A 288358-nucleotide genomic window follows, 5' to 3' on the forward strand; every position below is an offset into this window, starting at 1 on the left:
ATAGAATATTTCTGTTTTCGGCACCGTGGGTTATGCTCTGTAGGCTAATGAAGACAACAACAATGAAAACGAAAAAAATGGTGCAATGAAGGAAGTGGAGAAATAGGAGAATCCCGAGGAACCCCACGCACACGGTGTTTGTCCAACACAAAGCTCAGTTGGCGAGAGCTGGTATCAAACCAGGAATCCTACGCACGGAAGACACGACTGAGAGTTTCTACTACTGAGCCTCCACGGCTCGTGAAGTACGGTGTACCTCGAAAATGAGAAATGGTTCCATCATCACGAATAACCAGTTTCTAATCCTGAGGCAATCTATTGATCTCAAGGTAGTCAAACTCAGAGGAACATGAGCTAAAGATTTTATCCAATGTTGAGTTCAGAATAATCGTCCCCACGTCTGGTTGTCTAATTCACTGGTTCCCAACCATTTTTGAGTGACAATACATTTTACTGAAGGTCCTGGACATACTTGTTCGATATTTTAAATAGAAAGAACAGAATTTTGACTGACTGCGATTGTTCAGTGGTAGAGTAATCACCTCTGGTGTGTTGGGGCCCCGGGATGATCCTAGCTACCAGCCTTTATAACCATTCTGGTTCTTAATCACATTAATATTGAGCCATTGAAATACACCAATTACCTTTTTATATACTTAGTTTAATAAATATGATGGAGAAATGTACAGTTTACTTTTTATACAAATTTCTAAGATATCTGCTTTCTTCTCTGAATAATTCTATTTATTTTCTCTCGTCATGACAACGAAATCGAGATTAGATTACATAAAACGTTTGAATAATCTTTTTATATATTAACATTATAACTATATTATTTCTTTTTCTTTCTCTTCTTCTAATAGCCGATTCAGCCTAGTACCTATTTAAAATGCATTATGGCCCAAATTTACAAGTAAATAATAATTTACAAGTAAAAATATACAACATACTGTTGTAGCTTTGTGGAGGACAAATACCGCTTGCGTGGGTTTTGTCGGGTTGTCACGTTTCTTTCTACTTTCTTCATTTCATCATATCATTTATTAATACCATCATCGTCTGTATTTAGCTTCGGTGCATAAATGTGGAACTTAAATTAAAAAAAAAATAAAAATAAATGTGTCCCATTGTCTCATATCGTAGTGTCCTCGCCAAATAGGAATCGACATGAAATAAAGACTAAAGATGTCTTGGTAGTAAAGTGTTTACCTCTGGTCTGTGGGATATTTGGTTCAATCCAGCTCACGCTACGTGAGTTTAGTACTGGATAAATAAAGTGTGCATGGCTTTTCTTCGGATATTCGCGTTTCTTTCCACTTTCTTGATTCTGCCATTTCGTTCCTCCTTCACCTCATCCTCATCCTCATCATTATTGTAACTCTTAACCTCAAAGCATAATTGTAGGATGTTAAATCTTATATGTACGCTCCAATTGCTGCAAATACAGAGTTCCAATGATCGTCTGTGGCCATGTGGCAGTAATTCGTCATACACGATACAGGCCGGCAGTCAGCCCTAAAATGTAGGAGGGGTGCGGTAGAAGTTAGGTGGCGATCCAACCATATTATAGTTCATTTGCAATCCTACCGTGAAATTTTTAAGGGGGTTAGCAAAAATTTAGAGGGAGACGGCCCCCTAGACCCCCGTTGATACGTGTCTGACACGATACCACAAGTTATCCATCGAACACATATCATAATACAGGATAATTATAAATAATTTACTGGGTTTGAAAGGATTGTATTAAAATGTTTAGCACATACGATAAAGAAAGAGATATGAAAATATACAGGAACTATTCTAGTTTCATATATGCTGTTAGAAATGCTTGATGTGTCTTCCTTTCATCAACGACATACATCTTTGCGGTATTCTAGTTCGCTCGACACGCACTGTAGCATATCCTTACTACTGTCTGATCCGGAGATCTAGGAGGCCATGGGAAAAGTTCTAAGTCATCATGAGCATATCGTTCAATCCAATCACGTAAGGAAATACTCTAATGTGTCAATGAAGTAATGTCCCATCAAGTTGAAATATTAAGTTATTGGAACTTTTTTCACTTATGGAAACAACCACAACTCTACCATATCGAGGAACGACATACTTCTTACATTGTTATTCGCAAAAGAAAAAAAACTAACTACACACATTTGATTTAGGCACTGCAACAAATTCGCTTTTGTGCTACCTCGTTCATGTCGCACTGTATGTGTGGTTGTTCAGTACCCTAGATAAAAACATTACAACGGTTAACAAAACTGTTCAAATGGAATGTTGTCTTGTCATAAAATAGCATAAAGTCAAGAAGATAGTGATTCGGATCCCACTTTGAATAGTGGATTCTGTATAAAACCTCGATGCTGAAAAGTGACGGCAAACTTCAGTCAACCACCAAACCAAGTTCTATATTGGTTCGGAATGGGCGTACAACCAGTTTTTTTTTTATGAAAATCAGAAACTGTTTTCTAGAAAACCATGAAAATTCTGGTTAGGTTCATAACCGGTGCGGTATTGTATACAGCAACAAAACCTTTTTTTTTTTATTTTCTCCGAAAGAGTTTTTTTTTTCTTTCTTTTTTCTTACTTAAACCAGTGCAATTTTCTTGGAAGCCAGTATTTGTTCTTTTTCTTATAGTACTCATTTCTAAATAAGTTAGTTAAGAAGCAGGAAGTTTTTGAAAAAAAAAAACTAAACCATTTTTAATAGAAAACTAAATCGGTTTTGAAACACTTGTTTCCGGATGTTTTCAAAGCCTGGTTTCGGTTTCTCTGGCCCCAGTAACTGATAGATGTTCAATATTTGATGAGTTTTAATTTTTTATATATATATATATATATATATATATATATATATATATATATATATATATATATATATATATATATATATATATATATATATATATATATATGCATACAAACTAAGCATGAGAATTTACACTAACTCATATGATTTTGTTTAGTTCCATAAGATTTCCAAATTAAATTGGTATAACACGCGTATGACTTCTTTTAAATAGAAACTTTTATATTTTCCGTTAGAGGTTAATAATATGTATTACAGAACTTAACTCCACGAAGCATGTGATATAATCTTCATATTCAATAATTCTATAAATCTGGTAACTGAAAGCAAAGATTTTCCTAGTTCCGCACATCATGAGTTTACCAACTGCAGTACAAACATAATTCCACGTTAATGATTTTAATACAATTTCTTTCTCTAAAATTAAAAATAAAAGACTTGAGTTGTTTAAAATATTCATAAGTGTTTGGAAACTTTGTATTCAACAACAATAAGAAAAAAGAAAGCCAATATTTTTTTTTAAAAAAAAGTCTTCTCCCCTTTTCTAGTATATTTTTAGCTATGAATATTCATATTAACTAAGTCTTCAATAACAAACCTCGTTCTTTATTCATTCATTGTCTGCCGCCCGGTCTTTTATTTATTGAAATGCCACTGAATATTCATCAACATTCTTCTCCAATATTGGAAGCTGAAAGGAGTTTTATTTTCATATATATTTTTTTAACTACTAAAACTTAAATTTTAAGAGAAAATAAACTAATAAACTATTTTTTAAAAGCTTTTGATGCTTCTAATGTTAAAAGAAACTCATTAAATTACAGTTAACACACAGTCAACGGAATATGTTATACAAATATACATCAACTTTATCTTGATAAGTACGTAAATGGTAAAGATGGTAAAGATTAAATCGTTATAGCACTTTCATACACAGCAACTGAGTTGCACCACCGCGTTGCACAGTAGTATGAACGGAAATACCCAGGTATAAACAAAGCAACTGATAATAGACACCGAACCTTTTTTGTTTTATTTTCTGTTTTTTTTTTAATCTTTTAACACCCACGTATTTCCTCTGTAGTGGGACAGGGTTATCAAGACATAAGCAATATACAGCACCTAGGCTACTAGCCTACATTAAACGTAGATCCGTGTGTATAATTCAAACCATAGTAGCTACCACCGAGTACTAATCTCGGCCTTCTGCACAGGCAACGAAGTTCTAGCCACTTAGGAACGAGGAATCCCATCGATGTATATTTTGTTTTGTCAACATATTTCCTACCTTTACTTCTTGCGTTAGTGTTTTCATAATAATAATAATAATAATAATAATAATAATAATAATAATAATAATAATAATAATAATAATAATAATAATAATAATAATAATAATAAAAATTCTGGAAATGCTTTATTTGGGAAATAGGGGCAGCTGAAAATCGGATGTACGTAATAGACGACTAGTTAGCTCCCATGGGCACGTTTCACGTTACAGAAAGATCAGGATAATAGCCTAAAGGTAATTTGTAAGATGGTAGTAATATAAAGAGGTATGGAACAATCTGTTCCTGATATCTGATGCGTTCATCTCAGGGATGCTATTGCATTGTAACACAAAATATAGGCATAGCCTATAGTAGTTTTAAGACAGTCGAAAACTCCAGTATATGCTGTAAAATAAGGTAAATTTTAAGCGATAGACAAATATGCATTTCAGTAATCCATTTTTTTTTGTTTTGTTTACAAAAGATACTTGGCAACCTTAAGGGTAGCGGCCACTGCAGTGTCCCCGTGCAAAAGCTTCCATTTAAGACAATGTTTCTTTCGGAGTGGCGGATACTGACAAGGAAAGTACTTGAAGTGATACACGGGCATCTGCATGTGTAATATATCGTTGCAAAGGTTACACTGAGTACACCTCACATACGAAATATTTATCTTGAATGGGGGCTGTAGCGGGCGTGGTGACCATTTGAAAATCACAACAAGGCACACTCCAAAACACCAGAAAATTTGGAAAAAAATAGAAAGCTTTCATGTAATTGTTTTGAGACATGGTGTATATATAGGTTTAAAAGGTAGCTGAATACGAATCTGACATCAAATATTTACAAATCAAAATGGCGAATCCAACATGGCGGACACAAATTGCAAAAGAACAAGCTATGGATCTAAAATTGGGTGTATAGAGATATTCGACATTGTTATGTATGAATTGGATACCAAAAGTGTAAAATTCAAAATGACATATACAAGATGGCGGACAAAATGAAAAAGTACAGAATAGACATATTTGTATCGAGACGAATCTGGCTCCGTCCAGGTCTTGTCTCGATTTGGGAAAGCACATTTCAGTCTGAAATTAGAGACGAGATCGAGATTAGTCTCGGTGTTCATGAGAGTGAACAATTGTCATACATATGGCTCAAAACTGTAAACGGCATAATGAGAAACTGGAAAGACAGTTGTGGAAGCATAAATATTTGGTCTAGGAATTAATTCGTGCGGTTGGTACGCACACATTGAAGCTATAGTACAAACAAAAAATACATAAATACCTTAAGAAAAATATTGTCCATCGCTAGCCACCACTTTCGCCCATCTGTCAGGCAATGTACGGATTCCGTGGCGAAAGAAGTCCTCATCCTTGGAAGCGATCCAGTCAGAGACCCATGTTTCGATATCTTCTGAAGAAGTAAACCGCTGTCCAATCAAATCGTTGTTCATGCAATCGAACAAGTAGTAGTCCGAAGGAGCAACATCTGGTGAATACGGCGGGTGGGGTAAAACTTCCCATCCGACATTTTCTAAATAGGTTTTGACCGGTTTTGCGACATGTGGGCGAGCGTTATCATGTTGAACAATAAGTTTATCATGTCTGTTCTCCCATTCTGGTCGTGTTCTGGCCAGAGCTTGCTTCAAACGCATTAATTGTCGTCGATAACGTTCTCCATTCATAGTTTCACCCGGTTGCAGCAGCTCATAGTACACCACACCTTTCATATCCCACCATATGCACAGCATAACCTTTGCACAGTGAATATCTCGTTTAGGTTGTGTGGACCTGGTTCACCTGGTTTCACCCAGGCCTTTTTTCGTTTAGGGTTCTCGTAATGGATCCACTTCTCATCACCCGTAATAATTCGATGCAGAAACCCCTTTATGCTCTGTCGTTGAAGCAGCAATTCGCAAATGGTTTTTCGTCTTTCAACGTCTCTGTCTTTCAATTCATGTGGAACCCAATGTGACATCGTTTGAATCATTCCCATGGCTTTCAAGCGTTTGGAGACTGTTGTTTGATCAGCGCCTAATGCTGCTGCAAGTTGTTCCTGCGTTTGACACGAATCCTGCTCGAGCAATGCTTTCAATTCTTCATCTTGAATGTTTTTTGGCTGTCCAGCTCGCTCTTGGTCTGCCAAGCCGAAATCACCACTTCTAAACCGTGCAAACCACTTCTGACACGTTCGCTCAGCTAGAGCATGGTCACCATACACTTCCACCAAAATACGATGACTTTCAGTCGCACTTTTCTGCATGTTAAAGTAATGCAGCAGGACACCCCGCAAAAACACTTTATCAGGCACAAATTGCGCCATGTTCACTTAACTACAAACTGGTGTTGTTGACGCTTTAATCCACTGCCCTATACTACGAACGATACGCGATGACAGGGGTTTGCAACACATGTGTGGATACACGGAACTGTGGGACGCTCCGTTCGTTGCGCCATCTCTTGTCCACCCGCACGAATTAATTCCTAGACCAAATATATTTTAAAATCTAACATGCACTTTTCACTGTTATTGTTTGGATCTTCAGATGGTATCTGTAAATAATCCTAACGTACCCTGCAGGTGCCACTCAAATGAGATGTTACATATGTAAAGCGTACTCGGTGCGAACTTTTCAACGATATATAACACATATTGATCTCTGAGTATCTCTTCGGATGCGGGGTAGAGAGTGGGTAGTAAAATAATTATTGTCTATGATTGCAATCGTTCGTATCATAAAACTTTCATGAGCGCTACAAAACTGCTCTCCATTCCGTGCCTCAGATTTGACATAATTGTATAGAAAACATACTCGCTGTTTATTATAAAACACCACCTGCCCCTACTTGCTCCGTAATGTACTATAGGTATTTTTCTACTACATGTGTAAGAAACACATATGTCCGTTCTGTACATATTTTTTGCACTTTACGTGTGCCACATTGGATCCCTAATACTGCATTTTGCACTTTCAAAATTGAATTTCTACTCAGTGACAACGGAAGCCTCTACCTACTCGTTTTCAGTTCCATAGTAGTGTTTTGCATTTTGTCTGCCATCTTGGATCCGACATTTTGAATTTTACACGTTTGGTATCTGATTCATACATAGCAACGTCGAATATCTCTATATAAAACCAATTTCAGATCCATAGCTTGTTTTTCGTAATTTGTGTCCGCCATGTTGGATCCGCCATTTTGATCTGTAAACATTTGTTATCAGATTCGTATTCAGCTACCTTTTAAACCTATATATACGCCATGTCTCAAAACAATTACATGAAAGCTTCCTATTTTATCCAAATTTTCTGCTGTTTCGGAGCGTGCATTATTCTGATCTTCAACTGGTCGCCACGCCCGCTACAGGCCCTATTCAAGCGAGATATTTCACATGTGAGGTGTACTCGATGTGACCTTTCCAACGATATATAACACATGCAGATGCCCGCGTACCACTTCAAGTACTTCCCTTGTGAGAGTTGATAGAGACGGTTACACTAGAGTAGCCGGTGGCAAGGAACTGTTTTAGTGGAAACAACTGCACTTGCTGCATGTGAAAACTTCAGTTTAAAGCAATGCTTCGCTACAGTGGCCTTGTATGAAAGATAGTTTAGTTTTTCTTTGAATTTCTAATTCAAGGGTGGATTTATCTTTTAGCATGGGATTCTTAACAATCTGCAGTACATATTGGATTTAGCGTAGTTTAATAAAGCAAGAAGCTGTTATTTTGGGCGCTGAAGAATAGGGATGCGCACGAGACGAGTAGAGACACAGTTCTTCCAATAGAAAAATACACATTTTTCGAGTCGAGACATAACTTTTACAGCACATTTTTGAGACGAGACAGCCACAAATCTTGTCTCGTGCGCATCCTTACGGAAGAAGGTGAAGAGCAATTGCACCCTGACTTTAAGGTTTATTTACATTTTAATCAGTATACCATCGAAAAACGTGAAAATATACTTACATCTTGGTAATTTGGTATCAACAAACAGAATCGGAAATAATATTGCTGATTTAGACACTATTATGGAAGAAGAAAGTCAACGTTAAGTGTACAAGATGATGTAATATATTGAGATTACACCTTCAGGGTAGCGTGCCATATTTATACCCAATAAGCGAAAGGAAGTGAAAGGCAAAGTGCAAGTGAAATATTATCAGACAATTAATGTAATCAAAATTAAAGAGAAAACGGCAGAAACTTAAGAAACTCCAGGACACTATAAGTATATGGGACTTTTGATCAAATTAAGAATCACCCATTTCAGAGTTCAGCGCTCTGGCAATGACCCATGTTACCATATGGGATAATCAGAAATTAATTACAATTATAGAACGAGTTATGAAATGTTACAACGACTCACCAAAGGTGGTCGCCAACCCTGGTTCGGCTAATAACATAAGTAAATCTTTAGTGGCCGTAATTGTTCACACCTTAAAATATCTTCCGTAATTATATCCACTAGTATTCTCACCTTTTATACTGAAATTACAAGTCGAGGATGAGTAGTAAATAATTTTATTCGTTGATTCTCTTTTAACGTATATTCACACAAGCTATTTTGCAATCAAACATGTTAATTATGTATCCATAAACAACTACTTAGCAACCAATTATACAATAATGTATATTTCTTACATATATTAAAAACATTCTTCTTTTGTTATTTTTAAATTAACATTATCTCAGGTATAGTGCTTATGTAGAAGCACTTTCTGCCCAAAAATACAGGTAATTATCAATCGATACAAAGTATACAAAGTATCTCGTTGTATAAAATGTCGCCCGACGGCGGGACTGAATATAAAAGTTACAAGCGAGCTTGGCTTGTATATTTAAGAACCACTGGTCCGTTTATAATAATGATATTCTATTAATTACGTCATTTTACATTTTGATCGACCCTCGTATATAACCTTATTAAGCTTCCTTTATAGAAATACATTTATAATAAATCTTTTATTTCATTAATATTTATCTTTTATTATAAAAACGTCGTCGCTTATTAATCTAATCACTGAAGGGTGCGAAGTCAAAAATTGTAAAAGTCAATTACATTTTAAAACATAAATCACAATGATCAATAGTTTCAATCATTATTAAAAACGATCATATTAAGAAAAAGATGTTTGATCTTTCCAGGGCGCATTATATAGTAATTATGTTAGATGATATTTTAAAATATACATTATATCAATAAGGCGTCATGATACAAAAGGATCTTATTCGAATAACATATAAGGTAGCTCATAAAGACAGCCGTCGAATAATTAGCTTAATAGAATGAATCTTATATTTAACATAATCTTTGACAACAAAGTTTCAACACAGATCAATATAATATAAATAACCTTTGCTTTTAATCAATTATGAATCGAATTATAATTCTTCACATTAACAAGAAAGAATTAAAATCATTTGAAAATTATCATCTGTTGAAACAGACATGATAAAATATCTAAAAGTCATAAGGGTTGTTTTCATTATTAATATTAACACATAAATTTGAAGATAACTGTTCATAAGAATCAATAGTTGATATGGGTTTAACCCTTACTTCATCAATTGCAGTCAGTTTAAATTCGTACCTGCATATGATTCTAATAAAGTACATTGTACTGCACAATCGTGATTAGGTCCCGCATTATCATGTTGTACATGAATTGCGTCATTATTTTGATTTTGAGATGAAGTGCCATCTCTTGAACTACGGTTATGTCTATACATAGGATTTATAGCATTTCTAGAATTTCGCCATGCATTTCGACTGTTTTTGAGCCTCCTTCGATTAAGTGATCTGACATAATTATTGTCACGATTGGTTAGGTTAGGTGGATTCCCATCATATCTCTGTCTATTTTGTCCGTTCTGATTGTTGAAATTTGCTCGACTTAGGTTATATTCCGTATCGTTTACATTACAGATATTTAGATTCCGAACAGGTACAAGGTGATCTGAATTGTTTTTAATTTTGCCTAATCCTGCTTGATGATTCTGAGCGTGGTATTGAGTTTCATAACATTGGACAAGCGTTAATAGGTGATTAAGACTCATACACTGGGTAGAAAACAGGATCTGTTGTAGTTTAAACGGTAGCAAATTTCGAATTGATGCAATTACTCTGGATTCCGATTGCAACGGATTTACGACTTTTAATTCGTTATATGTATTTACGACAAAATCGACAACAGATTTGTGCAAACGAGGATTAAAAGGTTGGTTTCTAATCGTGGCATCTCTGTTTGCAAGCAAAAAGTCGTTTTCGTAATTTGCAATCAGCGCTGCTTTGAATTCCTCATATGTATTGATGTGATCTCGTACTGCTTTAAACCATAAAGAACATGGTGGGAGTAATAAATGAGGGATTAGTTTCATATATTGCGATTTATCTATACACATTATATTGCACTCATCTTGAAATTTTTCTAAGAAAGAGGTAGCATTTTCATTACATTTACCACTAAACTTACTCATAGCACGTATTTCACTCATCTTTACTCTTAACTTTACCTTCCTTTCACCATTTCGTGTTCGTGTTGAGTGACAATTTTTACCTACTGCATTATCTGTGGTTCCACCATCTCTTTTCCGCCCATCTTTATTCCTTGGATGAATTCCTTCCAAAATAATGTCCTCATCGGATGGATTACTTGAAGATGAGATAATATGAGGTCCACGTTGATCTGTTACGGGTGAATGCGAGGTCATCTCTTGAGAACAAGGGAATTCCGAACGATCATTAGTCATGTTGTTGTGATATGCGTTGTCCTTAATCTGCAACGTCCTAATTTCCTCTTGTAATATAGATATCCACTGAGTATTCGTACGTATTTGGTTAGAATTATCCGTAACCTGAATCTTTTGTTGCCGTACAGAAGATTCTATTACTTCCAAATCTTTTTTTACACAATTGACTTCTTGGATTATATGGTTGTAATTATCCTGGCAATCTTCTGATACTCTTTTTAACTTTTCATCAAATTGTAATGTAAGGTCTTTCACCGCCTGGATCACAGATTGTTTCGTATCTTCTGAATTTTGGTCTATTTGCTCCAACCGTCTACTTAATTCCTCGTACTGTTTACTGGATTCCTCGGATTTCTGTTGAACCGTATGCTTTAATTCTTCCGACATCTGGGCTAACTTTTGTTCTTGTCGCTGTAAAGCCATTAAGATTTTGTCTTCAAATGTCAACACTTCAGGTACAACAGGAGTTGTATTTTGTTCGTCGTTACCACAGTCACCAGTTTCTTTCTCCATTGCCTCACCGAGCATAATTTTTCTTGTGATTATTTTACCACTTCGAAGTATAGTTAAGTTCGTAGACATGAACCTTATTACTGAAGTAAATTCACCCCTTACTTTGTACTTCAGGATATGAATTTACAAAGTTCCCGGGTGAGGTAAACCAAAATTTTACAACGACTCACCAAAGGTGGTCGCCAACCCTGGTTCGGCTAATAACATAAGTAAATCTTTAGTGGCCGTAATTGTTCACACCTTAAAATATCTTCCGTAATTATATCCACTAGTATTCTCACCTTTTATACTGAAATTACAAGTCGAGGATGAGTAGTAAATAATTTTATTCGTTGATTCTCTTTTAACGTATATTCACACAAGCTGTTTTGCAATCAAACATGTTAATTATGTATCCATAAACAACTACTTAGCAACCAATTATACAATAATGTATATTTCTTACATATATTAAAAACATTCTTCTTTTGTTATTTTTAAATTAACATTATCTCAGGTATAGTGCTTATGTAGAAGCACTTTCTGCCCAAAAATACAGGTAATTATCAATCGATACAAAGTATACAAAGTATCTCGTTGTAATGTATAAAGAACTCTTATATCCCACGGATTATTTGAACTTATGTGACCAATGATTATTTCAGATTTTCTCCGGAGGAGAATTTCAACCAGGGCCGTCGCATAGGCGGAGCAACCGGGGCAGTTGCCTCGGGCGCCACGACCAAGAGGGTGCCGGAACGAAAAAAATGAAATGAAATCTTTGAGTTTTACGTTCCACGGTTATGTCGGTTAGCCTAAAGGAGACGGTGATGATGAGTAATGAATGAAAATGGTGGAAGGAAGAAAAGTGTGGAAGTGGAAGGTGTTTTAACTACAAAAGCCATTCACTTTTTAAAAAAATGGCATACTTCCAACTTCTTTTACCTTACGTTATGATCTTACATTCCATGTTTAACTCTAGGAGTACAGAATAACCTCTTGTTGTTTTTCGTAACACACTGGAAGGGGGGCTCGGAATTATGGCCCCGGACGCTTACAACCCACGTGGCGGCTCTGATTTCAACACACTGAGGACGAAAGGTAGTGACACGAAAATATTGAGAAAGGTATATATGATAATAGTTAATTTTTGGTTCATTCAAATTTAATGCAAAAATGGCAAATACTCGACATTTATTATTATTATGATACACCTAGAACGGAAAACTACAGAAATTCACCATTGTTTCGAATGTGCAAAGCATATACTATTATATCACAGAAATTGTTGTATTTACATTTTAGTATGTCATTTAAAACCTACTGTCAATTATTGTAACAAAATGTTTTATAATTTTCTGTAAAGAATACTTACAAATTTATTTATAAATGTTTTAGTTTTGTGTATTTTTTGTTACTGTAGCTATTTTAATTTTAATAATTTGTTACAAAATTAATCTATAATCTTTATCTGTATTCATATTCTTATGTTCTATTCTTAATTATTACATTTAAATGTATTATAATAACAAGATTGTCAAATATTTTGTTTAGGTCTTCTGTAATTGGAGAATATATTCTCTGTTGAAGACAATAAATAAATCTAGGATATATGGTCTTAGGGGAAATTTCATAGCTCCGGAGGGGGTAAACCCCCCAGAGCCACCCTCTGAAATTATTGCTGATTGTGACTGATAAGAAAAGAACAGAAACAGAAAAAATAATAATAATAACTGAGATTGACTTTTTGAAAGCAAGTAAAATTTATATATTAGACCTTTTGTTCTTTGGAAAATTGAGCAAAATATTTGAAAAATTGCCTTTGAATTCCTCTTAAGGTTAAAGTATTAGTAATGTATTTCTTAGTGAAAAGATCACCATTCTATACAGTATACCTAGGTATATTATGTAAACATTAAACTATGCATTAATACCTAGTGCAACACTTTATTTATGGATCCATATCTTTGGAAGCACTGTTTCGCTTTTAGCCATCCTTCTGGCTCATAAGAAGCTGGTAAAAGAATCTACAAGTATATGGTTTAAGTTTGAAAGAAAATTTTTAGAGGGAATTTTAAAGGGAGAAAAATCAGAGAAAGGAAGTGGAAGGATAAACGAAAGAGAAAGAAGAGAAGAGGATAGAAAATATTATGAGAAGCAGCAGGGTTACCTTTTTAAAAAAAGCAAGTTAAAAGGAGAAAGCTTGAACCCTTTTCTAATCGATTTTCGTATAAAATAACAGAGAGTCTTTGTACGGTTGCCTCATAAAACATTGGTTTCTGGAAGTCATCCAACCTGAAAAGGGTACGCCTCCATACCACCTCGGCTCCAATATTCTGGCCAGCAGCTATCTCTTCTTCTGACGGTTCACTGAAGCAATGCATTCCAAACTTCCAAAGAGATGCGTTTGACCGCAAATTTCTTTCTTTATCAATATTTATAATTTCGTTGAAACATTTCTACGCTGAAATTTCTCCCGATAGTTCAAGGTCTGTCCAGTTTGATTTAATGGCTCCTTTTCTTCTTCATGTACTGTCCACATATAGGATTTTTTTTATCAACTTGACAAACAAATTTTATACTATATTGATCCGCAATATGTTTTAAAAATATCTTCTGAGATTTATGTGATTGATTAATGGAAGTACCATGATAATCTGAGCTGGTTATCAATCATACTAAGGTATTCAATATTTCTTTTCGGGTACTCGTGAAATACCTTTCCACTGAAGCGTGTATCGTTAGATTTAAGTTATCTTTAATTCAAATTATAGGTAACTAGATAAAAAAAAAAATACAATTACAGACTTTATTATAATACTTATTAATTAAAAACTCCAGATTTACTATAAATATACATACGCAATAAATTTGATAGAAGTATGTAACAGTTAACATGCGATAGACGATATAGTTAGGGTATCACTATAAAAAGAGTTTCAAGCTATTAGATAAAAATTTCATCGACTCTCGGACAGTTGTAAAGCTTCAACAAAAAGTATTTCTCTCTTTAATCGAAAATACGGAGTCATACAAGTCCTTCTGCATCAAAGTAATAAAGACCCTGCGGCGCAATCAGAGAATATTTATAATTGAAGGATCAAACAGCAAACATTTGATTTTCACAGACATTTTCGTTTATTGGGAAGGGTGAGCAAACACTCCAATTTCGATTGAAGTCCCCAGTAAATTAGATTATTGCCAAAGGTTGGGGATATTGCCCTTTGCCCTCTAGTGGCTGCGCCTTTGGTTGTTACATTATGTTTCCACGATTGTTGCTATGTATTGCATTGTATCTGTCTACGTAATACATAGGGCTGAATAGTAAGACCACTCTTTCCATTGGTAACTAGTGGTTTTCCTTCCTTTCTTGGCCTTCCACTGCGTTGTAAATCTAACTTAATTTTCCATAGCTTTGAACATTTCATACCATGTTTAGATACTTTTTTCAGATGGAGGTGATTTCCGATACATTGTTTGGCTCTTTCTCCACACCTAAAATGTTCATAAACATAACAGTCGCAGCATTGTTGAGTTATAGATTTCTGCAGGACTTTATGCACTTCTTACCCATTCAACTTTTGCCATCATATACCTGTTATCAGCATCAAAATCGAAGCGTTTCTTAAGAGGACTTCAACATCCTGTATCCGCCTGTAATTGGTATATTTTCCAGGACACACAGGAACAGTAGAAGGAGTTTTCAAACCATTGTGCGCTCTGCATTCGTGAGTGGTTAGACAAGACGTTTCCAAATTGACAGATCGAAGACGCCAGTGGAATGTCTGGCCTACTCTCATGAACTATTACTAATGAATTTGTTCCTTTGGGACTATTAAAATTTCAACAATCGACGATTTAAAGGAAGTAGCCACACCGAACAATTAATAACATACCAAAATGCATGTAAACAAGTTACTTATTGTCTCTAGGCATGCCTTGATCTAGAACGCAGAACGTTGAAATCATGTGAACTTATTTTGATATCTATCTATCTATTACACAAACACACACACACACACACACACACACACACACATATATATATATATATATATATAGTGTGTCTCAAAAGGGTAACTCTGTTACTATCAGAAAAAATGAAATGAAATGAAATGTTTAAGTTTTACGTCCCACAGTTACGCCGGATAGGTTACAGGAGACGGTGATGATGAGAAATGAATGAAATGGTGAAAGGAAGAAAGTGGGAGGAAACGGGAGAACCCCGAGAAAACCTACCCACACGATATTTGTCCACCACAAAGCTCACTTTGTGCGAGCTGGGATCGAAGCAAGGACCCAATGCACCAGAGGTGAGCGCTCTACCACTGAGCCATCGCTGCCCCTTGTTACTATCAGAGTTATAATTATAACAAAATGTAAGAGGGAAAACCGTCTCCAAATATGATATTTTCAATCTAAAGTGAAGTTTTTTTTTTTTTTTTTTAAATAGGATGAGCCGTTTGGGCTGTACACTCTTTATGCGCCCAACGTTAAATGAAAATGCAACTTGCCATTTACCAGGACCCACAACATAAGTGAATGAATGTCCAAATGTTCAAATTATTAGTCTCAACACAGATTCTGAATATTTTACTGTTCTTACAATATTACATGAGGAAATACGTTCGAACTTGGACCTAATTACTACGTTGTAACTCTGTCCTAATTTCTAGTGGGTGTGGCATATGCTTTTCAATATCAAGGAAACAAATGCGTACGTAATATTCAAATATAATTACTATAAAGTGTGTATATCCAAATTGGAAACAAAAAATGAAATGGGATACTTACAAGAAAATTATCTCTCACACAAAGATTAATATTTCTTATGAAATCCCTTATTCTTTATTAAGTCTTTTATCCTTTGTGGCATCCTATGTACGAGTTTAGCACATTTTGACTTCAATTGAGCATCGTGATACCACAAATTGTTGATCTTCTTGATTAATTGAAGTTTGGTTCTAACGTGCTTCTTCTCTAGCTTTTCTTTCATGAAGCTGCAAACGTTTTCAGTCGGGTTCATATCAGGACTAGTGCCTGACCACTGAAGAACACTAATTTCGTTGTCCTCGAAGAATTTTGTCACAGCTTTGGCACCGTGGCATGGGCTCTACCATGCATAAAAATGAATCGTCATCAAACCAGAATGCAGTCTGGGAAAGCAGTCCTTCTTGAAGAACTTGAAGGTATTGGTCGTGCTTCATTGTCCTTTCTACTACATATAGTCTTCCAGGCCCGAAGACAGAGATCACACCCCAGACCATGACTGAAGTAAGATGCTTCACAGCTTATTAAAGACATTCCAACTTGAATTCCTCCCAGGTCAACGTCGCACATATTGTGAACATTCATCAGACACAAAGATGCATGATTCATCACTGAAACACACTATTCTCCAATCGTCAGCAGTCCAATATTCTAGGCCTCGTGTCCATTCGAGGCTCTTCTTTGCCATGATTGGATTAGACTCTAACTTTTGTTTTCTTTCTTGACCATGTGCTTTTATTCCCTCGACACAAAGAATCCTTCGAACACTATTAGGTCAAATGTCTGTGCCATACTCAACCACTTTTATGCTTAAGTCTATTAAAAGTTGCACTTCTGTTTCCCAGAGCTAATCTTTTTAGGTTTCTGATACCTGTTAGCGATAGCTTTGGTTTTCGCCCACACCTCCCAATCCAATTTCGGTTCTTGTTCATTTCAACAGAGATTCTACTCACAGATTTTTGTTCTATCCCAAATCTATTGCAAACGTATTGCCTTGTATATCTTATTTCCACCAGAAGTATTTTGTTAACTTCCATTTTACGCGAAGAAAAATCTTTTGCTTTTCTCACTATGCTGCAATTACAGGACTACACAGAATAAGAGATCGATACACGAAACACGTTACGATCATTTTAAACTGACCCATTCGAACTGTTGAACGCTTTGAATGTCGTTAACTTCTTACGACAGCAACCACAACACTTCAGACTGTAACTTGTTGATATGATCTACAGTAGCTATCTACAGCTGAAACACCACTTTCAGAATTCTCCCCCTCACTAATACCATCTGCTGTTCAACAGTGATATAACCACTCCAACTGTACAGTAAACAAATGAAGAATCCTATATTGGTGGTTTAACCATTAAATTAAATGTTCTAGAAATCTGAAATTAGGACTGCTAGATTAATTTTGCATTTTTCGAGCGTAAGTCTAATAATTTGAACACGTCTGTACTGTCTTTTACTTTAACATCTCGATGGTCAGCTCCCATTTCAAACAGTAAATTTATTCATTTATGTTGTGGGTCCAGGTAAATGCAACGTTGCATTTTCATTTAACATTGGACGAATAAAGAGTGTACAGCCCACACGGCTCGTCCGATTAAAAAAAAAAATGCCTTCAGTTTAGATTGAAAACATCATATTTGGAAATGTTTCTTCCTCTTACATTTTGTTGTAAGTCTGATAATAACAGTTACTCTGTCAGACGACTTTTGAGACACCCTGTATATACTTTTCTTGATATTCTTCACCTGTTTCCTCAGTTGCATAGTTTTAAGCATGATAGAAGTACTTTTTTTTTGTCATCCTGTATAATGAGATAAACTAAAATGTATATACATCATTGCACTTATTTAGAGAACCAGGCATGCTTCCAATTGTTCATGCAGAGAATAAAATGCCAGCTGAAAATACCGAACCCTTATGTGACATTAGTACGCGCCTAATCTACTTTAGGACTATTTTTATTTTATATCTTTCCGTATTCTCTTTTGTCTTTCCGAGCTCAATCTTCACCATACCTTTTAGGTCACATGCAAAATTTCTCACCCTTCAGCATCACATTTGCATACATGATCTTTTTTAGACGTTGTTCAACTGTCTCGTCCCATTCTGCACGTTTTGTCTGTTTGATGAGAGAGAGAGAGAGAGAGAGAGAGAGAGAGAGCTGCCATCTTTTGTTGTCTCTTTCCATGAATATTCAAGCTAGTTCACAATTGAATTACTACCGTGTGGGGAACGCAAGGCTTCTTTATTTGTATTTGCAATTTCCACTTGTTAGGTGAGAAGAACAAATGATTCCAAACAAAGGGAGAAATCAATTTTACAAGAAATGCAGTAAACTAAGCTGTTCCAAAACTTACGGTAGTTTAGACTAAAGAACTTAGATTTTTTTTAAAAAAATAAATAAATCATTTTAAAACGAAATATATTATTAGTTATGTGGCAACTCTTTTATATCAGGTGTGACTGTTTTTATAAGGAATACAAATTTAAGTAACACTATGAGAAAAGTTTAATATTGATTCTGGTGGCTCTTCAGGCAAGTTACCCGTAAAAAATATAATAAAATAAAATTTTATAGCCACAATCTTAGGCATTGGTTCTCAACCATTGTATCATGACACATTGATGTGCCATTTCTCCATAGAGTCTGCCGCGAAATTTTAGAATGTAAAAATGATAAAACGTTTAATAATTAAATAATATTAATTTTGAGATATACTCTACCAGCCAACGCCTTCAAGTAGCAATTAGTCTTATATTACTAGTCATTACACTACTATATAATGCATTTTATTTATAATAAAATATCCAATAGGTTAGTTGCAATGTCGTGAATGATCAGTAACGTGTGTTGTCAGTCAAAAAAATGAGGAATCTTTCAGTTTTATGTCCCATGGCCAGGCCCGTATCCACGGGGGGCTAGGGGGGCCGGCCCCCCCTAAACTTTGGCTGCCCCCTAAAAGTTTTACGGTAGACTTGCAAATGAACTATAATATGGTGATTAAGTATAATGTGATTGGGTCGCCCCCCCTAACTTCTACCGGGCCCCCCTAAATTTTGGGGCTGGCTACTGGCCTGCTCATGGCTATACCGGCTAGGCTAAAAGAGACAATGATGATGCGAAATGAATGCAATGGTCGAATGAAGAAAATGGAAGGAAACGGGAGAACCCCGAGGAAACCCACGCACACGGTATTTGCCCACCAGAAGATCCACTTGGCGCGAGCTGGGATTGAACCAGTGACGCCACGCATCAGAGATGAAAGCTTTACCACTGAACCACCGCGACCCCCTACAGAAAAGGTTTAGAACCATTCATTTAAGGAAAGACCCAATTCTTGTGTACAATTTTAACATTTATCGATATGACTTTCCTCAACAGCCGCCATTGTTCTCTTAGATTGGTTGCTTTACGTACAACACTTTGGGGTCGAAACCTCGCCACCCGTAATCTTACATGTCAAAATCTCTCGGAACGAATTCTCGTCTAAACAGAATCTCGTATACTAAATCACTCCCAGATCAAAATATCGCCGTCCAAAATATCGCTGGACAAAATTTCGCCATAGCGATTTTTTTCAGTTTAGAATTCAAAATATCACTGTTTGTTTATGCAATGGAAATAACATACACAGTTAAAACTTCTATTAATGAACACTTCCATGATATGGATAGATATTTTCCTGATGGTACAGATCCCTATATTTCACGGACACTATCAGATGTGGACCCTCACCCCTCAACCCTTATTCGCCCTAACATGTTACTAACATGCCACTTTACCTCTTTACAACAGGCAGGAACTATTATCAATTCAAACGTATTTACCACAGAAAACTTCTTCAATTTAAAACTAAATCTGAGTACGTACAGACAGAAATTTCATTTCAAAGGTTCAGCCGTTTTCAGATGATGATGATACAGACAACATTCATTTCGATTTGAATATGAAAACAAAATTGATCCTTTCCATCCCATGAAAGCTGACTTCTCGAAAATACTGGGATATGTTTCAACTTATTTGTAATGAGTTTATATACAGAATTTCATCTTATTTTCTTAAGGAATTCGTGATATACTTGATTTTTGGCTTGAGTTCTTGGTGGAATCCGCAGTTCACTCTTACCAAATAATCTGACCTAACTAGATTTGATGTATATGATTTCTTCTAATTTGTGATTATTTTATAATTATATATCTATTCATTTTCAACCGTCACTTTGTTCCGCTTGTAGTCAGTTTTTTTTTTTTTTTTTCAGAAGAAAAAGGTTCCGGGAGCCCTTAATATTCGGAGGGCCACATTATTTTCACACGGTACTTTTGTATTTATTATTAAATATATTATAGACGTATTATTTTGGTCTTCTCCGGGGAAAGACACTCTCAGAGCTCCGGGGAGCAAGTGCCCATCCAAAAACAAGTCTGAAAGAAAGTGTCTAAAGTAAGCATTTTCGGATGATGATGATGATGATGATAATGATTATTATTATTATTATTATTATTATTATTATTATTATTATTATTATTATTATTATTATTATTATTATTATTATTATTATTATTATTATTTCTGAAACCCTTATAGATATTGCTGTGGCGAGGTGTCGGCCAGGCAAGATTTTGGCCCGCGGGATTTTATGCGGCGATGTTTCGGCCGCGAGATGTATTAAATTGGTCAATGGATCTAAGTGGACCAACAGATCAAAATATGTAAAAAGCGACAATAAATTAATTAGTAAGTTTGTTAAGTTTCGATAGAATTCTTTTACTGTTTCCACTCAGACAACGATTCGCAAGATGAGTGTAAACCACACATTTTCTAAATCTTTGTTCTGTTCTACATTTCCGTTTTCTTGTTTCATGTATCTATCACTATACCAATTAGGAATTGAGCTACGAACAGGTAAGAGGAACTATCTGAAATCTTCACCTTTCTTTCTTTCTTTTTTTCTAAAAAAAATGTCCTGTTACCAACGACCTTACTTTGCAGAGTTTTGATTTAGGTACACTCATGTCCAAAATGATTGTCGCATATCTATAACTGTCTTCTTGTAAGAATGTAATTTGATAATGATGTTGCAGGGCACTTTTAATACTGATACTATGTGTATAATCGGGAAGTATATATTTGTGGTAAATTTCATAGGAAAAGAATTATAAATACGAAAATTAGAATGAGTAAAACAAAATGTTGCTAAATGGAGAAGAAAGTTTTGTTGTCGTTTTATTGTTCTTATTTACTGCTCTTTTTTGACATGAAATTTGCCACATACATGTCTTTACCGACTATATACATACTAACATTATAAGAAATACCGGGCGAATTCGTTATCAAATTATATTCGTAGAACAACATATTTATAAACATGCGACAATAATTTTGAACATGAGTGTACATTCTGATGATCAGTTGTTACGAATGGTGTTTTATAAAGAACAAACAATACATTAAAAAAAAAAATTCATATGCAGGCTGGATCATAAAGTGTCCTCCCACTACAATGCTTCTCGAAAAGTAACATGGTTTGGCCCATTTAGTCGCTCGTGGTGATGAATGTGGCTCTTCCAGGTTATAGGCTCTCATTTCGTCGCTCTGAAACAGATGCTTTTAATGCACAGAGGTCACACTGTATTTGAGATATTGATAATGTTACTTGATCCACATACCTAGTCTTTATTTATTTTTACAATATGAGTTTAGCACCTAATTGCTCTGAATTTGGGTGGAATTATTACCAAGTCGACTTATTAAACCTAGTCGTACACGCTACAAAATAAAGATAATATAATGTGAAATATGTAACAAAATAAACAAATAATTAACTGCAATTCTGAAATATATATATATAATGAAATAAGGAAATCAGCAGTTTCTCTGGAAACTAATCCCGATCTCACTAAGCGATGACGTGCAGTACACCTGGAAGTTTGTAATGGATGAAGATGATTTGCTTATACGTCCCGTCCAATGATTCCAGAGAAGCCCCTAGGCGGCTCCTATTGGAGCCTTAGCACTAGTTTATAATTGGAGGAAACAAATCGTCATTGGAGGAATGGCAGGAGCACTCATTCCAAGTTTAAACAAATATTGAAGAACTCGACCTATGTCTCTGTTTTGTTCAAATTTACTTATGGTTGCAGCTGTTCTTCTATTGTACTGCCAAAATGTCTTGAGCCGTGGGAAAAATGCAAACTAAAGCTCACATCCTCACACACCCTCGCGTTGAGCCAAGAAGGGTTCAGCTGTTGCTAAGCGAGAGAAAGCGAGTGGAATTCCTTCAGACGATAGCAGCACTTGCAACGGAAGACCAGGGACTAATACTAATACTAAGATCTTTATATTTCTTTTCTTTCTTTCTTTCTTTTCTTTCTTTCCTTTTTTGCTTTTGTTTGTCATTATGTTTGGTTCTGGCCGTATTAGTTCTCCATTCTGGCCGTAATTACAATGCGTCGTAATGTAGAGTATCTTCCTTTAAAATACTGGCAAGTTCAACATTGTTTGGATGGCATTTTGCAATTTTCCAGACTAATCTATTGTGCCACTGCTCTGTCATATTTATATTCTTGTGTTTCCACCCGAAACAATTTGAAATATCTTTAACAGTGTCATTTACAAACCACTAATGCACGAAATAATCATTAAACTTTTGCACTAATTTTATAGCCGATGATGTTTCTATTATTTTTTAACAAATAAACCGTTGACATTACTAGGAGGCAATAAAATCTGTCATTGTAATTGTCATTTCAGAAGGCATAATCCCTGCACAAGAAGTGGGATTTATTATTATTATTATTATTATTATTATTATTATTATTATTATTATTATTATTATTATTATTATTATTATTATTATTATTATTATTATAGTTGTTCGTTTAGTTTTTAGAGTGCTTCAAACCTGTTTATAGAGATTCCTGCAGGAAACAGTGCTACTAAACCTACATTGTGTATGATTTTGCTGGTTGTGCCAACTTAAAGGTTAAGGAAATTTTGTAGAAAAAGTTCCATTTTCACTTTCTTCCTCGTTTTTCTTCTGTGTCCTTCACACAGATAGACAAAGCATGCCTGCATTGGGCGACCGTTACACATTGACTCACATGAAAACACACACACACACACATACATACAAAGTTAAGTCACGTCTTGGCTAAAGTTTGACTACTATATGTCTTTGCAAAAGAGAGTAAGAGAGAGAGAGAAAGAGAGAAAGGTTGTTTTGACAGGCTGCTAAGTTGAAGTGTTGGGTCACGTTTCACAGCAATTTATCTCGCTTGACTTTCTAACTTCCTTGAATGAATTTAAGCTTTGGTCGCTCTTTTTGGTTTGCTCATACAGTATTTCTACCTCCTGGTCTTCTGTATTTCTTCAAAAGAAGAAACTTCGCAGTTTAATTTATTTGCTATGTTATCAATTTTCTCTTAGCATTATACGTACACATAACTATTTCACACCCTTTCAGACTAGAAAGGAGTGACATATAGAATAAGGCGGAGAATGTCTAAGTTTTTAGTAAAATGTTTAAAATAGATTTATGATAAATAGCCAACTTGCTTAAATTATTGGTAAATAAAGACAAACCACGTAACAAATGTAGCAACAGTTTGTATAAGCTATTACCTAAAGTGCTAAATCTATCACAATCTATCATCTAGAGCAGAAATTATGACGTCCTTTGCAGGATTTTATTGCTCGAGTTAGCGATTATTTTAATAATCCATCTGGTGTAACAAAACGGGTCTCATTCCGTAGTGGTTTACGTCAACACAACACAAATTTTGCAATTTAATTTGAAAATAATCGATATCACTGATTATGCGTTACACGTAAGTGTTCCGCAAAAGTTGCATTTTACGATCGTCCATCAGTGTTAAAACTTGCATGGTAATTCACAAATTGTCGTTTGCGACCTGGACTTCCACTTCTTTTTCTCATAGTTTCACTATCAAAATTTCATAACGCACATTTAACGTTGCATCCGCTAGACTAATACGGACTAAGGCACAGAATCTTAGAAATCATGCTACTGGTTCTCATTAAATTTAATGGCTGAACATATACCTTCATAGAGGTAACTTCCTTGCGTTCTTGTTCTCTTTCTTTTCGCAAACGGTATGCCGTTCCCTTCGGTAGTGATTGATAGGAATCTTGATATTCTTTTGGAACATTAGGCTGTGCTTAATGTAGCCTAATGGTCATAGAGACCCAATCGCCTCAATTATTCTCACGCATTTTCAGTTTCAAAACATTAGAAGCTATAGAAGGCTATGCATATCTCTGTGGCCAGTAATGTAAGGGTATTAGCCCCTTTGGAAGGAATATTGTATGCGATGGATGGGCTCATGAGCGCAAATTAATGCTTTAAAATTGTGAATAGTTCCATATTCGAATATTACTCTAATAATAGATTCCTCTTCTTTATTCAAATATTTTGTAAAGTATCCGATTGGCATCGGTTATCGAACCGGCAATACGGCAGAGCATCACCCCAAACAGTGAAGGAGGACGGTTTAATGTCTCAATCGTTGCTGTAATTTCATAGGCAGCATAAATGAACGGTTCGGGGAAAGATAACGGTAAGCGATGAAAATGATTTATTAGGTGGAATCACAGAACAGTATGTAGGTAGTGTAATTTTGGAAAGTAGATGGCAGGTAATGGCGGACCTAGAAGGTAAAAACTGTGAAGGGGGGCAAAAACCTAGACTATGATAAGTATATCATAAGTTTACTACACACTTTCAAAAATATATAAATAATAGCTTCAATTATTTTTGTTACTCAAAAAACTGGGGGCCTAGGCCCCCTGGCCCCGAGCTAGATCCGCCACTGGTGGCAAGAAAGCTTGTTTTTTTTATGTGTCATTACATTGAATTGCATGGAAATGTTGAAGTTTGTTTTACAGTTTGCTCGAAAGTTAGAAAATGCGGCATATTATGTTCCTTGAAGCTCCTCAAATATTGAAAAAGGTCTCCCGAAGTAAACTTATTCTTCATACATATATACGTATTTTGTTATTATTTTATCACCAAAAGCATATGCTTGAAAAACGAGATTTCAAACTGTTTTTCATAATATTGAAATAATATTGAAATCATGCTGATATATGTGTTTTTCCAATCGATAAAATGAAGTGAAAAAATCAATTTGTATTTTTTAGTCACCAGCAAGTATGCCCTTTGAGGTAAGCTAGAAGAATGATGGGCAGAAATGAGTTTTAAATATAGTGAAATGGAGAAAGTTAGTAGTGGGAGGAAATGGGTTTCCTGGGCACATTTACGAAACAGTTTCTCCCTCATAAGCTTATATGGTTTATGATATAACCAAGAACGGCTAATTAAAATGGACTAATTAACCCCTCGCGTTCCAGTGACATGCAAGTGGATGTCATAAAATACTCCTTTGCAAAATACCAGTGACACCCATGGGGATGTCATGAAAACGTATCCTATTAAGAGTCTTACTAATCCTGGAGATGATGAAAAATTTTAGTGGCTGGAAAGCATGAGTTAGTTCTACTATTTCTCCTTAGGTGGCAGCACCTTACTGACAGAAAAGATAAAAATGTTTTGTCTCAGTAGATGGCAGGCCTAATTTACCATTCAATTACGACACACATGTGTTTGTTTTGACGATAAACAATTGGCAACTTCGAGATCGTTTTTCGAGATTGGGAAAAATAAAAAACTTTGTTCTTGATATCCGATCAGTGTTGCCAACCTGAAGGAGCATAAAATCCCTTCAGAACATAAAAATTCCAGTTTTCAGTACAAATGTTCCACAATGCATTTTTTTATTCGTAATGTGACTTATCTCCTCTCGCGTACATAATAACTATGACCTATATAATGGTTTAGATAGTCTTTTAACAGTGAATGAAAACCTGGTACAGCACGCACATAAGAAAATGAACACCTGGAACACAAGGGGTTAAGTCGAATTGATTGTACGGTGCCTACAGTCTACTTCACTTAAGAATTATTCAAATTATCAATTGCCCCTACACGTCAAAAAGGTGCTAGAATTTTTTTTTAAAATTGATATGTTGATAAGTATTTCGACTTTTGAAAATGTCATATTTTCTCCTTTTAATTGTAAACCAAGAATGCTATAATGTTCGGTTGCAAGGATGTATGTGATATCTTACTTTATAATTACCAATGCCTGATTGTCTGAACTGTCCAACAAATATTCTGACTTCCAATTTTATCTCTGTATTAAACACAACGCAATACTATAGATCACGTACCACACTATATATATTCTTTTAAGTAATGATTTTAATGGTAATGTGACTTGGTACATCCACCAACTTTTGTTACGCATGTACACTATTGCACATCCATTCCGTAAACAAAGGTTTGCTAATTTTCTTGCAGCAACTTATTAATGTGTCTGTTGTATGTTTTGTTATTTGTTTATTTTTCCTGACGTAATTGGCCGATAAAAGTACAATGAAATGTTTTTAAAAGTGGCTAGCGCATGCATGTTTGGTACGCGTGATCCAGGATTCGATTCCAGGTGAGAGTGTGTAATATTTTAATTTCACCATCATTCACTTTTATTAGACATCCGGAGGTAGCTGCTACGCCACTGGTTTAAGATACATGTATCTTTACTTTCTTTACCGTATTTAAAATCAAAACAACACTACCTACAAAAGTGGAGGTATATTTTAACGTTCGGCCTAAGCTATTACACAACATAAAAGCATTGACTTCAACTACCAAAGGTTAATATGTGAATGTAAGACGACCCAGTATTTTTCGAATGACAAATTTGAAAAATAAAACTCGCCTCATGGTTGAGAAACTCATTCGGTAGATCTTGTAAACAGAAAGTAAGAGTATGCTGCCAAACCCAGCGTAAGCTACAGAAGGAATGTTGTAATAACTATGCTTTGATTTTAGCCAAGAAGTCAAAGTGTCTGAATATCAGCTGGGTGTGAGCTGACGTTGTTGAGATAAACCAAAGATTCTATGAAAGCTTAGGAAAGGTAAATTCTTGAGCACCTAACTACATTCACTATTCGTTATACTTCAAACGGAAACATTCACCAAACCTAATCTTGAGTTTTCATTAACCATATTCTTCTCCACATTGCGTGGAAGTTGGAACTTGAACGATCTCTGACTCTGTTTACACAAAATTTCGATTGATGTTAGCGATCGGGATCAAAAAGGTATTCGCGTTTTGCAATTCGTGACCACAGTGTTCCTTCCAGAAAAAAATGTTCCCTGGGGAGCACACTTAGTATTCGGAGAAGCACATATTATTTTTATATGGTACTATGCTATTTATTATTATATTATAGATATATTATTTTCACCCTCTTTAGAGAGGCACTCTCAGAACTCCCGTGGAGATCAGTACTCCCCTAAAAACATGCCTGGAAGAAAAACTGGTGAATGAACTCGAACAAGTTCTATTTTTCTGTCACCAAACTTGTCCAGCATGAATTTCCACAAATTCCTTCTTATTTGTTTTCGAGATTGTCAACAGGTGCTGCACCCGTCACAGTGTTACTTCCTTTATATTTACTTTGTTTAAAAGCTCATGTTCTATATGTGCTCAAAACTTCTATCATGCTTTCAGTTCCTCTTCTAACTTCTCACAGTTGATTTCAGATTTTTTTTCTTTGATTGTTATTTTCACAAAAAGAATGTGTTCACACCCACTAAGTTAAATGCCGCCTACTACTTACATTACCAAATATACAGTATGTTTTTTTTTTTTTTTTTTTTTTTTTTTTTGCAGATTGAAGAATCCCCAATCGATAATATCAAATTATTTTCGAAAAAGTTCATAGGAACTAGTGAAGCTTAAGCTCAGATTGAGAACGATTCAATATCGGTAACGAAATTGTCCTGCATTTAGTTACTCAGTTACTTATAGTGATTACAGAGACTAACTCGTAGGGTTGTCTGCAACGTCAACTTGTCGAAACATACAAGATTTGTCCAGATGATAACAGATTTTACAAATAACAGTTTAAGCCTACAAATAAGCCCAAGTTGAAATGCATATTCGTATATTACAATGATGATTCTTAACTTTTTAATATGATACTTGAATGGAAAAGGTAATATCACATGGCCATTTTAAGGATAGAGAAAAAAAGTTAAATATTATCAAACTAGTTAGCAACTGAAGCAAGGTCAAGACTTCACTTAGGAACTAGTATGCGCCCTATACAAATATTCATGTTTCAGAATCCTCCAGTACTTTCGTAACAAGTTTTATAGAGGTAGTTGGTGAGTACTTCAAATTATATGGCTGTAGCCGAACTCCCTCTACGAAAATTGTTGCGTGAGTAACACAGGATTCTGAAGCATGTATTTTTGGATAGCGCACATATTAGTTCCTAAGTGAAGTGTAGGTACCATAGTTTTGGAGCTATGGACCTTTAAAGTTTGTTTTTTTCGTGTTTTCGGCAGCCTATAACTCCGAAAGGAATCATTTGTGCACCCAGGTTGGTCTATACTTTTTCTTATCTTGTGTCAGGAACCACCTCCAAAAGTTGACGATGTTGTTTTGAAACACCCTGTATATAAGATTGTACGGGAGCGAGGGATTAAAGATTCAAACCGAGAAATTCAGAAGCGGTACTGTTTTTTTTAACATATATTCTCGGTGGGGGAGGCTTTTAAAATTAGAATGTGTTACAGTGGTTCGGATTCCACCTTAAACTCTAAGTCCAAGTCCCACATTGCGTCAGTGTTGAAAGGGACGCTAAATTCTAACCAAAAACTCAAATTACAGCTTTATGAGATAACGGTAAGTCTTGTATCGCATTCAATCTTAGTCAGGAAGAGAATTTAAAAGGAGTGTGATGGACCATGGAGGACCATGAACCATGACTATGATGGACCATGGGGAGGATGGAGACCGAGGCAGAAGCGACGACTCCAGGAAAGCTCCGGGAATTGAGCACCCCCAAGAAATTTTGTGGTGGTGATCAGCACCCACACAAAAAAGAGAGAGGAAAAATAATAAAAGATAGAAACGAACAGAAAAGAACAAAAGAAACAGAAAGAAAAATGCAGTTATGCATGTTTACATGCTAAAAGCGAGAAATAAATTGAAACTCAACTGATGGATGAAACAGTTTCTTTATGAGAGAGGTGAGAAAGAAAAATTCAACAAAGATTTTAATTTTTGAACTCAGAGCTAATCTTTCATATCAATGTATTTCATTGTATGCATTCTTATAATACAAGAATATGCGTCTAAAAATTTGTTCTATTAAACTAACTTCATTCGCCTTCTTTCCTCTTAAAATTTGTAATTTCAAATTTTAGCGTTCAGAACGGCATGATAAGTGCTAACTAGAACCTAGCAGCTATGTCGTTACGGTATCATACCAGGGATAGATCCATGGGAGGCAATAGGAAACTTTATTTTATATATAAATAAAAAAAACATCCCAGAGTTGAAGCTCTTAAAAGTAGCTCTAAGTAGCAGTATTACAACCCACCGCCCTCCCCCAAAAGTCCGTCCTGGATCCGCCCCTGCATCATACTCTATTTTAAGAATATTGCAAGGATTCGTACACCCATATATACTACAAACCATACGTTTTTACTATAAACACGTGTTTTTACGATTTATAAACAAATAATGACAGAGGGCACATGAAAACCACACTTTCGGGAAGAAACAAAGTGGACACGGAGAACCACGAGGATATCCGACAACCCCTCCATAGGTTTTCCCTCCAAAGGATGGCTTATACGCCGGAACTAAGTAATCATCATTATCTTGTACTTATCATTAACCTGTAATACCTTCTCCCGGAGCCGCCATGCACTACTGAGACTTATTCTTCAATCCCTACTTCGAGACCGTTATGGGTTACAATGTATAAGCCTTTAATATCTGTCCCTGGCTACAGAGATAATTATCCCATCTGAGGCCGCTTTGGGCAAAGACAACATCCTATCTACCCGAGACAACATCATATGCCAGGAATTACTCATATTCTACACTGAAAACATTTATTTAGAAAGTATTTTAAGACTATTATATAAGCCTTTTTTTTTAATAATAAAAAAATGAAGGGTTAAAACCCCCGCGTATGTTATTGACTCTACCTACAGAATATCACAATATTTTCCACTGCGCAATAAGAAAAAAAAATGAAAAGAAACTTCAAAATTATTCAAAAATTTCAAGAAACTTTTTTTTCAGGAGAGTCAACTTCCAAATTTTCCAGGGCATAATTCTCCAATAAGCGTGAAATACTCAATACTACAAACCTCCGGTTTTGGACTGTGAATTAGGGAACCCCTACTGATTTTCAAATTCTGACGCTCTTGGACCGAAGTCTATCTTAAACAGATAGCTCAATTTGAATTTTTACAAAACACTTTTCTGAAGGCCTTCACGAAAATGAAAAGCTGCTAACGCATGACGTACACCATTTTCATAATGTAATTTTACGGAAAAAATAAATCACAATGTATCAATCGTTTCACTATCAGTATCCGGGGTCAGGGGATCTATTTCGGGGCCAGGGGTCCTAGGTCTCCCCAATTTTTGAGTGACAAATAATTGACGCCCTTATTTATAAATTTTTGAAAGTTTATAGTAAACATTGTCTTTTAATGTTTGTCGGAAAATTTTTGAAACATTATATATAGTTTCAGCTGTAATTTTGCTCTTATACAATGTGAAAACAATACTTGAGGTCCACAATGCCAACGTCAACCTAGTCATCGGGAGAGAGTGAAGTTCAAAACTTCTCCAAGACGTATGAAGAATACTGTAAACTCATGATATACCCATCATAGTCTGTGCTCTGGCTGGTCCCCTCAGTTTTTATCTTCTAGTTTCACCACTACTCACAATGTAATTCAATCCACGAATGTAAAATTAAATTTTCAAAAGTATTCAAAAAAATATAACAAAGAAAACCTAAATATTGTTCGCATTATTACTTGATGCCAACTAGTAAGGCGTATTGTTTAATTTAAAGAAAGAAAAGAAACTTTAAAAAAAAAGTGCAAGGTTTCAAAGCGTAGTACAAAGTCTAATTAAATAGCTACTTGTACGTCTTGTAATTTTAACTTCAAGATTTGAACAAAATTACATCCCAGAATATATCTACTCACTTTGTACTGAAACAGAAGCAATTAATTATTCGTTACAATTTTTTGTACATTTTATCCTCATTTTCATTGAACTAAATTCTACATTCTGTTTAAGAAACCTTGAGGATGTTTCTTCTCTTTTTTTCTTTTTTTTAATGTTTCTCTCCTTTCTCATTTATTTTAAGACGAGCAAAGAGTAATTTATTATTCTTTTTTTCTATGTTTGTAGGTGTGCGTACATTAATTAAACCTTCTTAACTGTAATTTAATTATGCTCGCTAGGTGTCATGCTTTAGAAAAGGGAAAGAAATGAATTTTCTTTGTTAATCTTTTTTTTTTTTTTAAGGAAAAACTACCAAACGGAGTCATTCTTTTGTTTTTATTAATTTTCTTCGACGAAAACTTAGCGACGTCTAGATTGGATGGATTTAGCGACATAGGTATGGTATGCAAAGGCGTGCAAATTAGAAAAAAGTAGTCTTTGTGGAAAAGTGAATACTTTGAATGGTTCAGCAATATAGTGTTTACTAAAATATTATTAAAATGGGAGTGGATTGGAAAGTTCGTGACCTGACCTACAAAATTAGAAAATATTTGGATAATTTATATTTTTCCACGTAATCCCCCTTGACCGAGATACATTTACGCCATCTCTCCGGTAAGGCTTCTACAGTATCTCACTTTTAAAAAAAATATTCCTCGAACCCTGCATCACAGTACAGGGCAACAGTTCGAATCCACAGGGATAAATTTCTGCCATGGATGGAAGGGAAGTGTGAACTCGCGCAATGTCTTGATGAAACGACACTTCTCTTCGCAGCATTCTTGGCCTTTTAATTCTGACTTCCTCACGTAAATGTCGCAGAAGGGTGCAGTAGTATTCAGAATTGACAGTCTTCCCCTTTTCAAGAAATCAATCAGGATAATGTTCTAGAATCCCAAGAAATTGATGCCATAACCCTGTTTGAAGACAAAACTTATTTGCCTTTCTTTGGAAAGGGAGATCCAGGTCGTTTCCATTGCTTCGATTGCTGTTTTGATTCCAGTATATGATGATGTACCCATGTCTCTTCCATATTCACAAATCTTCCAATAAACTCCTCTGGATTACTTTCAAACAGTTCCAAACAATCACGACGAAGGTGTGAGTCAATTGTGTGTGTGTTCAACTGAAAGTAACTTGGGTACCCATCTCACGGGCACCTTAGAAAACCCTAATTTGTTTAAGATAGTGTTTTGTGCTCGCTCATAGGAGATATGCACGATCTTAACTGTCTCTCGGATTTTGATTCTGCAGTCATTCAAAATCAGGTCTTTTAAATTCAGTACTCCGTTGGAAAATCGTCCTAGACCAAAACCGGAGGTGCACATTGCTTTTTGAAAACCCTTTTGCATGCTGGAATTTTTGTTTTAGCTTCTATTTAGGCATCTTTAATTCGTACTCTAATTAACCCAAGAACTAATTATCTTTTCATGTCCCGGGTATTTTTAGTATTCCTATATGCACACTATATAATCGATTCACGATAACGAACAAATCGACTGACATCAATTATGGCAACTACCAGAAAGTTACTTCCGTATTAGAGTAACTTTCCGAGACCTTGGCATTTCTAGTAGGAATCTAGAACAATAGAAAACAATAATTTTGTGAATTTTTCAAGATTTGATAGAACTAGAGTCATTTAAATCAATTAGTGATATCTCACTCAATATATATGTATATATATATATATATATATATATATATATATATATATATATATATATATATATATATATATATATATATATATATATGTGTGTGTGTGTGTGTGTGTGTGTGTGCGTGTGTGTGCGTGTGTGTGTGTGCGTGTGTGTGTGTGTGTGAATGTTCCAGCATAACCGTGGAACACCTGGACCAATTTTAACCAAACTTGGTATATATATTTTCACCGTCTGGAAAGCAGGTAAGATCTCTCTAGCACCTATGGAGGGGTGGAAGAAGGTGATACAAAGATACAAAGTGATCGCAAACCATCGATATTAGTGTTGAATCCATAGTTTTCAAGATCAATAAGATAATTGATAACAGTTTCGATGCTCTTATTAATATGTCCTATTTCAGTCCCCTAGCACCACTAGGAGGTGTAGGACGAGTGACATAAAATTATTTGAAAACGAACGATATTAATGTCAAATCTATAGTTTTCGGGATTACTGAGATGACCAGTGACACTTCCACTACCATTTAAATCGAAATTCAGCCTTTCATAGTACTCCTAAGGGGAGGAATGGTGACATCTAGAATTAATTGAAAATGATCGATATTAGTGTTTAATCCATAGATTTTAGGTTCCCTAAGTTGATTGGTGACAGTTCCGATGACCTTTAAATTCAAGTTCAGCCTTCAGTAGAGTAAGATCTTCTAGTACACCTAAGAGCGTGGAAAGGAGTGACATATAAAATGATAAGAAAAACTATTCATATTAGTGCAGAATCCATAGTTTTCAGGGTCGCTGAGATGAATAACGACACTCTGGATGTCATTTAAATCCATGTTCTGTCTTCCTATTACTATAACTGGGGGAAGCGGGAATGATGTCATGAAAAAATAATAAAAAACGACCAACATTGATATCGAATCCATAGTTTTCGGAATCCCTAAGTTGATTGGTGACGCTCTCTATATTATCTAAATTTACGTTTAGCCCTGATTAGTCCCCTAGAGTGGTAGGATATGTAAAAATAATCGCAAAAGACCAATATTAGTATCGAATACATAATTCTTGATGTAAATGAGATTAGCATTTATACTTCCGATATCGTTGAAGTCCAAGTTTAGTCCCTATTTCTATGAAGGGTGCGAAGAGGTGAAATATAAAATGTCTCAAATGACTGCGATTAGTGTCAAATCCATAGTTTGTGTTCGTCAGGCTATTAGATTACAATTGCGATGACTTTTAATCCGAAGACTAGGCATGAAAAGGCATGTTTGCTGGATTGGGAATTTATTCATTATTAAGGTGTTGTTCGCACATCTATATATACGCATATTTGGATCTATATGCATGAATAGTGATGTAGAAAAAAAAACTATTTCTGTGAAGTTTTTTCAATAAAAAACCGTTCTTTTTCATGTTTTTTTTTCAAATGGCTATTTTCTTTTCTGAGAACTATTATTTATTGATTTATGTTGCAGATAAGTGAAATAATCAGCAGAACTTGAGTCGAAGTCCTCGTAACTTACATTTTTTTCAAAATTGTATGATTATCCCTTTCAGATCCAGGTCATTTTTGGGGTTTTCCTACATTTTCAGTTAGTGACCTATTGCTCAAAAACCATTTACTCGACATGGATAATGCCTTGTTTTTTTTTTTAGAAAAGGAATGTGGCTTTTTTTTGTACGTGTGTGTGTAAGTTATATTGTACTGTTGCCAACGGGAGGGAAATATAGGGTGAAAATTTACAAAAAAATCCCTAACCGAATTTCAAGATTCTTTGTATCCAACACCACTTTTGCCACATGGGTCCAAGTAAACTAAAACATTCTTTGGTGTGTTGACAAGGTACAGTGAAAACCTGAAGTCGCTGGCTTAAATATAAAGATAGAAAGACAAAAAATTCTGTCATCATATACATCAAATTTTGACACTTTTACGCCTGAGAAGCAAAAATCAATAGATATGCCGGGGATACAGCTTCCTTAATTATCCTATTGAAACTTTTTATAGTGCATTCTGAAGACCAAAGAGAAGGCTTTCAGATAGTGGTGTGTTTGTTTTAACGTACCCAGCAAGAGGGAAATAATAGAGGGGGAAAACGGGAATTTTCCGAATTTTTCACCTAAAATCGCGAATTAATTTTTCGGCTAGAAACACTGCCACCAGACAGAGGAAAATTATCTTAAAATAAACCTTGTTACCTCACTAATATATCCTACAAGTATCATGACGATATCTAACGAAGTAAGCATCAAATTAAAAAAAGAAAATCTCATTCTGCCTCAGAAATTCACCATTTTCTTACCATTAACAGAACATGGTTTATTATAAACCTCAATTGTACTTCTCCTAATTATCCTACTGAAACTTTTTGTAGTGCGTTGTGTAGGCTAAGGATAAGGCTTTCAGACAGTAGTACGTTTGTTCGAATGTAGCCAACAAGAGGGAAATAATAGAGGCAAAAAGAATTTTTCTAAAATTTCCCCCTAAAGTCGATAATTAAAATTTTCTGTAGCTGGCAACACTACTACCAGACCCAAAAAAGCTATCTTAAAATAAACATTGGTATGCCTTTAATATACAAGTATAGTGACGATATCTAATAAAGCAAGCATGTCATTAAAACATATCTCATTCTACCTTTAATAAATCACAGTTATCTTTCCAGTAGAACAAGGTCTACTATAAACCTCAACTGTACTTCCCCCAATTACCCTATTGAAACTTCCTATACTCTGTTGTTTAGGGCAAAGAGGAGACTTTGAGACACTGGTACGTTCATCCCGATGTAGCCAACAGGAGGGAAATAATGGAGAAAAAAAGCGTAATTTTCCAAAATTTCGCCCTAAAATTTGGAATTAAAAATTTCTGTAGCTGGCAACACTGCTACCAGACGGACGTAAACTATCTTAAAATAAACATTGGTACACCACTAATATATCCTACAAAATAATGACGATATTTAAAAAACAGATTATGTTCTAATTACGAAAAATAGATTATAGTAAACATGAAAATAGGGAAAAACTAGAAAAATCAAGGGTTAGAATCTAAATACAAATTTTCCGTGCGCCCCGTAATTACCCCATTCTAACGATCTCTGTCCACTTTTGCTTAGTAAGGACCAATGTTCGACTGGCGTAAGTTGACTTGCGATCGGATGTATAAGCAGGGGTTTATTTTTTAAAAATTCGAAAATTTCGATTTTTTTTTTTTTGCCCAATTTTAAGGTAACTTTCATTTCCCTAGTTGAAAAAATCGAGAGGCATTGTTTTTTTCTTAAAAAATGTACATTTCTGAAAAAATACGAACTATTTTTTCTATTCACAACACTATTCATGAATATATATTCCAGTGTAACTCATATATTACAGTAGTATTATATAGCATATCATGATTTGTTTGTAATCGTATATATATTGTATAAGCTACGTAATTGCAAACAATGCACACACACACACACACACACACACACACACACACGTAACAAAGTAAATCAATAAATAAACGGTATATCAAGCACGCTTCGGTATTATAGCTTCATCTAAAAGCAATATGTATTGCAGAGGTTTTGTTGCAAGGTATTATCAAAAATTACAGCAACAACAAAAATTAATATGTGGAAATGCTTAAAAAACATATCAACAAATTATCAACAAAGGTCAGTTAACATAAATTGTTACTGAAAGTAAATTGCTTTCGAAAGAAAGGGAGGAAAATAAAAATTAACGCTTTTATATACCAATAAATTATGTCTTCCGAATTGCATGTGTTATGTGATCAAACAATCTGTTAAACGTCAAAGAAATCTACATTCTGTTACGATAACCACTTTCTCATACAATACTTGAAATTATGGATTTCTAAATGGCTAACTTGAACACACACTGTCTTTAAATTATGATAGTTACTGATAACACTAAAATCAGAAAATGTTGACTACTATACAGGAAGACATATTTACATTCTCTCAGAAGGTAATGTAATTTATCTCTAGAAACACTTTTTATTTACCATGTTTTGGAAGACATCTGAGCAAGTACGTGTGACATTTTGTAATAAACCATCAATTCTGAAATCTTGCAAAAATTTGAAGCAAACAATCAGAACTAATGGATCAACTGTCATTATCATCTGTTATGTTGAAAACAGCATAATCATAAGATTTTTGAGTTCAACTATACAGATTATAGTATCTTCTGTTAGCTTGTCATCCATTACAATATATTGTATTATGCTCAGCATAGCAGATTTGTTACTCGTAGCAGAGTAGCGTGGTTGTGGAAGAGAGCAGTGTTGTCCATGAAACGAGAAGTACTTTTTTTTTTTTTTTTTGGTAAACCGGTTACCTCTGGTACGTGAGGTAACTGGTTCGATCTCCAGCCAAATAAGTTAGTGATTGACAACATCATATTCGTGGATTTTCTCTTTGTTTTCCAATTTCCTCCTACTTTCACATTCCACCAAATCTTTCACCGTCATTCACTTGCCCTAATCATCGCTTCCGTTAGCCTCAAGGACAGTGTTTCTTCCAGACCTGTTTTTTTGGGGGGCACTGTCCCCCCGAGCTCTGAAAGTGCCCCCCCCGGAGCTGACCAAAATAATACGTCTATAATATAATAATTAATAGAATAGTATAAGTAGTGCAACCCCGGAGCTCTGAGAGTGCCTCCCCCCCCCGGAACATTATTTCTGAAAAAAACACTGCTCAAGGATATAATCCTGGGACGTTAAACTCAAAGATTTAATTTTATTTCATTTTCATAAGTTCTCCCATTAGTCAAAGACGCTTTTATAACTACATAATTGAAGAACAGTTAAAAAAAAAAAAAAAAACTATGTTTACAGCAGAAGGTCAACTTGAATAATTTAATTCTTTGCTTATAGAGACACTGTAAGGTACTTTCCCCTTCAAGGAAAGAATCTCAGAAAATAAAAGTTTGATTCCTGTTCCCGTTCCAATCTATTGTATCGTAAATTTTTAAAATTGTAACTGAGGCTCTCTCTCTCTTCCTATCTTTCTCTTTCAATCAGAAGAGTTGTTCGATCTTTCTTTCCCTCAACATTTTCCCTACTGGGAATTATTCTCCTCTTCTTCCTGTTCATATTTTCTCATGCAGATTTTACAACTTCTGTAGAAAGGGGGTTCCTTCAAGCTATATATCATCTTTTCTTTCCTATCTTTTCTACCGTGTCTCTCCACAAGTCACTTAACATCTAATAAACTGTGAATAAACTGTAATTTCGAACCATTTAGCTATTTTGTTGCTATAGTTGGGTTACATTCAGAATAATTTACTAACTTCTATTCCGTTGGGTAAAGTTGATTATGTCAATGTTATAGTGCATATTTATTGAATACTTAATTTAAATTCCAAATATTGATTTTTTTTAGTGCTTAATATCAATGATTCCCCAATACTTTTCAATTGTAGGGAGATTTTCGCCATTTCATCTAATAGGATAAACCCCGCGATTGCATGGATGTCTATTAGCACTAAGGAAGAGAACTTGCAACATGAATGTTATTATTCTGCAATAAATTTGCTTGTTAAGTTTCCGTTCCTTTGTATATTGCAAAAGCTCTATGAATCACATTCTATTGTGTGATCTCTCTTAAGTCAGGCATTTATTGAAATGAGACAGTAGGAATACAGACAACAAATTGAGAAGTTCAAAATATTGCATCCGCCTACTATTTTGATATTCAAGACGCTAAAAAGCGAGATATTACATTCTTTTCTTGCAGCGAAACACATTAATCTATTTATTACATAGTGCAGATATCTAGTGTAAGAAATAGGCTATAGAATGTACAGTAAAAACGAAAACTAAGTTTACATTTGAAGTTCGTACCGATGATGATGCGATTCGTTAGTTCTATCAGTTTTTTTTATGTAATTAGCGCCACTGAAAATTTGACTCAATGATGATGGCTCAAAAACCAAATATTTTGAGTACCATCGACAAGTATACAATAGATCACATGCATACTAAAATCAAACATAGAGACTAATCGGTAGTCACGTAGGGAGCACATATATTCTTGTGATTTGCGAATTATCGTGTGCGTAAATTATTTCAAAAAATGTACTGTGTGTGCATTTCGCTTTCCAGAGAGAGATGAGATAACATTTCTAAAAAGGGCTTGCTCATTGTTGAAAATTCCGTGTCAAAATTTACAGAGTAGATTGACTTTATAACACGTTCCCAGGAGAAAGTTAAAAGAGCATATGCTCCCCTATTGTCCCTCCCACGAGACGCGAAATTTGGGATATTGAAACAAAACTTTAACGTAAAACTAACTTTAAAGGTAACTGCAGACTTCAAATTCTGCTGACATTTATGGTTAAGATGCAATAATATATTTACCAGGCCATATTAAAGTCGAATAAAACAATATGCTTCTATTACATTTACTTTCTCTGCTTTCATTTGATATTACGAGGAATAATCACAAAGTAAGGTTACAAAGCCACTAGTCAAACGTGTATATATTATTTCATACAACCAATACAGCCAACAGATAGTACATACATTGGGTTATATTTCGACATATCCTCCATATCGGTTGAGGTACACTCATGTCCAAAATTATTGTCGCATGTCTATAAATATGTTGCTCTACGAATAAAATTTGATAACGAATTCACCTGGTATTTCTTATAATGTTAGTATGTGTATAGTCGGTAAAGACATGTATTTGGCAAATTTCATGGCAAAAGAGCAGTAAATAAGAACAATAAAACGAAAAACAAATCTTTCTCCTCCATTTAGAAACATTTTGTTTTACTCGTTCTAATTTTCGTATCTATAATTCTTTTCCTATGAAAACTACAAATATACATTTCCCGACTCTACATGTAGTATCAGTATTAAAAGTACCCTGCAACATCATTATCAAATTATATTCTTACAAGAAGACAGTTATAAATATGCGACAATCATTTTGGACATGAGTGTACTTGTCGCATCGTGGGATGAGTTCCCTCTCGGTAAAAATCTTGTCCTTGCAAGTTAACCCACGTTGTCACGAAGTGTTTCACCTCCTCGTCTGAAGTGAGGTAAGAGCCTCTTAGATGCTCCCGAACGACATTCCCAATTCTACCATCAGATGCCGTAATGTGATTCTCCTGTTGTCCTGAATTAACTGCTCCACGCGAACTGTGTTAAAATATGTTGATGTCGTGCTGGATCGGCCACTCCGCTACGTATTAGTCGGTGATATTTTCTGTACCAGCCGCAAACTTTCGACACCATTCTGCGATATGCTGACGAGATATTACAGTCTATCCGTAAACCTCTACCAATTGCCGGTGAATTTCAGCTTCGGTTAAATGTTCCGCCACCAGAAATCGAATAACTGAGCGGAGCTCTTCGCGAGCCCCTTTTCTCAAATGAGTGTTTACCTACGACTAACGCTAAAGGTGGTGGGTGGCTAAACTCTGCACAGTTGTCAAGTCCATGTATTACCATTACCGCATACCCTTCATTCCCCTCGGCCATGTAGCCTTAGTTGCTGATTCTTCCTCGTATTAACAGAAGGAGTGGGTCGAGCATTTAATGCGCAGCGAAGTTGTGCCGCTAAACTATTTTTCACTAATGGAAATTTCCTTTTTTTTTTTAAATTGTTTTCAGTAATTGCATGCCATAGACAGTAACAAAATACACACCATAATACACATAAGCTTACAATATTTTTTCTCACCTATGGCCTGACCTATAGTGCGCTAAATAAGATAAAAATTCACATTTTCAATTTTTTGAGAGTTACGACCTTTTACCTTAACACCGTCGAATATTACACTCAAAAACCAGCAGTTCACCTCTGGTGCTTGGGGTCCCGGATTCAATCCCAACCCCCGCCAAGTGAACTTTGTGGTGGGCAAATACCGTGTGCGTGGGTTTTCTCGGGGCTCTCCCGTTTCCTCCCACTTTCTTCATTCTACCATTTCATTCATTACTCATCATCACCGTCTCCTTTAGCCTAACCGGCATAACCACGGGACGTAAAACTCAAAGATTTCATTTCATTTCATTTCATTTTCAAACACCAGCAATGTTGCCAATGCACAGCGCAAACTAAAGTAATTGATTATTTCATTAGTTCGTTGTTAAAAACACACTTATTGATCAGCTATTCCATAAAAATAAAGCATTCAGCATAATAACGCTGTATGACACCAGGGTCGTACCGGCCAGGCAGGAAACCGGGAAATTTCCCGGTGGGCCTGGACCATGAATTTTTCAGTGGGCCCTCCGCCTCATATCGTAAGTAGTGTTGTCAACGGCTTGAGCGGCTCGGCTCACCGCTCAGTCACCACCGAGCCGAGCCGAGAAGTGACTCCAGCCAACAACTCAGCAAACCGAGCCGGCTCGAGCCCTCGGCTCATTTGGGCCGAACTGAGCCGAGCCGGTAGCTCATCTTAACCGAGCCGGCTCCAGCCAATGGCTCACCTGAGCTGAGCAGAACCGAGCCGAACTGAACCGAGCTGATGGCTCACCTGAGCAGAGCCGAACCGAGCCGATGGCTTATCGCAACCGAGCCGGCTCGAGCCGATGACTCAAGTGAACCGAGCCGAGCCGATTGGGAGCAACATCATCCTGATTAACAACAAAGAAAAACTACAAATTCGTTTAGAAATATTTTTTCAGTTATTGATAAATAGATGGAAGTAATAAAACAAAACAAGTCTAGACAAACACAAAGGATGCCTTTAATAAAACTACATACATGCTGTTACACGACCTTTAGGCGTATTCGAACTTTTACATATTTGTACTATTATTTAATTAGTTTTTGAATATATTTACAACAGAGATCAAACTAGTGCCCACTGATTTAATAGATTGATTAACAAATCAGTTACTACAAACTCAAATATAAAACATTTTGTTTGTTTCACGTAAACCAACTTCGAAAATTGGGCTTTTGTTTTAACATTTCGTAGCACGTAGTTAGCAACTTTAATCTAGTTTTGTCAACAGTTCGAGCGGCTCGGCTCACGGCTCAGTCACCACCGAGCTGAGAAGTGCGCCGAGCCAATGGCTCACCGATTTGAGCCGGCTCGAGTACTGGGCTCAGTTGGGCCGAACTAAGACGAGCCGATGGCTAACCCCAACCAAGCCGGCTCGATCCGATGGCTCACCTGAGCTGAACCGAACCGAGCCGATGGCTCATCGCAACCGAGCCGAGCCGAGCCGGATTGACTTCACTAATCGTAAGTAGCGGTATATGAACAAAAAGGCACACGTCACGCACTCCTCGCATACGGGAGTAAGGGAACGAAGGACGATAATACGTCGAGTACCGCTAATAAAGTATGCTAATCCCAGACCAGCGTTGCCAGCTCATGATGTTGCGAAAACAGTCTTTCATATTTTTCGTAATTCACTCCTTGAAAGTTTTCTGATTTCCCACTCTGCTTTATAATTTTGCTAATATTGAAGTATTAAGCTAAATTGAAATCTCAAATGATGCCATAACTTCAAATGAAATAATAATTTACATTTTACAGCACCGTTGTTTTCCGTATAGAAAATATATTGGGCCGGATTACGACCCTAGAGCGGGAAATATAAGGGGACCCCACCAAAATTTTATGATGGACCCTCTCTCAACATGTTCAAAAGAATCCATGAGTTATATAGGAGTGATCATGTTTTTTTTTTTTTTTTTTTTTAACTTTTATGGTGAAAATGTTTTCAGTATTTTTTAAAATTTTGGGAGCCCCCTTGGTCGCTGTCAATCAGAGCCGTATAGTTAGAGATTTCGGCTCGCGGGACAAAGTAGAATTTGGCGCTCCCCTCCCCTACAGTCACTTCACCAAGCTTTTTTTTTTTTTTAATACGTATAAGCAGGTTTTGTCGTTATGCTACGATAATTTTTTATCAAGCCGCATTGCAACAGCCCAAAGCGATCATTAGTATTCTTTTACAAATAAGTCTTTTTTTCTTTTTCTTTTTTTAACAAGAGGCTTATATTAGTTTTGTTAAACTTGACAATACTACCTTTGATTGTATACAATTCCAATTGGAGAACAGCTATAGAAATTTACAACTACAAGTATTTACAACGTTTCATACTATCGATCATAAATGAAATTTCAATACATTAGAAACTATCTGCTTTTAAAATGTTCGAAATGGGTGACAATTATTAATTCCCAGTAATAATTGCAAACTTTTGAAATTTTATTCTGTATGTGATCACACAAATAGCATTTTAATTTCTATTGTTTTGTGGTAAAAGAATTTGTGAAATGTAACGGAAATTCAAAAAAAGAGCCTTCTCTGCGAATCTCTCAATATTGATCAATGGAGATGAAGAATATGTTTAATGTTTGTCTTTAAAATCCAAATGTAATTTGGCTACTATATATGTTTGAGATTATAGTAATTACTTAATTTCTTAATGAATGAAAGTTCTGAATTTAAGGCTACTTATTATTAACACTTTCGGTCCTGGATTAATCTAACCTTGTTTATTCCAGTATCCTGGGGTTTTTAGGCCTTTTGAAAAGATTTATAACTCATTGCTAATTAATAATAAACGCACTAAAAACATTGCAAACAAGTTTTTGGACTTTAGATTTAATTATGAATATATAATTTGCTGAGGTAAGAAGGGGTAGTTCGCTACAGTGCTGTTTGAAATATGTACTTTTTGAACAAACGAAATAAACGTTTACAATAGAAAAGTAATACTCCCGCTGCGTAAGAAGTGCGAGCAGTGACAATGGTGTGTAATAAGAAGCGGGAAATCTGCGAGAACTGACCACTGAGTTCCGTTATTGTGAAGCGACGATACGGCACGATGCGTTCTCGAACAAGGTCTTCCCGGCGGGAGCTCGTGTGGTTCTTATTCGACGTTAATCAGTAAATGCACGTCTCATATAGCTTCGCTGCTGAACGGGACGTTAAACTCAAAATCAAATCAAATCAAATCGAACAAGGTCCACAAGGTCGTCTGATGACAGTTGGCCTCCCATTGTGCTCCTCATCATGCACATTTTAGCGTCCTGCTGCAAATTGTTTACACCAGCAACGCACCATCTGCTTGCTCATGAAGCTAGGTCCATAGATCTGGCACAACTGAAGATGGCTTTCAATCGGCGCTATGCCCTGTGCATTCAAAAGCTTTATAACTGCTCGCATTTCACACATGGTGGGAGCTGGAATAGGAAACCACTTTCAGCTTCAACCACTGCCACGACGCCTCTGAGAGCACTAGGAAACTTCCACTGGTGCATGCGCCAAGCTAGGACCTTACTCTCGTGTCAACGCAGTCGCTGTGCACCACATACGGTTTACTAGCTATGGGATGCGTAGAAAAGTTACTTTCTGGATGGGCCTCGTACAAATATTTTTATATGGGTATTCTCATGTACAGTACCGTGCCGTAGGGGAGGAGGGGCCAGCGCGGTGACGGCACCGGGCGCCAAATTAAAGAAGCGCAAAATTAGGGAGAAAAAGAAATATATATATAAAATGGAAAAAAGTAATAAAAAGTGCTCAAAATCAAGGAAATGCAGGGTTTATTTTTGAAAATGTTCTTGCGCTTTGCGCCAACCATGGTGGCGCTTTGCGGCTGGTCTGGACTTCACTCATATGTACGGGGAGAGAGCGCCGTCGTGTAGTACTCTCGCCCCGGCCGCTTATTTTCCACTGCACGGCACTGCTCACTGCTTTTTAAATTTCGAAATCAACATGTAAATCTGAATCATCAATTTCACCTTCCGAACGGGATCTAAACTGTACTCTTCTAAAATCTTTGATATTTCTTCTATATTTATTTTATTTGCTTCAAACAAGAGAACTTCTGTAAAATTAAATAGTTTTTGAAATAAAATATTCCACTACACGTGCTGCAGTCAAACGCAGAAAGTTGATCAGAACAATCAACTTCTAAAAGTTCGTTTACTCTTCGCTGGGTGTCAACTGAATAGTATTTCTTCAAGAATACACGTCCGACAACCGACCGCAACCATAATAAGTTACATAGGGACTATTACGTAAAAACAAAAAAACGAGTTAGACTCGGGCTCCGGCGTTTTGGAATAAACTTACAAAACGAGTCTGACTGACTAGAAAGTGCTTCCCCGGTGGGCCCCTGGCAGGCCGGTAGCCAGCCCAAAAATTTAGGGGGGCCAGATCCAACCATATTATAGTTCATCACCATAGTATAGTTCATTTGCAAGCCTACCGTGAAAATTTTAGAGGGTGCCAGCAAAAATTTAGGAGTGCCTGGCCCCTAGACCCCCCTGGATACGGGCTTGGCCCCTGGGTTGCAGTACGGTCCTGTATGACACATTTAAGTAAGACCGAAAGAAACGAAGAAAACAATAGCATACTTTCATACATAATAACGAGCGTACATGTGCCATATCTTCGACAACGGAGAAACGAACCTTTCAAGATACCTATGCCAGTCATGTTCTGTAAAGCATGACTCCATGGTAGCCCAGAAAAATCTAAAATGTTCCATATAACGTTATTGGGGGAATACTTCAATTCTTTCTCCACCACTGAAGATCCTATTCTACTCCACCTACTCAGGTGAATATTACTGGTCGCATATTCATACGCACATTAGGTGTAATTTCCCATGCTTTTTTTAAAAAAACAAACATTCACACACTTCTTCAAATTATGTCCGGTATCACTGGATGCATACTAACGAACTCAATTCGTTGTTTGGGTTTAAAGCATCAGCATGAACATTAGTGAAATTTGGTGTAACAATTACGCTCCAGTATATTCCATTTCCGGTGCAAAAAAAAATTGTAAAATTTCCACACCAGGTTGCATTGTAAGTAGGACAACCTGTAGTTTAAGATATTACAATGGTTTAAAACGTATGTGCTTTCTGGGTAGACTGACAATAATAAGACATGTAACAAAGAAGAAATTACACTAATATACGTAGTTTGTATTCAATTAATTGGATACAGACACAATCGAAAAAAATAGCTTAAATTCCAAATATGATTTTTATTCTTTAAACGTTTTGGTGTGCCTACAATAATGTGACGAGAGTTAAAAAGATTTTTTACTTCCATTTTTTTAGAAACCTTTCCCGCTGCCTTCGTTCATTAGTCCAATTTATAGTTAAATCCAACAGATATATATCAAGATACCTTTGGGAGCTATGTTAGGGTTAGTAAAGCTTAACTAGTTGTGGCATCTTGTATTGAAAATAAGAACTATTTTTATCAATAATTATTGGTAATCACGACACTATCAGTGTGCGATTGTATTGAATTTTCAAGTAGTACTACTACTAGTACTACTACTACTACAGTAATAATAATAATAATATCATCGACATAATTGATCTATAAAACCTAAGTTCCAATTTGTGAAATGATATATTGTCATTCGTGTGATGGACGTGCAAATAACTTACAGAAAGTTTAGGATTTAGATTCCTGGGCTTTCGGCATCTATGGCTATTTAGCCGTCACGTTTGAGGGATGACGTCCCTCGGCCAACATACTATCCGGGGAAAGGGAAGGAATCCTAGGATTAGGGTAGGAATTAAATGGCCTGGGACCTATAAGTTAGGTACCACTCCGACATTTGCCTGGTGTGAATGAGGAAACCCCAGGAAAACCTAATTCAGGATGGCTAGCCTGAAAAAGCGTTTAAACTTTTTCGACCGAGTGTCCCTCCACCGGGAATCGAACATGGGACCGCTCGCACCGAAGGCGACAGCGTTAGCGACTACGCTACGCGAGGGCCACTTACAGAAAGTTATGGCAATAAAAAGAGGATAAAAATATTTTCTAGAAATGTTGACTAAAACTTACAAATTTCATAAAAAATAGAAAACACATTGGTTTTGATATGATTAGTGTTACCCACTAGACGAAGGGCACGAGAAATTTTACGACTATTGTAAGCAACCCTACTTCATCCAAGTCTTAAGTTTGTTATATGGTTTATAGTGTAAAATATACAAATCGATAAAGTTATTGAACGAATATAATGACCAGTGCATTTATCAACGTTTAAAGATACGTAAGTCATTACACAAAATATTCCAATAATAAATATGATTTAAATTATTTCCGCACCATCCAAAAAAGTTTGAGGGAGCCAAAAATGTGCTAGGGGACGCAAAACATAACAATTCTAAACTTCTCTATATCAATAATTACTTACATCTTATATCCGTAATTATTAGCCTACCCTTTCATTCTAGACACCTAAAATCTCCGTAACATCTCCGAGGCATATTCCGATCCATTTATTTATCAGTCTCCGTAAACTTAGCTCACAGCAACGCAAAGCAACGCAAAAAAACAAAAGAGTCAAAATTCAATTGCAATTGCTATGCTGATTACCGCAAACAAATACGCAAATTTCGAGTTGCGTCAACGCAAACGGCTAGTAAAGTGGATAGGAATTATAATGAGAGTTTATTATAACGGATCTCATAGAAATATCTAAATTTTAATTTTTGAATCAAAGGAACACATAATGATCCATTGTGGTTTAAGGGGAGCGAAAAATATTTTAGGGGGCCAGGCCCTGCTAGCGATCTCAAGTTGCGGGTCTGGTTTAAATGTTGTTATATCACACCCTCTTGTAACGCGGAAGGATTCTGATTATTTCAGGATGAAATAAAAATAAAATCAGGGTATAAGTATTTTCAAAACGAGACGAGAAAAATTTAAGATGATAAGAGAAAACATTTTTTTAGGAATCGAGACGAGACGAAACGAATTCTTTCGGAATCGAAATATTGTCCCTTCCTCCTGGAACACCCTGTATATTACCACCTTACCCTCTTAATACTTAATGTACAAAAGCAAGAAGTAAAAGATATATCTAACACATTTTATAAATGATCCGTTTTTAAACTGTTAAATATTATTTACAGAAGAAGCACTTGTCTATTATTAAGATTGTGTACAGTTGTCATAATACAATAGTTCTATAATAAGAAACGTAATAGAAGGAAACCATATACTTAAAAACAAATTATTTGATTTCTAGAATTAGTTCTCATCAATGTTATGGACACTTATATAAATGTTAACAAGAACGTTCTGTCGCTCTTTCACCCACCACTTTTGAACATTGATATGTCACCTGAGACCTACCTGGAAGATCAAAAATAGTCCCCATCAACATCGACGACCTCCTGCTAACGTTCTGTAAGGCCATGGATTCCATCCCGGAAGAACTTGGTGGGCCGTGAAGCGAAGTAGGTATCAAGTGCATTTTGCACCTCTACTAGGTATTTGAACTGGCGTTCTCTAAGGTGATTGTCCAAGGAATGTGCAGGTGATAATCGGACGGTACAATGTCCGGGGTGTTTAGTGGATGCAATAGTGTTTCACATCCAAAGCCAAGAATGGTGTCCCGGGTCATTCTAGCCACGTAGAGGTTAGCATTGTCCCTTTGCGATTCAGAAGTGCTGGCTCCAGAGTTTTGAGTTTTCCTTGAACACACCTCAACTGCTAACAGTGCACAGTTGCATTGATGCCCTGACTAGCTGATAGCAATTTCCGATGCACGATGCCGCGAGCAGTCAATGACATCCACAAGAGGACCTTATTCTGGGGCAGTGTTGGTTTCGGCTGTTTTGGAACGGGTTCATGGGATGCAAATCAATGGTGACGACGCCGTGGAGCTTCGTACAGAACTCACTTCTCATCACCTGTCGATACCCTGTCCAAAAATGGCTGATTCCTCAGACGAGACAGCAAAGAAACACAGGTGTCTGCTCACGTTGCCTTCTGGCCCGGAGTCAAATCATGTGGGACCCATCGACCCAACTTGTAATGCTTCCTAAGTTGATGAAGCACTGCCGAATGATTTTTCCACCCACAGAACTGTAGTCCAGTTTATCACATCATGTCTGGCCACTGTTCACCTCAATTGCTGCCTGAAGATCTTCATTTTGTACATGTGCTGGTCTTCCGGCAAGTAGTTTGTCTCCGAGTATTTTATCTTCGTCCTTAAACTTGTTAAACCACCTTTCCACTGTCCGTGTGGTCCCAATATCCTCACCAAATGCCTGACATATCTTCTGCACCGCTGCAGCGGCGTTTGACCCAGTTTGAACTCGCACATCATACACGTCCTTATGACGCTCTGTGGAGGTCCCATCTTCACTCTGTCCTTACGCAAGTTCACGGTGTAACTGAACAGCCGCTACCAGGTAGTATGTTGGATATACCCACATCAACAACTGTCCTTTGCATTATCTCTATTCGTATTCAACTCACGGTGTGAGGGCTCATTGAACACATACCTCAACAAAAAACGACAGAACTTTGTTGATTACCTTTATATTTCTAAAAGGATAAAGAAATTTATGATGTCTTTAATGCATCATTCAGTCTTCTTCATCACTCTGTTCATTAACTGATACTGAATTTTTATACTCGCTCGGACAACTACAGGTTGAAGAGCACAAGAAACGGCGATTCTTACATTTGCATTTCAAACTTACACACTCAAGTTTCTGACATCTACGCGGTAATCTCTAAACAAGCCTTGGGAATATCTTAGTGTGTTTTCAAAACTGGCTACAGAATTTGGTCCTCCAAGTACTACCCGGAGCCTTCTGGCCTTGGTAGATCAATCTCACACTTATCAGCATTTCCCAAATTGTTGTTTGGTAATGGGATCTCTTTATATGTTGTTTAAGAGCATCACTAGTTGGAGGTAATTTCTGCAAGCTGTATTTTCCTAAAAGAAGGAGCTTAGCTTCATCACAGATCTTCGCATTAACTTTAAGGAGGTTTGTAAAAGATAGTTCTGCAAATTCAATGGCGCTTGCTGATAAAGGAATGTGTCCTAAGGAAAATAAAAGGTCACAGTTTTTTGACATGAGTAAGTAGACAGTTCTTGATCGTTGATGTTCCAACTGGATATGACATTATGCCCCATCCAAGTGAAGCGTGATAAACCCATACCTTTCTTCTCGTTCTCAGATAACTGGTGGTGGTAAAGGTGGTGAAATGGAATAAACCTTCTAGTCTTTGAAATCCCGCCATCATGTACAATTCTTTACAAGAAATTCTGTCATAACGGTGTATCAACAGCAGGAATACATCAATTTCTTTACTCATCACAACAATTCTGCCTTAATTGTGATTACCAGCATGAAGTATCATTCTAGAATCTGATTCTTGATGCTCCCCGCCAAGATTTTGAACATCAATCTCGAACTTTGACTTAACAGTCTTCTGATCTTTAAAACTACCGGAAAAATCAACAAAGAGTTCTGAAGATGATAGTTCCAGTAATGCAATATCTACTGATGATCTACTTACCCAGAGACCTGTGACTTTTATTTTCCCTAGGACAAATTTGTTTATCAGCAAACGCTATTCAATCTGCAGAGCTGTTTTTCACAAAGGTCCTCAAGGTTAATGTGAAGATCTGTAATGGAGCTAGGCTCCTACTTTTAGGAAAATACAGCCTGGAGAGATTACCTCCAACTAGTGATGCCCTGAAAGAACATATAAAGAGATCTCATTACCAAACAGCAATTTCGGAGACGCTGATAAGTGTGAGATCGATCTACCAAGACCAGAAGACTCCGGATGGTACTCCATGACCTAATTCTGAGACCAAATTTGACAACACTCGAAGATATTCCCAAGGCTTCTTTAGAGATTACCATGTATAGCTGTCAGAAACTTGAGTGTGTAAGTTTGAAATGCAAATGTAAGAATCGCGGTTTCTTGTGTACTTCGATGTGTAGTTGTCCGAGCGAGTATAAAAATTCAATATCAGTTAATGAACAGATTGATGAAGACTGAATGATGCATTAAAGACATCACAAATTTCTTTATCTTTTTAGCATAGAAGAGTGGCATAAAATTATGGAGAACTAATTCTAGAAACCAAATAATTTGTTCTCTTGTGTAGATATTTCTTAAGTATATGGTTTCCTTCTATTACGTTTCTTATTATAGATCTATTGTATTATGGCAACTGTACACAATCTTAACCCTAAACGGTTCACTATCTTTTCTGTCTGTTTCCGGCACTGCTTGCAAAACAATATATCCACAACGTACCTTCCGCGTAAAATTTACCAGAGTTGTCACCAGGAGGTCATAGCTTCTCTGGATCGCGGAAAGTATGTACACAAATAACCATAAGGAACAATAACTAAAAATAATAGTCTTCAAACGCAATAGGCAAGACCAAAAAACGTGTAACCAAATGGTAACGAAAACTCGTTAAGGGTAATAGGCTTCTTCTGTAAATAAGATTTAACAGTTTAAAAACGGATCATTTATAAAATGTGTTAGGCATATCTTACTTCTTGTTTTTCTACATTAAGAGGGTAAGGTGGTAATATACAGGGTGTCCCAGGAGGAAGGGGCAATATTTTGGGAAATGGTATTATGGGTGATTCTAAGCAAAAAAAAGTTCATATGAACATTGGTCCTAATCTCAACGGTTTCAGGGCTATAGGTTGTGAACCAGCTTTGACTTTATGTTTCGTATGGCTCACTCTGTAGTTATTCTAGAGAGCTGAAACATAGAGGATTTGAAAGGTGATGAATTGGCCTTTTCAACGGTATGCAGCATGCAACAGTGGTGTCTTTGGAAGAAAAGCTATTGAAGGAAATTCGGGAAAGTTAAGGTCATGTAAAGAAATTGGATGGCAACACTGATTCCCGAATATCAGTCAATAACTTCTCTTACAAAGACACCACTGCCACATACTGTTGCATGCCGATGGAAAGATCATTCCATCCCCTTTCAAATCCGCTATATTTCACGGCTGTAGAATAAATACAGGGTGAGCAATAAGCAACTTCAAATCAAAAATGGTTCACAACCTGTAGCTCTCAAAACGTTGAGATTAGAACCCATGTTCATATTAACATTTTTGCTTAGAATCACCCATACTACCATTTTCCGAAGTATTTCCCCTTCCTCCTGGGACACCCTGTATAAAAAATGTGAATGGCAAATTGTTCATGATTCTCTCTTGAAGAAGATTTTGAAATCTGGTTCCTGCTTTATTTCGTTTGGTACCATTACAGTAAATAAATCGAAGGACTTGTAGCAAAAATAACCATTGTCGAAACAATATTTTTTTTTTCAGAAAAATTAATAGAAAGCTGCACGTTTGTGCATGTTTTACAAGCTATCAGAGACATGTATAAAGAAAGAGATTTGTAGAGTTTCTCATACTGTATACTAGAGATAGCTTCTTTTAATTCTTCAGAGAAATTTTGTGTTTTGACAAGGGTTATTTTCAGCCGAAAAGCCCCTCAATTGATATTAAAAATTGATATTTTTAATTAGCTTATAAACAGACTTAATCATCAGAATTATACACTTGCAGGCAGACAAGATTATATATACTATATTGACCATCATCAGCTGCTAATATCTACCGTTTGTGGGAAGGTAACTCTTGGGCCGCGGCGTGATAGGTTCGAACACGATAGAATAAATGTTCCTTAACTCAAGCACTATTAGTACTACGCTAATAAAAGCATACATTTTTGAAAGAGTATAAAATGACGAAAAACTTTTAGAGGAAACATTTTTTCTGAATTCGATCTTATAAAAAAATCTGTGGCTTAAAACTGACGTCGCGCGCAACCAATACTGAGTAAAAATGAAAATAACGAGAAAACTATTATATTGAGCTCAAAAATGCCTTAGCATTAAATTGTAGAAGATAAGAGAAACAAAATGAAAAAAGTTGGGATGCTCTAGCTCTAATGGTAACGAAGCAACAGTGAATAATAGAAACAGCTAAAATTTCAGCTTTCTCTCCCTCCCCCTCCCCTTCCGTGAGATGTTTTCTTGGTATAGGGCATTTTTGTGATCAGTGATCGGTATGTATTTAAAAAATATCGGATGCCAAATTGTTACATGATTTCCCCTTAAACTCGAAAAGCAGAGCACTTTCGTCAAGTTGAAGCCTAGATTCTTCAGTATAAGTAATTAACTGCCTTTCCATTATTTTTTTTAAATATCTATTTCATTAATTTAGGTAAGTATTTGTGTACATTGCTGTAATATTTAAATGAGCATATTTGTTAATTATGATAGAATTCAAAACAATGTTTATAGAAGTTTGATTTAAAACGTTTCAAATATGAGCTTCCTTGTGGATATGTGAATAGCGTACGCGCCTTTCGCACGGGAGATCCGATCTCGATTTCTGGTGAGAACTCAAGTGGTTCGAATTTCACATTATACCAAAGTTAACTCAAATCCAACCTTTCAAATACCATTACGCGTAATACATTTGAAGGTCTATATGACGAATTTTCTTGTCACTTTGAATCTAAATCTATACGAACTAATAACCAAACTGCCTCGGAGGTCAATAAAAAGGAGATAATTTTGGTGGGTGCCTGATGTGTTGTGTATAATAATTAAACTACAGATCACTCTCGTCTCCGGTCTTCATTCAAGGGATGATATGATTTATGTGACATACATTCATAACATCAACAATGGCATCCTACGACCTCATCTGAACAACACTTTACCTTGCCCCATCTTGCAGTGGGATTACCTAAGGCAACTCAGTGTGCTCTATGTTGTTTATGTCTTCTAGTGTGGGATTCTAGGTCTCCAGACCTAAGATCTTTCAAGTACGAGAGAGACATGGGTGAAGGAAGCTCAGGTATTCTGAACAAGTATTGCATGTTTTTGGACAGTCGATATAAATCTGTTTCTGAATACCACACGACTTTATGTTGTGATCACTACGACATAGCATCACATAATTGAGTACCGTAAGACGGGGTTACTTTGCACATCAGGGGTTACTTTGCACAAAATATGCAATCCTCTGTCGGCAAAACCATTAACAGAAAAGAGGAAGTTTCAACTGGCACCGTAAGATAGAACATCTAACTGTATTTTGGCTATAATGTTGGCGGTTAACATCAGTTCTAATTACCGAGAGGATTCATTGTTGTAGAGGTATGGAAAGCAGTCACTGTAAAGGCCGCCAAAATTTGAAAAATATCACGTACAAGATTTTCCGTCAAAATTAAGTCAGTTTCATAGAATACTACTGCGTGTAATGGAACTTTGATGCAATAGTTGAAATTGAAATGTGAAACATTTTAAAGTCATAAAAGAAGTAAAACTGGGAGAAGGCTGTTTGAGTCTCTACTCGGGGTTTCTTTGCACCGGTCCAAGATACCGCTTCGATAGGAAATTATTACTACTGGAACCTCCTGCATTCTAAATTTAGGTAAATTTCCTATTTAGGAAGATGCTGGAATGAATTTCTTGTTTTAAAATAAATTATGAACAGTGGCGGATCCACAAAAGTAGTTTGAGAGAGGCTTCACTGACAAAGATTACTTCTTCTTCTTCTTCTTTTTTTTTTTTTAGAAATGACTAGACTTTTTTTGGGGGGGGGGTGCTTTCAGCTTATACGATTAGGAATGGCTAACTCCTGAGTTGACATTTTTGTGGGACATATGTTGAACTATTAGAATAAGGTTCCTGTATAGGTAGCAGAAAATACATAATTTATTTACAAATATCGATAATTCAAACTAAGTACTAATACCAGTACCATCATTCTAATATCAATATTTGTAGATTGCATGAAATCTTGTGTAGAAAGTAAAATGTATAAATACTGAAGGGTAAAATTTGCACAGAAACATTATGTTCGTATGTCGAACATACTTTTTTTTGTGTGTTGTGCAAAGTAACCCCAGCTATGCACCAAAGTTTATATTTCAATAACTATGTTTATACTGAATGTTTACTAATAAACTTTCACTAATGTTTTCCTTATATATCTAGCTATTATATGTTTAGAACACAGTGTTCTAAATCATTACGTTTGTAAGTTACATGCGATTTTCTTTAAAATGGCTTAAATCTTGTGCAAAGTAACCCCGTCTTATTTGGTTTTGAGACAAATCCAAATATTGGTATTTTTAAATACGCATCGACCAAGGCATTACTGTAAGATATTGTATTAATTTATTAATATCTAGGTTGCCGCTAGTATATTGTATTGATTGTAAGATTGTATTGTCAGTACGTCCGTCCGTTACTTCACACTCGCTATCTGTACTTCTGCAATATATAGCTAGAGCATGGTATCTACCGTCTCCCTTGGGTACTGGCTCCTAGAATAGTCCCTAAAGAAACAATTGATAACAACCTGGTTCAGAGTTCATGTCCTGTTCAAGCGCAAATTAGCAACAATAAAAAATAAGTGATACGACATGGGTTACCCTTAGTGGTTCGAAAATTAAGGTTTAACTGTATTTTAGTTTTGTACTCATGTACGCATGTATACGACTGACAAGCTGATGATTCCATAAGTATTCGCACACACATAAATAAAAAAAGAGAATATTTACTTTAAATGAATTGATATTTATTGAATGTATGCGCATATATATATAGTAAAAGAAAGGATACTGATAACGCACACATTTCCACTTGATAAAATATGAATGCTTGAGCGAACAACACTACGCACACACATCAGAGATACGAAACACTTCGTACGACAAGAAAAGAAAAACACACGAGATATATGTACGGCAAATAAAAGAACTTAGAATATGACCTTTGTAGTTCTTCTTCTTATCACATGTACTAAAACACTGTATACGTCGAAGTTGAGTTTTCACTGTAAAACAGGTGCAGTATTAAGGTTAGGTAAAAGACCAATTTCCAGCGAGGTCTTGTTGTTTCAGGAACGATGCACTTTATAATACTATAACGAACACATTTTGTTCGCTTTCCCTGTTGAGGTTGAGGTTGTAATCACACAAAAATTTAATACTTAGTCGAAGTGGTACGCATACTAGAATATAAGTAAGTTCATCCAACGGAGCCTTTTACGTGCTTTACTTTATTAACACCAAGCGCGAACTCCTCGCTTCTACTAACACTCGGGCACAATGTCTTTGATTGGCAGTGTCTTTTAAGATTTGCTATGGAAAATTTACAAGTTTTATATTCATTCTTAATGCAAATATAGTTATGATATATTGAGTAGTTCTGGCAGCATGTCTTTTAGTCCCGTGAGAAACGAAGAACTCGAGACTCCAATTAAATAAGTGTTGCAGACCAAATTTAAGAATTCAGTCTATAACTAATTAATTCTCACATGTTAGTCCAATATAAAACAATTGTGGAGATTGACCATTCTGTCTGCAATTCACACAGATTACAAACACTGTTCCCACCGTAGTTGAAATAATGAAGCGTCGATGTGGCGGACTCGCACCTGGTCTGCAATGTAACAATTTCGTATTTAAAAAAGGTTTGATAATCATTTACATGAAAAGTGTACACAAAATAGTCTTAGTAGCCAAAATCATGAGTTGGTAACTTCACCCAGGAAAAGAAAAAAGTTTGTTGTTTCGAAATACTCTGCTTATGAGATAAACATTTAGTTCAATAAAGAAAGGTTTCTTTGTATTATCGACGGTACCAGTCTTTCTAGAGAACACCTGTGTACAGAGAAAAGAAATATAATAGTTTCTCTCAACTCTAAAGCGTTCAGAGCAAAGCAAGAATATAACGTTTTTTTTCACTTAAATAAAATATTAATCTTGCATGATGATTAAAAATCGGCGAAAATATACAGTTTGTCCAAGAAGTGAGTTGTTATGGCCGACCTGATGGTCATAAGCAATTATCTCGGCAGTTTGTTACTGGTGTCAGTCCATTAGTAGGGCCTATATTAACCGGTAACGGTTGCTTTAACGGTAGCTATCCATGTTTCATATATAGAAATATGTGCTGAGGTTTGTAATATGTTCACTATAAACGTTTACATTCTTCCATAGCATTTTGTTCAGCTTAACAAGACCTAATCAATTGGTGTATGTGACATCTTTCTAAAATATTTTTTGGAGTGGGAAACTGGGATCGATTCTCGGTAGGAGCTCATGTGGTTCGGATCTCACGTTAAGGTGTAGGTTCATGTCTTATATAAATCTCGCTGCTGAAGGGAACGCTAAACTATAAATCAAATTTAAAATTTCTTTCCGTTGAATACTAATAACATTGTAAAATTACTGTATTTATTATATCTGTGTTTTTTTTTTTATATACCGTACCGTACAGGAGACAATCATGTTACGTTAAATTAAAGTTTTAATTTTTTGTTTCTCTGTTCTCTTTCTATCTTTCTGTCTCTTCCAATTTGCACAGCTTTTCTCTAATTTCATATTAGCATGTTTTTTTGTTTATTTTTTTTCTCAGCTGCATTGCGGACATACCAAACGTTTTCTCTTTCCCTAACTTCGTAATACCAAACGAACTTCGTGGCACTACAGAATGATTCGTTAAATATGAACGTGGTCACTAGAAACTTTCTAGATATTTAAAACAAAAATACCTCTCCAACTCCCACTCCATTACAATACAACCAGACGACACAACTACGATACAGTACATATTGTGGTCAGTACTTAACATTGCTCTACTGTAGAATCTCAGAAGTTTGGTACGCAAAGGTTCCAGTGTTTTACAATCGTTGCCAACTTATTATTACTATTATTACACATAATTAAAAGAATGCATAGGGTTTCAGCTAATAAACTTATACAAAGTATGAACGTGTACATGAGTATCTGGAGATTTAATAAGACCAAGACGACTTGTTAAAGAGATATCGGGCATATTCAGAGACAATTTTACATGTAATTAGCGTCGTACTAAGAATTTGGCTAACTCTTACTATAATTTTCGTATTCAGATAATACTTATATTAAAGATATATATAAGTAATGTCTGAACTTATAGTAAAAGATGCAAACCACTTCTTTTCCGCAGGGATGTCCAAATACAATATGAAAAAAGTAAGACAATATGAGAATGTTGTTTAATATTCAGTCCTACTTTTTTTCTTGTAATGTGTTCCGACAATTCCGCGGAAATATCATGAGTTGTTTCTTTCTATACAAGCCTAGGATAACATATTCGAAATGTTGCTCAGTACGGAAATATAATCACAGGTTAGTCAAAACATTTAGTACGATGCTAGTCACACATAAAATCGTCTTTGAATATATGTTTAATTTCATACAATATTAAAGCACAGTTGTTAGTACGTATTATATTGATTTTGTAATGATTTTTTTGTTTGTATATTCAAAAAATGATGTACGAAACGACGCCATGTTTTACGGTTATACTAAGACTATACACATATTGGATAAGTGTAAGAATCATCCTATAACTCACAGCAAGAAAATACTAATAATTTTTCAACCATAATGGACTTATCTACGTTTTTCTTACGATCTATGGAAGTGCGAGATACATTTAACAGAACAGCTAGATTTGGATACACCCTGCAAGGAGGTTTAGTACACTATACAGGGTAAGTCAAAGTGATGAACCCGGTTTCAGAAATTCATTCCGTGAAATCTAATAAACAAATGTTATTGTGAGAAAAATTGCTAAGAAATGTCAACGGTCAAAGTTTTGTTCAAACGTATCACAAGTGTTCTATTCTAGCACTTTTCGTAACGCGGCACACACCAAGCCGATAGTCTGTCTTCTGCCAAACCTTTTGTACCATGTTCTGATCAATATCAGCAGTTCATTTCATAATCGTTGCTGACTCCTAGCAGTAGAAAATGGAAACACTACATTTAAACTAAACTTTGAAAGCTAAACCTTTCGAAGCACGTGTTTCACAATAATACATACTTTTTAGATTTCACAGGATAAATTTCTGAAATCGGTTACATCATTTTGACTTGTCTTGTATACATTTTATTGAAAGCCGTGCTCAAGATGTTTGTCTTTCCACTTAGAACATTTTGGTTGAAACGAATTTACTTACAAGTAGGCCTACTCAGTGCAAGATATTGAATGTGAGTCATCATGAAACAATAACATATAAAACCTGGTAGTAACAGAATGTTTTACTACGTATTATATAGTACATAAATAAATAAAAACAGTTTTGTCTAGCAAACTAAAAGCTGTCAATTATTGGCCATGTACGAAATATTTAGACACAAAAGTTCGTTATTTCTCAATTGTTTCAAAAACTAACATATGTACCCACAAAGTATTTAACTTTATTATTGAATACGGTGTAATCTATCGATTAATTATGTCTCACCATTAGACAATTTTATTTAGCTAAACAGAAATTAAATAAGAAGTAATGATATTTTAAGAACATATCATATCTCATTAATCATATGAGCAGTTTGCTTTCAAAACGAAACTTTTCTAAATTTGCTAATTTTAAAGTAAAATGAGGAGAAAACAAGTTTGACTGAAAAGTGCTCCTAAAAACGTGTTGTTTTGAAAGAAATTATTTACAGTTAAATGACTACATTCACTTTTTTTATGTCCCCGTTTTCTTGAACGTAAAAAAAAAAAAAACCTCAATGAGAGAAGCAACTACTCTTACATAGAAACTACTAACCTTACAACGTGATATCTACCACATACCAGGCCCGTAGCCAGCCCAGAAATGTAGGGGGGCCGGCTGAAGTTAGGGGGGCGATCCAACCGTATTATAGTTCATCACCATATTATAGTTCCTTTGCAAGCCTACCGTGAAAATTTTAGGGGGGTCAGCAAAAATTTAGGGAAGACGGCCCCACTAGACCCCCCCTGGATACGGGCCTGCCATATAGTTCCCCTTTGGCATATTCTCTGTTGTATAATCTGACACAACTCATCCGAAAGATTCAGAAACTGTGGAAAATAGATTGCGATAAAAAATAATAATAAAAGGTAAAAATGTTCCGTTTTGTAAATAAGCTCTTCCAGCCACGCACACTGACTTTTTGGGGGGGCGAGAGGAAGTTAACTACTACAAGCCACTACATCTATGCAGTATTAAACGGACATTATTCTGCACCCCAAAGGACGATAAATAATTCTAAAATACTTCCACCTATACTTTCAGAAAAAGTGATAGAAATAGATGGGTTTTTTGTAAGATAAAGAGTACAGATTAAGTGTAAGATCAAATTTTCATGGTACATCAATCATTTCCCTGTCAAAAAAGTATAGTTTTATTGAGAAAATGTACACATGTATGTTGTTAAAAAGTTTGGGGGGAGATCCGGACCCCGGTAAGCCCCCGTGGATGCGCCACTGTAGCTTTCATATTATGTATTGTCATATTCCTAGTGTGAAAGTGAATAGTTTAATGAGAGTGCATTTCACTCTATCAGTTTCGCACCAGTAACTAGCATTGTCCGAGAAAAGTATCTTTATTAAAAAAAAAAAAAAAAAAAAACAATTAGAAAGTAATTTCTTTTTCTCTGTTTTCTCAAAAACCACACATAAGGTTTTACACTATCATATATTATGTTGTCCCACTTGAAAAGATCAATTGATTGGAACACATGTCTCATCTTCGTTTTTCCCCCTTAAACTCTTAAAAGATTATAGAATTAATTAATTAAATTTACTTTTCTTATTATTTAGCTTCGACTCGGCAGCAAACAACCCGGTAAATAAAAACTTCATTTTCTCTAAAGAGAGAACAGAGTTGATGAGTTAATTTTGAGTTTAACGTCCTGTTCAGCAGCGAGGCTACATGAAACGTGGACCTATTGATTAACGTGGAATCCCAACCAAATGAGCTCACGCCGGGAATCGGATCCGGCTCTCCACGCCAAAAGCGCGTATGCTAATCGCTTAGCCACGGAGGAACTCAAAAAGAGAACAGAATGTGCTATTGAAAACTATCAGAAAAATATAATAAGAATCATTGAATGAACTAGATAGACAGCATTCTTTCGAAATGCTAAACTCCCATGCTCGAAAAGCAAACTTCCATTTTTCATATGTTTTCTATAGAGTAATACACCGTCTCTTTGATAGTGAACTTTTTGATATTGTGTACCCATCGTAGTAAACCTTATCCTTACTATTAAACGTATAAAAGAACGTGTCTGTGTGTATATCGTAAAGTTTTCTTATTGTAAAGAGTCATCTAAAGCCACTGGGGATAGTTTATAGACAGATAGATCTTCACCATATCTATCGTGTACGAAGCCGTTTTTTATTTTCAATTCGAAGGGACAGGGGGGATTGAAAGAGTTCGTGCGTTCTGGAAATTCAAATAGTATAGAGTGGGGTTTCTCAGCCTGGCGGTAGCGACTCTTAGTGAGGTAGCGAGAGGGTTTCATGGAGGTCGCGAATATAAGCGGAGGAGATAAATATAATTAGAATCCAATACTGGAAAATATTTTCAAATATTATTTCGAATTTTGTTCTGATAGGCATATTTTTATTTTTACACGTACTGTTAAGAACAACAAACAATAGGTCTACTAAACATTTTCAACAAGTGCAGAGTTGTTTAAAAATAAATTTAAATCACAAAAAGGTACGATATGAAACTCATAAGAACTGTATATTGAAATACCAGAAAAATACAAATGCAACGAAACCTGAATGTTTAAATATAATTAAAATTGAAAGCTAATGAGATGCCTGAGCATGGTGTGATTTCACTAGTGCGGGAATGTCTGGTTAACGCACATTTTCAATAAAATACTCAGTAACTTTTTTAACAACTGTCCAAGTTTTTTTTTAAACTAAAATTAGAAATCCCTATTTTTTATCACATGACTCAAAATTAAGGGAGTTATGAAGATTTATAATTTTCAAACGGCCTCCATTTTGAAACACTATGATAGATCGGATTCGAAATATGAATGAATGGCTATTTTGTTATATGAATGAACTGAGCAAATTTGGTTTTTAATCTAGTCGCTTTCAGGGAAGTTACTGTATCCACTACATACAAGAAATGGATTCTACTATTATAGAAATAGATGGATATCGTGAAGTCTCCGCTATAGATATATTAAAAGTCCCATACAAGCATATTACAAACCATAAATTTGGCGCTGGCAAGAGGATGTGATAAAATGGGGATCATGATAGGAATTAGGTTAAAAACCATTGGTATAGAGGAGTGCTGTCCAAATGGTGGCCCACGGGCAGCATGCGGCCCGCCAAACCATTTTCTGCGGCCCACAGAGTTCTCTCGATTTACGATTGTTATTACTGATACTATTTTCATATATTCATTCTTTTAATGTTTCCACTCTTCTTTCGAAATACGGCATTCAGTTAGCGCTTCTGTACAACAGAAAGGCGTGGGCATTCATGGCAACACGTTTCTCTTACTTTTGTGAGTTTGGTCGGAAAACAATGTCAACGTTTGGTAGCATTTGTTTCTGTGAAAGTGCATTTTCCAGCATCAAGATTGTGAAGAACCGCTTCAGAAGCTGTCTTGTAGATTATTCTTCTTTACATCTCCTTCGACTCGCTACAACAGGAATGGATGTAGATATCCAAGTGCTTGTAAACGCTGGTAGTCACCCTTATTTGTCACACTGAATAGATAGGCCTATGTAATATTTCAAATACATTTTTATTCTTTTCTTTCGTAGTATAATAATAATAATAATAATAATAATAATAATAATAATAATAATAATAATAATAATAAAATAATAATAATAATAATAATATAGTTATTATTATTATTATTATTATTATTATTATTATTATTATTATTATTATTACTATTATTATTATTATTATTATTATTATTATTATTATTATTATTATTATTATTATTATTATTAGCTGCGGCCCTCCACCTTACTACTAAAGACGGTTATGGCCCTCAGGCTCATTACAATTGGACACTACTAGTATAGAGTATCTCAGAAGCCCCTTAAAATTGACAACCTAAACTAATATACTGTATTGCAGGTTGCATAGTGTTCAGCTCGTGATAGTTACGAGTACTTCCGCAGGTTTACTACATTTTTTCTTGGAAAGTCAATAGGAATTTTATATTTACTTTCCTGCGAAAAGCGTATTTATAAACTTTTAAAAAAATGGCAATACAGTTTACAATTATTTATTTTAAAAAAAAGAGACAGAAAATCGTGTGAAAATTGAGTAAAAATCATGTGTAAGATGTAAGAAGTGTGCAGGAGTTGGAAACATCCTATCGATGAAAATGGATGAAACTAGAGGAAAAAATTATTTATTATTACTTTTATTTATTATTTACGTAAATACTAGAAACATACCTACAATAGCAGAGAAGTATCACCATGCATTTGAACACCAGTTATGAGAGTATGTCTCATTCGTTGTTTCCTCTCCTTTCTTTCTGCCACGCGTGACAAGTTTAAAATCTTTCCACTTAGCGGTCAGCACTGACACTTCCATGATAAATTGCCTTCAGCACAGAAATCAATTGACAAAGTAATTTGCAGTTGCAGTACACAGAAGCATTCATCTTATATTTCATGAATGACAACGTCCCATCAATTATCTCATTCCAAAGAGGAAATAATATAAAATGCACCGCCCATAACACTGATATATAGTTATTATCATATAAACTGGTATGTGTAATTTCTACTGCGAAATAATTGTACTCCATGATAATGTTAGTTACCTTCTGTTGTCTTACGTTCCTATTGTTAGATGTTCTGCTTTCGGATCTCCTAGATATAGACGAAAATAACTCACCCAAGCATTATTATTCTTTGGGAAAAATTTATACCCCTCTCCCGTTTAGAGTAAGTATTTCAATCAGTCAAATAATAAAATACCATGTTGACTCAAGTGCTGACTGTGATCAAAAATTCATTTCCAATAGGTCACCCGTTTTCTTCTAATGATGAGATTGATAACTTCGAAACAGCGTTGCCAGACTCACAGCTCGGAATTATTCCAAAACCTGATCGAAATTACGCTAGATTCGGTCAAATTATGCTAGATCCTCATAATTACTAATTCAGGAGTTTTAAAAGAAAAAAAACAAAGTTGAGATACGATAACATGACTTAAAATACGCAGAGCGCAAGAATGCGTGGATATAAGTCAATACTTCACGCACCAAAGCTTTAACTCAACTAAACTAGTGCAGTCGTTACCAGACTCAATGGCGTATATATCGTATAAATGAACACAAAGTGTTTGTTTACATATTTTGAAAGAAAATTACCTCGCAGCATAAGCGGAGTTGGGAATTGTCTGCTGGGGGGCAGATTTTTGGTTGGTCTCGGACCTTTTATTTCAGGAATAAAGATGGTCATGAAGTCAGAAATAAAGATGGTGAAGTTGTCATAAACTTGGGGGGGAATGGCCCCCATAGCTCCGCCAATGCTCCGCAGTTAAAGGATTAGAAAACCCTGGATGGAGCCACAAAAAGAAAAAAATCCCAAAGCCGTTTCTAACTTACTTCGGAAAATAAGACTGCCTATATGGTTTACCGACTGTATGAATCAATGGGAGAGGATACATTTCTGTCGTTCTTTTTTTTCCCCACGACCATCTTCTTTCTCATCTCCAGGTTTTACAGCTTTTTGATAAACTTGCTGAAATTATGCTAGATTTGGGCAGGATGCTAAAAGTAAGATGCTAGATGCTAAAGACATGCAAATTATGCTAGATCTGGCAACGCTGCTTCGAAATCATTGTCAAATATTTGTTGGCTCCCTCTCTCGTTAAAACCTGAATATCTAATAATAATAATTAAAAATAAGAAGTATGAACAAGTTTACAGGGGATATATACAAGCTCCATGTTCCTAACCTGTCTCTTATCATGGCAGTCTTATTATAACAATTGCAACCCATATCCTCCTTCTGCTTGCGTTCTTTCCCCTTGTAAGGGAAACATTTTAAAAACTGTAAAGCACGTCTTCTATAATTTTTTAATTAGAAATCTGAATACCAATTTTCACGTCCCTAACCTTAAGGGATTTCAAAATATGGCTATATTACTTTAGCAATTGCAGCGACATCTCTGTTCTTTTCCTATAAGGAAAATATGGGCAAACTCTGAATCAAATCTCTAAATCTTTTAAACGAAAAGTCTAAATACCAAATTAATGTCTCTAATCTTAAAGAAATTCGAGAAATGGCCATTCATTAATACAATTTATCTACACTCTTTCCCCTTCCCTTCTAAGGAAAATATTAAGTAACGGTGGAACCCTGTGTCTAATAATTTAAAATGGGAAGCCCATGTATCAAATTTCAGGTCTCTACCTTTCAGAAATTCGGAGTTATGTACTTTAATAATTATTATCTTTATTCCCTCTCCTTTCTCGTCGAATTTTCAAAAATCCTTCCTTAGCGGTATATTACGTCACAAATCTTATGCACTGTCAAAATTTCAAGTTTCTAGCTTAAGTGGTTTGGCCTGGATTTTGATCAATCAGCCACTCACTCAGGACTTTTTCTTTCATATAGAAAGATAAAGGGAGCCTTACTCGCAGATTATTGATCCGTTTAAACTTCAAGCTGTAGAGATGGTTGGGAACTGTCAAAAACAGGACTCATATATTCCAGGGGTTATCAACCTGTGTTGTGCGTACCCCTGGTGGTACGCGAGACGCCAATGGTAATACGTACGACTTATGGTAGTATTAATTCATAATATGCTTCGGTGGTACGCCGGAGGAAAAGGTTGAGAAACAGTGCCATATTCCACCAAAATCGATTTTTTTTTTCGGAAGTTTCAGTTTAGAACTCCTTTTAATTGGAAGACAGGAAGCAAAATTAAATATTTTTTACATAGTTTCTGCTATACAGTATGCGTAAACTTGCAACATGGGATAGATTTTATCTTGCCTTATTTTTCACGGATAGCAACCTCAAACGATCATGTTATCGGAGACTGAAGTCAGGGATTCATATAGAGTTTTATTAAATTCCAACAAATTTTACTAGAATTATCGACCGACAAACAGACACACCAACTCAAATTGACTCGAATGGTTAGGGATTTTTTTTTTTTACGAATTCAACACTGAAAAGTATTGTAAAATTATAGGGATATTGGACATTGTGTCAATGTATCATACGAAATAGGGCGGCAATCCTGTTTTGACCGTGTAATGTATTGAAACAAAATTAATACTCAAGATTCTGACCTACTAAGAAAGAAAGGATACCATACCAAACTTTATCAGGATCTTAATTATCAGGTGTTAAGTAATGCCAACTCCTTCTTGTAAGTCATTACTGGATTCAAAATCCGGGTTGACGGCTATTAGAATACAATCAAAGATCAGAACACAATATTGTCTTAGCTGTAGTAGAACACGGCATCTCTCACGATCGAAGAAAAAAAATAGTCTAATTATACGACCTACAAGAAACGGACGATCATTGAAAGTGAATAATAGTGTGTTAATTAGTGAAATGAAAATGAAGGAGGGAGCGAGAGAACTCTGAGAAAATAAACGGACACGAGATTGTCTAGCACCAACTCACATCGCCTAGATCAAATCAGAGACTCCTCCCAAGAGAAAGAGGCATGCCAAGAGCATGAAATAGCATTGATTATTCTAATACAAGTATTCGGTGGTTTGCACGCGCCCTAAACTTGGCCCGAAGGGCAGTGCTGTCAGTGCTAAGTTTTACTGGGAGAATAATCAACTCAAGGAGTCTGAACCACGGCAAGGGGTTAGTTAGATGCTTTATCATGTCAAGGACCTCATAATATTTGTGCACCCACCAGCTGCACTAGAATCGAACTTCAATCTTAGTTGGGGGCCGCAGTGGCTCAGTTGGTAGAGCGTTCACATTTTGTACATGTGATTGTGGGTTCGATCCCAGCTCCCTACAAGTGAACCTTGTGGTGGACAAACACCATGTGCATGAGTTTTCTCGGGGTTCTCCCGTTACCTCCCACTTTCTTCATCCCATCATTTCATTAATTTCTCATCCCCACTGTCTCCCTTAGCCTAGCCGACACAACCGTGGGACGTAAAACTTAAAGATTTCATTTTTTTCCAGTCTTAAAATTTGATTGGAAACCACGTTAATAATAAATCCTGTCTTAAATAGACTCAAACTAAAACAACTATGTTGTTAACTTCATTTTGTTTGCGAAAGTAATTTGTGTCTAGTTATTAATTTTTCTGGGATGTTGAGCTACAGGCGATAGTCTATAGTTTTAATAAAGATTTTTCATAATTTTTGGTGCTTTTAGTTGCTTTTAGGTGGAACTTCAGTCCCCCTTAGTTGGTTCGTGCATGCGCCACTTTACTACAATAATTACTTCAATATTGCACTGATTACTTACAAAAGAGTTTTGAACAATGTTAAGTGTAAATCTACATAAGGTTGGCCAAAACCCGTTTATATTCGCGATGTCAGTTTTGATTTACAATCGCCCTCGAGCGTGGCGCAGTCGTAATATCAAAATGGTTGGAGGGTCAATGAAAGCAATCAGAGAAATCACTGAGCTATTTTCGTGGCCAATATATCATCACTTGCTATGTTTGTCGATCAAACAACACATTCGTTTTGTTGCTGACAGAAAATGGTTTCTCGATATAATATGAATCAATTAGCGTTTAATGGGGAAGTGAAATAGTCATTAATATTTGGTTTATCGCTCAAGTATTAATGTATATTCATACCTGTTGACAAAGAGACAATTGCCAGCTATTTTCTGGAAAATACTCTGTCGTGTTTAGATAATTGACAGTACTGGCGTTAGCAATCGATTTCAGAACAACAACGTATGGGATAAAGTGAAAAGGTCGAAGGATGAAATACATTACGTCAACTATTATCGGTATTTTGTGTGGCTAGTGGTTAGCGTTCTTGTTTCGGAATTCTGTGGTTTTGAGTTCTATCGATTAAAGTTCAATGGCCACTAGTAGTGGACACTATGGGTAGCAGAAGATTCCAAAGTAGATGTGCACAACGACGCACCAGGGAGTTTCTAAACAGAAGGATTGTTCGCCCACCCAGACTAACAGGAAGGCGATTACCAATGTAATTAGACTCTCCGTTATCCCTACATTAGCCCACGAACACTAGTAAACAATAGAGTAATGATGTCTACAATCCCGCGTTTCTCTTGCTGGTACATTTTTGGACCTAAAGCCTATCTATCCAGTGCGTGTTGTATTAATACATGATGGGATGGTGCCTCACCACCTACAAGGCTTCGGCACCACCTGGCTACGCCATCTACAACGAGCGTGGGATACGATACTTGAGACATAAATTCAGCACTGCTATACAAAAATTCAGACAATATGTTGTTTCTGCTTTTTTAATTTTATACATATACATATTACTATCCACAATATATCTTCATTACTGCAGGAATGGTGAATCATTTCTACATTCAATAACAACTATACTGGGTAATTTATAGCGTTCTTTATTAAGCGCAATAAGATTATACATCTAAACTGCAACTTCGAAAAACCGTCGGATACACTGCAGCAGTGGCACACTGCACGCCCTTTTCCCACCGCGCTCACCCAGTAAGTAAGGTAAACATAGCATTAGTGCCCCAGCCACAACAGCACTGCTATCCTGGACAGGTAATACCCACCCGTGTACTCCCCATTACATTCCTAATTTAAAGTGAGATTATAAAAATATTCTCCTGTATAATGCCGCATTAGAGGGAGACCAAATTTATCATAATTTCTACCAAAAATTTATCATTATCCACCAATTTTATCATTTAGACCTCCAAATATACATTTGTCCCTTCTAAATGTTGATTGTACTATTTTCAATCAAAAATTGTCCCTCCATATTATAAGGCGCAATCTGCGCCCTAAACCCCTCCTGTATGCACCCTTACTATATTACATCATTAGTGATCCATAATGACTGTAGAATGAGCCGGGTGTAGAAAAAGAACGATATCAACTTTTTTTTAAAAAAAAGTTGAGCTCCTTTATAACAGAGACTAACGATTTAATATATATATATATATATATATATATATATATATATATATATATATATATATAACAAATCTACTACGTTTTAAATCTATAATACAACAAAGTGATTTAACTAGACTTTGACTTCGTAAAAATTTATTTAGGGAGAGGAGACAATATTTTCTTCTAAATTAAAAAAAAAAAACTATTTAGGGAAGATTCGACTTCTTGGAAAACTCATTTAAGTTTATTTACTTGTATCATACACTTCCCTTTCTTCATCCTCTCTCAACGAACCCTTCGAAGCAAACTTAGTTGTAGTAATATTTCTTTATTCAAAACTTTCGACAAAAGTTTTTTTTTTTAAAAAAAAAAAAAGGAGAACAATAAAGCTTTTCTTTTTCCTGATTCCTCCTACATATGATATTGCAAAGGAAGAGACTCATCTCCCATTAAGTTAGCAAACACATTTTGCAACAAATTTCAATATTTGATGTTGTTTCTTCCTTCTCTCCAGCGCATTCTTTTCTTATATTCATATTGTCTTTTTGGTAAACTCGAATATTTACTTTTGCTTTTTGTGAATAAAGGAACAGCAACGAACTGTTTGCAGTGTGAATCTTTCTCAAAAGAAACAATCTCCCAGAAGACAGAACGAAGACAAGAAGTGTGCAGAGAAGAAATAAATACATTTAATATAAACTTTTCCTCTACACGCATAATCATAACTTACGCATTTCCTTTTGAATCAGTTTTTGTGTGAAATAGCAAGTTTTTTTCATGTTTATTTGTTGAAATACGTACGCACAACATCATAGTAGTTATTGTACTGTAGATAGTATTGTGGCAATATGAAACTTCATAGTAGGCTGTTCTTCTTGACTACCCAAAAACTTTTCTTAAACTGATTCCAACACAGTAATTCGCATTCATTGGTTAACTGTGTAGAAAACTGTATCTTTGTCGAATAATAATAATAATAATAATAATAATAATAATAATAATAATAATAATAATAATAATAATAATAATAATAAAATGTGTGAACGTCTTTTCTGAAGAAAGTTTCGTACTTACTGTAGTTATGTGTATATTTTTTATGCGGACTTCTTTTTTAATTTTTTCCTCTTATTTTGTAATGGAAAAGGAATTGTGAAGATGATCGTTTGTATAAATGCGACATTCCATCGAGATTTTCAATTTTGCTCTTCTCTCAGTAAGACTACAGTAAGCTACCAACAACTAGGGCTGTTTGACATTTCAAATATTAACCGATATTATTAGTTATTAACACATGGATATTAAAAAATATTACTGATCGTCATACATCGACAATTTTCGATATTTCGATATTTTTCGATTTAGAAGATCTTTCAATATTTTAGTTTTTTGATATTTTGATATTCAATAATTATTTCGTTTACTTTAGATATCGTGATATGATGGAATCGAACCAACCCTAGTAGCAAGAAAGCTTTCGACCAGTTGGCGTGTGCTTGGCCTTTGTCTTTGTACGCTTGCACTTGAAACTCATGCTTTCATACAATCTCCCTTTTGCTGTACTTGTAAGCAAAGCTTTAGAGCCTTCGGAGAGCATTATAGCATCATTGGCCTTTCATTGGCTATTGACTTGACTTGACTTGACTTGTAAAACACTTGCGTCATGCTTGAATTGAACACTGAATGCAAGATTGCCCCCATGTAACTTCGTTACTGGAATCCAGCTTGCAGCATGCTTGCACGTTTTCTAATCAAGCTAGATGCAAGTTTGGTCGACTTGCAATTCAAGCTTACAGCAAGCGGTTTGCAAATTATCTCTCCTACTAGAGAAGAGCCTCAGACGTGGAGTGTCGTAACAATTTAATATTCTTCGACACTTCGATGTTTTCGATATTTCATGATATTTCAATATTCAATACATCGATCTATAGTTCCAAATACGGTATCCAAATATCAACCAATAGTTGTATGCAGTGTTGCCACAGGAAACAAGAAGTTTCTCATCTAGTCTAGAAAACACGATGAAAGTGGAAGCGAGAAGTACATTTTTAAATTCGAGACGAAACGAAAAAAATCACAATTCTCGCGGGCAACACTAGTTCAACCAACTCCTATATTTCAAATACTGTTTTAGTGTTACATCATTTATTTCATAAATTAATAAAATGGTGATAAGCATACTGTAAGAGCACTTATCAGCATTTAAAAAGACACAAGTTATTACACAATACTATACAATTGTGCATACGGTGGAGGATATAGCCCCTCCCCCAGTTTTTTGAGTGACAAAAATAACCTAAAGTATTACTGAGCTGAGCGAGCGAAGCGAGCGAAGCTCTTATACTCGGGTTAGCCGTTTGGTTGTCCGCGAACTCCTCCTAGACCGTTTGGCCGATTTCAACCAAACTTAGCACGCTGATAGAGTATGTCGTGCTGAGTGACAACATAGGTCGAAATCAAAAATCCGATGTACCATCGAGGAATAATGACCGAAAAACGCTTCCTCCTAGACCGTTTGGCCGATCTCAACCAAACTTAGCACGCTGATAGAGCATGTCGTGCTGAATGAGAACCATCGAGGAATAATCACCGAAAAACGCTTCCATAGACTTAACATGGGGAAAAAGTTTTCACGTGATTTTTTCGTGAACAATTAAAATCTGCGCGTGATTTTCAAAAATTCCGGCGAAGCCCTTTTATTTTTTTAGCGTAAAAATTTACAATTTTAATCACAATTTAAAAACAAATTAACGATTTTTTAAACTTTTTTTAGCCGGAACAAAAGGTCAAGACGAAGAATTGTGCGATTGTTATGAAAAATACTGATTGTTTTAAAAAGTCACAATAAACTGATTACGTTGCTTAAGCTCGCTCAGCTCATTTCATTGCAATCGAGTATATCCATTGCATTCCTAGTTTTTATATTTTTGAAAGTTTATAGTAAACCCATGATATACCTATCATAGTCTGGGTTCTGACTGCTTCGCCAGTTTTTACCTTCCAGATTCACCCCTGTATGCATATGGTTTAAATGTAGATATTGTAGTTTGATACATTATAATGTTATTCTTTCTTCTATATTAGTACGCGATTTGGTAATTTAACATCATTTGAATACACAGTGCATTCTGAGTAATTAATTTCTTCTTGTAAGTAAAGAGATAAGAAAAGAAGATGATTCGAAGTTAAATCCTAGTCCTTTGTTATTATATAATTTAGTAGTTTAAACCTTAACTACCTATGAAATATTATTTAACTATTAAATTGGTTACATTATTTATGTTAACGTTAATTTATACTAAGTTAATTATATTGATATTAAGAGTAAGGTAACCTACTTTATACATGATTTAGTTTTTAATGGAATCCTTTTGTCTAATATTTGATTAATTGTTTACTATTATTTTTTCTTACATTTTTATGCCCGTAAAAGGTCAGAAGTTTAGTCAGTATACATACATTTCAAACATACTCCGAAAATTTGCCTTATTAAAATCAATTACTCTGCTCAATTACTCAGTTTTGTGCTCTGAATGTATTATACGAGGTGTGATCAAAATATACGGTGAATAATTTTATTAGAAAGAAAGTAATAAGCTTACATGGAATTTGATTTAATCTCCTTCAAAGTACTGTCCTTAGCTAGTAATGCACTTATCCTAATGTTGAATCCATGACTGAAAGAATTTTTGGAAGACTTCTTTTGGAAGGGGTTCAGCTGATCTGTCATGGCCGTCTCAATATCAGGATCAGGAATAGTGTCAAAACGTCTTCTTTTTAGCACAATTTTGATTTTTGGAAAGAACCGAAAGTGGAATGATGCTATATGTGGAGATCGTCGTGGTAAAGACAAACAGGATTTTTTTTCGACCAAAAACTTGCCTTACCAAAAGCGAGGTATGAGGAACAAATTTCGCAGTCATTCTTTTCATTTGCCAATCCGTTGTTAAAATGCTTTAGAGGCACTTGTATTGGATGTTTAGTTCTTCACAAGCCTCTCGAATAGTTATTCGCCTGTTTGAACGAACATTGTTTTGCCACTTTTTTTACATTTTCTTCTGTTCTGAGGTTAATTGATGTCCCGAACGTTGCTAGTCTTCTACCGACTCATTTCTTCTTTTAAATCGTTCATACCACTCGTAAACAGTCTTCAGAGTTAGAGCACTATCGCCATACACCAATTTCAACATTTCATGAGTTTGTTTGGCATTTTTCTGCAACTTGAAACAAAACTTATTAGTCATTCGTTGTTCGAAATCCATGATGCGCGACAGACATGGTAATCATAACCTCACTCTAGCAGCTCTGGACGCTGACTGACAAGTCAGAGAACATTTCCAACTTGACACTACCTGCCTCAACGCATCAGGCTATCGGACAAAGTACATAAAATGAATTTTGTAGTGTCAGTAGTTGCTGCTAAAAAAAAAAAAAAAAAAAAAAAAATCATTCATCATATCTTTTGATCACACCTTGATGTTCCATTAAGTAGGAGCACTGTTCAAGGCAACTGAATAATGTGTACCTTTTCCAATGAATGGCAATTACTCAACAGTTAACTCTATATAGCATTTGAATTTCCTATTAGCAAGGACAAAACAAAAAATGAAATGAAATTTTTGAGTTTTACGTCCCACGATTATGCCGGATATGCTAAAGGAGACGGTGATGATGAGAGATGAATGAAATGGTGGAATGAAGAAAGTGGGAGGAAACGGAAGAACCCCGAGGAAACCCACACAGACAGTGTTTGCCTACCAGAAAGTTCGGCGGGAGCAGGGTTTGAACCCGAGACCCCAAACACCAGAGGTGAACGCTCTACCACTGAGCCACCGCGGCCCTAAGGACAAAAGAGTACGAAGACTGCTTCCGAAGGTCAAGTACATAAATGTACGAAACTAGACCAGAAATTTTCGAAGATAAGAAGAGAAAGAATCCTTGAAGAATTGAGACGAGGCGGTGCTTCTATAGAGTTTAAAAGGTGAGACGAGAAAACCTTTATTCTCCTTTTGTCTCGTCTCCTGAATTATACTAGTTATATTGGTATTTCGATTTTTAAATGTTCATTTTGAATAGTTCTAAAACCGATATTTCGTATTTTTCAATGTTCTGATATGTTTTGGTTCCTCAATATTTTTTATTTAATATTTTGCAATATTTCGATATTCTCGGTGTTTTTAGATGTTTTAATATTTTGATATATTTCAATTTTTCGATATGTTGAACAAACATTGATATTTTATTAATATCGATTTTCGATATTCAAATCTTCATATCTCACAGCCTACTAAAACAAAACTTAGAATATTCAAATCCTGATAATCCACAGCCCCACCAACAACAAAACTTATGGTATTTAAGTTCTGATATCCCACAACAATACTTATAAACGTAACTTAGGTTATCCAAATCTTGATATTCCACAGCCCTACCAATGTTATAACCTAGGATATTCAAATCCTGATTTCTCACAGCCCTATCGAAAACGTAACTTAAGATAGGGGGGTCTAGTCAATTGCTAATATCCCACAGCCCTTCCAACAATGTAACTTGGGATATCGAAACTTCATATCCCGCGCCCCTACCAACAACGTAACTTAGATTCTCCAAATCCTGATATCCCACAGTCCTAAAGAAAACCTACTGTAAGTTAGCCAAATTCTCGTATCCCACACATCGATCAACAATATAATTGAAGATATCCAAATCTTGATATCCCACAGCTCTACTAAGACGTAACTTAAGATATCCAAACAGAGATAACCCACCTCCCTATCAAAAACGTTGTTTAGGATATCCAAAGCTTCATATCCCACAGCCCTACCAACTGCATAACTCAAAATATCCAAATTCTGATAGTCCTAGCAACAACGTTACTTGGGAAATTTAAACCCTGACTCAACAATTAGTATATTTAAATCCCGATGACGCGAATTCTGTCGAGAAGTTTGAAGCTTAAAATATACGTATAAAAACGATAATCGTGCTTGTTTGCCTGGTATGGTTGCGAAATATGGTAGCTTATCCTGGGGAAGAACGTAGACTGGAACTATTTGAGAACAAAATCCTGAGACGAATATTCGGACCCAAGAAGGACCGGAATATGGAATGGTGGAAACTCCATAACGAAGAACTGCACAATTTATACCGTTCACCAAACATTGCTAGTGTCATTAATTTTAGAAGACTTAGGTGTGCGAGTCATGTAGCGAGAATGGAAGAAAGTAGGAACGCTTTCAAAGTTTTAGCTGGAAATCCAATCGGAAAACGACCATTAGGAAGAACTAGGCGCAGATGAAAAGACAACATTAAGATGGATCTCTCAGAAATAGGAACACAAAGTAGAAACTGGATAAAGTTGACTAAAGATGGAAGTTAATGGAGAAATTTTGTGAACGTGGCATTGACTCCGGGTTTCATAGGCCAGAGAGTTAGTTAAATCATGATAACTCACAGCCCTACCGACGATGTAACTTGGGATATTCTTACATCCTACATCCTACAGCGCAGCCAACAACATAACACCACAAAACAACCATACTAATATAAAACTCCGTTTCATAGATTCTATTCGATGGTAATTAAAACCAATCTGTATGTAGTTTATTTGCATATGATCATCCTTTTTGGTAGTTCCCTTCTCTTGCAATATATTTTTGAAATAACCAAGTATATACTTTTACTACCAGTATCAAGTGGCTGGAAAATTAGAACATAATTTCTCCGACTTATCTGGACCGAACCAGCTGGAGGTACGTTGAACATAAGTGGATCAATTTTCAGAAAGAAGAAAAAATATACAGAAAAAAATGCCTTTGCTAAAAAAGTAGGTTAAGTGTGTAAAAGATATAACAGAAAATGTTGACCCATTTCATTAAGCAACTAAAAGTTTTTTTTTTTATTCTTTTAAAATAAATTTTGTCATTTCTTATTCAATAATAATTTCCAACTTTTAGAGAAACCATGTACATTTTTGAAACTAATTTTCGTTGTTTTGAAGATTAAAAAAAAAGGTAGGGAAAGAGAATAAACACACTGAAACCGTAGCGAGTTCTTGTTACATTACGTAATATAATATAATATAATAACTTTGTGATTCCCATAGGCAAGTTAATTTCAACTTTTTAAATGGGTTTTCCAGAGCAATGTAGCCCCTAGGTGAAGCAAGCGGGGAAATGGTATATGCTTATACAAAAAGTATTAAAATTGACAATATAAGAAAGTTGAAAACACACACACACACACACACACATACATATATATATATATATATAGAAGATAGAGAAAGTTATATAAAAATTAAATACATTTCCAAAGTGAATTCTATATTTGTGAAACAAATTTTTAACTATTTTTTTTCTACATAGTAATTTTGTTAGCTAGTAAGAAGATATATCAGATGTAACTTTTGTTTTGTTTATTTCTACGTCTTCTCGTCAGAATTCATTTTTTACAAACTTTAAAGTTTAATTTGATTACATTTGTAAATTTCGCATTAAAATTAATATTCTTTGCTAGCACTGTAGTGACACATAAATGTGTAAATTCAAATATTTATGTCGCTATTAACATGCATGGTCCCTAGTTTGGTTTCCAATGAAGATTTATCTTCTGTTAGACATTACACACGGGTAAACATGTAAAAATAATGGCTTCTCGTGGAACGGTGATTCTCCCATAAAAAAAAGTCGGATTATTGGAGAAAAAACAAAGATTTTTACTTTTTTCTGAAGTTTTGTGCTTTTCTTTTTCAAGTATCATACTACTTTTGTTTCCTTGTAGTGGATTCTACAATTTAGAATGCACATTTATAACATTCAATATTTGTGGTTCCTATTTTCAGGCCTGGGATGGTTCTCTTGATTTGTTTTCAAAGTAGCATTGCAGTTGTTGCCAGCAAGTGTATGTTATGTAATCATCATATCTCTAATGTCTGTTTGGTTGCCTAACTATTTTATTGAGTCCCTGGAAATTATACATCTTGATATAGGTGTTTTGCTGGTTGCCTAAACGCAATCTGGTAGGCAATAAACTAACACAATAAATCAAGAAACAGATGCAAATGTTCGGGGAACATTTTGTCCTGAGCTTCAGAGAGTTCAGTTTATAGCATTATAGCTATAAGCATCTATTTAACATCAATATTCACAGAATTTCTTTTTCTTTACTGTTAATATCGTGTCAAAATTTTTGAAATAAGAAATTTGTAGCGTTTTAAACGTACTTTCCCTGGAATATAAACGTTGTCAATAAATGTTATATATACTCGTAGTTATAATGAAATTTTAATTTATTCATAAACTTTAAATGATAATTTTGTTCCACAAAATCTAGTGCATTTTCTGAACGATTATTCCTAATATTAAAATAGTTTATTACATTTATCTGTATTAGTGAGATAAGTAACACATACGTATAATGGTAAATTTAATTGAACAGTTTGCGTATTATTGGTAGTAAAGGTTGTGAGATGATGTTGGACAGGCAAGCGATGACAGGCTTGGAAGTTGAATGGATACTGACTACATTCTTATAATAATCGCATAATATACAATCCAAGAGCAAACACAATCTGTGTTAGTGAAGTAGCCTATTATCAGAGCACTAAGATGATAATTCCGTCAGGATATTTAGTCAGTTTATAGTGGAAGTGACGATGAGTACTCAATGATGATGTGTGTGTTCAACTGATATATGAACTGTTACTGTATGAGTTCGAACTCTGGCATAATGCTATGGCAGCGACCCGAAACGTTTGTCATGTGAAAGGGGAAGGTGTGGTGAATCTGAGTACAATATCTTGTTCGTTCCAGAAGTTTCGTGCAAATTGTAAAAATGTCGAAGATCATTCAAGGTCTAAGCCGTTTCAGGATAACATATTCTAAAGTCATACGACACCCTATTGAGGAACATCCATCCACCAGTACACGATGATTTTTAAACGAACTCTGTTTGTCCCAATTCTCTGTAGTGCATCACCTTCTCGAACTCGCGAAAACCATCAAGAGTTGCCGCATTTTACCTGATTAGTTTACAACGATAAAATATATATATGATCATATAATATATATATGATTCCCACTATTCACTGGTTCTTTTTTGATATTATATTTGAGCCATTAATAATAACACTCTCTTCCTTATTTCATTCCATTTATTTATATATTATTTGATTGCCTTACTTATATATTATTTGGTTGCCCTGCCAACCATGTATGGACAATCTCATTATTATTTTGTTTGAACATCTGAAGATCTTTATATATATTGTCAATCATATTATTTTAAAAACATTTCTTTCTCTTCTTCTGATAGTTAGTACATATTAGGAATTACAAGTGAATATTACATACAAGTGAATATACAACGATACAAGTGAATATACAACGTGAATATACAACTTACCGTTGTAAGTTGATCGCAGCTCAGGCCCAGAGAAGAATGGGTGTGTTCCGATAACTACTGCAAACTCCGCGTAATGTGTGTTTCCTGAAACGAACCGTTACATCCAACAAAAAATGGGTGTTTTTGCAAAATCCGAATATGCAAAATCAGTAAGCACAGGCCAACTTCCAGAACTGGTCGTCAAACAGAGCCGTTTCTTGCATAAAGCCATGCTCTGTATGTGGTGGAGCTGCGAGAGAGAAATTCACTTCGGGTTCGTTCCTAATGGTCGTACCATCAACGCCGATTTATTCCAAACAGTTGGTACTGTATATGCTGCACTACGCCAAAAAATATCCTATATTGGAAACCGTGCCCTGCTGTAACAGGACAACAGAAAACCACACTTGGCTCGAAAAAAGTAACAGAAAAGTCAGGAACTGGTGGCATCGAACTGATGCCATATCTGGCATATAGTCCTGGCTTTTGCCCCTTCATATTAAAACCTATCTCGGTCTATGGCGCACTTCCTGAAACTATGTTGCTTCGTGAACCAGAAGAAGGCGGAAACAGTAGTGAATGATTTCTTTGCCTCTAAGCACAAGACGCAGTATCAACATGGAATCCGAAAATTGGCAGGAAGGTGGTTGCAGAAGGGATACACTTTGAATGTTAATCGGTTTTCCTTGTACTGCAATAAATATAATTATATTGTGTACCAGAATATTGCAAGACTTATAACTATCCTTGTATTTTATATTCTGTTAATTTTGTTGCGGTACAACTCGAGCTTAACAGACACTAATATAAACCAATAGTGAATACTGGGAAGAGACGGAATTACTCGGACAGAGTTTTCAAGTTACAAATATTGATATTTACCTGCGCTACTTTATTCTTTTAATCCATTCATTTATATAGAAAATTCTTTTCGCTTTGCTTTAAGTTAGTTCAAGGGAGCCACCAGAAATAATTGTTGAAAAACACAAACTAAACTGTGCTAACTGTCTCTAAAAAGTACTAATGCTATCTAACCAAGTCAAGGTAGTGCGAACCCGGTGAACAAGTGTGGAAGCGCGAGGGTGTGTCCGATGGGAGCAGGCGCGTCAGCGATGGTGGTCATACTCAAAAACGACTATTCACTCAAAAAATGCACACTTACGTTCCCTAGGTGACCGGCTTAACAGTTATGTTACTCTTTCTCACTGGCTTTCTTGGTTAATTTCAGCATCTTTTTTTACCACTCCTTGGCTCGGACGATGTTCAGAAACTTGGTCATGATGTGTTCTTCTTGGGTACGGTCTCATGTTTGAATATAAATTGAGCTAAGTGTAGGGAACAATCCTTTTGCCTATTGTACTTCGTAAGACTTTGCTTCACAGTTCTCCAAGTACGCTCCATTGTGTTTGTGTATGTACCTGTTAGTGAATTTACAAATTAATACTGTGATTTACCGTGAGGTGCATGTATGTTGTTACGGTCAGATATCTGTAATCTGCCCTACAGTTACTTATTATGGTAGTCTCTTGATCTATCCACTGCTCTATCAACTTCAGTAGAGTACGATCTTTTCTGTCCGCAACTGGAACTAAAACCATTTCCCCGTTCCCCTCTCTGTACCCCCAATACACACTGTCGTTCCACCACTCTCTCAACATTGTACTTGCATTTATCAAATTTGCTTTCATCTATTTTCACAGACATTCCAGCTCCTCACAATTTCCTGCAATATATATAGTACTCCAATTCTCAGTAAAGAAGTTTCTTTCAATACTTCGTAAGTAACGACTAAAATTTCAGTGATCGTTAGGTGACTTCTAGTAAACCACAATTTTTCCCTGACAGATACTCTTCGATAGCATCGTTTGTACATCCATTTCCAGTTTCGCACTTCTCTTGTTTTCAAACACAACCGTTGCGTACCGACATTAATAGCTCTTAACTTCATTTCTGAAACATACTTATCACATATTATTTCCGTTTTTACATGCCCACCATCCATGAAAGCTTTATTAACCTGGCATTGTTCTATCGCAACTCTAAGAAAAACATACGATTTGGTATGCCATCATTGCCAATTTGCTTTTCTTTTCTTACATTGGGAAAAATCTTCGTTCTCTTTCAATGTCATTTGATATTGGAAAATACCGCGAAAGTTTCACTCTAAACATCGCTAACATTAATTTCGTTTCGCAGTTGTTTTTCCCCAATAACGGAGACAGGCAAGAACCATTGTATTCATTTCGCACTTTTTCTCCCACAATGTTACTGACGGGTATGGATTCTGGGCCAATGCGAGTCTGTAATGATACACTGCAATGGATGATACCACACTGCAACGAGATTTCATTTAAGTACATGTGCCACTTTCTGCTGTCATGCGTTATATTTCATTCTGTCGCCTGCAGAAATTTGTTCCTTATAAACATATCTTTTCATGAAAAGTATTGAATTTTACCTGTCAATTTTCCAAAATGTGGTGCGCCAAAAGCGGCCACAGCGCCAAGTTTTAGCCTAAGGGCCACGCTGACTCCTCCCCTAAGTCCTAAGGGCCAAGACCTAGCAACACACTGTAGCGTCAGCACCATTAGTGGTAAGAACCAGACTCACGCAACACGTCAATTTGGTTAGTCGAAGTATATAGCACCATCTTGTAACAAGTAACAGAACTAGACCATGGTCTGGAAAAGTTCTGCTGCGTGATCATTTGCCTATTGAAAGATTCAAAAACTTTCGAGTGTTTTCGAATGTTCTACGCACTGAGAAAGTGTTTATAAATACGGGAGACAGCCGAAAGTTGGACAGTTCCAAATTTTAAGTTCGATCGACAAGTGTGATCTGGAAAATGAAAGATAGTGCGATAAGTGTCTTTTGTGACTAGTTTCTTAGTAAAATAACAATGTGTATAATTGTGAGTACTGAGTAGATAAAACATTCTATTCTTTATCAGCCCCCCAATATGTTTTAGATACTGCCAATATGTTTCATTTTAATTTTTTTCTTTTTTTCTATTTTTTTTTTTTTTTTTTTTTTTTTTTTTTTTTTTTACTGGAAGAATAGATAAAAATTATGAAATGTATAAAGATCTTCTTGACATTCGTAATATTCACGGCACGACGACTGGATAAGATATTTTTAAAGGTGTTCGGAGAAACAATCTTGAATTTAAAAAAAAAAAAAGTACTTATATCACTAGTGATTGTGGCAAAAATATGTGTGGAAAAAGTAAATGTATCATTGCTCTCGTATCAAAGGTCGTAAAAAAATGACAGTGGTTCAAATCAATTAATTGCACATTTCATCATTCATTAACAGTATTTGTGCGGAAAATGATTGGATAGCTATGTCAGAGGTTGTAAGTTTTTAAGATAAATCTCGTATCTTTAACCCGGCGGCACTGACGCCAAATCTCACACGCCCGTGCTACCCGTTTTTCCAGCCTGTTACTACTATAGTAGCTGACCGTTGGTTCTGATTGGGGTTCAAATTCAAAATTTTATTTTCAATGGACACATGGACACTTCTGAACATGATTTATTACCTTGTGATAACATATTGAAACTTTTGAATTTTGTACTAAATAATAATTGTAATTCTACCAAATTAAATAAATGGGTCTGTGAGAGTAGGCGCCAATGCTCAAGTCACATTAAGAGGTGCCAAGTACCGCCGTGTTAATTAGTTCCATTTCATTATGTACCGGTATTTGTCTCTTAATTGTTCGTATAGAAACATCTGAGTATGATTTACTTAGTAAATTTTACAATTCAATCAAAATAAAGTATGGTGAGCTGGATAGGTGGTGCTCGCGGCTATGCGACTCTGTCTTGGTTACCAAAGACACTGAAGAAATTAATTATGATTGAAAGAATACAATCAAAATTATAGAAATTATTTACTTATAGAAAAACTGTCCTGTTTCCAAAATATGAATCACATTCAGATATAGTACAAAACTTCAATATTTACACTTCAAAACAGCGGAGAGAATATTTTATTTTTATTTACTGATATTTTATTTTTACATAAATTGATACATGGTAAAATTGATCGGTCCAGTATTAACTCGGAGGTTCAGTTGTATGTCCGGTGAGGTTTGCAGAAAGGCAAAAACAAATATCATCATTAAGTTTTCTATAGCAATTGGAAGAATATCTGATAAAGATGTTTTTGAAATGTCGGTGACGTTATGTATTAATAGACTTTAAAATAAACTGTATGTTATAACGAAAATGTATCAATAATCTTGTTAAAAGATATAACTGTGGGTAAATGTAATTATGAAGCAACAACGCTGTAACTGGGTCTAGTGCCTACTGTATTGAATAACCAAATAGATTATAGATAAATAATTAGGAACCAGGGGCGGATCCAGGACAGACTTCTGGGGGACGATGGGTTGTAATACTGCTACTTACAGCTACTTTTAAAAGCTTCAAACTCTGGGATGGGTTTTATTTTTATACGTATATAAAATAAGAAAATTTCCACTTCTGGGGGAAGGGGACGCCCCCCTGGATCCGCCCCTGATAGGAACTAAGGTCGTTGACGGAGATGACATTTAAACTGAAAGTGGTAGAAATAAACCATAATCCATTTTTAACGTTGATCACTATAGGGAAAGACTGTAATGGATAGCTTGAAACGGTTTCCTGTGCTCTATTTAACTTCCTAAGAGTGCATACCACGTCCCCTTATTCTGTATTAAAACTGGAAGTGATAGATATACACTACAATTTCTGGTCTACGAACTTAAAAAGTTCGTTACTGAATTCTCTATGTCTGTGTGTGTGTCTGTCCGTCTGTCTGTTATTTGCATATTTTTTTTTCAAATTTTGAGCCCTCCAATCGATAGAGCATCAAAAACTATCTTAGAAAGTGATAGAATTTTTCGCGTCACTCTTACTGTTTTCGAGATATTGGCAAAAAAAAAAAAATGGTTGATTTCCGGAGATTTGAGGATCCATATCTCTGGAACCATAAGTCGCAGAGAGATGATGGTGTTTGTTAATACCTAAGAGAATTTTGGTACCAAATAGTAACCGGTGGAGTGAATATTGGTACCAAAATGTTTACCATGCTCTTACATATTGATCAACACCAACATAATCTCTCTATGACTTACTGTTCCCGACATATTAGCAAAAAAAAAAAAAAAAAAAAGTTCCGATTTTGGAAGATTTAAGGAACTATATCTCGGGAACCGTAAGTCAGAGAGAGATCATATTGGTGTTGAACAATACGGTACCTAAGAGGATGGTGAACATTTTGGTACCAAATAGTAACCGGTAGCCACTGGACAACTAGCTACTGGCAAACTGGCCACAGTTTTCCAGATATTGGCCAAAAAAGTTCGAATTTCGAGAGATTTGTGGAGCCTTTTCTCGGGAACTGTAAGTCATAGAGAGATGATATTTTGCGAATTTTTCCGAGAAATAGAAGAAGGTGTGGATAAAAAGATTTACTTTAACATGTACGAACAATCACAGTTATCCTTCCCGCTACATCTCTCCATTATTTTTAAGTTCGTTCTGGCAATACTCTTGGAGCATTCTCAACTGGTTTTAATATTGCAATAACCCAGTGGCGTATTTAGGAATTTGTTTCAGGGAGGGCTTGAGAACTAGTAAGAAGCATTTGTGTTGTACGTATAATGCAAGAAATAATAATGAAATTATTTCGGGGGGAGCTTGAGCCCGATACCCACCCCCTAAATACGCCACTGCAATAACCCTTCGTTTCAGCAAACGAACCCCACGTGCTTCAGCACATTCACCATCAACCAGCCGATGGATGCTGTCTCCGATGAATTTTTTCTTAATTCTTCTACATGAACAAGCGGAACGTGCCATTATCGAAGGATCGAATTATATACCATTTAACGAATCGTTTATAACTGATCAACTCTTGTTCTCATGGTAAAGGTAGAACTAATACATTTAAAGGCCGAAATAAAATTGAAGTTAGCAACAATGGTAAATGCTACAAAGTCCTATGTGCATAAATAATCATGCTCATAACATACATTCTGAACAGCTACTCAGCGGTGAGCCTATACAACACTTCCGTCAATTCGAATTTCGTATCACAGACAGACATGAATGACGAGTACCGGTACTCACTGTATTATAATTCGCTCCTTAAAAATTATTTAGGCCTTCTCAATAATCTCAATAGCGAAAATTATTTACGCTTTTTATTCTCAATTATACGTAAAAGACAAATGAAATGAAATCTTTTCAGTTTAACCTCTCACTATATGCCCTATAGACTAATTAAGACGGATCGTTAAGGCAAGTGAGTGATGGCGGAATAATTGGTGGAATGAGAATGTGGAAGAAACGGGAGTTCCCTGAAGAAACCCACAAACATGATGTACGCCACAAACTTACTTGGCCAGGAAACGAGAAGAAAGGATACCACGAACAGAAGTAAGTGCTCCGCCATACATTCATATATACACATCCAAGTATATTTATAGTCTATATATGTATACTGGTATATAGACCCTAGATAGAAAGATGGACAAGCAACATCGAATAACACGCCCGTTCTTGACTAGTTAAATTTGCGTGTAAATGCAATCGGAATGTCACCTAACATCTTAGTGATCTCTAAACCTATGAATTCGACACCTTCGTCTTCGTAATCGTCTTTTGGTACATTTGGTTTTTCCACCGTACTCACCATCCATGACTATGAAGGCTAGATTTGGACTTTAAAGCTACCGGGGATAAGTCTATTCATATCAGCGACACCGAAAACTATTTATTCAACAGAAATGTCGTCTGTTTTCCATATAATTTTTACGTGTGACCTTTTCAACCTCCTAGCGGTGCTAAGGGGCTCAACATGATCCTAAATGTCATCAGAAGTGTCACTATTCATCTCAGGGACCTTGAAAACTTTGGACTCCCTACTAATATAGGTCGCAACGGAATGTTACCTTTACTGGGGCTAGATTTGGACTTAAAAAGCATCAGAACTGTCACTAATTAACTTAGGGACTCCGGAAACTATAAATTCGACATTAATATTACTCAAATGTGATTGTTTTATATGTCACCAACCCCCCACGGGTATTAATGGAGGTGAACTCTGACTTAAGCCTCATCGGTAGTGTCATTAATCACCTCAGAGGCCCCGAAAACTATCATTTTGAAAGTAATATCGGTCGATTTATATTATTTTAACATGTCACCTCCTACCACTCCTCCTTAGGTATGTTAGGTACGCTTATCACTAAAGTATTCTTTTCTCAGTTTGTAAGTAATATCTATACTAAGTTTGTTAAAGTTCATCCTTACGTTCCAGAGTTAGAGTTATGCTGGAACATACATACATCTTTATATAAATAGATATTGGAATATGAGGGAAAACGGCAGATTTGAAAAAAAAAAAAAAAAAAACTAACATGATATTGGTCACCGCAAACTCGTGTGGTCTGAAATGGAACCAGAGACCTTTCGCACTAGAGATGAGCGCTTTACTACCAGGCGATGTGTCCCTCTAATATTCATCTATGAACACACATATTACACGTTCAGTGTACAAGGGGATCAAGTCCACTTTGTAGGTCATTTTTGACTACTTTATCTTAATATCTCTATCGGAAGCTTCTTCAGAGATTAAATGATTCATGTCCATATAATGCAAATAATTTTCATAATACCGTATATAAAACAGTGTAAGCTTTTCTATCTACTTAAGCATCTCCAAACTTTGTTTCTGACAACGTCGACAATTGGACTTGATTCCCTTGTGCTGTGAACGCCTCATGTACTTGATCACAGAGGTTACGTCAGATGTAAATCTACAGCTTAAAGTGAAATTTGAGCTTCATATAGTCTTATCAATCGTTGAACTTAAGTCTCCCAAAGTAAAAGTAATAGTGTGTCAATCATTTAAACGGGAAACTTAAGTTTAATGCATGCTGCACTTAGATGAAATGAAATTGAGTCTTTTAAGTTTTACGTCGCACAGTTATGCCGGCTAGGCTATAGGAGATGATGGTGATTACAAATGACTGAAACAGTGGAATGAAGAATGTGGGAGGAAACGGACCCCCCAGAAAACCCACACACAAGGTGTTTGGCCAGCACAAAATACACTTGGCGCGAGCTGGGATGGAATCCATGACCTCAGAGTTGAACGCTCTATCACTGAGCCACTGCGGCTCCACTGCACTTAGATGTTTGACTTAAATGCTAAAGAAAAAGGAACTTCCTCCCTGGTCTAGTGCCTGGCTAGCATGCCATTCGTGCCCATGCTAGATTCCAACTTCAGTGGTTCTCAACCGATGTGTCACACAGTCCCATAAGGTGTGCTCCGAAATTTTATAATTTATAAATCATGAAGAATTCAATAATAAGTACCGGTAGTCAAAATCGGAACAAACTGCACTAGTGAATACTTCCAGTGGAAGCAATAATGCTCAGTGCTATATAGAGTCATTATTATTATTATTATTATTATTATTATTATTATTATTATTATTATTATTATTATTATTATTATTATTATTATTATTATTTATAATAAAAATATCAAACAAGTGTCTTGCGATGTCCTGGAATGTTCAGTATAGTGTGTTGTCAGTTAAAAAAGGTTGAGAACCACTGTCCCAGTGGAAGAGCATTAAACACATCAGGGTGGTTTATATTTCACTTTAAATTCTAGAGGACCGCGGTGGCTCAGTGGTAGAGCATGCACCTCTAGTGCATGGCGTTCTTGGTTCGATCCCAGATCGCGCCAAGTAAGCTTTGTCGTGGACAAACACCATGTGCGTGGGTTCTCTCATCTCCTCTCGCTTTCTTCATTCCATCTTTTCATTCATTTATCATCAACACCGTCTCCTTTCGCCTAGCTGGCATAATCGTGAGACGTAAAACTTAAGGTTTCCATTTCCATTTTTAAACTCTATGTCTACGTCTTTTTTAGCCTAATTGCTGGAAATGGACGGGGAACTTCAATAAGAATAAAATTAAATAAATAAATAATAAAGAAAAAGAAGGAAGGAAAATCTGCAAGTAATGAAAAAGTAAACTATGAAATGGTGTTGCAAATAAGGAAACGAATAATCAGTGTTCAGATCTACGATCCTTGCACGTGAGGTGAGCTGTCAGATCCAGAGATTCTTTACGTTAAATTTCCCCCTTTTTCGTACCTAAGCATTACAGTATACATGTGTGCGTGGGGGAACAAGTGTTTTCAGTGCAAGTACCTTCGCGCTTCCCCAACAGGCATTTATTTGACGAGAGAAGGAACTTGGTCTATTACACTCTTGCACTCGCTTCTCGTCCGCATTTCTGAAAACCGAATAATAACGCAGCATTCGTTTCGAACCAGAGGAGCGCATGCGCTCGGTGCAACTACAAAAGAGAATCCCACTTCACAAACGTATCAACCAGATGGCAGCAGCGAAGGACTGACTAGAGTTTTTATGTTCGATGACCACTCAAAGTGGAAACAGTTCACTTGTTCCGTCAGTGCGGAGAAGTTCCAACTCCGAATACCAATATTACGAGTACTTCGTCGAAGGGGAAAAAATATTCTAGCGTACTTTAACACATGTAAGAAAACTTATTTCATTCATTCTTATAGTTTTTGTGAGGTTCGATATTTCTAAAGGAACAATTAAAAAAAAAAAATGATACCGAACTCACATTTGGCGGAGGCAGAGAAACGATTGAACAGTATTCTTCATAAAGCTGACAAGCTATCGGTGACCCCGGATGACCTTTCAAAACTTGGCTCCGTTAAGAAGTTGACCCAGCATGGGTCATCGTCAAAAACACTACATACAGTGTTGCCAGTGTTGGCTGGTGTGGTTAGTGTCACTCTGTTGCTTGTATATTATATAGAAATGCAGACACATCAAGGACTTGCTTGTTCGTGGCATCCCGAAGATAGGCAACAAGAAGTGGTACGTATATTTTGTATATGTCTTTTGTGTACGAATTTATTTCCCTTCCTTTTTTTGTATTTTGCCACTGAGATTTTATGTTGATTACACTATTATACAAAATAAAATTTGACACTTGTCATTCATTATAAAGTATAAAAAGTATTGTCTATATGGTATCTCTATATATATTCCTAAAAGAAAACACGAAACTGAGAAAATAAATGTCCTTGTCGTGGATAAAAGTTTCAAGATCCCGCTTTGCATGCGAGACACCCAAGTTCGATGTCCGGTGAAGCCCACCCTACATGTGGTTTGCAGCCCACGTTAAGCTACAGTTCATACGCTAATAAGAATTTTCTACCTACAAAGATTCAAATGTATGTAAGAAAATATAATTCAATCTTGATATTCTGATTACACAAGTTTTCTTTAAACAAATAAAGCCTTAATTTGATATTTACTGTAAAGGTTGTAGGTTTAATTTCTAGCCAGTAGTTTGCATGGTGCAATATACACATCGTACACATAATTTGTTTTAACATCCCATCTTACGCCCTTTGTACCTAGGCTACACATGATTAGTCAAAACGAACTATTATGAAAGAATTAGAAGAATAAGGATAGGAAACTAGGAAACCCTGAAAAAACTAATTGATTTACTGTTTTCCACCACATATTCGCATGGACCGGGGTTGAACCCGAAGCTCTTAGCACCAGAAGTGAGCAATCGTGCCATCTCATACCAAAATTCTTTTTGATTATAAATGAACATAACATACACTTAGATAGCTGTTTTTATTTACTATGATACACACACACACACACACACAAAAGATACGTAAAATTAGAATATAATACTCAATGAAACATTGCAAAAGACACATAGTAGCACATAAAATATAATAATTAGAAATGTCTGAAATGATCCACTTTATGGCATGCTTATTTCTGCATACAAATTTAGGTAATAGAAGTGCTTTAATTAAATTATATGAAATGAAATGAAATGCCCCACGTTTATGCCAATTTAGGGTAAAGGAGACGATGATTAAGGCAAGTGAATGATGATGAAATAATTAGTGGAATGAGAAAGTGGGAGAAAACGGGAGTACCCCGAGAAAACCCAAGGGTCCACTACGAACTTACCTGGCCGGGGATCGAACCAGGGACCCCACGTGCCAGAGGAAATCATTCTACTACTCAGCCACCGTACCTCAACTTTAATTAAATTCTTTTTAAATTTAAGCGTTTCGGTTAAATCTTATTTCAATGTGCTATTTCTTAAAGTTTTATTCTGATCAATCGTTTCACTGGATTCGTCAGTAAAAGGAACACATCAAATATATTTCAAATGTTTCAATTTTCTGATATATGGTGTATCCTTTGTATATTTGTTCTGTGTGTAGTGTAATGTGTTGTTCATAGAAATTGAAGAGTATTTATATAACTATATATTTGATTTGACAAATCTAACTTATTATTTTATTTCAGTAAATTCACTTTCACTATGTATATATGATTCCTTCTTTCACTTGTTGTTGTTATGTTGTATCTGTAATATCGTGTCCTTGAAATCAATACGATATGATATTTTATCCTTAGATCTTTTGTTTCTTTGAGATTCAGCTTGATACGTTATTTGTGATTTAAAAAAATGTATAAGTAAAATATACCACAACTAACACATTGGACAACAGAATAAGTAAATAGAACATATTAAATATCACAGTCTATATGTAACGTCTATTTTAATCATTCGTTTACTGGTTAATTATTTAATATTTTCATGTCTCTGTAAGTTGATTTAACAATGCGTTCGAATTATTAATTATTTTGCGTTTGTTTATGAGGGCAATGTCCTCTATGAGGAGTTGTAAGAGGAAACAAAAAAATCGTAATATTTCCAATAGAACTATTTTAATTTCTTTGGAATTTAATATACCACATCCTATTGCTCGTGTATATATTAAATCAACAAAATTGAATACGACTTTCGTAAAATGGCTGATGCGTAACGTTAAGAGTACAAGAAAAATATGCAAGCGTAATTAAAACTCATACAAAGGATGATAGAAGGGACACTTAGGAAGATTACTTACTTAGGAAGTTTTAAGTAAGTAATAAACACAATAAAGTTTTTATACAGCTTTACAATCGATCCTCACTAATAATGACGAATATAATGATTTTAGTTGTGCTGAGCGGAATAGTTAGTTTATGAGTCTTTGGTACACGTGGTCCTGGCAGGGATTCTAGGTAGAGAAAGAATATTTATCTATTTCGATCTAGGATCGTGAGACAATTCCTATGGATGTACTTCAGCGAACTGAGGTGTAAAAAGTCAGAAATAATGGCATTGAGATGAAGTCACTGACCGTCAGGCCCGTATCCAGGGGGATCTAGGAGTAAATCTTTGCTGTGCCCCCTAAAATTTTCACGGTAGGCTTGCAAATGAACTATAATATGGTGATGAATTATAATATAGTTGGATCGGGCACCCCCTAACTTCAGCCGTCCCCCTCCTACATTTTTGGGCTGGCTACCGGCCTACTGACCATGCATCATCTATTTAGATACGCGACATAACATTTAGACCCGTGCATTGTTTCGTAAGCAGTATAAGCCGAAGATGCAGCTTAATACAATACTGTAAGTTTCTTTCTATCTTGCCGCTATTGTACGTCCGTTTTTTTTAAAATCAGTTTTGTTTTAAAATCTTGGGCATCCATTTTGTTTTAAAAGGCCATATTTTATTAATCGTATACAATAAATTCTAATACATTGGTTTTAAATGAAGTTCACAGTTGGTCAAGGGAAATTCATATTTGCATAATTTAATTCCAATTGTAAGGGGGCACTTTGGCTTAGTGGTAGAGTGTTTACCTGCACCAGGCACGTAGCCAAGGGGTGGGTCCGGGGGGTCCGGACCCCCCCTTCAAGACCAGAAATTTTAAAAAAAATAAGGAAGGATGAAACAAAAAGAAACGAGAAATAGGAAGAATCAGCGTTAAAAATAAAAGCGAAAAATAAAAATAATTTTTCATCATCGCTTCTTTGTAGGGCATCAAACATGTTATTCCAGAAACGGTTTTCAACTGCTCCTTTAACTTGTCATTTGGAACAGACAGTAGTCGACGGAAAAATAGAAACAAACAGTTACGTGGAAAGCAAGTTCTGTTAACACTTGATTCAACAGAGAAAGGAACGCAGATATAAAATATTTTACATTATTGGATACGTACTATTTTTTTAATAGTTGAGGACATAATGAAAGGAAAATTGTTATATTTGAATGAACAGGAGGAATGTAGATATTGTAAAATCTTTTTAAATCTTTTTAATATTCTTTTATTCGAGATTTCTTCATACTTTGTTACTAAAATACTTACTAACGTGTCCTCATTTTATTGTCCTAACAAACCAATATGTGTTGCTAGTAAAATAATTTAGATTGATCAAGCTCCTGGTGTGATAACCACAATATTTCATGTCACACTGCCCCCCCCCCCCATTACGAAATCCAGACTAAACGAACCAATGTATGTTACCAATAAAATAGTTTAGAATAATCGAACTCTGATGTGATAACCATAGTATTTCATGTCTCGGACCCCCCCTTCCCCTATTACGAAATCCTGGCTACGTGCCTGCCTGCACCTCTGTTGCGTGAGAACCCTGGATCAGGTCTCCGGTAAAGTAAGTTTGTAGTGGAGAACATTGTGTCTGTGGATTTTCTCTGGGTACTCCCGTTTCCTCCCACATTCTTAATCCACCAGTTCTTCCATCACCATTCACTTGCTTTAATCATTCGTTTCCCTTAGCCTAACGGCAGGGCCGTGGCGTGGGAGGGCGACGGCCCCGGGCGCCGAAGTAAGGGGGGCGAAAAATTCGGGAGAAAAAAGGAAAAAAGATAGGAAACATTGCTTGGAATATATGTATGGGGGCGCCGTCGTATACTCTCGCCCCGGGCGCTGATTTTTCACGGCACGGCCCAGTCTAACAGGCATAATTCTTGGACGTTAAACTGAAAGATTTCATTTCATTTAACTTCAATACCAGCTCTAGGTAAGTGTATTGGTCTTTACAAAGATAGTTGAGTGGGCAGATTCTTTTTTTAAACAATGTAGCAGATACACAAATGATATTGTAGCAATTTATTCAGATATTTGGGGGCATGCTGGCTCAGTAATAGAGTGCTCATCCCTGTTGTGACGTGCCTTTCGTTCATTCTCAGGTCATGTTAGTTTGTGATGGGCAATAACGTGTCCGTGCATTTTCTCCTGGTTCTCTCGTTTCCTCTCAAACTTTTATTCCACAGTAATTTCATAATTATTCACTTCCACTACTCATATGTCTCATTCAGCCTTAAACACGTTGAACTAGAAATTTCATTTGGTCTTCATTTTTCTTTATTTATTTCAAAATGGGAAAACAAAGTTAAGAACTGAAAACCTTGGAAATAATGAATAGAGTAATATTAAGTACTGTGGCGGACCAAGCCCGGGGGAACATAGGCTCTCCACTTTTTTGAGTGACAAACATAATTCAAGCTTTTATTTATATATTTTTGAAAGTTTATAGTAAACTCTTAATATACCTATTATAGTCTGAGTTCGGGTTGTCCCCCAGTTTTTACCTTCTAGACCCGCTACTAGTTAAGTATATACAACTCTATACAAAAGTACAGCTCTTATCATCTGGCCAAGTGCTTAATGCGCATGGTTCTTAGTTCAATTCCCAGGTCCTTGTCTTGGGTGCAAACACTAGTGTGTCGGATGCCACTTGATCCCGTCTCATATAAAATTGTTACTAAAATACATGTTAATCTCCTATGAAAAAAAAGAGTTCATTTTTTTAACTCCATGAATATTATATAATCTTAACTATGTAAAAGTTTCAATAGAACATACTTTGATTTATGAGTATGATAAATGTGGCTTGTTAATATGGTTTTATTGTGAATGAATGATTCTTTTTTTTCACCTTACAAATACTTCTTTTAATTGATTAGTAGCTATAAATAATCGTATATGACGAAGAAACATTTTAGTATCTGAGTACTAAGTTTTAACCAGACAAACTATCCACCGATTTCTCAGTTAAAGAAAAAAAAAATCTGCTAGAAGCAGCAAATATAAACCTTAATAAATATCGATGTTTCAAATCTTGGTTTCGTTTCATGTACTTCCTTTTCTGTTCAAGGTCTTGTTCAAGGGGAAGTGGTCATTGGGAGTGAATCTTCTTCTTCAAAAACCTTAAGTTTACACGTAATATGCTGCCAATTAAAGTCTCTTTTAACTGTGGTCCCTTTGTGCTCCTTTACGAGGGAGTATCGTAAAGTTTTAATTATCATAGTAAAAAAAAAAAAAAAAAACTCAGGACACAGGGATTGTTGTGGTTTGTAGTTGTTAATCTCTCTCTATATAGTCATCACCCAGATTTACATATTTACACCATCGTTCCTTCACTTTACGAATACCGTCATTGTAGAAGTCTGCACATTGTGCTTTAAACCACTCTTCCACCTTATGAATGACGCCATCTGTGTTATCAAAATGGCGACTATGCAATGGATTCTTCATTTGGGGAAAGAAGAAAAAAGTCACTGGGTGCGAGGTTGGCGGATGCTGCAATACCTAGAAGCCACACGAACTTGCTTTGTCGACAGCAACTTGAGATGAATGAGCTGGTGCATTGTCAGCTAGGAGAAGAACGCCTTTCGAGAGCATGGCACGGCGTTTCGTTTTCGGAGCATCGCGCAATTTATCCAGGAGTTTGCTGTAGCACTTCCCAGTGATGGTTTGTCATTTTGTACGGTAATCTGTGAAGATTACCCCACGAGAATTCTAAAAAAAAAAAAAAAAAAAAAAAAAAAAACCGGACAGCATGACCTTCCCCCATGACTTTTGCACCTTTGACTTTCTGGAGGGGGGAATCGGCATGCTTTCACTGCATGCTCATGGTTTTGGTCTCCGGATCATACTGATATATCCACGTTTCATCCATGGTTACTAGACGCCCGAAAAAAATTTTCTTCATCCTCTTCTAATAGCGTCAACACCTGTTGTGAAAGGTCACGCCGTGCTTACTTTTGAAAAGGTGTCAGCAAACGAGGAACCCAGTGCGCTTATACCTTCGACATGTGAAGATCGTCATGGATAACACCATATCTGAGACCAGTCTGATTCATAATCGTTTGGATGATTACACGTCTGTCTGCGAGGATTAAACACTCCACTTTCTTCACAGAGGCCGCATTGTCCATCAGGGATGGTTTTCCAGGTCTTGGGTCGTCTGTGACGACATATGAATTTTCTTTTCCACGTTACAATGGTGTCATGAGATAGACAATCATCGCCATGCACGCCTTCATCTTGTCATGAATTTGTCTGGCCCATCTTGCACTTTGATCTCTTTTGACACACCCTGTAAAAATTAACATTCATTAGGAGCTAATTTCTTTAACATCAAACACATAAGAACCAAACATAACACTGACAAAATTGCATCATCAATCATATCTTAATAATTTGCTGATAATAATTAAAATTTTATGATATCCCCTCGTACACAGTAATTCCTTTCCGGATTCTTTCTATGCGCCGTCAGTGTTATTTCGTACATGTATTGTTACGTATTTTTAAAAGAAAATTTACCATATATGTTCCCTAACCGCATTCCCTTCAACGATGGACTTGTAGTGTACTAGCCTTGGATTTCCTCTGACATTTATTTTATTAGAAGTACACGTTTGAGTCGGCCTCATATTGCCAACCTGGGTTGCTCTTGATTTAAATTGAATAGAATTTGACTAGGTAGAGCACTCTGAGCTCCCCAGATAGATCTAATTAGGATTAAGCAACTCTGTATTTACTCGCATTATGTGAGAAGTAATTGGGGGATTCTCCACCACTGGTTGCATTGATTGAGGGCCAACCAGAGCCCTATTAAAATGATAACAAAAATGTCTACTTAAAACATGTGTATTTAACAGACTTAATAATCATTTGTGTTTGAAGTGTTGTTTGTGTAATGAGGACTTAAGATAGTGTGGTTTAGTGTATTAATCATGAATAACGAATCGGATTAGCACAGAATTTGGTTGTGTGTGCTGCTTTTGGTGATGATGTTCGAGCCAAACACTGAATGTTCGTATCCCAGAAACAGCAGTCGGTTGTATTTTGACGTTAATATTTCTTTGACGATTCTCTGAATAATAACGCTAATGATACTTAATCTCGATGAATAACTGAATGACTGATCTTTGAATGAACGTCCTCCAAGTAATGATCCTTGAATGAATGCTCGAAGTAATACTCTTTGAATGATGATCTTTGAATGTTCCCATTGAATAAAATAAAAGGTTTTTATACAACTCAAACTGCTGACGTTCCGGTAATACGGTTTCAGAACTCGGGCCGATTTTCATCCACGTGCGTCCCAGATCTGAAAAGATCTTATTCAACCAAATTCTGACACGAAACAATGTCACTTTTCTTGATGTCCTCATTGTCCGAAGAAAAGTGTGAGTGTTAACAAATTTATTACATATCATTACAAGCTCTTGTTGTTAGACTAGAATGCGTACAATCTGAAATATACACATAGTGTTTTATCTGCACATATCTTTTTAAAGACAAACAAGATTAAATTAGGTTTCCTAAAACTCAAGACAATATTACAAATTAAACCAAACAAATTAATAAATTATCTATGGTCTTGACAATATAAATATATTTTTTAACACTATGCGCCGGTCACAGATAACTTTACGAATTGCACTAGGATTTGCCCTTAGAATAATGTTATTTTAGAGTCTAATGAGTTTAAGGAACTCCCGTCAAATAAACCTTGGATTTAGCAAATCAAATTGGCTGCACGAAAACTACTCAAAAATCTGCGCGTCAACATAAGCAACGTCGCTTGATTTTTCATTCATTTCGTCCATTTATTTGACCTAGAAGGAAGACTTTGGTCGAATAGCAGAAGACAAAAAAGAAGTACTTACTAGAAATCATGAATGCAAATAGGGGCTTTTAATGTTTTTGAGGGGGCAGCACAGTGGCGAATCTAGCCCGAGACTGGGGAGCCTAGGACCCCTAGGTTTTTGGGTAACAAAAGTAATTTAAGCTATTTATATATTTTTGAAAGTTTATAGTAAACTCATGATATATCTATCTTAGTCTTTGTTCTGGCTGGCCCCCCTACTTTTTTCCTTCTAGATTCGTCACTTGGGGGGCATGCATCCTTAGCTGCGCAAAAATGACTGTTTATAGCAGACAATTAAAGACAACAAATTCTAGTCATTATACTTATATCCAGATCCATTATCAGTACGTTTGAAGTTATAAAGTAAAATACAGCGCAATTGAAAATTAAATCTTCGAGTTTTACGTCCCACGTTTATACCGGCTAGGCCAAAGGAGACGGTGATGATGAGAAATGAATGAAATGGTGGAATGAAGAAAGTGGGAGGAAACGGGAGAACCTCGAGGAAACCCACGCACACGGTGTTTGTCCACAAAGTTCACTTCGTGGGAGTAAGGTTTGAACCCGGGACTCCATGCACCAGAGGTGAACGCTTTACCACAGCCACCGCAGCCCCCATAAAGCACAATTTTGCGTGAAATGAGCCATAAAAAAGCTTACATGTCAATATACTATACAGTGTCAAGTACATACAAAGTTGTCTTTATACCTTTCTATGTACTAATACATATTGTCATAATGTAGAATGCAGTGTATAGTACTCGTAAAATCTAGTTCGTTGAAGACTATTAGATGGTAGCATTGAGCTTATGTGCACTATTAACATAATTACAGATGTTTTATTGCTAAATAAAATACACATATTATATTTTTCTTATTTCATTCACTATTATTTCTTAAAATGTAATTATATTTTGACAAATTTCACAACGAAAATATTTTTAACACCTAAAACATTACTAACAATCATCATAAATTGTTGATTATAGTGGATCTAGGTGGTGAATACCCACACTTATGTAAAGTTTATAATTGAACGGGGTCGTAGGAGGCTGCTAATATACTTATGTGGATAAGAATAAAAAGATTATTGAGGAAATAAATATACTTAATGGTATTAAATGCTTGTTTTGATGAATCCTGAGTTGTGAACGCAATCAGGCAATGATTGTTACGAGTGTAGTATTAGGGAGAGACAATATACTTTTGACTTTTGTATTACATTTATATACCTTCACTTTGTGCGTATTTTTTAAAATCCCAATTACTTATTGATTTATCACAACGATCCTGACGAACATCGATCGATATTGATACTGGACAATCAACACCCTCAACTTCTAATTCAGATTATGCTATTACCAAAAATGCAAACGAAAACCAAAATAAAGAATCTCGGGCAGGTGTTTGATCTCCACCGCTCCAGACCCGTATCCAAGTGGAGGTCTAGGGAGCCGCCCCCTAAAATTTTCACGGTAGGCTTGTAAGTAAACTATAATACAGTGATGAAATATAATATGATTGGATCGGGTCCCCTAACTTCTACCGCCCCCCTCCTACATTTTTGGGCTGGATACCGGCCTGCCCCACTCCAACACGTAACACTTGTAGTTAACAAAAGTCGCCACCGTCAAGAAAACATCACTTACCACAACTTGTGCAACGTAAATCTACTAAGATGGAAGTACCATCTCCCGATGACAAGAATCAATATTCTTTTCTAGAGGAGGCAACATCCTTCCCTAGAGGACAACTTTCTATACTTATTTACTTACTGATTACTATCCAAAGTTCTAAATTTTTCTTCAACTCTCGAAATATTTTACTCGAGCATAAGTTACCCAGATCTCTAAAACTGGTAACGGGATCATAATTAAATCACCGAATCCCAACTTCGCCATTTACAATTCGTAATTAATACTTTTTCGGAATTTCGACAAAACGCTAATCTGCAAAAAACTAACAGACAAGAACATCAAAGAGAGCAACCTCTTCCACAGCGATAACCTGGTTCATAAATATTTGAACCCATGTAGTCGAACCAAGAATCAGTGACGAAGAACTCAGCAAGGAACTAAAAGCTTAAGGACATTTCATTCTCAAATGTTTACGCATCAAAAATGTGGATGGAGCAACTTAAATGGTCCACGTTTTGACCTGCTCCGAAGAGACCATTGACGATTTACTTTGTAATGCACTTTTATTTATAAGAAACGCCATACGATAGAACCATCGTTCACACCACCTCCCCTTCTATTACCCTGCAAGAAATGTCAAATCTATAATTCGTATACCACAGTGGAATGGTGTAATACTGCGAAATGCAAATACTATTCTCAGCTTTATAACATAAGAATATGACGAAATTTCAATTGTCCACCACAACATCTCAACAGTCTCAACAGTGCGTATGTAGTACCTGTGGAGGTGCTCATCCCATTTTTAGTTAGAAGTGTTAAGGACATCTATGTCTTGAACCAAGTTTACAGAATCTACCGACAATACAAAGGGGTACGCCAGCCTCTTTTTTCCAACCAATTTTAGTCAACCGATTTCTTTTCTTTCTCAGTACGGCATTTTAAAACAGTTTTCCTTTTCAAAGCCAAACACGTCTTCCAACAGATTCAATTGGCAGCCAAACTGATCCTTAATGTTAGCTTTCAAGCAGCTTATTCTGGTCATATTGTGTATGTCCACTCTTCTGTTATCAACACTGATCTTACAACTGGCCATCATTGAATTTTCAGACATGAATATTATTATAAATTTCCTATTTCTGAATATCAGTTCCTTACAGAAACATCATTCTTTGTTCGAACAACTTCTCATTGAGGAAACCATACGTGCCTTCTTACTTAATGAAACTCACCTTACAACCGAAAAGCTCTAGCAAAGTTTCTGTCATGTATTTTGACATGTCAGTATCATACCAGATTCGTTGAGGAAATTGTAGAGTAGCTATTGGTTTCTCGCCAAGCTTATCGTATTGCATCTTCTACTCGCTAATACAACAGCTGTCTTGAAACCTGATTACAACGCTCCATTTTTTCAACTTCTATTCAACTGTTGCAACAATCTGTATTATATCTCGTCATGAGCTTGTGTTTTTCCAATATATTTCTAATAATTTTCTAATGTTGTTATCATGGTTGGCATGAATTTTCACAGTCACCCTGAACGTCAAAAACGAAAATTCTAGGATTTCATTAACACACATACTACATGTACTATTCTGTAATTACCCAAACCAACTCGATATATCTCCAACACTACTCCAGATATAGACATAGTATCTCATGATATTCTTGATCAGTGTACAATACACGTTCTTGGTGAAAAAAAAAATACTTAAACACTTCTAATTCTTTTCCACCACTTCATGCCGTACAATTTAATAAAGCAGACTGGAAAGCATATTCCATTTCTCTTGCACACAAACTTGACAACTTAGAACCACCTATACAGAAGAAGACTTATATTAAGCGCTTTTCCTTATCACTACTTCTGTTCATTCATCCACTGATTTCCATATTTACCCTCAACACTCTCAGCTTCTCCGGCGTCATCTTTCACTTATTTGTTAGTCCAAAGAACTTTATCGAGATTATTAATGTACTAGAAATATCAAATCCCTTAGGGTAGAGACATGCCGAAGATACATTGCGATCGAGGTCGAGGTTTAAGTCGCGGTTGCTGTCTCGATGTCTAGATCGCGATGGATGAAGGGCGCACATAGCGAGGAGGTTGCACCCTTACTGTTAAGTTCTCAGTTTAAGGAGAAACATTGCTGTGACGCATGTTATTCTGTCAGTGCGCAAAAATCACTGCGAAACCACATTTAGAAATTGAAAGGACCAAACAGTTTATAAATAGGGATGGACGCGAGACGAGCTATGGGAAATGCCAAAGTTTCGTCTCATGCTTCGTAAAAATATTTGAGTCTCATCTCTTGTCTATGTGTATCAATATTCTAAATCAAAGACTTTTACATTTTTTTTTCAATTTTCTGTCAAAAAAATGCTCTCTTTCAGCACTCAGACGAGAAATCATTTCCCAGTATTTTTTTTTAAAGGTATGTCTTCAGGTTTCGAGGTGGAGGGGGTGTTAACTTCAGCAAATTAAGTTTCGTCACTACAATTCCATTATTCGACGTTACATTCCTATGGATACGTGCTTGTCTTTACAGGTATTTCTTTACCTTATATCAGTAACAAATTTAGAAAAAAGCCTTTTTATTAATCTCGGAACTGGGGGGGAGGGGGACTTGGAGTTTTAAAGCATAGATATGATTAACAGTAGCTTCTTTTTTCTTTAGAAATTCCACAATTTACGGACTTCAGCCCGCAAGCCCCCTCCCTGTGACCGCCACTGCCTTATGGAATAATAAGCAACTGTATAATTCTCAAATAAATAACTTATCCGACATTCCCATTTCAGTTGCTGTTTTCTTCCATTGTCTATTTAAAACGTGCTTATTATGATGTAGTTAGTGCTTCTTATTTCATATTGCTGGAACATTCCTCATTAGTTCTATTAAAGTCTTTCATAATCAAATATAAGAGTGCAACGAAACCTCTCGAGCACAGACACACACAATCCTCTGCAGACGAAATTCTAAACAAATGAATGCCAGTGAGCGGAGCCAGTGAGAATACGAGCCACAGTGTCGCTTCCGTTGAACATCGATGTAAAAACAAACTCAATTGTTCATCATCGCAACCAGTAATTCACAATCGCGGTCGACCTCTAGATCGCGATGTAGCGTACATCTTCGGCATGCGCTTACTCATTTGAATGCATGTGTTTGTGGCAGTATCGAGGGTGCGACCGTGACTTAAACCTCGACCTCGATCGCGATGTATCTTCGACATGTTCCTACCCTTAGGCTCCATATACAATTTTAACAAGCCGTCCGTAAGTACATTCAAACATAAAAGCAACGCCACTGGGTAGAGACATGAATAAACTTTAAGACACTCCTCACTCCACGAAATTTCGGAAAAGATTCAACATCCTGTCAGTCAAAAATAAATAAATAAATAAATAAATAAATAAATAAATAACATACGCTATACCCACTAATTCATTACGACGAAGCTCTTCATACCAATAAAGACGAAGATGACGCTTTTGCCGATTACTTACAAACAATATTTACTTCTCTACTACCTGTTGAACCGCAGAAACGTCATCGATTAGGTAAAGTTAATTTTCAATTACCCTACCTTCAACAAAATATATCTCAATCGTTTAAAGCTAACCATCCATTCAGTTTCTATCTCCACAGTCGAAATTCAAGATGTCATAGAGCTCCCTCGTGGTTAAGCGGATAGCGTACGCGCCTTTGGTGTAGGAGGCCCTGGTTCGATTCCCGGCGGGAGCTCATATGTTTTGGATTCCACATTAAGCAGTAGGTCCAGTTCTATAGCCTTGGTGCTGAAATCAACTTTAACATTTAAAAAGTCAAGACACCATAGGAAGGAAACACAATAATGCACCAGGCATAGATGCAATCACATACCGACATACAAAAGAAGGACCGTATATTCTCCTATACCTTGATTTCGGTTCGTGTGGTCTCAGGTTCGATTCCCGGTGATGGTACAGTTGAACGACCAAGGTGGGCGGATTCTACTATAATCAGTAGGTCCACGTCTCCTTTAACCTAGCAGGCATAACGTGGGACGTTAAACTAAATCAAATCAAATCAAATCTCCTATACCTTTTAGTTCTCATTTTCACATTAGTACTCAGAACTGGTTACATTCCCTCATATTGGAAAACGTCGAATGTTCAACCTGCAAATAGCGTCACTTCTTACAAACCAATTCAATTAACACTCATTTACAGTAAAATGTGCGAAAGAATTCTTGTCTGCAGGCTTCGTCATTATCTTTCCGTCAACAATATTCTCCCGAATCACCAAACTTTAATTTCGGTTCAAATTACTGTATCAACGACCAACACTTAAAGATAATCACTACAATAACCGATCATTACAACACCTTCAAACCATCCTGCTACGTACTGCTTGATCTCGAAAAAGCATTTGATAAAGTCTGGCACCAAGATCTCATTGGTAAATTGTTGCCTTTCAAACTTTCTGTTGCGTGCTTTATTTTTTATTTTCCTCTCTTGCAGATTATTGTATATCTCTATCATATCATCGCTTTACATTCCGTCACACCCCAAAGATCGGCTTCTTCTTCTTTATTATATTTTCTATATGTTGCAGATTTACCACCATTTCCCACCAACATACAACTTCTCCAATATGCAGACAGCATAGTTTACATACACTAAACGGTACGAGGAATGACACGCCCTTCTATTAGAGACAATGTACTTTAATATAGACTACACCCCTTCTCGCCCCGTCTACTAACTGATGCCACGTGCTGTGATGTCCAATGCACTTAATGTTCATCTCATATTTCCCCTCATTTTATGATTATAGCATAAAAGCTATAATGTCATTCATCTGATCCTATAATTACGCATTATTATACACTGCTCTTGTTCACTGCCAAATCGATATAGCTATGAAGATATGACTACCTTCAGCAATTTGTCAACATCAATAGAGATTTATGAACCTAGGATTAGTGCTCCATTCTTATGATTATAACATTATGCTATAATGTTTGCTATTTATATTGTTCCCTTCCCATGTAAAGGGCATAACTCTTTGGGGCAACTAGCCTTAGTCCTAGCATATTAAAAATTGGCACAGTCAAGTGACAACTTCAGGAAGTTCTTTCATTTTTAATTTTAAAAAAGAGCTTACGCTGGTTCTGGTTTTCCTTCAAATCGTATAAATCTTTTGCCTTTTACCCAAGATTTCCTGCTCACGGGCAAGAGAATAAATAATGTTCGTTCGTTCGATTGTTCTGAATATTTCCGTAGAAGGAAACAAAATACCAGTGTTCCCTTGGATCAGCAATAACCATGTTATAAAAATCCAGGCATAATTTGATATTTTAGGCTGAAGTAAGGTTCGCATTTTTATTAAATACTGGTCGAACCTTGAAAATACTCTACTTTAAATATGATTATTAGATATAATTCTTGAATTTCTTTTATGTATTAAACTTGTTCCAGACTGAGGGACATGTTTGATACTTTGAATAGGTCAAATAATGTTATAGACTTGCAGACCCCAACTGGGAGACTCTTCACAAATCTGGTAGCTCTGGCTTTCAAGTTTGGGTCAAATATATTTTCGGTCTGTTATATTACGGTGTATAAAATGTGCCCGTATTCATTTTAAAACGAAAATATATGGTTGTATACTATTTTTATTTAACCTAACTATTTTAAATTAGCATTAGTATTAGGTTTGAAGGTAACTGCAATGTACTACTACTTTAGATTTCAATCTGCATTTACGGTGAACTGTCTCTTAATCACCAACTCTTTAACCACTTGACGGCCTAACCACCCATCTTCCAAAATATGTCATTGTCGTTACCAGCTGCACTCGGTGCTCCATAAAAATAGGCTATCAGATTATGGGCAGAAATATAGTGCCTTGTTACAAATGTTCATCCTGCTGAACAGGCCCCCCACCCCATCCCGTCAACTCTACTCCAACGAAACTGTCATTTATGTGTTTCATAGTACCCCAATTTTATAATATACCGTATAAAACTCCTATTTTTGCGATTCCAACTAACAGCTTGGGACTGAAGAGGATATATATAATTTAGCAATATTTAATTTTTTTTGGTCTTTTTCATAACTCTAACATATATTATACAAAAATTTAACAATTTATTTCTTCTTCTTGGAATGTATAAGATTCGTAGACAATTACGATCCTTGTAAGAAAAAGTATAATCTTAGTTTGCTCCAGTTTTGAACTTGCGTACTTGAAAGTAATCTTTCATTCCTATTAACAATACTATTCCCTGACAACATTACTTTCTTCTTCTTCTTCTTTTTTTCTTTTTGATCCAAAACCAAAATCTATGCATATGGCAACACTGTTGTAACTGGTCGTTCGAATGTGTGTCAGCCAGCAGGCAGGCCGTTTGCCATGCTCACTGCTTGCTTCTCCCTAGAGAGATCAATGTTGTGATTACGATGAACAGAATTAATTTCGTGTGCAGTTGCAACATAGACAATGGATCACAATACAAACGATAATACAGTTCTCGGAATACAAGTTTTCTACCTCAATAAATTCCTATTATACAATAACAATAATAATAATAGTTTAATATAACTAGATCTATTAAACTTTACGTAGGAAACATGCTAGCTTACTGGATGTACTCACGGGGGCAAATAGGGGCCCGCCTCCTCCCCAAACGCCTTTCTGGCCCCCAAATGGAGTTCGAGACTGTTAGATGCTTATTCAAACAAGTTTATTAAAACAAATTACGAATACTTATAATACAACAAATAGAGACGCCCATTTTTCACACGAGAAGAATAAGATTGAATGAAGATAAAAGCTTAAATTTAAAGATTGTAAAAAATAGTTCCTCTTTCCCCTTTTAGAAGCAGAATTATCAAAAACGCTGCTATACATGTTTAGCTATCTAATTTTTGATTATTTATTTATATATCGAATTTCACGCATCCAACTTAAGCGAATGTTCTTTTTAAGCATTTTCTGAAAAAAAGAAGAAAGAAAATTTTAATATTGGAAATTATACTCTTTAGGAACCCAAGTATTGAAAATGCTGCAACACATTTTTGATCAATTTTAATTGTGTACCAGACTTCTTTCCCTCAAACTTAAACTGACAATCACGTAAAGTTTTCTCTATAAAGATTCGAAAATTTAAATATTATAGAAGTTGCTCCCTTCCTCCATTAGAAACGGAATATTTTACTTTTATTTAAGAGCTTAAATACCGGATTCCACTTCTCTAACTTGAGTGAATGTTCATATGCGACAGTTTTACAATAAAGAGTTAAAAATTTGTAATGCGTAAATTTCCCCCTTTTTCCCTATTTGAAAGCGGAATTTTCAAAAAAATGTTGAAATAGAAGTTCAGTTATTTTTAACGGGAAGCTCATATGCCAAGATCTGTCTTCCTAATGTGTGATACTTCACTCTCTAAGAAAAAGTGAGGCCCCTTGAGGATACATATCTAAAAAAATATTCTTTTTTGTCACTTATTTTCATGGTAATGGAGTTTTCCTATCTAAGTTGTGTTTCTAGCTATAGTAATGTAGCCTTTATGCTCATGAATGAGTCACTTTTATATGATAGTATAGATATGAAAGGAAAGAATCTAAACTGCATCAACACATTATAATAATTACGAATTTTGCAAATGAAATCATTAGTGCAACACTGATCTGTGGCATAGCCAGAAATATATCATGAAGAGCATTATTAATTGCCATAACGAAGAACTGCGCGCACATGCACTTATGCAGATACGCCAAGCATTATGTGGCATGACCGGCTGAAATGTGGGCCACATGGCCGGTCAAGAGTACTTCATGGGCTTTTGTAATATGAAGTTTAATATTTTATTTCAGTACATAGATGTAAGGCCAATGCATGTGAGACAAAAGAAAGTAGTTACGTTGTATTCAATTTTCTTTAGTTACACACTATTGAAATGCTGATGAAATTTGCTAAGAAGTAGTAAATTACAATGAAAGGCTATGACCAGTCAACTGGCTCAAGTTCAACTGAGTGATTCGTGGTCAGCACATCGGTTCCCAGGAGCCATTATTTCTACTTTACTGGATTCTGGTTTGTTACTTCTTAACTCAGGTAGCTCCACAATTATCTCTTAATGCAGGGACAATAGCAGAAAGTTTTAGTACTCCCAGCGAGAATATACACAACGAGATCGCATATGCTAACAATGTGGCTAAATAATAACAATAATAATAATAATAAAAGTTAAACATCAATTTTCTCTTTTAATGCTCTCTATTCCCACTCGCAGATAGAGCTCCTTCGTGGCTAAGCGGTCAGCGTATATGCCTTTGCCGTGGGAAACCCGGGTTCAATTCCCGGTGAGAGCTCATCTGGTTCGGATTCCACGTTCATCAGTGGGTCCGCGTGCCATATAGCCTCGCTGCTCAAAGGGACGTTAAACTCAAAATAAACTCATCAACTCACCCGTAGATGGTAAATTTTGATTCCTATGTTAACGAAAAAGAGTTGAAAAAGATTAAGAATACAGTACATAGTGTCTAATTAATCTGCTGAAATTTTGTGTAGGGTTAAAGAAATGAAATGAAATCTTTCAGTTTTACGCTCTACGGTTATGCCGCCTAGGGTAAAAGAGACGGTGATGATGAGAAATGAATGAAATGATGTGTTTTATTAAATATAAACTTATTATGTGTTTTATTAATAACATAATAGTATGACATAACTCACTTGTCCTAAAAAAAATTCACATAGGGTAGTTTATTCTTGGAGGTTTCTCTAAATTAATAATAATAATAATAATAATAATAATAATAATAATAATAATAATAATAATAATAATAATAATAATAATAATAATATGATTCGGACGATTTTATTCATATGTCATTAATAACTCTATAATGCACAAATTTCTTGTTGCAAAATGTTTACAAGTGTAATCTCCTTTTCATTATTATTATTTCAAATACAACTCATGCAATTTTGTTCGTATCTCATAAACAAATGTTTCGTAAAGAATCCTAATGGATGATAATCATTTGTTATTAAAAAGCCTACAAATGGTAGATTACTTTTGAGGCTGAGATTTGTTTGAACGAAAATTTCCAAATACATAATTTTATTCATATTTCGTAAATAAATATTTCAGTAGTATATATATACTGTATATATGAATAGTTTATTGGCTTATTTCCTGTAACTTGTGATTGTAATGTTCCACAATCTCAAAACCCATGTTTCAACTGTAAATAATAATAATAATAATATATATATTAATATGTTTAATATGTTACTAATAATATGATACTAATTATGTGATGCTAATAATGGTACTGAATGTAGCAACAATCAATTGTCACGTTTAGTAATCAGAATTCTAATAAAATGACAAGTGTCATATATTTGTGGTATTTATTAAAACCGTCACCATAAATGCAAACGATATAGGTACAAACAATATTTACAAAATCATGATGTGAAATATAAGTAGTACACTGGTAGGGGTCTATCAAGGAGAAATCCCTGATACTCTCGTGTGTTTATAATGTCTTGTAGTCCTCCCTTCACGACATTTATGTCATGCAAAAGTTCATCAGCGCAAAGCTCATACTCACAAACACAGGCCTTCCATCACCGCTGTCAGTCCTGGGTGGTTCCTCTGGACGCAGAATAAATGTACCATACCACACTCTTAGCAGGTGTAGGTCGAATGATGATAATTTTTAAAAATGCCTGGTTTTATAGTATCACTAAAAACTGTTTTAGTTTTAGCAAGGCACTGTTTATTCTGGAAAATATGTTTTTTCAATTTAAAATAGACACCTTGAAGATTTTAACTTATATGTTTTGACACCATCACCTTGAATAAGCTTGATATTATCACTTTGAAGGTTTTTATGTTTTGATGCCACTGAAAAATCCGTTTGCGTAGGACGTGTTGTTTTTCGTGGTTGTATCGTATTGATAATCTTGATCTTAAATAGGATTTTCAAGGAGAAATCACGAAGTATATGAATGTTTAATAATTTTAAAATTTTCATCGTTTGATGATTTTGGGAATATAATAATCCCCCTTTTAATAAAGTACAATGGTCAACTGTTCATGAGAACCAGTGACATGGAATCCCTTAAAATTTTTCATCGTTTGATTTTTATAACCATGGGGCTGGTGCACAAAAGAAAGGAAAAAAAACACTAGAGGAAGGAGGCACTAGTAAACACACACACGAGAAAAAAAAATCACTAAAACTGCTGGATCCGTGTAGATGTCGAGCGTGATCCCAATGGTGTATCCGGGAAGGCTGGAACTCGGGAAATCCTGATCGTGGTGGTGCAGCACGTCGAGAGTCAAGGGCTATCTCCTGGAAGTCTGCTATCTGGAAGGCTTGATCCTTGAGCAAAAATGGGCAGCATCTTGTGGTCTGGAAGTCGTGAGGTCCATCATCCAGAAAAAAACTGCGACTGGTAGGCATCATCCTTGGAAACGGGTAGCAAGATGATGGGTAGCCCAGGTGCGTTTGTGAAAATAGGCCGGATGCGGAAAAGAAATTACATGACAGGAGGCACTGAATTACTTGTTAAAGACCATTGTGAAAACGTTTTTTTTTTTTTTTAAGAAAAAAGGACTAAAAGAAAGAAGAAAAGGAGAAGAGAAAATTAGGAAGAAGTGTAATGCTATTTCAAAAGTAACGTACAAGGAACAAAAGGGATAACGTAAAAATACGTATAATGGCGTACTGAAATGAAGAAGGCACCTGATCAATCTTTAGGGAGATGCGGATATTCCGGGGTGTGTGAAAAGGCGAGACCCTTATGTTTTTATTATTATTATTATTATCATGATCATGTTTACTATTACTGTATGTGGTCGTGGATAGCGAAAGATTCCGTTACAGTAGAAGAAGTATAGAAAGGAAGAGTGAATTTGCCATTAAGTAGGACAGAAAAAAATATATATATATATATATTAGTGAGACGTAGTTTATTCCTGGCCAAGGTACCGTAAGTTGACCTGGAAGACAAATGATTCGGGAGAAACTGCGTGAGGTTTGCCAGTTGTGAGCAAAAGGAGCTTGTATACGGGTGTTAAGAAAAAAAAAATGGAGACGCGAGTAGCAATGGCAATTAATGTGTACCGTCCGCGAATGTGTGGTGGTGGGTTTGTGTTTTATTATCATCATAATGAGAGGATTTGTTAAGATATGTAGAACGAGGAATGAAAATGGCGGAGGACAGAGTACGAGGTAAGTACCGAAAAATTGTGTATGGATGAGAGAAAGCATTTCGTCCTAGCGACCTTAGTGATATCATGTGGGGTCGGACCAGCCGTTCCCAAAAAGGACGCAAGAAGGAAATGAGATGGAGAGTCTTTCCTTGCGCGCCTAGGAAAGAAAAATGACGTGAATAATGAATGATGCCGGTATATTGCTTATGGGGAGAAGGAAAAGCGTAGAGTATGTTATGAGCGTAACTAGGAGTCGTTGCACGGGAGAAATAGTGCATGTACAGCGGGTTGCCTAAAAACAGGAGACGAAGCATATGCAATAATAATGAACTACCGGAAGAAAAAAAATGCCGCACGGGAGAAATATTGCCTGTAATGTGTGTTGCCTACCTGTATCTGTAATTATGGCACAACGAGAGACAAAGTCGGAAGTTTTGCCAGTGTGGTACTACAGAAAGGGATCATGTTTCACTAGGAACGTTAAAGTAGATAATCAAAACATAACGTGAAATGTAATTGGTAGTTGGGTTTTGAAGTAATGTGTGGTCGGATCCTATTTAGAGGTACTGAGGAAGCGCTTGTACTTATACTCAAATTCGGGGTCTGGGTTTGTAGGTGGGATGTACAGTTTCAAACGGGTCTTAGCAATGACCGTTGGCTTCCCATCAATATCTAGAAGATACTCATCAGCCGAGACATTCGAAATCACTTTGTAGGGTCCCTTATAAAGACGGGATAATGGCTTACAAGTGTTAGGTTTTGTTGAGGTATCTAAGACCATAACTAAACTGTCAGGGAAGAACTGTGTTGGATTTTTGACCTTCTCAATGCGCTTCTTCAGATCAGTGAAAACTTGGTGTTTTCGAAATTCAACGAGGTCCCTCATTTCTTTGAGTGCAAGTAGGCGATCATTAGTATTCAAAGTTTCTTGTTGAACATGTAGCAAATTGTCTAATGGTAAAGTGGGATGAACGCCATAGAGGAGATAATGAGGAGATAGACCAATGGAAGTTAAGGGTGATTTATTCAGAGCCGCTGTGGCATGCGCAAGGAAGCGAGGCCAAAATTTCTGGTTGTCTTGGCACAGAAATTTGAGACTCGTTTGCAAGGAGCCTAATCTTTGTTCGATTGTGCCTAGAGAACGATGTTGATAGGGTAGGCCGTACTTAACTGTTATGTTAAGAGACTTAAGGAAGTTTAACGATACTGTAGACCGGTGTGAACTCTGAAGATCTAAGTAAATTGTGCGAGGAGTATTATATGGAAGAATGATATGGTTTGTGATGAAATTGATGAAGTTGTCGCTGTTTGGAGTTGTTATGGGATGAGTAATGGTGAATCCAGTACAGTGGTCCGTAGCTGCATAAAAGTATTGGAAACCTTCGGGATCGCTGGGTATTAGTTTGCCTGCTAGGTCCAAAGAAAAGGTTTCAAATAGGCCTGACTGAGGAAAACGCTGAATTGTGGGGTTATTAGGCATGTAATTGCGTTTAAAGATGGCGCAGCCTTTACATGATTTAAGTTTCTGAGCTAGCCATGATTTTAGGCGCGGAAAGAAATACTTGTATCGCAACATCCAATACATCTTGGTAAAACCTATGTGAGTCATTGAGTCATGATACTCATCGAATAAAGCTGGTTTAAGACTATCGGGTACGCAGAGCAGTAATCGAGAGTTAGGTACTCGGTACAGTTTTTTGTAAAGTATGCCTTTCTGAATAACGTATTGTTTGTTGAGACGTTGGAATGAAGGATCTGTCTCGTCTCGTTTGTTAAGAGTCTCGATAATTTTGGAGAAGAATTTATCTTCACCCTGTAGGCGAGATAGATCCAAGTTGTTATCGATAGTTAGAAGTACAGAATCAGGCACAACTTCATTGTCCATGTCTATCGTGTCTTGCGTAAGAGGAGCAGGATGCCTACTAAGATAATCAGCTATGGGGTTCTGATGGCTTTTTGCATGTTTGATTGTAAAGTCAAATGTATTAATGTAGTTTAACCATCTCAAAATTTTTGGGGATGGAACAATTGTTTTCCGAACGGCAAGAAGAGAAATATTGTCAGTAACTAGGGTGAAATGGTGGCCTAACAAATATTTTTCTAATTTCCGAAGAGAAAAGTACACTGCATATAATTCTTGATGGAAGATGGGAAGGGGGGAAACGGTTTTGGGATGTCTAGAAGAAACATAGCAAACAGGTTGCACAATGTTAGTAGTGAGATCTTTCTGTAATAACACCGCCCCGACGCCTACTGATGCGGCGTCTGTCATGAGAATGTGGTGTGTATTGCGGGTTGAATATAGAGCAAGTACGGGGGGTGAGGTTAGAAGTTTCTGCATTGTTTCAAACGCTTGAACGCGCTCAGGAGTCCAGATGAGCTTTTTAGGATTGTTTGACAGAGCCTGATAAAGGGGTGCAAGAATGATGGAAAAATTTTTGAAAAAACGTCGGAAAAAATTTGCACTGGCTAACCAGCTTTTGAGGCTTTTGAGAGTGGCCGGTCTGGGTGCCTGAGCTAAAGCCGAAATCTTATCAGGGTCAGGTTGTAGAGTGTGATTGTCAATAATATGGCCTAAACATTTAATTCTTTTTGATCCGAGAACTGATTTTTTAATGTTAAAGAGCAGAGAATGTTTGGCGGCTTGCTGAAAGAAGGCACGAAGCACAATCATCATCTGATCGAATGAATCTGCGTGGACATACATGTCGTCAACGAATGATGTAATATTGTTGGGGAAGATGTCCCTATAAATGGTTTGAAGAGCTTGTTGAAGTAAAATGGAGGCATTTTTGAAACCCTGAGGAACAGATGTCAACTGAAGGTGATTGAAAGGGAGAGAAAGACCCTTAATGGAGAACGCAGTGGCCGGTCTGTCCTTGGGATCTAAGTCTAATTGATAGAAACTGGAGTGTAAATCAAAGGAGTTGAACCAAACTGAGTCAGAAAGAGACTCTAGAACGTCCTGTATATCTTCTAAAGGAGAAGCTATTGTTCTGGAACGGGAGTTAAGGCCCCTGAGATCAAAAACGGCCCTTAGCTCAGTTTTGGAATTTGGTTTTAAAACAAATAATATGTTATTTCTATACTGAGAATCTGATTGTTCAAACACTCCTTGATTAATGAGGCGCAGGACGAGTTCTCTTGCTCGCGGTCTAAGTCTGTGCGGAATTACGAATTGGGGGGACTGAAAGGGAACGTCTGATTCTAAGTCTAACGTGGCCGAAAAGGTGGGTATTTTGGTAAAATCATTGTCGTGCCATTGAAAAAGAAAAGCATATTCAGAAAGTAGCGCCTTCATTTGAACAGTTTGATGTTCGTTCATGTCAGGAGAAAAGTGAAATTTGTTAATGTCAATGAGATGACCGATTTCCTTAAGGCGTTGTGCTTTGTGTCGTGAAGCGTCCTCGTCCGTGGGAAAATGAACCTGTCTGATGGTGTAAGCGTTAGTGTTTTGTTCCGGTGGTGAAAATATGGAACCAATAACAATGGGAGCATTGGCCTTTATAATCTGGGGACGAGACGAGACGTTTGCAAGTGGCAAAACAAGGTTATCTATGGAGACAACAGCATGCGTCATATAGCAGGTACTTAAGTTTCGTAAGATAGGAGTATGTAGCCGGAAGGATGTATTTGGAAAGTGACCGTTAACCTTGAGAGGAACTGCTTTAGCTGAACGGGGTGGTATGACAAGTCTCCTACGTGCTTGAAAAACAATGTGAGGAGTGGGATGTTTTTTGAAAAAGTGAAATGTGTTTGTATTTACGCTGTGTATTGCATTATCGGCTGGAGGCATGCGACCTAGATGACGTAATGATAGGATGCCTTTGTCAAAATCAAGGGTTGCTTGATGGTCTTGAAGAAATTTACTGGAAAGGATAGCAGGAAAGTTTTTGAAAGGAACCAAACGAAAAAGTACAGAGTATTGATGACCATTAAAATTTAAGTTGAGGATGGTAGCACGGGAGAGATGTACCGGAGATGATGAAAGACCATTTAGAACTGTGTGAAGCTTAAAAGTACGAACCGAAGGGTCGAGTTGGTCGGCTGGAAAGAGACTGACTTCAGCACCAGAGTCAAGGCAAAAGAAAACATCCTTGGTCATGCAACGGGCTTTTACGTAAGGTAATTTGCCTTTGAAATGCAACGGTAATTGGAGGTATTCTGAGGAAGAGGGAGGGGAAGAAGGGGATGAGGAAGAATTAAGCGCGAGGAGACTGGTGCGCTCTCGCGCTAATTTTGGGCGTTTTTTGGTTTATTGGTACGAGAGTTTGTGGAGGCAGGGGAAGGAGAGGGGAGTGAGGGCAGGTGGGTAGGGGTAGGATATTGCAAAAAGGGATGATAGAATGGATATGGTGGGATGGGTATGGTTGGCTGTTGTGTAGTATAGACGTTTTGGGGTTGGGAAGAATGCTTAGTGTTAAAACGCTTATTGTTCTTGCCTTTACGAGAGCCGTTATTGTGATCATTTCGTGGAGTGTTACGGGTTGGGGGAGACTGAGGGACAGTTTGACAATGAGAGGAGGCGGTACATTGACAACAATGAGATGGGTGTGTGGAGCAATGAGTACACGAGTTAGAAGAAGAAGAGGTTGGATTGGTGGAATGAGAATGTTGGAGACAGGAGGACGGCGGATGGGGTGAGAGGGACCGTGGAAAGGGAAGGGATTTATGGTTAGGAGAGAGGGTGTTGTGATTGTGAGGACTAGGAGAACGAGAACGGGTAGGAGCGAAATGAACAGAGGTAGGTTGAGAATTTGAAAGGGTGTTGAGATGAAGCTGTAACTGTGAAACTTGATGAGTTAGTTCTTGAATGGCGCTAGAAGTTGGGACATCTGAAGTTTGGCGTGAAAAGGAAGAGTCCGTTTCTCGCTTTTGGGCCATGAGCTGAGTGCGTTCTAAGGTTGTAACTTCATCAATAAATGTGGGATAGTCAGATATGGTGCGAGTGCCAAACCAACGTATGTTCTCGGGTGTCATACTCGACACGCATTCTAAAAGAAACTCCTGAAAATCTAATTGCGTGTATGCCTGATCTGCCAGAAATTTCTTTGCGAAAACGTAATGAGAAAGTGGTTCATTAGGGAGTTGAACTCGAGCCCTATACCGATGAATGCGAGATCGTGGAACCTGCTCGTCGCCAAATTGTTTTAGGAATTTTTGTTGGACGGTTGACCAGGGAAGGGTAGACAGATTTTGGGCGGAGAACCAATGTTGAGCGGGTCCAGAAAGGGACTTTTCGAAAATCTTTATGCATTTTGAGTCATCCCAGTTATTGACCAGTGCGATCTTCAAAAAATTTTGTAAAAATAAATCCGCGCGTTGTTCCTTGGACGCACTGTATATATCGGGAATGATGGAAGAGATACCTGCCATATTGTTTGAATTTTGAGCTTGAGGTGTGTTTAAGGGAATGAAAGAAGCCTGACTGCGAGTCGTGGGCATGACAAGAGAATGTGAGAAATGAAATGACCACAATGGAGTTAACAAAGCAAAAAAGTGCCTTATATGTGTGAAAAGAGGAACACAGACACTAAGAACCACACGAGAGAGATTCCTCTGGGGGAGCCATAATATGTTTAATATGTTACTAATAATATGATACTAATTATGTGATGCTAATAATGGTACTGAATGTAGCAACAATCAATTGTCACGTTTAGTAATCAGAATTCTAATAAAATGACAAGTGTCATATATTTGTGGTATTTATTAAAACCGTCACCATAAATGCAAACGATATAGGTACAAACAATATTTACAAAATCATGATGTGAAATATAAGTAGTACACTGGTAGGGGTCTATCAAGGAGAAATCCCTGATACTCTCGTGTGTTTATAATGTCTTGTAGTCCTCCCTTCACGACATTTATGTCATGCAAAAGTTCATCAGCGCAAAGCTCATACTCACAAACACAGGCCTTCCATCACCGCTGTCAGTCCTGGGTGGTTCCTCTGGACGCAGAATAAATGTACCATACCACACTCTTAGCAGGTGTAGGTCGAATGATGATAATTTTTAAAAATGCCTGGTTTTATAGTATCACTAAAAACTGTTTTAGTTTTAGCAAGGCACTGTTTATTCTGGAAAATATGTTTTTTCAATTTAAAATAGACACCTTGAAGATTTTAACTTATATGTTTTGACACCATCACCTTGAATAAGCTTGATATTATCACTTTGAAGGTTTTTATGTTTTGATGCCACTGAAAAATCCGTTTGCGTAGGACGTGTTGTTTTTCGTGGTTGTATCGTATTGATAATCTTGATCTTAAATAGGATTTTCAAGGAGAAATCACGAAGTATATGAATGTTTAATAATTTTAAAATTTTCATCGTTTGATGATTTTGGGAATATAATAATCCCCCTTTTAATAAAGTACAATGGTCAACTGTTCATGAGAACCAGTGACATGGAATCCCTTAAAATTTTTCATCGTTTGATGATTTTGGGAATATAATAATATGTATGTATAATATATATGTATAATATATACATGGTGAGTTATTAATGTTTTCACATTCTCAAACAGGACTTCTGGTTCGCTTTTAATTTGTAAAAGTCCCACCCTGAAAATGTTCTGTGTCCCCCTAGGAAAAATTTGCTGGTAGACCCCTGTATTTCAGCTAGGGGAAAACCATAGAATAAGTGCCCGCCCGATCGAGGATCGAATTGGGGCTGCCTTTTAAAAGGTGAACACCTTACCAATTAAGTCATCGTAGTTCTAATTTCCTGTTTTGGCATGGATTCTGGTAGTTGCTGATATGTTTCCACGGGATCTATATTTCTGATTGCATCCCACAATGAGCCCACAGATGTTGGTGCAGGAGTCATGGTGCGAAGAGTTCATACCATGACATCCCATAAATGTTCTATAGAATCAAGATCCGGTGGCTTAGGGAGCCTATTCATACGCTGCAGGTCCGTGGAATGTCCCTTAAGCCAAGCAAGAAATCTTAGCTTGATGGCACCGTGTATTATCGTCCTGGAAAAACCGTTGCATTGTAGAGTGAAAGTGATTCTCTAACACCTGCAGGTATACGACAGATGTCTCGCTGTAGTCCATGCATACCAACGGTCCCAGTCCATGTCGAGAGAAGCATTCCCAAATCTTACAGCCGTCACACCTCCCTGTACAGTACGCACCATGCACGAGGGATCCATAGCTTCATGCCGTTGGCGCCACACATGCACAAGTCCGTCCGAGAGGAGTAGCACAAACCGTGATTTATCAGATCAATACACCCTTTTCCAATCATTCATAGTCCAATTAGCTGTTCCTGTGCCCAAACGCTACGAAGTCGGCGCTGATGAGTCATAAGAAGTGGATGGCGAGGGTATCGTCTACTGCGAAACTACATGCGTACCAGTGTACGCCGTATAGTTGCGCGGGAAATGGGTGTTGTGCATTTGGTTACGTAATTACCGGACCACTGATGATTCGTTTGGCTGTCATAAGCTGTTTGACACGACGCTCGCCCAACGTTTTGAACTTCTGTATGACTCTGTAGTTCCGTCTCTTGGAAACCGTTACCGTACTTTCTTCCCAGTCCTTGTATATCTTCACTACACAGGAATAGGCACATCCAACAAGTATTGTTGTCTCTCCTATAATAACAGTGTGCTGTCTGTCAACATGTAGCCTCGAGTATGTTCTTTTTCTGCAATACTACCATTCGGGGTGGTAATGTAATCAGCTCGGCTGGTGGCCACACTTTCTTGTGTGGAGGAGTGGTCGCAATTCAGTAAGTTCTCAGTGTAATATCGTCTTAAATATAAGAGAGAATAGTATATAAAGGAAGAGCGTGTGACCTGTGTGCCTTCTTTCTAAGAGATCGTCAGTTCGAATGCTGACAGCAACAACATAAAATGTAGAAAGAATAACGGCATCGATCGCATTATAGAAGAAGAACGAATAACTGTACTGAATATATGTATAGAGGAAGATAGGAAAAAAGAAAGCGCATGAGAGTGGTCGTAGTGTTTCTGGGCGAGAGGAAAAGCATCAAAAGACTGAGAGAGTGGGGCAAAGAGATATATATGCAGAGGCGCTGAGCATGCGCTACTGAAAAAGAGAGAGATCGAAAGTACGAGTGAGAGAAGTGTGTGAGTTCTCTGCAGTTGTTTTGCAAACACCTTGTAAACGAATTACGTTGGGTTCTCTGCAACTTCAACCCCTTCCCTCTCCCCCTCCCCCCCGTGCTCCTGCCGTCCCATGTCTAGCCGTCTTCTCGTCGTGACGCTGCCGTCATTAGATAACCCTTTAGGGATGAGGTAGAAAGGATAAAACCCAGATAGAAACATCATGCTGTACAGAGATAGAGGAACAAAACAGAAAAAAAGGTAAACATTGTTTCTGTTAAAAGATGTTATATATTTTTTCAACCTCTAAATATAACACTAAAAGTGTACACATTAACGCAATTTTCAACTCAGCAAACATTGCTTGTGTTTATCCTACGCAAAGCAAATCATGTTCCATATATTCATCTAATATGATTATTTTACAGACATTACCTCCCGCAGTGGGGACAAGAGGTAGTCGTTGGCCCCCTGGAATTTCGAACGATGATTAGTTCTTGCAAATACGTACATGCCAAAACACACTATAGTTTGCTGTCGCATACTATAGTATTAAAAATGTTTCTATTATATGAAGGGCTCGGTGCAATAAGGAGCTAACCCTCACTTTTGTCAAAATTGAGATAAACAGTGTACTACATTAGGCATGAAGGTCTGCTTCATTCATCAACAGATGGTGCTTGTGCTGTGTCGTCATGGCGCGCAATCACGTGATATCCTTCTTGAGAAGAAACGTACAAGCGGAAAGTTGTGTGCAACAAGGTGTTAAGCCACAGGAAAATGTCAGTTATCGAGAATGTTATGCAGAGCACCTCCGCACATATTAGTGTTTCTGATGAAGAAGATGGCCCCCTACTCGGTGAAAACAGCTTTGATGACCCAGAGTAATTGTTTGGAGTGTCAAGCAACAACAGCACCGACTCTGAGGTAAGAAACGAGTTTTATTTTTGTTATTTTGTTAAAATGTTGGTTAACACCTTATTGCCTCAGATATAGGCTTGTAAAAAACGGTCTTTAAGTGTGAGTTTTTACGTGCATCTTAATACGCAAATCAATTCCCTATGCATTCGTCAGGACTCTAGCGAGTTGTTACAGAAAAATCTTGAACTTTTTCTGATGACAACAGCTGCTAATATAATGAATGTTGGTTAGCGCCATATTGCTGAAATAATTAACCACAAAGAAAGCGACATTACACATGTACATTTTTCTCTGGTTATGACAAATTCTGACAATGTAGCGTCAAGAACGGTGCTGTAAATGCTATGAAATGAGAAAGGTAATAAAGCAATCATGTCAGGACAGTGTTGCCACAGTCCTAGGTCTGAAGGGAGCTGAAAAATAGTACCAAATTGAAACAAAAAGGGTTGAATTTATTCCAGTGTAATACATGACTCTGTAACACGAAACTAAAATAAGTAAATTTCTAGACCTCCCCCCCCCTCTTTCAAGGGTCCAAATCAACGCGTCGATACAGATCTATAAAACGGAGAAATGTTCGGGTATCTTTATATACGTCAATATGGCGTAATTAGAAACAACTTACCGCGGTAAGGCAGGAATTATGTCAATATATTTTTCGTGCTATTTTCGTTTGGTGTAAAATCTTTGCAACGACGCATAAATTATAGACTTATTTGAGCATAGGCTGGTTTTCTTCAGAATATTCAACACTTGGTTCAACGTATTTGTGTGTTATTATTATTATTATTATTATTATTATTATTATTATTATTATTATTATTATTATTATTATTTTAAGAATATATTTCCACAACACTGTTACTTTCTCGTCTAGTTCATACGGGGCTCGGATGCGCCAATGTATCGTCATTTATTTCCTGGTATAGTTTCTAGCGTTAAGCGATGCAACGTCAAAGAATGAATGTCCAACAGCATTTTTTAAGAGTCCAACACACAGTATGAGTACTGTAAAATGTAGGAAAAGTCTTATTGACATTTTTGAAAATGTGAGAAGTATTTGTTACATTGGGTACAATTGGGTACAATTGTACCAACTTTTTCACAAAAGGGGATGAAAATGGGCCGTTGAATGACAAAGTGCTGAATTTGGTACAATTGCACCAAGTGTGACAACACTGTGTCACGATATATGATCAGAATTGTTTTGTCATTTTCAATAATGAATTTGTTTCGAATATTTATGATTTTCGAGTGGATTGTACAGTCAGTGACAAAAGTTCTTTCCATTTCGTAAAATTATTTTGGGAATAATGCTAGTGTGGCTGGAATGTACAGAAAATTACAGTCTTTTCAATTTGCTAAAAATGTATTCAAATTTCCCTTACATTCTGAAGTTATTTACGAAACAATTTTCATCAAATGGAAATAATTTTTGTTACTGACTAGGATTTTTGCTAAATTTCGCGCACGCAGAATAGCAGTGGGGTTGAGACGTCATATCGGTTTAGAAATACAGTAGATTCAATAGCACTATGGCCAGAATATTTTCATTAGGTATTTCTAATTTCCTGTTGTAAAGAACCTAGTGTGTATTTATTAAAATCGTACTCTTATCCTTTTCAGAATGACCTTCACATCACAAGGACGACAGAGGGATCTCCAATCAAACGTTCTCCAGCCAGAAAGAGACGATGTGAGAGGGATAACTGGGAGAGAGTGAAGCGTAAGAGAAGAAGAAATAAAGGGGAGCAATATACCTCCAGTCATTCGAAGGATGTTGTTTCAGCCAGGAAAGTGGGTGAACCATGTAAATGTCCAAAAAATTGCTGGAAAAAAATTAAAGGGGACATAGAGTTTATTTTTCATTCATTCTGGGACTTGGCTGATTATGCAACACAAAACACCTACCTCATGCAAAATATGAGAATTCAGAATACGAAACGTTCCTACACAAAAGGACAATCTTCGAGGAGATCATTCACGTTTTCTTATAATTTGAAAATTAATGGTGTAGATGTTAGTGTGTGCAAGAAGGCCTTTCTTGCAGTTCATGGACTTCACCGCAGCAGAAAACGAATACAGCTACTTCAGGAACAAGTCAAGGGTGGAAACATCACAGCCAAAAGTGATGGAAGGGGTAGGCATCACAACCGGCCAAATGCTTTTACAGAAGCCAGTTTGGAATCTGCAAGGAAGTTTATAACATCCATATCGAAATATGCCAGTCACTACAGCCGGAGCCAAAACGCGAACAAGCAGTACCTGGACTGCGATCTCACGATAAATTCTCTATATGAGACAAAGTATATTCCGTGGTGTGCATCTCAGCAGATAACGTCCATTAGTTCTGACAGATTCCGAAGGCTTTTTTGTGAGGAATTTTGTATAGGGTTTAAATTACCTAAGTCAGACACTTGTTCCTTTTGCGACTCGAATAAAATAAATTTGGATCATGCTAAATCTGTACATGACGAAAACGAAGCCAAACAGTTAGAAGGCAGTAGAGCGCTACACCTAGCTAGGGCAGAAGCCGCTAAGGAGAAACTCACCTATCTCTCACAGCTTGCTTCTTCAGATCCTACGAAATATCATGTAATCTGCGTTGATTTACAAAAGACCCTCCCAACTCCAAAATTAACGGTTGGTCCTGCTTTCTACAAGAGAAAACTCTGGAGTTATAATTTCGCAGTTCATGATTGTGGCTCGGACATTGGCTTTATGTTTCTCTGGAGTGAAAATATAGCTAAACGCGGTTCCTCTGAAATTTCTAGTTGCATACTTAAATACATTATGGGAAATAACGTGCAAAGTGAAAAACTTCATATTATTAGTGACAATTGCAAAGGGCAAAATAAGAATTGGACCTTGATTGCCTTATATGAAGCACTGCTTCGGTGTGGACGATTTAAGAAAATTTTTCATCATTTTCCAGTCGTAGGCCACACACAACTGCCATGCGATCGTGATTTTGGCCGCATAGAACTGTACGCACGTAGGCATCACCCCATTGTGTATACAAAAGATGAGTGGGCACATGTAATCAGCAGTGCCAACAGAAAGAAGAAATTTCATGTAACTCGCATGCAGCAAACCGACTTCAAGGATTTCACACCACTTGTGTCATCAATTTCCAAGAAAATAACCACAGACACCAAACAGCCTCTCAAATTTTCAGATGCAGCCGTGTTTAAGATGGAATCAGCTACTCCCTATGTTTTGCATGTAAGATATTCGTACCAGAAGGAAGCACCTGTATGGACTACGTGCAACCTAAAGAAACGAGGCCGCCCACAGCCAGAAGTGAACCTCAACGATTTGCCATGCAAGTACCAGGAAGGAATTCCTATAGATATCCGGAAATACTCTGATCTAATGTCTCTGTTGGAATGGATCCCCCCAATATACCATAATTTTTATCGTAGCCTTGTTCCGACGGAAGTAGCTGGAGAAGAGTGTGTAGAAATGTTGGATGGACTTGATGATTGATGCATAAGAAGGGTCAACCTTGGTTGAATTCAATGTAATTTGTGACCTGCAATAATATGCCACTATTTCATGTCAGCGCTAAGAGCATTGTGACTGACTTACATATTCATTAAACTTGTAAAGTATTTAGTTTTCCTTACATACTTCAGTTTGATTTTTCATTATTATGTATATTTTTTGTTCACAATATAATTCTTGTGCATTTATGTTAGTTGTTATCCCACAGAACTGACTCCTAAAATTCTGATGCAATAAGGAGCTAACCAACAATGAGTAATATTGAATTACAAAAAGAACAAATTCAACCTCTTTTCATTTTAATTGTACATAATTGTATGTCTTTATATAAACTAGAAACTTTAGTGAAGCTTTTCGAATGAACTGCACAACATAAAAATAATAATTCCGATTTATGGATTTTTTCAAACTTTCAAAAGCTATTATCTCGGAAACAACTTTTTGAGGGTTAGCTCCTTATTGCACCGAGCCCTTCATATACTACGGTACAGTCAGCGACAGAAGTACTTTCAGTTGATAAAATTAGTTTCGTAAATAACTTGAGAATGGAAGGAATTTGAGTACAGTTAAATTAAAAAAGAATGTAATTTCCTGTAAATCCAGTGAAACGGTGTACGTTCCCAAAATAAATTTTACCAAACAGAAAGAAGTTTTGTCGATGACTGTGCTATAGTTTGTTTACTGAAGGATATTGCGTAAATAAATTCTTGTTTTGTATGATGTATTATGTACACGTGTGTATCAAAGTGTGTGGTTTATTCTCGACTGTACTTACGTCCTGTCGGTCTTTTGTACCCCTTGGAATCGAACTTTTGTTGCCTCCTTGTAAAAAAAAAATCCTGTGATCGTCCTTGCTTACTTACAGGTAGATGTGTTTAATTTGCGTAACTGTTCTGCATCTCTCTACTAAAATACAGAAACAAATTACATAGCTTTGAATCCTCTATAGGCGTGCACCAAGAAATTTTTGTTAGGATATTATCCAAAGTCTGAAGACTGGATGAGATCCAGTAGGCGGTGAACCCTGGGATATAATGGGGCATATACCTATCTAACATTTTTAAATTCCAGTGTATACGGATCTTAAATTTATGAATGAATGAGCGTATACGAGGGTTGGTATGTGCTATACATTTTGGTATATATCTACCCAAAAATTCTAGCATTACAACATTGAGAAGAACCTTCATAAATACATTACTGTTACTGGCAAAATACAGGTATATTATGTAAAACGAGTTGCAAAATTTTGTAGGGAATACCAGCCCCAGTAGACCCCGTCCCCGATCCTCCCTAACATAAGTCAGACATAAGCGTTTAGTTTACTTGTATAAACAGGTCTGTTCAGGATTCATCCTATTTTTAATTGTACTCTATAAGAATCAAAAAAGAAAATAGGTTTCATTTTTAAAAAAAAAAAGAATTCTATTTTTTTCTTTCAAAAAGGTGGAATGGGTGTTTGTATTTATACAAGCTATTTGTAAGACCTAAATTACAATTTGGAAATGTAATCTGCAAAAGTATATCTATCACTTTAACAAGTACGGAACTGAATCTGTTCAAAAGTATTTTATTTTGTTCTTTAAAAAGAGCTATTAATCTCACAGTTATGAACAATTGGAATACACCAACAGTCCTAGAGCTTACAATGAAAATTATTTTAAATTTCATGAGGTCAATTGGAAGACTCCTTGGCGTCAATCTATACACACGCCTAAGTGTATGTGTTTGTCCAGGTGTCATTACTGATATACACAAGTGCGTATCTAGGTTGACGTTGTAGGCTCTAAAACTGTAGCTACTGGGGTACATAGAGGGAACGGAGAATCAGTAATGAAACGGAAATGTTTCATAGAGTACAGGTAATGAGAGTGGTCTGGGTCTAGGTCTGTATACTGCACTACAAACCACATGCTTGCGTTTGTTCCTCTTATTTCATCTCTCTATACACATTTCGTTCGGTTACTTCTTTCTCTTTCCCCTATTTTTGAGCAGATACCACGTTTCTCCAGTGAGAGCTAGTGCCCCCGCTAATCGTTTCTCCGCTTAAAAAAAAAGATAAGTATTCGCTAAGTCTTATTTCAGTCTATGTGTACTGTCCCTATATGCAATTTCCTTATACTCCTTCATGTATCTTAGGCACTTCTGAACCACATTCATCAGAAATTTTGATATTTCGTGATCGTAAGCTAAGAGGAACTTGTGGCTCACCTAATCGTTTTGTCAACGAAAATACGAAACACGTATTTCCTTATTTTCCGTCTACTATACTTTTGCATATTTTTTTTTCACTTCGGTCTACTTCTATCTGCGTTCTTGGCGCCCACTTTCAAATTTTTGAGTGGGGGGCATTTGCTCCCCAAGAAGAGTTTTTCCATAGAAAAGAAAAAAAGAATTCCCTTTTTTCATGTTTACTGTCTACCTGTAAAACTTAATCGAAACAACTTGATGTTCCTTGTTAGTGAAACTGTGTACTAAAAATTAGTAATTTTGGACTTTGAGGGTGATTAAATACATTGCATGAAGAACTAAAAGCATCAACTCCAATACTATATGTTTTTGCAATTAAAATGGTAATGCCAATGCGTTAGTATGAACGTGCTTCTTTTCAAACTTTTTGAACACTTTTATCACTAACGTTTTCCTACTATATGCATGCGATATTATTTATAGGTTAGAGTAAGGGTTCTCAACGTGTGGTACGCAAGATGCTGTTAGTAGTACGTACGACTTACGGTAGAGTTAATTAATAATATGCTTTGGTGGTACACCGGTGGAACAGGTTGAGAAATCCTGGGTTAGAAGGTAAACTGATATTTGAAAAAGCATATAAATGTTGTAAAATACACTTTAACAAATTAATACAGTAAGCCCTCATTTCTGTCTAGCAGAGTGGGCCGTAGGATTGCGAGTATCGTCTCTAAATCCATCACCAGAAATAATAAGACAATTCTGTGAAACTTAGCAAAAAAAAAAAAAAAAGTTTAATTTACTAACTAACCAATTGATTGGACGACTAACAGGCACTCAATGGAGAGGCTGTGTAGTCTTTGGCAGGATTACTAATTAGTGTTACAGCATACTTCTTTCAGTTATATGAAGTATGACTAACATTACATCCAGCTATACACGTAACAATTTGACGCCGATAGATTTGCCGAGAATTTCTTGTTGCAACTGCAATATAAGAACGATGGGAGCAGAATTAGGTAGTTTAGAGTCGCCTACTTTTATGTATTGTAGAAAACGTTTTTCCTGCATAAACTGTCTTAGTTTTATTGAATCCAACTTAAGTATTGTCCTTATTGCATGCAAATTAGTATCAATATATGTAGAACGTTAATACCTAGTTGCTAATGTTTAGCAAGAAATAGAAAAAGTATACATTTCTATATCAATTGGTTTACTACTACTAAATAAATCTTACTGTAAGTAGAAAAGAATTTTTAAAAAGTCACTTGGATTACAAACAATCCTTGCCAGATCTGTTGTCACTATATCGCTGTAAAATACACAATTTAATAATAAAATGAGAAACAAATTAAAACAAGAATTTTAGGTGTGATCCAAAAAGATACACCAACGATTGCGATCTTCGCCAATAATTAGTTTTTGGATCAGGGGTCACAAAATTTTTGAACGGCCCCTAAATCAAGTTTTCGTATTATTTACGGAAAAAGCACACCATACTGAGTGAAGTGATAGTTTGAGTTTGGCTACACTATATGTAGTTCTCCAGATATAATGCGTACAATAATATTTTTGATTGAGATTTATTAGATTTTTTGGATCAGGGGTACAAAATTTTTGAATGACCCCTAAATCGAGTTTTCGTATATTTTACGGAACAAGCACATTATGTTGAGTTAAGTGATTATTTGAGTTTGGCTACACTATATGTAGTTCTCCAGATATAAGGCGTAAAATAATATGTTTGTTTGAGATTTATTAGATTTTTTGGATCAGGGGCTACAAAATTTTTGAATGACCCCTAAATCGAGTTTTCGTATATTTTACGGAACAAGCACATCATGTTGAGTTAAGTGATTATTTGAGTTTGGCTACACTATATGTAGTTCTCCAGATATAAGGCGTAAAATAATATTTTTGATTGAGATTTATTAGATTTTTTGGATCAGGGGCTACAAAATTTTTGAATGACCCCTAAATCGAGTTTTCGTATATTTTACGGAACAAGCACATTATGTTGAGTTAAGTGATTATTTGAGTTTGGCTACACTATATGTAGTTCTCCAGATATAAGGCGTAAAATAATATGTTTGTTTGAGATTTATTAGATTTTTTGGATCAGGGGCTACAAAATTTTTGAATGACCCCTAAATCGAGTTTTCGTATATTTTACGGAACAAGCACATTATGTTGAGTTAAGTGCTTATTTGAGTTTGGCTACACTATATGTAGTTCTCCAGATATAAGGCGTAAAATAATATTTTTGATTGAGATTTATTAGATTTTTTGGATCAGGGGCTACAAAATTTTTGAATGACTCCTAAATCGAGTTTTGGTATATTTTACGGAACAAGCACATCATATTGAGGTAAGTGTATTTTGAGTTTGGCTCTCCAGATATAAGGCCTACAAGAAAATTTTTAGATTGAAATATATTGGATCTTTTGATCCAATAATACGTGTTGGCAGTGAAATAATAACTATCCATTGTTGGATTTAACACAGACGTTCTTTCCTTCGAAATTTAACAATGTTACATCCATAAAAATATTGACAACATTTCGTTTCAATCTTACTGGAAAAGTCTTATAGTTTTGGATATAATGATTTATGATATCGAAAAATGTATCCTTGATAGTATTTGTAGATTTAATTATATTCGATTTTTGTTTTAAGAAATATTCTTTGGCTTATATTGCAAGTAAAATACTATAATCTGAAAAGAAATCTTTTGAATTGGGAAGTTGCTTTCTTCCGTCACTGAAATTGCACTTCGAAAGAACTTTCGTTTAAGACTATCTTTCTTTGACTTACCATTACTTTTCTCACTTTAACCATGAACCAGCTTGGAACCGCAACAAATTCAAAAAAAGGAGAAAAAAGTTACAGTTTTTCTTGGAATAACTTTGAACTGTATGCGTCTTTGCCAGTACATTAAAATTTTATGGGCCGTAACTCCACAGTCAATATGGTTTTTAGAGTTTGCAGTTTTCATCTTTTTTTTTTCTTTCTTTCTTTATGCACATAGCAATAGAACTGCCTCACAATTGTAGCTTCTTTTGTTACATTGAATACATCTTTAATGGTAAAGCGTTATGCACCGAGTACAGTACATGAAAGCATCACGATTGTGTATGTAAAAGTTGTTTTAGTGTTTTCGAAGAAAAAAAAAATTAGCTACTAATACCTTACACAGGACGTTTTAAGGGGAGAGATCGTAACCTAAGGAGTAATTAATGCTCATCGTTGTAAATGAAAAGTTTAGTTTAACGCCCCACGATTATGTGCCGAGTCTAAGGAAGATGGTGATGATGACGATGATTGTAATGGTTCATTAATTAAAATGAGAGGAAGCGGAAGAACCCCGAGTAAATACAGGCACGTGGTGTTTGTCCACCATATAGTTTACTTAGTGTAGCATCTCATTGTTATTTATTATACACTCGTGCTCATAAATTAAGGATAATGCGGATATATGGTGAAACAACGCTCTGGTGGGCGGTTTTCGGTTGGAAATCACCTCGGTGTATAACCATGCAGTGCATTTGACCATTCGGTGCGGTGCATGCGGTGCGGTCGTCGCACGGTGACGCTGGCAGCAGTTCAAATACGCAGAGGTGTGTTGGTGCGTGTCAGAGTACGGTGCAGCGTGTAAGTGTGCAGATGTTGTCATACGTGCTAATGGTGACTGTGTGTTGAAAATGGCCTAACGAACACATATTGATGACGTTATAAGGGGTAGAATAATAGGGCGACTGGAGGCTGGTCAAACACAGCAGGTCGTAGCACGGGCCCTCCGTGTACCACAAAGTGTGATCTCAAGATTATGGCAACGATTCCAGCAGACAGGAAACGTGTCCAGGCGCTACAGTACGGGACGTCCACAGTATACAACACTACAAGAAGACCGATATCTCACCATCAGTGCCTGTAGACGGCCACGGAGTACAGCAGGTAGCCTTGCTCGGGACCTTGCCATAGCCACTGGAACAGTTGTCTCCCGACACACAGTCTAAAGACGACTGAACACACATGGTTTATTCGCCCGGAGACCTGCAAGGTGCATTCCACTGACCCCTGTTCACAGGAGAGCCCGTAAAGCCTGGTGTCAAGAACACAGTACATGGTCAATGGAACAGTGCTCCCAGGTTATGTTCACGGACGAGTCCAGGTATAGTCTGAACAGTGATTCTCACCGTTATCATCTGGCGTAAATCAGGAACCAGATACCAACCCCATAATGTCCTTGAAAGGGACCTGTATGGAGGTAGTGGTTTGATGGTGTGGGGTGGGATTATGATTGGTTCACGTACACCCCTACATGTCTTTGACAGAGGAACTGTAACAGGTCAGGTGTATCGGGACGTCATTTTGCATCGGTATGTTCGCCTTTTCAGGGGTGCAGTGGGTCCCACCTTCCTCCTGATAGATGATAACGCACGGCCCCACCGAGCTGCCATCGTGGAGGAGTACCGTGAAACAGAAGATATCAGGCTAATGGAGTGGCCTGCCTGTTCTCCAGACCTAAACTATATCGAGCATGTCTGGGATGCTCTCAATCGACGTATCGCTGCACGTCTTCAAACCCCTAGGACACTTCAGGAACCCCGACAGGCACTGGTGCAAGAATGGGAGGCTATACCCCAGCAGCTGCTCGACCACTTGATCCAGAGTATACCAACCCGTTGTGCGGCCTGTGTACGTGTGCATGGTGATCATATCCCATATTGATATTGGGGTACATGCGCAGGAAACAGTGGCGTTGTGTAGCACATGTGTTTCTCAACTTATCACTGATACCGTGGATACCGTGGATATCACCAATACCGTGGTACCGATATGTTTCGTTTGTTCGTATGTTGTGTTCACTATGTGTCTATGCTATTAGCGCCAGTTTTGTATAGTGCTATGTTGTATGGTACCACAATCTGCAATTATCCTTAATTTTTGAGCATGAGTGTATATTAAAATAAATGGTTAAGCATAGCGTGAGATTTCTCACAACCTGTTGCCCGGTGTTAAAATAAGTCAGGAAACAAGCGAATGAAATGAATGATTAACAATAATTTTCTATGAAAAAGCTTTCCTTCTTAACAAATACCAATTCGCAGTAATAAATATAATACGTACTTAATTCTGAAAAGAAAGATATTCCTTACCTTTCATAAAATTCGGAGAACTTTTACGAAAGTTATATTCAAAAAAAAAAAAGTTTTAAAACTTAGGAGCAAGCTCACCCTTTCCTTATTCTTAGTACTTACCTTAACCAATCAATTTGGATAATTGTTGAGATTCAGAGAAAACGAGGCTTAGATTATGAAAATCAGATTTTTAAGGAAATTTAACGTGGAACATTTTTCATCAAGGCGTGGATTCACCTCTCCTCCGTAATCAATTTCAATCTTAACCAATTATCTTCATCGAAAATTATATATATAGTATAATGGTGAATTTGATTCGATTCTCATAAAACACAATTTGTGTATCAAGACTAAGGAAAGGGTGAATTTTCCCCTAAGTTTAAGAAAGTTTTCCAGTATAGTTTTCATAAAGAATCTCCGAATTACATGAAAAGTAGCTCATATTTCCTCTAAAAATTAAATTGTTTTATTCTTATTTATACAAATTGACTTAAGTTTTAAAAAAGGGGAATTTCTTGAACTTAAAAACAAATAATATTTCGCTTGATTTTACTGTGCAGAAACAACTACAATGCTACAATTATATTATTATTTTGAAAATCGATAAACGATAGATAATGATAAATGTAGGTAACATTATTATTATTACTATTATTATAACTGAAAAAATCCCAGGAATACCGATGGATTGATTGTTATCTAAACCTTTCCTTAGACTTTTACTCGACTTTTGCATCCTGTATATTGGAGAAAGCAACTGACCTTCTTTCCGTTGTTTATAATATATACACACTAGCTGCTGAATACTTTACAAGGAAACTCTCTCATTAAAATGAGTGTGCAAGAAGCTCACAGTACTTCGAAGATCTGTAAAACAGTAATCTGAAAGGCAAAATATGAGTGCTGCTTTTAGGAGCTATCTATTATTTTCATGAGTATGTAATTATTTTGGTGTGTAAAATGCCTACTGCGTGAAACACCAGTTAAGTAGATGGAGACCTATTCTTATTTTCATTTTTTTCTCTTAAAAGCTACCTATCAACTTCTTTAATATTTTTTCTCAACAGTCTCTCCAAATACGGATGCAACCGAACCACAATTGGTATATTGGGGAGGTTTTATTATCTAAGTACGATATGAAAGTTCAAAAATAATACGATGGTTAATTCTAATTATAGAACGCAACGGGTGTTTTCTGTTTTTATACTATACGTCAGAAGAGCTACATAGTTTACTCAAGATTTTATTACTTTACTTGGAAAAGGAATCCCAATTTTATTAATGGTAAATGATAGCGTGTATCTCTTTTTATCCATAGACTGTATAGTAGTAGTAGGATATAACCTATTAATTTTTATAGCTAAAAGTAGACAAAATTTAAATATACTAGGTTAGAGTCGGAAAACGATATTACGATCCTATTTAAAAGAAACGTAAAGCCAAAGCTATTTAAAAAATGATACACACCTTATTACTATTATTAATAATTTTATTCAAAACTATGCTTTGTATAAGTATCTGAATTCTTATAGAACGTCTATGTCTGTCAATCGACAGGTATCAGAGAGAAGACTGTAAGAAATATCAAGAAGCGATTTCTCGGAATCGATTCAGTGTCCCAAGAGTAAGTCTCATCTCACCCGTTAACCCTTTATTCAAACCGGAAGTGGTAGAAATTAACTATTTCCGGTTTAAACGTTGATCACCATAGAACAAAAACGGTAAGAGATATCTACGAGTATCGGTTTATCACAATGGATTTAGCGTCTCAAGGAAACAATGGCCAACCTCATACGGATCTCTTTACTAAAGCCAGAAGTGGTATAAAGTTACTGCTATTGACTGGTTTCAATATTTATCTTCATAGAGTAAAACTAGTAAAGGATACTGACAAGTGATTTTCTGGAATTAATTCAACTTAACAGAAATAGGTTCCATCTACTCCCTTAAACCTCTATTCAGACCGAAAGTTGTACAAATGAAGAAGTTCCGGTTTCAACTTTCACCACCAAAGCGCTAATACTTTCATACATGTAGTGATGAGTAGGTTTTCAGAATCGATTCAACATCTGGCGAAAATATACTATCATCACCCACATATCTCTGTACTACAGTAGAAAGTGGAAGAGATTTATTATTCTTTTGCGGTTTCAGTATTAATTTCCATAGAACAAACTCGGTAAGAGATAGCGAACAAACAGATTTCTGGAGTCAATCAGAAGTCCCGAAAATAGATTTCATTGCCTCCGTTAATCCTTATATTCAAACAAGAAGTGATATAATTTATCAATTTCCGATATCAACAATCATCAGCATAGTGAATATGGTAATAGATAGGACAAGCAGTTTTTCCTATATGGGTTTAGGATCGCAAGAATATGTTTCATTTCTAACTTTAAGCCTGTATGGAGACTGGAACCGGTAGTCCATCAATTGTCTCCCGATAGATATCTACAACTTCCGGTTTTACAGAGGTTGTTCAGCCTACGTTTGGCCGATTTCGTTCCTTGCCCCTCCCGAGCAGAATTGACTCACCCGACCTGGCCTGTGGCGTCCTGCAGTGTTGTGCAGTGGCTTCCTGGGAACGGAGTTGTTTTTCCGCGCAGACGACAATAACGCACAAAACAGGACCATTGTTTCTGAGTGTTGTGTTAAATTTGTTTCCAAGTGTGTGGGTTTCCGTTTTGTGACCAAAATGCCGCCCACTTTAGTATTTCTGTAATTAGAAAACAGTGCAAGAAGAATGGTTGCAACATCAGTTTAAGTGGAACAAAAATGTTATTAAAAAATACAAGGGCAAAGAAGCTCTACCATTTGGATCACCAAAGAAGTTGCCTAGGAAGCGGAAATGCACCAAGGCCACCTCCACCATGCAGAGGAAACTTCGCAAAATGGCAATGCAAGAAAATCCGCCAACACAAAGGTGTGTGGCTAATCGTTTTGACGTGTCTTTGGGGACTGTGAGCCGGACGTTACACCATCAACTCAAGCTGGAAAAAGTCATGAAAGCTCGCGGCCATCTTCTCGCGGATGCCCACCAAAAGGAACGAGTGTGTAACGCCTGGAAGCTGTACCAACGGTATCTGGCAAAACAAAGGTGGATGTACGTCGTAACGCTCGATGAAGCATGGATTTACCTTTCCGACTGCGGCAAACCGAAAGCCATTATGTACCGAGAGAAAGGCGCAAAGAATTTCAGAAGGTGGGTCCGTATCTGTAAAGAATTCTTCCCAAAAGGGTTCATGGTCGTTACTGGCTACTGTTACCAATGTAAACTGAAGATTCGTAGGGTGGCGTAGAACTGCAAAATAAATTCGCAGTATTTTCAGGAGCAGATCATGCGGCCGATATACGAGCATGAAACGTAAAAGAGGAGTTGAGTTGAGTTGGTTTTGAGTTAACGTCCCTTTCAGCAGCCGGGCTATATAAGATGGGGCCAAATTATTAACGTGGAATTCGAACCACATGATACCCCGCCGAGAACGTAAAAAAGGAGTAGATATGAAACAAGAACAGGCGTAAAATAGGAATAGGCGGAAAGTAATAATAAACGTACAATAAGAATAAAACTACACAAAGAAAAAAAACATTGTGGTGTACGTTAAAACGTAGGTTACATGCGTAAATCCTGTAGGTTTTGAAACATCCTAGAGCATACGTATAACTGAAAACGTATGTTTCATATCGCTTTCCGTATAAGTGTTCCATCTGTAAGGGACTGGTTCATATCTAAGTTAATCTTGAAAATAATTCAACGCGTTTAACACTTTCTTAACTGGTTTTTAATATTTGACCATGAGAAGTGTACATAATTAACTTTTCTGCATATCCAATAAAATATCTAGACCTTTATACACACACTTATTTACTCGTCAAGATGTCTACGTACATGTACATTTATTTATATCGTTGGTATAGTAACAAGAACTCTTATTTTAGTTACCGATTACACAAATAATATCTCGAAATCTCTATATGTCTTTCTTTTTCTTTATACATTATACTGCTCACATAATTCGCCTCTGATCCCTTTCTGTAAATAGGCACAGATTGCTAATGATACATACAACGTTATCGTTGTAGATGTCGCCTCGAACGGGACTTCCATAATAGTTTTACTATGAAGGAAAGAACCCTGGGTTAGATATCATGAAACATTTACCTTTTGAATAGCCCTCATATATATATAATATCACCTTTAATACACATTTTCTACTTTTCCATTTATATATAATATATTATAACATTACACATTTTTATTTTTGTCAATATATCTCAGTATTAATAACGACTAATTACAATTATCATAAGTAAGACTATTCAAGAATCAAATCTAACTGGTAGTTTCCTTCTAGGGTACAAATTAACTATTCCTTCACATACGAACAACACTATTTACAAACAAAGATCTTCATAATATTAAATATTGATAGGATCAGAAGTCAACAAAGTTGGAACATATGGTCATCATTTAATACATTAATAAACTTTTGAAAAATTAAGAGATTCGATATTCATTATTCTTACTCTTTCTATATAATAAATTGCATCTATTTTATATAAGTCTGTCATTACCTTCATACGTTTACATTAAAATTATGATTTTTTTTATTTTTAAATATCTTTAATATTCGCATGAAATTCGAATAGAATAAAAACACGAAAACAATAGTAGCATATCACAATAAAGCTTTTAGATAATTTCTTATCGTGAAACACAAATTAACAGTTTCTCAATTAGTACTATAAAAGGAAATTGCAACAAAACTATAAGGAATAAATTCAATAATATTTTCAGTTAACTGCCATAAATTAACTTCGTCAATATTCCGTAAATAATGAGTTTTACCCATAATCAAAATATTTCATAATTACATATGTTTTCAACGTACATTTTAATAATAAATCGACTGAAGAACATATCAACAATAGACGTAAGCAAAGGTCGAATTAATACAAATCCATCGGACGTCTTTTTGTCAGTTCAAGTTATACGTTCGAAGGGTTCATTTAAGGAACATTGTATAGCACAATCTTGTGTATGTGCTTGTCTTTCATAGGATGATACCATATTTTGATTCCTGTTTACAAAATTCCTGCCATCTGCAAATTGATTTTGTGAGAATCGGCGATAATTATTACTTCTACTGAAATTCCTGTTGTTATTTCTGAAATTCCTAGCTCTATAATTAGGTTCCGTTTGATTTCCGGTACCATTATAACTACTCATTCTATTATTGAAACTACGAACATTAGAATCATTTTCAGGTTGTATATCTACATTACGAATAGATGCATATTGTGTCTGATTACATGCATAATTACCGTGACCTCTATCCTGTATTTTATTGTTATTCTGAATTGCAGACTGACTCTCATAACTCTGAATGAGCATAATTAAATGGTTGAAGTTTATGCACTGTGCCGACATTAACAACTGTTGTAGTTTAAATGGCAATAAGATCCTAATGGAAGCTATAATTCGGGATTCCGGATGGTTCGGATTTAATGATCTTAGCTCATGATATGTCGATACTACAAATTCAGTAATACTACGGTGTAACTTTGGATTGTAGTGGTTCGTTCGCAAAACAGCATCTCTATTTGCTACCATAAAATCGTTTTCATAGTTTGACAAAAGAGCATTCTTAAAATCTGAATACGTATGAAGATTACCTCTAATAGCTTTAAACCATGTTAAGCAAGGTTTGCAACAAGATATGCGGTAATAGTTTTAAGAATTGAGACTCATTTACACCCATGAGCTCACATTCATCCTGGAATTTTTCGAGAAATGCCCTAGCGGGTATATCTCCTGGCACGCCACTAAACTTTGTGAGCGACTTTACTTCGCTAAACCGCAACTGTTTACCTGTGGATGTCTTCATACCTCTACTGGAGATGTGTCTGCGCTTGGATGTTTGCCTCACTCGTTCTTCTCCGTCACTACTCTCTGCACCACTCGAAGATCCCTCAAATTCCAATGTTGTTCTGGGAGGATGATCAGGTACCCAACCTGTGGCTATAGGATGATTCGCGCCTTCGGTATCCTGGAATGAAGTACCGGAAATACACCTTTCCTTGATTAAATTTACTTCATCTCGCAGTACTTTAATATGGTTTTCATGGGCATTAATTGTTGATTCTAAAACATCCATGGATTCTTGCATTTCTGTGCTCCTTTGTACAACTCTTTCTATTTTCTCTTCATACTTCTCGAATTTTTCCACCATATGTAGGTTCATCTGATTTAACTGATGGTGCACATGCTCCCATCTGTCTTCATTACATTGATTCAGCTTCACTATTTTTTCGTCAAAGTCCTTGGCTAACTGAGTTAATTTCTGGTCCAATTTTTCATCCACGTGTTGAATTTGCTGGTCCAATTTTTCTTGAATTTGCTCGGATTGGTTTTTCATCTGCTTGGACTGGTTTCTTATCTGTTGAGCCAAATCTTTTAGAATGTCAGCCAAATTGTCACTCGGAGTCAATTCAGGATATACACTCTGTTCACTAATCATATTATTACTTTCCGTACTCATGGCCATATTTCGCTTAATTACTTTTCCACTTCGCAGTATAGTAATATTAAGGTCGCGTTAAAAGCTTGCCGTTTTTACTAACCTTTGAAACGACAATTATATAACTCCCGTGGTGAGGCACCAATTTTTGTAAGGGACTGGTTCATATCTAAGTTAATCTTCAAAATAATTCAACGCGTTTAACACTTTCTTAACTGGTTTTTAATATTTGACCATGAGAAGTGTACATAATTAACTTTTCTGCATATCCAATAAAATATCTAGACCTTTATACACACACTTATTTACTCGTCAAGATGTCTACGTACATGTACATTTATTTATATCGTTGGTATAGTAACAAGAACTCTTATTTTAGTTACCGATTACACAAATAATATCTCGAAATCTCTATATGTCTTTCTTTTTCTTTATACATTATACTGCTCACATAATTCGCCTCTGATCCCTTTCTGTAAATAGGCACAGATTGCTAATGATACATACAACGTTATCGTTGTACATCCATATGTACTTTCCGTATGAAAGAAAGAACTGCGTATAAGTGGTCAGAATCTCATATAAATCTGTATGTGAGATCCTGACTACCTATACACAGTTCTTTCGATGGACGATGGACGTATGAAACACATAGCTGATGTAGTATACGGAACATTGTATAATAATATACGGAAGACTGTTAGATGTCAGACATCCTCAGCGGCATGATGTAACATCTAAGCAGGAAATGGGTAGTACGTGTGTAGCATATGCATAACATATGCTCCGTACAGATTTCCGTAGTAAACATGTGGATCCGTATATTTGTAAAATATACCACTGTCTAGATAACGGATTTCTCTCAGTGTAAAATGAGAATATATGTAAAACAGGAATAGTCCTAAAGTAAGTATAGGCGCAAAATAAGAATAGACCTAAACGAGGATCAGGTGTAAAATAAGAATAAGCATAAAATAGAAATAGACATAGAAAAGGAATAGACGTAAAATGGGAATAGATGTAAGATAAGAATAGAGTACATGGAAGTAAAAGAGAAAGGAGTAACACGGTAAAGAATGGAAGATGATATATCTTCATCTGTTGGACAAAGAACATTAATTTTTCATATCTGGAGAAACGTTTAGTATGGAAGCTGAACAGCTACAAATAGTATCTTCTGCAAGAGGACAGGAGTGACGGTAAATGACGGGAGTGAAATATGACTTTGAACTTTCACTTACGACAGCGCCTTGCGGAAACAAGACAACAAACACAGTAAACATTAGTCTCTGCTAATATCCACTCCACACCACATGCAGTTCGTTTTTTAAATCTTCTCAGCAGATTAATTGTATCAGCACCTGTTTATCTTACAGAGGTCTAACAGAGAGATAGAGGGGGAAACTTCCCATCACGCTCGAAAAGCTGTACTTTTTTTTTGGTTCATTAATTTTATGTACTCTAAAAAGGACGCCTGTGTATCAAATAGCAGTTTCATGCTGCTTTAAAAGAATCACCCGGCCATGCTTATAAGCATGCTTTAACATGAACCTTGGTCAGAGACACCATTTATAAGTAAACCGGGGTCACAGGCATCAACAAAGTCATCCATTACCACTGTTTTATATTTAATTATTCGCAGTCACGCCTTGTTCCTCTTTGATGTGACATAAATTATGAATAGTTTGCCTTCTAGGACCGAACTTATGGAAGCACACGGTTTTATTTATCATCCTCTATGACAAGGTAAATGACCGCGTTATTTTATTTAATCTGAATTCGAAACTTAATAATACATACGAGGAATTGCAGAAAAGTTCCTAGCTTTGCCTTTCTCCCGCTACAATAAACATTAAGTGTAGCTTCGCGTGAAAGCTTAGTATATTAGTATGTAATTGTGCAAATATAGGTTTCTTGTAAATAGAGTAACTATTTTTTCTCTTCAGGCTTGAATCAGTTAAATTGGACGCTCAAGCAAGTTTGGCAGTTTTGGAGTGTTGGATTGCCACGAATTTTTTGTTACTTCACAAAACGTTTGCAAAAGACATTCACACTGAGATGTCACAAACATTGGCGGAGCAGCATGCTCCCTACAGCACCAACAAAACTTAAGAGCTCGAACCTCAAGCGACCCGAAAATATGCGTGTGTGATGCTACTGGAACTAATCCTTGAGGACAGGCGCATATTAGCCAAAAAAGACCAAAACATACTGAATATCTTACGAAAACATGCTGGGATCATTATCACCAGTATACTGGACACACGCAAGCCTTGAGCGAAATAAGTGCCGAAATCTCTTAACAGTAATCAAAAGAAGGAACTGGCTGAAGCATCCAAGACAGTTTTCATCCATTTTGAGGCTACTGCGCCAAATAACAACTACCAAGCTCACACGTCCCTCGTTGAGACTGCCAAATTGAACACTCTGGGGCTACAATTGCTCTTCCATCCATCTATTCGCCTGACCTGGCTCCGTCTGTTTATCGTTTTTTTCAAAAATTGAAGAAACATCTAAAGGAGAATAATTTTAGAGACATTCCTGATGTACATGTTGTGGAGGCCTAGTTTCAGGCCAAACTAAAGAAATTATGTTTCCAAGGTTTAGAAAAACTGCAACATCACTATACTTGAGTGCATCAGTCTCAAGGGGAATGTGTTGAATAACCGTGTGATTTCATCCCACTATTTCTAATCCTTTTGGAAAGCGAGTTCCTTCATGGCTAAGTGGTTAGCATACGCGCCTTTGGCGTGGGAGATCCAGTTTTGGATCCCGGCAGGAGCTTATGTCGTTAGGATTCCACGTTAATCAGTAGGTCCCGTCTCATATAGCCTCGCTGCTGAAAAGGACGTTAAACTCAAAATCAACTACTTTTGGAAAGCTAGGAACTATTCAGCACCTTTTCGTATAATTAAACTCCTGAATCACCTCAATATTATGATATGTCGACTGAATCTACGTTTCCACCTTAAACCTAAGCTTGGTTAATTATTTCGTCGTAAAATAGTTATCCTTTATTGAAACAAAAATTACATCTTCAATAAGTACAAAATTTCAAAAATTAGTTTTTTCTTTATTTCTTGGAGTTACAATATCCTTTAAGAATTCATTATTTTAAGGGAGTACAGCATTCTTTCGTGTATTTATAAAAGCTACTTATTTCTTCATAGTTTAGTATTCTTTATTGATAAAAGTTCACCATTTCATCTGAGTACAGTATCCTTTAGTGATACAAGTTCACCGGAGTAAAGTATCCTTTATTGATAAAACTTCATCGTATCACCGGAGTACAATATTCTTTATTTATATATAAAAGAATCATTGTTTCATCGGAGTAGTGTATCCTTTATTGATAAAAGTTCACCATTTCACGAGAGTATAGTATCTTTTATTCATAAATATTCAATGTTTCAACGTAGTATAGTATTCTTCATTTCTAAAAATTCACTGTTTCACCGGACTACAATATTCTTCATTTATAAAGATTCACTGTTTCATCGGAGTACAGTATTCTTCACTTATAAAAATTCACTGTTCCACCCAAGTACAGTATTCTTCACTTATAAAAATTCACTGTTTCATCGGAGTACAGTATTCTTTACTTATAAAAATTCACTGTTTCACCCGAGTACAGTATTCTTTACTTATAAAAATTCACTGTTTCATCGGAGTACAGTATTCTTTACTTATAAAAATTCAGTTTCACCGGACTACAGTATTCTTTATTATAAAAGTTCAGGTTTAAGAGATCAAAGTTTTCAAGAGACTTAAAAATAGAACTGGGCTATAAGAGTTCTAAAAGTATGTAAAAAAAAGAATTTACAGTGGTGGTATTCACGATTAAAATTCTGTAAATGAAAATCGTAAAAAACAAAAAAAAAAAAAAACTAGAAAAATAAATTCTAAATGAAGATGTAACAAGGAAGAAAAACTCTCGTGAAACAAAAAAAGTGTTAAGAAAATAAGATTAAAGAAACTGAAGGATCATCTAATGAGAATGGACAAACACACAATGCTTGCCAAGGAAAGGAAGAGAAGATATGGGAAAAAAGAAACAAATACTATGACAAAAGTTGACTAACAACGACAGTAATAAAAAAAAGTCTGAATAAAAGTTAGGAAAGATATGAAGAGTCGTTGAAATAATACAAGTATTAAAGCTGACAACAAAAGATATATGAGGAAAATAAAAAGAAATAAGAGAAGATTAAATAACGTAGTTATTTCTGACATAATAGAAGAATAAAAAATGCTCAAAGTGTTGCACAGTTGTAAAAGATATAATAATTAAGTGAATGTTCATTATTTTAAGCAGTAATGTGGTGTAAGTGTAAGGGAAATGTAAGCAATAATCGGTCTGAAAGTTACCTTTAATAAGGCTACAATCTCAAATCTTGGAGACAAGCAGAAGATTTTAAAACAGAAGGCAGAAATCATCTCTCACACACACTTTCAAAACATGGCTAAAACAGCTAAATAAAAAAAGTCTGTACAAGAACAAGATAAAACTATAAAACAATATTGTTTTATTTTGAATTGATCCGATTCGCGGATGAAAGAATGTGCGAACATGTATAACCGACTACAGTCCTTACGGCAGTAGTGTAGTCAGCTAGGTTTTCTACGGGAGATGGAAGAGGTTATGAATTTTTCCATGTTGCCAGACATTGTTTTTTCTTACATAGCAAAAGAAAACCAAAAATCTTCTTTCAACATATGGAAACATCAATAGCTCACTATACATGTGTACATATAACTCCAATACTTACATGTTACTATTATTATATTCTGTACGCTACCTTATGGAAACATGAATTTTGACTGTGTGCGAAGTTATAATCACAAGTTATAGGAAATATATCAATAAAAAATATTCATAAGGAGACAAAAATTGTTTATGGAAGTTTATTATAGTTTGACATTGCAGTTGTTTGAGTAGGCCTATAAATGATTTTTTCTCTCAAAAGATGTAGAAAAAATAATATGAAACTCAGTTATTTTTATGCAATCTTAAGAGTAATAATTTCGAAATTATGTGCATCAAATTCGGTAAATCAGAGTAACGAAGTAAATGAGTAATTTCAGTTGTTTATTCTAACATGTTAACGTGATTTTTTTATTCTATAAAAATATTCTTTTGATTTAAGTACTAAACAAGTTTAATTAACCCATAACAAATTCAGAGGAAAAGACAGGAAATCGTTTCAGAGGAATCGGACCCCTTGTACTCACCTTCCCTCTTCCGTGGCTATATCACTGCTCTTACGTGTAATACATATTTGAAAGGATGTCCAGATAGATCAGTGAAACATAATGCTCTTGCGTTTTTTATTTATTTCAGATACAGAATATCTGTAGTAGGTTCGGTTGAGTTAGGTAGTATGTTAAATAAGTTATGCTAGGATCTTGTACTACAATGACAAGTCATTTTCTGATAACAGGAGCTGAAAAGTACACTGGACTACCTGTCTCCTTTTCATAATAGAGGGGCGCGGTGGCTCAGTGGTAGAGCGTTTACCTCCGGTACTTGGGGTCCCTGGTTCGATTCCAGCTCGCGCCGTGTGGACTTTATGATGGACAAACACCGTACTCGTCGGTTTTCTCGGGGTTCTCCCGTTTCCTCTCATTTTCTTCATTCCACCATTTCATCCATTTCTCATTATCACTGTCTCCTTTAGCCTAACCGGCATAACCGTGGGACGTAAAACTAAAGATTTCATTTCAACTTCTTTTCATAATATCCACAATTACTGCATACACCATAGTATATCTTTCTGCAGATAACTATATGGCTCTTATTTTTCTTTAACAGTGCTAACTCAAAATAATGTCGAGCAGTCCTGGGTTCGATTCCCAGTGAGGACATTGTTCGAAAAGTGTGAAAGTTTTTTCAAGCCAGCCATCCTGAGTGAGGTTTTCTTGAGTTTTCGTCATTCGCACCAGGCAAATGTCGGGATGGTATCTAACATACAGGCCTCAGGCCGCATCCTTCCTTTCCCAGTCTTTCCTTCTTTCCCCTTCGTCGAATAGTGTGGTCGCTGAGAGATTCGTCATCCCTCATGTGTAACGGGCTAACATGGCCATAGATGTCGAGAGCCCAGAAATAGACTATAATTCCTTATTCCTAATCAAAATAGTTGCTGTCTCTATTGTAAAGTCAGTTGTAATCGTAGGAATTATGTGGTTTTACTGTACAGCATTTTAATAACATAGAAGAAACTTGTCACATTCCTTGTGATGAAAAATATTTAAACAATCAGTTACACTTAATATTTCTCAAAATAACGAAAAATGAAAGAGCATAGGATAAGTTTGATACGTATAAAGACAGGATTTGCAAAGTAGCAGACAAGAAGTTTTTTTTTTCAGATCATTAACGCTGTATCTTCTGTAGGTTTATAGGATTTCAATTGAAGCACTCATTCCAGGATAATTATTTAACATGAATTAAAAACATGAGTAACTACAATGAAAAATTGTAAAAATGATAGAAAAATTATCAATTGCATCGTATTCTAACAAATGATGAGTATATATATATTGTTACTTCCAACGAATCGGTGGAAATAACATGAACAGAACGTAATACCATAATTATACAATATATTCCTATTTACCTTCATAGGGTATTAGAACTCATTAATAACTATGGGAAAAACCAAATTTGGATGAGACATTGAAGAATTAAACACATTCATATGACAAAATAGAAAAATGCGATCTTCGAATTAGCCATTACATATGAGAATGTAAAGTTTTGATAAGATGTTGCAAATAATTCGTAATGCTGCTTAGCACCCCTTTTATGAATTTCAACATCCGTGGCTATTGTGGACAAGACAGTCGAGTTCGTAGTGTTACAAGTTTGCTATGTATAATATAAGTTGAAAATTTATGTGATAATACAGTAATTCAGTTGCGTTAAGTATTTTAACATTAACATGCAATAATTTCGAACCTGATAATGAAACGTCAATGTCAACAATACTCTAAATTTACACAATTGCTTCCTTCTCTGCCTTCTGTACTGATCGTTCCACGTATTCATAAACAAGTGAAGCATGGGCGCCCGAAAGAAATTTTCTAGAGGGGGGCTGATCTCCCTGTTTGCTATATTACGTTTGGTATTTTTTTTATTTGTATTAAGAAAATCTTTAAAAAAATTAATACGTTTTCGGGCGCCCATGAAGTGAATTTAAGGGGAGACTCAGTGAAAATTACATATTTTTCTAAAATGAATATAATTTTGTTAATAAACACCTCATAGCTCCAAAGTTTGTTCAGTACAATAATATAACCTTCAACATAAAATTCTATTCGGAACTGGTGGTAGATTTCTCTCAATTCTGGTATTAGTCGATAGATAAGAGCACACTGCAACATAGGAATCAATATTAGAACCGGAACTAGTAGTAGATTTCTGCCATTTGTGGTATTAGTAGATAGATAAGAGAGCACTGCAACACAGGAATCAATATTAGAATCGGAACTGGTAGATTTCTGCCACTTCTGGTATTAGTAGATAAATAAGAAAGCACTGCAACACAGGAATCAACATTAAAATCGGAACTAGTATTAGATTTCTGCCACTTCGGGTATTAGTAGTTAGATAAGAGCGCACTACAACACATGAATCAATATTAGAATCGGAACTTGTAGTAGTGATCAGTGTTGAAATCAGTGAAATCACTTTAGGTCTCGATAAATGATTGAGGGCGGAGACAGAATCTACTCTTAGGACACTGAATCGACATACAGGTTTTCACTTTATGATAATCAAAGGTAACACCGGAATTGATTGATTTCTAGTTTTTTTGTTTTGTTTGAATAGAGGGTTAAGGCAGAATACAGCCCGTATTATTATGACACTGAATCCATACCATTAGAATATTACTCACTAAACCTTTACCATTGTTGCTCTGGTAGCTGGCAACGAAATGACAAACATAATCGTTTCGTAAGACTTCTCATAGTACCGAAATCTAAAAGTAGAAAATGAAATTAATAACAAAAACTCATTGAATGGGAAAAATTTGAAGTTCCTATTTTTGAAGATAACTAAAACACGACCATAATAAGATTTGGAGCTGAGAACAAAAAACTATGAGATTAGTGCTACGTCGTCAGAGTATGAACAGAAATATCGGAGTATCAAACAAACATCTTAGCTTTAAATTTTTTAAGCTACGTAGATAAAAATCTTACATACGTTGAGTGTACTAGGCAATTTGTTTCCTAATTTTAGATTACTTACTAAAGAAAATATTTTAATTTTACTCCGAACAACTCTAACATCTCTCTAAAATCAGCAAAACAATTTTGTTTATTGATCAGTAGAGGATTGAAGTATAACTTTATAAATGAAGGATATCAACATTTTAAAAGTCAGCCGTCTGGCGTTTACAAAATGCTATAGGCCTAAAACAAAATAGTTTTTGGCCTTTCATTACAGCTTTGAAACTGAGTCAGTGACAGAAGATTGTATCTCGAGCAGTGGCGCATTTATGATTTTGTTTCAGAGGGGGGCTATGCACAACCCGTGAATAAGCACATATTTTTCCTTTTGGGTGCCGACAAATTGTAATGAAGTTTCGCATATAACAAATTTATTTCAGGGGGGAACTTGAACCCGATAAACACTTCCCTAAATACGCCACTTATCTCGAGTATCATGTAACAAGATTTTTGCATTGTTTTATTACTCCAAACCAGGGGTAAAAGTGAAGGGGTACGCGGGAGGAAGCCGTCCCCAACCTCTAAAAAAATATGTACGGCGTTCCCCCAGTTCCTAAAAAATTACAATGGGCAAAGATAGGCAGGGGGACGGCGTAATGTCATGTAGCTACCTACCATTCCCCCTACCATTTCAGATCCACCTTTAACCCTGCGTCCAAATTATCTACTTAGGTATAAAACATCGCAAGAAGATACATGAAATCAATACAGTAAATATTGATAATTTTTTTTAAATTTCTCTTTTTATTTAATAAGAGAAAGGGATTTTTATGAAAAAGGGAAAGAAAAGAACAAAATCTTGTTTTGGATTTCACGGAGTACAAAGAAAGTACAATTAAGCACTGTAGCAACCAGGGACGTACGCAGTGGGTGGGACCCGAAATCCCGACTATCCTGTAAGTTTAATCTAATTTTATGAGATTTTATAAATGTTAATATAATTTATCCCCATATTCAATTTCAATCCCTCCGAAAAGCTTTGAAATTCCCCAGGAAATGAAATTCGGCGTACATCTCTGGTAGCATATAAACACTGTATATATGAGTCCAGAAAACGTCTAGACATTTAATTTAATTTTTACGCTATTATACGAAAAGAAATGCTTGTATTATTTTTCAACCTAATCCCACTCTAGAACAACACATTATTCCCGTCTGGCGAAAAGACATCTATCTATATTCCAGGAGTTTAGAATCCTGTGGATTGATTCCTGGATCATTACAGAATTGCATGAATGACTTCGTCATGCGGTCGAACTTTTATCCTTCAAACCACAAAAAATATACGAATATCAATCTAAGCTAAGTCAGGATTTGTTAGGTAGATGTAGTAATGCATTCCAATGCGATTGGTCAACAATTTCCACAGTTTTGGAAGGGTTATGAGGACTCGTGTTCGAGAAAGACACATATTTAAGATTACCCTATACGTTTATTTGTACTTATTACCGGGAAGAAATCTAATACAAAATGCCCTTCAGCTCTTATATTACTGCCGTTATTGCCCTATTTATGGTTGGTGTTGTATGGAACACTTTTGGAAGTGACTGAGAAATCCTCGTTCTTCATTGCATAGTATTTTCCTTGGTTTCACTTCGGAAATAATGCAATGATGCAGTAATGAGTCATTTGGTGTAACGATGCAGTCCTGAAAATTGTTGCTTTCACGTTCGTATCCAACCAAGAATTCTGGAGAAATCGTAAATCTTCCCGTCCTTTAGTGAAAGTTCAGCTATTTTTATGAACTAGAAATACAAATCACTGAACGTTTATTCTAATATAATAAATGTGCAACAGTTTCACCAAGTAACTGAACACATTGACTTCATCAGACACTGTAAAAACAAGAGACAGTTGCATCTAAATAGAACAGGAGTTGCATCTAAATTTAATTTCCTGCTTTTCTTTGTCTCTCATTCTTTCCTTTAAAGCAAAAAAAAGTAGTAGATAGACACTTGATACACCATTTCCTTTCATTTTGTTGTCTTCACAGACGTTAGACATGAGCTTGCATATGCACTGTTGAGTTTAAATGATACTGAGACTCGTCCTCATAATAACAACCATATCAAGTTGAACTTCTCGTTTCTGCTTTCCCATATATATTTTCTACTTTTTAACCATCTCCTAACTTTTTTTTTTTGTTTTACTATTTTAAACATTATCCCATCAGTTAGGAAGGAAGTGTGTATGTGTCTTTAGTTTCTTTTGTCCTTCCCCTGTGCTCTCCCAGAGATAGAGCTACACACAGACTGACAAAAAATAATAGAAGAAAAGGAAGAATTAGAAAAAAAACAAGACAAGATAACCTGGTGGTACTGGTAGACAACGGTACGGATGACTGACTGACTGAACGCATACACATTACAGAAAAATAAGAGAAAGAGAGAGAGGGAGAGAAAGAAAGACAGAGAGAGATGACAACGACGACGGCTGGAAAGAGTTGGCTCACTGCCTGGCTGGCTGCTCTCTGCTTGACGTGTTTTCACCGCATGACCCAGCGCTCACACTGTAGAAATCAATGCTAGGAAGTTCTACTGCCTCTCTCTCTCTCTCTCACGCACACACACACACATTATGGCAGAATAAAAACATACTCGTACACAGACATAGAAAAGAAGGAAGAGAGAAAAAAGAGTCAAGCAGATGGTTTTAAACCTGAGGGAAGAAAACCACCGAAAAACTCACACTGGATATGAAACTTTTACACACACACACACACACACTCACCCCCCCACACATATATATATATATATATATATATATATATATATATATATATATATATATATATATATATATATTGTATATTGTATATATGAAACAAAATTCCACTACAATAGAGACATTCTTGTTTCTGAGATTGAAGATAGGAGACCACACCCTAAACAACCCTTTCTATATTCTTTCAGAGAAAAATAAAAGGAAAGAGATAAACAATATGGATAATACTCATACTACTACTATTAATAATAATAATTATAATAAAACATCCTACTTAGAACGAACAAAGAAAAGATTTATAATGAATAACATGAGAACGTTTAAAGAAACGAGAAAACTCCACATCCATGAAAGATTGATTCCGCGCTCTCTACACTACCTACCTACGCACCTACCTATCAATATTACGTTTTCTTCCTTATTAGATACAAAATACACACACTTGCATACATGCAGCTGTTATCGGTAGTCCAGTAGCGAGTGTACGTGTTTTCGACGTACAAGATCTTAAGTTAGATTCTCGTTGGAAGAGCATTGATTACACTAAAGTGGTTCAGATCCGACTATAAACTGTAAGTCCTGTTGCATAAAGCATTAACGCTATATCGAACGACATAAATACAAAACAATCTTGTATAACCAAAAAGATCGTTTCATAGAAATTATGAAATCTTAGGGTAGTCAGCAGTGATGTTATTTAAATTATTTACCAATGGTTCTGTTACATGATCAGTACAGAAAGTTGACCTAGTATTAACATTATTAGTATATATTATTATTATTATTATTATTATTATTATTATTATTATTATTATTAATGTCAATAGTACATTGACCATAAATAAATCATATAGCATCTTTATATTGATATTTTGTGTACTGCTTTTTAAAAATATTAGTAGATAATTTTATTTCATAAGTAGGCCAACTAGAACTTAAGGTGAAGACGCACTTCGGTGAACCTGCTGAATAACACCATTGTTACTCAACATATCTCAGTACGTCGAGTAATGATGCTGTGATCTTTTAGTTTCTGTTAATTTAGAACCTATATGTTAACTAAAAAGGATTGTATCTATTTAGGCTTTTAGAAATAGAAATAAAATTAAGGACATACAGTACTTGAATTTAGTCATTGTCTCTGTCATTCTTATGCGCAAGGCTAGTCGTTTACGCCATAGTCTGCAACTGGTATCTGCAATTACATAAATGAGATATGTAAAAAAAAAAAAAAAAAAAAAAATCTACCATTGTAAGAAACAAAATGTCTTTTGTTCCATAAAAATTGATTAAATATTTTAAAAAGTTATAAATAATTTTCATTGGGGACTTAATTCCCGTTCACCCTATATTTAATCTTGTCTTGGTTGTAACTCGTTCTTTGTTCGGGAAAAAATTTATTCTGAGCTTCAGAGAGATCAGTTTTACAAAACTAGAAGTTATAAACGGCTATTTTCGATATGCCGTTAGTTTATCATCATTATCCACATTTCGCATTCTTTGAATTGTATCAACATTTGTAGAAATAAAAAGTTCTATGTTTATCTTCTGTAACTACTAGTTTATTTTCTTAACTTTATATGAGGAATGTGTGATTGGAGTGGTAAAGTAGATTTCTATAGCAGAGACCGGGGTTCGAATCCCGTCTTGGCAATTACTTTTTTTCTTTATTGGAATGTATTGTAATTCTGATATTCCAAAAGCTTAAAGCGGGATTCGAATAATAATAATAATAATAATAATAATAATAATAATAATAATAATAATAATAATAATAATAATAATAAAGTGCATAAATTCCACAATTTGTCACTACAAAGCAAACCGTATAATTAAGCGTCATCTTCTAACGGCAAATATTTTTCAATACACGAAGTATGAAGCTATAGTAGTACTGTGGCGTATGTAATCCTTGGCTGCCTGCAGCGGAGACATAGGGGCAGTTGATCCCCTGGATTTTCAGTTCTTGGAAATGCACGTCAAAAACATACTCTCTGTTCTAACATTCCATATAGTACTAAATATATATTTATCAAATACTATACCTGATAAGGATACTATACTATACCTATACCTAGTATTGTACCTGATTAGGGTATGTGCGTAAAAGTTGTTGGTATATACCGTATATTATGTGCACGTGTGCATCAAAGTGTGCGTTTATTCGCAACTGTGCTTTCCTGTCGGTCTTTCACTCCCCTTGGAATCTATCTTTCTCCTGCCTTCGGCAAAATCGTGCGGCCACTTCTGTGTTAATCCATGTTGAACACGATTGGAGGTACTTCTTGGTGGGGGTAGAAATAGCGCAGCTCCGCCAATCCCTGGAGTCAACGTTAGTTTCAAACGACTATTTTCATTTGATTGAGTAACTAAAAAGACAATAAATAATACCAAAATTATAGGTAGTGATCAAGTTGCTATCGACGAAATTCCATTCAAGAAACTAACAATTATTTCCAGGTATTTTATTATGTTACCCAAATCTGGGTGCACACTTTTATGGCAGTGATAACGTAAGTTTTAATTTCTTGGGGCGGGACAAGCGGAGGGACGGAAACGTTTTTCGGGGTAGCAATTATTTTGTATAGCTAAAATAGTACTTTTATATTAATTGACCTAAACTGCATCACAATCTGGAAGGGGGGCGATAATACCACATTCCTCCCCCCTCTAATGTCGTCATTACTGTCAACCTCTTAAATTTCTTCACTATTCAAAAAGGTCTTCAAAACAAGTAGATATCTATCTACCCACCTTCAAAAATTTTTTTATTACTTACTGTTGACCAGTGGCGCAAATCTGTCTTGAACATTGAAGGGACGAGTAAGACCGTTCCCATAAACTTTGTTTTTTAAGTAATGTTCAAAATATTTATGAAGTTGAAAAACAATGCTGTGGAGAATCAGGGGAGCAGAGTTGTCTTCAACAGTGGGAGGCGGGCAGAATTGAGGCTTATTCTGGGGGACATACATTTCATCTCACTTTCCTTTCTGGTAATGGGTCAAAAATCATCAAATTTCTTCCCAAGAAACACATTGCAAATCGGATAATTGGGGGAGGACAATTTCCCAGTTTCAAGATTGGAGGGGACTTGTCTTCCTCATCCCTCTTGGATCTTCACCGGTTCTGCTGACTAAATAAAACACGATGAGTACCAGAATCAAGTAATATTAATTTCAACTGTCTTTCTCTTTCAACACTAACCATTCAACTATACATATTATTCAAGAAACTAACGATTGTATCCTGGTATTTTTTCAATGGGTCCTAAGACTGTGAACAAGTATCTCATCTATTGAAGCGAGCACCTAAAAGAACAACCTGGTCAATATGTGACAAAAAATCTAGTAAATATATGAACAAAGAAACAAAATTCTTTTTTGTGTGTGACAGAATCTGACAAAATGTGAATAAAGAAACAAAACTTTTCATGTTGATAATTATTTCTACTACATGTAAATTTTTTAAACTGGTATTTTTACCGTGGGGCCAACGAGCGTATGTCTATTTGTTAAAAATAAGTTAAATTATATTTCAAGCATATCGCTTCGCCATCTTTGTTCCTCTAACCCATTGATTTATATAGTAACCTTGATGGAATATGGTTCATTTTTTCTTTCCGTTGAAATAAATTTTGAATTCCAATGACTTCGTTGTTAGTTCTTCTTCAAACCTATTATAACTATTATTTGAAGAAGCAAGATATATTAACTAGACTAAAATTGGAGCAGAAACCTGCCAAATCAAACTATTATAATACAAATTCATTTCGAAGAAAACAGAAACTTAATTTCTTTTATAATTCAATAGACTAATAAATAAATAAATAAATAAATATTATGTTGATATTCAACACTGTCAAATGGAAAGAAATCAGTGACCGAATCGTAAGTTTTGTACATATATTAGGCGCTGAGTTTTAATCATTTCAATGGGTGACTACTCTTTAGAGATCTGCACGGGCTGCTTTTTAACCCGGGCCTCCCGGCCCGTAAATTTATAATGTGACGTCCGACCCGAGTCCCAAATATGTTTTAGCATTTAGGCGCGTGCCCGGCCCGAGCTCGTGTGATAATCAAATGAGCCCGAAATAAGCCCGAATTACAGAAACTTAATAATTAACACAAAATTATATTTTCATTTACAATAATAAATAACACAAAATTGTATTTTTATTCACAGGTTTAATTTTGCACTTGTGCTTTTCAAATCCTCCAGAAAGAACGGTCCAATAAATATCGTTGTACGGTATATTTACAAAGTTAGGCCCGAAAAACATAGTTCTATATTAAATATTTACAGCCCGAGCCTGAGGTAATATATGGATTGTAGGCCCGAGTTCAACCCGTGGGTTCAACCCGAACCTATACGGACCTATAATACGTTTAGATACTACTCAGATAAATCACATCTCGACTTTCGTTTTTTTTTTCTTCAAAAAATTCAATATACGTATTTCAGTCAAATTTTTTCTTGTACGCCTTATATCTGGAGAACTACTGTAGTGAAACCCAAACTATCACCTAACTCACAAGGAACGGACATGAACCTGTCATCCGGACATCCGAATCAAACCTAGTCCTTTCGATAAGCATAACACAAATACTGTATGTTTATACACACACACACATACAAAAAAAAAAAAAAAAAAAAAAAAAAAAAAAAAGATGCCATGAACAACGGAGTAAGTCCCTGGGGTCCCATTAACCCTGTTAGTATAAAGAAAATCGTAGAATCGCAATGGAAAAACTAATGCAACAACATTGTTCATTGGAAAGTCATGGTTTATAGTTCATTCTCTTCAGCACAAAACAAGATCTCCAGAGGTGCTATGTATTGGGGTCCATAACGTATTTGAACGGGGAAAACTAGGAGAATGTCGGGAAAAAAACCTCCAGAAATCCGTATCATCAACTTTGGACCCCGTTTGGAGTGGCCCCGAGTAAAAGCACACAATCTAAATGTATTGCGAATAATACTATAGGGGATAAGAAATGTATGTACCAAGTTTTGTATTGATAGACGAATAGATATGAGGGGGAAAAGCTTGTAAACCAATATACGATTTTTCCTCAAAACTATTCTGTCTATCAATACAAAAATACTAACGGTGATTTTGAATATATGGTATTAGGGGAACGCCTGTATCGGTACACAAGTTTTTCCTTCATACCTATTTGGTCTATCTAAACAAAACTTGGTACACACATTTCTAATCCCCAGTAGTACTTTTTGAAAAATGCATTTAGATTATGTATTTTTACTCGGTGTCACTCCAGAGGGATCCTAAGTTGATGGAAGGGAATTCTGGAGGGAATTTTCCCGACATTCTCCCAATTTTCCCTTTTCAAGTACATCATGGCCCCAATACATAGCACATGGTCCCCTCTGAAAAGTTTGTTTCATGATGAAGAATGATCTATAAACCATCACTTTCTAATGAACAATGTTGATGCAATAGCTATTTCACAGAGAGTCTACGATTTTCGTTATACTAACAGAGGTAATGGACCTCAGAGACTTACTCCATTGTCCATAGCACCTTGCATTTTGTGCATGAACATATCACTGTTATGTTTATCGAGTGGACTAGGTTTGAATCGGATGTCTGGATGACATGTTCATGTCCGTTCCTTGTGAGCATCATGCATCTCTACATTCTGAATGTGTTACTCAGAAGAGCCGAATGGTACTGTAGAAGGAACAAGTTATCATTGAGCAGTTCCAGCTATTGATAGAACGGCTGATGGAGTAGGCAACTAGGGGTTGTTGCATAGCATTTGTTTTAGAAGTAGCTGCAGTAGAATCATGTTGAACGATATAAACGTCAGTATTATTGCTATGAACCGCTGTTTTCTTATCTTCTTTGACTGCATCCTGTAACGTTTGCAGATGATGTCAGTGGGGTTTGGGGCTGTGTCCTTTACTTTTTTTCCTTTTTTTCTTAAAGAAAGTACCCAGGTGAGTACATCCTATGCGCAAACCAATTGATAGTGTGTCGTAATATTTTGTTTTGTGTGAAAAGCGTGGGAAATTTGTGCACAGAGAGATAATTGCGGCATCTCTAAATGACTCAGCTCTTATGAATCACGTTTTGTTGTTTGAAGTTTACTAATTTTGTTGGTGTAGGCAAAAGGTGTTTATTGCACAAGCTGCATCTGTAAGAAAGATATGAAGTTAATTTATGTACTATACTAGAATATACTACAAGATATGCTATGACTTATATCTACAAGATTGCGTTCAAAAGAAATAAATTTAAAATTATTCAGACAAAATTGTCTAAATAGTTCATTTTATTTCTTCGTATAATAATTAGGAGATTATTCTATGTAGCAAATTTAGCAGTTTGACTGAAGATAAACATTTGCAGTGTTGTAGTGACAAACTAAGTTACGTAAAACTTAGTATGATAATAAGCTTATTCAGCAACTATTATTAAGTGCACATGTTTTGTTTCAAAATCGCAGTGATGTATGTTTCTTTAGCCATAAACTAATGCGACCAAATATAATGTGCCTTTACAGGTAATGAAATTTTTGTTTGGAGGGGTCCAATAATTTTTGAACGCACTGTACTACGTGATTTTCCAAACTATAACTTTGGTCCATGTAGTGTATTCACTCGTTCTTTATCCAAACCAAAATTAATATAGAAGCTTTGAATAATTTAGTAGGATTCATATTTTTGGGAATAAAATATTTATTTATACATTATTTTATTATGAATCCCGTATATGGACATTTCAGATGGATAAGCATCGAAATCATCATCTTAATACGATACGAAAACATAGGCCCGCTATTGGACAGAAATTCTTGAAATTATCGACCAATCTGATTTTTGGCAGAATAATTTAGACCCCCTTCGTCCCTCTGAGATGCCCATATCCTACCAAGATCCGGTTTTATCCAGTTTTTGCTATTTTTTATTCGTTTTATAATTTTTCGTCGCCAAAACACTCTTTTCTGATTGAACTATTTTCTGACGCTCTCATATCAAGGCGCGAGAATTCTCATTCTAGAACCAGAAACGAACCACGCAACAGCAGACTATTTCGGCTCTTGCAAAAAGCGGAATTTGGACCAAAAAAGCAGCATTATTAAGGTAAAATCAGTTTCATTTTCACAAATAAACCTGTTGGAAGTAGAAGGGAGTAAAATTCAACAATGAATCAGACTGAAAACTGTAAGATGTTGAATCCGACTCAGGGACGCTATGGTGCAGCATATGAATAGTAATGAACCGGATGCATGATAGCGAGTGATTTTCAAATGAAGATTGAGTGAACTCAACGTTTAAAATCTCCTTTTTACCTCTCTCAAGAATTCAGTTTAAGGTTACGTTAGGCCTGTCCTAGTATAGTTTATATTTGTGTACGTAGTAACTGTGATTTTTTTAATTATTACTAACATGGTGGTATACGATTTCGTGATAGTTAGGGTAATTATCATTATGGTAGTGTAAACAAAAGAAAGGGGGCTCTTATTTACTCCTAAGTTGATCAAGCTTCCAACCAAAATGGGTTAATCGATTTTTTTTAAATTAGGGTTCTTTTCCCTTCAGGAAAGAGACCTTCACAATTAGCAGTGTTGATAGATCTTTTCTGTGACATTAATAGTACCTTGGAAAACATGATTTAGGTTGCAGAAGGGCTACTTGGCCCTGATCATTTCATCTTCCCTTTCCCAGTTCATAGAGCCGATTGGTTTATATATATATATATAGTTGAGTGGTGTGATAAGATATGTATTAGCATGTATAGTTATTGTATCAGTATTTGCTTTCTTGGGTATGTGGAATGTAATGTGATGTGATTAAATGAGTAGTGTAGATTTTAGAAGTAAGGTGCGAGTGAAGGTATGAAATATTCATCGATGGACCGTGTATTGTTGTTTGTTTATTTATCTTTTTGGTCCGTCATATGAAGTAAATTACTCTATAGTAAAGAATTTCGTAATAGTTCGTACCATAATTACCTATCACATGACTTATAATGAACAATAATAGTGCAAAACATGATTAACAGTGTAAAGATTATTCAGTTGTGCACGGGTTGTTTTCATATTACTAGCGACACCGCGTCTGTATTTAGTATTGTCCGTTTATAATGTCCTGTTATACAAATAATTAGTGATCTCGTCAATACGAAAATGACCCCTTTTTCGCTATATATATAATGAGTAAATATTAGTTTAGGCCCATAAGAATTGATTTCTAGATAACTCACATCGCAAGCTACCTTTCTGGAAAAGCACGATCATTTATATAAATTAATAGTCAAAATATTAATAATAATAATCTCCGCGTTTCCACTTAACTCGAAGTTTTGCCCATATGATATTATATTTGTTGCCAGGCTGCATTCTCTTTATCCGTTGCTTGCTGCGGGAGATTGCATTATTGACATTTTCTGATATGTAGTGTATGTTATTTAGAACATTGAACTTTCATTGCATAAAAATAAATTTCGAAGCCGTGAAGTGAATTATACCGTAGTTTGTTACGAAATTCATATTCAGTGCATATAGGATCACACGTGTTAATTAATGGATTATGGTAATTGCTGATTTTAATAAAATTAATTAGACTGCTTTGGACAGTCTTGGGCTTAACAAGAAAGTATAGGATGTCTAAAAATAGATCGACGTAGTAGAGCAAAGTAAATAAATAAATGAATAAGTGAGTAATGATGATATTATTACTATATAAATGCGTATAATAAAGAGTGTGATTAAATAGCAAGATGCCGATGTGTATATGTGCCCAGTAGCAGAGTTTGTTACGAGGTATTGATTATATATATATATATATATATATATATATATATATATATATATATATATATATTAAATTCCGTAGTGCATTAATTATCATGTCAGATTTTTATATGAGGGTAGTGTGATATGTAGAAAACGATGGATGATATTTTCACTTAGTGGCTCGACTTTTCCATAGTAAATACACCGGTTACTTGATCATCCAACCTGACAATACAATTAACAACATATGGCAAACGATCCCGGATACCTAGCAGTTAATTACATAACAGAATAGCTGTTTGCAGAATTGATGCAGTCTAGATATATGCGTTTGGCTTGTATTTATGATAATACCTGGCAACTTTGAATTTTTTTCTTTCCACGTCACCCAATAAAGCTAAGTTTATTATTGTTTGTAGAGGTGACAAAGTGGTCAGGATCAAACATTCTAGTAAGTCTATTACAGTAGACTCTAGTAATACCGTACCAGAGCGTCTAAACCCCGATACCCATGAATTTTCACTTCTTTTATTTCTAGTATACAGTGTTTGAAATTAGTTGACGCCTCAAGATGTAGCGAATCTTGCGTACTGGGAGCGACTAGTAAAATTTGGCAGATAACTTACTAGTACAAAATCTAATTTTATTTAATTTTCTCTTATTTTTTGGCAAATCCCTGTTAGACATTTTTCTAGCTAGTTTTTCATACTTTCCTCGGAACTCTTCTCAGTTTCTGAGGGGTCGGATATTTTTTTTATTATTTTAGAAATTCCAAATTAGAGAGTACACTGACTTTCCGGTAGTGCCGGAGTCTCCAAGGTCTCAGACGGATTACAGCGAGGAGGGGAATTTCCTTAAAGCTTTTGTCTTTTTGAAAATTCCCTTGTGGGCACGGACTTGCTGTTCCTTTGGAGATACTTATTTTAGGCTACAGATTTTAGTAGGCCAACCATTTTCGGTGTGTAAAAGCATATTTGGCTGTGGATTGTTGTGTGTTGAAACTCAACTACTTATCTTTGTAGTTTTATTGTCCTAGCTCATTTCTTTGGCGCCGCTTTTCTTCTCTCTATCTCTATCTATTCCTCTATTCTATTAAGATTTTTGAAAATTTTTAACCTTCCCCAGCGAGTTTTGAACTTGACATATACCAATCATTCGAAATGTGTCATTTGAATCGGAATTACCAACTGAGACGTCGTGAGACACGATTCGTAGAGGTATTCATTGCTGTGAAGTATAAAGTAAGTTTTTTCCACCCTATTGACAAACCGCAGTAGCGAGCAACTATCCGGTCTACGATTAAATTTTACTTTCGTTTCCTTCTATCACTATCCGCCTAGAATCTTTTGTCAAGTTATTAGCTATTCCTACGTTTGTTTCGAATTGTAACTCTGAATGTGAAGGTTGTTGTAGTTGTTTGGACCCAAGAGTATTATCGATATCTTTAGCTTCATCCATACCTATATATTTTGTGTTTACGTGCCTGCCTTGCACATTGAATGTCTATTTAAATAGAATATTTGAAAATATGAATTCTATCTTTATGCGCGGGAAATTAGTTGATATATATATATATATATATATATATATATATATATATATATATATATATATGTATATATATATGCGATATATCGGATTTGAGATGTAAAGTGTTGCAACCGCAAAATTCAATTTGTCGGGGTTAATAGTTTGAAAGATTGAATAATTAATGAATATAGGTATATGTTGAGATATGAATATGAGTTGAATATGAATATAATATTGAAGTAAAATGTATAATATTGAATTGAGTAAATGAATATATGTATAAAGGGTCTTGGTACCTTACCCCGAATAGTTCTTGGTTGCCACGGTCACAGAATATCCGATAAATATAAAAGTGTAAATGTTAAAAATACCTCCGCATGTTGTATATTCTTTTCAAACTGTGTGATATTCTCTAATAACAGATGTAAGAACTAACATTATTAGTACTACACTAACCGCATGTAGCATGGGTTTAAAGCAGGTCGGCGTAACTCTAATTTATTACTAAATCTATCCTAAGACCAGTAAACTGAAATCCTACTGTATGAATTACATTTGATTCCATCCCTCTTGTACAAATCCTAAATCTCAACCAGTGTTTCACCTTTATAAACGTGTTCTCACCGACGAAGATCCTTCTGGACTTGGAAAATTCTTGTTCTTCCATAAGTTGTGCAAATATAACAATAACTGTTATCTAAAATTATAAGGCGATAGTGATTCAAACATAGTCAAGGAACTAGGAAATCAATCGAAATGACCAAAGAGGTAAATAGTCGCCGTAATAGTAGAGACGAAACTTTGTCCTTGTTATCGAAAAGTGAGAGAAATGCACTACTAAGTATATCTACAGATATAATATATATCTGTTACAAGTAGTAACGAAGTTTCATGTTTGTATGCGAAAAGTAAAGTTAAGTGAAAGATTTGGACACCGGAAAAGAGTGCTTTGATATTTAGTGTCATATTAATGCTCATCGCTAACTACGAGACAGGACTCGTAAATTTACTTAAAATCTTCATATATGAGAAAAGATTCATTCAAATCCTCATATGTAAGTTTTTTTTCCTTTCTTTTCTTCATTCAGCTATGATCTTGAAAAATATAAATATTTTTCTTCTTTGTACCATATGTTCCAAAGATTTAAGGGAATATATAATGGTCTTTTTAATCTTTCTGTTAATATATATATATGAAGATCGATATATTTATATGTATGTTGATTGTATGTTCATAATTTGTCCAATTTTAAAATAGATATAATAAATGTTCGCCAAATTGTAGTTAGATAGTTTCTTTTACATTATTTTCATCCATGTCAATATGCTGTCTTGTATGTATGTGAGTGTGCATGAATGAATGATGAACTTAGCTTTTAAGTGGTAGCATTGATATTAATTTAGGAGGATAGTATCTGTAATATATGTGTAATAATATGTTATATGTATTAGTGGATGACGGAGGTCATGAAGGAATAACTAATTCAGAAGTACTCAAAATCGGCTGTGTGAGAAAAACCAAAATAAAGGAATGTGCCAGAATAACGACAGTCTTCTCAGAAATCTCAAAACTTATACTTGTGAAGATATATACATGACTTTAATTTTTGTTCTTTCCTGGCCGATTCAAATGTGTGGCTGATCTCCACTTTGGGTATTCAGATACTGGATACAGGATTTTTGTTTATTTTTTTATATTTCAAAATGAGAGATAAACTAACTAAATTAAACTTTCTCGTCACCTTGGCTGGGTTAGAGCAACTCCGTCTTGTGTAGTTGCCTGGATCCAGGTCAGGGTCGTATGAGGGAACATGTGTCTTTTCCGGATCACTTCAGCATTGATCCCCAAGTAATAGAATTTGGATATGAATTACCTTTTGAAAACTATTCGAGTTCCTTCACCATATTCCGATATTCATCCAGTAATTCCTTCTCCTTTAATTTCCTCTACCTTTCTTCTTTCTCTCATTTTCTCCTTCTTCTCTGTTACCTCCTTCTTCTTATTTCTCACTCTTTCTTTCCCAGTCTTTCCCACTCTTCACAAACTAGCGACACCCTTCCCCAATCACGTCCCATTTCACAAAGGACTAGGAAGGGAACTCTTCGTAGAATCATGCATTAAAATCTCTTAATAACAAACAGCATGACAATTTCCTGTTAAGCGATCACACTGTACTTGTTCAAAATTACTGGTAAAGCCAAATGTAAATCGGAAATCTGATGCCATGGGAGTGATTGGCTAGACACTAACAGGATGCTACTAACAAATAAGAAGAACCAACAACATATACACTCACCATCTTTCTAATGCCAATGAAAAGTTCTATTTTTCTGCTTTGGTGTGAATAGGGGAGACCGGGGCTATTTGGGTCAAACTTAAGAAAAAATGTCACTGCGCACTTAATATGCGCATCAGTGTGCTGAATTTGCATTCATTTGTGAGTTCGTTGGTAAATGAAAGTTTGTATGTGTCGTTGATCTACTGCTTTCTTATCAGTTGCTGTAAATATGAGACTATTCTAAGCAAAGTGGATTGCAATACTTCGTATTTTGGTCTGATGTTAAATAATGTCTGTATAATACAAGGTGCTGAATCTGTGTAAACGCATATATTTGTAAAATTATTACCGTACGCGTAGAACATAACGTCCGCATGTTATAATCGCCATTTTTGGCTCTCTCCGCTGTTTCATGTGAAAATAGTACGTTCCTTGTAAATATGTGCAAAACGGGGTTATTTGAGCCGAAAAAATTGGGGCTGTTTGAGCCAATGGGGGCTATTTGATTCAGGTATAAACTTACGTGAATATCTTTAATTTATGAATTTTAGTTTTGTATTTATGGTTCAGCCTCCCATGTAATACATGTATGTAAAACAAAACACTTCATTTTCTTTTAATATAGTACGAACATGCAAATCAAAACATAAATACAGCAAGTGGAATATGCAAAGTGTAACAAAAAGTGATTTGAGTGTACGTGGAGCTTCACAGCTGTGTAATTTTCTTTTTGATACTTTGCGAAGGAAAGTGCAGTTCGAAAGGGTGAGACTAGCTTGGGTGATAATAATGGAACAATTCAATGTACAAAACCGAAAGTCATAGGACACTCCACAATACTGACAGAAGAACAGGAGGAAGTTGGTGTTGCGAATTATGATTCTCATGGAAAAAGGACTAAGCTGCACCATGAAACGATTCATAAAGCTGTGCATCGATATGTAACAATAAATCAAATTTTTATACATACCTTTTAGATACTAGCTGGTGAAGATTGGTTTTCAAGTTTGATGAAAAGACATCTGAATTTATTATTACGAAAGTCTTAAGGACTTTCAAGAGCTCGTGCTGAGGGTGTTAATAAGGAAGGAGGAGTCCGATTTTCAATTATTGAAATCCGTTACTTCAACACAAAAATAACAGCGTATATACAATGGGGATGAAGCAAAATCATTGCCAATAAGGTGGAAGAATGGGTGGTATTTAAGTTGAGAGATGCAAAAATGTCACTATGACAGTTGCTTGGAACGCAGTTGGACAATACATCCCACAATTTATTATTTTAAAGATCAGCATATGAATGAAGAATTTGTAAACAATCTACCGCCGGTTTCTCAAGTGTCCTCATCAAGGTGTGGTTACGTTAATAAAAAGCTGTTTGTTCGCTGGATCGAGTTTTTAAAAAACAAACTGAGCTGAGGAAAAATGTTTGTTAATTTTGGACGGACATATTTCTCACTGTTCGCTACAAACTCTCAAATTTTGTAAGAAACATGGCAATGAACTTTTGTGACTGCCACCTCACACCACTCATGTATTACAATATTACAACCACTGGATAGAACAGTGTATTTTTATGACATCAGTCCATCAGAGCCCGTAAGTACAAGTGATAATCGAATTTTAAAATCCAGTCTGGGAAATATAATTAAGAGTACATAGGATGTACAGTATATGATGGAGCAGCAACTCCATCATATACTGTACAATGATGTAAATTCTTCTCACTCTTACATAAAATGTCAAATGTATCTCCACGAAGAAGAAGCAAAGTACAGGTCTACTTACTTCTCCCGGAAATGTCCAACAGCTTCGCACAAAACAGAAGTTATAAACGGAGGGACCTGGTAAAACTTGCTCGAAGACGAAAATCATTAAGAAGACAAAAATAAATAAACCTGTACTTTCAAGTGTTACGTTACGCGTAATGATTATAATGAGAACGAATCCGAGAACAATGAACCATGCAGATTCTGTAAGGTGAAATGTTAATCTAAAGAATCTATGAGCAAAGAAGAATGTATTCGCTGCCAATACCATAAGATATGTGTTGGATCTTATGGGAAAAACAGTTTGTATGCAACAAGTGTGTCTATTTTACACATTCCTTGATAACTTTTATTATCTCGTACTTCAGAAGTTCGAGAAATTAGTGATTTCTCATAAGTTTGTATAAAAAATATTTTTTATGCACCTTGCTTTCTCCAGCACAAATTTTGATTTTTATGTTACTATACACTTAATTTTAATTGACAAGACTACTCGTTAAATTGATTTTGAACATAAATCTTATTGTGAGTTCATTTTTTATTTTAAAACTTAAATTTGAACTATAGTTTCCATTATAGTGTATTCTTTTTATTTACTAAAAAATAATGTGGAAAATGTAAAACTATCCGAAGTTTCCTTTTATGTTACTCTGTCATGAGTTCCCTTTGTTCTCATTTGCTTTTGCACGTGTTTATTTCAAAGAGAATAAGTCAAATCATTCTAAGATAAATCTATAGGTGTAAGGTATTATGTAACATATAAGAAAATTAAAAGTCTTGTATTATTACAATGCTGAAGGAGCTTTAGCTTATCCTGAACACCTTTTCCTAAAGAATTGCTTCGCTTAATTTTTTATACTATGAAGTTATGTTTTTTACAAATTATATAGAAAAGGGTATAATTTCAGAATATACATGAACATTAATGTAATTAATGTAAATAACGTTGATACAGTGAATTACCGAAATAGTCCCGTGATTTTTACTAGTTCGAATTCTGCCATTTTTATTTTAAATTCGTTTCCTGAATTTCCATAATTTAAGTTTTTTTTATTCTTTAATATGTTGTACTATAATAATGTACGTAGGTTATGGCCTAATTATTCTGGCCTTAAGTGCGTAGTTTTTTTTGGAAATTTTGAGTTTTTCCTTCTTATACTCAAATAGCCCCGGTCTCCCCTATTTCACGTATCACCTAAAACAGAATCACCTTCTCAAATTGAAGAAAAAGTATACATAGGTTCAATGTACCTAAATTAGGTTAAATTTTATTAACATGAGTATAAACAAGGGTATAATTATACTTATTTTCTCGTATGTTAATATATACACAATTACGAGGAATACAAATGCAATACTTTAAGTTTATATATATAAATATAGTTAACCGATATGTTGATAGATATTCTAATTTACATGTGTAATCGATGTTATAATGGATAGTTACATTTATAAGAGGAACCATCTACAAAGCTCTCTCTTCATTGATGCATCTTAGAATAAAAAGCACAAAGCCTAATTACGACCACGTAACAGTAGGACAAGAAAGACTAAACCAAGCCCAGCTATAGCAATGCTACTACTACCAATATAAATATGGATATTACCTTCTACCTGGTGTGAGCGGTCCCGGGTTCGATTCCCGGTAGATATACTCGGTCGAAATAGTATAAAAGCTTTTTTCAAGTTAGTCATCCTGAGTGAGGTTTTCCCGGGTTTCCTCGTTCATACCAGGCAAATGCCGGGATGGTACCTAACATAAGCTATAGGTCCCAGGCCGTTTCCTTTCTTCTCCAATTCAACCCTTTCCTCGGGGAGTGGAGTGGGGGGTGCTTGCCGAGCGACGTCGTCTCTCATACGTGACGGGCTAATGTGTCCATAGATGCTGAAAGCCCAAAATTCTAATTCCTGATCCCTAACTACCTTTTACCTACATTACTTCTAAGTTCCTATCACTAACAAAACTAATACCTTTACAGTAGTGTTACTACTACCATTACAAACAGCTCCTTAATACTAAGCAAGCTGTAACTAATGTTTGGATACTAAAGCTAATACTTCTAATTATTAATCCAAATACTTGTTCAGTTACTATCATCACTAATGGAAGCAAAACTAAATTATTTATAAGCTGTTAAACTATAAATTAATTTACGTGTACTTACCATGGACACACGCTGCAACGATAGCTCAAAGAGGTTTGGAATCTGGAATAAAGATAATAATTATTTTAATAAAAATAATAATTTAGAAACTGTTTATTAATACAAAGTTAACGGATAGTTACATTGATGTTATTGTAATGTTACTATTTCTTGTATGCTGTTTTGGTTTACGTTAACCTAATTTTCCAGGATATTTAATTGTTCAATTTATTCCTTTTTTTATAAATAAATTTATTTTAATAATCCAACAAGTGTAATTCCTAGTTACAATTGTACTGTATCAATATCTTCATATGAGCCGTCTGTCAGGATTCACATTTCGCCATCTGATTCAGATGAAGACTCGAACGGGCCTTTTCTCTGTATTAAATCCCAGATCTTTCCACGTGGTTTGTTACATTATCGAGGAATCCATATAATCAATTATGACACTACTTGTAGAACGTAATGAGGAATAACATAAGCATAGCTAAGTGGAGGCCTAAACTTAGGAGAACAGGAGTACGCTCGTCAGTTTCTTTCCTCTGTTGATGAAGCACAGCGACGCAAATCCGTCTTCAACATTGGGGGGATGGGTAAGACCGTTTTTTTTTTTTTTTATAGAGATGTTCAAAAATATTTATGACGTTGAAAAACAATGCTATGGAGGATCAGGGAGCAGAGTTGAAGCTTATTCTCGGAGGACATCAACTTCATTTAACTTTCCTTTGTGGCAATCGGACACAAATCATCACATTTCTCCCCCCAAAAACACATTTCTAATCGGATTATTGGGGGGACAGTCCTCCTCAGTTCCGATATTAGAAGGAACATGTCCCCCCGGGATTTGCGCCAGTGATGAAGTAGATACGTGGGAAACAGAGTGTCGTTTTAGGTTTCTCTTGGATGGAAGGTCAAGGTTCTCCATTGACATAAGAAGAATAGAGTGAAGCAAAATCTTTTACTTAATGTCCCACGATTATTCCTCCAAGTTAAATTATACGCATGATTAGTGAAAGTCGAATAATTATAAAATAATTTCCAGAATGATAATTTGGAAGGAAACTGGTACACATGGAGGAAACCCACGGATACGATTTGTCCACCATAAACTTGCATAGCCTGGAATGGAACCGGGTTCTCTTGAACCAGAGATGAATCCTCTATCGCTGCGACACTGTATCACCATGTTACCTTCACCTCATTCCCCTCTCGCGCGACATAAGTTAAAAATTTCACATTTTTATTTAGTATATAACTATACCATGTATCTCAAACTCAGGGGAGAAGTAAATTGTCCTTTTTTCTTGCTTATAAATCTGTAGTGAAAAGTAAGGGAATTAGAATGAATTATCAGATAAACGAAAATTGCCTGTCTTCATTATCAAGTATTCGCATACATTAAATAATCTTTTTCCAATAGATGATGCTCTGACTGCAAGGAACAAGGTGTTTCACAGATGATTTGCCTGACCAGAACATTTCTATTGGAAGGTTTCTTTAATCACTGAATAATGTTATTTGTCTGTTTGTGTTTACATCATATAGCATATATTTCATTTAAGACAATGCCTACTATTAACTTAAAATTGCCACCAAAAATTTGTGAACGATTGAATTCTAATAGACCTGTTATGAAAGTGTACAATAATCATGCTAATTGAATACCTGTGCCATTATGTGGCAAGTAATACGTACATGATTGCCTGGAAGAAAGGTGGAACATTCTAAAGCCTCCCTAATTGTTTGGGAATGAAATAGTGGACTTGTCTACGACATCCAGATGAGACTGCCTCGTATCGAAAAAGTCGTCTGAAGCTAATGTCTCATTTCGGAAAATAGAGATATTTCTATCGCAAGAACTTTGTCTCGTCTCATCTCGTCTCGTGGACAATCCTAGTGTTAAGTATTCTACTTTTAAGTTTTCAATTTCAATTTCAACTTCAATTTTCCCACCTTCTAATGATACTGACATATCGGCATCACCATAACGATATTTCGTAGAATAATTATCAATGTTAAAAAAGAAAAAAAATAATTCTTACAGTATTCTTCCAATGAAGTGTTTTATATAATATGCAGTGATGATTTCAGGTATGGCCCCAGAGGAGCGGAATCCCTCCTCCCTAGAGCTACGAAATTTCAACCTGGGCATATCTTCAATTGTAACGAACGTGAGTTACCAGTATATTGTCAAAATTACTTTCACTCTCTGGAAGAAATCTTCAGAAATGATCACTACATTTATAGACTGTTAAAGCATTCCACGACTTAAATGGAATTAGTCATGTCGGTAAATGTTGTCTGGTTAAAGACTCGAAATGAATAGTTTTTCAGTAAATTTAAGAACATCTTCATCATGTACTCTTAGAAAGCTCTCTGTAGAAACAGAACAATTTTACCATTAAGTTAATTCATTTTTCTCTTCTTTTATTTAAAAAAAAAATGTTTCATTCATTTTAACCCATTTTTAGACACTATAGAAGAAATGAAAAGAAATATATAAAAGGAAATCTTAATATGACATTTATTTTACTGAGGAAGCGAAAAAAAACCTGCTGAGCTAAAAAAAATTACATATATCCGTACGGTATACACTGAACATGCATGTAGGAAAATGCATAACATTAAATCTTGGTTTCCAGCTTCTTGTCTCCAGAGATTCAATGTATTTTCATGCTCTTTTAGAACAGCACCAGCTAATGGAATTGTATTCTGTTCTCGTTTTTGTGTGTGTGTCTACTTTAGTCGTTTTCCCTTTGTCCCACCCTCCTTCTCCCGCTTACAAAACGAAACGAATGGAGGGTGGAAAATAATTTGTAACAACAGCAAGAGAATTTCTTCCTCTCTGTCTGTCTTCTCTTAATACATACTAATATATATATATATATATATATATATATATATATATATATATATATGTGTGTGTGTGTGTGTGTGTGTATGTGTGTAAAGAGAGGGAGAGAGAGTAACCACTCATGGAAAGCAGGGAACGAGAGAAATTACAGTCTTTTTGGTAGCGGAAACTCACAGTATGTGACAAATTGCTCTTTCCGGGAGTGAGGTCCACCAATGCCTGCCTTTAAAGCTTGAATCCAGTTGGATGGGAAAATATACAGGTGAGAATCCAGGGAGAGGGTGTAAAGGGAGGAATAGAGAGAGAGAGAGAGAGAGGAAGTAAGTGTTGAACCTCGAAGGCCCTATTTCAATCGATCAATTTCTGTCACGAACATTTGTACTCTCTTATACTCTCTAGACTCTTCAACCTGTCTCTCATTTTACCACCTTTCCTGAAAAAAATCTTTCTTAGTTACTTTTTCCACCTTCTTTCTTGTGTTTCTGTCTTTCCATTTTGTTTGTTTGTTATATTTTATTCTATTCTCTTTTCAGTATATTACACTAATCTTTACTCTAATTATATCGTTCTTACTTGCTTTAGTAACACTGAACATTAAAAATCTATGACGTTCCTAGTCACAAACAGTTATGGTTGTCCAAATGACATTTATATATATATGGGTGATGATGTGTGGTCACTACATATCATATTGCTTCTTTCTGGTTTTCTACATCGTAGATCGCTAACTCGTAATGTAAGTAGTTATCTCAGGTTGCTAACACAATGAAGTAAGTATTATCGCAAATAGTAAATTGATCAGGAAAAAACTCGCCGCATTAACTGTGTACCAGTTTCCTATTCGGCTGCATGATAAAATTTTAAAAGACAAATTATCTCCTTTTACATTGTGAAATTACGGTAGACTTTTGACTATATACAAACCGACTTTCTGAACAAAAGTGATAGATGCATCACTTCTGGTTTCAATATTTTAAACAGGAGTGATAGATTTATCAGCTCCGGTTTCAAAAGTCTAAGCCGGAGTGATAAATTTATCAATTCTGGATTCAATATTCTAAATAAAATGATTTATCATTCCAATTTCAATATTCTAAACAAGAGTGATGGATTTATCAATTTCGGTTTCAATATTCTAAATAAAATGATATATCATTCCAGTTTCAATATTTTAAACAGGTGTGATCGATTTATTAGTTCCGGATTCAATATTCTAAACAGACGTGATATATTTATCAGTTCCGGATTCAATATTCTAAACAGACGTGATATATTTATCAGTTCCAGATTCAATATTCTAAACAGAGGTGACGGATTTATCACTGCCCATTTCTATATCCTAAATCAAAGTGATAGATTTTTAAGTTCTGGATTCAGTATTCTAAACAGAAGTGATAGCTTTCTGAATTCGGTTTCAGTAGGCTTGAAAACGGAGAAAACCAACTTATTGTTGGGATGATCAATCTTTTCCTTAAAGAAGGTGAATTTTCACTATCTCTTGGAGGAACAATATTAAGGAAACCGGAAGTATTAGTAAAATATATACTATTTCCGATGCTAATATAGATATTAACTCCGAGATTAAGTCTATTTCTAGGACAGTCAATTAATATCAAATAAGTTACATGATCTTCATTACTTATTAGCTCTATATGAGGATCAATATTGAAGCTGGAAGTTAAATTATAACAAATTTCTATTACTTCTAGTTTCAGCAGAGGGTTAAGAATAGAAGTGTCATGTATTAGTAGAACGTTGAATCCATATTTAGAAAAGAAAAGATTTATCGCTATATTTTACCGTTCTACATTTAGATTGCGAAATGTAGATTGTGAACCGGAAATGATAGACTTTTGTCACTTTCGGTTACGGTAGGTGAAGTAGATCGGAGATTAAATTTATCTGTGTTGCAATAAATTGATATCAAAAAACGTTTCTCGATATATTTTACCAGTTTTCCTCTGTTCTGCTGAAACCGGAAGTAATACACATTTACCGGTTGGGTTATAGAAATAAAGACGAAGATGGAACACTTAGTTTATTTTACAATGTCATTTCTCGTTATCTTTTGCCGTCTATGCTGTAACATGTATTGACAGATTGATAGACAGATGTAGCGTTTCTACCGTATAAAATTTCCATTATTTACAAATAACATAGTTTAAAACTGTAAACTTAATGATTACCGTTTTGTGTACAAAACTGACTCCAACAAATGGTAACAAGCAGCAGTTTCACGTTCACACCATATGAAGGAGTTTAGTGTCTCAATTAATATTGAAACCGGAAGTGGTAATACATCCCTAAGAGAGGGCGTAACCCTCTAAAAGGGTGCTAGTCATTATGACTAGCTATGAACGAACACACACACACTGGTAATACATTCTACAGGGTGGTCCAGAAGTGGGCGTACCCCCCTTTAGTTTCAACAGTATAGTTTTATTTATGGTAGGATGTCTGTACAAGTTACCTTGAACTCTTAAGAGTCTTAAGAGCCATAAACATCGGTATGATCACCATCCATATCGTAACACAGCTGAATTCTGCGCTAAATTCTCGCAGATGTTTTGCGGAGATACTCCGTAGTCACGAGGGTGAAGGCGTGTTCCACAGCTGTTTTTAATACCTGTGTTGTGTGATATCGAGTGTTTATTACTTGTTGCTTTATGAAACCCCAGACAGCATCGTCTAGTGTCTTCAGATCGGGACTTCTTGGAGGCCAGGCAAAGGGAGCTGATGAAGATGCACAATCTCTTCCAATCCAGCGGCCAGAAAAGGTCTGATTCAGGTAATTGCACACTGTTACTAAACAGAAAACAGCCAAAAACAAATGAACATGGATAGCAACGTTGCCAGACAATGCCAAGCATTATTACCAAACAAATGTGGGTAAAACCTAAAACCGTCAGAAAACATCGATTAGGGGTACGCCCATTTCCGGACCACGCTGTACCCCTTCCGATTTTTAGTAGAAATATTAGAATGAATACAGTGTGTGTTTTTGGGACGCTTAATCGATTGCTATCTATTACCGTTTTCACTCTAGAACGATCAACGTTAAAACTGAAGTGGTTGATTTCTAACATTACTAGTGTGAATAGAGGGTTAAGAGAGAAGATGCTATATATTCTTAGAACGCTAAATCGCTTCTGAAAAAAAAAACGCTTTTTCTACCTCTTCAGTGGCGGATCTAGAACGTAAAAACTGGGAGGGAATCAGACAGAACCCAGACTATGATAGGTTTATTATGAGTTTATATAAACTTTAAAAAATATATAAATAACAGCTTAAATTAATTTTGTCACTCAAAAATTGGGAGGCCTAGACCCCTCGCCCCAGGCTAGATCTGCCACTTTATCTCTTGTCATTTTTATTGTATGTAGATTAATATTGAAACCGAAAGTTGTAGTGAATTAGAATGTTTTCCGTTTTAGTAAAAACGATAAAGAAATGTTTTCTGAGGACACTGAATTGATCTCAGAAAACATCTCCTCTCTGTCTATTACTATTTTTTGCTCTATAGTGGTCAACATTAAAACTGAAAATGATTAATTTCAACCACTTCACCTGTATTAACGAACTCAATTCCTAATGTTTTGAATATACACCCTAGCCAATGTTTATTTGGATCCACCAAGAATTTATTGATTTTTTTTTTTCTTGCTGAGGGATAGACGGCGTAATACACACAGTATAAAGATGCGAACAATCAAAGTCCGTAAGGACTAACCCTTCTCTTCGGTGATTTATCGATTTATTGTTCTTTTAACTGATGAAACTATGCAGTCTGACTGAATTTGACAAAACTAAATAATATCTTAACCTCAACCTAAAAGGATTATAATAGAATAAGTTCAATGAAATCTTTAAGTTTTACGTCCCACGTTTATGCCGGCTAAGCTAGAAGAGACAGTGATGATGATATCACCTAAAAATAAGAATATAAAGTAATATATTTTTCACATATAAAATAGTTCAAAAAACAAAATGTTTAGGATAATCTAAGAAGCTAGCCAACAGAATCTGTAAAGAGTTATTGATTTGCTTTATGTAAAACAAACTAAGGCCTTATATTGGCAGGCCTGTAGCCAGCCCAAAAATATAGGGGAGGGGGGCGGCTGAAGTTAGGGGGGCCCGATGCAACCATATTATAGTTCATCACATTATAGTTCATTTGCCAGTCTACCGTGAAAATATTAGGGGGCAGCCAAAATTTAGGGGAGTCGGCTCCCCTAGACCCCCCTGGATATGGGCCTGTACATTGGATATCTTTTAAGTTGTTATAAAGTGTCATCTAGTAGATTTCTGTGTGAACTACTGGTAGAATAACTTTGTTATCCTCTGCTTAACCATAACTGTTGGTGAGTGTCAGGCAGGGGTAAAAGTGAGTGGAAACGCGGGGGATGCCGTTCCCCTACCTTCAAAAATATCTATGTCGTCCCACCATTTCCTAAAATAATTACAATGGGCAAAGATAGGCACGGGGGACCGCGTGACATCATGCGTCCTCCTACCTTTTCACATCCATTTTTACCCCTGGTGGTACATATACAGTTCCACCTCACACCATTCATAGCATCCAGTACCATCGATGGGGGACAATTGTGGATCGATGGGGGACCCAGTGTGCTGGGGCCTGGCACGTGAGCAGAGATTTATTTCGGAAAGAGTCCAAAGCTTTTAGTGTGGTCCAAATTCAAAATGATGATAAATTATATGAAAATTAGGCTAAATTTTCAAAACAAAAGTAAAGTTTTCGGAAAGATCCGGACCAATGTTGGACCTGAGGTAAAAACTGGAGAAGCCAGCTAGAACCCAGACTATGATAGATATATCATAACTTTACTGTAAACTTTCCAAAATATATAAATAACAACAAAAAAAATTTTTTGTCACTCAAAAAACTGGGGATGCTTAGGACCCCCGCCCTCGGACTAGATCTACCACTGGTCCGGACGTATCGTATGACTTTGGCTGGAGCCTCTGAGACTAAATTTTACAACTAATACCTGTAATTCTGCTCGTGGGGCCCAGGACAACTGACCATCTAACATATGAGATTAGAAGATTATATTATATAATATAAATAGATATCGATATAGATATGTATAAATTAATAATGTCTTGCGTTTGTAGCAAGAATTAAGAATACCAGTATTCTAACAAATGCCTCTACGTGAGTAGAGTGGGGTCACTTGGGGGCATTTTTTTTCCTACTGCGCATGCGCAAACCCTCGACGCTGATTGGCTGGCGCAGGTCACGTGACCCGGCCACGCCCCTTCACGCTGATTGGTTGGCCACGCCCCCTTCACGCTGATTGGTCGGTGCAGGCCACGCCCCCGGCCACGCCCCTTCTCGCTGATTGGTCGATGCAGGCCACGCCCCCAGGTCACGCTCTTTTACGACCTCCTATCTACTGCGCTGATTGGCTGGCAGCGGACCTACACCGATTGGCTGGCGCAGGATCCTCCCTCTTTACGCCGACTGGCTGGCACCGGACCCCGCCCCTTAACGGCGATTGGTCACGCTTAGGAGTACCGCGCTGATTGGTCGGCGCCGGACCTCCACCCACGGGACTCACGTACCGCGCACATGCCACATTGTGGTAGAGAATACGAACACATAGCATAGCAGATATTACACAAAGACTCGTTCCCTTTTATGAGCACTTTACAACCACATAGCAGAGTATGGCTTATTTTCTTTTACGGGGTAGCAACACCCCCAACCCTCCTCCTTTCTCATCCAGGGCTTGGGACCGGCAATGGCGGAGTTTAAAAAAATAATACCATCATACTCTCATAAATGAATAAAGCATAATATCATTAGCATCAATATTGGTGAGTGAGAATTTGTTTAAGAAATCGTGCAGTGAATAACCAGATGCACGACATGCTAGATATAGAAAACAGTAATGTCCACAAAATCGAGATAAATCACCTTGAATACGTCTATTATTCCACGTATAATACAGACAGTTTCGTTTTAAAAACCTTATATGATGTTGTATATAGGGAGGTATACCATAGCTATCGAAATACTCTCCCACACGCATATTAGATATATAAACAGCAACCCAATGTTCACCAGACTTATCACTAGAATCAGTATTTATAATTATGGCGGCTGGAAATGTATGAATAAACAGAGGTAACTCATCGGCGGCATACACTCCAATAAAATGATCTTTAGGCAAATTTTGTTGTAATGCTTCATAAAGCTCAATTGTATTTAACATCTTTAATTAATATATACTTTTCTCTGGAAATCAATTTCTAATTCTGAAGAGAATTCAGCATAAATAATTGCTGTTACAGGAGATGGCAGTGCTTCTTTAAAATGAACCTCTACGCGTACACTTCCTTGCCGTTGTGGGCTAGTATGAAATCCAGCACTAGCACTAGAATCGGGAGTTAAATCAAACACCAGTAGAGTATAACCATTAGGATATTCGGCTAGTGAAATATTATTACCTTGATTAGAATAATAAATACCTGAACCTGTAAATAACGTGGAATATGCTTGTATATATAGCTTATTATCAAAATCAGGTTGTAGTGGTTTGGAAGGCACAGGCGTTCCATCAACATACAGTGTAAAAAATGACATATTAAAATGCTGAAAATTGAACGGATTTGTCTGATAAGTACCATTAAAAGCAGTATTAGTAACAAAACCAATAATAATACGTTTAGGCACTAGGCCTGAAAATAGATCTGGAAGTGTACTATCCATAATTCCTTGTGGCAGCGTTTCAGTCTTCACTTGCACTTTTGTTATAGGATATTTTACTCTAAATTTAGGATTTTGTAATACTTTATTTTGCGCTATTTTAACGGCCGGTGATACATCAACCTTTTTCACAAGCAATGTTGCATCTGTAATTACAACTTTTCCATCAGCATCTGCGTCACCCATTAGACAGAATGTAGGTTTAGCTGGAATTAGTTTAATGCGCAGTTGTACACCATTCAGTAAAAATTTCTCCTGATTAAATATATCAGCATGAATATAACCCAATAATTCAAATGACTGACTTAAAGTAGTGAGAAGAAAACGTTGTTTAAATCCTACATTACTATCGGCCACACTGTCCATATGTCCTGCAGTATCTTTAAACCACATTGATGTTTGAAGATGCGTTGATTTAGCTTCAGCATTATAATTTAGTAGTTTTTCAATATACGATCGATATGGATATGTGTGTGAAGAGTAGGAAATAAGTTGATTATTTAAATATAATTGCAATTCACTGAACATTGCATTGAGAAAATCATTTACAGGGCCGATTTTCTTATCGGCAGAAGTTAAATTAGAACCATCTGATTTAGTAATTTTACCTTTAATATAAAACATTGTGTGCGATAAGTCAATATAGTCATCCCCATGACCGGGGACGACAAATTCTATTGGTGCATTATCAGCTATCGAAGCCACAGGCTTATATGGAACTATTTTATTACCTATAATACTGGTTTGAGTGGGTAAACCAGCAAATAAATCTAATTCTGATTTCATACACTCACACTTCATTTTTCTCTCTATTATATTCACACATGGTAAAATTTATAATACCGTATTACGTTTGCGAAAATGTAATTTTACACATACACTGCCATGTTGGAAAGGAAGTGGATTACCTGTACTATCTCTTAAATCAATAATAATTTGATCAAATTGTTTACGTTGCACGGAGACATAGTGAGGATTGTCAAAAATATGTACATTATTAATACCATACTCTGTAATATTTGTATTTATAATACGTAACAATGGAGCTACTGTGTCACCCACCATTTGTGGTTCTACAATATCACTGTAAATATACATAAGTGTAGGTAGCGATTTTTGTAAATCAGGTGGATAACGAGCATGATGCACAACTGCAATATCTTCTTGTTGTATGTGATCAAAACCTAGTATTCTGGCTAGTTCAGGAGATAGACGTACTTCTATACGCCTCTCTTGATCTTTTATTACTCTACTGACTTCAATTCGTTTTACTGATGCTTTAACTTTTAATTGTAAATTTAATATATCACTTTTATGATTAATTTGAGATAGAATATCATCGACATTATAATAGTGTCCTGGTAAGATTTTAGTTATGTTCCAGCTTTCTGTATTCATGAGACGGTAATAAATATTATTAGTATATTTGGAGACATTCTGAAATGAATTTGTATAATGTACTTCAACAACTGCCGTCTCCCACTCACCTTTCTCTAGCACCAATGGATGATATAATTTGGTAGTATAACATGACAAAGTATTTTGTGGAAAATACTCCATAGAACTGTTACTCGGTAGTGTAAGATAAAAGCTAGTCTGTTCCATATTAATCAAAAATATCACTCTTCCTTTTCTTTTTACCACCAGTCGTCTTTGCAAAATGAACTTTTCTCCGTTTTCTTCTTCCAGATCCTACCAACACTTGATTTATTTTATTTTGAGCTTTAGTTTTTAAATTATTTTTAGCTTCTTGCCAACGTGATGTTAAAGCTTCGTCAATAGGTCTATTATCACCTAATACATCTCCAGCTACATTAATTCCTGTACGTAACAATTCTTTACCAACAGTTTTTGCTCCTTGTTTAATTAACGGAAATACACTTCGAAATAAACCACCTAAAAAACTTCCAATACCATAACCTTCTTGATATGGTGCACCTCTATACACGTTATAACCACCTCCTGCTTGGTGAGTATAGTATTTAAAGTATGGATCATTCATTATTATTATTATTTTTTCCTATATACACAGATAGAACAGTCGTTTATAATATTGTATTGTGGCTAAATGTTTTTTAAATATGACACAGGAATCCATGAATTAAAGGAAGGGGGATATCCCCGCCAACGAACAAGTACACGTTTACCTTTAACTTCTAAAATATCGTCTATTTCATAAACTTTAGGCAGAGGCACTCCTTGTAATTCCTCCTCGTAAAATGTGCCATCAATTACTTCACCATTTAAGTCCTCCAACACATAAACCACTTTCTTTTCCTTATGTATCACCTGTTTTATTTTAAATATTTCTACAGTCCACTTTTCCTTGTACCCTTTTTCAAAATGCCGTTTTGCTTTAGTAATGCGCACAGTATCACCTTTTTTATATTTTGCAATGTTAGTATGTGGCATTGGTTTTATTAATTTATTCCAAACTTGTTGAAAAGTGTCCTGGTTCACACTGGCGGGTGGTAATTGATGAGCTCTATGCGGTCTAGAATTATATGCCTGAACAAGTTTCGATAGCACATCTATGTATCGGTAAGTCTTCTTTGCTGTAAAATATTTCCACATTCGTTCTTTAAGAGTTCGATTAAAACGTTCCACCACACTTGCTTTAATATCGGCGTTTTGTGTTGTGAAGAATTTAATATTTTGCTTTTTTAAGTATAACTGAAATGGTCTATTAACAAACTCTGTACCTTTATCTGTTTGTAGACGTAAGGGTCTACGACGTGTAGATGCAAATATTTGCTTAAATGCTTTTATAATGTTTTCACCAGTTTTTGTACGTACAGGCACAGCCCAGGCGTAACGACTAAACAAATCAATCACTGTTAAAATATACCTATTACCATCATTATACTTCTGCAGACTGTGCATATCGTTTAAATCAGCTTGCCACTGATCGTCAATATTGAACACTAAATAGGGATTACGTGGAAACTTTTTACGTACTGGCTTATGCAGAGTATAAGTCGACTGTTCTTTTACCCACTGTTGCACTTTGTGTAAAGGAATAGATTTCTTCACAGCTCTCCATAATGACGTTGCGGTTGAAAACGAGGCAGGGTGTGAAGGGTTATAATAAATATCGGCCAGCTTCTTCATATTTTATAATCACACCATCTGTTGACAACTTTACGTTTACGTGGTGGCTCCTCCTCCTCCTCTTCTTCTTCTTCTTCCTGTTTTGGATCAGCGGCAGCAGCAGCAGATGATGTCAGCTTACGAATATATTCTATACGCTGTGGGTTGCCTATATACTCTAAAGGTATATTGGATTTTGCTAACAGTTCAGCGAAGGGTTCCCAACCTGTAGGGGAAATATTTTTCTTGCGATACCTGACAAAATCTGCTATTAGATCTACTATATTAGCTCCAGGAATTAATTTATTATAAATATTAACATTACCATTGTCATCCCAATGAATGTTGGAATTTTGTTTTAATCTACGTAATAAAGGTCTTGCTTTACGCAGACAATTTTCGGGGAGAGTAGATAGTATTTCATCGTCCTCTCCGTCCTCATCCTCCTCCTCCTCCTTCTTAGTACCAACACTAGTTGATGTTGTTGCAGTAGGTTTTTGCACAATGTGTAAATATTTTTGTAACACCTCTTTATAGCGTATCCATTTTTCTTCAACACTCATATTTTTATTATTTAAAATATTTTTCATCTCATCGTCTAAATTAGATATAGTTTGATATTGGTGCAATTTTTCTGGTGCAATTAAAACAAGCTTTTGTGCATGCTGCATAATTATTTAATTAAAGTAGATAGTATACCTCCAATAATAGGTGCAAGCAAAGCAGTAAGAAACCCACCTTTTTGTACAATTATTCGTTTTTTCTTTTGTTTTAACGATGGCCCCTTTTTCGCTAAATACCTCAATTCCTTTCTATACCTTTTTAATCTATTTTTCTCTTTTTTATTTAACGGAACATTTCCTTGTAATACGTTATAGGAACATTCACAAATAGAACGAATTAATTCGGGATCGGCATTTTGTAAAATCGCTTGGCGTACTTTGGGTTTTGCCTTTGCTAAAAGTTTTAGTAAATGTGCACTCTCTTTGCTAATCATTTTTTTTCTTTTTGTAGCTATTATATTAAAATTGAGTATTAAAATATATCAGTTATTGAGATTATTTTTTTACCGGTACATAAACATAATTGTAAGAATCTGAGGGGAAAATTTTTGTTCGAACACGATGTTCGTCGGGAGTGCACTGTTTTAAATCAAAAACCAAATAACTATGAGGATCTTGTGTTGCGTCCTGATAGGCTTCCTGTACAAATTTTGTTACCAGGATATAATTGGCGTGCTAGATAATTAATTTGAGCCTGGTCTCTGGGGTTTTTAAAACATATTATATAATGGCAATTTAATGATATGTCTCGCATACCTTTAGCTTGATGAAACATATTTTGTGTTATAAAAATAACACTTAAATCTCGGTGGTGGCTACCTTTAGTAAAAAAGTCAACAATTCGTGTATCACATTCTCGCATTAAATCGTCAATAATTACCAAATGGGGGCCAGCTTGTGCTGGAAAATCATCTATTTTGGGGAGCCCTTCTTTAAATGTACAACCTGAGGATAGAGTTTCATACAGAGATTGCCACTCACCATAACACCATACTATATTTTTCCATTTTTCGGCATAATGTTTTAAAAACTCTTTTACAAAATATGATTTACCACACCCAGTGGGGCCAGCTATAATACAAGTAAATGGGTGTTGAAACTCCATATTCTGTTACACCACAAAATAATTATGAATATAATAACATTATTATTATTACTTTTCAGGCATGTTTACAACTTTACATAATTGAGAACAAGTAATTATGGTCCGCTGAATGCACGGCAAATGAAGCTGGAGTTTTCGCCATGTACAAACACTGAAATTTACCTGACCATTACTATCGTCATCTGACGATTGAATAAAACACTGACGAATACCGTTAAGAGTATCTGACAATGATATTTTATAATTTTCACTAATGAAAAATTGTGTAGGCAATGAAGAATTTGTATCAGCATTAACCCTTTATCGACTGTCGGGACTTGTAAGTCCCGGTGTTTCAAGGTTACGTTTCCTATTACGTAATAGCCCTTGTGTTGCCAGCAACCTGTCGGGACTAACAAGTCTTTCTTCAAACACTTCAAGGAACGATCACAAGATGGTACAAGCTGTTTGTGAGCGTTGCTGTGTATGTGTGACAAATACAATTTCGCGCGTTTGAAGCATGCTGTTTATTTGTGAGTCGTAGTCGAGTGTGTTCTGATTTAGTCTAGTTTTTGTGTAGTATTTGGAGCTTCAGACGTTCGTGGATTTTTTTGTTACTTGATCAGATATAGTATAAATAATACAAATATAAATTTTAACAGTTTTTGTATTATTGCGCGTATTATGGGGTAAAATTACAGGTGGACCCAGAAGTCCCGTCAGGCTTGTAGGCAGAGGCGGCATCAGGATTTACCTTTTCGGGCTATAAGTGGTGTGCTCTATTTACAGTGAAATTTGCTTTCGGTAATATCTAAATAAGAAAAATGTTTTGTAAATACTTAATATTCCTCATTTCGTTGCCTCGGATATTCCAGGACGGGTATCCAAGCCCCTTGTATCACCTAGTGTCGCGTTGCCTTTAGTGTTTTTTTTTCAATGTTGGAAAATATTACAATCTGCGGAAATTGCGTAACTATGTTTTTCGGTTCCTTTGTAGGAATAATGTCTAATATACTCGACGATAAGGAAATAGAAGATATTCTTCTAGAGGATATTCCGTCAGATGTTGAAATAGATACTCCATTTGAAGATAGTAGCAGTGATGAGGTACAGGAGGAAACTATCAATTCCTTGGAAACTGTATCAGACAATCCAGGTTCTTCAGCGTTGCCTCCGACAGTTCCATTTACAGAAGGTGAAATTAGTGATGATGATGGTGATGATGATGTGGCAAGTGCAAAGACAGTAAGAAACTTTCAAAAACAGGATAGTGTAACGACTGCTCCAATATTTTCGTTATCTCGGGGTGTAGTTCGTAACTACTTTTTGCCGGATTTTTCTCCGACAGACGTTTTTCTGAACATTTTTTCAAGCGAAATTGTTAATAATGTTGTTTTTCAAAGCAACTTGTACATTCAACAACGCAACAGGAAAGTGAAACCAATCACAGAAGAAGAAATGTATGGTTTTATTGGTCTGCAGTTTTTGTTTGGCTATCACATGTTACCGCAAACGTGTCATTATTGGAGTACCGACCAAGATCTAACAGTGCCGATTGTGTCTCAGACAATGACAAGAGAAAGATACAAACAAATTCTGTCCAATGTGCACGTGAACGACAATTTGGTTATTCCACCTGATAACAAAGACAAATTATACAAACTTAGACCATTAATTACATCATTGAATGCAAATTTCCAAAAACTAAGGCTGCCAGATCAGTACCAATGTATTGATGGGAGCATTATCCGTTTCAAGGGCCGATCAAGTCTCAAACAATACAACCCAATGAAACCTGTGAAAAGAGGTTACAAGTGTTGGTGTAGAGCAGATATGTCTGGATATGTCTACGAATTCGACGTATATCAGGGTAAAAGTGAGAATGAAGATAAAGAAGAAAAGAAGCGTTTTGGTCTTGGAGGATCCCTTGTAAAGAAACTAACATCATCCCTGCAAGACAACAATTTTATTGTTATGATGGACAATTATTTCACTTCTTTGGAACTGTTCGAGTATTTGAAATCGCAGAATATTTACGCATGTGGGACAGTTCGTCCTCAACGCAGCGGGCTTCCACTTCTAGCAAAAGATAAATATCTGAAACGCGGCGAATACGATCATCGAACAACAGATCAAGGAATAACGTACTTCAAGTGGAAAGATAACAAGTGTGTTCACTTCTTGTCAACTTATCATGGTACTGAAACCATAACTGTAGAACGTAAGACGAAAGATGGTTCAAAGATAAACATTCAAGCTCCTTTAGTCGTCAAAGACTTTAATAATCACATGGGTGGTGTAGATAAGGCCGATATGCTTCGCTCCCTTTACGATCGTGATAGAAGAGCAAAAAAATGGTGGCACCGACTTTTCTTTGCATTTCTTGAAATTGTATTGGTAAACGCATTTATAATATTTTGCGACCTCTATGAGAGAATGCCTTTTCTGTTATTCAAACGTCAGGTGACTCAAGGACTACTCACTAAAGGACGTAAACATTGTCAGAAGCGTGGTAGACCAAAGCAGGATTCATCACCAAGCGTGGGACCAATCAAGAGAAGAAAATCCAAATTTTCCAGAAGCAATGATATTAGGCTTCAAAATCGAGGTGCACATTGGCCACAATTCGTAAAACAGAGAGCTAGATGTCAACTTTGTTCTTTCAAGAAGATTGAATCGAGACCACACTCCAAATGTGGACTGTGTAATGTGTTTTTGTGTGTGAATGAAAAGAAGAATTACCTCTTTGAATTTCATCATATGTGAGTAAATCAATACAGACTGCTTCGAAAATTTGGATGTAACTAAACTCAAAAATGTTGTTCCTATTAGTACTCAAATATCATTTACAGTTCTGTTATATATACACATACGTAATGTTAGTTATCAAGAAACCTTCTCTGTAGTTTTCAAGTGATTCGTGCTGTATGTTGCATTATCATTCAATATTGTACTGAAATTTTATACAGTTATTATTTCTATGCTTATTTACATAATTGAAGAAGAAAAATCAGAAATTGTATGTAAAGATACAAACAATAATTCATGATTATAGTATTAGTAATTGCTTCTAATTATATCCCTAAGACACTAAAATATATGATTATAAAGACGTCCGAACTAAAAATATATTCTAATTATTATGTTAACTCGTTGTTGCCTGACGGGACTTTAAAGTCCCATAAGTGAAAACACGTGGCCCATGATGATAATCATCAAATCGATCGATTTAATGGTTACTTGTACGCATTTAGAACCCAAATACGAAAAAATTATATTAAAATTCAAATTAATATTTAATTCGGGTCATAAAGGGTTAAAGTAGTTTTCAATATATGAATAATATGATAGAAAAGTATACCACTCATCAGGTGAAAGACGAATACGATCATAGTAATTATGTAAAATGATAATAACAGAAAATTCTCCCTCACCATCGTATGCTAGACCAACACATACCTCGATTTCATCGAAATAAAAATAATAACGATTTAAAATTTGATTATCCATTTTTTGTTTTACTCTCTACTTAATTAAAAACTATCGTTTCTACTAATACTGTATTTACCCTATTCGATTTCTTTTATAACCGTAGGGAAGTGTATCAAAATTTTCTATTCGTTTCCTTTTACTAGCAGTAACCTGATAGATTTTATGCGCCTCCGGCTTAGTAATCAATTTATAATCTTTAGTACGTACAATTTGGCGGCCGAGAGGAACGCTAATAGAAGGTGAATTATTTAAAATCATATCTTTCATTTGTTCAAAGTTAACATATTTTAATGTTTTATTATTCAGTGTGATTCCCTTGATTTTACATACTGTCTTTGTTTTACCATTAAGAGTGTTAACAACAGAATAGCCGTAACATTTGGGACCACCAGCACAAAATTCTTCGATATATGCATCCGGACCATATTCTGCCAACTCATTCTTCCATTCCCCTAAATGCACTCCTATTTTTAACTGTGGCTCGCCAGGCAATTGAGTGTAAATAATACTATCGGTATCATAATATAACACACGCTCGCCAAGTAAATCCAAATAACGAAATAACTCGAGGCGCGCATGTGTCGTGGTGTATGCGGCGATTATCACGTTAATGTTTTTAGCAGGAGCAATAACGCTCTCATTAACACTCCAGTTGAGCACACGGAATTTGTCGCCGATTGGAATACACGAATTAACCTCAATATTCGGATTTGTTAATTTATCGAAATACTCCTCGGGGGTTTTAATGATAGCGATTTGCTCCATGTTTTCTCTTTGTGCGAACTTACCCCACAGGCTGTTTACTCCTAGCTTTGAAATTCGTTTCTTAGGTTTGTTGCGCATAATCTTTTCCCGGTCTAATCGGATACCCTCTTTCTCATAATACTCCTGTATGAACTGGTCTTTTTGTTGTTCGGTGACGCATCCTGCAGGCCAACCGTTACACTCAGTCTTGATCTTCATAAACAGGTTAATGTATTCCGTGAAAAGACCGCCCTCTTTCTTTTCAGCGTCATACATTACAACCTCATAGCTCCACACTTCGTGTTTTTCTAGCACTCTATATCCTTTCTCGACAGCTACCCGCACTTCGTCTACAACCCACACTCCAGTCAAAGCTCTTTCCCCCTCCGAATGCCTGCATTCTTCTTCCTCATTCAGAGTGTCCGCGCACGTTCGGCATAAGGGGAATAATAATTTTCCACCACTCCGATAGGGCAGCACCGGGTGGTAGAGATTGGTCGGGGGTAAAACCGAACACTTTATTATTCCCTCAAACGCTGAAATATCGGGACACTCGTCATCACCCACATAAACTTTCGGATGACCCACAGGATATTTTTTCACCTTACAACAGTAAGGATAGAGGGAGATTATATCTGTATACATGATACGTTCTCCCTCTTTCGTCTTTCTGTAGAGTTTCACGTTGTCGACTCTACCGCCATACAGGGCATCCCGCGGCTGAATTGGGGTTTTTTTAGTCATGATGTGGTTTTTTACAAATATACTCACCGGTGGGTGTTCTTTTAAAAACTCACGCCACCGGCATTCCCATATTTCATGGACTATATACCCCAACTCTTTTAATCGGATAATTTTATTTACACTACTTTCATAACGCATATTAAAAGTAGTGTACGCGTCATTATATATGGGGTTGTCACGGCCTGTGGGGTAACACTCCCGACACCCGTGAAATAGACACCCTTGGTACTCCCAAACGTGTTCTTCTCCGTTATAGTGTGCATATCCATCCACTTTATATCCTCCTCTCACCACAACCTCTCGCCCGTTACCAGAATGTTGGATTCGTGTTTTCAATCTGTCGGCCTCTTACACGAGCCACTGAACGGCGCCGACAGATTGATTATCACGCCACCGGTAGCCACTATGTGGGATAATACCAATGGTGTCTTGGCATAGGAACTTTTTTCGATACATTAAGTTGCACGCGCTGGCAATGCTTATAGTCTCCACGAACGGGTTGACGCCGGATATAGCCTCAAACTCGTTCATGAATTTTACGCAAGCATTGCGCAGCACGTCCACATCGTTCGTACAGTATTTTATAAGTTGTTCTTTTAAAACGAAACCCGTCTCTCCGAGTGTTTCCTTTTCCTCATTGTACCAACGCAAAAACTTCTCTTTCTGTTTCTTTTTCAAACCCTCCACATCGTAATACTCGATAGCCGGTAAAGCACCCCTATACTCCTGATTAGCTTTTGCATTGAACAAATGAGGGAAATGACCCTTCGAGACGGGCAGATCGAACGCGTCGCCTAATTTGGCCAAAGGCATCGGCAAGAAATTTAGACTATCGATAAATTTTAAGTATAAATACTCCATCGATAAAATTTTGCACCCCCGCATAATTATTCGCGGTGTCCACTCCTTATGAAGCATCATTGCACGTAAAATAAAATGGGCGTCGTAGCCCTTTGCGTTATGGGCCACGACGACTATTTTATTTATTTCAGAACGCCTTTGTGCTAAATAGTCTAAAAATTCACCGATGCATTTGTCTCCGTAAAATACATGTGTTCTATCGCCGCATACACCACACCGTTCAGTCTCACTGTTTTTACAATGGTAGCACACCTGTTGGCTGACTAACAAGTTGGGCTCATGCTCAAAAATACCTCCGGCTATCTCTTTGTCTTGGCGGCACTCAATATCGTAAAACACTAATAGCCATTTCTGTGGGGTACGCATTCGGCATGGTTGTATATAACATAAATGGCCTGACGGCATCATATTATTACACCCCGTGCAGAATACCTCCCCACAGACATGTGGATTCCGCCCTTTTTTCACGACGTAGGCTTTACGACATTGAGGACACACCTTCAGAATAGCGCACAATGAAGCCTTATGGTTTTTGAGGCACTGAGGTCCATAAAAACATCTATTGCATTCCCGGCAGTATACTACACGCTCCGTAATTGTGCATGGTGGTCTGTTCTGGCATTTATTGCATAAAGCTTTACACTTCCCCACGTGCCTGTCTTTGGTTTGAAATTTTTTGTGGCATTCTTCGCAATAGTAAACACATGAAAAGGCTGCTGTCAGACTAGTGATCACGTTATAATGGCTGTTAATATATAACAAATTAATCTGTTTGCCATGACCGTGACCCTCGAAAAATATTTTTTCCCCCGATAACCCATCATACACGGTAATTTTATAATCCGCTAAATATGCCTGAAATTTTTTTAATTCCGGTATCCCCCCGCCATTCTCTAGGCCAACACCAGCCTTTTCACTTAACTCGGATACCTTTTGAAACATATGTTTTGGCCTTTGATTTCGATATCTATCTCTTTCTTTTTTATCATTTTTATGTTCAATAAGCCCTATAGCCACCACCAGAGCTTGACCCAAACAATAGTATTCAGGGTTTTTAATGACTATAATACCTCTGTTATGTTTTATGTACTCGTTTATGTCAGAAAAATTCTGTTTCACCCGTCCCATACCAATAGGTAATTCGACGTGGTGAAAATAGAGAATAAAGCGATCTTGATATAAGAATGAAGTATTGGATTGAATTACTTTTTCTAACGCACCCCACACATTTTCAGCAGTCATATTATTAGCAGTTCGAAACGACAAATAGAATGGTTTATCTGGGTGATTTTGGTTTATAAAAGTCAACCCTACACGATGATGAGGGAGCACACCTCTCATTACATACCCTACCAAATCATTAATACCATTTTCTACCCATTCAAGGGGGTTTTCTCCCTCGGGGGGAGGAGTTAATTCAATTGTCAGTAAATTCCCATTATCTTTAAACTGTCTATAATATTGCCGAGATTCAGATATTATATTAAATCGCTCCATTTTTTGCTGTTTATCTAACTTTTAGAATATTGTAAAATCGTTAATGCTTGCTGTTTTATCTTAATTGTAGTCTTCCAACTATAGAACACCAATTAGTGTTTTTTCTAATAACCTATTATTCTTAACGTTCAACAATTAGTCACTGTAAAGCAATATTTTTTGCAAAATTCTTCTCGAAAAAATCAGGTATTTGCAAGAAAAAAGTAATTGGAACTGTTCCAACTATAGAACACCAATTAGTGTTTTTCCCAATAACCTATTATTCTTAACGATCAGCAATTATTCACTGTAAAGCTATATTTTTTTGCAGAATTCTTCTCGGAAAAATCAGGTGTTTGCGAGAAAAAAGTAATTGGGGTTGTTCCAACTATAGAACACCAATTAGTGTTTTTCCCAATAACGTATTCTTTCTAAACCTGTAAATAGAGAAAAAAACGGAATTTTACTTTGCAAAACCACCACCGAAAATTTTGACAAAGTTGAAAAATAAAATGCTTATTCTTAAAAAATCTATATTCGGCCTATTTTTTTGCCACTGTGACGCGTGGTTTTCACGATCGTATTCAGCACAACGTATTCTTGAAAAAATAATCTATCTTGGGTGATGCTATGAGGAACACTTAAAATCCACCACCGAAAATTTTGACAAAGTTCAAAAAATGCTTATTCTTAAAAAATCTATATTCGGCTTATTTTTTGCCACTGTGACGCGTGGTTTTCACGATCGTATTCAACACAACGTATATTTCAAAAAATAATCGGTCCGGGGTGAGGTTATGAGGAACACTTAAAATCCGCATCGAAAATTTTGACAAAGTTCAAAAAATACTTACCATTAATTCACACAAAATTCACTTCACTGTTCTCACACACCGCACACGATGTTATCTTCTTGCACGCAGACGAATAACTGACTGAGAACTGCTTCGAACCTCACCCCTTATATAGTGTTCTGCTTTCCTCTGATTGGTTAAAATAAAACTTTTTTTCATTGGAGCAAAATCTACAAGTCAAGTATCTCATTGGCTAAAATAAAACTATTTACTATTGGCTCCAAACAAAAACGACTAAGATATGTGCTAAATATTTTCTAAGTCCATTTTGGATGTCCAAAAATCATAAAATGGCCCATATCTCGAAAACGGTCAAAAATATCGAAAAAATAATCGAAAAAATCCCCCCGTACCTCACCCCTTGTCGTTTTTAGACATGAAGAACCCATGGAACCATGTTTCAATCTTGTACGCCAAGAGTGGGGGGCCACGGCGGGTCCAAAAAAACATAACACATCGAAGTGCAGTTTCTCGTCTTCCATGGCGTCATTGCTAGAAATACTCCAGACAAATCGTCTAAGTCCATTTTTTTTCTTTGGGTGTCCAAAAAATCATAAAATGGCCCATATCTCGAAAACGGTCAAAAATATCGAAAAAATAATCGAAAAAATCTCCCCTTTATAAATCCCCTTGCCGATTTTGCACATGAAGAACCCATGGAACCATGTTTCAAACTTGTACGACCAGGGTGGGCCAAGTTGCCAAAAAAAACTTCAGATCGTCATATCTCGAAAACGGTGAGAGATAGAAATAAAATTTTAACGGCATTCGATTTAGGATCATCAAATGTATAATCTACCCAAGTTTGGTAAACATCGCCCAACTTTCAACCGGTTTTTTCGAAAATCGAAATTTTTTGCCTCTAATCCGTCATATCTCGAGAGCGGTAAGAGATAGAGCCACATTTTGACCGGTCTTTCCAGAGGAGTACACATATAGAGAGTTTCAAAAACTCAGAAACCAAATGGGTCGAAATTTTGAAAAAAAATTCGAATCGTTATATCGGGAAAACAGTGAGAGATAGAAATAAAATTTTAACGCCATTCGATTTAGGATCATCAAATGTATCATCCGCCTACGTTTGGTAAACATCAGCCAACTTTCAACTTTTTTTTTCGAAAATCGCAATTTTTGACACAGCTTAAAGAACAAGTTTTCAAGGAGTTCCACCGCTTTCTGTTCTCATGTTGAATGAATGGGTTGGAAAATAAGCCATACTCTTTTATTAATTCTGCTATGTTTTAAATTGGAGTTGGAAAATATGCCATACTCTTTATTAGCTCTGCTATGTGTTCGTAAAGTGCTCATAAAAGGGAACGAGTCTTTGTGTAATATGTGCTATGTTATGTGTTCGTAAAGTGCTCATAAAAGGGGACGAGTCTTATGTGGCGCGTGGCATGTGTGCGGTGTGCGGCGCAGATCAATCAGCGCAGAGCGTGCGCGGGGTCCGCCAATCGGCGTAAAGAGGGAGGATCCTGCGCCAGCCAATCGGTGTAGGTCCGCTGCCAGCCAATCAGCGCAGTAGATAGGAGGTCGTAAAAGAGCGTGACCTGGGGGCGTGGCCTGCATCGACCAATCAGCGAGAAGGGGCGTGGCCGGGGGCGTGGCCTGCACCGACCAATCAGCGTGAAGGGGGCGTGGCCAACCAATCAGCGTGAAGGGGCGTGGCCGGGTCACGTGACCTGCGCCAGCCAATCAGCGTCGAGGGTTTGCGCATGCGCAGTAGGAAAAAAAATGCCCCCAAGTGACCCCAAGTATTAACGAACTCAATTCCTAATGTTTTGAATATACACCCTAGCCAATGTTTATTTGGATCCACCAAGAATTTATTGATTTTTTTTTTCTTGCTGAGGGATAGACGGCGTAATACACACAGTATAAAGATGCGAACAATCAAAGTCCGTAAGGACTAACCCTTCTCTTCGGTGATTTATCGATTTATTGTTCTTTTAACTGATGAAACTATGCAGTCTGACTGAATTTGACAAAACTAAATAATATCTTAACCTCAACCTAAAAGGATTATAATAGAATAAGTTCAATGAAATCTTTAAGTTTTACGTCCCACGTTTATGCCGGCTAAGCTAGAAGAGACAGTGATGATGATATCACCTAAAAATAAGAATATAAAGTAATATATTTTTCACATATAAAATAGTTCAAAAAACAAAATGTTTAGGATAATCTAAGAAGCTAGCCAACAGAATCTGTAAAGAGTTATTGATTTGCTTTATGTAAAACAAACTAAGGCCTTATATTGGCAGGCCTGTAGCCAGCCCAAAAATATAGGGGAGGGGGGCGGCTGAAGTTAGGGGGGCCCGATGCAACCATATTATAGTTCATCACATTATAGTTCATTTGCCAGTCTACCGTGAAAATATTAGGGGGCAGCCAAAATTTAGGGGAGTCGGCTCCCCTAGACCCCCCTGGATATGGGCCTGTACATTGGATATCTTTTAAGTTGTTATAAAGTGTCATCTAGTAGATTTCTGTGTGAACTACTGGTAGAATAACTTTGTTATCCTCTGCTTAACCATAACTGTTGGTGAGTGTCAGGCAGGGGTAAAAGTGAGTGGAAACGCGGGGGATGCCGTTCCCCTACCTTCAAAAATATCTATGTCGTCCCACCATTTCCTAAAATAATTACAATGGGCAAAGATAGGCACGGGGGACCGCGTGACATCATGCGTCCTCCTACCTTTTCACATCCATTTTTACCCCTGGTGGTACATATACAGTTCCACCTCACACCATTCATAGCATCCAGTACCATCGATGGGGGACAATTGTGGATCGATGGGGGACCCAGTGTGCTGGGGCCTGGCACGTGAGCAGAGATTTATTTCGGAAAGAGTCCAAAGCTTTTAGTGTGGTCCAAATTCAAAATGATGATAAATTATATGAAAATTAGGCTAAATTTTCAAAACAAAAGTAAAGTTTTCGGAAAGATCCGGACCAATGTTGGACCTGAGGTAAAAACTGGAGAAGCCAGCTAGAACCCAGACTATGATAGATATATCATAACTTTACTGTAAACTTTCCAAAATATATAAATAACAACAAAAAAAATTTTTTGTCACTCAAAAAACTGGGGATGCTTAGGACCCCCGCCCTCGGACTAGATCTACCACTGGTCCGGACGTATCGTATGACTTTGGCTGGAGCCTCTGAGACTAAATTTTACAACTAATACCTGTAATTCTGCTCGTGGGGCCCAGGACAACTGACCATCTAACATATGAGATTAGAAGATTATATTATATAATATAAATAGATATCGATATAGATATGTATAAATTAATAATGTCTTGCGTTTGTAGCAAGAATTAAGAATACCAGTATTCTAACAAATGCCTCTACGTGTTACTGTGGACAATATTTTGCATTCTTCCTTCTGTATGTTTCATATAGACTTGGTCTGAACTCGAGGTTTCAGAAAAGATTCGAATGCTTCTATGGGCATCAAGGGAAGAATTTCTACCCCTTTTTGTTCCATTCTAGGTCAAAGAACTAAAAACACTGAAACATGCGTTTAATTAATTTAGGTGAAAACTTCAAGCACTAAGCTTTATGTCTCTAACCTTAAGGGATTCCAAGTTAAGGACTCTTGTTATAATAATTATAGTCTTTGTCCCTTTATCACCGCATTCTCTTTTCTTCCTTCCTCGATCAAATGTAAAAGAACGCTCAGACGTATTTTTTATTATTTTAAATGAGAAGTCAAAAACTCCTCTAACTTGAAGAAATTCTGAGATATAGGCATCTTATTATAATAATTGTAATCCTCAGGTTTCTTCCTTCTTACCCCTTTTCTTCCTTTCACGATCTTCAATGAGAGGTCCATTTACTAAATTCCATGTTTCTGACCTTCAGATATTTCTACATGTGGACATTTCACTATAATAATTGCCACCCCTATTCACTTTCTTTCTCGTCAACTACCAAAAAAACCCTCCCTTAGTGTGCTTTACGCCACAACTCCTACACGCTGCAGAAATTTGAAGTTTCTATCTCTAAATGATTTGGTCTGGGTATTGATTAGTCACTCACTCCCTTACTGAGCACTTTATTATTATTATTATTATTATTATTATTATTCAGATGCTAAAGTATTGCCAACTCATGCCACACCATGCCGAGTCCAGTGGCCTGGCCGTATAATCTGCCACTATTGCAGGAGAGATATTGAAAAGGGGAACCTCCCCTACTGTGAAGATTGTTCTTACATGATGATCTATGCACCTGCCAACCCTACCCGATACAAGTCTCCGATCCTGGTTCTGAGCACATATTTATAGCAGGTGTTAATATGTGAATTCAGTTCAGATACCAAAGTTATGACTAAAAGGAGAGATAAAGTGTGTACGGTAACGCTTAAATAACGCACTCTCTTTTACATTATAAAAGTGATTTAGTTTTTGATCATGAATTTTATAATCTCTGACTTCAGACGAACCAAACACACCATACGGACTCAAAAAACAATACAATAACAAGAAGAAAAAACTATCATAACACTTAACTTGTCATACTTCGCTAAACCACACGAATTTATCCAATTTATGATCTCCCCAAGCAATATTGTTTCGTGAGAAATTCAATAGCTCAGATGACTATATGTGTTGATTGACTAATAATGGCATCAGAAAATTATGAGAAACTCCTAAGTTGGAAAAGTTAGAGGTAATATCGAGTTTTCGGAAGTGACTACCAAATTAAGGCCTTACTCCCTTTTGATTACGCAATCGGCTATAACTATCATTGATGTTTGTTGCGTACCATTTCAGGATTACATTAACAATGTGAAACATTCACTAGTATAGATGGAACTAAACGAAACTTTTTTACGAGTGAAAGAACCATCACATATGTAGTTTTCACATATGTTATATTTGTTCCTTGAGAGAGAGAGAGAAAATGAAATTTTCCTTACTGTATAGCCCAAATGTTGAACTGACATTAAATTGGGTCAACTTGAATCTAATTTCTGCGCCTGCTTAAAGTTCTGTTATTATTCTAAGGCAAACTTCCTCATCTGTAAGCAAATCCTGGATTATGCGCATGGAAAACACGCATTAAAGCCACTTGATCACGAATGAGGAAATTATATTAATAATATTCATTGAAAAAGGAATTATGGAATGCTAAAATCTAGTTATTATACACATACACTTCCTCCTATACTATTACGTCATAAGCTACGAGATTCTGCACAATTTTTAATTAATATTGTAGAAAATTTAATCTTCAAACAGATTTTTTTATTCATTTTTATAGATACTACAGGTAAATATTCTTTTATATAACTTCTCTCATTAAAAAAAGAATATGATATTAAATACGTCTATAATCAATATAGAAAAAATATATATGTGCTCTTTACTATTTTATTTATTTATTTATTTTTAAAACTTCGTGAAATGATAACATAAATATATAGGTCTTTTTAAAACCAGGAACGTAATGTAATTTTTAAAGAAAAATTAAAAGTACTAGTTGTATCCCAAGCCTCCGTCTGGCTGTTCACTATAGGCTAAAAATCACTTAAGAGTCTTCATCCCAGCGAAATTAAAATACCGCTAATTTTACAGTAATTATGTAATATCTTCAAATAGATAAAAGATAATTGAAATATGGAACAAGAGCGCCCTAGACAATATTATTTTGCGTGAGGTACCGTTATCACAAGTCACCTAGTGGCTTTCCGTTTTCAGCTGTTTAGAAACGCGAAAATAAATGCCGATTTTCAAAATGGCTCGAAATCGAAAGCAGGTAAGTGAGTCGTGATAACGGTTTCTCATGTAAAATAATATTGTCTAGAGCGCTCTTGTTCCACGTTTCAATTATCTTTTATCTATTTGAAGATATCACATAATTACTGTAAAATTAGCGGTATTTTAAGTTCGCCGGGATGAAGACTCTTAATTAAAAAAGTTCTAATTGTTTAGATTTTAGCTTCTTTTTAGTTTCCCCATCAATCAACTGTTGGTTACTCAAATATTAATGCTCAAATCTAAATATGGTTATGGCTTTTGTTTTTATAATAAAAAAAGCAAAGCATGTTCCTGTTCGGTATCATCACTATACATTTTCAAGAATTAAATTGAAATGATACAGTATTACTGCAGGCGCACACCCAGAGATTTTTGTTGGGAAGGGGGTCCAATATTACAAGCCACTACGTCTATTTAGTATTGAACGGGTATTACAGTAGAGCGTCGATTATCCGAACGTCGGTCAACCGAACGACCGCTTAACCGAACTGTGTACTCGCTCGCACCTTACTCTCCCACTCTACCGTCCATCATCCCCCTCACTCCCAAACCAAGTTTCCCACAGTAGTCGCCGCACTGAGCCACCGCTGGCGGAACATTGCTTCTAATGGGGCCTTCATAAGGCGTTGCCTTTGTACGTTACTTTGTAATACTTTAAAGAGATGCCTGTTTTTATGAATACATTTACTGTACAGTACTTCTTTTTGGCAAATAAACATGTACAGTTCGATTATCCGAACAAACCAGTTTTCCGAACACCCATGTCCCCCAATTACTTCGGATAATCGACGCTCTACTGTATTCTGTACCCGAAAGGACGATAAGTAATTGTAAAATACTTCTACCAATATTTTCAGAAAACAAAGATAGAACTAGATTTTTTTATATATAAAAGAAAGAGTGCAGATGAAGTGTAAGATCAAATTTTAATGCTACATCAATCATTTCTCTGTGTAGTTTTATTAAGAAAGTGTACTAATGTATGTTCAGTTAGAGGAACTTTTTTGAGGTGTCTGAACCCGGTGCTCCCCCCCCCCCTCTCGTGAATACGCTGCTGCATTAATGTACGAAGACACAAATAATGTTATCAGTAGCGCCCGGAAGTTGAAGAATTTGTTTTTCGAGTGTCCCAAGACGAGGCTTAACATAATATATGTTCATTTTGGGTCATTGTAGGCTAGAAAATGGTGGATTTTATTTGTCCTTTTTTGCTCTTTTCGGCTTTTTTTTGTTTGTTTATTGGTCTTTTTTAAACTTTTAACAGGTGTTAACGTCTTTTGTTTTTGCCCTTCATCCTTCGACAATAAATTTACTGGTCATTAACTCGAATCATCAACATCTCTTAAACGTCTTTTCTTTAATAAAGACAATTCAAAAGATAAGAGATTCTTCAACTGACTGGACTGATAAGACCAGATCTGCAACAATCACAAGTCAAATAAGGAAGTGTAAGAATGTTCTCCAGCAAGGGGGAATGAGGGTGGGGAAGTTTTCTTATTTTAGTTTGTACTTCAGTTTGTGAAAGGAGGACAGACTGTTTGTGGAAGAAAGATAGCACTAGAAGCTTGTATTTCTTGAGCATTATATCCTCTAAATGTGTACAGTAATTCTAATTAATTTAGTCTTATTTTTACGTCCTTTTTTCCAGTTTTAGGTCCTTTTTTAAAAGATATTTTAGGTCTTTTTATAGGTCCTTTTTAGACAATTTTTAGGTCTTCAACTTCCGAGCCCAAGTTATCAGTGGTCAAGTCTTAAATATGGTTACGGGTTTGTCCTATTTTGAAATGATTAGATTGAAACAATGCAGTTCTTAAGTTGCAATTAAATCGTCACAGTCAGTGTTGTTATCAGAGGTGGTTCCTGGGGAAGGGATCTGTTACCCTTTGGGCAAATCTCCGATTGCGCTGAATAAGAGTTTACATCAGGCATGCACCCAGAACGTTTTGTTGGGAGGAGTCCAAAGTTATAAGGGGTGAAATCTAGTACTTCAAGACGGCATGTCTATGTAGTATTGAACTGGGTAATTCTACACCCGTAAAGATTGTAACTAAATGTTAATTACTACTATCTATATTCTCTGAAGAAAAAACAGTGGAACTAGTTTGTGTTTATAAGAAAAGAAACATATGATGAAGATCACATTTTTATGCTACATTAGTAATTTCTCTCCTAAACAAGTAAACGGTAACTTTCTTAACTAATAAAGTCATTCTATTAAGAAAATATGTAAATGTATTTCAAGTTAGCAGGCTGTTTTCGGGGGAGTGCGGATCCGGAGGACATCCGTTTGTAGGGATGCGCACGAGACAATTTGTGGCTGTCTCGACTCGAAAATTTCTCCTAAAAGTGATATCTCGACTCGAAAAATGTATATTTCTCTATTGGAAGAGCCGGGTCTCGACTCGAATTTTGTCAGGAAAATCCTGTCTCGACTCGTCTCGTGCGCATCCCTATCCGTTTGAGTGCGACCCTGGTTATCAGTATTTTAAAACACAGCTTTAACCCGTACGAAATTCGCCTCCTTCCCCAGGGAGAAATTGTCTGAAATTATTATTAGTCACAGTAGTTTTAAATTGGCAAATTGACTGTACGCTAACGACATCTATGAGATCAGACAGGCAGGTAGGCAACTCACGTAGTGGAACTGAAAGAGTTAACTGTTAGAAATTAGCGTTACTTGGAGATTGAGGCGTTCTTCTTCCATAATAAAGATACAAAACTTCAAATCCCACACTGAAATTCAAAGCGAAAGAAAAACAAAAGTCAATTAGAAAAAAGTAAACTTTGATGGACTATACAAATCCTATAGATAGAGCCAGTAGAGTATTTACGATTTTGTTTCGGGGAGCTTTGCTAACTTTACTCCTGGAAATCTGAAAATTCTGCAAGATATTTCATTTACTTTAATATAGAAAATAAAATTTCGGGGAGGGAGGTGCTTAAGCCCGAAAGCCCCCTTTAAATACGCCACTGGATAGGGCAGTGTTTAAAAGTTCAATAAATAATAAAAAGACATCCAAAACTAAAGCAGCTCCTTCGTAACCTTGCTTTTCGTGCTCATTATTCCAGGTTCGATTCTTTATCAATAAGAACCCAAATAGTAGTGATTTTTCCGCTTTGAAACAGTAGCTTCTGACTCAAATACCTTTGGTGCTTAAAACGGAATGCTATACACGGTGTCTAAAACGGAATGCTTTGAAAACACGTCTAATACATCACAAAAATCCATTCAAGTTAAAAGTTCACCTACTTTCCCAACTCTGTAAATTTATACACAAACTACCTGTTACCATAATGTCCTAACCTCAATTTATTATATTTTGTATTAACTATCCTTAACAGAAACATCCTGACAATTAAGAATAAATATAAATTACGCTCTGCAGGGGACGCGAATTGGTTTCCTGCTGGAAACTCATGTTGTTTCGATGTGTCCATTTTCGATATGACCTTTGTACAGAAAAACAAGTAATAATATATCTCACCTTTTTCTTCTGATCATTTTAAAATTAAATAACTTATCTCGATTAAAAATTCACAAACCCAAATTACATTATTATATCTTGTCAAAACGATTATGGTTTTCGCTCATAAATATGTGTTTAAGATACATCCAATTTAACTCATAAACAAAGGTACAGTATTTCAATCTATTCACTTAAAATATTAGTTTTTATCTTTCTAATAGATTATTATAATTTAAACATTTTAAAAGAAACATAGTACACAATTTCATATATATATATATATATATATTCTTTTTTTCTAAAAAGAATAAAAAGGAAGAGGAGGGGAGATTGAGAAGTGAAAAAGTTATAAATTTGTTTCTATGTAATCTTGTAACTGAACTTATGTTCCCCAGCGATAGCGTGAAAAATCGATATATTCGCATCTGTTACCAACTTTGCCTGCCTTCGCTGCTTCTTCTTGTATCTTGAGTGGCAAAACTTCCATCTTATGCGTCTTTTGGCCCCTTCACCCCCTTCTGCCTCTCCAGCCTTCGTTCATCACTTTCAATCTTCCCCTCTCTCTCTCTCTCTCTCTCTCTGTCTATCTTGAACCTGCTTTCACCTCACTGCTCTATTTTACTTCACCATTTTCATCCTCTCCCCCGTTCTCACTTATATATCTTTCCAATTCCATGCCTTTTTTGTTTGCTTTTACATGAATTTCAACAGTATTTCAACTTGCTAACTTAAAACTGAATCAGTTCTCCTTGAATACACTCTACCTCAAAATTCGTCTAGCGTGACATCTGGCACTCTGTGTATTTATGTTTTTGAATACAATATGAAATCATTCAGTTCTCTTGTTTTCTCTTTAGTTTCTGTACATGTTAAGTTAGTAATGCCTTACACAGCATGGTTCAAATAAGTTGAGTCATTTTCTTCCGCTAAGTGTACTTATTTCATTTAACACGAGGTCAAGTGACAATGGTTTAGTGATAGAGTTCAGTGTGAGTTATAATAGCAGACAACATTATTTTCGTTTATTTTCTAGCAGTTCCCTTGAACTTTTTTTAAAGGTTCGAGTTTAGCATCCATTTTCAGCTGCAGCTTGCACCTTCAGTTCAAACAGCTGTAATGTGTTCGATTGCAAAGCACTTTTTCATAGAAAATCGAATCTGGGATCACGTGCAGAAAAGGCACGTGCTCTAGCCACTAGGCCAGCAAGGAAAACTCGCTTTTAACAGGGGTACGTCAGGAGACTATTTTTAGTATGGTACACAAAAGATAATTGTCCAATCATTAAAAATGACAGTAGTGTCCTGAAGGATAAATCATGATACAAATTATGTAATTGAAACATCAGGGGGAAATGATTTAAACTAAATAGCAACTAAGGGAGAAAGAACAGAACATTTAAGAATATTTAAAAGTAGGTCTTGCTTTTTCGTCTTGAATAGTTAGGAAATTCATAAACGATGAAACCATAAAGTGACTCTATTAGGTTCATAACAGAATCCTCCTATCACTTTTTCTGTGATTTTAATTTGAATTTTGAAATAGTTATTATTACTTTTTTTCTGTACAAAGGTCATATCCGACACATCGACACAACATGAGTTTCCAGCAGGAAACCAACTCGCGTCCCCTGCAGAGCTTAATTTTGATCTATTCTTAATTGTCAGGATGTTTCTGTTAAGAATAGTTAATACAAAATATAATAAATTGAGGTTAGGGCATTATGGTAACAGGTAGTTTGTGTATAAATTTACAGAATTGGGAAAGTAGATACTTTTAACTTGAATGGATTTTTGTGATGTATTAGATGTGCTTTCAAAGGATGATTCCAGTACAGCATTCCGTTTTAAGCACCAAAGGTATTTGAGTCAGGAGCTACTGTTTCAAAGCGGAATAATCCTACTATTTGGGTTCTTGTTGATGAAGAATCGAACCTGAAACCATGAACACGAAAAGCAGAGTTACAAAGGAGCTGCTTTAGTTTGAATTATTTTATTATTTATTAAACTTTTAAATACTGCCCCATTCAGTGGCGTATTTAAGGGGAACCGAAGCAACTTGTCTACTTTATAATTGGTATTGTTCGATCATTGAACGAGTGCTTGTGGCCGGTTTTCAAACTGATATATAAATAATAGTATTGCCAACCGGCTACTTTGTAATTTCATTATGTACTAAGTACTTCTCGCATATGTTCAAAGAAAGACAAATGAAACTCAAAAGATTCGGAAAATATTCATAAATTACCACGGTAAATTACTATTATAGACACTATACCTTTTGCCAAGCAAAGTCATCGAAACTAAATTACTATGGACGCACTCAGAGCTACTCTGTATATCCTCCTGCTTAACTTCACACTGCTCCTATTGCAGAGGACTTTTTTAGGTTTTAGTCCTACATGATTGCTGGTTAAAGACGCTGTAAGAAACAAATCCTGAGGGAACCACGGTCATGGCTATATATTCGCGAATTCTTAACAAACTTTTACTATGAATTCTTAACAAACAAATTCATAAAGATTACTATTAAGCAATTACATAACTATTATTTAACCCTGCAAATTCACTCTTATCTTTTTGGTACACGAACTCTGGTACATCCTGAAGAACTTGGACGATTTCACATAAAATAAAAATGTGTAACTGAAATATATCTTAATGTAGGAGAATAACACATAGACATTTTTTTAAGATCACACAGTATAAGCTTATCATTTGATACTTGGTTCGTAATAAACCCAACTATAGTGCAGAAGACATTCTGTAAACGGAGACACTGATCAAATCATTAAAGTAAACATTTGAAAACAGTTAGCAAAGATAGAAATTATGAAAAGTCTTTTTAAAAGCTGAAACTGGGAACTGGATTTATATGAAGTCATCAGTCTGGTAAAATTAATTCACAGAATACAATTAAAATGTGGAGATTCAGTGGTAGAGCGCAGATATCTAGCGTGTAAGGTTCCTGGTTCGATTCCAGCTTGCAACAAATGGGTTTTGTGGTGAATAAACACAATGTGTTTGTGTGTGGGTTCTCTCGGGGTCCTCCTGTTTTCTCCCGCTTTCTTTTTTCCGTCGACATAACAATGGGACGTAAAACTGAAAATTTTCATATCTATATCTATATCTATATCTATATCTCTCTCTCTCTCTCTCTCTCTCTCTATATATATATATATATATATATATATATATATATATATATATATATATATATATATATATATATATATATATCATATGAGTTGTTGGCGGCCAAAAACATGAAAAATTGAACTTTAAAGGTCCATATCTCCAAAACTGTGGAACCTACTGAAGTTGGGTCAAGACTTCACTTAAGAACTTGTATGTGCTCTTTCCACATATCCAAGTTTCAAAATCCTGCGGTACTTCCGCAACAACTTTTATAGAGGCAGTTGGAGAGTACTTAAAATTATATGCCCGTTGCCAAACTCCCACTTTAAAAATTGCTTCGTGAGTGATTCTGAAACATGAATTTTTCCATAGACTACATATTAATTTCTAAGTGAAGTCTTGACCCGACTACGGTAGGTCCCATAGTTTTGAAGCTATGGACCTTTAAACTTCATTTTTTTCATGTTTTTGGCAGCCTATAACTCTGAAATTACCGATCTCTGCACCAAGGTTGGTCTATACCTTTTGTCTTATCTTGGTGTTAGGAATCACCTCGCAAACGTTGTCGGTGTTGTTTTGAAACACCCTGTATATCAGTGTGTAGTTCGAGATTCAATTTTATGATTTGTTCCATGAAAATTAACCAGAAAAAATGTGAAGAAAGAAAAGTCTACTTGTTCTTATATAAGGTTTAGCATTAAGAGGCCTAAATGCGGGGGAAAAATTGGATTGGTAAGTAGCCTCAAACTTCGCTAACTGCCGCCACTGCAGGTCCGTATCTACGGAGGGCCGGCCCCCTAAATTTTTGCTGGTCCCTCTAAAATTTTCACGGTAACCTTGCAAATGAACTATAATATGTTCGGATCTGCCCCCCTCCCTAACTTCTACCAGGCTAAATCTACATTTTTGGGCTGGCTACCACCCTGCGCCACTGGTTAAAGTTCTATATTTTAAGCAGTTAATAACAATATTTTAAAAAAAATCAGTATTAACCGACTTCAATCAACAAAATTGATGCAGCTATAAGGAAGTTATTGAGTGTAATCATAATACAATTATGGCATTTCACACTGTACCTAATGACATGTTTCATGATCTAGCACAGAAGCTTATAGTTGTGTCTTGTTGAAATTTATGTAGGATCTGCGGGAAAGTATAGTCTTTTAACAAAAAATGAATTGTTAAAATCGGTGCAACTATATCGAAGTTATGCGTGAACATACCCACATTATATTATTATTATTATTATTATTATTATTATTATTATTATTATTATTATTATTATTAAGTATTCTGCCCTTTGGCGGGTCTTGGGACTAATGATTTTTAATTAATTTTAGGTTTGGATTTGAAATGTTTCTTTCACGTTTCTTGATCTTCAACTTCCTATTTTAACTCCCAATATTTTTATTCTTTTTTTAAATCATCGATCAGTTATGCTCTTCTTCTTCCTATTCCTCGCTTTCCTTCCATCTTTCCCTCTATGGCGATATTAAGAAGACAATTTCTTCGCAAGATGTATTCATTCCAATTAGTCTTCCTACGAACCGTACTGGCTAAAAAGCGTCGTCTTCTCTCCTATTCGTTTTAAAACATCTTCGTTTGTTATTCTCTCCATCCATTTTATCTTCTCTATCTTCCTCCAACACCACATTTCGAAGCTCTTTATAGATTTCTTCTCTAACTTCCGTAATGACCAAGTCTCTGAACCATACAGTCCAATGCTCCATATGTAACACCTGACCAACTTCTTCCTTAATTCAATATTAAACCTGCTAATTAAGAGTGATCTTTTCTTGTTGAATGGTTCTATGACTATGACAATTTTTGAACTGTACTTTTTGGTGCAGTAACCTTCTCTCGTCAAAATACTTTACAGATATCTACTTAAAACTATCGACCTCTTCAATTTTTGTTTATTCTACTCTGACACGTAAGGGTGCGCTTCCATGAGCTATTCTCATGACTTTCGGTTTTTCGCTATTGATTTCCATTCCATATAGTTTTCTAGTGTCAACTATTTTCTCAGTTGTCTCCAAAGTCCTTCTTCGGTTCTAGCTATAATAACCGTATCATCTGCATACCTGTTCTTGTTAATGATCTGCCCTCCAATTCTGAAATCTCTAATTTCCGTTAATGTTTCCTTCATTAAACATTCACTGCAAATGTTGAATAATTGGAGCGATATACTGTATCCTTGTTTGACTCCTCTTCCAATCTCGACACTATTGGCTTCTCCTTGATTCAAGCGCAATTTCACTCGTTGTCCTACGTTCAGGCTGCAAGTGAGCCGTCACAGTCTCTCCAGTTGACCTCGTTTTCTTTATTTTCGGAAGTTGGGTTTAATTTACCTCGTCGAAAGCTTTTTTTGCCAGTCGCTGAAGCACAAACACAACTCTTCATTTACTTCAATAACTCGTTCTGATATATTGATTCAATAATTCGAATCGAATTGATAACCTCTTCCTTTTTTTCGAATAGGAGGAGGTTTAAAAATAGTTAAATTAAGTTTAAAGAAAAGTTTAAACGTAATGAATACAAATTCTTAGCATTTATAACACGTGCGGATCTCCTTTTATGACTTTGCATATGTTTTAACAGAAAAAGAACAACTTCAAAACAAAGGGCTCTAATAATGAATGAATAATATAATAAAGGCACTGAAACATATAAACTTATAGATTTAAAAAAAAAAGAAAAAAGAAAAATACGAATCTTAAATGATAAAATATGCCAAGAAAGCGTAACCAGTAGGCTGTAACATTTTAATGATTTTATACTAGAAGGTTCGAAAAATTGATTTTAACAGTGTCAATTTATTCCTTCCCTTCTCTTCTCCTTTCTGTCACTTTGAGGCTTGAAACGAAAATTTGTTTTCGTGTATTCAACACTTAAAACGCAAATTATTGTATTCCTTCCCAACACTTAAGTATTTGCCTTTGTGTTTCCCTGTTTCTAATTTATTTTCCTTTTTTGTCAGTTTGTGTAAACACGTTAGGATAAAAGACTTTGGTTTTCCTTAATTTAAATGTGACAGTTATAGAAAGAAATCTCAAACTCACTTTTTTACGGAGGCTTCACCTTTAAAAGCAATTTAATTCGAAGTATCTTTTTTAAATAGTTTGGTTTACCAAAACTAATTTATATTTTCCTGCCTGTCTGTGTATCCTTTTGTTCGTTTGTTTGAGAAAATTCCCTTACTTATTTACCCTGTCTGATTCTGTATCCTTCTGTTCGTCTGTCTGAGAAAATTCCCTGCCTTGTCTGTCTGTGTATCCTTCTGTTCGTCTATCTGAGAACATTCCTTTATATTTACCCTGTCTGCCCGTGTATCCTTCTGTTCGTTTGTTTGAGAAAATTCCCTTACATATATACCCTGTCTGTCTGTGTATCCTTCTGTTATCTGTCTGAGAAAATTCCTTTATATATTTACCCTGTCTATCTGTATATTCTTCTGTTCGTCTGTCTCAGAAAATTCCTTTTTATACTTACCCTGTCTATCTGTATATTCTTCTGTTCGTCTGTCTCAGAAAATTCCTATATATATTTACCCTGTCTGTCTCAGAAAATTCCGTTATATTTACCCTGTCTATTCGTGCATCCTTCTGTTCGTCTGTCTGAGAAAACTCCTTTATATGTTTATCCTGTTTGTACGTGTATACTTCGGTTTGTCTGTGTGAGGAAACTCTTTTATATATTTACCCTTCCTGTTTGTGTATCCTTCTGTTCGTCTGGCTGAGAAAACTTCTTTATATATTTACCCTATCTGTCAGTATATCCCTCTGTTCGTCTCTCTGAAGAAACTCCTTTATACATTTACCCTTTTTGTCTGTGTATACTTCTGTTCGTCTGTCTGAGAAAACTCGCTTATATATTTACCCTGTCTGTCTGTGTGCTCTTCTGTTCGTATGCCGGAGAAAAAATATGGGTCTGTCCATCCAGGAAACAAAGTTATCACAAAAATCTTTTTAAAAAAACAACATGTTGAATCAGTACCAATTTCAACCAGGATGTAGAGGGTGAAAATTTAGGGACAGATTACGTTAAGGATATCTTATATTAATTGGAGCGGGAGGTTTATAACACTTTAGACTACTTACAGACCTATTACCTATTCGCTGCTATCAAGATTTATTTTTTCCTGGGGGGCGCGGTGACTCAGTGGTAGAGCGTTCCCTCCGGTGCTAGGGGCACCTGGTTCGATCCCAGCTCGCGCCGTGTGGACTTTGTTGTGAACAAACACCGTGCTCGTGGGTTTTCTCGGGGTTCTCCCGTTTCCTCCCAGTTTCTTCATTCCACCATTTCATTCCTTTCTCATCTTCACCGTCTCCTTTAGCCTAACCGGCATAATCGTGGGACGTAAAACTCAAAAATTTCATTTCATTTTTTCCCCCTTGCGCCACCATTGCACAAGTCTGAAAACTGCAAATTTGCATAGAGCAGGTTAGGATACTTTGATGATATGCCGCATCACGTCTACGCACAGTAGTTTGTGCAATATTCAACTCTAAAGTTTGTTTTCCCACGTTTTCGGCAGCTTATAACACGTAAACGAAGCGATTTTCGCCCTATGTTTATTAGAACTCTTTTGTTTGTTTTGCTCTCAGGAATCACCTCTCTGCTTTTGTACAACGAATTTAGCGCTATACTGTATATATGTATATAATATAAGGAAGACTGTTAGATATCAGACATCTTGCAAAGGCATGATGTAACATCTAAGGACAGTGCCTATGTAGCATATGGATAACGTATGCTCCGTACTGAGTTCTGTACAATATATCGCTGTCCGGAGAACGGATTTTTCTCAGTGTAGAGGAAAAACGATAATTGATAGGGAGAAGTGGTATTCTGGAATCAATTAAGCGTCCCACTAATGTGTTCCAACCTTACTCTAATCTCTTTCTACGACAATTTCCGGTTTTAATATTAATGAAGAAATTATTACGCCATACGAACTAAACTCCTTCACGCTGTGTACACGTGATTCTAGTAATTGTTCCTAAAAGCATGTCTTCTTCAACTAGATACCACCAGAAAATCGATTTCCATAATTATCAATATTTGAGACATGCAAGTCTGTGTATCATACGTACCTACCTTCCCCCCCCCCCGCTAACCCCAAAGCTTTTCATAACGCGACATTGCATCATTGAAATTTCAAGGGTGCGTAAAAATGTGACCTTTAAACCCAACGGACATTTCCACTGATTTTTTTATTGCTCTAAAAAAAACTTCAGAGCTAGCTGATTACGGAGAACACTCCCTTTCGTTCATGCGATTATTCTAACTGGTCGAAATTTGCAATGGAATTCCGGTCCGTCACTCGTGCGCTTAAAACAATGACCTCCATGTTGGTACGTCATGGGTCGGCACTGGGGAAAAGGTCTGCGCCGCTCACTAGGAAAGATAGAAGAAATAATGTTTTTCAAATGTGTACGACGTTGCTAATAACACAAAGAATAAGAAAAGTAACATAATTTAAGCTTTCTTTAAAAAGAAAGTTATTTATTACCAGTTCAATATCATTTATTTATTTATTACCAATTATTTGAATATACTTGAATATCTTAGAACAGAGTTTAAGTGTACTAATTTGCTATATTATTTACATTGTTTGCAGCCTGAGGTAATAAACTAAGTAATATTCTCATGTTTCGGCACCGACCAACCTTACGAAGCGAATTTTATTCATTCTTAAGAAAAAAGCTACAATTTAAAAGCATAGTTATTAGATAGTAGAGTGATAATTCTCATATGCAAGTTCATCGTGGATTCGATAGTTATGCACTCACAAGCAAGCCGAAGGAAATTAATACATGAAAAAACATGTCTCCAAGTAAAAATCACCTAAATTCTTTAGTGAGTTCAACACAAGGACGTTGAAACTACGATGACAATTATGTTCATGAGCATTCTGATAATTTAGCAGTGCTATTATCGAACTACTTTACACATCAGCAATATTATTTCATCATAATATCTTCGCGCTAAGTGTTGTTTTCTTTAGCTCATGGAACATTCTCGTAAATTGTTTATATTAGTCCTTGTGAACATTTTCAAATTTGGCTGAAGTGTTTTGAACACATGAGTTCACATTTAAATCAACAAATAAACAGATGTGGTCTCACAGTAATGATAACAAACTAGTTACAGTGGGTTATTACTGAATAAAATAAAATGAAATTTCTATTTTTATGTTCCACGAATATATCCTGTAAGCAAAGGGAGACGGATGATTAATGAGAGTGAATGATTATAAAAGAATCGGTGGAATGGTCATGTGGGAGGCAACGTCAGCATCGAGAGAAAACCCACGAACACGATGTTGTTCACCACAAATTCATACAGCTTGGATTCGAACCAGGAACCCCTCACACTTTTTCCTTTGATAATAAATGTTTGTGATATGTCATGACGAGTATGTGATATGTGATATGTCACGATATAATCTTTTGCAAATGTACCACCATATACTAAACATTAATCACGTCAGAGTTGAAGACAGGCTTGTAGCCACTCCAAAAATGTAGGGAGGCCCGTTAGCAGTTAGAGGGGGCTTATCCAATATTATTATACTTCATCACGATATTATTTGGAAGCCTACTATGAAAATTTTAGGGGGACAGTAAAAATTTAGGGGAGCGGCCTCCCGTGGATACGGGCCAGGCTGAAGGGGAGAAAGAATATAAATAAATTTATGTTTGTATACTTACTGTTAGAACACTATTTCGTAGGTTATTGAAAAGAAAAAGCTGACGTTTCAGAGTAATAACATAAGTAATACATAATGAATTTCTGTCAATATTCCTCTGCTTCAGGCTCGAAAAATTGTGGACGCTAGGTAGTCAAGGTGATTAGAAATAGGAGTCTATCTCCTAAATAAGTTGAATTCAAAATAAAAAATGTGAAGGCCCATGTATGAAATTGTTATATTGTGGTGCCTAGTTTTGAGAACCGGCGCCCAGATCACAAGTAAAATTTTCGAGCACTTCTCTTGTTTATGATGGTCTTTCGGAAGCCTAGCAATTTGTCTGCCTCTATTCGCTACAGTTTTCTTAAGTTTCAAACCACCGCGGTGACCACAAACGCATTTTCCTTGTAGAAATATAGTAAGAAAGTAAAGCGCAATATAATACAATTCTTGTAGCATTAAGATAAGAATAGTAGTAGCAATGGTGTAGTGTGACCAATTGCTAATATGCAGAGTAAATGGTGGAAAAAATGAAATGATGCAATAGGATACGAACGTTTTTATTAAGAGATTTAAGAGATTATGAGTTTTTTGGTGCAGAAAATGCTTATTTGTAGCCGTAGTATAATAGCAAGAAGATTCACGACAAATCTTCGAAAATAAAGAAAAGCTATAATATGGTGGCCTAGATATTCTCAATATGCACAATACTTAATTTGAACTGATATAGTGCTTAGACTCCTAGGGCCTTATGCAGAGTCGTTCTGACGCGTGATTAGTGCCATACTAAAGAGTTCGACTAACATATGTTTTCTACAGTAGTCAGGCTTTTAGTATGACGCCAATCATGCGTCAAAACGACTCTGCATAAGGCTGCTAATGTTTTTGGGATAATACAATAGTAAAGTAATCCTGCTTAAGTGTACTAGTATCTAAAATATTTGTAATTATATAACATTACAAATGACCATTAATGTATTTCTAGCTAGGAAGATAGGTCTTATTAACACGTTGCGTTTATATACAGTAAGTGTATTACTCATTTTGCCACTTTTCCTTTCACTATTCTACTAAATTTATTTGTAGTTTGCAGTAAGAAACTGTAATATGAAAAGATTCCCTGAAGCTTCCAATGCGACTCACAGAGCGATACGGACCTGTTATGTCACGTCATAACCCTGTTTGTATTGCCGTGACGTAAGCAGCCCATTTTTTCATTGTTTGAAGCGTTGTATCTCCGTAACGAAGAAATATTTTTCTGAGATTTTTGGTATGTGGTATATTGAAGACTAGTTCTTTAAAGATGGTGTCTTTAAATTACAACCTTTGGTCAAAAATGACATGTCCATTAGTAACTGTAAGGTCATGTATACAATAAATGTTTAATTTGTAGAACATCAATACTTTGAATCGAGACTGCATCGTTAGGTGGAGGGGGGTTTGGACATCAGAACACTTAGAGAGGGGAACGAGACGTTTGTTTTGTGAAAGGTGGCTAACTTGAGTGTATCTCACATTCTTGGCTGCTTATTTCTTGGCAACATAGTTTATTTATCTAAATAAACAACTAAAAGTTATATGGGTGTACCGTACTGAGCCTCCTCATAACCAACCCCTAGATACGGGTCCAATAGAAATCATTTAGAATGATTTTAACAGTAGATTTTGCTTTCGCGAAAACACATATTAGTCGAACTTGGAATTGCATAATTAATTTTGTGGTTGTGGTCACAATAGCTGAGCACCAGTGGTTTGAAGTTTAAACTCCTCTTGAGCAAGATATTCTAGAGAAAAAAAAAAACATTTATTATATTAAGATACCTTGTCGTTGCGATAGCCAATAGACTATGTCAAAAACAATAGTTAACATCGGTACCTTATATAATTTTACAAGTTCTACCAACCGCTTCGGTTTCTCATCAACTTAATATCTCAGGAATGAAGCCTCTGTCGCCTATGATTGTTATATATTCTTACAACGATCGGTTGATATTGTAAAATTATTTAAGGTACCGGTGTTAAGAAGAAACGAAATTTTTAGACACGCTTATTGGTTATTTCCAATGATGTGCTTAAGTGCACGAACTCCCCTTTGATGAAATCCTGCATACGCCAGCGCTGGGCAATATAGTATTGACACAAATATTTTATAAATTCTCATACTTTTACTTTGCTTGAATACTGTACAAATATACTTTCGATAGTGATGTCAAGGGTACGATTGATTTGCGTGATTACCTGACACCTGATTGTTCCGGTATAAGTCGGAGAAAGATGAAATAGGAAAAAAAGATGTGGAATATTATTATGGACTGCACTACATTCTACATTGTACGAAGGTACTGTTAGCAGTCTTCCAAAATAAGATGGAATGAGAAGCAATATGTAACTTAACAAGAGTTTTCCCCAAACTTTATTTTCCTGTCGGTCTTGTGATAAAAAGGAAGACTAAATTTCCACTCAAACTTATAGATGTGGCTGCATGAGAGACAGAAAGTTTAATGAATGTAGTAAAGCTGCTGATCATTTCGTTGATATAAGGCCGTATCTTGGGGAACCGGTCAAAACCCCCACAACCAAAACCCCCACACTCAAGAAATGTCAAAACGCCCACACAAACGGTCATAACCCCCACACAAATGGACAAATCTCCCAAACGCACGAGCGGTCAAAACCCCCACAGCCAAAACCCCCACACTCAAGAAATGTCAAAACGCCCACACGATCGGTCATAACCCCCACACAAATGGACAAATCTCCCAAATACACGAACGGTCATAACCCCCACAGCCAAAACCCCCACACTGGTAGTCGGTCATAACCTCCAACGGTCATAACGCCCACACAAATGGACAAAACAGCCACACATAGCAACGGTCACAATCCCCACATAAATGGACAAAACCCCCACACAAATGGACAAAACTCCCACATGCAGAAATAGTCACAACTGCCACACAAATGGACAAAAAACCCACACAATCGGACAAATCTCCCACACTCTGAAATGATCCTGGTTGCATGTATTGCCCTTGTACTTTTTAATAACATTTTTTATTCCAATTAAACTCATGTTGCAACTATTCTTCTTGGGCGTCATAAAGAGCCGCAACAAAGATGTGGAATGACGATCATTTCAGAGTGTGGGGGATTTGTCCGATTTTGTGGGGTTTTTGTCCGTTTGTGTGGCAGTTGTAACAATTTCTGCATGTGGGAGTTTTGTCCATTTATGTGGGGATTATGACCGTTGCTATGTGTGGCTGTTTTGTCCATTTGTGTGGGGGTTATGACCGATCGTGTGGGCGTTTTGACATTTCTTGAGTGTGGGGGTTTTGGCTGTGGGGGTTTTGACCGTTCGTGCGTTTGGGAGATTTGTCCATTTGTGTGGGGGTTATGACCGATCGTGTGGGCGTTTTGACATTTCATGAGTGTGGTGGTTTTGGCTGTGGGGGTTTTGACCGTTCGTGCGTTTGGGAGATTTGTCCATCTGTGTGGGGGTTATGACCGTTTGCGTGGGTGTTTTGACATTTCTTGAGTGTGGGGGTTTTGGCTGTGGGGGTTTTGACCTAGACCCGTATCTTGGCACAAAACATATTACGCTGTAAAGTTACTATAATTAATTCACAATCAAACATTACAATAACGCCATAAATTTGGAACGTTGAAAAATTTGAAGAATTTGAATATGAACAGAAAGTACGAGCAAAATTTGTTCCAGAATACAACCTATTTTGGAGTCAACAAGCTTGGCGCGTTGTTCGTATGTGTGTTTGTGCGTAGTATAGTGTTCGGGCCAGGCAGCGCACAAGGGGTGCACAAGGTCCGGCTCCCCAAAAACTCCTAACTCAAGATACATTTGTACAACTATACTTGTTTAACAGAGAAATGATTGATGTAGCATGAAAACTTGTTCTTAGACTTCATTTGCATACTCTTTCTGTTTATGAAAATAATCTAGTTTCATGGTTTCATTCTGAAAATATAGGTTGGAGTATTTTACAATTACTTATCGTCTTTATAGGTGCAGAATAATACCCGTTCAACACTACATTGATATAGTGGCTTGTAGTATTAAGCCCCACCCCGCCAAAGCTTGGACCTCTCCCGACAAACAAAAATTTCTAGGTGCGCCCCTGGTTCTGGTCACCTTTTAGCGCTGTATTGTTTAGTACGATATCGAAAACTATAACGAAAATAGTTTGTGTGATTTTCGTTACTAATTTGATGCTTTTATGCCTGTTTTGTGTGTTTCTTTATGCAATAACAACGTAATGTATTTTCCATGGGCCCTACAAAGTTAACTTTATTGCAGTAATGGTATTGTTTGTTAATATTTTACATTAAAATTTAGCGTATTTACTGTGAATATCATTTTGAACAGTAGAGCTTCTGGAATCCAGATTCCATTAATTTTAAAGGAATAAATTGTCTTGAAGCTCGAATGATTTGGAATTCGAACAGGGCTCTTGAAAGGAGTAAATTAGGACTCCAATATATATCACTGCAATGTCTTTCAATTTTATGAAAATTACGCAAGTGAATTTGAGTGAATCATTTGGAGTTTAGTGTCCCTTTCAACACCAAGGCTATATAACACGTGAACCAAACAGCTTAATGTTCTATCGAATCACAGCAGCTCTCACCGGAAATCCAACTCGTGTCTCCCATGCCAAGTACATGTACGCTAACCATAATCAGGGTGGCCCATAATTATGTATATGATGTTTTACTGACTGTAGTATTTGTAATTATTTATAAGAAGTTTCGCTATGGAATGGCCAGCTATCACAGAAGAGTTCCACAGTATACAAGTACGGGTTTGTCAATCCTTCGTCTCCAGGCATGTATCGATTTATCACAGAAGAGTTCCACAGGATACAAGTACAGATCTGTCAAGGCTTCGTCTCCAGGCATGTATCGATTTATCACAGAAGAGTTCCACAGGATACAAGTACAGATCTGTCAAGGCTTCGTCTCCAGGCATGTATCGATTTATCACAGAAGAGTTCCACAGGATACAAGTACAGATCTGTCAAGGCTTCGTCTCCAGGCATGTATCGATTTATCACAGAAGAGTTCCACAGGATACAAGTACAGATCTGTCTAGGCTTCGTCTCCAGGCATGTATCGATTTATCACAGAAGAGTTCCACAGGATACAAGTATGGGTCTGTCAAGCCTTCGTCTCCAGGCATGTATTGATTTGGATGATGAATTGGTGGACCGTGCCATGAAGAACTTGTAAGGAAAGATATGAGAATAGTGTGTATATCTACAATTTTATGTTCAAGTTATGTTGCTATTCTCCTTATCGCAGTCGTTGAAACATCATTTACATAATTATGTTCCATCCTAGCTACTAGGGTATTCACAAGTGTGAGACTTTCAAACTACATGCAAATCCAATACTAAAACGATAGAAAGCAACATTGAAAAGTGGAAGTTGTACTGTTCTGTATTACTGCTGGTTTCAGTTCAATAATAATAAGTGAGATAAAATCTAATACTGGGTCCCTGAATCCATTAAAAAAAGGATTGGCGTCTTCTATTACTATTTTTTGCGAATCACCGAAACCGGATTCACTATTTTTGGGGAACAGGAAAAGTGGTAGCAGGTTGATTCTGACACTTGGATTGCAATAGAGGGGAAAAGTCGAAGATTGTACCATTTCTTGTATTACTGAATTCATATAATAAAATTATTTTTCGCCTTCTGTCACACTTTTATTTCCCTATGGCAGAATAATGTAAAAAAAAAAAAAAAAAGAAAAGAAAGAAAGAAAATTATAGACCACTTCCGATTTGAATAGAGGGATACATTTCAAGGTGAAGCGTACTGTTGGAACGCTTAATTCACATCAAAAAGCAATTTCTCAGTATCTATTATAAATTTTGATCTATGGAAATCAATATTGACACTGGAAGTGATAGGGTGAAGATTTAATCCATTCTTGAGGCACTGAATCGATTAAAAAAAAAATACCTTTTGACTATAAATTATCGTTTATATTTTTAAAGAAAAATTTATGATGATTAACATTAAAATACGAAATAGAGGGTTAAAAGAAGGGTACAACATCTTCTTGGGACGTGAAATCCACATTGAAAAGCCTTTTCGACATTTCTCACCGTTTACGCTTCGATACCAGTCGACAGACGGAAGGACACAGCCGTTCTATTAGACTTTCACTAATACAAATTCAATATGGAAGATTCAGAGAGGTGAGACCGGAGAGGTGCAAAATATTATTTACAATGGAATTTATAGTACAATACTACAGGGCGAGTAAAAAATTTCTTACCATTCTGTATGAAATAAAGAGAAATTAAACTGGCCACAAGTGGTTATAGTAGAAACATATGTACCTAAGGAGGGAAATAATTTTATGAGATTCGGGGAGTCGGCCGCCATCTTGAATTCAGCATGAGTATTTTAAATGGGAAGAGGATCATGCAATATATCAAAAAGAGAGTAGATTGTTTTAAAAAATGCAATAGCGAAAGTTTGATTAGTCTAATTTCAATTTATAAAACGTTATTAACCATATTTTTTTCTGATAATTTTTTTGCTCAGTGTGTTGAACTGTATCCACATTGTCAAACGTCTCTCGCAGTCACGTGTATGTTGGAGAGTTGCATGTATCATAGCACCACAAGTAGTTATTTTCGCTCCGTACACTATTACCTTGAAATGTTCCCTAAGATAGGATCTAATGGCATTGGATCCCTGGAGAAGGTGAAGGCTTTTCAACAGGTCCCTGGCTGCCAATTCATCTACCACGTAATTGGATTTTAAGGAAATGCCGTACAACGTTTTCATTTCTTGAGATACGATGAGAAGCTGTGAGAGGTAAACGTCGAGTACTTGTTTTGGCTTAGCAAATGAAGCTAGCCTCCATTAATGTTTTTTTCATATGTTGGACGTCGAGAATATGGTATATCGTTGACCTATCCTGTTTTCAGGATCTGGAGTAATTGTGCAACTAACCACGTTACAGACTCTCTTTGTGGATGTCGATTGGTTAAATGAATGTAGTCTTCTCTCACCAGACATCAGGATGATCTAGATGCGTTATCAACACGTTTGCGGCATTGTGCGTCAACTTTCACCAATAGCAAAAATAGAACTTTGTGACATGCATACACTCGTAACATTTTATTGATAAAAGTTAATTTAACCAAACCTTCATTACATTTGTTTTGAAATTCTAGTTTGCATCCTGACCCCCTTAGAATTTACAATTTTTAACGTGAATTCAAGACGGCAGCCGACTCACCCTACCACATGAAACTGCTTTTCCCCTCAGCATCACGTGTTTCTACCACCACTACCTGTGGTCAGCTCAACCCGTCATTTTATAGAGGATGGTAGGGGACTTTTGATTCACCCTGTAGAATGAAACAAAATTAAACTATTTAAAAAGTTGTTTTAAAATAGAAATCTAACACTTAGTTAATTCACCTCAAACAGAAGAATTTACGTATAAATATTTAAAATGAGCAAATCTTGAAGTTTTAGAGCAAGATCTAAAATAAAACATTTTCTCATTTTAGAATGTGATTTTTTCAGAGTATACTTAAAATGTAAGACTGGTACTCGTCTACTATTGTTACATATTGATACCCCAATCTGCTTTCGTGCTACAATAACTCTTCAAAGACAACATTCATATGGAGAGAATGCACAGTGGGAAAAAAGCGGTCGTAAATATATACGTACTACTTCATTGTTCTATCCACGAAAATCTCATAAATATCAAGTTATTTTCCATTCACGCAAATTGATTTCGTATTACATCAGTCATGCAAGGGACATGATCGCATGACTCTTCTTTGTATTAATACGTCACTGAATTTGAATTATTTCGGATCATATTGTGATATCTATATCTCTGTTCCGTACAGTGGCTGGTATTTTATCGAATCAGGCTTTTTTTAATCATACGAACGGGAACTTTTGATCTCTATACAATAGTCTTCTTTGCTTCCCTTGAATCAAATCAAGATCACACTTTGAAATGAGGTCAGGTATGGCTGGGTGCTATTAAGATCAATTAAAATTGTAGTATAATGATTCAACGCCAGTGGCGTAGCGTCAAAGTTGGATTAAAAGAACCGATTTTGTGTGCGTAAATGAGTAGTTAACATCTCGAGTTGGAGTTCTGTGATCAATAATCCTCACTGAGACTCACCAGCCGAACACTGGAATGTTATCCTTGTTTATTTTTATACTTAAAAAATACTGGTCTTGTTACATTTTTAATTTTATTGTTTCTCAGTGATGCTGTTGAAAGTGTCGTGCCGTGAGGGTAGCGAGCGGGGCAGCAGCCCCGGGCTTCGAAGTAAGGGGCGCAAAATTCAGGACGAAAAAAGAAACGAAAAGAAAGAAAAAGTAATAAAAGTGCTCAAAATTAAGGAAAAGCAGAGTTTATTTTTGAAAGTTTTATTACGCTCCGTGCCAACCATGGTGGCGCTTCGCGGTTGGTCTAGCGACCTCACTCATATGTACGTGGGTGCCGTCGTATGCCCCCGCCGCAGACGCTGATTTTCCACGGCACAACACTGTCTATTGCGCCGGTTCGCACCGGTTCGTTAGAAGTGGTTGTTAAAATATTTCGAGTTCGCAGAACCGTTTGTTATACCCAGACATAAGAATAAATTTTTATCCAGTTAGTCGAAAATAGCATTTCCGTCATAGGTGTCTTTAGATAGAAGCTCGTGGGGAACGTTCCGTCACCCAGAAGAAATAGTCTTCCCGACTAAATTTTGGACATTAGGAAAAATGAAATGAAATGAAAGCTTTCGAGTCCAACTGTTATGGCTTTTAGGTTGAAGGATAATTAATTTACAGTAAATGATAATGAAGGAATTGATGGAATGAATATGTGGGAGCAAGCGGGAGAAACCGTGAAAACCCACTGACTATGTTGTTCACTACCATCAACTCATGGTTCTGGAGGGGAACTAACATCCCCTCTCATCAGATATGAGCGGCCTACCATTGATCCACCGTGTCCTCTATTGAGCATTAGAATTGTATAGTCTGAAAGCTGTATACTTCCAGGGATATAAAATCTGAATCCAGTTACATTTTTGCGGTGTATCTGGGATACTATAAATAGCAATACGTAAATAAACTGGTCCGCTATTAGGCAAGTTCCATCTAAAGTTGTGAATCTGTCTACAAATTTTGACATATTTTAAATTAAATTCAGTTGACATATATTAAATTAAATTATTATGCTATTAAATTTCTGTACCTCAAAGCTTGTATGCATAGTGAGTCCAAATTTTGTACATTTGATATTAATCCAGTGCATTTAGGCTGTTTTAAAAACCGTTTCATATATTTGTGAAAAACCTGTCGAATAAATAATAACAAACCGAAACAGTATGTTTTCCAGAACATATTCTAAAAATTACCACTTTCTCCCACTTTAGGAAAGTTCGCCATCTTGGATTCAATATGGCTACTAGACCAAGACATTGACTTACATTTAAATGCCAGTATCTACTCACTGAATTAAGCTGAACACTTCGTTCTTGTGTCAGTTTCAAGATAATAGCATTCATTAAGGAGTGCATGTTTGCATGCTTCTATATATTGCAGTCATACTGAGAAATTGCGGTCATTATATAACATTAAATAATATAATTATTCTCGTTTTACAATAACGTTTTATTGGTATGTAACTCAGAAACTAACCGAGATATGAAAAAATTGCTTGAAATAAACGTGATAGAGCATAATCGTAGCTTTTAAACGACGTCATTTCTGCTGGCCTATTTTAAACAGTAAGGTAGCTAGTCGAATTTATGTGACACTGGGTGTACAATTTTCAATAAGATGACATTATTTTCATGTGAATGCTATAATGGTTTCGTGTGCACACATGTTTCCTTTTTTTGACTTGTAATGCTTGCTTAAGGTCGTTAGATCACAAAAAGATATTTAGTCAGATGACCATTTTGGACTCAATATGGCGTCCAGGTAAAGAGGCCATAATGTTATCTATCAAATGTATGGCCAATTTGGCATGCAAATGAACAGAATACATGCATAACATGAGAGGAAACCATCATTTAATGGTTTAACGCTAATATCAGTATCTGTAATTATCTCGCAAGCTAATACCATGTAATGCCTTTATGGTATCAATTATTTGACGGATAATGACAACTGGATTACAAAAAAACAAAAGTAACATTTTGCAGATCAAGAGAATCGTCCACAAGAGAAGTGTGCCATGAAGCAAAAGCCATTATTGATATGTTTTGATGATGAGAAGGAACAACTGAAATGTTTAATTCGGTTAAATGTGTCCAACTAAAAAAATATGAAATGAGTGACCCCAAGCACTAGATCAACAATATATGCCACTTTTTAAAAGTTTTTTTAGTTCACTTCTCTTGATTTTAGCTTTACGTTGATACAAGATGGCTCCTTAAACCTTTCTGAAAACTGCAAAGAATAAGTAGCCATTGAATTCCATTCTCCATCTGCAGATAATACTTAAAATCCTAATTTTTGTAAGTTGTTCTTACGGACAGGATAAAGTCAGTTTATATAATTAAATGCAATAACAATACTAATCATCCTCTCACAATACTCATAGTAAAACGATAAATGTATTAGCATTTAGAGGAACGTGCTACAATGTTGCCACATCCTGAGCATTGTAATCAAAAACCTGGTATAGTTGTCAGTTCACCAAGCATGTGATAATTTATATGATATATAATAAGTTTAGAACACACTATTTTTTTTGCAGTTTTTGAATTTGTAAATATATTGTAGATTTGCATTAAATAAATACAAAGCACACACACTGAGGCTTTTAACAGTCATACCTGCTAAATCAATAATGATTTGAGAATTGGCAAATGGCAACCCTGCATTCATTCTTTATATTCAATTACGTTTATGAGTGAATGGGTTATTGTTGTTGTTCAAAATAGTGTTAATAAGTTTTTTTTTTTTAATTATGAGGACGGTGAAGTCGATTTGGAGTTTGGAACTGAAGATTACTAGAAGGTTAGGATAAATTTATTATATATTATTGCTATTAGACTTGTTTCTACAATATGAAATGAAATGAAATCTTTAAGTTTTACGTCCCACGGTTATGCCGGTAAGGCTAAAGGAGACGGTGATAATGAGAGATGAGTGAAATGGTGGAATGAAGAAAGTGGGAGGAAACGGGAGAACCCCGAGAAAACCCATGAGCACGGTGTTTGTCTACCACAAAGTCCACACGGCGCGAGCTGGGATCGAACCAGGGACCCCAAGCACCGGAGGTGAACGCTCTACCACTGAGCCACCGCGCCCCCCTGTTTCTACAATATCGTGTATAACGAATATATAATAATTTTAAAGACGAAAATCAATAATTTTGTTTTCTGAGGTTGGCAACTCTAATAACTATCCTCTTTAATGAAAGGAGAGTAGTTATAGTAGACGTCTGGACGACTCTGCGGAATACCCACGATATGGTAATAGAGTACCATGTCTTCCTCTGAATGCCAATTCGTTTCTAATTTTGCTCCGAGTATACATATGTATGTGTCAAGAACTATTCTTGTTAATTACGTAAGTTGCCATTCATGCTTATTAACATGTTCTTTCGTATTTTCCATTACAGGAAACGGTGGTAGGTAAAGAAAGTCCAGCAGCTAGAGTTTCTCAACCTGTGCCGTCTCGAAAGGATCATGATTCAGATGAACCCGCTACATGGGTGACGTCCAATCAGTTGATACGAAAGGACCGGTGACGTTATTAACCAACCACAAGAGTAATACAACTGGAACAAGAAAAAGGAAAAAGACACAAACATATGTGTGTGTGAGTGTTTACTATTTGGAAGTGGTTATGTACGATTGTGTGTAAATAAAGACATATTTTTTTTTTTCGATTTTAGATATTTGAAGCAAGAAGCAGGTTTGTTTGAGAGAAGCATATGTATATATATATATATTACACTTAAGTAATAATAATAATATTGCAAAAGAACAATATTCACAAAATAAAGAAAAGAAGTTAGAAGGGAATGATATGTACTGATAATTTGAAAACCATATTTCTAGTCATTAAAGTTTAACATGTTTCCTGGCATAAGGATTAACAACTTTATCAAAATATCAGTGATTCTTAACATATTTAAGTCCAATCTGTCGATACATTCGGAATGCACTCTGAAATGAACTTCTGTTAATAATATGGTTAAAATGAATAATATTGACTTTAAAACGACTTCTTATTCATAAATTCACAGTAACAAATACAAATTCTTATTAAGTTATTTAGCGTATCCGAATAGTTATTCTGCAATGTAAATAACGTATGACCTGTAAACCAAATTGCACGTATATTTATCTCAAGAAAGATCTTTGCTACAGTAACGTACACAAGTGTATGCATACATATTTGTATGTCTGAAGAGGTCCATTCTTAACATCTTCTATACAAACTATTTCAAAATATAAAATACCTCCTGTATTTTGTATTTACGTGATTATTTGCTAGTGTTAGTAGAATTGGGACAAGTAAATTGTAAACCAATAAACCGATTCAAGCTTGGCGACCTGTTGAATATTCTATGAGATTGGTTTGCTTGTTTGTTTTAAATTTTCAAATTCAGGAAATCCCGTACAATACTAGATGGTTGGCAATCTTATCTAGTGTTCAGCACCAGATCTAATTTGCTTAAATTCATAAATGCTTCAATTGGTATCATTTTGCACCATCGTTCAGCTTCATCAGCTATATTTATGGTGTTGGTATAATTGAGAGATTGTTGGAATAATCCCAGTCAGTAACTTGGCTACTGTACATCTCATTTCTGAAAATTCTTCCTAGATATCAGTATGGTTTCGGTTCTTTGAACTTCTCATATTTACTTCGTATTTAAATTTCTTGTATTTTACAAGTACTCTTGCAGATTTTGTTATTTCTTTCAGCAGACTGAATAAAAATTACCTGTATAATAAATTCCCGGCTGTAGACTCAAAATGATGCTGCAAACTTGAATTACTTAACGTTACCGTATAAGGTGTTACTCTTACCCTTGCGTTTATCAAACTGCTAAGCGCGGTCGTCCAGGGTTTATTCAAGCTGCAGTGTCTCCAAATAATATCAGGTAGTGTAAAAAGGATTGAGTCTCAAATTTAAGGATACATAACTCGCAGGAAGTCGGGTTTAACGTGATTTGACACCTAGTAGTGGAAGCTAGTAAATGTCCAAATGTGTTGTAATTTTTAAAATCACATGTAAAGAATTAACACGTGAGTTTTACACAAACACACGTCTTTTATTACCTTGCTAATAAAAATTTACTAGAATACAGAAGTTTGAAATTACTTCAAATCCCATTTAACAAGTGTTAACTTGAGAAGATATGATATGACTATATTCAGAGATTATGATATGACCCTCAATATCCCCTCTTTGACTATGACCGCGATTGGTGGATCATAAAGCAATACTTTGTTGGTCTGTATTAAAAAATTGTAGACATATTGCTAAGCTCACAGTCAGAATAAACACATGAATTACACATACTTTGAAATAAATTGAACTTTTATTATACGAAAAGTATTTTATAGATGTCTTTTCTAAAAGACTTACAATATATTACTAAAGGGTGCTCTTATTCTCTATTTATTTTAAAATAATGTAAAGAAAAGTTGGTAAATTAAATGGTCTTTTAAGAATTAAACTTACTATTTTAGAAAGACTTCATAATGACTAAAATACATTAATTGATTTTAATCTATCGCATATTTAAAACTGTGAAATTTATTGTATGTTCATGATTTATTGTGGCCTGCAATATTGTTTAAATAGACGAGAATTCTATGAAGATATATCTTGTCGGAGACCTCGGTTATGTACTGAAAGGAAGCAGAGCGCACCTGAAAATCCTAAACATGATCACTACCATCCCCCGTATAACGAGACGTTGGAACTTTAAACTAAAAGAAAGTTTTTTCTGATCTTCATTATATTTAAAATTTGTATGTTTACATTTTCATTACCTTCTCAATTTTTTATGTTTATAAACTCATTTCTTGCAGCAAAGTTAATGCTACAAAATTCCGATAAATCACTTATAATATAATTACACTATAACAAACTATATTTATAATAAAAATCATAATCATATACAATAACAAATGAATCACCACCAAATAAACGGTATAACCGTCTGAAAACAAAATAAGTAACAACATATTGGTGCAATTATCTGATTAAAATGACAGTGAAGATTGAGCATAGCCCAATATAAAAATTAATAGAAACGTTATAGGTACAGTAAGCCTGTTACTTCATAATGAAAACTGTAATATCTAATAAACTTGTTTGTGCAACCGGCAAATCTGAAACTGCAATAATAAGGTAGAAATAACATAAATAACGTAAGCGTGACTGCAAGATTACATAAGAGAAGCATTTCACACACACACATTACATATACCCCAACACCTTATACCAAGTTTTCTTAGGTAGCTATTTTAGGACTAGGCAACTTCAAATTGCATCCGGAACCCTTTATACAACTCGCTTGCTTTCAGTCCATTAAGTCCCTACACTTTCCAGTTGATTGTCAAAATCTCGTTAAACAAGTGGAAATCTGTTAATATAATTACCCTGTTTAAGGTATTAAGGGACTACTTTAAGAAAAATATATCATATTTGCATCCTTAACAATATGCTGAAGTGTTCTTATTTGGATAGAAATGAGTTTGAAATAACATATGTGTAGGATCATATGCTGATGTGTATAGTACAGAAATTTTGACTGACATGTGAGATTGTACACGTCAATAGGTCTAAGTTTATTTATATTCCAGTGAATGCTTGTTATGAAATGTGTATTAATAATTTTCTTGAAAAATATACCCTATAAGTTTTAAGTCTATTTTCATAACTATATATCGTCGCATGAGAACCAGAGGAACCTAACTCCAAAAATGCTGTTTTCGTTTTCTTCATGTTTGGACATAATTTTGAAAGCCTCACTTGGTGTAAACGGATCGTAACGCCATCTGTTCTCCTTGTCGATCATCTGTTGTAATGAAGCTCAATTACCATCTTATTAAAAACACATCTTTCTAAGAAAATAATATTTTTCTTCTTTCGCCTGTAAACCTACAAAAATGGAGTTACGTTTCTCTGATTCTCATGCGACGATATGGTTCTGTTGGGTAGGATGTGAGTTTTAATTATAACATGAATAGTATATGATTTAAAAGAAAATCTGTTTGTATATTTATGATACAAATTACTTAGATGTTTTTATACTACCAAATAATAATGTAAATTATTTAGAAAATACACCTTACATAAATTATCGACCATGCATTTCTAAAAGCAGATCTATTTTATTGACTATGACTATAAAGGTCTATTCGTAAATTCTTGAACTTTTTTTTTAAAAAAAGCATGGCAAATATTTCATACAACAGATACCACTCTTGATTGAAATGCAATGGAGACACACTCTCCAAATTTGTGTTGTTTAATTTCGTAAGTGTTTGTGAGTCCACCTGTAATATTAAGATACACGTCTATACGAAAATCCATTTCATCGTATACACGTTGCCACACATTATAATCAAAGAACCACATCAAGCACGATGCGGTTCCAAAAGTCTTGGAGAAGAGCGCGAAGTAGATACATATAAACAAACTTTTTCACGGGAACAGGTCAAAACTCCCACAGCCAAAAGCCCCACACTCAAGAAATGTCAAAACGCCCACACAAACGGTCATAACCCCCACACAAATGGACAAATCTCCCAAACACACACACGGTCATAACCCCCACAGCAAAAACTCCCACACTCAAGAAATGTCAAAACCCTAACACAATTGGTCATAACTCCCACACAAACGGACAAATCTCCCAAATGCACGAACGGTCACAGCCAAAACCCCCACACAGGTAATCGATCATAACCTCCAACGGTCATAACTCCCACACAAATGGACAAAACTCCCACACATAGTAACGGTCACAATTCCCACATAAATGGACAAAACCCCCACACAAATGGACAAAACTCCTACATGCAGAAATTGTTACAACTGCCACACAAATGGACAAAAAACCCACACAATCGGACAAATCTCCCACACTCTGAAATGATCCTGGTTGCATGTCTTGCCCTTGTACTTTTTATGTTGCAACTATTCTTCTTGCACTGTTTACTAATGACAGAAACACTAAAGTGGGCGTCATAAAGAGCCGCAACAAAGACGTGCAATCACGATCATTTCAGAGTGTGGGGGATTTGTCCGATTGTGTGGGGGTTTTGTCAATTTGTGTGGCAGTTCTGACAATTTCTGCATGTGAGAGTTTTGACCATTTGTGTGGGAATTTTGTTCATTTATGTGGGGATTATGACCGTTGCTATGTGTGGCTGTTTTGTCCATTTGTGTGGAAGTTATGACCGATTGTGTGGGCGTTTTGACATTTCTTGAGTGTGGGGGTTTTGACCTAGACCCTTTTTCACAAAAGTACATAATATGAGCTTTAAATCAGGAGATTGGATCAGCCACTGCACAAAACATCTTCTTTTCCTGTGCGTCATAAATTCATCTTTTTTGGTAAATTCCAATTGAGAAACACTAGTATGTTTCTGGAATAATGAACAGCCGTCTTGTTGAAAGATGTAATTGTCTCTGTCTTCATTGAATTATGGCATCAGCCAGTTTGCCTCACTCATGATTGCGACAGGCCAACCACTAGACCTGCACATGTTGAGAACTTACAGATACTCTGCTCATAAAATCCTTTGACACGTTTCACAGTTTTTGGATTGACTCAGAAGCGAAATTCGAAGACAGCTGTGATCTCTGAATTTCACACAAACAGGTATTGTTTCCTGGCACCCTTTTCGAAATCACCATGCACAGTCACAAAGGACGAAGTTCTTGTAAAATTTCAAAATGGAAAATGACTCCTCATGTTTACTGAACATCATATTTGCCATTAATGTCTTCTAGCATAAAAATATGATAGCCATGCGCGCTGGCTTTCACTGACGAAACATTTAAATATTTTTCTATTTGTATCGATTTAAGAGTCACCATAATCCATTACGAATTTTGTTAGTGACACTGTGCAGTGGCTGAACTAGCCCAGAGCCATGAGGGCGGGCTTAAGCTACCCCAGTTTTTTTTAGTGTCATAAATAATTTATGTTATTATTTATATATTTTTGAAAGTTTATAGTAGAATTAAGATGTAACTATCATAGCCTGGGTTCTGGTTGCCCTTCCAGTTTTTACTTTCTAGATCCGCCCCTGACACTGAGAGTCAAAGCACAGACCATGTGTGCATGAAATGCGAGATAATTAATGATCCAGTATTATTTCATGCTGCGCCAACAACATAGAAGCAAATAAAATAATTAACTACTATGTTTTTCAACATTAATAGAACTTAGGTTCATATTACACATAACTATATGCTCGTGATCTGAACTTAGACCTACAAACAGCAATAAAAGTTCATATAGACCTACGTTATTATGCAATTCTTTATATAGTAAAACAAATGGCTCACATGATACTAACAAACTCACTTTCATCTTGTTAAGCAACTGAGTGTTGTTCTATGGAAGATAAAAGAGGTCGAAAAGAATAGGTTGTTTATATTGAGAAAGGTAATATTATGTATCCTCAGATCAATGGACAATCAGATAAACATAATGATTCCATTATGTTTATCCATATAGCGTATCACTCTTGATTAATTGATTGACTGCACCTTAACTTATCTTGTCAGCAGTCATTTCCAACTTCCCAATATATGACGTAGGACCTCAGTATGTCAATCTGAAAAATAATAAAGAGCAAAGAGAAACATCGTGAAGGAAAAAGGTGAGGAGAATAAAGTTATATAATAGCTGTGCTACACACTACGTGTGCATTTCGCATGCTAGTGACATCTAGCGAGAATTGTTCAAATCACTTTGATTTTATACTTCTTTCTTCCATCAGTAGATGGTAGCACAGCAAAATATATCTGATTCTCATCCCAGAGTTACAGCTGATGTCAACAAATAATAATAGAGCCAATACAAAGAAAAGTCACTGCCTCTTCCCAGCTATAACATTAAGATATAACATTTTTAATTACACAGAAGTAAAATTTATCCTTTTTAACTCAAAAAAGAGTCATAGGGCACGAAGTAGCAAATGGTAATAATTGAAGATATGGACTTTGATCTTATTTAGCACGATACACCTCGAAAACGGTTTCTACACCTCCTGTGGGTAACTAAGTTATCCAGTGTGAAGTATGATGTCATTAAGTTTAACGAACATTAGCACTTGCTCATTAATGTTTATTTAAGTCAATAAACTCACTGTTCGTACAACCTAATTCGGTTGTTCATAGTTTGCTTAGTCTCCCGCTAATAGATGGAAAACTCTTGTCACCAACGCAACGTACTCCCCTCAGAAGTGGGAGTACGCTCTAATACCGAACTACGCTCGTATTTTTAAAGCTGAAGCAATAAGTACATGGACAAGTTGAATACAACAAACAAAACGAACAGACTTGACATCTATTGTGAGAAATAACAAGATGCTCATATTTTCTTTAGTGCAATTCACATTAGATGGCAGCATAAGCAGATCGATGTTGCTGCCTCCTCAAGTTAAAGAGCTGTAATACATTCTTTCTTGAATCTAACAGTGTTCCTGGAAGCACTATAGCAAAGGAGAAGGGATAAGGTAGGATAATGGAAAAAATAACGCACATGTATTTGTGAATTCACGAGTACCATACTTGCAAAACCATCCACTAAGCTAGCAATGTTTATGTTTGGGTGGCACCACTATCTCTTATTAACGTCAGATTGCTTACCAGCTCATTGCTATCTCCGTATGGTTCTCTGGGAATAAGAGCAGCAATCTATTACGTCACAGAGCACCAGTTAGAAATGACTGCTGAATATGAGGCAGGATATGTTGCTTAAAGTGGGATTCGAGCATGTAGACAAGTATCACTAAGGAACCAATATGTCCTTCCGTATCGTATTAATTGCTAATAGTCAGGGTTCCGTAATAAACAACATCATATTATTGAGAGAAATGGTCAATTATTGAAATTTACTTCTTCATGATATTTCCTAATAAGAAAATATGCCTTTACTATAAATTAGAGTTATAAGTTCTAGGATTAAGGTGAATCAAATCCAGCTAGAAATATTTTATTGTATTTTTTGTAATATATTACCTATATTAACATATTTCTTTCTATTTTTCTGTGGTTCCGTTTTTACTAAAATTTTGATTTGGTACGATTTAATTGCAAATGTAATATCTGAAATGCAGTTGAATAATACTGTGGAAAAAATATTGATATTGAGGGGATCTTTTTTTTTTATGTGAATTTACTTAAACCAGAAAAACGCATTATATTTCACTATATGGTACTTAGCATTTCACTCAGGAGTAAAAGTGAGGGGGAACGCGTGGGGATGTGTCCTTCCACCTGCAGAAAATTTCTGTGGCGTCCCCCACTTTCTAAAAAAATATACAATGGGAAACATATGAACGGGGGGGGGGGGACGGCGCGGCGTGACGTCAAGCGTCCCCCTACCATTTCAGATCCACTTTTACGCCTGATTCCAGCTTAAGCTGGTTAAACGTAGTCTTTTATAAATCATATGATGAAATATTATGATACGTGATACTAAAATATTATAATGTAAGAGTTCTTGCAATGTAATATTATTGTTATTACAGTAATAAACTTAAAGAAAATTGTGATAGCACTAACCAGATGTAGGTTTGTCACATAATAAAGGTGTTTCCACAACATATGTATGGTAACCTGCGAATATATATATATATATATATATATATATATATATATATATATATATATATATATAATATGACTGGACTAAGTATTTTTCGCAGTGTTATCAGTTTTAATACGAAAAATATGTATATATGAGTGATATTATTAATAATTGTTTCTAATACAGGGTCAAGTGTTTAAGTACGTATGTATTATGGAGTGTGAAGTGATGAAATTGCATTTTTCTGCGCGAACTAACCAAAGTATGTGACAAGACACATTAAAATTTAAAAAATAACTTTCAGCACAATTTCTGAAAGCAAGTATTCCAGAAGAGAACAGAAAAAGTTATTTTTACACAGGAGTTGTTTTGTGACAAAGGTGTATGTGTTTCTCTATGTGTGATGTGGATTGTGCAAAAAATCTTATAACAACATTATTATTCATAAGTACTATAACGATAATAATAATAATAATAATAACAATAAATAAATTCTTTAAAATATAGATTTTTTGTTAACTGTATATTTCCCTACTTTATTTCCTGATACATAGTGTCCGAGAAAAATGTGTATCTCAATGTACCAAAGAAAGGGAGTAATGCATTGTCTATTAAATACTGGAAACAACAGTTAAAAAATAGAACATTTGATCCAACGTTATATAACTGGGGTAAACATAATATATTTTTGGTCTTACAAGGTACCAAATTTCACATAAGTAAATCCCCAGGTAAAGTGGGGTGCATATCCAGACTCCTAACTATGAAAACATTTACGCTCACTGCAACCTCAATCGTTTCACGAATTCAATCTGTTTCCCATATGTTATTAGGACGTAAAATCGAATGTGATTTCTTCTAAAAACACTTTTATACATTGTAAGAGCTGTAATGTCCAAATATTCACTGAGAACTCATAGTTGTATCGGAATAAACGAAAGCGAAAATGGAACAGTAAACTGCTTTCACAAAAGTCAAAAGAAGGTCTGCAAAGGCATATGAAATGGTAGAGTGGTTTGGGTCGATACTCTATCAATCACATGTTGCAATTTCCCACTACTCTACTTCTTATCTTCACCCCACCTCTTAGGACCTATGGGAGACACTACTATAAAGGTTGCATTATATTATGTTGTTATTGATAATTATTCTCTTTCGAGCTGAGGTTATTTCACTTTGATTGAACACTGTAGGTATAGGTAACATTGATTTTTTTTTACATGAACACTCACACAATGAAACTTCAGGGATCCTCAAATTGAATACTTACTAGGGTCTAATGGTAATTTTAACCTCATAGGCTGATTGATTCATATGAAATAAACACCAATATCAACAGTTTTACTTTGGCTCAAAATAAGGATGAGCACACTACAGGCCTCGGCAAGTTTGGCACCTTTCATATCAGGCACGTAGCCAGGATTTCGTGAAGAAGGGGGGGGGCATGAAATTCTGAAGGCCCAGGCGCTCGATCAATTTAAACTACTTTACTATCAACATATATTGGTTTGTTAGGACAATAAAATGAGGATATGTTGGCAAGTATTTTAATAACAAACTATGAAGAAATTTCGAGCAAAATAATAATAAAAAAAGTATTGAAAAAGATTTTGCAATATTTACGTTCTTCTCCTGTTTATTCAAATATAACAATTTTCCTTTCGTTATGACCTCAATTATTATAAAAAGTACATACTGAATACTGTCTTGTAAACTATCCTTTAATATAAATAAAATGAAGAGTTTGTTTGTGTGTTTGTCTGTCTGTCTGCCTGTGTGCTGCCTGGGGACCAGACGAGTGGACCGGGAGTTACCAAATTTTGGTCAGGGGTTGACCCAGTCCCCAGATCAAGACGAAGCGTTTTTTTTTTAATTTCGAAACAGTGGGGTCTCAGGGGGGCGTTTACCGGAACCGGCTTGGGAACCAGACAAATTGACCTAGAGTTACCAAATTTTAGTCACGAATACCTTGGTCCAAGCTCCAGACCAGAGTTAAACGTTTCTGTCGAAATTCGAACCAGGAGGGTCTCAGGGGGCATTTACCGGGACATGTAAAAGTAGTAGAAAATGATCAATATTTATTTATTTATTTATTTATTTATTTAACAATCACCAGATACAGCTCAGAGGCCATTTTACATTGGATATCCAACAACATTAACAATGGAAAGGATTTGGGAAGGTATCGACCAGGGCCTGTTTAGTATGTGCTATCCCGGCATTTGCCTGGTAGGACTGAGGGAAACCCTGGAAAACCTCAGTCAGAATGCTAGGCAGCGGGATTCGAAACCACGACCTCCCAAATGCGAAGCCAACGCTCTACCACTTGAGCTATTAGTGCCGAATTCACATTTTCGCGGTTTCCTGAAATCAATGGTGAAACTCCAGTCGCATAACTTCCAAATTCACTCTATTCGCCTCCGGGCCGGGGGTCACCGGAAGGGGGTGAGATACCAAGACATATAAAAGTAATCCAAAATGACCAATATTAGTGTCAAATCCATAGTTTTCGCGGTCGCTGAAATCAATGGTGACACTTCAATTAGCGATGACTTGCAAGTATACGGGCCGGGAGCCAGCTGGGTGTGGATACCGAGGCATGTAAAAAATATCCCAAAATGACCGATATTAGTATCAAATCCATAGTTTCGCTATCGCTGAGATCAATGGTGATAATCCCACAGGCGTTGACTTCCAAATACAGCCCCTGTGCGAAGCATATGTATATTCAACTAGTTTTACAATATATGCGTTCCTTTCTCTGTTGAATCAAATGCTAACAGAACTTTCTTTCAACATAATTTTTTTGTTTTTATTATTCCGTCAACTACTGTCGGTTCCAAATGACAGGTTAAAGGAGCAACAGAAAATTGTCCTTGAAATAACATGTTTGATACTGCAAGGATGCGATGACGAAAAGTTATGATTAAAAATGCCCACGCTGTTACACAACGGCACTTATGCTTTCGAAAGCTTGAAATCTCCCTGACTAATAGCAGGAATTCTGAGAATTCCATAACTTTTCTTGAAATTTCAAATTCCCTGACTCTTCCAAAATACCTCGCTTACCTCACCACCATATTGCAAGTAATACAAATCTCCTCATAAGAAAAAGTAAGCAAAAGCTTCCTGTAGTTTTCTTTTTAATTTTTAACGCTGATCCTTCTTTTTGTCATTTCATTTTGTTTTATCCTTCCTTAATGTTTTCATTTCTGGTCTCGAAGGGGGGGGGTCCGGACCCCCCGGACCCCCCCTCCCCCCTTGGCTACGTGCCTGTTCATATGTGATTTCTCATTCATTCACGTAGTAAATATGCTAAGGCTACATCAATAGCTAATCTTTTTGCATTTGCTGCCTTATATAGGTAGGTGCGGTATGGTTGGTTTTGGCTAATTTTGATACAATTTTGCAAAAATATATGTGATTGTAGGGTTAAAACGACGCCTAAAATTTATTTTTTCATAATTGTGTTCGCAGACTATCATAGGTCAAAAGGGCCTCAAGATATTAAATCGAATTTTTGAGGGGGGAAATGGTCGGGGGAGCTGTTAATTTTTTTCAGACAAAACGCTTGTATACACCTATACATACATTTAAGTTTGAACAAAATCGATCGAACTATTCTTGAGAAATAAATTAACCTCACTTTTCCGATTTTGCACCATTTCTCATGAACCAATGAGAGTTGAGGTTTGAAACTTGAGGAATTAATGTATATTGGGAGTACCTACATACCATCCATTTGTCGTCCCAAGATTCATCTGGGGCCAGTTCACTACACTTATCCACCCACGTCCTTTTGGTTAGATATATAAAAGTGAGGAAAAGAATAAGTACTATTCAAAATATTCAATAATAAAAATATGCATAGTAATTCTTATATAGTTCTCGTACAACGATGTGAACTATAAAGAGCTTTGACAATGGGGATAATAGACTCTTTAGAAACTAACTTTATATAAGTATTCTTCAAATTGAATACAAACTAGGAATTAGATGCAGTTGGCTAAGGCCAAAAGTCAAAGAAGAGTTTTTTTTTTTTTTTTTTTTTTGTGAATGCATCATTGAACCTCCAGAATCCATGGGCCTTAGAGTTTATAAGTTTCAGATGCGTCATTTGGGGAGGGCAGAGCGGCAATTGCCTACCCCTCAAGTTTAAGAAGCATATACTCCTTAATAAATTGTATACTAATTTACTGACAAAAACAAGAAATGCTTATATCAATGGACAATCTTGCCCCTTCCCCTGATAAACTTTGAATTGACGTTACTGGTAAATTTATGAACATTTATCTTTAGCACAAGAATATCATATTTTCAAATTCAATTAACAAAATATGGTATCTAACCCACCTGGTTTAGATTTCACATTATGCTGCAGATCCACGTCGTATAATCTTGTTGGTGCTGAAACGGGATTAAATTCAATTGACCATGTTATGATTAAGCTTTTGCACACTTGTATAATTCTCTAGGGTATACCATTCTAAGATTTCCATGAAGATGAAGATTTTGTAGAAACTAGCCTAGTGGCTTTGACCCATTAAAGATTAAATATACAATACCTGCATTACACTATACCTACACAGAGAAAAATCCGCTGTACGGTATCCTATTGCTTACTATAGAAAGCAGTATGGAGCATACGTTATCCGTATGCTACATAGGCACTGCCCTTAGATATTACATCATGCCGTTGCAGGATGTCTAACATCTAACAGTTTTCCGTATATCACATGCATATACTTATGTTACCTTCGTCAGCTATATGTTATATACGTTCATTTGTATTTGAGATTCTGACCGGCTACGTTGTTTCATACGGAAAGTACGGATAGATGGAACACTTATACAGAAAGTATTATAAAACATGCGTTTTCAGTTATACGTCTACTGTACATTAAGTCCAAAAACTACAGGAATTACGCATGTAACCTATCTTTTTAAGTACGTCACCTACAATTTCTTTCTCAGTGTAGATGTTGTAATAATATAGATAGAAAATGTGAGAAGGATTGTGAGTGATAATGAAACTGATAGGTGTAAATGAACTCTATTTGGTCCCGATTCCAAAAACAGGAACAGCTTATCCCCCCAAAAAAAATCCAGGCGCGGAACCGAAAGACAATTTCTGATAACCGGTTTCGGATCCAGTACCGAACTCGATATTCCAGGAATAGTGATTCTGGGCTAGGAACGAAAATTGACGTTCTGACAAAATATGTGCCGATTGTTTGAAAAAAAAAAAAACGTTTATTGGATCCATTACTGGGCACAATTGTTCAGCAATGTTCAGCATTTACATTTGCAGCTTGTAACCATGTTGAGTTAACATCATACACTAACGGTGCTGATGAACCCGTTTGGAAACAATTGAATGTGAGTTTCGTTTCCGGTTTCGAGAACAAAACTGATGAGTCGAAAAATATTTCGGTACTTGTCCCGGAACTCATCAGATTAAAACGTTTATTTAGGTTCCAGGAGCGAAACTCAAAACATTTTCGATTTCGTTACCATTGACAACCCTAGTATGAGATGCAGTGTTACCCTATAGGGAATAAAGTCATATTACTTTGCACTAATAAGAAAGACTGGAAGTTTCTCTAGGTAAGACCACAATTGTTACCACCTTGTTGGTCTTCAAGAAAAGATAGTACAGTATTTGTGTCCTTAGAACAACAATACGTTGAATATATATATATATATATATATATATATATATATATATATATATATATATATATATATATATATAATAGAAAACAGAATAGTAGATATTATGTTAAAAAAAGTTTTTAAAAGCTAATCAATAACACAATTATAATCTTTAAGTCTGATTTTAGGAAAAACATAACTAGGAATGCCAACGACACAAGATCTGAGGCCGTCTCGTCTCGAAAAGTATCTCAGTTTCTGCAGGAAGAGCTCTGTCTACATTCATCTCTCGTCAAGAAAATCCTGTCTAGTCGTATCTCGTGAGCAACCTTAAAGTGAGGTTTTCTGTTATGTTTGTGTGTACCTATAGTCGAAATAGGATATGAGCATCAACTGAGAGCTCCATATAGAATTTAGAGACCCTACTTAAGATATTTTAAAATTGATGTGTTTGTATTAGTTTAGGTGCGTTCAAATAACCATTAGGCCTTGTAATACTTCAAACTTTGACGATTATAAAGGGAATTCTGCAATATTGCAAAAAACTAAAACTCTGCAAATTGAAAACCATCAAGTGTAATAACACAAACTTTTGTTCATGGTTACAGTGAAATTCAAAGTTTCATATTTCTCGCTTATTGAGGTTAATCACCATATCTTCAATTCCGTACCATTCATGATAAGACACTGCTGCAATCTTGTTCTGAAACCGAGGATTACGAGTTGACAGTGCTCTTTCTGTTTTATTCAGAATCACGTCACTTCTCTTGTCCTTCAGGTTGTCCAGATTGGCTGGTTTATATGTACACTCATGTCCAAAATGATAGTCGGTCGCATATCTATAACTGTCTTCTTGTAAGAACATAATTTGATAATGATTTTGCAGGGTACTTTTAATACTGATACTATTCGTATAATCAAGATATGTATATTTGTTGTAAATTTCATAGAAAAAAATACAAATACGAAAATTAGAATGAGTAAAACAAAATGCTGCTAAATAGACAAGAAAGTTTTATTTTCGTTTTGATGTTCTTATTTACTGCTCTTTTGACATGAAATTTGCCACATACATGTCTTTGCCGATTATATACGTACTAACATTATAAGAAATACCGTGAGAATTCGTTATCAAATTATATTCCTACAACAACATATTTATAGACATGCGACAATAATTTTGGACATGAGTGTACATACAAGCAGGGGTAAAAGTGAGCGGGAACGCAAGGTGACGCCGTCCCCTCGCTTCCAGAAAATATCCATGGCGTTCCCCCACATTCTAAGAAATTTACAATGGGCAAAGATAGGCACGGGGGGCGGCGTGACGTCATTCATCCTCCTACTACCTTTCCAGATTCACTTTTACCCCTACATACAAGTCTTTACATGCTCTAAAACCACTAACTACAAGGTGGCAAGTCAGTTTAGCTTCTAGACGTAAGTCCGTTTTGGTAATCTATCTTTTCCAAAATTACTAGTTCAGAAACTACCGGACCTAAAGAACAAAATGTGAAGATGCTACATCTTCTTACACACCTCATTGATGGACGTCGAGGATGGACGTCATTTATTAAGAATAATCTCTTAAGGTTTTGTACAATGATGTCTGTAAAATGTGAAGATTGTCAGAGCCATTTACCACTTTTCACAAAGAAAAACAGGACCAATGATATGGCACATTGAAACTACATAGTAGCCCTACACATTGATATAGGTAACATCGCGTGTATGCACCTCAAACTCATGTGTATTTTTAACACTCAAATTCGACAATTGTGCCTGCTCACTTTTCCCAAAACATAAAACATGACTTCATGTGAATCATGTACAATTATTTTCTTGTAAAGTCAGGCGTTCACCTTCTTGCGTACGATTTTATGTACAGTTGACCTCGACATTGCGAGTTCCAAGAATCTTCGTTTAAGCGAGTTTGGTTGACTTCATTCAATGCTCTCCTGCAGTCTGAGCCGCAACGACTCTTTGCCCTATTCTTGGCTTTCCACTGAGTGGTAAATCTATCATCCTTCCCGTTGCTTGAAGTTATATAACATATCTTAACAATTGTCTCTGCGGCGGTGGTTTCTCATACATTATTTGGAACTTTCTCCGCACCGAAACACAAGATTTAACTATGCAAACCACAGCAGACACTATGCTTTTTCCCTGTGTGAACACCATCTTGAGTCTCGTATTCACTAGTGCAAGGTCATCAAGTAGTGTGGCCTGGACAAATTTCCTCCTACTCACCCAAAAGTTTTATATTCATAAACATAACATTTTTAGTTTCCTGCAGCCCTTTATGAACTTCCGGTTTATTTGTCCTAACCCCACGGGATTACAGACGTATTAGCCCTTAGAGATCCTTTACCTAGTAGTACTCGACTTTAATTTTGTCAATTCTAGTCTGATATCGGGTAACGCTCGATATTTTTCCTGCTGTACAACATGGAACTTGAGTTTTATTCAGAACAATTTGGAGAAATTGAATACCAAATGTTGTAATTTAACAAAATTAATTAAGAGCTGTTCAGATAAACTCGGAGATAACAAAAAGGACCGCAAAGGCTTAAAGTAAGTTGAAGTGGAAACGAACAGCTTTTGACGTTATAAAAACGTTAAGTGCTCATATCTCATAAGTTCAAAATTTATAATTATTGTATTCTATCTGTTTTGGAAAATATTGATTGTATGGAAGACTGGATGGTAACAAATTCAGATAACGATGCACATAGAGATGATCCGCAACCTTTTTTTTGTTAAAAAAATAGAAGTATCGCATGTACACCACGTGAAGGAGTTTGCTGTGTATGACGTGATACTTTCTCAATTAATATTGGAACCAAAAGTATTAGTAGATTTCTACCGCTTCCGTTTTAGTAGAAAAGAGTAGAGATGAGATATATTCTTAGGCGCATAATTGATTGTAGAAAACCTCTTCTAACTATCAGTTACCGAGTTTACTCTTTAGCAATCAACATTAAATCCCAAAGTAGTTGAATTCTGGCACTTCCGGTTTGTATAGAGGATCTTAAGAGATAAAATGGTGGCTATTCTTTGAATGCTAATAGATCCTCAGAAACCCCTTCTCTCTTATCATTTTTGTTCTAGGTGCATTAATATTGAAACCGGAAGTCATTTGCAATATCTATCACTTTAGATTACAATAGAGAGTTAAGGACTGATATTAAATGTATCCTTGGAAATATCAATAAAGTACAGCAAAATGCTTTTCGCAATTGTGCTATTTGTACTACTTATGATTGGATTGGATTCGTTGTCTCCATCAACAAATTCTATTCCTAATTGTTAACCCTATACTTTCTGGCCATAATTAAGTAGTTTGATGTATAATGGCGTAAGGGAATTTACGCACTTTTTGCATCAAATGCATTTGTGGCTTTTGTCATGCTTGTTTAGCCTGCAGTAACATTTCAATTCAATATCGGAATAAAATGCTGCATATTACATTGTTTTATGCAAGAAAAAAAAATACTTAAATTTTCAACATCGTTTCTCTCCAACTGCATGTTTCAGATTTACGCCCTTATCACATCAAACTCCTCGATTGATGGCGATCCATCAAGTACAATTCTTGAGATTGTCTGTCTCTCGTATGGACGGACACATGACAAAAGCGTAAATATATAATAGATGGTAATCCATCAAGTAATTCTTGAGATTGTCTGTCTCTCAGATGGACGGACACATGACAAAGCGTAAATATATAATAGATGGTAATCCATCAAGTAATTCTTGAGATTGTCTGTCTCTCGGATGGACGGACACATGACAAAAGCGTAAATATATAATAGATGGTAATCCATCAGGTACAATTCTTGAGATTGTATGTCTCTCGGATGGACAGACACATGACAAAAGCATAAATATATAATAGATGGTAATCCATCAAGTAATTCTTGAGATTGTCTGTCTCTCGGATGGACGGACACATTACAAAGCGTAAATGTATAATATATGGTAATCCATCAAGTAATTCTTGAGATTGTCTGTCTCTCGGATGGACGGACACATGACAAAAGCGTAAATATATAATAGATAGTGATCAATCAAGTAATTCTTCAGATTGTCTGTCTTCTGGACTAACGGATACATGGGCAGACAGGGTAAATGTATAATTGATGACGTTTCATTAAGTAGTTCTTGAGATTATCTGTCTCTCGGACGGACATATAGGCTGACAGATAATCTCAAGACAGATAATCCAAAATATGTATATACTTTTCTATAAAAGAGTTTTGATTATAAATCCCAAGTAACTGAAAATCAAAATGAAGCTACCACAATGTTGAAAAGAAACCATGCTAATATGGAGATTAAAGTTCGTTGTTAACATTTAAAATTACGATAGAATTTGTAGTAAAGCGTAAAAAAATGAAAAAGATATACATATTTTGTATAGGAAAGCACAAAATAAGGCAATATACAGTAAGTACTTAGCAAATTAATTTCCCAATAGATTTTTTTCTTTAAAATTCAGGTTATGAAGATAGTATCAAGCACATTCACGGAAGAACCTTGCGTGAAGTCAATGTGTCGCTTCATTTTATAAGATAACTTCAACAAAGAAAAATAAAAAAGAAAAACAATGTGGTGGTCTATCATTCAGCCGATATGATCGGTGAACATGTTGCTTTCGGAAGTATATGATATGGAGAGTATACACGCAATCCTTAAAAAAAAAAGTAAATGAAGACATCCTAAAGCAGACAATTAAACAATAGAAGAGGCCTGTCAACTCATAAATCAGTATCATGAAAAAATCATAAACTTTCAAAAAATGATATTTCCAAAATGCAGATAGTAATTACTGTCAAAGTGATAATGTCGTGCATGTTTCCTTACAACGAGAATATATTGATGTTTTGTTAAACCGTGTTCTATGTCCTGGAAATTTCGCAAGAAATGTATGTCACATCAATTACGCTATTTTACAGCGAGCGATATTAGAGCTTGATCGTTTGTTTACAGACTTCTTGGAAACGGGTAACAGTTCCTTGTTTATTTGTAATGGGTCATTGAGCACAAAGGTGAGATTTAACTAGGTCTCTCTTTTGAAAAAGAAATCACGAAAGCACATACTCGATAAATAAGCTACTTGAACTTATTTTGTAAATATTCTCTAATCTGAAACGTATGTTGACCCAGAAAAAGAAATTCCTCGAAGGAAAGTGTTTGAGTAACACAAAAATCGGCGACAAGGGCGCCTATCAGGGGGGGCAAGGCAGGACGCTTGCCCTGAGAGGAAATTATACTTCGTAAGATCGAAAACCCAACAGAATTTTTAGAATAGTTACAGCAAAATTTGAAACTATATTTGAAACGTCGCTTATACTTGCCCCCCTCCCCCTCTGGAAACAACAACATGTGCGCCCTTGGTCGGTGATTACTACGTACTACTTAAAAACACCAATAAATTCCACGTCAATATAAACATTTTAATGTAGACTGCACCTTCATTCCATTCTTTATTAAAAACCATTATATACATATTCCACCTTCAACCATTAACACGTCATAATAATTCTCAGTCTCCTAATAACTTTTGCACAATAACAGCTGATGACGTCAAATCAAGACAAGGTATAATTATTTAATAAGCCACAAAAGTATTTTCAATAGTGGCTATAAGATTGTCATATTATTTATAATATTCAGTTTATCTTAACAATCACAAAATATACTATAAAATCTACATTGACATTAACATTTTTGGCACAATATTAATATCGCATTAACTTTTCGTCTAACATATGCTAAAGAGTAAGAAACTCTAATCTTAATTAATTCGAAGGTCAATCGATACAGAAACAAAAGAAAGTTATTGAATCCGATTCTATATAATGTCAATCCATTATTCTACACGATGACGAAATCAAACAACAGACGAGTAGAGCTATTGATGGATCAGTTTGAATCGGAGAAAAGCAATGCTGAACGTCAATTCATCTAAGGTGGCCAATTTTACAGATCTTAAGACGAGCAGAGCGTAGGAGAAGGAACCAGAAATCAGTATCCCGTGAACCTAGTAGTGAGTCACGTACAACGCTGGGTGGAAGTTGTTGCGGTGAATAGCTATTATGTCTATTAATGTGACACCTTATTGGGAAGGGTGCATATGTGCACTCCCCGATGCACAATTGAGTGCGTCAGTGATTGTGAAAATGTGTGCTGCCAAGGGCAACAATATCAACAAGCGTACAGTAGCAAGGGTAAGGAAGCGCTGTAAAAGCACCGGCCCTAAATATCAAGTGGTGAGAATGAAAAGGAAATGGACATGTCCAGCCAGGACACCATGCGTTGTGAGAAACATCATTACATCAGTTGTGAAGGAGAACCCACCCATCCAAAGCAACCTTGCCACCTCATGCAGGATATCACAGAGCATAAAGGACAATTTGGAACTGAAAAAACGTCATAAGGCGATGGGGCATAAGTTATCACTAAAGCTTATTCAAGAGAGATTCACGAACGCAAGAAATTGAATGAACAGTACCTCTTTGGCGACAAAGAGCAGTGGGTTGTCAATCTGCATGAAGTCTGAATTTACCTTGATGATACCAATAAGCCCAGAGCCATTTTCTATTCATCACATGATGCGAGGAGCCGCGGCGAGTTCGTCCGTGAATGTCGCGAAAAGTTTTCGAAAGGCTTCATGGTGGTGGCAGGTTTCTGTGCCAGTTTGCAGTTTCCAATAAATGGTGTGGATTCAAAGGCCAAGGTGAATGCAGCCTAGTTTCAAACGAATATCATGAATCCCTTGTACATAACGCACATCCCATAGTTGTATAGCAGGGATACCCAGAAGATGTAGATCGACATGGATAAAGCATCCAGTCACACTGCTCGCAGTTCTGTTGCGTATTATCGGGGTATGGCCACGGAGACTGGTGTGTCTGTTATACCCGTCTTATCCATACCTGTGAAGTCCGCAGATGCGTCGCCGATGGATTTCTGCGTCTTTGGCGTTCTGGAACAAGTCCTCGCGCGAAGTCGTGCCACTACAATAGCGGGACTCTGGAAAGCTTGTCTAGCGGTGTGATCACAATTTCCCTTACATGACTTGATGCACACTGCTTCAGTGGAAATTGCGTTGCAAGGCGATATTCCGGGTTTGTGGCCACCACATCCAGCACAACCGTTGGTGGAGGAAGGGTTTGTCGTGAGCAGGTGAACGCACAAACTTTGGACATCTTAGGTACTTCTGTACTTGTAAATAAGGGGACAATGTGTGACGAAGAAGCTTACCTAGAAAAGTGCGTGTGTCTAGAAACAACAAAACCTTAATTCTCTGTTTTTGTGTTTTGTTTGCGTATAACAAACACTAAGAAATCAGGAAGAAATGGGATTCTCTGCGCCTGTCTGGAATCATGGCAATTCTTCTTTTTGAGCTTTTACTTATCACCCTCTCCCCACCAAGAAAATAAACTTGCAATAATTTTTCAGTTGATACAATAGTTTTGACTAGTTCCATTGTAGGAGCATCACATTGAAGAATCATATGAGAACATGGAATTGGTCAAGTCATCGGAACCAAAGAATTCGGTCGAAAGGATCAAATTCTTGTATGGAGGAATTAAAATGAAAAAGACAGGAAAACGGAAATATACAACTTACTAGAACCAAAGGATTCATTCCTTGTAATGGAGTTTTTGAATGGGTTTTAAATAATCAATTTCGGAAAAAGAACCAAATTGTCCATCAATCTACGCAATTTAAATACATTTGTAATACGTAACTTAGTAAAACGCTATGCTAGAGCAAGACTTACTTAAAAATATTGTATTGTCATCGAGTTTACGCATCTGTACAAAGTAAGTTTCAGCGTTCTACTTAGTATGGAACTGTGAATGTGCTGTAAATACATGAAATTTAAGTTTTAAAATTTAAGTTTTACAAACAGAAAACTAACTTAATAATAAATGTATTGTATTTTAAAAATCATTTTTTTTCATCTAACTATCCTAAATCAGATTAAAATTGAACCACTGATTGGAAAAAGGGAATAAGTACAATTTTTTGCGATTTTAACCTGAGATAGCAGATGTGTTCCTTTAAGATAGTTACATCGTTGAGTAGAAAATAGGAATGTTTGGGTAACTCTATATGACCAATGTCGAAGACAAAATATCTCGCTGATTAGAAAAAGGGAATAGCTACGTTTCTTATTTCCTTCTTCCAATCACTATAGGATACCACCACAACTGTGAGACTGTATGTAGACAATCGTTAGAGCCCTCTGCTGACGTTACGATACTTCGCATTGTCTTCGCATTGCACAATCTATAGAGAAATGTTTGGCCCAATCAGTTACAGATTTACGTGTTTTCAGTGATACAAGTGGTGATCATACAATACCAAAACTGGAATCATACAATGACATTAATGCTTTTCAGTCTGATCGTGTCATAACGCTTTATCACTGTACAGCAATATTTGCCTGTCAGAGGTCACAGTTTTTACCATGTGACCGAAATTTTGTTATAATCAAACGAGAACTCAAACGACACAATCGCATTTATTTACCAGCACAGTATAACCACATGATTACGAATGCAAGAAATACTGATTCTAAATTTCAGGTTTACGAAATTGTCAATAAAGAAATCTTAGATTTTAAACATTGGTGGTAACCGTTTTACAAGAAATCTTCAGGTAGCATTGTGGACAAAACAGTGAAATTCCAAGTAAGTAAATAGAGACTGTTTATAAAGCAGAATCTCTAGGTTATGTGCAAGCTCATAAGTTTATCAATGAACTAAGAACTGATATTTTTCGATTACTCAAAAGTAATGTCACAAACGCTCCATTGCCAACGTCAAAGGCATACGATTGGCAAGTCCCGATCAATCAGAAAAAGATAAACGATTCTTCACAAATCATCAAATGCATACCTGACCAATACAAAAAGTTTTATAGGATGATTTGTTCATGGAAAACCACTGACCAAGAAACTGCAGAAGACGAAGATGCAGACGGATAGGACCCTATGTAAAGTCATTCTATTTTGACAACGTATTTTGCTACGTATTTTGTTCAGTACGTTGCTATTGTACTACTTTTCTTGATGTACGAATAACATGTGCTGTACAAAAAAAAAAAAAAAAAAAAAACGAACGGTGACAATAAAAGGGTTAGAAGCCTAACATGCGTGATAGTTCGGATACATATTGTATATATCCAAGATTAACATACAACATTGTATTCAGCATGTATATTTTCATAGCTTTCTATCATAAACTGCACATTACATGCCCTACACACAATTACAATTGCGTCCAACTCTAATTGATTGGAAAAAGGGATTTTTTTCCATTTTTAATCTTATTTAACCAATTGCAGTGCTGCAATACAAGATTCTCCTTCTTGTCTTAGTGTTTGTTAGTTCTTTTGCTACAAGTAATCAATTATACACTTTTTGCAACAAGTACAAACAACGCCTCGGGAAGTTTTTTTTTTAGCGTTTTTGAAAACTTAGGTCTGATGCACTTATTCCCTTTTTCCAATCAGTGATTCAATTAATGGTTACATAATTCTTTAACACTGTAGAGTGTCGGATTTTGAGGGAAGTAGCATCCGTAATAATATGTTTTATTCTGCAAGCTAAACAAAGAAAGTTTCATGCAGTTTCAAAAAGCTGTATGAAAGAATTAGTAACCCTACATTAGGTAAGATTTCTCAAAGAATTAGTACGTTAGATAAGGTTTCTTTTTTTAAAAAATAGTACATTAGGTAAGGTTTCTTAAAGAATTAATACTTTAGGTAAGATTTATTAAAGAATTAGTTCATTAGGTAAGATTTCTTTAGAATTAGTACATTAGGTAAGATTTCTCAAAGAATTAGTACGTTAGATAGGGTTTCTTAAAAAAATAGTACATTAGGTAACGTTTCTTAAAGAATTAGTACTTTAGGTAAGATTTCTTAAAGAATTAGTTCATTAGGTAAGATTTCTTCAGAAATAGTACATTAGGTAAGATTTCTTAAAGAATTAGTACTTTAGGTAAAATTTCTTAAAGAATTAGTACATTAGGTGCCTTGCCGTGGGGGAGGGAAGGGGGCCTGTGTGCTCTAATGATCCCAAGAGCTGTGCCGGAGATAGCTTCGTTATCAGAGGGTTTCCCTTGTCTGACAGGTTTTTAGGGGTAGGAGCCAGACAAGAGAGATTTTATGGTAGTGTGCAGCAGATCTACCATTACCACACTGAGGCTGAAGATGATTGACATTGGCAAGGCTCAAATGTGGACAAAAACAGGCAGGGACGGGATGTCTTCTATGGCTGTTTTACTGCGAGGTGGAAGAACTTGGGCCACCACCACCTTTCTCAGTCACTAAAAAACAACATGAAAAAAATAAGAAAAAGTAATGTTAGGGTATACGACACTACTGATTCACAGAGGGCCGTCTCCGGTAGTGGGAAGAAACAAAGCAGGGTCTCCTCGGTCGTCATCAAACGAAACCCCTGCAGGATAGGAACCTGGAATGTGCAATCGCTGATACAGTGTGGAAAACTGGGAAACCTGAAGAAAGAAATGGAACGCATGAAGATAGATATCTTGGGAATTAGCGAAGTTAGGTAGCCTGACGGACGAGACATGTGGAGCGGGGACTTCAGAATGATTTACTCAGGAACTGTAAACGGTACAGCAGGAGTCGGTTTTATCTTGAATAAGAAGATGGGATAGAAAGCTATAGGCAGCTGGAAATACAATGAAAGGATAGTAATGTTGAAGATAGCAACCGAACCGAGGAATCTGGCGATAATCCAAGTATATATGCCTACATCAAGCTACACAGATGAGGAAGTAGAAGAAATATGTGAGCAGAAGGAAGAAGTGTTGATTAAAGTTCAAGACCAGAATAATTTAATCATCATGGGTGATTGGAACACAGTAGTCGGCGAAGGAAGAAGGGAATGTGACTGGGGATTTTGGCCTAGGAGAAAGGAATGTGAGAGGTGCACGATTAGTTGAGTTCTGCAAAAGCCATAATCTGATTGTAACATCACATGCACAAGACCAGTAGACAAAGAAATATATCGAATAGACTATATACTGGTCCGACAAGCACTTAGAAATCAAGTGAAAAACAGTCAGAGTAACCCGGGTAGAGACGTTGACACAAACCACAATTTAGTTTTGATGAAGAGCGAGCTTCGACTAAAGTAGAAAAGAGTGGTACAAAACCACCAAACCAAAAGACCAAACAAAAGATGGAACACAATCAAGCTAAGAAGAGACGAAAACATGAAAAGGGAATTATCAAATGCGATAGACAAAGATATATCTAAAGTTGCTTTAGCGGGTGATGACATCAATTCGAAATGAGACACCATGAAAGCAGGAATTATAAAAGCAATCAACGAACACATATTAAGAGAATCGAGAACCAGGTATAAACCCTGGATAACAGCAGAAATATTGGAAATGATGGAAAAAGAATACAGTTCAAGAAAACAAACAAAGAACAGGAATATAGAAGTTGCAGGAATCACATCAACAGAGAAGTAAAGAAGGCCACAGAAAAGCAAATAAACAACTTGTGCAAAGAAATTGAAGAAAATATAATCAAAGGCAATATAAGAACAACATACAGAAAAGTTAGAACACAGTTTGGTGAGAAAAAGAAGTGCACCAGACATTATCATAGACAAGGACGAGATAGGAGGAGCAGATAACAAGAAGATGGAAGGAATACATAGAAGAACTCTACAAATGAGACAGAGTGAACGACGAAGAGATAGAGAAGGAAGAATACGTCGATCAAAATGAATTATGACCATCAATTTTACAGTGCAAATTTGACAATGCTTTGGAGAAAATGCAACATGGTAAAGCTCCAGGAATAGACCAAATACCAACGGAAGTAATTAAAAACCTCGGAATAGCAACAAAGAATTTAATCTTATTGATGAAATGTACAGCTCGGGAAAAATACCAAGAGACTTCGCGAAAAGAATACTGGTCCCCATCCCGAAAAGAAAAGGCGCACGGAAATGCGAAGATCACAGAATAATTAGTTTGCTTTCCCATCCATCAAAAACACTGCAAAATTGTCGCACAACAATCAGAAGGGAAAATCGAAGAACGGCTATCAGAGGACCAGTTTGGAATCAGGAGAAAAAGGAAAACAATGTAATCAATACTAAGTGTACGGTTGATCATGGAATAGCACATCCGAATAAACAAGCCAATTGTGATAAGATTTGTAGATATAGGAAAAGCCTTTGGCAATGTAGATTGGAATATCATGATCAGAGCGCTGCAAAATCTGAAGGTGGATTACAGAAAAAGAATAATATACCAACTGTACAGGAACAGTTACAGGTACAGGTACAGGTACAGACAGCTGTCATAGGAAGGGATCAGAAGGAAGGAAGAATAAGTAAAGCAGTAAGCCAAGGATGTGGGCTTTCACCTCTCCTGTTCAAAATCTAAATAGAAGAGGCTATGAAGGAATTCTTTGATAAAAAAACGGGAAAGGCGTAAAAGTAAATGACCAGGTTTTCAGCACAATAAGGTTCGCTGATGACATAGTACTGATAGCGGACAACGAAAAGGACTTACAGAAAGCACTTTCAAACTTGAACGACCAACTGAAGAAAACATGCAAAATGAAGATAAATAGGAAGAAAAACAAAGTGATAAAGTCCACAAGAGCAGGACAGGAAGGGGCAAAAGTATGGCTAGAGGGAGAGAAAATCGAAGACGTTAGGACGTTTCCTTATTTAGGAAGTTTAATATCCTCAGGCTAAACAAGCATTCAATAGGAAAAGAGGACTACTAACATCAAAAAATGTGTCGTTGGACGTTCGGAAAGGATTTATTAAGACCCTAATATGGAGAGTGGCGCTTTATGGATCAGCGACGTGGGCATGGGCCATGATATGCGAGCTGGAAGTATTTGAAATGTGACGTTGGCGCAGAATGATCCGCATAGCATGGGCCGAAAGAAAAAGGAATGAAGATGTACTAAAGGAAGCTAATGAAGGACGACAGATCTTGATAATATGAAAAAGAAGAAACAGCATGCTTGGCCATCGTATCCGGCACTCGAATTAAATTACCGTGTTGATAGAGGGAAAGGCAGAAGGAAAACCAGGAAGAGGAAGACCAAGAATCGAATATCTAGATGCAGTTACGAAGGGGGAGACCTTATCAAAGTATAAATCAGCTCTCCCAAGCGAGAGAAAAGTTTTAAAATTTCCATGTTGCCCACCAACCTATGGTTGAGGTGAACAAGAAGAAGACATTAGTAAGATTTCTTCAATTACCTTATAGCGATAAAGTTTGATTTTTTCTTTTCTTTTATGGATGAGGTTTCCCTCAAGAGCTGCCGTTGAAAATATACTATTTACTAGTTTCCGTTTAATGATTACGTCTTATGTATCGTGCAAAATTATGTATGAAGAAAATAAATGATAAATTATATTCCGAAGTGAATTTTACAGAGTAAGAAGAGAAAATATGTTATTGTAACAACAACGTGAATAATGCACTACTAATGGGAGTTTCATTTCATGCAATTTTCTTTATCTTTGAATTATATTTACCACGCAATGTACCAATTACCATGATAATTACAAGTTTTGCACCTTAAAAGGCAGATTAGAGAAGATAACATCTATTGTTCAGTTTGGCTGTTATAACGCTGTTCCCCTCTATTATGCTGCATAATGCTGTTTGCTTTGTGGTAGGCAACGCCGTGTGTGTATATACGTATTTGACTAGTACCATGAATAGCTAACTAAACACCCACTGGTGGTGAATGCTAAGCAGAAATTATAGTAATGGTATTGACATTAGAGTAACATTCCATTTGAACGTAACAATAATCTGTATCACTATCATATTTCTTTTTTTCTTTCCCTTTATGAATTCAGTTTATTTTATTTATTATAATTGACAATAAATACTAATTTAAGATTGTAGCAACGTTTGCAGTTTCTGATATAAGTAAGGCTCGAGAACTTGAGATGATATGGCATCAGGGCATACAGAACTGTCTCGAAATTCTATTTAATACAATGTTTTATTTAAGAGAAGTTCTGTTTTAGATTCTTTCTATTTTGGATACAAACTTTCAAGTGTGTGAACATTCCTGGCGTCATTACTTTTCTTATTTACAATAAATTCACTCTATATCAACATTATTTAATACGGGCGATTTCGGGTTATATGCTTGCATCATTTTCGTTGCGGCTCCTGTCGTAAGCACGTCTTTTAATGCAAACCAAACATTGAATAATATAATTTCATTATCTTTCGACAATTTCTAGTGCAATAATCGACACAGCTAATAAAGCTGCGACTTACCTTTTAAAACCACAAATGTGGTTATTAAGACAAGATAAGTTAAGGCTCATTGGCATATATTTTAATCACACTCGACTCTAGCCATATGATATAAATTCACGATTCTCATTGGTTGGAAGTTATCCGTTTCTCGCCAAGTAGCATACATATAGCACAAATCAAATGTCAGATGCTGTCGGTCCTCATAGCCGAGCATGCTAGTAACGAATATCACTTTCGGCGTGGGTTCAAACTCTGCTCAAGGAAAGTTCTTTATTATTTTTTTTAAATTTTCGTAACATTTTTATCATTATAATAAAATGAAAATAATAATCATTTGCCCTTATACGTAATATATAATGCATAACCCTTCAACACGGCGACAGTCATGGCTTTGTTTAGAACATTACTTTTCTTTCTTATTGTACGCGCCAAAAATGACCTATCACACACCAAAAGAACTGCAAATCGTTGAACGAAACTTACACAATCACTGCACGCCGTTTCGAAGCACAAATGTAATAGCGGGCACTTCTATATCGATTTTAACCAACCCGCACAATTGTGTTGCACCGTATTGAAAGGTATAAATTGTGCTTTCCCACCATTTACCTAGAGATTACTGATAGCACTTATAAAGAATGACGTTATAAACAAACAGGAAAATAAGAAGTGAGGCCCTCATGAAGCGGGGGTTTGTTGGGGGTAGTGGAGAGTTAGAGAGGGGGAGGTGCCTGAGGCACCAGGAGGAGGAAAAGTAGGCATATGCTTTCTTACCTTCCTTGGGACGTAGTTAAATTTAAGTTGAAATTGCACCATCCGGACGTTACGTAATGTCACGCGGTAATAAATCTACTTTGCACACACAGCTTTATTGATTTTTTTAAAAAAAAAGTTATTTACTTAGGTTACGAAACATAGCTGAGTGAGCATCAGCGAGCGAAAGGAGTTAGAAGCCCCGCAGGCATGGGCACCCGAAGGGCCCCCCTGGATCACGAAAATGTATTAAATTTCTTGTGATTTTCTTAATACAAATAAAAAAATACCAAACGTAATATAGGAACTAGTGAGTTGAGCACCCTCCTGGAAAGTTTTCTTCGGGCACCCATGCCCGCAGGGCTCGTTTTGTTAAACCTTTGCCCCATAATAATACCAGGTGACATTACGTCACACTCGGGTAGTGCAACTTCGATAAATATGTGTACTGTTGGGGTGGGCCAAATGATAACTCCAACCAATCAAAAACGTGCATTTAGTTCCTATGGGTAGGGTCGAGTGCGAAAAAAAGGTGCTGCTCATTGAGTTCCTATGCAGTGTGGCCAGTGTATGTGATCTGTGGTGTGACTTATAACGTTATTCTGTGAGTATCTGTTTATTACTCCGCACGATTAACTCTTAAACGAAAGCGAATTTTCAAATTTATGTATTTATTTATCTATTGCAATGGATAGCTAGAGTGATTATCTTGGCCAAGGTCGTTAATGTAATCAATCCGTTAGCATTTTAACGGATAAGGATGACTTTAACGTTGTCTATTTATGTAATATTCCATATCCCATACATGTAAGTTTCGCATATTTCTCTTTACTCACTCTTACTTTACTTAAAACTCTTAAACAGACTCTTTTTTAATTCAGTGAAATATTCTTCGCTATTAAGTGACAAATCGACTGATATGAAACTCAAAAATGAATTTCAAGTAGAGTCAACATATTAAACGTTTCTCAAAACTTTTTTTCTCTTATCCCCCCCACCCCGTTTAATTATTGTTAAACCCCTTTTAAAATTATCGTTTTTTCTGACTGCAGGAAAACGCTTGCTTATCTTCAACTTCAAGGAACAGAATGTTTAAAAATTGGCAACTGTTATATTCTTTGCTTTTCGTGTACGGTTCATTTTAAAACCTTTTGCGTTTCTATTTCTCATCTTCTCTTCCAGATAATGCCATAGACCAATGATGGCAAAATGGCGGCCCGCGGGTGAGATCCGGCCCGAAAGTATGTTTCATTCATCCAGCGTATAAAAATGAAAAATGTGTTATTTATTCTTTTTTTTTTTTTTTTTTGGTCATTTCCATGTGTAACGAGCATGTATTTGACCAAGGTATCTGAATTCAGACCTGGCTTTTAACTAGGAAACTATTTTTCTCAACCTTTCGTTTATACTCTACCAATTACATTCTGCAAGATAAAACTGTTGGTGGCGGGCCGATCTCTAAAAGTGAGTTTGAAATGTTCGTCGCTCAGGCCCTAAATGGCCTTGACATATGAAATAAGAAGCAGGATATACAGAATAGAATAAAGATTCAGAAATTTGTAGACCTTAAGTGAATCGTTACCTCAGAGAGGGGTCAAGGAAAATGGAAAATGGCCCTTAAATATGGTTTCTATTTGATATTTATACTATATTATAAACTGGCCATCACTACCATAGATGATAAGGCTAATACATTGGCCTACTAGTTTATCTTCAATCTTCTACTTGATATAAATAGTCATTTCGTTGGTTCTACAGTAGGTATGTGGTGCTACGTATGCTATACTACATCTATACAATATGAATAGTATGGCTTATGGACAATTACATGTCGTACAGAAATGAAGCCAAGTTACGCCAATAGAATTAAGTTATAAGAATATCAAGTTAACACAATTTATTGTTTCAAATGTAACTATTCGCCTTCATAATTTTTTTAAAAAAGTTAATGTTTCAAGTATTAATCATCTATTATATTTTACATTGTCAAAGTTAACCATATTAACATGCTGAAGGTAAAACATGCTTTTTTTATCCAATTATTTTCTCAAAATTCCTTAATATCAAATAATTTGCCTTATAGTAGTTGCAAAAGTTGTAGAAGTACTTATTTAATATAAAGTTTTTGTAATTTTCTTTTTGGTTTTCTTACTTAGGAAACATAATTCAATGAAAGAGATGCCTTGGTTGCTCAGAAGAAAGTAAGGAAAAAAAAGTTATTTGTAACAACCGAAGGAAATCGGCTTTCACCACATAAGAGGATTAAATTATGCAAGGAGGAAATTTATTTCTTCACTCCTAATTACCTGCCTCGTCACCAGTAAACAAAAAAGAAACGCCAACTTTACTTCTCTTGTATTAATACTTCTTTCCGTAGAAGTTTCTAAATTAAAATTTAAGCCAAGAATCTTTTTGTTTTACTAGATGGCATTAGTTTTAGATTTTATGCAATACCAGATAAATGATAGCCAGCTAAAGCAATGATGAATCCTATTCGTTATTTAATTTTGAATGTTCATTTTACTTATTGCTTTAAATTAAAACTGAATAGCAATTATATAGTGAAAAAACATCCATTGTAGTAAAAGTTGTCAACATAAATGTTTTTGTAAATAGTATAGGAAAGGTGCCGAATATCGGATACTATTTAAAAAAACGAAAAATATCCTTTATAAAAAAAAGGAATAATATACATATTAATAGATATATCCTTTTCTGAATGTTCTATTATGTTTGTAGATTATAATTTTAAAATTTCAAGGCAATAAAGAAATATTAAAAGAAAGATATACAGTACATACACTTTTATACAAAGTGGCATCTTTCTCAGTTCTGAAAAGGTTGCCCAATATCGGATAGTAAGGGGTCTTAAGATCGGACGGAAATTGAAAGAGAAAGATTTAAGGAAAACCACAATTGGAGAAGACTGTGCATTTTTTAATTATATTACATGGTATAAATAAAACGTAAAGTTGCAAACCATGTAGATTTAACTAAACATTGTTCTATAAAATAGACTACTTTCTAAATATGTGCATATGTAAATTTATCTTAACTAAACATTGTTTTACAAAATCGTAGACGTTTTCAACATGTAGATTTACTTTGAATTAAACATTGTTCTATCAAACAGACAACTTTCTAAATATGCAGATTTTCTGGTACTTAAACATTGTTCAACAAAAGAAGCTACCTTCTAATAATGTAGATTTATTTGTAACTAAACGTTCTTCTACTCATCTGTAGTAGGCTCTACCAAAAAGTTAAAATTACTTTCAATAATCTCAAACCAAGGATTTCCACGTTTTTGAATCAGTGCCTGCATATAGCTCGTGTGCCCATTTAAGACATTGCATACATCGTATCCATAGTTCACCACCTTTGTCAAGTTTATACGGCTGTGAACAAAACATTGAAGATTTTGGATGCCTTGAGAAACCCCATTTTCTTTCTCTTGACGGCAGCAACATCCTGGAGCATAGCTTCAGAATCCCACTTCTTCCTTCGAGCGATTTCTGTCAACTGTAATAACCGAAGCATGAGATCAGCAATACCATTCCCTAATATCTAGTATCCGATATTTAGAACCTCTGTACTATGACTGTGCTGTATTGTATTGTTGAATTATTTCCAGTAATGTGGCGCTTTAAACAGAATCAAACAATGAACTGCAACTTAAAATATATAGAAGAATATACATACATGTTCAAATTATCAGACTGAACATTCAGTTTCTGAATATTTTACTGTTCTTACAATATTACGTGAGAAAATACGTTCGAACTTAGTCCAAAGTACTGCTTTGTAACTATGTCATAATTTCTAGTGGGTTTGGCACAAATTTTCCAATACCAATAAAACAAATGCGTACGTGACATTCTAATATGATTACTATACAGTGTGTATATCGAAATTAGAAAAAAAAATAATATGGAATACTTACAAGAAAATGATCTCTCACACAAAGACTTATATTTCGTATGAAATCACTTATTCTCTATTAAGTCTTTTATCTTTTGTTGCATGATATGTACGAGTTTAGCACATTTTTCCTTCGATTCATCATCGTGATACCACAAATTGTCGATCTCTTCAATCAACTGATGTTTGGTTGTAATTAGGGATGGCCACAAAGTTCCGGTTCCGGCGGAACCGGTTCCGCGAGGAACCGATTCTTGGAAATCCGGTTTTCAGAACCGGTTCTGGAACCGGTTCCGGACCTGGATCCGAAAACCCGGTTCCAGAACCGGATCTTAGGGACCGGTTCCATACCTGGATCCGAAAACCCGGTTCCAGAACCGGATCTTAGGAACCGGTTCCAGATCTGGATCTGAAAACCCGGTTCCAGAACCGGATCTTAGGAACCGGTTCCAGATCTGGATCTGAAAACCCGGTTCCAGAACCGGATCTTAGGAACCGGTTCCAGACCTGGATTCGAAAGCCCCCAAAGACCCGTAAATGAGGCATAAAGATCACCTTCAAAAATAATGCAAAGAGGACCATGCGCTTGTGCCTTCCTCGCCCAGACACGCTTGTGCCCCCAGAAAAAAAATTTTGGTCCACCAGTGGGAGTTTAGCCAAATGAGTTGGCCAGTTTGCCTTTTTAACCAATGAGTTTGCCAGTTACCCAGTTTATTTAGCCAAATGAGACAAGCTGCCGCCGCCTGGGCGCCTGCCTGTCGCTTCCACCATTTCATCTAGCATACTGTTCACAGCTTGCCAGCAGCTCGGGTTTAGCGTAGGGATGGTCACAAAGTTTCGGTTCCAGACCTGGATCCGAAGAACCGGTTCTAGACCTGGATCCGAAGAACCGGTTCCAGACCTGGATCCGAAGAACCGGTTCTAGACCTGGATCCGAAAAACCGGTTCTAGACCTAGATCCGAAAAACCGGTTCCAGACCTGGATCCGAAAAACCGGATCTTCTAGAACCGGATCCGTTCAGACCCGAAAACCGGTTCCACTAGGAACCGGTTCTGGCCATCCCTAGTTGTAATGTGCTTCTTCTTTAGCTTTTTCTTCGTGAAGCTCCAAAGGTTTTCAATCGGGTACATATCAGGACTATTATCTGGTCACGGAAGAACACTAATTTTGTTGTCCTTCCAGAATTTTGTCACAGCTTTCGATCCGGTGGCATGGGACTCCGTCATGCATAAATATGAATTATACGTCAACAAACCAGAGTGCAGCCTGGGAAAGCAGTTCTTCTTGAAGAACTTGTAGGTATTGGGTCGACTTCGCACATATTGTGAACATTTTTCAGACACTAAGACACATGATATATCACTGAAACACACTATTCTCCAATCATCAGCAGTTCAATGTTTTAGTTCTCGTGTTCATTCGAGGCGCTTCTTTGTCATGATTGGAGTAATTTTTGCTTTCTTTGTTGGCCTGCGTGCTTTTATTCCCTCAGCACAAAGAATCCTTTGAACACTTTCAGGCGAAATGTCTACACCATACTCAGCCATTTTTATGCTTAGTTCTCTAGAAGTTGTCCTACTGTTTCCAGAGCCAATCTTTTTAGTTTTCTGATACTTCTTAGGGTTAGCTTTGGTTTTCGCCCATAGTACCAAACCCTATTTCGCTGGTACATTTGCTTCTTGCTCATTGCAACAGAGATTCTACTCACAGATTTTTGTCCTACCCCAACTCTACTACCAATTTGTCATTGTGTATATCTTTCTTCCGCAAGAAGTGTTTTGATAACTTCCGCTTTACGCTGAGAAAGATCTTTGGCTTTTCCCATTGTGCCGCGATTACAATTACTTCACAGATTAAAAGATTAATACACAGAACACGTCACGATCACTTTAAACTGGCCAATTCGAACTGCTGAACACTTTGAATCTCATAACTGCTTACGGCTGCAACCACAACACTTCAGACTGTAACTTGTTGATAGAAACCACAATAGCTGTCTACAACTGAAACATCACTTTCAGAACTCGCCCTCCACTAATGCCATCTGCTGTTCAACGGTGATATCACCATTTCAACTGTACGGTAAACAAATGAAGGATCCTATATTGATGGTCTAACCATTAAATTGCATGTTCTACAACTCCGAAATTAGGATTGCAACATCAACTTTGCATTTTTCGAGCGTGAGTCTAATAATTTGAACACGTCTGTAGTAGTACTATATAACACAATCTTTTAATCAGTTATTACATTTCTTTTTAATTCAATTTTTCGTAATGAAAACACACTAAAGAAACAAAAAATACGGCTTTCCGAGATTATATCAAGGGGAATGGGAGGTTTAAAACCCTTCCCCAGAGATTTTTAATTTAATGCAGAATAAAATTAAATTTTAATTTATTTTTAAGACTTTTTTAAATATGTATAATCTCTTATTTGTCTTTAGGCTACGGTTTCTTCTACCTCAATAACCTAATGTCTGTAAGAAAAGCGAATAGCTCATCAAAACATGCTGTACTTGGTAATATTGCTACAATGTAAAATCTTACCTTCTGTATTGTGGAACCTGAAGGAAATTTTGGAATTGATTTTTTTCAACATTCATCTTAAACACGTGCAAAATAGAAAAAGACGAGTATTGAGATTTGCAGTAACGTACGTTCAGCTGTAACCGGAAAGGTTTTTTCTTTGGAGGGAAGGAACAGTAATGAAGTGTCTTGAGATAACAATGCAAAAGTAGATGGACAAAGCGTTCCTAATTAAAGGTGCCTCTGCAATTATCATAATAATTTGATACATTGCATTTTGTGTATACTGTTAACAGATCATTAAAGAACATACATGGCAATTCAAATTTACGAGTTGAGTTGATTTCGAGTTTAACGTCCTTTTCAGCAGCGAGGCTATATGAGACGGGACCTACTGATTAACGTGAAATCCAAACAATATGAGCTCCCTCCGTTAATCGAATCCGGGAATCTTTGTATATTCGCATGGTCTTAATTAACAGAGCATGGCGTTGTTTAACCTAGCAGTTGTATAACTATAAGATATAGAGATTCAACGTGATATAGAAGATTAGGAAAATAAATTCGTTCGTATTGTTCTTGTCTAGGGCTAGGCAGTTTAATGGGGAAGGGCAATTGAAATGCATGTCGCTCCAATGCAAGCCGCCAGCTGAGATCCACGCATTATGCCCGTACATTAAAACTGGTCGCAAAAATATTCGTACTTTATATGTGTTAAGCTATGAGCGTAAACCTCGTGGAGGTCCCTGGTTTGATTCCTGACCAAGTAAGTTTGTGGTAGAAAACATAGTGTTCGCAGGTTTTCACAGGGTACTCTCTTTTCCACCCACAGTTTCATTCCACCAATTCTTCCACCATTATTCACTTGCCTTAATCATTCGTCTCCCTTAGCCTAAAGGGCATAATTGAAGGACGTTAAACTAAAAGCTCTCATTTAATTTTCCCAAGCTGTACCTACCCACTAGTCGCTTAAGTAGGTCGCATCGGTTGTATCGATGGCTTGTAAATAGGGGTGCTTCATATTTCAACATTGAATCCCTATCAAACAAAAGCTGGAAGAGATGGCATGGAGAAATATATATATTTATACTTGTATCCAAATATGTATTTACGTCTCTATCTGTGAGTATATCTGCATCTAAATCTATATTCAGTGCTCTAAAAAATCTGTCCTAGGCGTCAGTTCCGAAAACCAGGCACCATTTTAATACAAATCCAATTTGATACATATATCTATGTATTTGGACTTAAATTAGTGAGGCATTAGACTCCTTTCTGACTGAAAACAATTGAATTTTAGATGTGAACGGACAAGTTTCGTTGTTTTTACATTCTGAAATAGTGTTTGTTTTCGATGTCCCTCTCTCTATTCGATAATCCTTTCCTTCATTCGTCATATGTGCAGACAGTTCAATGTTTAAAATGAAATTTTAAATTTAATTTTTTTTTATCAGTCTCCCAAACGAGATTATTTGTATTTTCCGTATGTCCAGAAATAAGGAAAATTTGCTGAATATTTCGGATCAATCGAATCCGGGACTATGCCCAATAAAGACACGAGATCCACTCCATTGTCAGGTAATGTACTCTTTGCTTTCCAATAAAATAAAAAGTGATGTGACTAATGTTTCTACCAATGAGTGTTCTCACGCATATATGCGTGTTCCTATATCACGCAAGATATATTTTCTCCTGTTATATATATTGAAAGATAATTTTTTTACTACTTTTTTTTTTTTTTTTTTTTTTTTTTTTTTTTTTTACAAGTAGGTTTCACACTTCGGTTTGTTTTAACCCTTCCTTTGTACTATGTGATTTCTTCCCTTATAGTTGTGTGGGTTTTGGATATGTACTCGATATTGTGCTGTTGTTCATTAAAAAGTTACACATTTGTCTTTCCTCTCTCTCTTGCTCACGAAGGGGAGATGGGGAATATTACAAGAGTGTTTAGACTAAGTTGGGGGTGGTATGGACTGTTCATCAATCGATTATTTTCAATAGCTTCCTCCGTCTTGTCCACATGACGCGTCTATATATAGCGTGTCGTTGTGAATGTGCGTTTTTGTATGACTGCTCAGTGAGGGTGGAGAAAGTGTCACAATCAAAAAAATCAATGTTCCCAACTCTCTACTTAGCCTTTCGTTCTACTGCAAAAGCAATTTTGATTGCCTCCCAAATATAAAGACCTCGAGACCAGTTTGTAGAATATATTATGGAAACAAATTTCAAGAGGAGCACATAAGTTGATACAATTGAATAATAATAATAATAATAATAATAATAATAATAATAATAATAATAATAATAATAATAATAATAATAATAATAATAATAATGAAAACAAAGTGAAAAAGAAAAGAAGACATCCCTGTACCAGTACGAAATCGTGCAATCAATTCTCTAGTTCAGTGGTTTCCAATTACTTCAGAGTTTCGCAGGAGCGGACGAAGGGCCGGTCAACTGCCTAGGGCACAAAAACGGTGTCGGTCAGAGAGGCGCCAAAACAAGCCACAAAAAATAAATTTTATAACATGTTTTCTGATGACTTTTTTGGTTTATATTCTTCTAAAGTAATCATCTTTTTCCATTCCACCATGGAAGAAAGAGTTTCATAGTGCTAGGGGGATCGACAAATGGAGATATGGCATGTTGACGAAAGAGTGGAAGGGGAGTTGGTATTGCACTAGGACCCACATAAAGAGGATTGTTTATATTGCTGTGCGTAAAATACGTTCAACATATGTGACATTTATTTATCGGTATTTCACGTTATTAGAATAGATTGTTACATAGTCGGACTTACGGTAAAATGACTCCTAATGTTATTGATATAACAAAACAATTTACATTACATTGAAAAAAATATTAAATTGCCATACATCAATGTAAAATCATTTACCCTTCATTTTAACAGGTCACTCAATAAGTCCGTAGGATAAGTAAGAAAAAAACAAAATTTTGACAAAACTCGATTTCATTATTCAACATAGTTACCTTCGAGGGTGATACAACGAGTATAGCGATTTTCCAACTTTTCGGTACCACTTTTATAGTACGATTTCTGTTTCTCGTCAAAATAGGCCTCAGTTTCAGCGATGACTTCATCATTGGATTTAAATATCTTTACAGCAAGCATTCTCTTGAGATCTGAAATCAGGCAAAAGACGTACGGGGCCTACATCTGGCAGAATATGAGAAGGGGGTTGTTTCAAGCCAATACAATTGCATCCGTGTCACAGATCGATGTCATCGATCTGTGACACGGTGCATTGTCTTGGTGAAACAACACTTTCTCTTTTGCAAATGTGGCCGTTTCTTTGCGATTTCAGCCTTCAATCGATCCAAAAGTGCATAGTAATAGTCGCTGTTGATGGTGGTTCCTTTCTGGAGATGTCGATGAATATTATTCTGTTCGCATCCCAAATTACAGACGCCATCACCTTACTGGCCGACTGTTGCGTCTTTGCTCGCTTATAGTCTGTTATAAGTTGATATACATTTCCTTAGATTTAATTACAAAATTCGCTGTTTGTTTACAGTAAATTTATAAGAAAATATGACATTTTTATCGATAAAAATGTAATTTTACACCATTTCATATTAGTAATTTTACTTTATAGGTGTAAATTGATTTACGTAGAGGTTTGGCAAACAGATTGCCACCCTTCTTTGTAAATTTGCCTATGAATTTTTTTTACAGTGTATAGCAGTAATCATGTCATCATTAGTAGTACTCAATAATAGCAGTTCGATTTTTTTTTGTTTATACATATAGGTACATAAATAATAATAATAAAAACACAATGTAATTGATACCATATGTATATTTTTAAATACTAAATATGCCTATATTATCGTATTTGAATATTAATTTTTCTGTTTGCAAACTGGGTTTAAAATATTAAAATATGTGCAACAAAATGTTAAATATAGGCTAGGGCTAGGAGGCGCCAAAAAGTCACTTTGCCCGGGTGAAAATTTTATCTTGGTCCTCTCCTGGAGTTTCTGACTCTCTTTCTATTTTTCAGGCAAAGTGCGGACCGTACACCTTTAAATTTTGGTATCTGCATAGTAGTAACGTTTCGATAGGTTTATTAACAATTAGATTACTAACCTTTATTTGTGCTATAAGCATATACAACCATACAATACGTACATGCAAGGTAGGTTCATGGCGTTATTTACATCTTATATAAATTGTGATATGTAAACAATACTACAGAGCCCTTAGATTTGTTCCACGAACCTCTAGGGTTCCTCGCTTTCTAGCTTATTTGTTCATTTTCATGAAACGAAAAAAAAATAATAATCTCAGAATTAAAATTTTGTAAGACAAATACAGATGGTTAGTAAAACAATTCGAGATGAACCGAACTCAGCTCACCGAGCTCTTGGCGTGCAAAGCTGTGGAATACAGGCCTCTGTTGTCTGTCCGTGCCTGTGTATCTGCCCAAGTCTGGCCACCAAATGTAGCGATGTTTAGTTCTTATGCAATGAGCTACTTTCCCATTGAATTTCGTTCAGATCCGGTCATTAGTTACCGATAAGTAATGTATCGTATACAAGAGGAGCCGAGCCGAACGAAGCCCGTCCCAGGTCGCCAGAGGTAACAAGAAATAATCTAACCTACTGCGAATAGTTCATTTTTTAATTATTTTTTTTTTAGAAATTCAAAATGTTCACGCAATCTTACTAAATACCTAAATGTATTCAGATAAACAAACAAATTGGTAAATATATCCAATATCTACATCAAGTCCGCCTTATTTGTGTTTGTTACAATATACCTTGTAATTGATTTGTTCAAGTATTTTACATTTTCCTTTATTCTCTACTGCTGCTATAAAAACTTAACATTTTATATAAACTACTACTTATTCTATTTCAATTGACATATGTCCTTTTTCTGATCAAAATTTATTATAAGTATTTAAATTGACCAAAAATGTAGATGATTAAAGTAAGTTTAGATTGGACATAATATATGAAAATTATTCCAACAAAATTATTTCAAACTTCACAAAAAATGTGCTTCCTTGGAGCGCAAAGGTTCTGTATGTCCAATTTCAGAAATTTTACGGGAGAGCAAAAATAATGAACATAGGATATAGGAGGACATATGGAATAGGACAATATTTCATCCATTATTTCTTGTAAATATTAACGATTTCTTCTGCTTTCTTATCGCCATGTGAAAGAGCACATCATGCGCCATCTATAAGTATAAAAGACTCAATTTTGAAAAAAGTTGGACATAGAACCTTTGCGCTCTACATTATGATATACATTTCCGGGAGCTTTAGCACCCAATTGCGGAAATAAGGTTATAAATACGCATAATTCTTATTTTACATATCGAAATATTTCAAAACAATAAATTATACAGTGCAATAATGTATTTTCCTTTGAAATTATTTCTATGATTCACAAATCAAGCAAATATATGAAGATTTCATTTGAGTGAAAAAAAATTATTCAACTTCAACATATAGATGTACTTTACATTGGCTCATCAATTATATAATCTAACTAGAGTCAATTACCCGCTTTGCTGGATTAAAATAAGAACAATTAGTAATATGTTCCGTTAAACAGTCACTTTTTAATATTAGTGAACCGCTCTCTGATATCGGTCATTTTTATATATATATATATATATCGCTCTCACCCCCAAGCTGTGAGGCTGAATTTGGAATTAAACGACATCGGAAGTGTTTCTCTTCAACTCAGCGACCCCGAAAACTATGTATTCGACACTAATATCGGTAATTTTCGATCATTTATGTACATATATCTCCTCCTCCCTTTCCCCTAAGTTTCATTGTCAAAGTGAAACGATAACAACATCCCAGGCTCGAACCTCATCTATGTTGAAAATTTCATCGAGATCAGCTGTGTGGCTGAAGAGCTATTAAATTATATATATATTCCCTCTTTCCCGCCCCTACATTGTACCTTCAAAGTGAAATAATAAAAGCCGTTCCAGACTCGAATCTTATCTATGTTGAAAATTTGAAAATTTGATCGAGATCGGTCATGTAATTTAAGAAGTACGAAGTTACAAACATGGTGACTTTCATATTTATATATACGAGATTCTCTACACAACTGATGCTATAATTAGTGGTGGGCACAAAAGCCGGTTTTTCGGTTTCCAGTTTTTAGGAAAACTGAAACCGATTTTTGAAAATGTTCAAAAAACCGTTTTTCACCGAAACCGGTTTCGGTTTTCTTCAAAATCGGTTCGATCTTTTACAGAAACCGGCTTCGGTATATTGATTTTACGGCATTGTAACATGCGTCGAGAACACATATGAAACAAAATAAAAAAAAAACTTGTGTAAATTCTCATGAAATTGAAGTGCAAACCGAACGGATTCGGTTTTCGGAGAACTACCAAACTCTATTCTGGTGAGAAACTGAACCGGGTTTTGAAGAAAACCGAAACCAGTTTCGGTAAAAAAAACGAACCAGTTTTCCTAGAAAACTGAAACCGGTTTCGGTGAAAACCAAACCGGTTTTCCTAAAAAAACTGAAACCGGTTTCGGTGAAAAACGAACCAGTTTTGCAGAAAACCGAAATGTCGTTTTTTTGGATTTCGGTTTTTCTAGAAACCGTTTTCCGGTTTTTATAATAAATATGCTCCATAGTTCTGGATAATCACAATAACATTTTAAAACATTTTTCTGACCAGAACATGTAACAAAAATCGTATAGTTATTAAATAATTCATTTTGTTCTGGTCAGAAAAATGTTTTAAAACGGTTTTTATAAAAACCGGTTTTGCCCATCCCTAGCTATAATCATATATCGACTTAAATAACTCTTGTATTCAATATTTCATTTTACTTATTTATTACAACTGACATTACGTATGTTTAATAACACAAGAAAAATAAATAATTATCTATTCTTTTACCATAAATAAATAAATCTGCACATGTAAAATAATAGTCTAAAGCACATGCGAAGTAGATCTAACTATTTCCTTTATCATAAATCAAAGGAAAACTTTGATGGTAAAATTGGACGGTTGTACGTTAATTTTCTAAAATGTAAAATTAGTTGAAAGGGTGCTGGGATTGAACTTCGATGCACAGTGGCTGCTCTTAGCAGGGGCGGATCCAGGACGGACTTCTGGAGGGCGGTGCGTTGTAATACTGCTACTTGGAGCTACTTTTAAGAGCTCCAAACTCTGGGATGGGTTTTTATTCATATATGAAATAAGACAGTCTCCTCTTCTGGGAGGGAGGGGCGATTGCCCGGATCGCCCTCCTGGATCCGCCCCTCACTCTTAGCTATTATTCTACGCCAATTTCCGATAATTTACCATATTAGATGTAGCTTAAACTATATTCAAATATAATTCCTTTTTTTTTCCTTTTTTCTTTCTCGTATAGACCTTAAATTTTGAACTACAGAGACCATTTTGCTTCACCTTTAACAGTCTGGTTATATTTTAACTATACATTATGTTTTCTCTGTAATTAATTAACACAAATCGGTTTTGTGATATTGGCAAGTAAACAGCCATATTTTCGAAACTGGAAAACTGGAAACTGTTACAGTATAGTATTTAGTTTCCTGACATAAAACAGAGCAAAAACTGAACTCAACATCGTAAAAGTGAAATTCGGTGACTAGATCCAAAATTCTCCCAACTACATTACATAAAAATTGCCACTGCACAGTTCTAAATTGATTTTCGCTCAACCGGTAGGTAACCATTCCATTTAGCTCTACTTAAGTGACGGAAGGGATATAGTAATCTTGTAAAATAATTCTGCTTTTCGCAATTATACTTGATGTCATCATGTTCGAATCTAGGAACACCGGTTAATTATCAAATGCAAACTAAGTTCGTATTTCAGTTCAAACTGTAGAAAACTGTTCAGCCACGTATTTAACTTGAAAGAATTAAATTTTAGTTAACTATCCTTGTTTAAATCGAGTAAAAGAAATATTTTAGATCTTGTGGCTCTTTTAACAATAAAATATCAATAATTTCCAACAACTGGAAGCATGTATATCTTCTAGATTTACTTCTCTGACACAGTATCTCTATCCATGGACAGAGATAGGAAATTGTTTGTTGGAGAGTCAGACCTTTTGGTCGGTCTCGGACCTGTGGAATACTTCCTAGACGAGTGTGGTATGTCTTAGTAGGTGGCATTTTTATTTTTTGTCAAATAGTTGGGGGGGGGGGGCAATGCTTTCCATACCTCCGCCCATGCCTCTATCTCAACTATTACTCGATTTTTAATCACCTAACTTTTATTCTCTTTTTAAGTCGCAATAAATATTGCGTTTCTAAAAATGGGCTTCCTAACATAAGCAGATAGAATAATAATATTTGAACCGTTTAAACTAAATAAATTGACCTAAAACAATTACATAAACAATACATTGAAGCTATTTGTGTCCTTCCGGATATAACCTAACTATTTTCATGACATCACACATACGTCAACGCAAAACAGAAATAAAGTTATTTTAAAGCATACGAAACTTAGAAACAGAAAATGTGGCAAAATGAGTTACCTATTAAAACCTCCCACACCCCCGTTGTACTAAAATTGTTCTGACTCAAATTCGGAATGTAATCCATTTGTCAAAGATTGATTTTTTGCCAAATGGAAAAAGAACTACAGGATGCAAATGTTGTCAGAAAATGATAAGTTATCTTATTAGCGAAGAACAAGCCCAGCAATAGGACATGGCAAGACGAAAAACCTCATGTTGTCACGAGCAAAGTGAATCGACATCGATAAATGAAACCTCAGTTGAGGAGAGATTCTAGTGGTCTGCTCGAGAGAGAGAGAGAAAAAAAAGCCTTTGAAGGTAAATGCTCTCTCTTTTAAATGCGAGGTGGTTGTTGGGAATTGAGCGAAGGATGGAAGAACGGAAGCGATGAGAGGTTGCTCTATAAAAGAGATGGTGAGTGAGGTAGTGGATAGTTTAGTGGTCATTGGAAGTAGATTTTGCTGAATCTCACAAGCTGTCACTCTCAGTTGTGGTTTTTCGCTTCGAGTTTTCCCGAGATAGCGTTCTTGCTATCTCATGAAGAAGAAGGGATACGTAGCTAGTACTACCACTACTACTTGTAGCCGTGTTTGATCTACTATTACTACTAGCAGTGGTAGCAGTAAGTGTTCAGAGAAAACGTGAAGCCTTCTTCTGCTGCCAAGGGATAACCAAAGATGAACTTCCAGTTATGTGGGTCTCTTCTTTGTCGTCTTGTCATTTATATGAAAACCAAACTCATTTAGAAACAGTGTCAAAGTTTTTTTCTTCACCTCATCCCATATGCCTATTACAATGGTTACTGTTTCAGTCTCTGTCTAAGAGAAGCTAAAAAAAAATGCACTGCTGGCGTGAGCGTAAAATATGAGAACCTATGTTGTTTTTCCTATGTTAGACTTCCCAAGAACTTACGATTCTGAAATCGAAATTGCAAGGGTGTATGATGCAGTAGTGGTCAAAGGACACTGGTCTTCAACTCTAAAACGAAGCAATAACGGCTTTGAGGGAAAACATATTGGTAAAATTTTAGATTTTATCACCACGAGCTAAAGGAAAAAAGTTTACGTAGTTCCTTAGACAGGGTTTTCCCTTAGCCTATAGCGGTAAGATATAGTACAACCCACTTCGATATGGTGGTAGGACAGCAGAACATACGCCTGTAATTACGAAAACCAACAAGGACTTCACATTCCGTCGATGTTTGCACAATCATCACTGGACTGTGGAATAGCGAAAAAAAACGCCTAATTAGGTTTCACCTTGTTGAATTCTGATGGGCAAATTTCGGTGTGATGAGCTTTGTAGGAGGAATAGCGGTTTATTTCAAAGGATGATCTACATACATTGATGGAGAGCATGCCTGATAGGGTAGTAGCTATAATAGCAGCACCTTAACTTACCTGCTAACTAGAGATGCAAAAAAGCCGGCTTTTTTGAATCGATGGTTTTTTTCACATAAAAAGCCGGCTTTTTTGGAAAAAAAAACCGAGAATTTTGGAAATTTTGGCTTTTTTCATTTTCATGATTTTTCTATCCAAATAGCTTTCTTATAGTATATTCTATAGTTAGATAAGATTTCCACGACCTGAATGCCATATTTAGCTCTGTAATTCACCATCAAGATGGATGTAGCACATATTTTACGAATTAAAGCTAACATGAAGAATGTAGTATTTGAGGGCAATTTTACAGGTTATTTAACTTTATTTTAACTTTTGAGTTATCGACATTTTTTTCCTTCTCTAGATCATTTTAGTTTGTCATCCGTGTTTCATTTCTAAGAGCTTAGTACTCCAGCTTCGAGCACGAAAGTTAAACTTACGTTTTTCTATATATCCGTCAAAGCATACGTTTTTCAATATGTCCGTCAAACCGTATTTCCACATTTCTGTTACACTGTAGTTGTGCAATGATTTAGGAATAATTTTCCAGATACAACCTTGAATACCAATTTATACAAATAATCAATAGCGGATTTAGAAAAGTACTTTGGGATGGGTTTCTCTGATTGTTTCGTTTTCTAAAAAGTCCTAATTTTATTTGGGAGGTGCTTGAAGTTTATGAGTACAAGCATAACTAATATTTCGTTTCGTTTATATGTTTAGCAATAATCTTCCGGATACAACCTTGAAGATCATTTTATACTGAGAATCAGTGGCGAATTTAAAAAAAGTGTTTTGGGAGGGGTTTTCTTACTACTAATGTTTAGTTTTTCTAAATATTCGTAATTTTTATTTGACGGGAGCTTAAAGTTTATGAGTAAAGGCATAACTAATAGATATTTCGTTCGTTTTAGACATTCCACAACTTTGGAGAACAGGCTTCAGTCCGAAAGACCGATCCTCTAACCTTCGCAAAACCGTCACTGCTGGTAATTAGTAATAATAACGATTTAAAAACAATAAGAAAGGAAGTCGGCCAACTCCTACACTCCTAGTCGGCCAGTACACGCACTATTTCTACATTCTCAGATGGAATGAAGGAAGGCTTTGTCAGAATGGTCGAATGCTGGGTTGAATCCCGGACTTCCCGATAGAAGCGCAAAAGCCAACCACTCAGTCACGTTTGTTGTGCAGTTGTATTTAGCTTAACTTAAATATATTCCGTAGTCTTTTTTTTTTTTGTTCCGTAATGATATGTTGAATCTCTCTTGTTAAAAATTCAGAAAACTTGAGGACTGGGTAAACCGTGATGGTGGTCAAGGGCGCCCATGTTGTGGTTTCCAAGGAGGGGAAGTATAAGCGACGTTTCAAAAATAGTTTCAAATTTTGCTGTAACTAATGTAAAAATCCTGTTGGATTTTCAATATTCTGAAGTACATTTTCCTCTAGGGGGGCAAGCGCCCCCTTAACCCCCCTGATGGGCGCCCTTGATGGTGGTTATAGAAAACTTGACTGTAGAATTTCAAGAATATACAGAACCATGTGCAGCCTTTAATTGTATCATACAAATCTAAGTATTTCTCTTATGTTTTATTTTAATTTTATTTTGTTTCAAAAAGAGGGTATAGAATATTTTGAAGTAAAAATACTACATACAATTTTGCTAGTTATTTGTGTATTTTTTTAAAGAAGTTTTTACTCTTAGGGTTGGCTCGTTTACACCAGCTGTTTTTTTTTTTTTAATAACTGGTTTAAACTAAAAAAAAATTAAAAGAACAAAAATGCGAATCGTGTGAACTTCATAGTGACGTTTCACATGTCAAACCATCTGCATTAGTCTTATTTCCTTTTCACCTTTTAATCAAGGTGTCCCATGTTCAATTCTCGGTCGAACCACAACCCTTCTTTCATGTGTAAACCAAGTACTCTTTCGGATGTCACTTTAAGCGAAAGTCTTCTTAATAACCTCGGTATTACGTAAGGATGTTAAGCCTAAACATACAAAACGAAACCAAATTATATATTTCTGCATGCCTGTTGTTTTATAAAGAAGCGAAGGTTGCTTAAATATATTGATTAAAATTGGTAAAATTCATCGATTGCCTACTTAGCTTCCAACATTAGCTTGGATTGGACTTTCAATGATACCTACATACTAAATTTGTAATTTAATACCTCAGTTTTAGAAAAATAAACACACTGCTGAACAAGACTGCACTTATTTAATATAAAAACACATTTACACGTGACGTTTCGATCTTCTATCCAAGATCCTCATCAGACGTACACTCACGTCTGATGAGGATCTTGGATAGAAGATCGAAACGTCACGTGTAAATGTGTTTTTATATTAAATAAGTGCAGTCTTGTTCAGCAGTGTGTTTATTTTTCTGATTTTATTCGCAAGACGTTGACTATGATTGTGTGTCACTCAGTTTTAGCGTACTGATTATAATACGTTGACCTTTAAATTTTACATGCAAATTAAATTTTACAGGATTTTCCCGTTATTGTTTTACATTTAAAAGAATGACGGGATTTTCCCGATGGCTAGGGCGGGAGTTTCTCAATTTAAGAAATTTACTGACCGGACTTCTTTAAGCTTATGGGACCTCTTCCAGCATAACCCCGTTGTTGAATAATAACACTAAGGCGAAACAAACTTATTTCTGTGAATATGTAATACAAATACATAAAGCAAAATATCTAAATCAAAAAACCTGGTTTAAACCCCAAAAAAGCCTGGTTTAAACTGCCCCCCCAAAACGGGTTTTTGGCATTTTCAGAAACAACCATGGTTCTTGCCAACTCTGCTTACTTTTGCATATAGGAGGTTAAAATGTGTTTATTATATACATTGGTTAATCCTTTGGAATTCATAATGTAAAAATGTTTAAGTAAAATTGTTTAAAATATCTTTTCGAAATTCATGGTTTACTTTCGAGGTTTTATATTATTATCGGCATCAACCACTAATTAAATGACTTTCTGTGTTATAGAGAAGCGAAACAAAGTCTGCTTTATCGATTTAAAGCAGAATTTTGAAAAAAGCCCAAAATTTTCCAAGCAAAAAAGCAAAGCAGAAAAAACCGAGTTTTTTTTTCCAAAAAAGCCGGTTTTTTTTCCGAGCCCTTGCATCTCTACTGCTAACTAATTGATCACCTGTCTACACTTCTATTATAATTTTTTTTCATTTCAGCCCTACTAGAAGCCAAGCCCTGTAGTACGTACATCAAGGACTATCTTGGTCGTTGCAGAGCTGGCAAGTGTACTGTAAATGGATAAATAGTTACACAATAGAATATGAGGGATAGCAGTAATTTAAAATGTTTAGAAAACATTTATGTTTTAAACATAGTAAACTGTTGAGTATATGGATTCCTCTTGTGCATCAATTGTCATTCTCAACCAAATGTCGTGTCGACTAAATCTGGTGTTGACCAATTGTCCTTGTCAACCGATTGTCCTTGTCGACCAACTGTCTGTAGACAAACAGTCCGGGTTCCGAATTACTTACCTGACAAATTAAAGGTAAATGAGATATATGTATAAACCCCACCCAAATATTGTGTTCATATATCAAACCTGTCGCCAACGGAACGATCGGCTGTGAATATATACACCATGTATGTCTCTTCAAGTTTAAACAGAGAGATAAGGACATAGAAGGAACTTACTCTCGGAACCTTCAATCAATATGAAGAAAAACATTTTGTTGCTATCTCATATCATTTTTGATCGACAGGAATCGAATATTGAAACCAGAACACTAGAATTCTGTTAGTTTCAATAGAGAGAGAAGTGGGGTCATGTGGGGCATGGACGTACGCAGGGGGTGGGTCCTGGGAGTCCGGACTCCCCACCCCGAAATTTCGACTTTTGTGTACATTTAGCCTAATTTTAGGGGCAATTTTAGGAATTTTAATATAAAATGCCCTGATATTGAGTCTGGACCCCTCCCGAAATAAAGTCCTGCATACGCTACTGATGTGGGGTCATGTAATCTATATGAGGATGGCAAAACGTGATACATCGTGATAAATGTTGATAATACATGCTGTATATACATCTGTATAGCCAAGCAACTTTTAATCTTACGAATTAAATTTTAAAAACAAACTTTCAGTTCTCTGCTGAAAAGAAATTATATATGCTGCTAAATATGGGTTTTTTAATTAGGTCATTAACGACTTTTCAGGCATATAGATCACAGTGTGACCAACTACTTGAGCGAAAAGCAGAAATGTCCAAAAGTGACATACCATGATTTATCATCCTCGTATAGAATTACATATATATGTATCCATAGACTTTTTTCCCATTCACTGATCGATTTTGGTCTGATACCTACTGGCAGACGGAAGGAATTGCTCTATATGTTTTCTCATACTTATGGATTGTTTAGAAGTCTAAAAGTGAATATCATCTTATGATTGACGGGCTTTTCACAGATTCTTTATAAAACTGTATTCAGCCACACTATGATTTGTTGAAAGAGAGAAACTAATTTAAAACAAAAACATTGAATTGTCAGGATTGACGAAGGATTGTCTTAATAAAGTAAATACTTCCTGTTCTTCACGTGAACTGTTGTCTGGAGTACGAAAGAGTTTTAATAACAGTCCTTAAAAGCGAAAGCTTTCTTCTGTTCGTGTTTCTTTGTCCATTTTACCTTTTCTAATTATATTCCCTGTGTTTAATTATAATGTTCAACGTTACACAATAGAATAATAGCACACAAAACTGTATTTTTATGCTTTTATAACTGTAACTTTGTACCATCATGAACGTTAGCTTCTCGTTACTTCACTCATTTTTAAATCACTTCAATTTAAATAATTATTCTTTATTCTTCTTGAGATTCTTCTCAAAGTCAAATCATTCTCCTTGAGGATAATCATAATCTTTCGTTGTTCACACCAAGCTATTTCATTGATTATTGTCGAATAATTTAAAATCAAGCAAGCAAAAAGTAGTGATAAACTAGCTTGTAATACTTGTTAAAGACGCTTTTGCATCAGTTTTAACTATCGTAATAAAAATGTTGGCAACGAAAATTATTTATTTTACTTGAACGTCCTATAATTAAGAATTCTAGACTAAAAAAGACGATGATTTAATGAACGTGAATGATTGTGAACTTTATTTGTTCTTTTCCACTAGGAATCGAACCAAAGAACCAGAAAATCGAACCGAAAGCAGGAAAGAGAAAAATAGCAATATTTGACTTCAAATTATCCCAAATTCAAGAATTAATTCAGAATGTTTTTTTTTTAAACAATAATTTCACTACTTAGGTTTTGAGTTTTTTTTCTCTGTTCCAATTTCAAAAATGTTAAGCGTAGGCTTTGAAAGGAAAAAAGATTATATGAACAAAAACAATGAATTCGCGTATTTTCCGCTGTTGATTATTTATGATGATGCTTATATTGCACTGATGGTTACAAAATGCAATTGGTCTCAAAGCCCTGTCGCGCGCAAAGTCTTATAGGGAACGAGGGAAAAAGGGGAAAAGTTGAACACAAAAACTTCCAAAAATCGACATTCACCTTTCTCTCATATTATCCTTCGTATTGGACTCCCTCATTCCCTCTCCTACCACTACTACAAGGAACGCAAAGACAAATGGAGTCGAGAGTACTCTGAGAATGGAATTTCCTTTTATTCGATAATCGATTATTTTCTCTCCCCCCTATCGCGTGTCTTTTCGACTTCTCGCTTAAAGGGACGGCTCTCGGTTGGCAAAGTAAGTAAAGATTCATTCATCTTAAGCACCGGCTACCCACCCTTTACAAGAGGGGTAAAAGTAAGTCCAAAGAGACTGAAGAGGAAAGAAAGAAAGAACGGAATGAGGTCATTGAGTTCAATAGAAAGAACAATAGTTCTCTTCTTTGGGAAGTGTCAACGGTGTCACTATATATTTTTCTTCTCCCTTTTCCCTATTTTAGGTAGGAAGAAGAAGGGGAACGGAGTATCGGTTATTGAACCGACATTTTCTTTATACATATATTTGTAGGTCTAGTTTAACGTCCCTTTGCAGCACTAACCTTATATGAGACGTACGCCTATCCTATAATTTCATTTTACGTAGGATCGAAACCTCACGAGTTTCCACTAGTGGTAGTACAGGTCGTAATTTTGCGTGAGTCATCCTTGACTAGGTCACACTTCTCAGACCCTATCTGATCCGAACAGACCCGAGGACCTAGAAAAGTCAATCTGGAGATCTGGACAAAACCAATGATCCGGAAGCAACTGAAATATCTGTTTTATAACATTACTGCAGAACCATTTCTTGACTATTTCAAATATAATTTAATATTTGCGAAGCTAATCGAGCTAACCGAACGAAGTAGCTCAAGCAGTAGAGCGTTGGCTTCCCATTCGGGAGGTCGTGTGTTCGGTTCCCGCTGCCGACCATCGTGACTGGGTTTTTCCAGTGTTTTCCTCAGTCCTATCAGGTAAATGTCGTGATGGTATCTACTAAACAGGCGCTGGCCGATATCTTCCCAAATTCTTTCCGTTGTTATTGTTGTTGTTAGATATCCAGTATAAGATCTCTGATTTGCATCTGCTAATTGTTTAATAAATAAATAAATATTAGTCTTCCCATACTGAAAAATAATACAGTGGTCTTGAATACAGATTATATAAAAGAATTAAACCAAATAGTGTTTAAGTAAGTGGTACCTCGTATATTATACACAAGTTTTACAGACTTGTTCGATTATATTTTAAGGATCCCCCTAAGAAAAATAGTAATTATATTCTGTGATTCTCATGCATGTACACTCTTATAGACGATATAATTTTCTTTCAATAACACGTTTTAACATACACAGATATGTACAAGAGAGAAAGGAAATATTAATAGAAGAGTAGATTTAACAAGAAGATTAAGACAGTGGATAATTATATTGTTAGAATTAAATTGAGGGTCTCATACATATTCACATTTGTAAGACGATGTTTCGTCGTTTTTTGGTGACATTGGGTTTATCTTGATCATTTGGTGTCATGGATCTGTTTTATTCAATGGGTCAGGTAGGTCGTAATATTAATCTCTTTAATAATATTGTAATATTGATTGTTCTTCTTATTAATGTCATAATGTTATTTTCTTTAATTATATCGTAATAATATTCTCTTTAATAATACCATAACATTATCTCTTTAATAGTATCGTAATATTACTCTCTTCAATGATATCGAAATATTATTTTTAAAAATATCAATTTATTACTCTCTTTAATAGTATACGATATTGTTTTCCTTAATAATATAGTCATGTTACTTTCTTTAACAATATCGTAATAATATTCTATTTAATATTGTAATATTAATCTCTTTAATAATATCGTAATATTATTATTCTTCATAATATCGTAGTACAATTTCCCTTAATCATTTTGTAACATTATTCTTTTTTCATAATGACTAGCTGAACCTGCGCTCTCTACACAGCACATCAATCGCATATGAGCATAAATCTCCTTCTCATTCCTCACAACATCTGTACATGTCCCTTTACAGACACAAGTGAAAGACGTTTTGATAATAATAATAATAAAAAAAAAATCGGCAAGGGGTATCATAAAGGGGAGATTTTTCGATTATTTTTTCTCAATATGTCGCACCGTTTGCAAGATTTGAGCCTACTTCCGGTTGAAATTTCTAATTCATGTATGACCAGTGTTTTCTTTCTTCTTGCATGCAGTATGTTATAAGCAAATGCATTACATATACAATTAATTATAATGTCAGTGATATATGGTGTTCATTGGGCAAAACACTCCAAAAATAAAGATTTATCTTAGACTCGAGAAATGGTTATCCTTCCTTTTTCATTATTATTTGGCCATGAAACAAACGCCTGAGACATATACAACCCCAACATACAACAATCTGCTGTTGGAATCAATAACGCATAGAATATGATGCTTTAGTTTTTTTTTATTTCAACGCTTCCAGTGTACCCTAAAAAATGTAATAAAGAAATAATGGCCATGTTTTTTTTAAATATTCAATAGAACTGGACAATCTATGCAAAATTTGCAATCGATCAGTGAAAACGTCATCTTTCTAGAGCCTGTAGTTTCCGAGATCTCATTGTCGAAAAGATTGGCCGCAAACATATAAACTTCCAGAAACATATAGTTTAAAAGATCTCCAAAGGTGGCAGTACAGTTCATTTGCATTGGTTTTGGAGAAGGCTTATAAAAATACAAAGGCTTTGAACAATAATTGTTTATCACAAACTTTGTGAAAAAGATATAGTTAACTAATTTAGACTATTTAAAGTACAAATACTTAAAATGTTTGCCTCTGTTAAACGTGAAATCACACATAACCGTAAATGAAAGATTTGAAAGCTAAAGTTATAGGTTGGAGCTCAGGCGCTTTTAATTGCTATTGTAGCATTTTAATAGATAGATAACACAGGGCTGCAAATTGAAAAAAAGTTCATGTTGTTTTTTGATTAATAGGTGAACTTAATTCTTTGTTCCTAGCTGATTATGAATAATAAATTCATTTTTCCCTGTCACGTAAGGTTTTCTTACAAATCAATGTCAAAATTTGGGCCGTCTTCCGTATTCAATACTGCTTTATTATACCTTATTTCTTATTTTCTATCAGACTAAAGAGCTTATTATGCTAAATAACTGAGCATGTTTTGTTTAATGTGAATGCAGACAGACAAAGAAAACAATATAAGATTCTCTACACATACAGATTACTACATATATACATATAATATGGAAATATATACATAAATATATACGTTGTAAAATGGAAATCAACACAGTCATATAACACTTATTTTTTACATCTTTTTAACACGCTTTCTCCTATAAGCTTTCCTAATTTTATTGTGATTTTCTTCTGAAGTTTCTCTGTGCAATGTCCAACAGTAGTCAGCCATCATGCTAACACTCCAAAGTCCCTGATACCTTTTCTCCATATCCCTCATGTCTTGGTGGAACCGTTCGCCTTGTTCCTCACTTAATTCTCCGAGATTTGGTGGAAAGTAATCAAGATGAGAATGCAAAAAATGCAACTTGAGATTCATGTTGCAACCCAGTTCTTGAAATTTAACTAACATATTCTCAACAACTTCTCTGTAATCAGCACTTTTGTGGTTCCCCAGGAAGTTCACCACCACGCTTTTAAACGCTATCCAAGCATCCCTTTCAGCATTAGTCATTGTTGTCTCGAAGTTTTTATCCTTCATTAACTTCCTAATGTCTGGGCCAACGAAGACACCTTCTTTCACTTTGGCGCATGAAAGTGAAGGAAATTTGTTGCATATGAACTTGAAACATTCGCCTTCCCTGTCGAGTGCCTTAACAAATTGTTTCATCAATCCTAATTTTATGTGAAGGGGAGGAAGTATAACTTTCTCAGGACTGACTAAATTTTGTTGAATGATGTTTTTTGATCCTGCGTTCAGTGTTTTCCGTAATGGCCACTGTTTCCTTCCCCAGTGGTCATTTCGAGCCCTACTATCCCACTCGCAGATGTAACATGGCATTTTTGTATACCCACCTTGCTGCCCAAGTACAATGCCCAAAATCTTCAAATCTCCACACACCACCCAACCATGTACCTCGTATTTAATTTTATTAAGAATAAATTGCACATTGTCATATGTTTCTTTCAGTGACACAGAATGAGCAATAGGAACTGAGGGGAACTTATTTCCATTATGTAACAGAACAAATTTTAAACTTGTTTTATTCGAGTCAATGAATAATCTCCAATCACTAGAAAGGCAAGGGAAATTTAACTTGGTCAACAAACCAGACACATCACAACAAAACACGACAGAACCTTCTTTTGAGAAATACTGCACAAATTCTTTTTCCCGGTGTCTGTACCAGGAAAATGTTGTTCCACAGGCCAGCAAGTTATTTTCATTAAGTCTGGAACCAAGAAGTTCAGCAGATTCTTTAGACAGGTTTAGGTCTCTAACTAGATCATTGAGCTGGCGTTGAGTGAGTGGTATAGGGTCACGAGATCCGCTAGGGGGGTTGTAAACGTCATCTTCTATTTCACTATTTTCCACTGAATCACTGTACGAACTAGGATCACTTACAAACTCAAGACTTGATGGAGGTGTCGGAACAGGCAAGTCTAGGCAGTGCAGCACAGGTCTCATTGCAGAGGAAATATTGGGATACACTATCTTTGTCTTGTTTCGAGTATTGTGTCCTACAATTTCACAGGAACAGAAGTAGCAATCGTCGCTGTGGTTTTTAGGTTCTCTCCACACCATTGGTATTGCGAATGGCATAGATGACCGCTTTCCATTGCTCCAGTTCCGTAACGATTCCACACAAGGTCTACACACGTTGTGTGGAGCCCACGATTTATCTTGATCTCCAAGTTTCATATGGAAGTATGCGAAATACGCTCTTTTTACAAAATCTGTAATTTTCTGTCTCTGTTTGCGTGGAACAAATTCACCACAGATGTAACAAAATAAATCTGGTCTATTCTTACAACCACGAGAAGCCATGACAACACAGTATTCACCGAACTACAAAACAAAACTAGCCTTTTTTAAAAGATTAACTAGCCTAAGAGATTAACATTTCATACCATTGAAGCACATCTAAGATTTGCGATAATTAAATATGAAATTAATCTGAAATGAGATAACAAGGTTTGAAATAGAAATATTTTAAATATTACTGTAGACAACATTGTAGTTAATTTAATTAAATTAAACTTCCTTACGTTTAAAACATATTCATCTTTATTACCGCCTGGATAATTTCATCACGCAGTGGTGTCATCTAGCGTCAATCAGTTGAATTACGCTTAAACATGCATACCGCAATCAACCTATATAAATCGCGAATTGTAAGAAATCCTTACGTGATATGAGAAACCTAGTGGCAGTTTCGGTGTCAGCATGTTCAAATACATATAAAACACCCAAAATTATAAAAACAACAGAACCTATGCGGCCCTGTGATAATGAATAATGATAATAATGTAATATTATCCTCTTTAGTAATATCATTATATAGTTCTGCTGTCGTCAAGTTATGTGCCTGACTCTTAACCAGTTGATGACAACTAATACAGTGCCTTCTTGCTACATAGAATTTGTATGTCAAAATTTATAACGCTGAGTTTTACTTATATAGAGCAAAGCAACAGCGGTAAATCCGTTGAAATTTAAAGGAAGAAAATTTCTTATATGATGCCATATGTCTTAATGTCTAAAGGTTTTTTTCCTGTTCTGTAGTTTATTACAAGGTATGTTAGAAATGTATCCGATTTGTATTTTTTTAAAATTTGTGTTTCTATTCAGATACCACAATTTTACATTAAAATTCTTCATAAATAGTGCCTATTGGTTACTATACACTTCTATAATGGAGTCTCCCACTGTAATAATCAGTGCTGGATCGTCTCTTTTGGGGCTGCAAGCACCTGATTCCTTTTCAAGGACATTTTCAGCTTGAGGAAAAGCTAGAATCCATGTTGGGAGAGTAGGGACGCTGACGAAGCACAGCTGTCAAATGTGAAGAATAGGCTGCTGTATAACTCTTTTGGTGCCCACTGCTTCCTGCGGGAGGGTTGGTCATTTTCAGGTGAGACTTTCCAATCTTGACAAAATATTTAATGTAGTAGCGTTGTTCAATGTTTTCAGTCATTATGTGTATTCCGATGCCGCACACTCACATTTCCTCACTTATCGGCAGTCCGACTATGACTGCCTACTTCTGCAGACTGAAGAGAAGAAATGTGAACTAGGATTATCTACGTCTTCCTAACTGCATTTATTGACGACGAAAAAATTACGGTGGGATACTTTTCGAACAAACCTCATATTTTTGCTCTGTATTTGTAAGGCGCTGTTATATTGTGTATATATCCTGTATGTTTAAAGAATTGTTTTGGTTATTCTGTGTCTGTATTGTTTTACCTTCCTTCTCTTTGTTTTTTTTTAAATTTTCATATACCTTTTCTGTATTCTTATTTTTTCTTTGCGTAAATTCCTGGTCTATTTTCTACATATAGATTTTAACCTGTTTTTTATGTGTACAGAATTGTCTTATAATATTTCCTGTACATGTAGAAAATATTCCAAACAAAATAAAGAGAGATATACATATAGATGATTGTCTAGTCTCCTGTACATTTAAAATAAATGTCTAATCCTCTGTATACATAAACAATTGTATAATTTATGTTTTACATTGTATAATTAAAGTTTCTATTTTATGTAGGAAACGGTAGTATACGTCAAACAGAGAATAATAGGTTTAACGGTTGACTATTGAATATCAGTGGCGAATCAGTGTTCTATAAGAAAAAAGTCATATCAGAAGTGGAGGAAAACCGATTTTGCTCCTCTTTAAACATAAACATTAGTGTTAAATTCAAACTAATCCTAAAATTATTTGTTGTTTATGGACTCTAAATCTTTAACCTATTTTTTTAAAAGACAATAATGTTTCTTCTTTATATTGCTGTTAGGTAAGGTATCCGTTCCTCGCACGGAAACAATAGATTTGTAGAAAATATTTGACAGATATATTTGAAATTTCTTATATAACCTCCTTCCTCATTACGATGTGTATTTAACCAGGAATGAAATTATAAAACGTCACATCAATTCAAGTGATAACAATGCTCAAAAACTCACTTTAAACGATTCAATTGTTCTCTCAGTTTCAACATTTCATAAGTATAAGAAGAGCAAGTTAAGACATTACAGAATCTACCCCCTTAACAGCAAAGTTTTGGAAAACAAGAGATTAATGCCATATTACCATTATTATTAATATTATTATTATTATTATTATTATTATTATTATATCGATAAGGTTATATACCGAATTTCAACTTTTTAACTTGAGATCTCAGTAGTTCCCGTTGGATACGCATTTTACCCATATGCTCTGTCCCAAACTTATATATCATGTACTATTGTCACCTCTATAAAGACAGTATCTTTATCAACGACTTTTTAAAAAAAAAACGTTCACTTAATATTGACTTTTAACTATAATCTTTGTTCCTCCCAATATTTGTTTTCAATGTTCCAGAAGTACGTACTCATTTCATTTCATCATATTATGCTGTTTGAACTGTAATGCTTAAGAATATATATATATATATATATATATAATATCTTGCTACATTTCGTGTTTTTAAAGATTAATGCGCGTCGAAAATATATGGCGTAGTAATATATCAAAGAGGAAAGAAAAAACAGAGAGAAAGAAAACTTTTTTTTAAAAAAATGAAAGTTGTGATGAAGGTTGGAAAAGTTATGCCGAAACGTCAAATCTTTTTTTCCTTTTCTATTCACTTCGACTATGCAGGAAGTATGTTTGCTTTTGTTGGTATTCCTTATTTTCTACGTTCTTTCTTTTTTTTCCTTTTAGTACGTACAAGGCACCTTGTGGTAACAGGACCCCGTTCTCCTTGTGTTTGGTCCTTTAGAGAAATAAGAAAAAGGGGTTAAAAATGAAAATAAAAATAACTATTATCTGGGACACCTCCTCCTCTCTCTGATACTATTATTCTTCCTCATAGCGGCGCGCGCTTTGAGCGCTTGGAAAGCCTTCGGTAGAGGGGTGATCCAGGTGGAAACTCAACTGGAGAGAGGAAGAAAGACTTTAAAAAAAACTGTGGCCCTGAGGGAACACATTAGCTGTTTCTTCGTCTTGAAGTCCAAGAGTTCTCTGAAGAAATCCGTGTTTTGACAGGATAATTTATCAAACGGCGCTCTCCCCGAAAATTTATATTGGGAAGAAAAGATATTTTTATACGTCTTGATCGATACGCTTCTCTTCGTGAAGAAACAAGAGTACCCCCCACTTCACCCCATACCATATTGGAAGCTGATGCTGTTGTTTTTTTAACCATCTGCTCAGATTTCAGAAAAAAAAAGTAGACAGTAAGTAAGGTAGAGCGGATGTGATGCGGGTCTACAGAGAATGTAAGAGACTTTCAGGCGACGTATTTCTATCCAAAGAATAATAAATCAAAATAAGAGAGAAAATTCAGAAATAAAGAGTATTAACATCGTATTATTCCATAACAAATGACAAAAACGTCTTTGTTTATTTCTGCATAAATATATACTGCTGTTTGTGAAAATTGCAATATTAAGAAAGACACATATGAGTCAAATTAAATTTATACAACCTTTGTTACATAATTGTACAGAAATAATTGCAATCTAAGACTTCTATAAAATTTCTAAAGTTATTATCGTGAGATAGTTATAGGATGTTGTAGAATAACTGTTAAAACTCGTGAGAAGCGATTTCTGCCACTGAGATAAGAAAAATTTCCTCTTTGAACTTTCGACAATCGGACATAGTTTCGGACCTACAAGGGTCCGAAAGCGTGGGAAAATAACTTTCGGATGTCAATATTGCGGAAACTATCCGGAGCGCGGGTAAACAAAAATTAACATAAGACGGCATACCTGCTCTATTGAAATATGCATGTGGCAAAACCCTACAATGTACGCGCACGGGAATCCCCAAAGGAACGTAGGGATTCCCGGATAATCTGCCAATAAAAGTTTGGGTTTAATGGCAAAATGGGTATGAATTTATAGGATTTTCACCTAGTAACAATAATTCGTGTGTATTAAGTCAACATCTGAAACAAATACAAAATGACGGACGCTTGCGTGCCCATTGTATGTGGTTGCATAAGTACTTACGGGTAATGGCCAACAGTGATGTTCTGAGTATTAAGTGTAGTAAAATTGTAGCCGAATGGTCTCAGAAGACAACTGCATTGTCGATAGAGCACAACACATGAAACAAGATGATACACAAGCGTGACAACATGGAATGAAAATGTCCAGAAACGTACTCTAATAAACGTGAGTTCAAAGCGACGGAAATGTAAAGACTAGCATAAGGAACATGAAAGGGATTGCCAATTCGCCTCAGGCAAATATCGGAATGTTACCTTACTTGGAAGCCGTGAGTACCTACTCTATGTTGGGAAGGAAAATAAAATGTTAGTGGATACAACGAATTACTTATGTGACATAGGTCACAATCCTATCCAGGTTACGATCCTTGATGTTACAATTGCCAGGTTACAATTACTTTAATTTGTTGTATGCAATCTTGTCTCGACATCATTTCCATTCTTAGGGCATGTATTTGAAATAAATATTAATATGTGAACATAGGTCAAGATTTGAACTGAGGTTTCCACAATCTTTTATAAATTCTTTGAACAGAGAAAATTGAACACCGCTAATTTAAATTTAAAGGTATAACTTCTGCATTTCTCCTTGGGGACTAAGTAAGAAACCTAGAAAAAGTGGTCAAGTAGATCACTTTCACGTTTGCGAAAAAAGAACATTAAGCAGTCATCTAATTTAGTTTGGTAAACAAAAACTCCCAGAAGCTTAACAAAGACAATTGAAAAACAGTTTGTACCAATCATTAGGCACTACTTTATCTTTTTCTGTTGTTTGATTTGCTTAGCTTAACTCACGACAAGAAATTGTAGTTACAAAACATCGATAATACTAATTGCAGTGGCCATTGTCTAATATGTAAGGAAGGAAAGGACAAATACCCCTCTTCTTCCTTCTTTATGATGTTGCTGCTCAGTGACATGATTATTACATACATTAGCGGCCGTCAAGCTGACAAGTTTTATTTATTCCCATTACATGTTTCTAGCAAATGAGGTAATCATCTATTGTATAAGACCTCGTATCGATAAATCAATACAAAAAAAAAACACTAAAGTTGCGGGGGTTGACAGCAATGATAAATTGACAGGTATATATGTACTGAACACATAGACCATTGCAGGCTTTATAGTAATAAAAATGACAAAAGGAGTAATAGAGCAAAGGTAATGGGAAGGGTATTATGGACAGGTAACTTCTGGTGACAGCTTATGGAGTGAAAATACTGTAATAACTCACAAGACTTATGCACATACATACAAGCAGAAACCATTTCGGCCAAACTATATAAAGTTTAAAGATTTCCTTTTCAGTGCCAGTATATCCGCTTCATTAAAATACACTGGACCCAAGGAAGCATAGCGTAAACAGAAAACCAGAGTATTCACTACTTACCAGGATAAAAAAAAATCATAGAGGTATTTTCAATAGAGTATTATAGGCGAAGATGCTCTCTTTTCTTGAGACGCTGATTCGATCCCAAAAATTCACTTTGCCGCTATCTACTTCCTTTTTCGTATTCTTCTGATCAGCGTTGAAACCGAAACGCTTGATTTCTACCACTTCAACTTTGAATGGAGGGGGTGGAACCTATTCTTGGGAATCTAAACCAATTCCGGAAAACAGTTTCGCAATGTCTCTGACTGTTTCTGCTGTATGGAGATTAATTTTAAAACCAGAAGTAGTGAAATATTTCTCACACTTCCAATTTTGGCATAAAAATGCAGTTAAAGATCAATCTTTTCTTAAGACGTTGAATTAATTAAAACAAATGTTTCTATATCTATTTTATTTTCATTTTTCGGTCTCCACTTCCCCTATCTCTGCCTTTTCATAAGGTATTTTTTATGGTAGACTCGACTGCCCCTTTTAGTCTCGTTCTTCCCCTCTCTCTTTCTCTAAGTAGTATTTTATTTTATTTTTCGTAAATCTGTCATTTTTTATTTAGCCTCAGATCAGCCTTTAGCATGACACTTAATATTTTAAGTCATGAACTAATTTTTATTTACTTATTTATTTATTTATTTACTTACACAATACACAATACACAGCCACAAAACACAAATCTGTAAAGGAAAAAAACTGAAAAGAGGAAACGAAAGAAAGATTAAGAATGTTCGTTTGATTTCTATTCCCACCTTCTTATTTTACGTATTTCTTCTCTTGTGTGATTTCCCTCTCGAGAAAAAAAAAGTTTGTGAATTCCCAATTGCCTCTTTTCTCAGGATTCCTTCTTTCCCTTTTCTGAAGCCAAATCGTAAGCCAGTGCTATTTGTTAAAATTCTTTTCCACTTTTTTCTTTTCTGTTATTAAATAATTTATCTATTATATGTAACAGACATATAAGTCTGTATGGTCTGGAGGTAATCGTTCTTTTCATCCTCGGACTTCTTTAAAAATTCTTAAATGTGGATCTTTCCATCTTATGGAGATTTGTTCTTTTCTGAAACACAAATTGAAAAGCCTCTAGAAATATCTGAATCTAGTTATCTGCATTATTTTTATAGATTTTTAGTTTTATACAATCCGGACCTGATACCTTTTTCTGTTTTTACTTTTTTAAATATAATTTATTATATCTTGCTTTGTAACTTATTTGCTCTCATCTTCCATAGATTCACCTTCATTAACTGTCTTAATCGTGCTTGTGCTTTATTATTTTTTTTAGTGTTATCCAGATGCAATAACGAATTCATCAGTCTCCTCCCAATTCTTATTACATTTTCCAAGTCTTTTTTTTTTTAATGTTGAAAGAGTGGTTGGTTTTTGGAACTTTGTGGCTTTTTTTTATTTTATAGTGTTCTCCTTAAGAATCTATATTTTTGTTTTCCTTAACACAAGATTGCCAACTGTTTGTTTTTAGTTCTATTATTAGTTTTGGTAAGTTTGTTTTAAGTTTCTATATTTGTTTAATCTTCTCTCTCTCAGATTGTTTTCTGTAGTTTTCTGGTATAATTTCATACCTTTTCTTCTTTCTTTCTTTATATATTGTAGTTCACTGTTCCAGAAGCTATTGCTTTCTATTTATAGTTGCCTTGTTTTTATTGTTTTTTTTTTATTGCCTCCTTAGTTGTGTCTATTTTCTGAGCCAATTCGTCTATGTTACTTTTTTCTTCAATTTGGAGTAGCTTTATTATATTCCAGAAAATCTTCCATTTTATTTTTTCGGATTATATAGAAGTTTTTTTTCTTTATATATATATATAATGTCAAAGATTATTACATTATGGTCACTAACTCTGGCAGTATCCAAGACTTTGCAAATTTTATTAGATTGCTCAACCTTGTTGGTCCATATTTGATTCTGTCCGTTGATTGTTTCTATATGTCGGGGGATTTTCTTTCTCGTTGATTATAAATAAATTATTATTCATTATTAGATCTTTCACTTTTTCTTATCTTTTAACAGTTTCGCCACTGTGTCATAGAATTTACTTAGCATTGATATTGAAATATTACCTTTCTTGTATGTTTGGTAGCAATCATCTATGTTGTTGCTTTTTTTTTAAAAAAAAAAAGCTTTATTTCTATACTAAATTCGCAGTAACAAATTACTAGTTTAAAATCTTACACTGGTACTAAGTTCTAAATAGAGCTCCTCCGTGGCTAAGCGGTTAGCGTACACGCCTTTGGCGTGGGAGGCCCGGGTTCGATTCCCGGCGGGAGCTCATGTGGTTCGGATTCCACGTTAATCAGTAGGTCCACGTCTCATATAGCCTCGCTGCTGAAAAGGGACGTTAAACTCAAAATCAACTCAACTCAGTTCTAAATACACTGTCCAGTTATCACCAAATTGCTTGATATTTAATGTTTTTATGTTTTTATTTCCGTTTACAACGGCGGCTGTCGTTTTTCACCTGTATCGTCTAAATATCGGTTTCTCCATGTGGAGCAATTGGCTATAATTGTCTCCCATGTTCCCATAATTTATCAGTTTTTAATTGTTGTGAATGGTTCTTTTAAGATGATTAAGTCTACTCCGACTTTCTTTAGCAGATCTTTGATTTCTCCCTTTGACATTTTGCATCCATTTGCATTTAATTGTATTGTTGTTTTTCTTTCTTCTTTTAGAAAGGTAAACATGTTATTCGTAATGGTCGGTCATAGTCTTAAAATGTTATTTTTCCTTTGTCTAAAAATCGATTTTTGCGATTGTTCGCTCATACAACATTTTATAAGTTGCACAATCTTGTTTGGTGTTTGCGTTTCGTTGTTTTTTCTTTCTTTCTTTTTAAGCATAGGATACATACTTTAGGCTTGTTCTTATTCACACAAATAATTTGTCGTACCTTTCTTTTTAGCAATACAGAGAAGACTTTGTCCTCTTCTTTACAAATTGTACTCACGTGCGCGTAATTAGTGAATGCTAAACAGCTGAAAACCATCTTGAAATACTTTATTACAAATGCCTCATACATAAGATACACTCTACTATTTTGTAGTTTTTTTTTTTTTTTTTGCTTATATTTAAGGGGACTTCTATAACGAGATGGAATCTTGTTTGATTTTTAGGTCAAGTCCGGAATCTCGGTTTTTTTTAATTACTTCCGATATTTCATCTTTCTCAAAGTTTTGATCTATAAGTGTTTCAACTAATTCTTCATCTTTAAAATCTGCTGTTACACCCTACACAACTAGTAATAGTTTCTTCTTTTTGGATTGTTATACCACTATAATTTCTTGTTGTTCGTGATTTATAAATATCTTCTATTATATCAGTTTCAACGATTATGGTGTTTCTCGTGTTCATTAGCGTCGTAATCTTAATTTTCTATTTTGCTAACTTTATTGTTGAACAGGGTTTTCTATACACTTCTGTCACTTTATCTACATTTCTTTCTTTTAGAAATATTCTAGGCTTTTGTTTCGTTATTATTGCCCTTCTGCTCGTGCTCACTTGTTCTTTTTCACTTGACCTGTACTCAGCTAATATTGCTGAGTACAACAGTTTGTTTTCTGTTGTTTTCCTACTTTTGCTTTCAGTGTTGTAATTTCATTTTTTAATCTTTGATTTTCTTGTATTAATTTGTCGTTTTCCATTAGGAAATCGAATCCATCAGTTTTCGATTGCTGGATGAATCATTTTACTAGCTCTTTATATATATCTTTCACAGTGGAAGAACTATCCTCACTCTTGCATCCACACATTCGAGACTGGATTCATACATCAAAGTAACAGCTTCCTCCGTCTCCTCCACTATTTTTTTCTTTGTTCTTCTATTTAGGATTCTTCGTTGTCTTTTACGTTTCTGTGACGCGCCTTATTTTTTTTCTTTTTCCACTCTTATCTATCAGCAGCGGATTCTACACTTCTTGTTTCATACCCTTGGTTTCCTCTTTTATTTTAATCATCGATTTTACTATGCATTAATTTTGATTTGCTTAGTTTCGGATGTATTAAATGACCCTGTTCCTTTTCTAACTCTAGCATACAATTCACCTGAGTAACGCAGTTTTCGATCCATTGTAGTTCATTGTTCAATTTCATGAAGCCTTGGGGGAATAACCTTCCCCTTGAAGGATGGTGAATTTAATTTCCTTTTGAATACATAATGAATTTCTATTATTTTATCTCTTGTTGGTATGCAACCCAATTGTTTGAGAAGTGAATCTGGTTGTATATGCCTTAGGCGTTCAAGAAGGGACTACCAAAAACAAGTTCATCGTCCACTTCCAAGTATGAATGCTTAGAATGAGCCGACACTGTAAGATGGACAGAAGCATAAATCCGATCTCAGTTTCCTGTGGATGTTTAGGGAATAAGTTTTTTTTCTTCTCGATCTGGACCACAAGCGTAGCTCTTGTATATTTTATGCACCGACAAGTCAATAGAAAAAGCTCCTATATCCACTTACCTTGTATGTGTGTGTGTGTTTATCTCCACGTGTTGATTATTTTTAAATGTCACTTGTAGCATGTGTTCATCCACTACACATTATATATGCTTTTACTACGAGTACTACACTTGTACTATTGATATAAAATACTGAATATCCACGAGAAAGGATCACTTCCACTTACACTCGTGTTCAATCACGTTGTCTTTCCTTTGAATTTACAAGAACTTCAAGGTTGTAAGTTTTAGCTTTTTTTTTTCTTCCACGTCAATATTTCAAACACTCAAAACTGCTATGTAATTCACTAAAATCGCTGGATATTTTTAATTTATATCTCCGTCATATTTTTTTTTTCAGATTTTTAAAATCTACTTTTGCACTTTTGTACTCGAAACATTCAGGCGTTAGCAAGTGAGCGATCAGTCTTCAGCTCAACATGCAAAATACGTTGTTACTGATTTTCATCAGAACGACTTACACACATCTACCCGAACTCGCACGCTCTTCACGCCAGGACTCAGATCCTATTACCGTATCCGCTCTATGAAGATCAATATTGTAGAGAATTATGAGTGGAAATGTTATATTTTCTTGAAAAGCTGAATCGATTTAAATAAACCGATTGTTGTTATCAATTATCGTTTTAATTCTATAGCGTTCAACGTTGAAACTCTAAACGAGTCATTTCTACCACTTACGTTTAAATAAAGGGTTGACGAAGAAAATCGAACTTATTCATGGGGTGCTGAATCGGTTGCAAAAACTACTTCTCGATACTAGTATCATTTTTGCGTCGGGAGTATCAAAAGGTTTTGAGTGTGTTACTATTCGTTTGAGCGACCCCAAAAACTATAGATTTGACACAAATATCCTTCGAGAGTTCCCTCTTTGCTTGGGAACTAGGGTGATTCTTCTTAAATTTTGACTTCCGAGTTTTTTAAAGATGCATCCTCTAAAATGGTTCCGTATCAGAAAAAAAGTAACCCATGAGAAAAATTAGCTCAATGGAACAGTATTAAATGGTGCCCCAAATGACTTCAAGTTTTGAATGTATTTACAGTATACAATATAAGATAAAGGGAACTTGCAAAGTTGGAACGGTTAAGAGAAGTAATATAATTCTTTCGCTAGGGATACAGAAGATATAATCGCACCTATTCCTCTATAGCATCATCATGACTTCCATCTTCAAGTTGTCCATCTTGGATTCAGATCCAAATATTTTAGTAGTTAGGACATATGCATGTCCTTTTGGGACACATTTTCACCACAAATACACATTTGACATTATTTCCAACTTATCTCCAATAATTTAATAGTTTTAATCTTCATAATATACGTTTATTAACTTACACTTATCTTTGCAATCTTACAAGATACTTGTTGCTTCACATTGTATGATGAGGCATACGGATTAAAGAAGCAATTGCATGATTGCTCGACAAATTCAGTACAATCAAACATTATATAAAAGTAGTAGTGCCACGTGTGAAACACTTGAACAAGTTTGCTTTGTATGGCGTGATAATTTCTCGAATTAATATTGAAACCAAATATAGATTTCTATCGTTTCCGGTTGTGATAAAATGTATTCTTGGGAACCTTAATTGATTTCCCAAAATTGTTTTTCGCTATTACCACTTTTTCTCCATAGTGATCAATGTAAAAAGAAGTAATGGTTTGTTTCTGTGACTTCTTGTCGCACTATCGCCTTCGTAAACGAACTTCATTTTTAACTTCTGGCCATTTACATCCCTACCAAATGGTGGTCCTTGAGATTTGTTGTCTTCCAGACGGATGGAAATGCGAACAGGGGAAATATATAAAGGATGTTTTGGTAAAAGAATCTCTTTAACGAGAGTCGTTCCTAGTTAGTACTTTTGCCTACAAACTGAAAACTTTTCCTCTGTTTCTGATATCAATAACATGCAAAAAAAATCTAAAAGGGACAAAGGTATCCCTGCCATCAAGGGCGTCCATCAGGGGGGGCTAAGGTGGGCACTCGTCCCCTAGAGGAAATTATACTTCGGAAGATCGAAAATCCAATAGAATTTTTAGAATAGTTACCGCAAAATTTTGCTGTTGTTTGCTAACGATCTAAAAATCTATCGCAGTATCTCCACGGAATTAGAGGCAATTTCTTTGCAAAATGATATTAATGCTATTTCCCAATGGTGTGAATCAAACAAGTTGCTACTAAATATTAGAAAATGTAAAGTAGTATCATACACCAGGAAAATAAACTATGTACGTAATGTGTATACTATTAATCAAACGCCAATTGAGAGAGTGGATTATGTTACTGATCTTGGAGTCACTCTGCAGTCAAACCTATCATTCGATATTCATGTCAACAGAGTAATTGGTGAGGCCTTTAGGAATCTTGGCTTTGTGATGAGATTAGGAGGTGATTTTTCTAATACTAATGCACTCAAAACATTATACACTGCCTACGTACGGCCTAAGGTGGAATATGCAGCGATAATATGGGGTTCTAATAGTAAGAAATAGTATATATAAATAAAATCGAAAACATTCAAAATAAATTTGTGCTCTTTTTGACGTATAAAGAAACAGGTATATATCCAAAATTTGAGAATTACGAAGGTCTTCGAAACAAATATTCATTACAATCTCTTGAAAGCAGAAGAAGTCATTTCATATTATCTTTCTTACATAAAATAATTCATGGTGCAATAGATTCAGAATATTTGTTATCAGAAATCAAAATTCGCGTCCCACATAGAGCAACGAGACCCCATAATGACATATTCCATCTTTCAGCGCAAAGGACTAATGCATTAGATGTATCGCCTATCAGAAAAATGTGTATATTGTATAATAAGATGTCACAAGAACACCCAGATATAGATATTTTTAGTTACAAACAAAATTTTCATTCTACATAAATATGTTCTATCCTGTATATCGTGCTATTTGTATTTTAACGTATATTTTGCTTTCATATTATTATTTTATTATATGTGTATTTTAGAGTGTATTATGATAGAATCGAGGTCATATTAGTATGTTATTATATGTGTATTTTAAAGTGTATTAAATACACTTTACAATAAGAGAAAACTGTAATTAGGCATTTGCCTGTTGTTTTTCCGAAATAAATAAATAAATAAATAAAATTTGAAACTATATTTAAAATGTCGCTTATACTTGCCTTCCTCTGGAAACCACAACATGGGCGCCCTTGCCTGCCACCTATGAAACTTCTCTTCCTCAGCCTTTTTTTATCAGAAGGAGATAATTACCATACTGCTTTCCTTTTCCAGTCAATTGGTCAATAAGAAGAATAAACTATTTAACCCGTTTTAGTAACAATTGAGTAACATATATTTTCCCTTAAGAAAGGGAATAATGTTGAGGTTATTTCTTTCCTCGGTATTTAGGAAATCGTCGGATACAAACAGTGATCAATTAGTGACTTCTTAAATCGTGACTTCCCCTAAACCATTGTTCGGGGATGCCTGAAGAAACGAAGTAGAAAATGAATCATAAAATCAAAAAAAAAAAAAAATGTAAACAAGAACAATGCAATAGTTTAAAATGAATGTAAATAAAATTGTGTGGCATTTGAAACTGGTTCAGAAGCATTGAAACCCAACACAAAGAAACAACACGCACAATTAACGAAACAACTGTAGAGTTACCTTTCAGTTCTATTGATAAATATGGAACTCTGTAGCAACTTCAGCTCCTTCCTGGCTAAGCGGTTTGCGTACTAGCCTTTGGCATGGGAGACCCCGGTTCGACTCCCGGCTGTACAGTACGTTAAACTCAACCTCAACTCAACTCTTTAAGAACCTCCTTATTTTTTACGATTGTTTGTTTTTTGGTCGTAAAGCATGTGTGTTTTCTGCATTTGGCAAGTACTATATTGTTCTGAAAGTAACATTGCATTAAGTACCGTAACAAAATAGAAGCTGAATATTTAAGCAGCAACCAGCAAGGAGTATTGGAAATGCTTCGTTATTCCGACGTTTTGAACTTCGAATATGTTGTTGCCAAACTTACCATTTAAGGGACTTGTGAAAATTCACATGTTTAATTGTACCTTGGAGATGTACATACATAGTTTTATTTATACTGTAGTAACTTTCCTGGTACTATATATTGTTATGACACCAATACTTATTTTCTGTAACTTGGCAACGTGTCTATGTAGGCCACTTTTCAATTCAACCGATCGTGTCCAACGTAGACAGGTTTCACTGTACGTATATACAACAAAACTGTATTAATACACAGACCCCGAAGTGCAAACTTCTAATATAATAGATGCGAGCGGTCCCAGGTTCGATTCCCGGTGGGCGGTACTCGTTCGAAAAAGTGTAAAACGCCTTTTCAGGGCAGCCGCCCTGAATGAGGTTTTCCTGGGTTTTCGTCAATCACACTAGGCAAACTGCCGGGATCGTGCCTAACTTATAGATCCCTGTCCGTTTCCTTCCTTCTTTAATCCTTTCTTTCTTCCCTTTCCCCGATAGTGTGCTCGCTGAGTGACGTCGTCCCTCAAACGTGACGGGCTAAATTGTCATAGATGCCGAAAGCCCAGAAATCTAAATCATAAATTCTAAATAATAGAAAGTTTTAATAAAAACTTAAACCATGCGTATCTTTCTTTGAATACTTTTTGTATAAATTTTATTGAAATTTGATTCGTGATAGAGTATTGTGAGGTGCTCATGCGCAGAAGCGTTGTTCATGCACGTCCCTCACCAGCACAAAGCGTTACGCGTCCGTTTCTATGCTACTGTCTACTACAAATACAACTTTAAATTTTTACTCACTTTCAACGACAAATGATTGAAGCCAATAGACTTGTTTAAAGAATTGTTACTTTCAAAGCATGTACTCTAAATTTAATCACGTTTATTATTATTAATAATAATTTTTGCCAATTTTTTCGTCTTATTTATTACGTTTTCGACAAAAGTGTGCTCATAAGAATGTTGTGCTTCTCCGAAACCCTGGACCTAATGGTAAATTCATCCCTGTCTATATTCGGGGTAACTACGCTTTTAACTCGTAATTGAAATATAACTATTATTTCCAATATTAATTTGCTTGTTTGGTAATAATTCCAACAAAACTACATTACCTTTCTCCCCGCGTTATGCAACATAACATTACAAGAATATGGATTTCAACGACAATAAAATGCGCTATAATCCTCACTAGACAAGAAAGAAGAAAGGGAAGCACCATGAAATTCAATAAAGCCTATATCATTAAATGTAACATGTATATTCGAATAATGAGGTCTTTTAATTGCACAGTATGGAAATAAAAAAAAAGCATTGAAAACTACCAACAGATATAATAATAAATTACACAAACTGAAAGCATAGACATTGATTTTTTATTAACCTATATTACATTTGTTATCCTTTTAGGTACCCATATATATATATATATATATATATATATATATATATATATATATATATATATATATATATATATATATATATACAATTACCAATTTCTATAGCAAAACTGTAAAAGTAAAAGTTGGAACCGACAAACATTAAACGGAGTTCAATTGCGAGCGGTGTCAAATTACATCTGCCCCCTATCGACTATGAAAAGCACTTCAGGGTAAAACAATACATTGAAAGCATTTCAGTGCTGCAGCGTTAACAGAATTACAACTATGCCAACTAACTACCCATTAGTTGATTAAATACGATGGAAATAATGTGTTTCGTCTGGTTGATAAAAAGAGAAATATATGTATATAGTACAGCTTTTTTTTTCTTCGGTATCCGTATTCTAGGAAGAGAGATTATTACTTAATTGAAATATGTCGCACTTGTTTTTTTTTTTCTTTCTTTTCAATGTTCACTTGTTTTGCGGTGACGAGAAAAATGTGTCATCAGAGTGTAAGGTGAAAATTTAACAGATGATTTGATTACCCATATGCACACTTACTTTAAAAGTGATAGACAAATACGTTGGTTTAGAGCGTGTGTACTCTAGTCCTTTCATGTGTATGTGACAATACAAAATATACATAAATGTGAAATAATATAGAATTTCTATCCAACGATGTATATACAGGGTGACTGTGAAAAATGTGCACAAACTTTGGGAGGTGTTTCGTGACATCCAAAGGAGACAAAAAGTCCTCTTGCATGTTGTAGAATTCTGCGTCGTGTACAAGTGACAGAGATGCCAACTTGGTATCGACAAACGAATCCTGACAATTGGAACGGAATAGAAAGGTGTGCACAAATTATCTTTGTCTGCGCAACTGTCTAACCTACCATTTTGCTGGTGTTCATAGCCACATTTAACTAGTTTTTGGTGTCACGATTCACTTCCTGCAGTTTGTGCACATCTTTCAGATTTACCCTGTATATATAGTGGTATGCATACTATTACTTTGTAAAATGTCAAAGACGTTTACTATATCTATGAAATATTAAAATTTTATTGTATCGTTAAGTATTAAAAACTTTTCTGGGTGCTTAATTTCATTCTGATGTTCCTCAAACCACGCTGCAATAGCTCCAGCTGTGTGAATGAGAGCATTGTCATCCTGGAACATGATGTCATTACCTGGAAACAATATCTGTATCATAAGATGCACATGGTTTCCTAAAGTGGCGAGATTATCATTGTGACCAATTAGCGTCTGTACGAGACTTACTGAATATCAGAATATTGTGGCCCACAGTATCACAGTGCCATCGCCATGTTAACAGTTGGCTGAAGATATTCCGGATAATAAGTTTCTTTGGGCTTCCGCCACGCATAAATACTTCCTGTGGTTTGAAATAGGGCGATTGGCGACTCCCCGAC

The 288358-nt window shown here is 35.8% G+C and overlaps 1 protein-coding gene across 1 annotated transcript; it reads left to right on the forward strand.

The window, feature by feature from the left end:
* Positions 1 to 87378: 87378 nt before the first annotated feature.
* On the forward strand, positions 87379 to 224429 carry LOC145687350 (uncharacterized). The gene is made up of 2 exons (XM_081760810.1): positions 87379 to 87901; positions 215746 to 224429. The coding sequence occupies exons 1-2, from the start codon at positions 87626 to 87628 to the stop codon at positions 215872 to 215874; spliced, it is 405 nt and encodes a 134-aa protein (XP_081616936.1). The 5' UTR covers positions 87379 to 87625; the 3' UTR covers positions 215875 to 224429.
* The last annotated feature ends 63929 nt before the right edge of the window (positions 224430 to 288358 follow it).

This window comes from Thermobia domestica, chromosome 1 (assembly GCF_964235325.1).
Source record: "Thermobia domestica chromosome 1, izTheDome1.hap1.1, whole genome shotgun sequence".
Classification (NCBI taxonomy): domain Eukaryota; kingdom Metazoa; phylum Arthropoda; class Insecta; order Zygentoma; family Lepismatidae; genus Thermobia; species Thermobia domestica.

Bases quoted from the DNA above. Each gene is read 5' to 3' on its own strand.
- LOC145687350 (XM_081760810.1), top strand. From the start codon at position 87,626: ATGATACCGAACTCACATTTGGCGGAGGCAGAGAAACGATTGAACAGT. The intron at 87,902-215,745 runs GTACGTATATTT...TTTCCATTACAG, and splicing joins AAGATAGGCAACAAGAAGTG to GAAACGGTGGTAGGTAAAGA.